Below are 259,086 nucleotides of genomic sequence, written 5' to 3'. Positions count from 1 at the left end.
AGCTGTGAATGGATGCCTACTTTGAGAGAAGGGAGAACTCAAAACGTCCAGTTATTTTTCTTTGTTGAAGCTCATAATATGTCGCATTAGTGACTTTCAAACTTTCTGACCCCAGCCCGCGGTGAACAAACACATTCTACATCAAACCCAATAATACCACACACGTGTATATAGGTGCATATATCTGAAACAAAAATCCGCAAAACTGTTTATGCTTACTACTAGTAATGCTCTGAATTCCTATTTCTTCTTTTCGATTTCGTTGCCAAAAAATACAAAAGGTCAAATTGTCAAAGGCTTGGAAATGAGCAAAAGAGATTACTGGCTGCCCTTTCAGTGTAAGGCTGGGCATTGTCTAGCAAGCGCTGGAAGGATTTGAATCCCTAGGGACCTCTTTCTATTGACTAAGCTATTTTACAAGACTGATAATATTTAAAATAAATCTTGTCTACCCTGTAGAAAAGATGTCTCAAAACATTACATTTTATTGACCTATGGGATGTTAAACCACCTTTGCCTCTGTTAGCAAACTCATTTCAAAGTCTCGTTTCTTAGCAAATTCATACAACATTGCTATGACGTTTTACTGGTTCTCTCATTAATTAATGAGATAAATAACTTCTTTTTAAAGATTGGCACCTGAGCTAGCATTGTTGCCAATCATTTTTCTTCCTCTTCGTCTTCTTCCTCTTCCCCACCTTCCTCTTCCTCCTCCCCCTCCTCCCCCACCTTCCCCACCTCCTCCCCCTCCTCCCCCTCCTTCCTCACCTCCTCCCCCTCCTCCCCCTCCTTCCCCACCTCCTCCTCTTCCCCAAAGCCCCCGGTACAAAATTGTATATTCTAATTGTGAGTGCCTCTGGTTGTGCTATGTGGGACACTGCCTCAGCATGGCCTGATGAGCGGTGCCCTGTTGGCACCCAGGATCCCAACCGGTGAAAACCCAGGCCACCAAAGGGGAGTGTGTGAACTTAACCACTCGGCCTCTGGGCGGCCCCCTAAATCATATTTTGGCGTGTTTATTTTATATTTATTTGAAAGTCATGATTTTACCTTTGAGAAAATTATACTTCACCACTAAAATTAATTTCACAATTTACTATTGGATTGCACCCAGCAATTTGAAAACCAGTGCTTTAGAGTATGTACCTAGGAGCAGAATTGCTGGAACATGTGGTCCATACATCTTCGATTTCGGTAGAAAATACTTCTTTTCCAAACTCTTTGTTCCACTATACATTACCACCAGCAGTGAATGAGAGTTCCCTTGCTCTGCATCCTTGCCAACACTTAATATCATCAGATATTTCAGTTTTGTATAATCTGAGTGTAAAATATTTCACTTTTATTATAATTTACATTCCCTGATTATTAATGAGATCAGGCAGTAAAAAGATGTTTATAAACTGCTATAGACTGAATTGCGTCCCTGCAAAATTCATCTGTTGAAGCCCTAACTCCCAATGTGATGGTATTTGGAGATGGGGCTTTTGGAGGTAATTAGGGTTAGATGAGGTCATGACAATGGGCTCCTAATGATGAGATTAGTGCTCTTATAAGAAGAGACACTAGAGAGCTTGCTCTCCCTCTCTCTCCCTCTACCCCTATGTGCACAAAGAAGAGGTCATGTGAGCAGGCAAGGAGATGGTGGCTGCCTACAAGCCAAGAGAGAAGCATCAGAATGAAACATACCTTGTGAACACCTTAATCTTGGACTTCCCAGCCTCCAGAACTGTGAGAAATAGATTTCTGTTGTTTAAGCGACCCACTCTATGGAATTTTGTCATGGCAGTCCAAACGACTAATACATAAGCCAATTACGTTTCTTTTCCTGTAAAAAATGGCTATTCATGTCTTTTGCCCGTTTTTCTATTCAATTTTTTGTTTTTTATTGATTTTAGGAGGTTTTTTTATTATATACGTAGCCAATATTTTCTTCCAATTTGTGGTTCTCTATATCTTTTATTTATTGTTTCTCCTGGTGAACAAAAGTTCATAATTTTACCAATTTATCAGCCTGTTTATCTGTTTGCACTTTGGTGTGTTGCTTAAGAAATTCTCCCCTCTCCAATGTCATAAAGATGTTATCTTACATTTTATTCTAAAAGTGTTATAATTTCTCTTTTCACATTTAATTCTTTAAGTAACTAGGAATCAATTTTTGTGAATGGATTAGGATAGAGATCCAAGTTCTTTTTTGTTTTTCCATATGTATAACCAATTGTCACAACACTATTTATTCAATAGTTCATATTTCCCCACTGATGTGCAATGCTAGGTGTCTCCTATATTATGTTTCCTTTTGGGTTGGGATCAATTCTCAGTTCCATTGGTCTGTTCATCCATGCCCTACTGTTTTAATTACTGTAGTTTTGTAATATCTCAGTATCTGAAAGGATGAGTTTCCCCATCTTGTTCTTCAGCAGTGTCTTGCTATTCCTGGCACTCTTGGATCTTCCACATAGATTTTAGAACCAGCCTGTCAAGTTTCAGACCCACATACACACAAGGTGGGGGTTCTATTAAAATTTCAATAAAACTATAAGACAATTTGGAGAGAATTAACATCTTTGTAGTATCGAATATTCTTGTCCATTAAGAAAATTAAATTTTAGAAATTTTTAAAGTTTGGTAATTTTATCTATAGGGCCTTATTTTTTTTATTAAGTTTATTCTTGAGTATTTTTAGATTTGTGCTATTACAAAATATAACTTTTTTTCAAAGATTTTTAAAATTTTTCCTTTTTCTCCCCAAACCCCCTGGCACATAGCTGTGTATTTATAGTTGTGGGTCCCTCCAGTTGTGGCATGTGGGATGCTGCTTCAGCATGGCTTGATGAGCAGTGCCATGTCCACGCCCAGGAATCCAACCAGGGAAACCCTGGGCCGCAGAAGCAGAGTGCGGGAACCCAACCACTCAGCTACAGGGCCATCCCCGTAAAATATATCTTTTTAAGAATTAGACTGTAGGGGCCAGCATGGTGGTGCAGCAGTTAAGTGCACACATTCTGCTTTGGCGGCCCGGGGTTCACCAGTTCGGATCCCGGGTGCGGACATGGCACCGCTTGGCAAGCCATGCTGTGGCAGGCGTCCCACATATAAAGTAGAGGAAGATGGGCAGGGATGTTAGCTTAGGGCCAGTCTTCCTCAGCAAAAAGTGGAGGATTAGCAGCAGTTAGCTCAAAGCTAATCCTCCTCCTCAAAAAAAAAAAAAACAATTACACTTTATGTTTTTTGGATACAGAAATGAAATTCACGTCTGTATATTGATATTATAGACAACAACTTTGCTTAATTCTCTTATTAATTAACAAAATATAGATTTTTTCAGATTTTTCTGTGTAAACAATCATATCACTCGCACATATGACAGTTTTGTTTCTTTCTTTCCAAATCTTCTACCTTATATTTCTTTTTCTTGTCTTGCTTGGCTGGCTAAGATCCCTAGTGTGAGGTTGATTGCAGAAGCAACATAGTGTAAGAATTAATGCACAGACTTTGGAGCCAAAGGCCGAAGTCCAAAACCTCGCTATGCCACTCTGAGACCTTGAACAAGCTGTTTAACTTTTCTTGTCACTCAGATTTTTCAAGTTAAACCATGTCTAATTATTGTATGTCATCTAGTTGTTGTAAGGATTAAATTTCTTAACATATGTAAAGCATTTAGTACCTGGTAACTATTAACACTTTTCAATTATTAATAAAACAAAAAACAGTAATAATATTATGTATCCTTCTACAGTTCCTGATTTAAAATATTTTGCCATTAAATGTTTGCTGTAGTTTCTTTGTAGATATCCTTTTGTCAAGTTATAGAAGCTCCCTTCTAATCCATCTACAACCACTATTAGTGTTAATACTACTACAAAGAATAATGATGATAATGCTTAATACATATAGTATTTATTATGCTCTTAGCCCCTACTTTTATCGCATCTCCTGAGTATTTCATGAATGAATATTGACTAAAGCAAAGCCTATTTCTGTATGTATTTAGAAGATCATATGGTTTTTCTTCTTTAGTCTATGAATGCACTAAATTACATTAATAGTTTTTCTAATGTTAAACCAATCTTCATTTCTGATGTGAACTTCACTTGGTCCTCATGTTGATTATTAATTTGACGTTGCTGGATTTGTTTTGCTAACACTTTGCTTAGAATATGTGCATCTTTATTCACGAGTGAGGCTGACCTTTAATTTTCCTTTATTATACTATTCATTTCTTTTCTTTTCTTTTCTTTTGAGGAAGATTAGCCCTTAGCTAACATCTGCCGCCAATCCTCCTCTTTTTGCTGAGGAAGACTGGCCCTGAGCTAACATCCATGCCCATCTTCCTCCACTTTATATGTGGGACACCTACCACAGCATGGCTTGACAAGCAGTGCCATGTCCACACCCGGGATCCAAACCAGTGAATCCCAGGCCGCCGAAGCGGAACATGCAAACTTCACCACTGCGCCACCAGGCCAGCCCGTATACTATTCATTTCTGATCTGTGTATCAAGATTGTACTAACTAACCTCCTAACTTGGATTTGGAAGTGTTTTCTCTACATTAGTTTGAGTAAGGTTAAAATTGAGGACAATTGGAAGAGGTTGAACTTGCCTATAAAATTACGTAGATCTGTTGTTTTCTTTGTACAAAGATTTTTAACTGTTGATTTTCCTTAATGGTTATAAAACTATCATGTCCTCCATTTATTCTTGAGTTGGTTTTCCTACTTTATATTTTTCTATAAATTTTTCCTTTTAATTATGTTTTCAAATTCATTGGCACACAACAAAACAATTATTATTGTTAATAATATTCTCATATTTTAATCTCTGCTGTGTCAGTAGTTATGGCCCCTTTTTTATTCTAAATGTTCTTCTTTTTTCAGTTCTTAAGTTTTTTAGTTGCTTAGTTTCTGACTTTTCAGTCTTTCTTCTTTTAAAATATAGGTTTAAAGTGGGCCTGCCCCCATGGCCTAGTGGTTAAGTTCAGCACATTCTGCTTCGGCAGCCTGTGTTCACTTCACAGGTGTGGACCTACACCGCTCTGTTAGTGGTGTTAGTGCTGTGCTGGTGGCCCACATACTAAAAAATAGAGGAAGATGGTCACAGATGTTAGTTCAGGGTGAATCTTCCACAGCAAAAAAAAAAAAAAAAAAAAAAGCCAAGTGGTTATGTTTAGCGCACTCTGCTTCATCAGCCTAGGTTTGGTTCCTGGGCATGGAACTACGCCACTCACCAGTGGCTGTGCTGTGGTGGCTACCCACATACAAAATAGAGGAAGATTGGCACAGATGTTAGCTCAAGGACAATCTTCCTCATCAAAAAAAATATATATATAGACTTAAGCCTATAAATTTCCCTCTAAGAATTGCTTAATAATGTAAAAATGAATGGTACCCCTGGGAGTTAGGTAATAAAGTAGCCCTGTTGGTTACAGTCAGTGATAGAGATACAGCTGACTAGGGAAATGTAATTAAATTGCCTGGCAGTAAGAGTTAATAGCTCAAGATCTGGAATCAGGATGCCTGAGTTGAAAATTCAGACTCTGTCTCTCACTAGCTATGTGACTTTTGGCTAGTTGCTTATGCTTCAGTTTCTTCATCAGTAAAATGGAGTGAATATCTATCTTATGGTGGTTTATAAGTATTAAGTGAGTTAATGCATATGAAGTATTTTTACCATTTGGAGGAATAAACATTAGCTATTGTTTTTCTTATTTATCTTGTCTTCATTGGTTGAAACAAGTGACCATGGCATCAATTTACCCAGTTGAATGATTTTTCTTCAACAGTGCTTTGCAGCCCGCCTGGTTACAGAAAAGTAACCATTTGGATTGATCCAGACTTAAGGTTTTGCTACGTAGGTACCATGAAAAGAAAATGGGTCAAGGACCTTGAGGATTTTATAAGACAGTGGTTGAATGGACTAAAAGAGTCATTCTCAAAAGCTCCAGAAGAATTGTTCAGTGGAGCATGCCAGCATGCTTGAGGCCCCAGATTAGTCTGCGGCTGAGGTCTACTATTTGCTGAGGTTCTTCTCCTCTTGCTAAATTTCTTTTCTATTTATACTGAGATGAACTGAGGAAGGGAGAGGAAGGAGGCATGATAACAAACTTCCCTTATTCATTTATTCAACCAATACTTAATGAATGTCAATAATGTGTCCAGCACTTTAGGTTGTGGCAATACAGTAGTGAACAAAACAAAGTTCCTGCTCTTGTGTGATTACATTCTAGTTGAGAGGGCAGAAAATAAACAAATAAATGAAGAACTATATGATAGTGTCAGGGGATGGTAAGTGCTAAGAAGAAGAATAAAGAAGGATAAGGGGATAGAGAGTAACATATGGGGGAGTGGGGTGCTGTTCTAGACAACATGGTCAGGGAAAGCCTTTCTAAGAAGATAATGTTTGAGCAGAAGCCTGAATGGAGAGAGGGAGCCTTGTGGAGGAGAATTCTAGGCAAATAGAAAAGTAAATGCAGGTCCTATGGCGAGAGAAGGCTTAGGATGTTTAAGGAACGGTAAGGAATCCATTGTTACTGGAGAAACATTAGCAAGGGGAAGGAGAATCATAGGATGTGAAGGCAGACAGGTAGCTAGGAGCAGTATCATGTAGTGTCTTATATACCAGAAGGGCTTTGGTTTTCCTTCTGAGTGAAATAACTCTGCTATTATATGTGTATTTTGTTGTTGTTATTTGTTTTGTTTTGATTTTTGAATGACAAGTGACTCAGACATTTCTGCATATAAAAACCAAGTTTTCTGAGATCACTTCTGTTGAGTCCTTGAAGAACTAGGTGTGTCCCAAAAATCTGATTGTTGAGCAGACAGTGGAGGCGCTCTAGGGCCACTTTCTCTGTCAAGCTTAGGCACTCTTCTTCCCCAGGTCCAGATCTCTCACCTTTTCCATGTATGTTGGTTGTAAACTTCAGTCCTTATGTCATTTGTATTTCCAGCTAAACCTGAGAGACCAGAACAGACAGATTCGGGGAGTAACTGAGCAAGCAAGTTGCAAGGCTAAGTGGATGTAGTCATTGTGAGATGTGGAATTTCAATAGCCTGTTCCAGGATGTGGACTTTGAAGTAGATGGTTGAAGTAGAGTGGAGAAGAAACAGGCATGACTTGCGTGCTGTTGATAAATGTTTAAAACTAACATAACATCTTTTTAAAGTCACATTTATTGAGATGTAATTTATATCAAGTGAAGTTCACCCTTTTTGAGTGTATAGATCTGAGTTTTGACAAATGTATTATGTTAGTCCAGGTTATCCTTAAAGCAGATGCCGATAAGAGATTAAACATGCAAGGATTTTTTTTACGGCAACACTTGTAATAGAAAGGAAGAGGAAGCCAGGAAAGACTGGGAGAGCTATCTGATCACAATGCAAGCCTGGTCCTGAGTGAAAAAGAGAAGGAAAAAGGTTGGGAATATCCTTGAATGCTAGGAGGTCTAAGGAAAGATCAGCAGGCAAAGCCTTTGGGAGTTCTTGAGCTAAAGTTGACTTTCTGAGGACCTTTCACAATGGACCTGAATACCTTTGCTGTCATTGTCTGGGAATAGAACTGAAATAGCTTTGAATATATAACAGTCAATAAATACCATTGAAATAGCATTGGTTCAAGTGTGGTGATGGGTTTCTGGGCCCAGCAAATAGGGCCCTTGGTCAATTTTGCTCCCCGTAGTTGAAAGTCTGTGAGGCACATTCACGTGGCCATTACAAGTATAAAGTCATGTAACCTACCACAGTCAAAATATAAATTATTTCCACCACCCATAAACTAACTTTTTTTGAGGACCTTTTTCCCTTTATTTTCTAACCACAAGCATTTTCATTATCTCCAAAGTCCTTTGCAAATTACTTGGTAAACTTTGGGACCAATTATCATAGCCAATCTCAACAGCTTAATATATGGCTTCCATTAATAATTGAATTCATCATGCCAAAGAGATGGCTTTTCAGTCCCAGTGGGCAGTTCAAGCATCAGACTACTTGTAACATATAATTCCTTTAGGTATGGTGGATAGACTTTTATACCCTCACATCAGTTAGTTATTGGTTTCCATGGGGATGGGAGTCATTTAAGCTTCCAGATATTTCTGGATGAGGCAGCTAATGTCAGTTGTCAAGAGAAGTGTCGGTGTAAGCCATTATCAGTCAATACCTGCAGCCGCTGGTGAATGGTTGTACCAGCCTAGTAAAGAAGATCTGGGCAGGACAGGTGTTGACGAAAATAATCCATAACCAATCTATAAATGAAAATTTGGGAGAGTTTATTCTGAGCTAAAATCTGAGGACCATGGCCCAGGGCCTTTCTTCCCAAAGAAGAAGGGGCACCAAAGAAGTGGGGTGTACAGAGTGGTTATATACCCCCAAAGAGGATGTTTCACATATGATTGAAGTGTCCCTTTTACAGTAGTCACGAGACTGCTCTGTCGGCACAGTGATTGATGGACACAGCAGGTAGGTCTGCTGTCCTGGTGGACACAGCAGGGTGGCAGGTCTGTTGTCTCAAGCTGGGTGGTCACAGGTGAGCTGGGTGGTCAAAGGTAAGTGCAGCAATCAGTTCCTAGCCTAAGGAAAGATGCTTATCCTTAAGGAAATGCCAATGTGGGGGGAAGTTGCACCTTTATCTTAAGGCCATTTGTTCTTGCCATAGGAAATGTTTAAAGCAGATATGCAATGCATGCTCGATGGCCACAGTCAGGCCCTTTTGGAAAAAAAAAACGAAGTCAGGCCAAATTAGGTTTACACCAAATGGCTTCCTCATATACTCCAATATATACTACTGCTTGCCATTTCTATTTGTCACAGGCACATTATCTGCTAGGCCCAATATCATATTTAATTGTCACAAAGTTCTATAAATTCTATTGTCTTACTATCTCTTGTTTTTCTGATTACTATTGGGTTAGTTCCCACCCTCTTTCATCATTTGTTGCCAGGAAAACTGCAAGCCATCATCATCTTTCATCTAGATTATCACAATAGCATATTAACTGGTCTCCTTGTTTTAGACCTTTCTCCACTCCAATCCATTCTCTACAGAGCAAGCAAAAATGATCCATTTAAAACATAAGGTGCCCTTTCATATTAAAAACACACACAAACTAGGAATAGAAGGGAACTCTACCTATTTGATAAAGGACATCTGCAAAAAAAACCCCCAGCTAACATCATACTTGATAGTGAAAGAGTGAATACTTTCCCCCTAAGATGAGGAACAAGATGAGGATGTGGACCCTCACCACTTCTATTCAACATTGTACTGGAGGTTTAGCCAGGGAAATTAAGAAAGAAAAGGAAATAGGGGCCGGCCTGGTGGCACAGCGGTTAAGTGCGCGTGTTCTGCTTCTTGGTGGCCTGGGGTTCGCCAGTTCAGATCCCGGGTGCAGACATGGCACTGCTTGGCACACCATGCTGTGGTAGGCATCCCGCGTATAAGCAGAGGAAGATGGGCATGGATGTTAGCTCAGGGCCAGGCTTCCTCAGCAAAAAGAGGAGGACTGGCAGTAGTTAGCTCAGGGCTAATCTTCCTCAAAAAAAAAAAAAAGAAAGAAAGAAAGAAAGAAAAGGAAATAAAAGCCATCCAGATTGGAAAGGAAGAAGTAAGACAGTTTCTATTTGCAAATGATATGATCTTATGTAGAAAAACCTACAGAATCCGCAGACACACAAAACCTATTAGAATTAATCATTGAATTCAGCAAGGGTGAAGATACAAGATCAATACACAAAAATCAATTGTATTTCTGTAGACTAGAAATGAATGATCTGAAGATAAAATTAAGAAAACAATTCCACTTCATGAGAGGAGCGCGAAAGGAGTAAAGGGGCACATGTGTATGCTGATGGATAGCAACTAGACTTTTGATGGTGAACACGATGTAGTCTATACAGAAGTTGAAATGTAATGACGTACTCCTGAAATTTACATAGTGTTATAAACCAATGTTCCTCAATTAAAAAAATAATAAATTCAAAAACAAAAATTTCACTTATAATAGCATCAAAAATAGGAAAATACTTAATAAATTTAACAAAAGAAGTATAAGAGTTGTAACTGAAAACTACAAAACATGGTGGAAAGAAATTGAAGATGAGTTAAATAAATGGAAAGTTTATAGATCAAAAAACTTAATATTGTTAAGATGGCAATACTCCCCAATTTTATCTCAGATTCAATGCAATCCCTGTCAGAAACTCAGCTAGTTTTTTTTTTTTTTTTGCAGACATTGACAAATTGATCTAAAATTTATATGGAATGCAAGGGACCCAGAATAGCCAAAACAATTTTTAAAAAGAAGAACAAAGTTGGAGGACTTGCACTTTCTGATTTCATATTGCTACAAAGCTACGGTAATCAAGACAGTGTGATACCGGCATAACGATAGATATGTAGATAAATAAATAGAATTGAGATTCCAGAAATAAACCTTCACATCCAAGGTTAATTGATCCATGGTCAACAGAGATGCCAAGGCAGTTCAAAGGGGAAAGAAGAGTCTTTTCAACAAATGGTACTGGAACAACTGAATATTTACAAGCAAAAGAAGGAAGGTGGACCGCTCCCTCATACTGACATTGAACCTGAAGTGAGTTTGCTCACCCATTGCACAGCAAGCCAATCTCTGACAACGGGTATAGTGGAAGAAAGCAAGAATTTTATTATTGCACAGCAGTGGGCAAGGAGAGAGGGCAGCTAACACTGAAATCCAAAACTCCCCGAAAAGCTAAAAGGAAGGGTTTTTTTGGGGGGTTTAAGTAGGGGAGGGGGAGCATATGGCCTTGCTGGTCGGAGCTTTCCCACCAGCTTGTCTTTGGCCTTGAGACTACTTGCAGAGAGGAGGAAGCCCATGACCTTGCTCATCAGCAGCTTTCCCATCAGACTGTATCTCTTTGCGGGGAGGAGATAGTGAATCCAGGTGCTTGTCCTTGGCAGTGTCTGTCTCCATAGTGGATAGTCGATTCTGGAGCCAGGAAGCCAGGGAATAAGCTGGGAATGAGAGTTTTGGTTTTAACTCCATATATGCTGGGTTTAATGTAGGGAAACTGATATCAGGGTTGGTATCAATACTATGTACAAAAATTAACTCAAAATCGATCAAAACATCTTTGAAGAAAACATAGGCATAAATTTTTATGACTTTGGGTTAGTTAATGGCTTCTTAGATACAACATCAAAAGCACACATGACAAAAGAGAAAAATAGAGGGGCCAGCCCCATGGCCGAGTGGTGGGGTTCGTGCGCTCTTCTCTTGCGGCCCAGGGTTTTGCCAGTTCGAATCCTGGGCACGGACATGGCACTGTTTGTCAGGCCATGCTGAGGCAGCATCCCACATGCCACAACTAGAAGGACCCACAACTAAAAATACACAACTGCATACCCGGGGGCTTTGGGAGAAAAAGCAAAAATAAAATCTTAAAAAAAAATAATAAATTGAACCTCATCAAAATTAAAACCTTTTGTGATTCAAAAGACACCATTAAGAAAGTGAAAAGACAACCAAAGAATAGGAGGAAAATTTGTGCAAATCATGCATCTCATAAAGGACTTGTATCCAGAATATGTAAAGAACTCTTACAACTCAAAAATAAAAAGACAGCCCAATTCAAAAATGGGCAAAGGTCAACAGTCATAAATCACGTCAACTGAATGTATCCTTGATATAAGGTGATGAAAATGGCACTTTACCTCTGTAATCTTCCTCCCCAAAAGCCCCAACCTGAGTCTAATCAGGAAAAACACATCAGACAAATTCCAATAGAGGGGCAACCTACAAAATACCTGACCAGTACTCTCTCAAAATTCCATCAAAAATAGGGAAAGTCTGAGTGGCTGCCACAGCCTAAGAAAACCTAACTAAATGTAATAGCATATTCTGTATGATATCCTGGGACAGAAAAAGGACATTAGGGAAAAACTAACAAAATCTGAAAAAACTATAGAATTTAGTTAATAAAACCAATATCAATATTGGTCCATTAATTGTAAAAAATGTACCATACTAATGTAAGGTGTTAATTATAGGAGAAGCTGGGTGCTGAGTATACGAGAACTCTCTGTTCTATCTTTTCAATTTTTGTACAACTCTAAATCTTTTCTAAAATATAACAGCTGGTTGGGTTTTTTTGCAAGGAAGGATTTGCCCCGAGCTAACATCTCTTACCAATCTTCCCTTTTTTTTTTATTCTCCCAAAAGCCCCAGCTTACAGTTGTATTTCTTAGTTGTAGGTCCTTTTAGTTTTTCTATGTGAGCTGCCACCAAGCATGGCAACAGACAGACATGTGGTGTGGTTCAGCGACCGGGAAGTGAACCTGGCCCACCCCTGGGCTGCCAAGGCAGAGAGTGTGGAAATTTAACCACTAGACCATCTGGGCTGACTCTATTTTTTTTTTTTAATGAGCAAAAGATTTGATTTTACATTCCCAAAAGAAGATATACAAGTGGCCAATAAGTACATGAAAAGATATCCAACGTCATTAGTCATTAGGGAAATGCAAATCAAAACTACAATGAGATACCACTTTACACCCACTAGGATGGCTAAAATAGAAAAGACAGACAATAACAAGGATTGGGTGAGGATGTAAAGAAATTGAAACCCTCATTTATTGCTAGTGGGATTGTAAAATAGTGCAGCTGTGGAAAACAATTTGGCAATTCCTCAAAAGTTTAAACATAAAGTTAACATATGACCTAACAGTTCCACTCCTAGGTAAATACCCAAGAGAGATGAAAACATATATCCACACAAAAGCTTGTACAGGAATGGTCATAGCAACATTATTCAAGTAGCCACCAAGTGGGAACAACCCAAATGGCCATCAACTGATGAATGGATAAACAAAATATGATATATTCATACAATGAAATATGATTTGGCAATAAAAGAGAATGAAGTACTGATGTATGCTACGACATGGATGAACCTTGAAAATAGCCCGTTAAGTGAAAGAAGCCAGTCACAAAAGACCACATACTGTATGATTCCATCTACGTGAAATGTCCAGAATAGGCAAATATGTAGAGATAGAAAGTAGATTTGTGCTTACCACAAGCTGAGGGGAGGTAGTAAGTAGGGAGTGACTGCTAATGGGTACAGGGTTTCTTTTCAGGGTAAGGAAAGTGTTCTAAAATTAGGTAACGGTGATAGTTGCACAACTATGTAAATATACTAAAACCCATTGAATTGTTTACTATAAAAGGGTAAATTTAATGGTATGTGAATTACATTTCAATAAAGCTCTCATATATTAAAAAAAAAGTTAGATTATATCGTTCCTGTGCTCAGAACTCTAATGGCTTTCCATTTCACTTAGAGCAAAAGTCAATCTTCAAGTGGCCAAAAGACCCTACAGGATCTGCATCCCCATTTGACCTGATCTGTGGCTTCCCCTGCATGCACTCTGCTTTAGCCTCTCTGGTCCCTTGCTGTTCTTCCACACTATAGGCGCACTCCTGTTTGTGGCTTCCGTTTGCCTGGATCATTCTTCCCCAATATATCTTCATGTCTCATCCCTTCAGGTCTTTTTTCAAATTTTATCTTCTCAGTGAGGCCATCCTGACTTCCCTACTTTAAATCATTACACCTCTCCCAGAACTCTCTTTCCTATTTCCCATCTATATTTTTCTCCCTAGCACTTATTACCGTCAGTGATACTATAATTATTACTTATGTGTTTATTGACTGTCTCCCATATCTAAATATAAACTTCATGAAAGTAAGTATTTTTCTGTTTTGTCATTCTTATATTTTCAGTACCTAGAACAGTGGCTAGCACATGGAAAATGCTCAATAAATATTTATTAGATGAATAAATGAATAATATTTTGTTCTTTCCTCCTCAGGTTTATCCCTGCTCTAATCCATCCTCCACCTGCAAGTCAGCGATCTTCCTACACATGGGATTATGTCAGACCCTTGCTTAAAATTCTTCAGTAGTTTCCTATTATGTTCAGGAAGAAGTATAATGAAGTATTTAAAAGGACAAGCCAGAGTCAGGGTGCCTAGGTTCAAATCTTATTATATCACTTATTGGAAATGTGCCCTTGGGCAAGTTATTTAAACTTATCAGTAAAATAGGAATAGAGAGCCAATCTCTTAGAGTTGTTGTAGTGATTAAATAATTTTACACTTGTAATGTTGCCTAGATAATTGCCAAATCCATTATTTCATTAGAGATTGCAAAACTTTGACTTTAAAAATTCTGTCAGTTTTTTTTTTTTTTTTTTTTTGAGGAAGATTAGCCCTGAGCTAACATCCATGCCCATCTTCTTCTACTTTACATATGGGACGCCTACCACAGCATGGTTTGTCATGCAGAGCCATGTCTGCACCCAGGATCCGAACTGGCGAACCCCGGGCCACCAAAGTGGAATGTGCGAACTTAACCGCTGCGCCACCGGGCCGGCCCCTAAAAATTCTGTCAGTTCTTTATCATTCACTTATTAGCAATGACTCTTCTATAAGGAACTTTCCCACATCATCTCTATGGCTGCCCTAAAGTATAGTCTATATAGTGAAGACAGGATAGAAACTTGATGCTTACTTTCATTTATCAGTTTTCAGAGTAACGATGCAGTAGCAACCTCCAAAGGTGACCAAAAAGTACATTTTAGTATCATTATGAAAAAATAGATTTTTATATATTTAATTTGGTTCAACTCATTGCAGTCATTATTCTTTCTGATTTTCAAATTATCCCATCCTTGGCCAGTGGCGATCTCTTTCTAGTTGGCCTCTGTAGTGTTTTGACACACCGCCAGTAGTCTTTGATAACTTTCTTGCTTTCAGGCACAAGATATTTTAGGCTCATCTTGACATTTCTTGTCCCAGGCCTGGAATCAGCCATTTCTCCAAGGAGTTTTAGATTATTTTTAATGGGAAATGGCATTTAGAGACCACAATCTGGACACCAGAGGGAGCGAATTGCTACTGGGTTGGAGCATACATCATTTTTTTTTTTTTTTTTAAAGATTTTATTTTTTCCTTTTTCTCCCCAAAGCCCCCCCGGTACATAGTTGTGTATTCTTCGTTGTGGGTTCTTCTAGTTGTGGCATGTGGGACGCCGCCTCAGCGTGGTCTGATGAGCAGTGCCATGTCCGCGCCCAGGATTCGAACTAACGAAACACTGGGCCGCCTGCAGCGGAGCGCGCGAACTTAACCACTCGGCCACGGGGCCAGCCCCTGGAGCATACATCATTTTTATAAAGATTCTGAGTTGTTAGCACACAGTTTAGATAACATCACTGTTTTCTTTGGAAGATTATGTTAAAGACTAGAGAATGGAGACTGTCTGATTAAGCAATCTAATTCACAATGAAATAGACTAAATTTATTAACCAGAAGCTCACTATTATTTGTGTTTTCTTTTTCTAAAATTTCTCCTGAGAAATAGTAGTTTGGCCTGGAAATGAGAAGTAGGGAAGAAAGATAGTTTGATAAAAGAGCCTGCTTTTAGATTTGAACAAAAAATATGCTGTAGAATTACCAAAAGCAGAGACAAAACAGAATTTCTCATATTAACCAAAGAAATATATAACCCTGAAACGCAGAGGAGATAGAAAACAATGCAGTGGTTCCTTCAGAAAGAGGGTTATGGAAAAAAAGAAGTGTCAGCAAATTATATGAAGTACCTACTGCTTCTTTTTGGTGCCCAGCCAAGAAGTGCTCAGTTATTCTGCAGAGTCATTGTATATACTAATTTGGCAAGCAAATCAGCAGAGAGTCAAAGGATAAGTGAAGTAGTTTATTTACAGACCAGAAGACAACTGAACTCGAAGTTCACAGTCCACCATTGTCCTTACTTCCCTCAAAACTTGAAACTTCTTCAATCTTGGTTGAGGACCACTTTGCATCTGAAACACATGTTGATTTTGACCTTTATGTAAAACTCATGACTTTATTTTGGTTAAGAGAAGAGAATTGAATGCTGGCCGGACATCTTGTGATCTGGATTATATTTCCTTTGGGGGTCAGTTTTAGGGCTTCCAGGAGCTGGTTTAGCCAGAGAATCACACTTCAGACAGGATGTTTTTCCAGCTGGGTGTTTTTTCACAAATACTTTTCAAAGACAACTGCCAGGGCCGGCCTGGTGGCGCAGCAGTTAAGTTCGCACGTTCCGCTTCTCGGCGGCCCGGGGTTTGCCGGTTCTGAACCCGGATACAGACATGGCACCACTTGGCAAAAGCCATGCTGTGGTAGGCATCCCATGTATATAAAGTAGAGGAAGATGGGCTCGGATGTTAGCTCAAGGCCAATCTTCCTCAGCAAAAAGAGGAGGATTGGCAGCAGATGTTAGCTCAGGGCTAATCTTCCTCAAAAAGAAAAAAAAAGACAACTGTCTATTTTAAAGGCAGTAGTTTTCAACCCTGTGGCTACCCATTAAAATCACCTGAAGAGGTTTTTTTTTGTTTTTAAAGATTTTATTTTTTTCCTTTTTCTCCCCCAAACCCCCCTCCCACCCTGTACGTAGTTGTATATTCTTAGTTGTGGGTCCTTCTAGTTGTGGCATGTGGGATGCTGCCTCAGCATGGCTTGATGAGCCATGCCATGTCCGTGAAACCCTGGGCTGCTGCAGCGGAGCGTGAGAACTTAACTATTTGGCCACAGGGCTGGCCCCTGAAGAGTTTTTAAAACAATGCCATGCCTAAACCCCCAGAGATGCTGATTAAATTAGTTTGGGGTGAGGCACAGGTTTTGATGGCCTAAAAATTCCCTAGGTGATTCTAATCAGGTGATTCTAATCAAGGATGAGATCCACTGTTCTAAATAGAATGAAAAGCCTGAGAGTTTTTGAATTAAAAAAAAAAGGTGGCTTTTGATAATAGGGCTAAAAAGATATTCATAGACGACAGTATATTCCAAACTGTTTGATTATACACGCCATCAGTAAAATATTTTAAATGCCTTTCAAATATATATATATTTATTTTTGTGTAAATTATGTATAATATAAACTGTAAAGTTAAAAGATAATATAAACATGACATAAATGATATTTCTAAAATAATTTTTATTTTACTTTTAATGGTATAAAACTCTTTTGCTCCTTTCTATTGAGAGCAATGAGACAGAATTAGCTTCATTCTTCTTCAATATCTTGTGATATTTACAACACACAACATAAGTAACTTTATGCCAAAATTTTCAACAACTTAAATGAAATGTATAAATTCTCTGAAATACGTAAACTACCAAAGCTCACTCAAAAACAAACATAACGATAATAATGTATCTATTAAAGAAACTCAAATTTCGGTTAAAAACCTTTTCATATAGGAAACTCCAGTCCGAAATGGTTTAACTGATTGATTCTACCAAACATTTAAGGAAGAAATAATACTAATTCACAAACAGTGCACAAAGTCTTCAAGAAAATATTTCCCAACTCAGTCTATGAGGCAAACATTACACTGATGCCCAGACTACACAGTCATTATAATACTTATAGCTGTGTTTTTATTGTCAAACCAATATTCCATCAAAGTTCATGCACTGGATTTGGTTATGCCTCTTTAGTGTATTTTTATCTAGAACAATTCTTCCACCCTTTTTTTCTGTTTAAGACATCAGTTCTTTGAAGAGACACATCAGTTTTCTTGTGAATGTCCTATATTCTGCATTTGTCCCTGTTTTTTTTCTTTTCGATGAGGAAGATTGGCCGTGAGCTAACATCTGTTGCCGATCTTCCTCTTTTTGCTTGAGGAAGATTGTCACTAAGCTAACATCTATGCCAATCTTCCTCCACTTTGTGTGTGGGATGTCGCCACAGCTTGGCTTGATGAATGGTGTGTAGGTCCACACCCAGGATCCAGAACCTGAAAACCCTTGGCTGCTGAAGTGGAGTGTGCAAACTCAATCACTATGCCACTGGGCTGGCATCTATTTTTCCTTAGTAATCTAATTTACCTTGTTCTTCCGTCCCTGATATTTCCTGTAACTGGAAGTTAAGGCTAAAACTTTGCTTAAATTCAATTAAATATTTAGGCAAGAATATTTAATAGGCTTTGCTGTGTACTTTATACTGTATCATGTTGTGAGGCCCATCATGTTAGGTTGTTCCATTAATGGTGATCGCTTGATCAAGTTAGTGACCCCCAGACCTCTAAATTGTAGAGACGTGTTTTCCTTTTTGCAGTTAGCAACAAAATAAGCTGTGGTGATGCTTTGGCAGATTGCAAATTTCTTGTTCCTCCAAATCCTTTCTCACTCGGTGATTTTAGCATCCAACAATTTTTCTTGCCTTAGCCAATTATTTTACCAGCAGTAGAGGAATGGAAATTTCTTAATTCTATTATTCCTTTTACATTTATTTGCTAACATTTTCCCGTAAGGAAAGCTCTCCCTCATCCACTGGGGATTATTCTAAAAAGTCCCTCTAAAAAGGCTTAATTGCTCTTAGTTGCCAATTTTCAGAGTAGTGTGTCTAAAAGTTTATTTTCAGTTAGTTTCCTCTCTGTCTCTCTCTGAGCATCACCATGGACTTGTTAATTTTTATTTATTTAATATTTTAAAATCAAAGTCATTATTCTTTTTGATTCTCAAATTATCCCAAATTTGGTCAATGAAAATTCCTTCAAACCAGCTCCTTGTGCTTGTGATATATGTCTCCACTAGTCTTTGAGATCTTCTTTGTTTTCTGGCCCAGTAAGATATCCCAGGCTTACGTTGTGGTTTCCCTGCCCCATACCTTTCATAAGATATTTATTTAGGGAAGTGTAGCTCATTTTAGTGAATGACAATAATTAGAGATCACAATAAGGGTGCTAGGTATACTAATTACTATTGGAGTTTGTCTTCATTTGAATTCCCCTGAAAGCAGAGCCTGAGACAAGGATTTGAGTGCAGGTAGTTTCTTTGAGAGATGATCCCAAGAAATACAAATCAAAAAGTGGAGAAACGAATCAGGGAAGGGGAAAAGCCAATAAAGGGTGTATTAATGAACATGTTACTGTTGTGAGCAAATGGGGCTCAGTCCTGCTGGAAACCCTCCAAGGAACCGCCTAGAATGTGCCTCAGAACTGTTCCACCAAGGGACAGAAATGCTGGAATATTTATCCACTAACTCCCATCCCTCATTGTTCGAGAACTATCCCTAGATGGTTAAATCCCAGCACTTCTGTAAAGAGCTTGAGTTGATAAGCACGCACTGAAACTGTTTACTACAGCCCCAGGAGGGCTCAGAGCAAGCACAAGGGGTTATGGGACAGGGCATCCACGGAATCTACTCTACTACTAGAAAGCTTCTAGGTGCTTTCAAAAGACAAAGCTGGGAAATATATATATATTTTAAACTGAATTCATATTAATATTTCCAACTCAAAATGAACCTTACAAGATTTTTTCTTTACTTTTAAATTTTATATTGTACCTCTCTTATACTGAAAATCTTTGTTCTTAATAACATTAATATTTACTTATTTATTTTATCCTACAATACACATCATTAGATTCAGAACTGCATTACCAATAATTACTATCAATGATAAAGTGATTGAATAACATTTAAGATTTCTCTGAAGTCTTCTTTATCCTTAGGATATACCCCCCTGACTATATCCAGAATATATAAAGAACTCTTACAACTCAATAATAAAGAGACAAGCAATCCAATCTAAAAATGGGCAAAGGATTTAAATAGACATTTCTCCAAAGAAGATATTATACAAATGGTCAATAGCACATGAAAAATCATTAAGGAAATGAAAATCAAAAGCATAATGAGATATCACTTCACATCCATAGGACTAAAACAGAACACAGACAATAGCAAGTGTTGGTGAGGATTTTGAGAAGTTGGAACCTTCCTTCCTTGATGGTGGGATTATAAGATGGTGTGGCCATTTTGGAAAATAGGCAGTTTGTCAAAATGCTAAAAATAGGGTTATTGTATGATAAACAATTCCACTCCAACAGAAATGAAAACGTATGTCCACACAAAACTTGTACACAAATGTTCATAGCCGCATTATTCATAATAGCCACAAAGAGAAAACAACCCAAATGTCTGTCAACTGATGCACATATAAACAAAATGCAATATCTCTATACAATAGAATACTATTTAACTATAAAAATGAATGAAGCGTGGCTAGCGCAGTGGTGCAGTGGTTAAGCTCGCACGTTTCACTTCAGTGGCCGGGGGTTTGCCAGTTCGGATCCCAGGTGCAGACCTATGCACTGCTTGTCAAGCCATGTGGTGGCAGGCGTCCCACATATAAAACAGAGGAAGATGGGCATGGATGTTAGCTCAGGGCCAGTCTTCCTCAAAAAAAAAAAAAGAAAAGGAATGAAGTAATGATATATGCCACAACATTGATGAACCTTGAAAACATTATGCTCAGTGAAATAAGCCAGTCACTAGAGACCACATATTATATGAAATGTCCAGAACAGGCGAATCTATCAGTTTATCTGTCTACCAAATCTTGACCTCATCAGTCAAGTCCAGGCTCAACCCCTTCTCCATCTTCTTTGCTTCCCTTCAACTCTTTTCCCTCACCTCAAATTACCCCAAGCTAGTCTTAGGCATGTGCACTTGCAGCCTAGTATTTTAACTCTCAAAAACCAAGAAATACCTTTTTAATCTGCTACGTCATTTCCTCCCAGAGGTAGTAAGTGGGGCAGTAAACTCACTGAATGATAGAAGAACAAAAGGTGTAAGGAAATGCAGAAGAGTCTCAATTCATTTATTCTCCCACAAATTAAGATTAATCTTTTTAGTAATCCAAGAATCTTCTAGAAGGAATTTGCCATTTTTGTACCCAGGAATTAAGGGCATCCAGGACTCTTGCTGAGGCTGAGGGACTTGTGCCCTGATTCTGATGGAAGGCCCTGGAGGTTTTTCTGCCTTCCTTCTCTTCGTCTGAGCTGAACCAGGCCCAGCTGCACACACTGGGCAAGATTTCTAACACATCTGGACACCTCCTTAGAGGTTCTACCCCTCTATCGCAGCTCAAATAAGCTCATGTCTCTTGGGAGAATTGTCAGGAATAGCATCATGTGGCTGAGCTAAGGACCCTTTCTGCTTGAAGACAAGGTTCTTAGGCTTTATAGGGCCCATGAAGTGGACCCTTATTTTTCCAGGGGCCCCTACATGTCTCCAAAAAGGGAGCATTGAGGAGACTAATTTAGGAAAGAAAACAGAAGAGACAGAATTTTCTGCCTTTGGAGACAGACAAACCTGAATTCCAGTCCTAGCTGTGTCACTAACCGGTTTATGACCACAGGAAAATCACTTAACATCTAAGCTTATATCACTTCATCTATATAATGGATATGACACTATCCCCAAAGGGCCCAAATAAGGCTCAAATGAGATAATACAGTTAAAGGGGCTTATAAATTGTTTGTCCCTGTGCAAACATATGCCATTGTTATTGTGAGGATGATTGCTTCCTGTATGGCCAAAGTGGCTAGTGGATTTCCTGCACGTGGAGCATGCATCTGCTCAGTCTCTGGCTGCTGTGCTGGGTCCCAGGCAAGCCAAACTGAGTTTCTGCCTTCATCCAAACAGTTTATTTTGTGACTTGGCCCTGTTTCAGCTTGGGCTGGCATTGAACAGGGACTGTCCAAGAAGTTCTGCATGGCCAATCCGGGCCTCCTAAGATAAAGGCTTGGAAAATTGTTATCTGGATCCTGTATTTCATAGAAAAGGGCTTAGTTCTTGGCTCTTGGCTCCAGTTTTTGAGCTGCCCCGTCTCACTCCTATCCTCGCCTCTCTCTGCTTTCTCTGTTTCCTGTCCCTGCTTACCCTGCTCATGCTCACAAACATGCTTTTTAGGCTCTGGCCCAGGCTGTGCCCAGCTGGACCATCAATCATCTATTTAGCCTACCACCTAGTCTCTATGCAGCTGGCCCCAAGAGTAAAGGCTGCCTGAATAATTTGCCCCTCTAATTTCTCCCAGATCCAGGATCACAGGGCAGCTTTGAGGGAGAGACCACTGAGCTTGGCGCAAATTGCAGAGGAAAACAGAGGAGTATTGGCACTAACCCTCCACCCTGAAAGACTGATACACATGCCCAAAGACATGCACACACTAACACATGCACGTTGCACACACACCTCGTGCGACATGCACAGAGATATGCACATTGGTGTGATCACACACACACACACAAATACACCCTGATACAAATAGCTTAGGTCAGAAGGTCTAAATGGGATAGAGAAAGTGATTGGCTTTGATTGCCTTTTACTCCCAAAAGTCTGAGACAGACATATAAGAACTTTACACCAAGAAGGACGTGCATTCTGAGAGATGTGCCCTTTGTGTCTTTTATGACCACTTTCGTTGGCTGAGATCACAAAAGTAACATGAGTTGCCTTTTATTGAACGTGCCTCTGTGTTCAGTACTGCCTTAGCTAGCCCCTTTGTATATGCCTTCTCATGCCATCTCACCACAGCTCTGTGCAACCAGAACATTCCAGGCCTCACCAGACTATGAGTTCCAAAGAAGCCATCTTAATATTAATATCCAATCACAATGGTGCTCAGTCCCCATTTGTCATGCAAGACCTTACTCTCTATCAAAAGTCTCCTCAGATATTCCAAGGAATACTCAGAAGTGTCTCAGAGGAATTGAGGAAAAATTGTTTATGTTCTTATGCTCCAGCTACCTCTTCAAAGAACCTTTCCATTGCTTGGTAGCCACCACCAGAATTCTCCAGCAGGCATAGGAATCTTCCACCTCTGGCCTTGGCATTGTAGTTTGTTGCAGAGGAGGGGAAAGAGGAGAATTATCAGCTCTCTAACTTTGTTGCTAAGGCCCCAAACCTTCCCCCAGTGTGCCCCAAGTCCTACAAAGATTTGCTGCACACCATGATCTAGCCCTTTTGTAGCAGATGCCATTGGTGCCCTGCCCTTACTCTTTGGGACTTGTCACTTAAGTGCTCACTAACAAACTTCTACCTGACAGCATCTGCATCTCTTTGCCTGAAGGTCACTCAGCCTCTGTATCTGGTAGGCTGGAAGTGCAGTGGCAAGAGTGGCAGTGGAGGGAATTAACACCCCCTGGAGTCCTCAACCAATGACTTATGGGAGTTGGTATACAGATACCTCAGTTCCTTACCCTTGGGTGTGCAGTAACTCTGAGGCCTGTGTTCTACACAATTTCCCACAGTTTCTCCATGAGATTAAGCTCCAGTCACCTATAGTGATAGCTGGTTTGATCATTTGTTCTTTATTGATCTCCTTCCCTTCCCTTTCTCATTCCTCACTTCGCTACTAGTGTTTCCTGCACCACCTACTAAACTATTTGTTCTTGAATCCTTGTGTTAGGGTCTGTTTCTAGGGGAATTCAAATGAAGCCTCACATTCTCCAAGGAGACATCAGTCCCTCTGGCATATACAGGGACTGAGTCCCTGACATTCCCTCCATTCAATTCTCCTGTCTCTCCCCAGAAACCTCCTCATGTGTGTTAATTCATGCACAAAGAGCACACACTAGCCCTCTAATTCTACCACAATCCAGACTCTGAATTCGATTTGGGCTTGGCTGGGACATCATGCTACACCTGCAAGAGGAGGGAACCGAAGGTCAGAGAAGGAAAGTGACATGCTTCCTTCTGGCTGTATCTGTGCAGAGGTTTGGCACATCTGGACTTGGCGTAGAGCTAAGGGGCTATTTATAGCTGGTCCTGGGTGGGAGCTTTGAATGTGGAAACTGAGATGGGTTGCCACATCACGGTGCTGCCCTTAATCCCAGCAGCATGGTGACATGAGGCTGGGGCTTTCAAAAAGACTTTACTAAAGGCTTGATGGTAACACAGGAAATAAATGCAGAGAGTAACATATTAGACCATCTGTCTCACAAATAATAGTCTGTTCTCTTCACCCAAAGATATCCATTCCCATTCTAACTCTGAGCTACCTCCATGTGGTGTGCTGGAAATAATCTGTCCCCTCCTGACCTGCCTAAGGCTGGTCTGCAGAGTTTCTATCTCCTGGACACTGGCGTGGTTATGACTTTCCTACTGGATCACAGACTTGCAGTCTCTATCAAAATATATATTGACTCAACACACATAATCCCAATTCATCTACAAGCAATAGAGGCTTCCTTACGCAAGATGAGACTCAATCAGATATCTGCTTTTCCTTTCTCCATCCAGCCTCTTTGCCAGCTCTGCAAACAGTGGTCACTGAATATCTAAGAGGATACTCTGGCTCTTCCCTTTGCCTTGCCTGCAGGTTTGTCTCAGTTTCCCCTCACCATCAGTGACCAAATGCCTGGATTTTCCAAGCAAAGCTGTAGTTGGCTCAGCATTCTTGCCTATTCTGCCTTGCATTCACCCCGAGGCTTTTGAGAAGATTTCGTCTTGTAGCACGTGAAGATTACAGAGTAATTTTTTCTACCCTTATAAGTTTTTGACAGGTTGAGGGCTTCACCCTAGAAGACAAAGCCAAACGGCTGGTCAACCAGTGCCGTTTGTACTCTTGTCACACACAGAGCAAGGGCAGGCTTGAGAGTCCACACTGAATTCTGGGGAGACACCAGAGAGTGTTATATACCCTATTTTAAAGTACCTGAGACCTTTAACTCTCATCAGTTGTTATTACTCAGAAAGTATGGTGCCTAAGGAGTGGCTTACTCTAGCATGGGGAAAATGAGTTTGTAACTTTCCCTGACAACAGAACATAGTGGAGACGATGAAGCCCAGGGGACACTATTTCTTTGGCTTTATAAGAAGCCATAGTTCTCAGAGACACCCTTGAACAGTTGACTCTGCTATTGGGCCTACCTTCCTATTGTTGCTGTTGCTAAGTCATAGAGGAAGAAAACTGCCAACTGCACGGATAACTGGTGAGGTCAGGAGCTTCTAGCCTTGGTCCAAGGTGCAAATTGAGCACGTATATGTATATGTGTGAAGTCAGTTATACCCACTTCCAGAAAAAAACACAGCCATATCTTTTCCAAGTCCCTAGTTGTTTAGATATGTATAATTATTTATTAATTTGATTGAGAAAAGCGTCGTATATTTTTCTTGTGACTAAATCCAAAAAGGGATGGAGCAGGACACCTGAGAACTACACCTGTTAACTCACACCTGCTTTGTTCAGTGTTCTGAGTCAGGAATGGCTGAAAGGACTCAAGAGAAGGCTTCATCTGGTCAGACTGCCTTCTGCAGATTCAACCCCCTGCAGACCTTCTATTCGTAAAGGTTTTAAAGGTGCCTAGCGTAATCCAAGTAAATAGAAGATGTTTAATCAATTATTTGTGAAGGAATGGATAAATGAATTTCAATAACAAGTCTCTTTTAAAAATCGAGTGGAGAAAATGGCTAGTGGAGGAGTGAGTTTGAAAGATCAAGTTACGATTTAGTGAAGGAGAACTGGGAATGAAGTACCGCAAATAAATGGGGTGTGATTGTGTTTTGGTTTCAAAACAACCCCAGTTGCTTGGGGACTGATAAGGATTCTGCTAAGGATCCTGACAGGGATCTGAAATTTCCCTCTGTCCCAGCATCAGCCCTGAAGGCCGAATAGTGGGAGCAGATCCACCCAGATGAGCTGACTATCCAGTTCTCCAGATTATTTTAGACCAGGCCCAGTAGTCAAGGCTTGGCTAAAAGTGCATATTCTCTCTCAGCCAGAAGGCTGAAAAGGTCCCTTAAGATCTCTGAATCCATCTCCTCAGGGAACAAGAAGGCAGTCCTTATAGTACAATGGTGAGAGTGTTAGAGGAAAGGCTCCCAAGGCAGACAACAGCTCCAATACTTTTTAGCCCTGGTAAACTAGTGCTCTTGGCTGTCCAGCAGGCTTTTCCATTCTCCTTCTTTGGGTAACAAAACTTGCTCATCTTATCTTAGGGCACATAACTCAGTCATGGCCTGTCATAGTATTCCATCTCCCTGAGTCAGTGATTGGTCCATAGGGGACATGTGACCAAAGTACAGCTAATCAGACTCCTTTCTTGGCTTAATCTATAGACTATGGGAGAGAAGCCCTCTCCTTTTTTTTTTTTTTGAGGAAGATTAGCCCTGAGCTAACTGCTGCCAATCCTCCTCTTTTTGCTGAGGAATACTGGCCCTAAGCTAACATCCCTGCCCATCTTCCTCTACTTTATATGTGAGACGCCTGCCACAGCATGGCCTTCCAAGTGGTGTCATGTCTGCACCCGGGATCCATGTCAGCGAACCCCGGGGGCCACCGAAACAGACAGGGCACACTTAACCTGTGCGCCACTGGCCGGCCCCACCCTCTCCTTGTTGATTGCAGGTTCTTATCTGAGATAATATAAGGCTTGGGTTGCTGGCTACATCTTTCCTATAGTGCAGGGAGCCTGACAGCTTAGGAGAGAAACCAAGTGAGTGAAAGAGTACTGAATAATACAAATGCCTGGCACTTAGTAGAAACTTAGAAAATGTTAGTTTCCCTTCACTATAAGCTTTGTAAATTCAGTCGTCAGTCAAAAATCTTTTTGTTCTTTAGCTTTTTGGATAACAAATGGTCCTTCTTGGGCCTCTACTCTGCTTATAGCCTCTATATTTTATTCTCCCAAGCCAGGGAGCTCTGAGAAAATGTGGGCCTAGCAAGTCAAGCAGAAGAGTTTCATAGAACTGAGGATACAAAGATAAACAAGACAGTCATAGTCTCTGTCCCCAAGGAGTTGATACTTTGGGGAGGGGAAAGACACTAGCACAGATAATGACAACACAACATGCCAAGGCAATGACAGAATTGTGTACTGGAGGCTATGGGTGGGATGGGTGAAGCCTCATGGAGAGACACAGGGCAGCGAAACGCCAACTTCAGTTAATAGTTGCACGCTGCATCGACAGGGTCAGCATAGCTAAGTTCTCCAGGTAGCTGCTTCTGGTACCACATTGAAGCACCCAGCTTCAGTGCTTCAGTCCAGACTGCTGCAGTGTGGATTCCTGCTAATGAGGACTTCTGAACTTTCTCTACAAGTACTGACTTTCCAGAAGGCAGAGCTAGGAGACCTGGGTAGCCCAAGTCTTCTATCCAAACACAGCTATGGCTCCTAGGAAGGAGGGGAGGACAGGAGAGCTGGTGGTGGAGTAGGGAGCAGAACCAGGGAGGAGACAGCAGTGGCTGGAGAGCAGGTGTGGGCAGCCTGGAAGAAATGCAGATATTTGTGCAACAGCTCCAGAGGCCCCATGCATTCTTCTGTCCTATCAGAAAGCCTGACTCCTTAGCCTTGTAGCGGGGGATCTTCACTATCTTCGCCAAGGAGATAGGAAGAAAGCACGCACAGCTTAGCCCTGTCCAGAAGAAGCACTCGTCCATAAACATCTGAGAAAATGCTCAGCCTCATTAATGATAAAAAAAAAACAAACCACAAATTAAAATGACAATGAGATACCATGTTTTCCCTTTCAAATTAGCCTCTATTTCCTTACAGATGTAGGCTAGCAGGAACTCCCAGTCACTGCAAGCAAAAGTGTAGGTTGATGCTCTTTCTGGAAAGCATTTGGCCTTAAAATGCTCATATCATTTGACCTGATGATTTCATTTACCTATCTGTTCTAAGAAGGGAAATTGGCATATGGAGGCCATAGTAGACATCTTTTGGGACATATACTCAGCTCACAATGATTCAATCTTCTCTGAGAACAGTAGGACCTATTCATGTCATCACCCTCCTTACTCTAGCTTCAGAAGTGGGACCTTGACGTGCTGGCTACTGTTGATTGGTCCAGAGTAGACACCTGTCCAAATTAGGTCAACTATATTGTCTTTCTTACCTAGGAATTCTGGTTTAGTTTGGGCTGATATCTTGAATGGAAGGAGTGTAAAAATTCAGGAATTGTGTCAAGGCTATTATCCTCTAGATGGACTGAAGAGCAGAAAACACTAGTTTGCAAAGAGAAGAGAATGAGGCAGAGATGTGGAGAGAAGCAGAGATAAGAGACCGGCACAGAATATTCCCTGGAGCATTCGATTGCACATTCTAGTGCTTTCTGAGCTCCTGTCTCTTCGTTCTGTGAAACACAGTATCTTTATAGCAGCTTGTATTTTTCCCTTAAGCTGACTTAGGTGGGTTTCAGTTACTTGCATCCAGAAGTTTATTACAGCTTTACAGCTAAAGAGATGGTTGAGTAAATAATTGTACATTTTTTGAACAACAGATTATTCAACTGCCATTAACAATGTTTTAGAGGATTATTTAATGACATGTAAAATGTTCAATGTAAGTAAAAGTATCAGGATACACAATTTTCTGTGCACAGAAAAAAGTTTGCATACCGACAAAACTTTTAGCAATAGTTACCCTGGGGTAAACTTTCATTTTTTACTTTACACACTTTGGTTTTATTTGAATTTATACTTGGAGCATTGCTAATATAATTAAGGATATGTTAGAAGCATTTTCCATGCTGCTGTATACTTTTTAATTGCTGTCATTTCAATGTTGCATAATATTGCATTGGAAGAGGATATCACAACTTATTAAACCAATCCTTACTATTTATTGTTTTTAATAATTTTCACTATTTTAAGCAATATTGTGAAAAACACATATAATGCATAAAGTTTTTTTTCCATATTTTGGATTATTTGCCTAAGATCTTTTTTCAGAAGTAGAATCATTAGGGTGGAACATTTCTATGGTTCATGAGTAATTTTGGCTACAATGCTTCCTCTAGAGGCTGTGCCTACTTCCTTGACATCTGAAACACAGGTGAGTGCCCAGGTCTAAAATGTTGCCTCAGCAGCCAGCTTATTTGCTAATCCAACAGGTCAAAAAATATATAGTACATCTCTTTGTTTTAACTTGCATTTCTTTGGTCACTAGTAAGTTAGAACATTTTTCATGTTTGTTAGTTCTTTTACTTTCATCCTTTGTGAATTACCTGTTCACTGCCCTCTGCTCGTTCATTCTTTGGAAACTTTGTGATTCTCATATTGACGTGTACGGAATCTTTACGGAACTAAGATCAGAATCTGATGTTTAAAACCATGTGAAGAATGTGTAGAGAGGAATCCACAGAATTCAGGCCAATACTGTTTATGATAATTCAGTTTGATTCAATCATCAATTCTTTCCCTTTTTGTGACAAGAAACAGAAACCTTGAAGTCATTCTCAACTTCTCTTTTTCTTTGATCATCTCCTCCCCCAAGACAATCAGTCATTTGTGGGTTATCCCCCTAATTATTCCTTGAATCCCGCTTATCTCTAACTCTGGACCATTACCCTAATACAGCCTTTGTAGTAAATATCCATTGTTTTCTCTGTCAGGTATCCCTTTCTTGTGGGAACTGCCTCTCCTCCAATTCTCTCCATATGGTTCCTACTGGAGATAGAACATCCATATTTGACCTTGGCAACCTCTTTATGGTTGATTGATCTAGGGGCAGCCATCTGGCCCAAACTGGGCCAATGAGTTTTTTTTTATCTTTTTATATTTAGGACTAAGAGGGTGAGGTTAATCTCTCTTCAGTGGCTGTAAATATTTAGTGTAAAACATAGAAGCTGTTGTTGGCCATATTTTCTGCCACATGGATTGGGGAGTAGAGAAAGCCAGATTAGAGTAGGAAAAGAATATTAATTCAATAAGCACAGAACAGTAATGAGTTAAAGAGGGAAGTTCTACAGTACTCCGGCTTCTTCCAATAACAATTTGTTGAACTCCAGTTTAGTTTGTATAATCTGTGAGTTATTTTAGGATCCTTTTAATACATTCTCTTTATCAGTTAGAGATGTATTCAATTGCAAATAATTAACATGGCGTAACCATATTGGAATTTATATTCCTCCCATAAAAAGATGCTTGGAGATAGACATTCCAAGGTAGGAGCAGCTGTTCCAGGTTACAGAATGTCATAAAAGACAGCTGCTCTGTCTTCCTGTTCCACTATCTTTAGTGTGAGGCAAGATAGTGGCTGTACCTCCCAAGCAGAGACTGCTTTCTTATCAAGAAGAGAAAGAATGAACAAAGGACAAAGAGCTGAAGGAGTAAGCATACCAGCCACGTACCTCTGGAAGCCTAACTTTGGAACTTTCTTTTATTCTCTCATTGGCTAGAACTGGGTCATATGGCCACCTCTAAATACAGATTATTCCCGTTGCACTCTAGAGAGGTAAGCATTTTTAGCTACTACATATGCTGCTGTCCCATACAAAATTGGGATTCTCTTAGTATGGAAGACAGAGGAATGGATATTAAATAAGCAACTAACAGTGTGTTCCACGTTCACTTTTGCTTATCTGGTTGAGTTACCTTTTGATCACTTGCAACCGGGTAAGTTTTGACTAATACAGTCTTCATCATCTCTCTCCTGGATTATCGTATTGGAGTCCCCACTTGTCTCCCTGACACTGATTTCCATTTTGCTTGGAATGATAATGCAAATGCAACCAGCCTTCCCAAAGCACATCTCTGAGACTGGCTAGTCCATTACCTAATACCGAAGTCAGCAAACTTTTTTTGTAAAGAATCAGATAGTAGGTACTTTAGGTTTTGTGGGCCAGGAGGAAAAATTAAAGATATTATGTAGATGTTCATACAACAATAGAGAAAACAAACTTTTTATTGATGAAATTCAAAATATAATAATAATAACTAAGTACTTTTTTTGGTAATACAGGTTTATTCATGGGGAGAATAGAATTCTTTTTTGAAGGGAAATAACATTTCACTTAGTTAGGGTTCAAAATTAGTATTTTCTATCATCAAATAGATTGCAAATTTTAATCTGTAACATGGACCTAATAAAAACAGGCAGCAAGCCAGATTTGGTTTGTGGTCTGTAGTTTACCAGCCCATGGCCCAACGCCTGAAGCCTATATTCTGAAGCTTGGTATTCAAAAAGTTTCCAAATTTGGCTAGTTACTACTTTTCTATCTATATTTGTTACAACTTCTATTCACATACTGCACTAGTCAAACTAAAATAACTTACCGTTCACTATAAACCACCTTCATTTCCCCAAGTCTATTTCTTTGCTCATGCTGTTCCATCCATGATCTCCTAATACTAAAGTAGTTCAAGGTTCTATTCAAATGGCCTCTCCTTCTTGAGGCTCCTCTTGAACTTCCAGTTGGAATTGATCCTTTCTTCCTTCGAATCCTCATAGAACAGGTGTTGTCTATTTCTGATCACTTGCACATGTTTTATTTCTTTTACTAACTTCTGAGATCCTTGAGCACAACTATCATGGCTAGTTCACTTCTGTGTCTCCCTCAGGATATAGCATAAACAGAGATTCAGATAGTCGAAGAATTTATGATTGTTGGGGGCGGCCCAGGGTTCGCTGGTTCGGATTCCGGGTGTGGACATGGCACCGCTTGGTAAGCCATGCTGTTGTAGGTATCCCACATATAAAGTGGAGGAAGATGGGCACGGATGTTAGCTCAGGGCCAGTCTTCCTCAGCAAAAAGAAGAGGACTGGCAGATGTTAGCTCAGGGCTAATCTTCTTCGGAAAAAAAAAAAAGAATATGATTGAAGAGTGAGGGAGAATGATTCATGTTAGGGGAGACAGCCCGGCCTCTGGGATCCCGTAGAAAAACTGTGTGGTAAAACTCTGATCTAACTCATCACACCGAGGAACTCTTTAGCCTCATTGCTCTCCTTTCTTGTCCTTTGATAGATGATTAAGTGATATTAATCCTCATGGTTTATACACACTACCTAGATTAATTATATCTGTTAGGGTCCAGTCAGAAAAAGAGAGGTCCATGCCAACAGTTAAAGAGAAGGAAATTAATATGGGAAGCTAGTTACAAATGTCTTGGAAGTGAAACGGGATGAGAAAGCAACTCAGAAATTAGCAACAGCAGGAAACCTCTACCATCCTTAGGGCTGGAGAATCAGAGGAAGAGGCGGTGTTACAGAACCCTTGAGCTGGAACCACTCAGTGGGTACTGAAACCGTAGAGGAAAGGACTGACCTGTGGGAGCTGAGACAGGGAGGAAGGGACTCTGGTGAGACCTGAAATCATGGAAAAGACGCAGCCAATGTTGGAGATGCTGCCTGAAGCAGACATCTTCCAGCATCCCTCCCACTAACCCAAAGTAACCAGGTTAGGAAACTTTAAAAATATAATTTGCATGAGCCAATCCTCTGCAAGATAGAGCAAAGTAGAAGGGTAAGAAATGGATTTGAGACTAGAACAATAATGGCAGAAGTTTACAAAGATGTTCCCAAATCTACCAGGATTTAAAAAAATCTAACCTCAAAATGACAAAACTCTGGGGCTGGCCCAGTGGCGCAGCAGTTAAATGTGCACGTTTTGCTTCGGCGGCCCGGGGTTCGCCGGTTCAGATCCCAGGTGCCGAGATGGCACCGCTTATCAAGCCGTGCTGCGGTAGGCGTCCCACCTATAAAGAAGAGGAAGATGGGCACTGATGTTAGCTCAGGGCCAGCCTTCCTCAGCGAAAAGAGGAGGATTGGCAGTAGTTAGCTCAGGGCTAATCTTACTCAAAAAAAAAAAATAAATAAATAAATAAAATAAAACTTTGACAACAAAAGTAGAAGTGTCAGGTCTAAAGGGATTTTTGTATCCTATTTGCCATTGATTGTTACAATATAGGCCACGTTTTTAATTTGCTTCATCTTTGGACCATGGCTTTATGTTTTTCTGGAAATTCTAATAGCCTTTCTTTTTTTCTTGTTGAGTTAACAAAATTCTGTCATCTTTACCATATCCATAAGATCTTTCATCTTCATAAGCATGTTATCATTGGAATGGAATTTATTCCATTTTAACTCTTGACTTTAATTCTAATTTGAACAATTGCATTTTAGGCTTATATAGTTTATTTATTTATTTTTGAGGAAGATTAGCCCTGAGCTAACTGCTGCCAATCCTCCTTTTTTTGCTGAGGAAGGCTGGCCCTGAGCTAACATCCATGCCCATCTTCCTTTACTTTATATATGGGATGCCTACCACAGCATGGCTTGCCAAGCAGTGCCATGTCCGCATCCAGGATGTGAACCAGCGAACCCCCAGGCCTCTGAGAAGCGGAACATGCACACTTAACTGCTGTGCCGCTGGGCCGGCCCTTGACATTTATTTTCATTGTACTTTTGTATCAGTCAACTGTTTCTTCCCATATCCTCCTCTTTTTTGTTGAATTCCTTTATATTTTTTTCTGAAATACATACATTTACTCAATTATATATATATATTTCAAGAACAGTACATGGAAGATAAAGTTTCTGACTTATTACATATATGAAAGTGTAGCTGACAAGAAGTTTGATGTTAGAACTTGCTTTCCGAGGAAAATATATAATTAGAATAGGAAGGGGGTGAGCTAACAAGACTTCCCCCACCCAAATATCAAAATAAGGAGTCTAGGGCATGAACTCTCCTAGGCAGATTCTTCTACATATTCTTAGGATGTATCTTGAAGTAACAGGGAAGCTAGTGGCTACCTATAGAGAAAGAGAAGGATGCTAAGTAGGGCAGTTGTTTTACACACGGTATTTCAGTTAATATCCAGATTTCTGCTTCTCTTCTCAGATGCTCTCTGCTCCTGCTTACTGCAATTTAGAAATTCTCTCTCTCTATCTCCACCTCCATTTTAGCCTTTTCTGTGCACAATCTGGGCTGTGGCTTTCTCGACTCTAGTTTATCCACTAATATAATCCTATCTGTAAAAAATGTTTTTTGTTTTTTTAAAAATTGTATAGTACTAGATATTGTGTTTGTCGGGATAGGCTAGGCTAGAAAGTAACCCTAAAATATTAATGGCTTACAAAAACAAAGGTTTATTTCTAGCTCACCCTGATAAGTCCAGTCTGACTCTACAGGTTAGCTGCCCTCCACGTGATGACTCACAACTCCAGCTGCTTCCAATGAGCCTCTACAATCACCTACAGGGGAGGACAGAACATGGCAAACTTATGGCCCCTCTTTTACATTTTGGTTTGAAAATTACGTATCTCACTTCTTTTCATAGCCCATTGGTCAATCCTGGTCATGTGATCCCACCTAACTGCAAAGAATGCTGGGAAATATAGGGGACCATATGGATATTTAGTGAGCAATAAATGTGTCTTGCATAGATCCATGCAAAATAATATGTATAACTTATATGGAAGCTTGAAGCATAATAAACACCAGCAAATTTATCACCTAACCAAATAACTAGAACATTATCAGGACCATTGGCCGTGTCTGCTTTTGATTTTGTCAGAATTTGTCGCAAACTGGATTTTATTTATTTATTTATCTATGGTACAAATTCAATTAGATTTTTGGAGGAGGAACTGTCAAAACATGCGCTCAGTTTAATATAGTAAATAAAGCCTCTTGACTTACATTTTTAAAAGCCAGTCCTGGATGAGGAATGGATTGGAAAGGGCAAATAGAAATGGGTAATCTAACTAGAGGTTGAGTTGTACAAATGAAAGATGATAGCGGCCGGGACTAAACAGGTAGCAGTAGATACGAGAAGTGGACAAATTGAGACTTTTCTCTATGTATAGACCCAAGAGGATTTGGTGATTGACTGCATGTATGGAATGAGGGAGTTAGTGGCATCAAAGATGACTCCCAGGTTTCTGGCTTAAGCAACTAGATAGACAGAAATGCCATTTATGAGATATCAGGTGAAAAAATATATCAAGAAGGAGGAAATGGCCTCATTCCAGGCTTGATGCAGGAAACGTACAAGATAATCCTGGGACATCTTCTTTTCCAGAAAGCAAGGAAACTACCAAAGATTACTGCGGTTTGTCAAAAGGGTGAAAAGATACAAGAGCCAACATAAAAGAGCTTCCACTGGCCAAAAATGGGGTACTTTGAACATCAAACAATAATGACTAACATGGATTGAAACCTTGAGTCCATAATTAACCCTAAAATACCTCCAAAACTCAGTGGTCTCATTTAGAGCTGGTAGGGCAGTCATTGGCTTGACAAGTGGTGTGTAGGTCTGCACCCAGGATCCAAACCAGTGAATCCCAGGCCACCGAAGGGGAACGTGAGAACTTAACTGCTGTGCCACTGGGCTAGCCCCTACAAAATTTCTTATTACATTCACAGACATAAAATTACTCTGCCAGGGCTGGCCCGGTGGTGCAGCGGTTAAATTCTCATGTTCCCCTTCGGTGGCCCGGGGTTCGCTGGTTCAGATCCTGGGTGTGGAGATGGCACCGCTTGTCAAGCCATGCTGTGGCAGACGTCCCACATGCAAAGCAGAGGAAGATGGGCATGGATGTTAGCTCAGGGCCAGTCTTCCTCAACAAAAAGAGGAGGATTGGCGGCAGATGTTAGCTCAGGGCTAATCTTCCTCAAAAAAAAAAAAAAAAAAGTTACTCTGCCAAATTGCTATTAATGCTTTTTAAGAGCTTGCTCTCAGCGTCTTTACTCATCTCTTTATAGACCAGCAACAATTTGCCAACTGACTCAGGTCCGAGGATCACACTTGGAGTAGCTCTGCTCCAGATGATCTCTAAATTTCTTTCTGCTCTGAGGAATCAAGAATGTTTTGCTTTGTTTTGTTTTAAGATGATGAAGCTGTTTTTTTAATCTTTATGATTTACATTTGCTTTGTTTTATTTTTGTGCATGTATCTTCTGCTAACTTGGAAGTTCGTAGTTAGTTTTCAGTTCTTCCGGTGGTTGCCTTTATAACTATGACATTCTTATATTTCTTGAGACTTTATCTATTAACTTTCTACTCTCAGCAATGACAAAATTACTATTCTTGCACTTCTCACTTCCATTCCTTCCTCTTTAACATGTAATTTTAGTTAATGACAAACGTTATTTTAAAAATTCTTCTAAAGATCACCTATATACCTTTAAATAACCTTTAAATAAGCTTATATCTCTATTATTTGTTAGCTTTAAACAGTATCTTTTGCCCTCCCATTAGTGAAAGATGAGGAAATCCAATTATTTTACCTCTCTACTTACCAACATTTATTATATAAGTATATTATTATTTCACGTTGTCATAGAATATAACATTCATATTGTGCTGTGAAATTGTAATGCTCACGGTTTTTTTAGTCTCAAGCTGCCATATGTTCACAACTATGGAGTGTCTGTGAGTTTAAGATGCTTTTAGAAGCTGTAGGTTTCCTCACTTTTTTTTTTAACCAACTTTTCATTCACTATCCATATCATAAATGTGGGCTCTCTCTCTGTATATGTGGAATATATATAACTACAGCTTCAACTCCCATCTATATGCTCCCAAATTTACATGCAACCCTTGATGAATGAGGGAAGGCAATATGGCTCAATCCTTACACGGAATCATATTTAGAGAAGTACACAGTTCAGCAGCCAAAAGTCACTTCAAAATGATGCAAGTCCTTCATAGGCATTGTTTGGGAACTGAGAAGAGGATTTGTAGCAATATTTATTACAGCTTCTCTTCCTCTCCTACTGACTTCCCTCAACACACCACAAAACAACCATTCTCACCCACCCACATGGCTTTCTTTTCTTCTCTCTGCTTTCCTACCTGTCTTCTACCCTCCTCCTTCAGCCCCCACCCCGCCCCGCTTATAGCTCCTTCCCAAGTAGATCAACTTAACCTCTGAACTAAGTTTTACTTCTTTAATCCCTTTAATTATTCTTCCTATTTCTCATTCTCCGTATCTTGCATTCCCAAAGTCCAAAGCAGCAGTCTGGCATCCATAGAAGTCTCTTGGTCAGGGGAAGACTCAGGAGTGGGAGAGAAGGTTGTGAGCGTTTGCGTGTTAGTAATTTTCATTCTGTCACGTATGTATCTGGCTGAGAGTGTTCCCTGAACTTTAGACCCATACATCCACCTGGCATATCTCATAGGCACCACAAAATAAACAGTCCCCAAATGGCACTTCTTTGTAATGTTCAGTGAGTGCATTTGTTCAATATTTATCTTTCATGCAAGACTAAACAAATACTTGTTGAGAGTGTGAATAAATGAGTAAACGAAATTATGAAACTTGCTCTTTTTTCAGTATTCTCTAGAACAGTGAAACTCGTCACCATCCACTTGGTTATTTAAGCCAGAATCCTGAGGCTCATCCCTGACTCATCCCATTTTACTCTTTGCCCTATTTGGCTATTCTTCAAGTCCTGTAGATTCTACATCTTTAATATTTCTTCAATCTATCCCTTCCTCTCTAGCCCTACTACTATAAAACTCCAACAAGTACCTGATCACTTTTACTTACTCGTTTGTAATAGACTTCTAAGTGCTTCCTGGCCTCCACTTTTATTCCCCTCCAATATATCTATTCAAGACATGTGACTCAAAGCTCCAGACAAATCTACCATCCCCATTTATAGAGAATTATCCCTCCTATACTTCTGTCAAGGGACAGTCCTAGGCAGTCATGTTCTGTACTATATAACACCATCTTCCCAATTCCTAGATGTTGCTATTCGGACCAGGAAGGTACCCATGACAAATGTGTACGTTATCCAGCAGCTATTAAAGTAACTCGACAGGTAAAGCTTGGCCAATTAGCTTCTCATCCTTAGGCAAATGAGTTGATAAGTAGGGAATGAATCAGACATTAGAAGCAAGAAATAAAGTTTTTAAAATTGCACAGAGAGGACAATTAGTACAGAAGAGGCCACAATCAAGATAAAGTTTTGTCTATGTAGAAAATATTGGCAGGCAGAAGAGATGATATAAAGCAACATTACAGAACAGAGGGTAAGTAAGCTGACTGATTCTGGGAGGAAAAGGAGAAAGACACATGAATTAAAACAGAGATCAAGAGAGAAACTTAGTCATGGTAGTGACAGAGCATAGAGTAAAATGCCCTACACTTCTGCTGCTGAAGGTCCTAGAGATGATTCCAGTTCCAAATAACCTGAGGCCAGGTATACTTTTATTCTTGGATTTCCCGAAGATTCCTGTTTCCCTTATTGACAAGTGTATCCTAATGTATTTAATATGGCTTCAATTTCCATCTGTAGCCAGCGCCCTATCTAAGATTACATTTGTGATCCATCAGTTTCTCCAGCAGTACAAGTACTAGAAATCACCATATTAAGTGATAAGGATGGAGCTTGGGTTACATGTAACAGACACCCAAAATTACAGTGACTTAAACAAGATAGAAGTGTATTTCTCTCTCACACAACAGTACAGACGGCAAGGATAGCAGCTCTGCTCTATGAGTTCCTCTTGTGACTTTCTACATTATTGCATTGCCATCCTTACTATGTTTTCTCATCCCTATGGTCCAAGATAGATTTCTATCATGACCACTTTCTAAGCAATGAGCTGGAAGAAGGCAGAAAAGAAGAAAGAGAAGACATGCTTTTTCCCTTTAAGAACACAATTCAAAAGTTGCACTCATCACTTATACTCACATCTCATTGATCAGAGCTTAGTCACATGGCTACATTTAGCCACAAAGATGTCTGGGAAATTTGTCTTTATTCTAGTTGGCCATGTGTCCAATAACAGAAAAAGCGGGGAGCCAGCCCTGATGGCCTGGTGGTTAAAGTTTGACATGCTCCACTTCAGTGGCCCGGGTTCAGTTCCTGAGCACAGAACCATACCACTCGTGTGTCAGTAGCCATGCTGTGGCAGTGTCTCACAAGGAGAACTAGAAGGACTTACAACTAGAGTATACAGCTACGTACTGGGGCGGGGGTGGGGAGAAGAGAGGAAGATTGGCAACAGATTCTAGCTCAGGGTGAATCTTAAAAAAAACGAAAAAGAAAGGAAAAAAGATAGAGAGAATAGATACTGAGGGACAAGTGTCTGTTTTTGCTATAATTGTAGTAAGGAATCTTTGAAGCTGACCCTTAGACGAGTAACGTGGGCCTCTTTGAATCACCTATGGAATCTTTCATAGAAGAGTAGAGCATGTTAGTATCACTGAAAGCAGCCTTCTCCAAGAGGATACGCATAGATTCCTCAGCCCCCTAGAAACACTGAGAGTATCCTCCCTTAGGAGGGTTAGCAAGCAACCATTGCCTAGGGAGAAGGGGCATAATTAGACCATCTCTATTTTGAGTGTTGAAGAGGAAGAACTGCAGTCCCCTAGGACATGGGCTCCTTGGGAAACATGTCTTGGCACTGCTTGTTTCCCTGGTAAGTGACTGTGCTATGTTTAGGACCTGAAAAGCTACAAGACTAAGAGCTTCAATTGTGAGAACTCTGGTCTGGGCATCTTTGGCTGAGCTTGGCACTGAGGGAATGGGATTGTTTTCCCTCAAAAAAAAAAAAAAACCTTTCTGTTGAATTGGGAGGACCTTTTATATGGTCTGTATTAGTCTTCTTGAGCTGCCATAACAAAATACCATAGACTGGATGGCTTAAACAACAGAAATTTATTTTTTTCACAGTTATGGAGGCTAGAAGTCCAAGATCAAGGTTCCAGCTGATTTGGTTTCTGGTGAGAGCTCTCTTCTGGCTTGTTGATGGCTACCTTCTCACTAGATAGTCACATGGCCTTCTATGGTGCATGTGTGTGTGGGGTAAGGGAGATCAAGCACTCTCTGTTGTCTCTTCTTCTAAGAATAATAATCCTATTGGATCAGGGCCTCACCTTTATGATTTAATTTAACTTTAATTACTTAGAGGACCCATCTCCAAATATAGCTGCACTGGGGGGCTAGGGCTTCAACATATGAATTTTGGGAGGAGACAAACATTCAGTTCATAACGTGGTCCTAGGAATCAATGACGCTAATGATACCGACCCTGATATCAGTTTCCCCACATTAAACCCAGCATATATGGGGTTAAAACCAAAACACTCATTCCCTGCTTACTCTCTGGCTTCCTGGCTCCAGAATCCACTATCCTCCATGGAGACAGACACCGTCAAGGACAAGCACCTGGACTATCTCCTCCCGCAAAGAGATACGGGCTGGTGGGAAAGCTGCTGAACAGCAAGATCATGAGCTCCCTCCTCTCTGCAAGTGTCTCAAGGCCAAAGACAGGCTGGTGGGAAAGCTCCAACCAGCAAGGCCATATGCTCCACCTCCCCTACCTAAAACCCCAAATAAAAACCCTTCCTTTTAGCTTTTCGGGGAGTTTGGGATTTGAACGTTAGCTGCCCTCTCTCCTTGCTCAGTGCTGTGCAAAAATAAAATTCCTACTTTCTTCCATCATACCCAGTGTCAGAGATTGGCTTGCTGTGCAATGGGTGAGCGAACTCACTTCAGGTTCAGTAGCACTAATGGACTAATCAAATTCTAGCTGGATTTGACTATGGAAGTTGGACTGATCTTCTTGGATCAGAAGATAGCCACAAATTCTTCCTCTCTGAATCTATTCCACCTTCCCATGTAACTGTAGTCCCTTCCCACACTGCATTGCTTTGGCAACAACTTGTTTTGTGACTTATGACTTGTTTTGGCAATGACACAATTACCAATGTGACACCAAGAAAGACTTGAAAAGTCCTTTCACATTGAGGCTTGCTATTTTTTTTTCGCTCTTGGGACCCCTACTACTGCTGCCATGTGAAGAAATTCAAACTAGCCTACTGGATGACGAGTGACGAGAGATAAATGACTCACTTGCTCCCATTGCTATGGCCAATAGCCTGCCAACTGCCAGACATGTAACAATGGCCATTCTAGATTATCTAGCCACCAGCTAATCCTCAGCTGACTTCAGATGCATTTGCAAGCCTGGCAATGATTAGCTAAACTGGCCCAGACCATAAGAACCATCAAGCTGACCCGTAGAATTGTCAGCTAAATAAATGGTTGTTGTTTTAAGCCACAGATTTTGGGGTAGTTTGTTATATAACAATAGGTAACTACCATACCTACCTTTTAGAACATATAAGAACCTTGGAGTTCTTAGATAATTAAGGAGGTGATCCCAGACTTGATAATATGAAGTGAGGATTCGGAGTGACTAATTAGAAAAAAAGAGATGTCATCACATATATACTCTAAGATTATGGAATAATTTATATTAGTTACACATCAAAACACTGGTAGCCCTCATTTCTGAGCTCTAAATCAATCTAATCAATAGCTCACTGGACATCTTCACTTGAGTATCTCACTGGCACTTAAGAGCAAACACTTCTAAAACAATTAATCATAATCTCTCCTTCAAACTTCTCCTTCACCACTGTTCCCTACCTCAGTTGTCCAAACCAGAAACTTGGAAATCATTCTCAGGGCTTCTCTCTACCCGGATGCAGTCAACAGGTCCTATTGTTTCTGCTTTCTTTTTTTTTTTTTTTAAGATTTTATTTTTTTTCCATTTTCTCCCCAAAGCCCCCTGGTACATAGTTGTATATTCTTCGTTGTGGGTCCTTCTAGTTGTGGCATGTGGGACGCTGCCTCAGCGTGGTTTGATGAGCAGTGCCATGTCCGCGCCCAGGATTCGAAGGAACGAAACACTGGGCCGCCTGCAGCGGAGCGCACGAACTTAACCACTTGGCCACGGGGCCAGCCCCTGTTTCTGCTTTCTAAGTCTCTCTAAAGTCCATACACTTTCTTCTATCACCACTATCACTTTGTCAGTGCTTGTCATCATCACCTCTCTCCCAGATAATTGTAATATCTTCTTAATTTGCATAGGATTTGCTAGTGGAATGGATGTGAAGTGTGTGAGAAAGAGAAAACTCAAGGATCATTCTGAGGTTTTGGTATGAGCAACTGAAAAAATTGGCTTGTCATTTATTAAGCTGGGGAAGATAGGAGTAAGAGTAGATTCAGGTAAGATCCTGTTACATGGCCATCTCTGGCTGATGGAAGGCTGAGAAAATGAGGCTGTATTAGTTTTCTATTATTGTGTAATAAATTACCACAAACTTATCAGCTTAAAATAACACACATTTGGGGCTGGCCCGGTGGCGCAGCGGTTAAGTGCACACGTTCTGCTTTGGTGGCCTGGGGTTTACCGGTTCAGATCCCGGGTGCGGACATGGCACTGCTTGGCAAGCCATGCTGTGGAAGGCGTCCCACATATAAAGAAAAGGAAGACGGGCACGGATATTAGCTCAGGGCCAGCCTTCGTCACTCAAAAGAGGAGGATTGGCAGCAGTTAGCTCAGGGATAATCTTCCTAAAAAAAAATAACAACAAAAAAAACACCCATTTATCTCACAGTTTCAGTGGATCAGGAGTACAGGTATGGCTGGACTGTGTTCTCATCTACAGACTCAAATGGAGAAGGATCTGTTTCCAAGCTCACTCAGGTTGCAGAATTAATTACCTTGTAGTTGTAGGACTGGGTATTTCATTTTCATTTTCCTTTCTTTCTTTTTTTTTTGCTGGCTCTTGGGCCAGAAGCTGCCCATAGCTCCTAGAAGTTGCCTGCCATTTCCTGCCACGTGGCTGTCTCCATAGGCAGTTCAGAACCTGGTAGCCTGCTTTTTAAAGGCCTTTAGGAGAGTGAGAGTGAGTCTGCAAGCAAGACAGAGTCTTATATAATGTAATGTAATCATAGAAGTGATATCACCTCACTTTTGCTATGTTCTGTTGGTTAGAAGAAAGTCACAGGTCCTACCCACACTCAAGGGGAGGGGATTACACAAAGGTGTAAACACTGGGGAGGGGACAGATCATGAAGGCCACCTTAGAGTCTGTGTGCCACGCTGACTTTCTCAGTCACTAAAGTGAAAGGTGAGAAATTAGAATGGAATTCTGGTCCCTCAGTTACCAAGGCTGAGTCAGTGGATTCTCCTGCCAGAGACTGTGAATCTGGAATGGTGATGCAATTATCGAGAGAAGGTTAGAATCCCTTTGCAGAGGTGCGTGGCAGCAGCATAGCATATCGTCCGGTGGTGATGTGAGAGAGATGGTGATAGTGTCTGAAATTGTCCCTGCTGTGCAGTCTGTAGAGGCTCTATGTTTCCTGCCAGTTTCATAAGCTTGTTCCTCCAATCTCTGTTCAGTTCTGTAAGCTCCTCTTCATAGCCTTCCAATAAATTCCCCCTTAGGCTCAGGATGGTCAGAGTTTGTTTCTGTTGTTTGTAACCAAGAATGCGACAAACCTTGTACATGCCTGGAACTACAAACAGCTGGTATAACTATAAATAGTTGGTACAGCAGGGATTAACAGGAGAAGGTGAGGTAGGCAGAGACCAGATTTTGGATGGCTTACCAACCATAGTAAGTTTAGACTTTATCTTGAAGGTTGTGGAAATTCATTTAACTGTTTTAAACAAGGGAGTAACATATATGAAGATTCTTGTAAAGACCTTTTGGAGGATAGGTTTGAAGAGAAAGGGACTGGATGTAGGTGAACTAGTCAGAAAGTTTTCCCAGTCAAGTAGGTGAGAGAAGATAAGACTGGAGCTGAAGTGGTGCCAGTGGGATGGAAAGAGGAGACAGATTAGAGACAGCAAGGTTACAGAAGCAACAGGACTTGTTCGTTAATCGGATACGGGGGCAGGATGGGAAGGAAGGAGGCTAGGACGACTTCCAGGTTTCTGGTTGAGGCAACTGGATGGATGGTGGTGAGGAACTGAACCAGGGAAAACAGAAGCAGACGGGTGGTGACAGGCTGCAGAGTACATTGGTTGTGTGTGTAAGCTGTGGTATCTGACACACCTTGGTGACAGACCTCTTGGCTCTGCACTTACTGGCTGTGTCATATTGAGCATGTTATGTAGCTTGAGACTCAGTTTCTTCAACTGTAAAATGGAAATAATACAACTTACCTCCTGTTTGTGTATGTGGGAATTGAATGCACAGTGTCTGGTATCCAGTAGGCATTCTATAATATTAGCTATTATTATTTCTCAGAAAAGTTTCAGGGACGAGGCACAGGAAAATGGGTGAACCCTTAGGAAAGGCTTCTGGGAAAGAACTCTGGTCAAATCAATGAGGAAAAATGCAACATTGTGGCAGACCAGCTGAAGCCAGAAGGAGGAGGCCAGACAGGGTTAAGCTACAGCCACGTGGCTGAGCAGATGAGTCACTGGAAGTGGCAGGCTGGGCCGCCCAGGCCACAGCTCGACTGGCTGTGGCCAGGCTGGACTGGGCTATAATATGACTTCATTGTCAGTGGGGAATCATGGGGATGATTCTGGAAGCCTTTTTGTCCTTCCTTTCCCCTTAGAAGGAATCCATCACTTCCTCCTCTTTTACAGCACTCTCCACGCTCTGTCTTGCTTTCTGGAAGCAGCAGGAAACAGTGGAAAGGGACAGAAAAGCCAGAGTCCTGTCTAGTTTGGTCACTGATTTACTGAGTGACCTAGTGCGTCACTTCACCTCTGTCTTCTTATCTGTAATATGAGAACGAACAGACCTACCTCCATAGTGTGATGTGAAGGTGACGGCTGGCAGGTGCTCAATAAAAAGGCACGCATTAGTGTTCTATTCATCAGTTGTATATTTTGTCTCCTTCCTGCTCCTCGTCCCTCTCCCTCTAGGACATTGAGGACACTGCTCAGTTCTAACGCATTTTTGGATCCCCAGCATTTAGCTTGGCCCGCACACAATTTCATGAATGGATGAATGAAAGAATCAATGAGCGTCCGCAGCCGCAGCCGGCTCATCGGAAGCCCCTCCCCCTTCCGCTCTCCCCACCGCGCGGCGGGGCCAAGGGCGGGTCTCTCGCGACCGTTCGCTGGCGCGTGCGCGGGAGGCCGCGCGCGGCCGGAGGCGGCGGGCTCCCGGTGCGCGCGCGCGAGGGAAGAGGAGGGGCGGGGCCGGGCCAGAGGCTGGCGGGCTGCTGGCGGTAGAGCCGGCGGCGGCGGTGGGTGGCCAGCCGAGCGTGTGCCGGGTGGGAGAAGACGGGGCGGCGGCGATGTTGCTGCCGCCTCCGTGAGGAGCGCCGAGGAGGCCCCGGCTCTTGAGGCCCCAGAAAGCGCGGAGGAGCTGCGGGCTGGGGTCGGTGGCTTCGGGCGCCCGCCCGGGCATGGTGGCCGCGGGCGGTGGTTGGTGCGGCAGCGCTGCGGCCCGGGGCGGTGCGGGGCCGGGACGGTGGCGGCGCTGACGCCCGTGGAGCCCAGCCGCAGATATGAAGCGGAGCCGCGGCCGCGACCGCCCGCAGCCGCCGCCGCCGGCCCCCCGCCGGGAGGATGGGACTCACCGGGCGGCGGAGCTGCCCCAGCCCCAGCCCCAGCCTCAGCCTCAGCCTCTACCCCCGCGCCGGCGAGCGCCGCCCGGGAGGCAGCGACTGGAGGAGCGGACCGGGCCCGCGGGGCCCGAGGTCAAAGAGCAGGTATGGCGGGCGGGGGTCCGGGAGGGAATGGATGGGGCGGGGGGGAGCCTGAATGGGAGCGATGGGGGCGGGGGATCTCAGGCGGGAAGACTTAGGCTTGGGCGTTGGAGGGGTGGGGACTGAGTAGTTCGGCAGGAGGAATGGGAGGTCTAGAGAGGCAGAAAAATGGGGGGTGGAGAAATGGAAGTAATGTCCTGGAGTTGAATGGGCAATAGGGGAGCAGAGGGATGAAAAAATGGTCCTGTGGGCGATTGTAGTCAGCGGTTCTGGATGGGAAGAAGGGCCACTGGAATGTAGGCTGGGAGTAAATGAACTGCAAAGAATAGGGTTACTAAAGAGGTAGTGAGTTATCCAAAGGGGTAAATAGTGTAAGGTAGGGAAAGTCAGTATGATATAGTAAATCTTACCCTACTTTTTAGAGGTTGTCTTGATAGTTATAAAAACGGATGTCATTCCTAAGCATTCTCTGATTTGGCCATCATTATAGTCTTGTAGGAGTGTGTTCAGAATCATTGTTAAGGTTCTCCTCAGTAACGATCTGTTTCATGTTAAAGCACTTTTTAAAACATCTGCATGTGTGCCATCCCAAGTCTAGTACTGTGAACAGAATTCCTATATACAGGCTCTGCCTTCTAGGAGTTTACCACTGAAAACACCTTGATGGGAAAACACAGAAAGCAGTGTAAAAATATTCATGGAGTTTCTGAATGGACAGGATGTGTTTATATAGTTTATTAATCAAGTTCAGGTGTATTTACAAGTAGAGGGTAGAGGTCAGTTTTATCAGGGAGGAGAAGTTGCCACTAGTAGCTGTAGGAAGTTTAGTGAAAGGAGAATATGTGGTCCTTGATCTTGTGAGATTTGCAGAAAAATGTTCTGTAGGTAATGAACTCTAGTGACAGCTTTCCTTTTGCACAGCTCTACTTGACACCCTAGTGACTTCATCTTTGAATCTTTCAAGCTTTCTATTAGGTCTCCTACCTCTTTCCCATCACTTAAATAAGTATTTTCTTAGACATCCTTCTTTATTATATAGTTTCAGTGATGCACATACTACCACTTGGATGTTTTTCCCCTTTGTTCTTTCGTCTTTTCTTCTCCACCCAGTGCTACAGACTCCATAATTGGCTATCTCTGCCCTTGCTTTTAGGCCACTGAGTATTGTCCTCGTGCTGTAATTTCCTCCCTCATCCTTGTCTTATATATTCTCTGCAGTACCTATTTGAAACTTTTAAAATGTACTTAATGCCTAGATCCTTTCCTGACTCAATTTATCTGGTCCAATTGACCTTATTCCGTGCTTCGTTAAAGTCTTCAAGGTTATTTGATTTTCCCCTCTTTAGGTCAGAATTTCTGTGTTCACTCATCCTTTGCTTCAGTCTCAGAGAAAGAAGTCTTCATTCTCTTCTCCGAGGCTAATTCCTCTATTTATGTCCTCTCTCCCCTACATGCCCTCTTGTCTGGTGTAGGCCCTTGTTATATATATTATTTTCTCTTTGTCATATACCTCAATTAAAACAAAACACAATTTTTCTGAGTTGTGTAACCCACCTAAGCTACTTTGTTGTCTCCTCTTTGCTTCACCAGCAACCTTGAAAAATGAGTTTGTATTCACTGTCTCCACTTCCTCACCTTGTATACATTCCTCATATTACGGTTTGGCTTCTCCACTTAAACTCTCCCAAAACTGATGTCTTCAAGGTCACCAATAACTTTGTATGTTTGTTTATTTACTTTTTTTTTTAAAGATTTTATTTTTCCTTTTTTCTCCCCAAAGCACCCCCCCCCCGTACATAGTTGTATATATTTTTTTTAGTTGTGGGTGGGTCCTAGTTGTGGCACGTGGGATGCCACCTCAGCATGGCTTGACAAGTGGTGCCATGTCCGTGCCCAGGATCCGAACTGGTGAAACTGTGGGTCACTGAAGCAGAGTGCGTGAACTTAACCACTCGGCCACGGCGCTGGCCCCTACTTCTTTTTTCAAAGATTGGCACCTGAGCTAACATCTGTTGCCAATCTTTTTTTTGTTCTCCCCAAAGCCACCCAGTACATAGTTGTGTATTCTAGTTGCAGGTCCTTCTAGTTGTGCTATATGGGATGCTGCCTCAGCATGGCTTGATGAGCACTGCCATGTCTGTGCCCAGGATTGGAACCAGTGAAACCCTGGGCCACTGAAGTGGAGTGTGTGAAGTTAACCACTCAGCCATGGGGCCTGCCCCGTATTTACTTTTAATTGAGGTGTGACTTACATACAGTGCACAAATCAAAGGTTCGTTCATTCAGCTCAGGAAATTTTACAGAATGTGACCACTACTCAGTTCAAGATGTAGAACGTTTCCAGTACCCTGGAATGCTCCTTTGTGCTTTCTCCTGGTTATTACCCTCCTCTGAAGGTAACCACTCTCCCAACCTCTATCACCATGGATTGGTTTTGCCTCTTCTTGAACTTCGTATAAATGGAATCTCACAGTTTATACTCTTGTGACTAGATTCTTTCATTCAAGTCATGTCTGTGAGATTCATCTATATTATTGCTTGTAGAGATAGTTTGTTCTTTTTCATTGCTGTGTAGTTTTCTATTGTGTGAGTGTACCACATGGATACTAAAACTTCTTCCATTTTAAATTAAAAAGCAGTGCATGGCTACTTGTGAAAAGTTTTCATTGTGAAAGAATTACACAGGGAGATATGTGGCAGTCTCAGGGACCTGTAAGTGACTAAATCTGACAGTTTTCCCCTAGTCCTCATCCCCTTGACCCCTGTGAACTATTTGCATTGTTGACCATGTGTTCCTTCTTGACATTTTCTTTTCTTCTCTTTTGTCATAATGACTATTCCACTTCTGTTTCTCTGACTGCTGCTTGTGTGTCTTTTTTCTCTTTTCTCTGCCTGTCCCCTAACTGTTCCTTGAGGATATGTCTTCTGTCCTTAGTTCTTTCCTTAATTGTACTTTGTTTTTTAACAGGCTTACCCTATTCATGCCAGGTGCTCAGGATGTGGGACAAGGGACTGTAGTCCTCTTTTATTCATGGTGTTGTGTCACATAACCTCCTTGTAGAGTGATCTGAGTGTCTAGGCCTGACCTCTTTCCTTAGCTCTACATTTCCTTTTTTTTTTAGAGATTGGCACCTGAGCTAACATCTGTTGCTGGTCTTCTTTTTTCTCTTCTTCTCCCCAAAGCCCCACAGTACATAGTTGTATGTTCTAGTTGTAGGTCTTTCTGGTTGTACTATGTGGGATGCCACCTCAGCATGGCCTGACTAGCGGTGCCGTGTTTGTGCTCAGGATCCGAACCAGTGAAACCCTGGGCCGCCGAAGCGGAGTGCGAGAACTTAACCAGTTGGCCATGGGGCTGACCCCCAAGCTCTACATTTCCATTTCTGTGCTTAACGTTTCCACCATAGACTCAGCATTTGGGATCTTAACGTTTGTGACTTTATAATTTGATAATGTCCTTGAAAATCCATAACTTGAAATTATTTGATTTTGAAAAGATAAAAATTTGAGTTGTGTGTGTTGAGGCTGGATGGACTCCATTCATTCAGGGAGTAAGAACCTAGTTGATCAACAAGCATCCACCTCTCACAAATGACTTTGTTCTCCGTTTCTCATGATGTGGAGTCATGCTTGGTATACTTTATACTGTGCTGGTATTTAGGAATAAGTTCTGAACAGGATGCAGGACTTGAATCTCTAGAAGGTCAGTGACTTACTGTATCATTAAAATAGAATCTATTATTTCTCCTTTGAAATGTGCTTCTCCTTGTGTCTTTCCTTTTTCTTGTCATCACACTTGAAATTGTATCCGTGGTCTTTGAATTCTCTTTCTCCCTTGACCCCCTTATCCAGGTTCTGCTGATTCTACCTTCATGATGTCTTTCAAATCTTTATTGTCATCGTCGTCATCTTAATTCAGCATTTATAAACTTTTGTCTTGGTTGTTGCCATACCTTAGCTTCATTTATTATGCTTTTTAGTCTTTTAGCCTCTAATTTATTCTGTATTCTATTAAAAAAAAGATTAGAACTCATTGCCTACTTGAGTTCCAGTGATAGATAAATATTTATTAAATGATCATTTCATTTCTTTATCTTCAGAAACCTCATTAGCTTCTTATTACCCATAGACTTAAGTCTGAGGACCTTGGCATTCAAGGTCTACTTGATACTTAACAGTTTTTGTTAGAAACAGAGTTAGATGCCCCTTTTCTAGGTCCCCAAGACTTGGCTTTGTCTCCATAGTAGCATCCATTGTTGTCTTCTCTTTCTCATTAGTAAGTTCTTTGAGGCCCAGACTGTTTCATTTACTCTTGTATACCTAGGGCCTAGTATGGTATTTGAAACGTAGTTGTTAGTCCGAATATTTATTGGAAATGTAGATATATGCTGGTACTTGAAACAGATACTTGCTCAACAAATATCCTAGTTGGTTCTCAGTCTCTCATCAGAGGAAAAACTCCTCAGAGGTTGTTTTATTCATCAATGCATCCCCAGCTTTTAGTGTTTTAACTAGTATATAATGGGCATTCAGTAAATATTTGTTTATTGCTAGGCACTTTCATATACTTATTTTAATTAATCATTCATCTGAAAAGATCTTCTCTGCCTCTGCCTGTTAAAATTCTTCTCAAGCTTCCAGGCCTAACTCCTGTCACAGAAACTGTTTGAAGTTTTTCCATGTGGGATCCTTGGAGGATCTTTGATGGGCTTCAGTAAATCTGTGAATCTCCTGAAATGCACAGGAAACCCAAGAAGTGAAAGCTTGGGTTCTGTAAGATTAAATGAAATAATGATTAGAAAGCACATATTAGATAGGTGCCTAATAAATATTAATTATTATCTTATTTTGTTTCTATAACACATTGATCCATTTCTATACAGTAGTTTCTGAATAAATATTTACTGAATGAATGAATGAATGAATCAGTGTTTTAGTACTTCTGCCCTTCTGTATTCATTTTGTATTATTTCATTTCTGCTTTTAAGTTGTAAATTATTGATGGTAGGAAGTATATCATCATTTCATGTACCATAATGCAAAGTCAAGGGCTTTGCTCACAGTAGGTGCTAAATAATTATTGAATGAATGAATAGAAAATGATTAAAATATTTTGGATATGGGTGATTTGAGTAATAATAGAAGTATGATAGACAAGTAAAGGAAATGAGACTTTTTTTTTTGGCTGAGGAAGATTTGTCCTCAGCTAATGTCTGTTACCAATCTTCTTCTTTTTGCTTGAAGAAGATTTGCCCTGAGCTAACACCTGTGCCAGTCTTCCTCTATTTTGTATGTGGGTCGCTGCCATAGCATGGCTGCTAATGAGTGGTGTAGGTCTGCACCCAAGAACTGAATCCAGGCTGCCAAAGCAGAGTGTGCTGGACTTAACCAGTAGGCATGGGGCTGGCCTAGAAATGAGACGTTTTTGAGGATGGAGGAAGATGGAGTTCAGTTTTAGTTCCTAGAATTCCCTCAGCACTGTTAAGGAATTTTCAAAATTATTTTCCTGGAAATCAGCACCTTCTCTTTCCTCTGCACTCTAATGTTAGTACATTGGCAAAAGCAAGGGGTAGAAAGTGCATAGAGGGGAAGCTGCATAACTGTGTGTAGGGAACGATAGTCAGTCTGGTATTGTTGGAGCTTGAGGTTGAAGGCATAGATAGTGAGTTAAGAGACTAAAGGAGCCTGGATTGTAGAAGGTCTTTAGTACATGTAAAAGGGTAATAAGTAGGGGAGCAGGATGGTCCTACTTGTTTTTTAGCTGGATTACTCTGGTAACTGTGTGGAGTGTAGAATGTAGGATTGAAACATGAGCATTTGAGAGTTGTTCTGAGTTTTCAATACAGAAAGTTTATTAGCCCTCCCTCCCCTCTTATCCAGAAGTGATAGAGGGTAAGGGCCAGCTCCTGAAACCTGTTAGCTTTGGAAGATTTGAATGCATCAAAGGTACTGGGACCAGAGAGCCTGGGGTGGTTGAAGCAGGTCTGACAGTGTTCCCTGATGAGGGTAGGACACATCTGCTTACAGAGTTTTTCCATCTTTGTTCTACTGGATACCTCTTAGCCTAAAGATCAACCTAAAAGCTTTTTTCACCCCAGTTATTCATGGTGACCAATGACCAGGACCATCAGAGGCAGCCAAGTATGGCAGTCACTATGTCTTCCTCATTGCTGATTGCTTCATTGCTTCATTGATTGCTGTATGGTTCTCTGCTAAATTTACTACCTAGCTTTGTACTCAGTGAAATCCCTATGGTACCTTGGCAATTATTACTTTCCTTCAGTAGGTGTTGATTGTTTTTCATCATTAATATACATAGTAGGGCTTCCAAAGGGGTTTGAAAACTGGGGTTGTTGGATCAAGGGCTAGTCCTGGGCAAAGAGGAAAAAGTCCTCAAGGAAGAACAGAGGTTTAACGTTATTAGGAGTAAGGGCTTACACAAAATGCATTGTTAGTGAGACGTGGTCGACCACCTTTTTGTTTGGGCACTGTACCTCATTGTTAATTCCCAAAGACTCTTTCCTCTTCTCTGTACTACAGCTGTGCATACAGTGGATGACAGTAAATAATTGGTGGGAAAAATTGACATCAGCCTATGTTCATTGGGTATGTTTTATCTTTACTGATAATTGTTCACTTCTACAATCTCAGTTTTGAACTTGCCACGCTCTGACCTTCACATCATCTTCTATTTCTCTAGTTTGCATTCCTTTTAGAATTTCCTTTCCAAAATTGTTCAAACTCTTTGGAACTTCTGGTTCACTGATTTTTTTTTTTTTTTTTTTACTATCTTTTTGTTGTCAGTCACCTCATGCCTCTGCTTCCCTCCTTATCCAACTTAACATTTCATGGGCTATTATAATCATTCTTGTGCATGTACGTTCAGTTCCCTTGCCTCTTTTCCCTTCTCTCATACCTACGTGACAAAACTCCAGCCATGATTAAACCAACTCTCTGTCTATTCTGCACCTGTATCTAAACAGCTGAATGTGGCTGGAGAAAAACACAACCGTGCCGACATCTAAATTTGTGATCATGAACCTCAAGGAGTCTGTCTGCACTGACAGGCAATCCTATAACATTTCTCTAGTCCATTCACTCTTAAGTGATAGTTTAATCTTTCTCTCTCCTCAGACTTCCAACACTCTCTTTGTCCTCTTTACTCTCAGTTGACGTCCTTGCTTCCCATTTCACTGAGGGAAAGAGATAATCAGAAGAAAACTTCCACAAACTCCCAATACAAATCACCCACCTACCTGTATTTGTACCCATATTTTTTGGCCTCTCTCATTGCTATGGATAATCTTACACCTATTAAGGTCTACCCCTACATCTAATTGAGTTCTATTCTTGCAATTCCTTCATACTCCTGAACCATTAGTTTTTCTTTTCCGTTGGTGATTCTCATCAACATACAAACATACTGTATTTTCCCTCTTAAAAACACTTCATTAACCCTATACTTTCCCTCATTCATTCTTTGATTCAACAAGTTTTTTTTGAGTACTGTTGGGATTACAGCAGTGAGAAGGGAAACAGCAAACTCTGCTTTCTTGAAGTTTCTGTTCTAGTATAGGGAATCAGATAAGATAAATATGTAAAATATGTAGTATGTTATATCATGATAAATACTGTGACAAAAATAAAGCAGGGAAGGGGGATATAACGTATTGGGGGATTATGGTTTTAAATAGCATTGCCAGGAAAGGCATCTCTTTGGAATGGGATAAATGAGTAAAGACCAGAAGGATGTAAGAGAAAGAGGCATTTAGATTATCTGGGGGAAGAGTGTACTTGGTGGAGGGCATAGGAAGTGCCCTGGGCTACCTCCACCTTTGAAATTTGTGTTTGAGGAATAGCAAGGAGGTCAGTGTGGCTGGAGGGGAGTAAGGAAGGAGAAGAGTAGTCAGTGAGCTCAGAGGGGAAAGGTGGGGAGAGGAGGGCTGGTTTGTGAAGTTTCACATTGTGAAGGGCCCTGTAGGCAGTTGTATGGATATCGGCTTTTACTGGCTTTAAGTTGAATGGGATGGGAAGCCACTGGAGAGTTCTGAGCAGAGGAATCACATGATCTAACATTCATTTTAATCTGATCTTTGGCTGCTTTATTGAGAACTGACTGAATGGGTATGTGGAAGCCAAGAGACCAGTTAGGAGGCTCTTAGAGTAATTCAGGCAAAAGAGCAGGTGATAAGAAATAATTGTCTGTGAGCAAGACAATGCTCCTCTTTATAAAACTACTTGAAAGAGTTGTCTGTATCTTCCACTTTCGTTTCCTCTCCCTTCATTCCTTTTTGAACCCACTCCAGTCAGGGTTATGTCTGTATCTCATTCCGCGGAAACCCTTCTGTTAAGGTCATCATTGGCTAAATCCAGTGGCCAGTTCACAGTCTTCATCTCACTTGACCTGTTGCATTTGACGTGATCATTCCATCCTTTGGCTTCTGGGACCATGTTCTATTGATTTTCTTCCTTTCTCACTGGTGCTTCAGAGGGTTCAGTCTTTAAACTGCTTGTATAGTCTGTCTCCCTCCTGACGTGATCTCATCGGATTGTATTGTTTTACATTCCATCTGTATGCTGATGATTCCCACATTTCTTTCTTTAGTTGTGGACATTTCTTCTGAGCTCTAGACTCCTCTTTTCAGATGTCTACGTAACATTTCCATTTGGATAGCTAATAGACCTCTCAAACTAAATGTGTCCAACACCAGACTCTTGATTTTCACTTCCCAGTCTGCTTCTTCCCCAGTCTTTCTCATGTCAGTAAATGGCACTGTCATTCACTCATTTACTCAGACCAAAACTTGAGAGTTTTCTTTGGTTCTTTTCTTAACCTCGTATTCCACATTCATCCCATCAGGCCTTGTTGGTGCTACATTCAAATTGCATGAGACTTTTCCCTGTTAGCTTCATCACTACACTAATTTCAGCCTCTCTCATCTTTCATCTGGATCATTGTCAGAATCTCCTAACTGGTCTTCCTGATTCTGTCCTACTGTTCTCTCCCCCCGTGGTATTTTGCACATGGCAAGATCAATATCATTCTGTAAAAGCTTAAGTCAGACTTTGTCACGCTGCCCCTCAAAACCCTACAGTGGCTTTCCATCACAGTTTAGTTAAAAATCCAAAGTGCTTGTTTTATTCCATAAGATTCTACTTGATCTGCCTCTTGGCCTTCTCTAACTTCATTTCCTTCTACTCTTCCTCCTGTTCACTGAGCTCTAGTCAACTGGCTGCCTTGGTGGTCTCTGAATATGTGAAGCATGTCCTGCCTGAGGACATTTAAAAACTATTTAAGGACTTCTACAGTTGGTAGTTTTCTCGACTTGAGGTGTTCTTTTTCCAGATACATCTATGTGTCTGGCTTACTCATTTCATTCAGGTCTCTGTTCAGATATCACCTCCTCACAGAGGCCTTCGTTGGCCAGCCTTTTGAAAGTAACACTCTTTGTCATCCCTTTCTCTTTTTTTAAATTCAAATCCTTTATTCACCTGTTACTGTCGCATATTTGCTGTTTATTGTCCTTCTTCCATATTATAATATATGGTTCACGAGGGCGGGAATTTGGGTTTTTTTTTCTCGCTGTTATATCTCCAGCTTCTAGAATTGTATATAGAAGATACTTAATAAATACTTCCTGAGTGAATATATAGTGATTAAGAGTCACATTCTCTGACTTCAAGTTCCAACTCTGTGACCTGAGGCAAGTTATTTAGGATCTCTAAGCCTTAATTATTCCATGTATATAATTGTAATAATATTATTAGCTATTTCATAGGATTATTGTGAGGATTTAATGAATTAATCCGCATAAAACAGTTATTACAAAGCCTGATACCAAGAAGCATTCAATAAAGGTTAATTATTTTTATATTTTCAAGGTACGTGCACAGAATGTGTGAATATAGAGTTCATATTTTTTAGTGTTCTCATCTGGTTTTAGAAAGAAATGTAATAGAAAAAGATATGTCTTGACCTTTGGTTTGTTGGTGTTATTGAACTGTTCCCTTACTTTGTTCAACTTGAAAAGGAGGCTTTAGTTTCTGCATTTTTCCCTTTGGGGAAGCTCGATGGATTTCTTTATTAAGTAACTGGCTTAGAAGATAGAATAGTCTCCCTAGGGTTTAGAACGTAATTAACAACAAATTCAGGCCAAGGGAACCACATTTTTAAATTTTACAATATCATTTTAGTTGCACCAGCTTTAACGCCACAATACTTCCTAAGGGTGAACCTGAGTAGCAGATGCACAAATCCTTTAACCCTTAATTTGTGGAAAATTAACAAGCCACATAGTTTCTCTGCCTGTATTTCAGCAAAACAGAGGTAATGTAGTATTCTCACGCCTTCTGATTTTCCTGACTATTTGAGGCCTTCAGGAATGTTTTAAAAAGCAGAGTTTAGAAATAGTTGGTAATAATTTTTAAAAAGTTCGTAGGTTATTTCAAAGGGTTAATATAAGATGATTTTGTTCAGGTGACTTGGGGATATCTGAGTCCTGCCTTTGACCAGAAAGAGAAAAGGACATTTTGTAACTACCTCTCATGCTGGTGGTCTTCTGTGCTAAACTGCACTAGTTGCTGTAGCAGATACATTCGAAAGAACTCAGGCTAATGAAGGCCTTACCATTTTCTACACCTGTCTCTGAGGTCACCCGAGGCAAGTGGGGGATCTTGTAGGAGGCTTTGATAGGCCAGGCTTAATCACTTCCACCCATTTTCTATTGCCAGAACTCCGTCACAGGGCCATGCCTAACTGCTAGAGGGCTGGGAAATGTCATTTACATGATGCCCAGGAGGAAGGTTCTGCGAACATCTAGCTAGTCCCTGCCCCAGCCCTCAAACCCCAATGTAGTCCTCAGCCAAAATTAGGCAGATATCCTCTTATTTCGCCTACAGACAGCATAGAACCATAGTCTCCTTTCATTCCCTGTAGGCCCACACAGTTTGGGGTAATAACCATTTTAAAGACAAGTAAAGGCCTTTAGCCAAGAACAGCTAGGAGATCTGGAAAAGCTTGTTTTCCTTTGTTGTGGCAGAGCTAGTTTCTGGCACCCTCCACACTAGTTCAGGTCTTGGTGGCTAGTGAGAACTGTCCTCAGGCTTTTCTCACTTTGTCAGCCCAGCCATGTGGAAGAGGAAAAGAGCCAGAAAGAAGCCAAAGAGAAGCCAGAGAGAAAGGTGACTGGGTCTCAGCTTGTCTCACTTTAATAGGCCCCTAGGAGGAGGTGTTGCCCTAGAGAGCCCACCTCCACATGTGCTTTGACTTTTTAAATTATGGTAAAATACGCAACATAAAATTTACAATTGGTGACATTTAATGCATTGAAATATTGTACAACCATCACCACTATCTAGTTCCGGAATATTTTTGTCACTCCAGAAGGAAATCTCATAGCCATTAAATAGTCATTCCCCATTTCTTCCTTCCCCCAATCCCTGGCAACTGCTCATCTGTTTTCTGTCTCTATGGACTCTGGACATTTCATACAAATGGAATCATGCAATATGTGGCCTTTTGTGTCTGGCTTCTTTCACTTAGCATAATGTTTTTGAGATTCATCCACAGTGTAGTATATATCAGTACTTCATTCCTTTTTATGGCTAATATTCCACTATATGAATCTACTACATTTTGTTTATCCAGTCATCAGTTGATGGGCATTTGGGTTGGTTGTAACTTTTAACGATTGTAATAGTGCTGCTATGAACATTCATGTACAAGTTTTTGTTTGAGAGCCTGTTTTTCATTTCAATGTTTTGGTTAGATATACAGCAATGGAATTACTAGATCATATGGTAATTCTGTTTAACTTTTTGAGAAACTGCCAAACTGTTTTCTGCAGTGGCTGTACCATTTTAACATTCCTGCCAGCACTGTCAAGGGTTCCAGTTTCTCCACGACCTTGCTAACACCTGTTATTTTCCCTTTAAAAAATTATAGTCATCCTAGTGGGTGTAAATGTCTCATAGTGCTTTTAATTTACAGTTCCCTATAGGCTAATGATGTTGAGCATCTTTTTGTGTGCTTGCTGACCATTTGTATATCTTCTTCATAGAATTGTCTGTTCAGATCCATTGCCCATTTTTCAACTGGGCTATTTGTTATTGAGTTATAAGAGTTCTATGTTTATTCTGGATATCAGACTCTTACCAGATGTATGCTTTGCAATTATTTTCTTCCATTTAGTGAATAGTCATTCACTTTCTTGCTAGTGCCCTTTGATGCACAAACGTTTTTAATTTTGATGAAGTGCAATGTATCTGTTTTTTTCTTTTGTTGCTTAGGTTTTTGGTGTCATATCTAAGAAACCATTGCCAAATCCAAGGTCATGAAGATTTACCCTTGTGTTTTCTTCTGAGAGTTTCATGGTTTAGTTCTTATATTTAGGTGTTTGATTCATTTTGAGCTAATATTTGTAAATGGTATGAAGTGAAGGTCTAACTTCTTTCTTTCTTTGTTTTTTTTTCTTTTAAAGATTTTTTATTTTTTTCCTTTTTCTCCCCAAAGCCCCCCAGGACATAGTTGTATATTCTTCGTTGTGGGTCCTTCTAGTTGTGGCATGTGGGACGCTGCCTCAGCATGGTTTGATGAGCAGTGCCATGTCCGCGCCCAGGATTCAAACCAATGAAACACTGGGCCGCCTGCAGTGGAGCGTGCGAACTTAACCACTCGGCCACGGGGCCAGCCCCTCTTTCTTTTTTTTTGACGAGGAAGATTGGCCCTGAGCTAACGTCTGTTGCCAATCTTCCTCTTTTTTTTTTCTCCCCAGTGCATCAGTACATAGTTGTACATCCACATTGTAGGTCCTTCTAGTTCTTCTATGTGGGATGTGGGATGCCACCTCAGCATGACTTGATAAGTGGTCTGTAGGTTTGTGCCCAGGATCCAAACTGGTGAACCCTGGGCCGCCAAAGTGGAGCGCATGAACTTAACCACTGTGCCATTGGACTGGCCCTTAATTTCTTTCTTTTACATGTCGATGGATATCCAGTTGTTATAGCTGTGTTTTGATTTTTAACTCCTGAAACTGTGGCGCAGTCAGCTGAACCTGACTCAATCAGAGAATCACTCCTCTTGGAGGATGAGTGTGAACTTCTTCAGGCCAGTTAGTCTCAGTCTTCAGGGCTAATGGAGTTATCTTGTGGGCTTGTTAAAACAAGGATGGCTGGGCCCAACACCTAGAATCACAAGATTCCGTAGGTCTGGGATGGGCCTGAGAATTTACATTTCTAACAAGTTTCCATGTGATCATGAAGCTGATGCTGCTGGTCTGGAAACCACACTCTGAGAACCACTGCTTTAGGGAAAATAGAGTAAAAAAAAAGAAATAAGTGTAGGAGTCTTATTTTGCTTAAGTTTATATCCTTAACATACTTTCTGGAACATAGTAGATATTCAGATTTCTGTTAAAATGAAGCAGAGTCTTTGTTATTACTGCTCTTCAGTTCAAGAGGAAATTACTTGGGTGAAATTCAAGCTCAAAGTTCCGCCAAAAGGATAATTAATAGGTAACAATTATTGAAGTCTTACTTTGTGGCAGGTAGTGTGCTAAACACTTTAATTCTCATATCAACCCTATAAGGTAGATAGTATTATCTCCATTTTACAGATGAGGAAGTTGAGGTACAGAGAGGTTAAATAACTTACTCAAGGTCCTGCAAGTCCCAGAGCCTTGACTCTAGAGGCTATGCTCTTAAAAAGCTGAAGTTACTTTCATTTTAACTAACATTATTTTAGAGTTAATCTGTGATTTATGGACTTGGAATTAAGATTTGATTTATATTTCTGTACTTTCATTGGCTTTATGATTTTGTGCAAAATCTCTGCCTTAGTTTTCTCTGCTAAATTTTCTCTTACACAGTAAAGCTAACTCTCCTTTCTATCCCTTTCTCCGTGTTGTGCTTCTTGTCTTTTTTTCTTTGAGGAAGATTAGCTCTGAGCTAACTGCTGCCAATCCTCATCTTTTTGCTGAGGAAGGCTGGCCCTGAGCTAACATCCATGCCCATCTTCCTCTACTTTATATGTGGGACGCCTACCACAGCATGGCATGCCAAGTGGTGCCATGTCCGCATCCAGGATCCAAACCGGCGAACCCCGGGCAGCCGAAGCAGAACGTATGCACTTAACCGCTGTGCCACTGGGCTGGCCCCTTGGTGGTGTATTTTTTAAATGAAGCCTTTGAGTACCTTGAAAAAAGTATTTGATCTTGTATGTTTATATGTCTATTTGATCTATAAGTCTTATATGTCTATAGCATTTCTGTTGCCACAATGAAAAAACTGAATTCTGACTTGATAATCATTTCTTGCAATTTTAATTCTCACTTGATGTTTTGAAAAAGTGTTTAATTATGAAACATTACAAATTTACAAGAAAATACATTAGACACCTGTGTACTCACTACCTAAATTTAACAGATGTTTACGTATTGCTTTAGATTTGTTTTTTAAAGAAGTAAAATGTTACAGGTACTGTTAGCATCCCTTCCCTCCCCACTGTACTCTAGGAAGAAACCACTGTCCTGACGATGGTGTGTATTAAAATGTTTCATTAGTGGGGAAAAAAATCCGTTACTAAAGATATTTATCCATCTGCAAGATGTAGCAGTATTTGTTTTTAGATTTTATACAAATTAAGTATTACTGTATGTGTCCTTTTACTCTACCTTTTTTTCACTCAACACTGTTTTTGAGAATTATATATGTCATGGATCAGCAAACTTTTTCTTTGTAAATGGCCAGATAATAAATATTTTAGGCTTTGTCATACTCTTTCACAACTACTCACTTCTGCTGTTGTAGCATGATAGCATCTGTGAGACAACATGTAAACCAATGAACTTGGCTATCTTGCAATAAAGCTTTACATATAGACATTGACATTGGAATTTCATGTAATTTTGAGAATAATATTTCACAAACTATTGTTCTTTTGATTTGTTTTCCAACAATTTACAAATGTCAATACTATTTTTAGCTTCCTGGTTGGACATAAACATGTGATGGGTAGGATTTGGCCTGCCAGCTGAAGTTTGCCAGCCTTGATCTGTGTTAATACATTTAGATCAATTTCATTAATTTTTAACTGCTATGTAGCATTCCTTTGAATAAACAACAGTTTATCCATTCTTATAATGGACCCTTAGGTTATTTCCATTTTACAGTGCTGCAGTAAATATCCTTCGACTTATCTTCTTGTACACATGTGCAAGAGTTTCTCTTGCTGGATTTTATTGCCAGATTGCTTTCTACAGTGATTGTACCAATTTGTACTTTGACCGGTGATGTTTCCCTGTTGCCTTGCCAACCCTTGGTGTTATTGGGTTATTACTTTCTGTTAATTTGCTAGATTTAGATGGCATCTCAGTGTTTTAAATACGTTTCCCTGATTACTGGTCAAGTTGAGAATCTTTTCATGTATTTGAATTTTTTGTCTCCTGCAACTTCCTTATTCATGTGTTTTCTTGTTTTTCTTGTAGACTGTTTCTTTTTTTCTTATTGATTGTTGTTTAAATGTAATATGGAGAAAAAGCATACTTTGGACTAGGCTTGAATTCTGTCAGTAGCTCAGTAGTTTGAATTAGAAATATTTTCCAGTGTCGTTTTTATGGTTAAATCAAGATTTTAAATGCCTGGTTTGTATTGGATTTCACTAAATGTTTGTTTCTATGTTTTTTTGTTGTGCTTGTTCATTGTTACTGCTATAACTTTAAGAGTAACAGCATATTCTCTTACTTTTGTAGCAGCTCATTTGGAATTTTTCTTCTCCCTTTTCTTTCCTTTTTTTCTTTTTAACCTTTTTGTTGTAAAATATAATGAGTACAAGAAAAGCACTCAAAACAAATGTATAGCTTAATGAATTATTATGAGATGAACACCCTTATGACCATCACCCAGGTCAAGAAGAAGAATTTGCCAGCCATTCTAGAAACTCCTCTCTTGTGCCCCATTCTGAACATAGCTTATCCCTCCTTCCAAAAATAATCACTATCCTGACTCAAAAAGTAATAATTTCATTGCATTTCTTTCTAAGTTTGCATCTAAGACATCACAATTTAGTCTTTCCCATTTTTAAAAACTAGATAATGTTTAAGTCTCTTTTAATCTATAGATTTTCCTTCCATCTCTTCCTTTTTCCTTAAAATTTATGTGTTGAAAAACCCTGGGGCATTTCACCTGTAGGGTTTCCCACAGTCTAGGTTGCATACTTTTGATGCATTTCAAAATGTTTCTGTGTCATTTGTATTTCCTGCATGTTACAGCTGGATACAGAGGCTTAATCAGCCTCAGGTTCAGCAAGATTATGAGTGGTATCTCAACAGGAGGTACATAATGTCTGCTTTGTGCTGTTTGAAATTTAGCAGTTTTTGATGCTCAGTGCCGAGATTCACTAATTAGGAGTTGCAAAATGGTGACATAGTTCTATCATTTTGTTTTTATTTATTAGCTAGAGTAGCTTTTTGTTTTTTGTGAGGAAGATTGTTGCTGAGCTAACATCTGTGTCAGTCTTCCTCTACTTTGTGTGGGATGCCGCCACAGCGTGGCTTGGTGAGCAGCGCTAGGTCTGTGCCTGAGATACGAACCTGTGAACTCCCAGCTGCCTAAGTGGAGTGCTGGAACTTAACCGCTATGCCGCTGGGCCAGCCGGTAGAGTAGCTTTTTAAAGAGATGCTTCCCCTCATTTATTTGGGGAAGCATTTGGTTCCCAGTGGTATAGTTTATGTAAGAAAGGCCTGATTCTTTCCTTTTATTTACCTAGTTTTAAAAATAATGAATTGGTTCCCTATCATCTTCAGAAGGTGACCAGTTAATTATTTTTTATGATCAGTGTGAGTCATGCATTTAAACGTATTTGATGGATTTCAACCCATATTTGATGTGTTTTCTTGTACTAACTGAAGCTCAAATTGTCCTCTTGTCATCTAGGAAGAGTCTCTTCAAGTTGGTTACTTAATCTTTTTGACCCGATCCTAATAGTTTTAATAATATTTTTGCTGTTTCCTATGTCAAACTGTTCCAGGCTCATTTTCCGCCTTACACCTGGAATTAGCTGTTTCTTCAAGAACTCCAGGTTTCTTTTAATGGGAAATGGTGTTTCAGAGCAATTGCAATCTAGATCCTAAGGATACTCAGTGCTGTGAGATTGGTCATTGTTTCTATGACTTTTCAGTGAATAGAGTTAAGAAATATATATAATAAAACTACCTTGTCAGTTAACAGTGATATTTACAAAGGACTACAGAGGTTTTTGTTTTGTTTTTTCCTTCTTTACTTAATTTGCCATATATTACATCAGTATCTCCTTTCTTCCATACCAAGAATCACGTTCCCAAAGACTCAGGATAATAGAATTAGAATATCCAGGAATTATTCTTTTGCTTGATCATATGTTAAATATATAAGTGTCTCTAGTGGCAATACTAATATACTACCACCAATAATGATTAATGAAAACTGTTAAAATTTTTTTTTGTGTGTATACTATCTCCACCTTCCCCCCTCCATTTTACTCTCTTCCCTTTAATGTACGTTGAGTCATAATTCTACAAATGACTATATATTTAATGCTAAGAACCATGTTGATATCTCTGGTTATTTTGATTGTCTGAATCTTTCTCTCTAGTAGATTCCTTAGGAAGGGCCTGTTGGAACAATAGTCCCTGAGTTGTTTTATATTGATAACAGTTTGCCTATGCCCTTTACCTTGAAGGTTATTTTTCCTGGATAGAAAATCCTTGGCTTATATTGTCTTTCCTTGAGTATCTTATATATGTAACCCTGTTTTCCATCTGGCTTAAAGAATTGGTGTCAAAGTCTGATGATGATCTAAGTTTTTCTTAAAGATCATGTGCTCTTTTTCCTTAATGCTGAAAGCATTTTTTTTTTTGTTAAGAGTCCAATAATTTTACTAAGATATATCTTGGTGTTGGTCATTTTGAATTTATAGCGTGTGCATGGTGTGCTGTTTTAGTATGTAGTTTTCTTTAATTTCATACGTATTTTTTTAATTTCAGAAAAGTTATTGAATTATATTTTTAGTATTCATTCTGTTGCCTTGCTGTGATTTTCTTCTGCAGGGACTTCTATTAGCTGTATGTTGGATCTTCTTTGCCTCTCTTCAACATATCGTTTTCTCTCAAATATTTCTTTTTCTTTCTTCATTAAAAAAACAACCCATTCCATTTTCCATCTCTCTTAAGGCATCATCTGTTATGTTTATTCTCTCTTGTGTTCCTTCAAGTTTAGTCTTCATTTCTTAACTGATCTTCTATCTCTAATTTTTCTTGAGCTCTCTCACCTCATTAGTAAATTTTTCTAATTCTGATTCATGTTTTGTAGCATAAATGTCTTTAGTGAATTTTTTTTAAAGATTTTATTTTTCCTTTTTCTCTCCAAAACCCCCTGGTACATGGTTGTGTATTTTTAGCTGTGGGTCCTTCCAGTTATGGCATATGGGATGCTGCCACAGCATGGCCTGATGAGTGGTGCCATATCTGCACCCAGGATTCGAACTGGCAAAACCCTGGGCCGCCTAAGTAGACTGTGAGAACGTAAGCGCTTGGCCATGGGGCCGGCCCCATCTTTAGTGAATTTTAAAATATATGTTACAGAAGGAAAGCCTAATGTATTTACCTGCAGTTTGGTTTTCTATGTTATTTCTCCCTTCCTGATTTCCTAAACTTTCTTCTTTTGTCATTTCCTTTCTGTTTAGAGAACTTCCTTTAGCCATTCTTTTAGGTTAGGTCTGCTGCCAATGAATTCTCTTAGTTATCCTTCCTGAAGGTTGTTTTCACTGGGTATTGTTTCTGAGTTGATGGTTCATTTCTTTCAACACTTGAAAAATACTATGCCACTTTATTCTGGACTCCATGGTTTCTGATGAGAAATCTGCTGTCATTCAAAAAAATTTCTTTTTCTTTTTCTTTCTATAGGTAAAGTGTCATTTTTCTCTGGCTGCTTCCATGATTTTCTTTTGTTTGTAATTTTTCAGAATTTTAATTATGGTGTTTCTTTGGGGTTATTCTGTTTGGGGTTCACTCAGCTTCTTGAATCTGTAGGTTTATGTCTTCCTGAAACATTTGGGAAGTTTTCAACCATCATTTGTTCTAGCACTTTTTCAGCCTTCCTTGCTTTCTTTGTCCTTTCCCTTTGGACTCGGATGACACAGACATTAGATCTTTTTTGTTTTTAAAGATTGGCACCTGAGCTAACATCTGTTGCTAATGTATTTTTTTTTTTTCTTCTTCCTCTTCCCCAACGCCCCCCCAGTACATAGTTGTATATTCTAGTTGCAGGCCCTTCTGGTTGTGCTGTGTGGGATGCCACCTCAGCATGGCCTGATGAGCGGTGCCATGTCCGTGCCTGGGATCTGAACCAGCGAAACCCAAGCTGCCGAAGCATAGCACGCAAACTTAACCACTGAGCCACAGGGCTGGCCCCAGACATTAGATCTTTAGGTATCATCCCATACGTCTCTGAGTCTCTGTTTGTTTTCACTCTGTTTTCTCTCTGTTGTTTGCATTGGGTAACTTCTGTTCCTCTGTCTTCCCGTTCACTGTTTCTTTACTTTATCCTCTCCATTCTCCTATTCAGCTCATTCACTCAGTTTTTCATTTTGGTTATTATATTTTTCAGTTCTAAAATTTCCATTTGGTTCTTGTTTATATCTTCTGTTTCTTTGCTGAGAAATATTTCCTGAGAAAACTTTTTCATTTGATTCAAGCATGTCTGTCTTTTCATTGACATATTTTTACCATGTATGTTTTATACCCTTTTTGTCTCTCATTTCCTCTGTTACTGCCATCTTTTGTGTTTAGTTGATTTTTTTGTGTGTGGTGAACCATTTTGATCCCCTCTCATTTCGTGTGTGCTTTTTAGATATTTTCTTTATGCTTGCTGTGGGGATTACATGTAACATCCTAAATTTATAGCAGTCTGGTTTGAATTGGTACCATGTTCAATGGCATACAAAAACTGTCCCAGCCCCTTGTGTTGTTGTCACAAATTACATCTTCATACATTGTGTGCCCAATGACAGATTTATAATTATTTTTTATGCATTTGTCTTTTAAATCATATGGGAAATAAAAAGTGGAGTTACAAACTACAAATACAATGATACTGGCTTTTATGTTTGCCCATGTAGTTACCTTTAATGGAGATCTTTATATCTTCATATGTCTTCAAGTTTCTGTTTTGTGTCTTTTCATTTCAACCTGAAGGACATCTTTTAGGGCAGAAGTAGTGGTAATGGACTCCCTCATCTTTTGTTTGACTGAGAATGTTTCAATTTCTCCCTTATTTTTGAAGGAGCGTTTTGTTGGATATAGAAATCTAAGTTGACAGTTTTTTCTGTTGGCATTTAAATATGTCATCCCACTTCCTTCTGGACTTCACGGTTCTGATGCAAAATTGGCTGTTAATCTGATTTAGGATCCCTGGTACATGATGAGTTGCATCACTCTTGCTGCTTTGAATATTTTCTCTCTGTTGTTGGCTTCGAGTTTGATTATAATGTGTCTTGATGTGGGTTTTTTCGAGTTTAACTTACTTGATGTTCATGTAGATTCTTATCTTTCATCAAATTTGGGAAGTTTTCAGCCATTATTTCTTCATATGTTCTTTCTTCTCCTTTCTCTTTTCTCCTTCTGGTATTCCCTTAATGCGTTTATTGTTTCTTTTGAAGACATCCCCTTGGTCCTATAAGCTCTCTTCACTTTTCTTCATTCTTTTTTTTTCTCCTGCTCCTCAGGCTGAAAAATTTCAATTGTCCTGTCTTCAAGATTGTTGCTTCTGTTTTTGCCTGCTCAAATCTGCTGTTGGACCTCTACTGAATTTTTCATTTTACTTATTGTTCTTTTCATCTTCAGAATTTGTTTGGTTCCTTTTTGTAATTTCTCTCTTTTTGCTGATATTCTTATTTTCTTCAAGCATTGTTTTCCTGATTTTCTTTCATTCTTTATCCATGTTTTCCTTTACCGATTTCAGCATATTTGACAGTGGATTTAAAGTTTGCTACTAAGTCCAATGCTGGGCTTCCTCAGTGATTGTTTTTGTTAATTTATTTTGATTCTTTGAATGGGCTATACTTTCTTATTTCTTTGTATATGTGATTTTTTGTTGTTGTTGTTGAAAAGTGGATATTTGAATATTGGTAACCCTGGAAATCTGCTTTTCCCCTTTCCCCAGGGTTTCCTGTTTTTTGATTGTTGAAGGCTGTAGTTGTCCATTTGTCTAATGAGTTTTCATGACATTTTTTTGCAGAAGCTGTGTGTAGTATTGAAGTCTCTGTTCCCTAGCTGGTGTTTTAATGGAGATTTCCTTGATCACCAGGAGTCAAACAAACAAAGAAACAAACTAACCTATCTCCCAGTCTTTGCAGATTGACTTTTTGCTGGGGCCCTTCTTCAGTGCTTAGGCAGACTTGAACTGAGCCTAGGGATCAGCCTGAGATGAAAGCTTAAAGTCTTTTCAGGTCTTTTCTGAGCATGCATTTTGCCTCGGGCTTTCTAAATTACCCTATATACACAGGTGTTTTTGATTGCCCTAATTTCCCAGAGAAACTCTCTCCTTTTCCTCCCAGACCTTAGGCAGTCTGTTGTGTGTCTTGTTTTTAATCTCTTGCCCAGGTGGCTGTGAGTGTTTGGATCACCTTACAGTGTTTTTGAGCAATGCTCACTGCTAAGTTGAGCAGATTCTGAGTCAGGTGAAATAGGGAGCAGTGCCTTGTGTCAGTCCTTCAGGTAGTCTCCAGACAAGTTAGACATAAACAGTAATTTGCAAATAAGGTCTATTTGGCTTCTTCTGGAACCAGAGACCCATGCTGGGAACACTGGCTGATGTCTTCAAGACTGCTTCCGCATCTAAGAGTGGGTGGGGCAAGGGCAAATAGAAATGCCACAAGCTTTCCTACCATTTTAAAGTTGACTTCTTGATTCATCATTCTCTTGGTTGCTGTTAACCTTTGACTATTTTCCAGACTTCTGATAAAGGTGTTTTTGACAGTTTCTGCTTGTTTTTCCATGTTTCTGTGGAAGGATGTTAGTTTGGAGCTGCGCACTCCATCCACCATTTTGCTGATGTTACCTCTCATTTGATTTTAACTTTTGTTTCCCTAATGATAAATGGTTTTGAGGTGGGTTTCATATGTTCATTTGATGTATTTACCTCTTTGTTGAAGTGTCTGTTGAATCTTTTGCTCATTTTTTTTTTATTGGCTTGTGTATTTTCTTATTATTGAATTGTGAAAGATCTTTATTTACACTGAATGCCAGTCCTTTTTCAGATGTGTGTTTTGCAAATATTTTTTCCTTGTGTGTGATTTGTTTTAATTCTTTTTTTGGCTGAGAATGATTTGCCCTGAGCTAACATCTGTTGCCCATGTTCCTCTCTCTTTTTTTTTCCCCTCCCCAAAGCCTCAGTACATAGTTGTATATTCTAGTTGTAAGTCCTTCTAGTTCTTCTGTGTGAGCCACTGCTCACAGCATGGCTGCTGACAGATAAGCGGTGTGGTTCTGCGCCTGGGAACCAAACCTGGGCTGCCAAAGCAGAATGCGCTGAACTTTAACTGCTAGGCCATCAGGACTGGCTCCGTTTTTAATTTTTTTAACAGTAACTTTTGAAGAGTAGTAGTTTTTAAATTTGATGAGGTCCCCTTTGTATATGTGTTCTTTTTATACTTGTGCTTTGTTTCTTGTCTAAGAACTCTACCTAACTCAAAGTTTAAAAATTTATTCTTGTATTTTCTTCTGAAGTTTTTTTTGTTTGTTTTTGTTTTTTTTGCTGAGGAAGATTCACCCTGAGCTAATGTCTGTTGCCAATCTCCTTTTTTTTTTGCTTGAGGAAGATTTGCCCTGAGCAAAATAGTCTTCCTCTATTTTGTACGTGGGTCACCACCACACCATGGCTGCTGACGAGTGGTGTAGGTCTGTGCCTGGGAACTGAACCTGGTCTGCTGAAATGGAGTGTGCCGAACTTAACCACTAGGCCATAGGGCTAGCTCCTCTTCTGAAGTTTTATACTTTTAGGTTTTATAGTTAGATTCATGATCCATTTAGAATTAATTTTTGTATATGTTGTTTTTGATATGCTTAAAGTATGGGTCAAAGTTCATTTTTTTTGCATATGGATGTCCAGCAAAGGCTTTTGATAGAGATTAAGAGAATGGACTTTGATTAGTGTGGCAACTGGGTTTGACTCTTGGCAGGGTAGGTCAAGAAGAATCTGCCAGGGGCTGGCCCTGTGGCCGAGTGGTTAAGTTCGTGTGCTCTGCTTTGGCAGTCCAGGGTTTTGCCAGTTCGAATCCTGGGCACGGACATGGCACCACTCATTAGGCCATGCTGAGGTGGCATCCCACATGCCACATTTAGAAGGACCCACAACTAAAAATATACAACTATGTACTGGGGGGCTTTGGGGAGAAAAAGGAAAAAAAATAAAATCTTTAAAAAACAAAAAAGAAGAAGAATCTGCCACAGGGTATAGAATTCTCTTCACCTACTGCATTACCAGTCATAAGGGATAAGACGACTCCTAATGAGCATTAACCCTGATTTTTTAGCCTGATAGACAGGTTTTTAGTATGTAGACTCCTGTTTTCAGCTGTGAATCCTTTGCCTACTTCAAATCCTAGCCTTAGTAGCATAGTATGGTATAAGCACAAAACTAGTTTGGTGGGTAAAGTTAGCCTGAGATTTGCTTTGGTATTGTGGAGGGGGGAGATGGTTCTGAGCCAAGAGAGGGAGGACTCTGAGGACTCCCTGGGCAATAGCAAAATAGCCACAATTCAGTACTCTGAATTAAAAGAGAAAACAATAAGCTGTTAGAGTTGGAAGGAACATATACAGATTGTGTACCATTCTTTTCGACAATTGATATTTACATGGCATATGTTAGATATGTTATTGTTAGAATATTGCTATGGCAGATAAATACAGGTTACTTGTAATTTCTGGCATGCTAGCTATAATTCTGCGTTTTAAAATAATCTCAAGAAAGAATGTTGTCATACATGTGAATTGACTTTATTGTAGTGTTTACCAAGAACCTGCTTTCATTTATTTAAGAAAGTAAACTGGTAGCAAACTTGAGTACTTTATTATCAATTTCAAATAATTTGTGACACAATCCTCACAATTGATCAGCGCATCCGTGTGTTGATGGCATCATATTGAAAGTTATTGATCTAGTCTTGAGGTTCTCAAATTTTAGAATGCTTCAGAATCAGCTGGAGGGTTTGTTAAAACACATTGCTGATCCCCTCCCTCAGAATTTCTGAGTTAGTAGATGAGAATGGGGCCCGAGAATTTGCATTTCTAACAAGTTCACAGGTGATGCTGATGCTGCTGGTCTGGGGACCACGTTTTGAGAATCACTGCTTCAGGCCCCCTTTCACCTTACTTTTTCGGTATTTCTATTGGCGCAATCCGTTCCTTTATAAGGTGGCCTATTCACTGTTAGACAGTTCTTCCTTCTAACTGAACCTACTTCTCCCTCTGTTGTTTCATCCTGTAGTTCTAATTCTGGCCTCTGACTCTCCTGTAATGGAGGAGATAGCCTTCATGTAGTTGAGGAGAGATATTCATAACTCCTTTGTTTTCTTCTTTCCAGTTAAATGTTTATAGTTCCCCTAATAGTTATTGGAAAAGTACTCTAATTTGTAGTTATGCTAATATTTACTGTTACCACAGCAGTGTTTATTTGTAAACTTGTTGCTCCTTTTTTATTTTCTGGCTTGATAAGCATACCACCCAAGTCAGAAACCAGGAAGTCATCCTAGGCTCCTTCCCTTCATTAACTTCCTATTTTGCTTAAGAATCATTTGATTGTAGAGATGATAGAAGCCAGTTTGATCTAGTTTAAGCAGAAAGAAAGAGCTTATTATGAGGGTGCAATGGTAGCCCATTGAATCTGCAAACATGTAGTTTGGCTGGACCTTGTAAGTGACTAGAAATGGGAACTAGAAAACCGCAAGAAATAAGTTAGTAAGGAAGTTCTACTTCTCATGCCCTTTGTCTTTCTCTCTTGGGCTATGTGTGGTTCTAACTTACTTGCTTCATTCTCCTGTCCTGTCCCTTAATGGTCTCTTGGGTAAATTGAATAATGTTCTGCTATTTTACAAAGTTCAGTGTAGTTGAGCAAAAGAAGCAAGACACAGAACAGTTCATACTGAGTAATTCCATTCATAGAAAATATTTCACTTTATATGATCTATTCTGTTCAAAGCCTGGGTAGTGGTTACCCTGGAGGGTTCTGGAGTAACCACTGGAAGGGAGCATCGGGGACTTTCTGGGGTGACTGCTTATGTCTTTTTTTTGTTTTTTTTTTTAAAAATCTTGATGCTGGTTACATGGATATGTTTAACTTGTGAAAATTCATTGATTTATATGCTTAGATATATGTACTTTTCTGAAATGAGTAGTATACTTCAGTAAAAGTTAAAAAGACATTCTTGTTTGAAAGTTAAATTTCATATCCAATTTAATTTACATTTTCTTTCCTTTGCAAGGTTTTGAGAAGAGAGACTTAGAGTAAGAAGGGGCATGACCTGCTTTTGATTTTCCTCTCCTCTGTTTTCTGGCTTCGCTTCTTTAGTATGTTATGATAGGGAACAGGAAGGTTGAAAAAGAGGTGGCTTTCTCTTAATTGGTGCTGATCTAGTCCTCTCTTGGTGGTGGTTCTTTTTCTGCCTAAGACTGTTCATCCATACAGCGTAGCATCCAAGTGCTGGCTCTCTCATGTAGCTCATTTCTAAGTTATTTCTAGGGTGGGAGCTTTCCCTCTCCATATTGCCTTCATCTAGGATATTGCTTCAGCTTCATATCTTCCAAGGCCTCCTCACTTCCCTCCACCCCCAGGCCTCTTGCTGGGGTTGTTGCTTCTGTGAGTACCAGCTCTTTTTGGTGGATTACCAGCATTAGTGCGCAAATCCTGCTTCCTTGGTACTGTTTCATTCTTGACATACCAGATGGTGGGAATATGCCCTACTGCCTTCTCTTTTTACATTAACTACTGCTTCCAGTTCTCCTTTCTCCCTGCTCACTCCTGTTACAGTTGCCTGGATACATCAATTGCTTTAATGATACAATGCCTAAATATCCTCCTTCATCCTTTTATCCTTTTACTCCCAATTTTAAAAATACTTTTCCTTCTCTCTTCAGTTATTTCTATTCATTAACTTTACTCTTCTTCTTCTTCTTTTTTTTTTTTTGAGGAAGATTAGCCCTGAGCTAACATCCACTGCCAATCCTCCTCTTTTTGCTGAGGAAGACTGACCCTGATCTAACATCTGTGCCCATCGTCCTCTACTTTATATGTGGGATGCCTACTACAGCATGGCTTGACAAGCAGTGCGTAGGTCCACACCTGGCATCCAAACCAGTGAATCTCGGGCCGCCGAAGCAGAACATGTGAGCTTGACCACTGTGCCACCTGGCTGGCCCCTTTACTCTTCTTTTTATGCTTCGGATTTTGTAAATTATATTCTGGGTGGCCACCACCAACCAATATTAGTACTTTCCCATGTGAACCCACCAATCACAGTATATGACCTTAGAGGGTTTTTTGTTTGTTGTTTGTTTTTTTGATGTTTTCTCAAGGAGGTGGACATATTTCCATTTATTCCCCCCAGACATTTAGTATAGCCATGGTACCAGTTACTTGAGTCTTGTTTTTCAAATGGCAGGTAACACAGATTTCAGTTATTTCTCCTTATGTTTCTCATTTTGTTTTTCTGTTGTTCAGATCAGTTTGATGTGCCACTTTTATCTGTATTTGTTGTAGCTTTCTTCACTCAAGTATAAAAGACATACCTCATTTGCCTTATTTTTTGCAGCATAGTTTCTTATTTAATGCTGCCAATTAGGTGAGTGTTTGCTTCTGAATGTCTGAATCTTGATGATATGTTGGACACTGCTTACTGAGTGAGGAGGAAGAGGCATTAGGATGGGGTAGGATGGACTAGACTGAAATAAAGGCAAAGGGGTGGGAGGCACTGTTAATATTTCATATTGTCTGTATTTTCTCCATAGTACTTTTATGCTTTTTCATTGATACCATGTATTTAGCCTCTATAATAGTGTCAACTTAAGAAATAAATCAGCCAGTTGTTTTACCCGCAAAACGAGTTTATTTGGGAATAGCCAGAAGAATTGCCATTTAGGATATGCAGGTTATGGCGGACCATAGAGAAATCCAGAGAAACAAAGGGGTTTGTTTTTATAGAGGAAAAGGGGGAGTTGGGAGGGGCTGGGTTGAACATAAAGTCCATTGGAGGAAATTGAGAGCCCAGAGTATAGAGGGTTCCCGTTGGTTGGGGTGCTACAGTCTCTCATTGGCTAGGCTTTTGCTGGGTGAGGAGAGAAATCTTCCTTCTTCCTGCTGGATAGTTAAGTTGCAAATCCTTCCTGTCAGAGATGCAGGCACACGTCTCTTCCTGTTTGGAGTAATTGATAACGCAAGATAGGACGTGAGAGCGTCCTCTACAAGCTTGCCCAACTCTTTTGTTAATTTTCACAATAGGCAGATAAAGAAAGCTCTAAGTTTTATTTTAACATTAATTGAATGTTAGAAGTATTTCTAACTTTGTATGACAGGTAAAGGAAGGTCTGTTATTTATGATTTTTGAAAAACCAAAATACACTTTACTTGATATAGGAAGAGTGTGAATAAAAGGAGAAAAGTAAATAAGTAAACATAACTAGGTGTGTATTCATTATGAATGATACATCCTATCAAAATGTCTTATCATGTCATCTTGTGAGCCTCCTCCCCTATTTTTCCTTTCACATTTTATAAACAATGTCCCACATCCTTCATAGCATATCCAAAGAGCTTTTACTAAGAAATATGTTTCTGGCTTTAGCTATTGACCAGGAAATGTAAAATTATGGCACTTTTTAAGTGTATTGAATGTGGTAGAGATGTTTAATATACAGTTCTTTTACTTTCAGAAAAGACGTTAAAGACTTTCGTTTTATTTTTTTCTCTTTGAAGGATGTGATGGCTGGACTTAGTCCCCTGCTCTTCAGGAAGCTCAGTAATCCTGACATATTTTCATCCACTGGCAAAGCTAAACTTCAACGACAGCTTAGTCAGGACGACTGTAAGTTACGGAGAGGAAGCCTGGCTAGTTCTTTGTCAGGTATGTATCTCGTTTTTCTTTTTTTTTTTTTGCTGAGGAGCATTCACTCTGAGCTGACATCTGTGCCAGTCTTCCTCTGTTTTTCAGTATGTAGGCCACCAGCCCAGCAGGGCCGCTAACGGAGCGGTGTGGGTCCTTGCCCAGGAACCGAACCCGGGCCGCTGAAGCAGAGCATGCTGAATGTAACCACTAGGTCACCAGGGCTGGCCCTAATTTTGCTTTTTAAGAAATGTGAGACTGTGTTGTCAATATTTAAGGATGTATCAACTGATTTGGTATCTTGACAGCTTTCTGTCTGGTGGTAGTCTTGACTAGAACACTTATGGGTAAGGCTGTCTTCTTTTTACTACTTCCTCATGGCATCTCTGAACACTAACCTCTTGAACCTGCTAGATATTTCTTTTCTTTTTTTTTTTTTTGAGGAAGATTATGCTAGGTATTTCTTGGTTGACTACTATCCCTGGTTATTCCCTTTCACTCTGATTTTTGCTCTCTGCTCACTTCTGTAGACTTCACATCCTTTGCCTCTTTTGATCTTTTTTTCCCCATTTCCAAAACCCATTCCAAAGCCCATAGTGCCTCCCTACCTCCTCCATAGAAAAGTCTTAAAAAATTCAAGGGGGAAAAATTATATAAGGAAATCACGGTCCAGGTAGGAGGCCATTACAATGTGGCATAATTTTAAGCCATCAATAGAGTATGAAAAAAGAGAATCCATTTGACCTCAGGTAGAAGTTTTGGATTAAAAAAATTTTTTTTAAGTTTTCTTTTGTTTCTGAATCAACTCTTTTTTTCTGAGCACCTAACAACCAGAATCCATTGCTTTGCCCGGTGATGCTAAATCACTTTTATCCCGCGAGGTAGTTGCCTGGCTTCTGGGTGGTACAATGTGGGAATGTGGTTGTGTTTGATTGTTCTGTCTACAGACTTTCAGTTAATCTGATTTCAGCCTTATGTCTTACTTTATGTCCTCTTAGGTCTCTTGCCTTTCTGAATACTGAACTTATCTGAGATTTTGCACGACTGCCTCCTCCTCCGTTTAACTGTAGCCTCCCCTGTGCTTATTATACCTTGGGTGTTTCTTTGCCCAGTTCTCTTGGTGATGATTCACCTATCTGCTTTAGATTTTCCCCAAATTTGGTCATCCTCTCATACTCTCTCTCGCTCCTTCTCTCTCGCTCTGTCTCTCTCTCTCTCTGTGTCTGGTTATAACCTTTGTTTATTTTACTTCCTTATTCTCATTTTAGTGGAGTTTCCTGGGAGACAAAAGATAAGAGTATGTGCTCAGTCAGCCACCTTTAACTGGGAATATTTTATACAGTAGCTTCTTGAATCATTGTAAGAATAATAATTAGAATTTTTAAGAAGTTTTCTTTTTTTCTGAGTTACTTGTTTACTGAAGGGCTATTTGCTCCATTTGTTCATGTTATTCCTTCTGTTTTATGTTGTTTGTTTTCCTCAAATTCTTGGCAATCCTTGGTACACTTTGAGCTCTGACTAGTATATGTCCAAATGGGTTTCTTCTGCACTTGTGTGAGCCTCTTTCCCCAGCAGGCCCGTATGTTGAAGAGAGATAGAGATATGATACTAGCCTTGTATATGTGGATAGGGTAAGTTAACATGCTAGCTTTCCTTTACAATATATAGATGAAGAGTAGACAGATCGTCTGGAGGAAGGAAAGAAGGCAGACAGGCTCTACTCTAGGCTTATGGAAATTTTGAGTAGAGAACCACTGCTATTTTTTGTGTAGGGTTTTACTGAAAACTTTCTAAGTAAAGCATATATTTGAGAGGAGACTTGACAGATAACTAGATTTTGAAAAAATACTGCGTGTTTCTGTTTAAAAAAGTAAAATATGCCAGTTATAAAAATCTGAGTACAAAAACATGCATCATGTCAGAGTGAAAAATACTTCTTAATTTTTACCTTGTCTCCCTCCCTTCAAACAATTTATATATTCTCCATTATGTTTAAATATACATTAAAAATTTTATATAAATATACACAAACTTTTTAATTTTAAAATCAAAATTGGGATTATATGCTTCATACTTCCTTTCTGCTTTTTTCACTCAACAAGAAATGTTGAATGTTTTTCTCTTGACTACATGTTAGGTTGCCTCATTTTTTTTAATGGGATTAGTATTTCATTATGTGTAGATATTATCATTTCTTTAACTCATAATGAACATTTATCTTATTTCCAATTTTATTATGGTGAGCATTGCTAAGGTGAATAGTCTGATCTACTATTTTTTTCCTTTATATTACATTCCTACAAGTAGAATGCTGGGTCCAAACATATTCAAATTAAAATTTTAATAAGTTTTGCTAAATTATTCTCCAAATAAGTTGCATCACATTTTGTTTGCAGTAAAAGGGTATTTTTTGGCCAAACCAAAACCAAAACCTCCTTTTGCTCACACCTTTGTCACAGTGGGCATTTCCATGATGAATAGAATTTTGCCAGGAAGAGGAAGGATTTTCAAGTGAATTGGGTGGTCAAGATGAAGCCAGGTGAAAGTGTAGGGTGTGATATTGAAGCTGAGCGAGTGAGTGGGTATGGAAAAGAGTGGAAAGAGATGAGGCCAGGAAGATAATCTGGATTTATGGAGGATCTTTTTAGTATTTTAAAAGTTTGGCTTAATTCTTTAAACAGTAGGGAGTGATCAGAAGTTTTAAGGAAGGGAATGACTTGACCACATTTGTTTCGGTTAGATCACTAGCAGCAATGTGAAGAATGGTGGGAAGGAAGGGGTTCAAATGGGACTGGCACCTTGGTTGGAAAGTCATTGCGATTCTAGGTACTCAGTCTTTATAAGTGACTTTCTTGTAGTCTTTCAGTGAGATTAAGGCAGTCAGTCAACCTGGACTGAACCATGCGGTCTGGCGAGAGCAGTGTAGATTCATTGTTTGTCTTCTGAAAACCTAAGGGCCAAACTTGTCTAGGGGAAAGCTGTCAGCCCCACTTGTGTCGCGTTGGGTTGGTGAGAAACTAAAAGGGATGGAAGGGGCTGGAAAACTCCTAACCTGCTAGGTTTAGTGTCAGGGTCAGTGGCTGACTTGGTGGTAGATGTTACAGAGAATTTAAAACAGTCAATTCAGTTTAGTGTTCCACTTGCAATTCTTCTCACCACCAAGACACTTGGAATTTTTAAAGGGCTACAGATTCTAAAATGGATATGGAGGAACTTCACTTTGTTTTGGATCGATATACTTTTATCCTCTTGATATCATTTTATTTTTTAATTTGTTAATTAAGAAATAATTGCAAGTATATTTTCCAAATCTTGTGTTTGAAGGTAAGCAGCTGCTCCCCTTGTCCAGCAGTGTCCATAGCAGTGTGGGACAGGTGACTTGGCAGTCTTCAGGAGAAGCATCAAACCTGGTTCGAATGAGGAACCAGTCCCTTGGACAGTCTGCGCCTTCTCTTACTGCTGGCTTGGTAAGTGTTAATAAAGATGGTCCCTTGCTCTATGAACAAATCCTTGGTTGTCATTTGTCATTGCCACATCTGTTATTTTCCCTTTTAGTGTTTGGATAGTTTAATTTCTCAAAGTGAAGTATAGAAAAAGAATGGAATTTAATTGAATTTATATTCTGATTGCTCTCTCATGCTGTCACTGATACTGAGTATGTAGTGAGAGTCAAGAAAAAGATTCAGTATGATTATAACTTTAACGAATAAATTTCCTGGGAAAGATCTTACTTATAAAAATGATTCTAAATCTTGTGAAGTTGTGTTGCTTCTGTGTCCAGCTCTGTGGTATTCATATTTAGTACGTGAAGATAGGGAACATATTTTGCACACAGTGGGCACTTCAGTATATATTAGATGAAAGAATGAGCCTTTTCTTTGTCTGGGCTTGTGATAGCCAGGACCTAACAAAGGTTAAGCTGTGTAGTCTGGGCAGGTTGTTTCCTGCCTGAGAGTGCATCTTATGCCCTTTTACCCTTGGTGGTCCTGCCTCTTCATTAAGGCACCCATTGACTTTACCCTGATCTAACACTCTTCCCTGTAGCCATAGGACAAGGAAGATTAGTAATTTGCAGGGTAAAGTAACAGAAACTTGTTCCTATCAAAATGTAATCTTGTCTGCTCTTTGGGATTATAAGTCTTTTGGGTTGGCATATATGGAGTAGAAAGCTGTGTTCGTTTGTCCATCCTGGGAAGTGGGGATAGGGGAAGAAGTCTTCTTACAGCAAGTGGGAAGTTAATTTTTGGATCAAAAGATTTCCTTATATGACCTAAAGTTTGTGACTCTTAGGCCACAGGGAGAATCAGGATCATTTGTGGAACTTCTTTCCTCCTCAACTTTTTATTTTGAAAATTTCAAGCCTACAGAAAAATGAAAAGAATGATAGAATGAATACCCATGTAAGCTTACTTAGATTGATGAATTTGGTTGTAACTTTACATTTTGCCATATTTGTTTTATCTGTTTATATGTGTGTGTGTGTGTATATATATATATATATATATATATATATATATATTTTTTTTTTTTTTTTCCTGAAACATTGCAAAGCAAGTCATGGACATTATGATGCCTCACCGTTAAGTATTTCTCCTAAGATCAAGGACAGTCTCCTAAATAACCACAGTATATCATCAGATCCAAGAAGTTTAATATCTATTTAATAATGGTATCTAATATAAAGATCATATTCAAATTTCCCCACTTGTTCTCTACATGTCTGTTAAAGCCCCACCACTCCCCGCTTCTAACCTCTGGAACTTAAAAAAAAAGAAAGATCCATGTACCATTATAAGGATTTTGATCCAGTGGGTCTGGGGTGGTCTCAAATATCTGTATTTTCTTTAAGGCATTATTTTAAGGTGGTGTGTTACAGAGGGAATTCCTGGACTGAGGTTGCTAGAGTCATAGCCTAGGCCAAGTGATCTAGATTATTCTTGAATTACATTTTTTTTAAAAGGTTATTGAGATATAATTCACATGTGATGCAATTCACCCATTTATTTAAACTTTACAATTCAGTGATTTTTAGTTTATTCAGATACATGCAGCCATCATCACTGTAGTCAATTTTAGAACATTTTCATCACTTTAGAAAGAATTCTTGTACCCTTTAACTGTCACCTCCTTATCCTCTTGTACCCCTAGCCCTGTGTAACCACTAAGCTACTTTCTGCCTCCATAGATTTGCTTATTCTCTACGTGTCTCATAAATTGAATTGTACAATGTCTGGCCTTTTGTGACTGGCTTCTTTCACTTAGCATGATGTTTTCAAGATCCATCCATGTTGTAGCAAGTTACTAGTACTTCATTCCTTTTTCTTGCTGAATGATATTCCACTGTAGAGGTATACCACATTTTGTCTATCTGTCAGTTGATGGTCATGTGGGTTGTTTCTACCTTTTGATTACTATAAATAATGCTGTTACGAACATTTGTTTACAAATTTTCATGTGGAGATGTTTTCATTTTTATTGGGTGTGTAACCCAGAAGTGGAATTGCTGAGTTGTATGATGACCATGTTTAATCATTTGAGGAAACAGCAGACTGTGTTCCAAAGCAACTGCACCATTTTATATTCCCACCAGCAGTGTATGAGGATATTGATTTCTTCACATCCTCATCAGCATTTCCTATTGTCTGTCTTTGATTTTAGCCATCCTAGTGGGTCTGACGTGGTTTTGATTTGCATTTCCCTAATGACTAATGACGTTGAATATCTTTTCATGTGATTATTGGTCATTTGTATGTCTTCTTTGAAGAAACGACTGTTCAGAGTCTTTACCCATTTAAAAAATTCTCTTTTTTTTTTCAATATGCAGGCTTTATTATTTCTTTCTTTTTTAAATTGATGTCATAGTAGTTTATAACAGTGTGAAATTTCAGTTGTACATTATCATTTTTCAGTCACCATGTATATCTGTCCCTTTACCCCTTATGCCCATCCCCTCACCCCCTTCTCCTCTGGTAACCACTAATCTGTTCTCTTTGTCTATGTATTTGTTTATCTTCAACATATGAGTGAAATCATATGGTGTTTGTCTGGCTTATGTCACTTAACGTAACACCCGCAAGTTCCATCCATGTTGTTGCAAATGGGACAATTTTGTCTTTTCTTATGAGTGAGTAGTATTCCATTGTGTGTATATATATATATATATTATACACCACATCTTCTTTATCCATTCATCAGTTGATGGGCACTTGGGTTGCTTCCACATCTTGGCTATTGTGAATAATGCTGTAATGAACTAGGGGTGCATGAGTCTCTTTGAATTGTTGATTTCAAGTTTTTGGATAAATACCCAGTAGTGGAATAGCTAGGTCGCATGGTATTTCCGTTTTTAGTTTTTGAGAAATCTCCATGCTGTTTTCCATAGTGGCTGTACCAGTTTGCATTCCCACCAGCAGTGTATGAGGGTTCCCTTTTCTCCACATCCTCTCCAACATTTGTTGTTTTTTGTCTTGGTAATTATAGCCATTATAACAGATGTAAGGTGATATCTCAGTATAGTTTTGATTTGCATTTCCCTAATGATTAGTGATGTTGAACATCTTTTCATGTGCTTGTTGACCATCCGTATATCTTCTTTGGAAAAATGTCTGTTCATATCCTCTGCCTGGTTTCTGTTTAGGTTGTTTGTTTTTTTGTTGTTGAGTTAAATGAGTTCTTTATGTATCTTGGATATATGATTTGCAAATATTTTCTCCCAATTGGTGGGTTGTCTTTTTGTTTTGTCCCTGGTTTCCTTTGCCTTACAGAAACTCTTCAGTCTGATGAAGTCCCATTTGTTTATTTTTTATTTTGGATATTAACCCCTTATCTGATATATGGTTTGCAAATATCTTCTCCCAATTGTCAGGTTGTCTTTTCGTCTTCTTGATGGTTTCCTTTGCTGTGCAGAAGCTTTTTAGTTTGATGTAATCCCATTTGTTCATTTTTTGTTTTGTTTCCCTTGCCTGGTCAGACGTGGTACTTGAAAATATGCTGCTAAGACTGATGTCAAAGAGCGTACTGCCTGTGTTTTCTTCTAGAAGTTTCATGGTTTCGGGTCTTACATCCAAGTCTTTAATCCATTTTAACTTGATTTTTGTGCATGGTGTAAGGTAATGGTCTACTTTCATTCTTTTGCATGTGGCTGTCCAGTTTTCCCAACACCATTTATTGAAGAAACTCTCCTTTCTCCATTGTATGCTCTTGGCTCCTTTGTCGAATATTAGCTGTCCATAAATGTGTGGGTTTATTTCTGGGCTTTCAATTCTGTTCCATTGATCTGTGTGTCTATTTTTGTGCAAGTACCATGCTGTTTTGGTTACTGTAGCTTTGTAGTATATTTTGAAATCAGGGAGTAGGATACCTCCAGCTTTGTTCTTTTTCCTCATCATTCCTTTGGCTATTTGGGGTCTTTTCTTGTTCCGTATAAATTTTAGGATTCTGTGTTCTATTTTTGTGAAAGATGTTTTTGGAACTTTGATAGGGATCACATTGAATCTATAGATTGTGTTAGGAAGTATAGACATTGTAATGACGTTAATTCTTGCAATCCAAGAGCACGGAATATCTTTCCATTTCTTTGTGTCGTCTTCAGTTTCTTTCAACAGTGTTTTATAGTTTTCGGCGTACAGATCATTCACCTCTTTGGTTAAGTTTATTCCTAGGTATTTTATTCTTTTTGTTGCAGTTGTAAATGGGATTGTATTCTTGAGTTCTGTTTCTGTTAGTTCGTCATTAGAGTATAGAAATGCAACTGATTTTTGTAAGTTGATTTTGTACATTGCAACTTTGCTGTAGTTGCTGATTATTTCTAATAGTTTTCTGAGGGATTCTTTAGGCTTTCTCTATATAAAAGCATATTGTCTGCAAACAGTGAGAGTTTCACTACCTCCTTGCCAATTTGGATGCCTTTTATTTCTTTTTCTTGCCTAATTGCTCTGGCCAGAACCTCTAGTACTATATTGAATAGGAGTGGCAAGAGTGGGTACTCTTGTCTTCTTCCTGTTGTCAGAGGGATGGCCTTCAGTTTTCCCTGTTGAGTATGGTGTTGGCTGTGGGTTTGTCATATATGGCCTTTATTATGTTGAAGTAATTTCCTTCTATCCCCATTTTGTTAAGATTTTTTATCATAAATGGCTGTTGGATCTTGTCAAATGCTTTCTCAGCATCTATTAAGATGATTCTGTAGTTTTTATTCCTCGTTTTAATTGATGTGGTGTATCACGTTGATTGATTTGTGGATGTTGAAACCATCCCTGTGTCCCTGGTATAAATCCCACTTGATCATGATGTATGATCCTTTTGATGTATTACTGTATTTGGTTTGCCAATATTTTGTTGAGGAGTTTTGCATCTATGTTGATCAGCAGTATTGGCCTGTGGTTTTCCTTCTTTGTGTTGTCCTTGTTTGGCTTTGGGATCATAGTGATCTTGGACTCATAACATGTGTTAGGAAGTGTTCTGTCTTCTTCAGTGTTTTGGAATAGTTTGAGGAGGATAGGGACTAAATCTTCTTTGAATGTTTGGTAGAATTCTCCAGAGAAGCCATCTGGTCCTGAATTTTAATTTTTGGGAGGTTTTTGATTAGCTTCTTTACTTGTGATTGATCTATTCAGATTCTCTACATCTTCTTGATTCAGTTTCGGGAAGTTGTGTGAGTCTAAGAATTTATCCATTTCTTCTAGATTGTCCAGTTTGTTGGCATGTAGTTTTTCATAGTGATCTCTTATAACCCTTTCTATTTCTGTGGTATCTGTTGTATTTTTTCCTCTTTCATTTTTGATTTTATTTAATTCTCTCTTATTTTCTTTTTTTCTTAGTGAGTCTGGCTAAGGTTTTGTCAATTTTGTTTATCTTCTCAACGAACTAGCTCTTAGTTTAGTTGATGCTTTCTACTGGTTTTTTTTGGTTTGTTTCAATTTCATTTGTTTCTGCTCTAGTTTTTATTATTTCCCTCCTGCTGACTTTGGTCTTTGTATGTTCTTTTGTTTCTAGTTCTGTTAGATTTAGTTTAAAATTGCTTATTTGAGATTTTTTGTGTTTCTTAAGGTGGGCCTGTATTGGTATGAATTTCCGTCTTGGGACTGCTTTTGCTGCATCCCATATGAGTTGGTATAGGGTATTTTCATTTTTATTTTTCTCCAGATATTCTTTGATTTCTCCTTTAATTTCTTCAATGATCCGTTGTTATTCAGTAGCATGTTGTTAGTCTCCACGTTTGTCACTTTCCCAGCTTTTTTTCTGTAGTTGATTTCTAGTTTTATAGCATTATGGGCAGAAAAGATGCTTGATATGATTTCAGTCTTCTTATGTTTATTGAGGCTTGCCTTGTTTCCCAGAATATGGTCTATCTTTGCGAACGTTCTATGTGCACTTGAGAAGAATGTGTATCTGCTGATTTTGGGTGGGGTATTCTACATGTATCTAAGTCCATCTAGTGTAGTTTTTTGTTTAATTCCACCATTTCCTTGTTGACTTTCTATCTGGTGTATCTATCCGTTGATGACAGTGGGATGTTAGGGTCCTCTACTGTTATTGTCTTGCTGTTAATTTGTCCTATTAGGTCAATTAATAATTGCTTTATGTGCTTTGTTGCTCTTGTGTTAACAGCATATATATTTATAAGTGTTATGTCTTCTAGGTGGAGTGTCCCTTTTATCATTATGTACTACCCCTCTTTGTCTCTCATTGTCTTTTTTATCTTCAAGTCTACTTTGTTTGATATAAGTATGGCAACACCTTCTTTCTTTTCTTTGCCTTTAGCTTGGAGTATCGTCTTTCATCACTTCATTCTAAGCCTGTGTTTGTCTTTAGACCTGAGATATGTTTCCTGGAGGCAGCTAATTGTTGGGTCTTGTTTTTTAATCCATCCAGCCCTCGGTGTCTTTTGATTGGGGAATTCAATCCATTTACATTTAGAGTGATTATTGATATATGAAGGCTTGCTGCTTCCATTTTATTGCTTGCTTTCCAGTTGTTTTGTGTTTCACTAGTTTCTTGTCCCATGTATTTCAGACTGCCAGTTCAGTTTGTTGGCTCTCTATGATGGTTTTCTTAGTTTTCTCTTTATTTATCATTTGTGTCCCTGTTCTGAGTTTTTGTTAAGTGGTTACTTGTAACCACTTGTGTAAAAGATCTTGTAGATGAGATAGTCCATTCTCTGATAGCCTCTCATTCCCTTAGTCTAAGTATGTTTCATCTCTTTCTTCTCCCTTTCTTTGTTGTTGTCGTCACAACTTACTCCCTTATGTGTTGTAAACTTGTGGTTAAAATGAAGTGATTATATTTCTTTTTGATGTTTTCCTTCCCTTTATCTTTAGAGTTATAATTGTTAGCTAATGTGTTCTGACAGAGAGTTGCAAGTTTCTGATTTTGTCTGCCTATTTATCTGCTTGCTCAAGGCTTTGTAAACCCTTTCCTGTTTCTTTTTTCAGGTATGAGGACCTTCTTGATCAAGTCTTGTGAGGGGGGTGTCTTGTGACAGTGAACTCCCTCAGCTTTTGTTTATCTGGGAAAGTTTTTATTTATCCATCATATCTGAAGGATATTTTCACTGGTTAGAATATTCTTGGGTAGAAGTTTTTGTCTTTTGGAATTTTGAATATATCATTCCACTCTCTCCTAGCCTGTAAGGTTTCTGCTGAGAAATCTGCTGAAAGCCTGATGAGGGTTCTTTTGTAGGTTGTTTTCTTCTGCCTTGCTGCCCTTAATACTTTTTCTTTCTCATTGACTTTTGCCAGCTTTAAACACATGCCTTGAGAAGGTCTTTTTACATTGACATAACTCGGAGTTATATTGGCTTTCTTTACATGTAATTCCAGGTCCTTTTCCAGGTTTGGGAATTTCTCAGCTTTTATTTCTTTGAGCAGGCTCTCTGCTCCTTTCTCCCTCACTTTTCTCTCTGGAGTGTTAATCCTTATGTTGCATTTCCTAATTGAGTTGGATATTTCTTGGAGAATTTCTTCATTTCTTTTTAGTCTTAGTTCTCTCTCCTCGTCTATCTGAAGCGTTTCTGTATTCCTCTCCTCCAGATTGCTAATTCTATCCTCCATAATATCAGCTCTGTTATTTAAGGACTTCAGATTTTTCTTTATCTCATCAATTGTGTTTTTCGTCTTCAATGTTTCTGATTGGTTTTTCTTTGTAGTTTGGATCCCTTTGTGAAGAATTCCCTTTGTTCATTAATTTTTTTCTTGATTTCATTGAACTGTCTTTCTGAATTCTCCTGTAACTCATTGAGTTTTTTTTTTTTTTTAATGATGGCTGCTTTGAATTCTCTTTTAGGTTGTAGATTTCTGTGCCTTTAGGATTGATTTCTAGGTGTTTGTCTTTTTCCTTCTGGTCTGCAGTAGTAATATATTTCTTCATACCGTTCGATGGAGTGGATTTGTGCTGTTTTAGAGTGGCAGTGTTTGGTTGCAGCTTCCATCTTCTGCAATGGGGTTGGGGGCAGGGGCTGTGTAGTTTGTGCTTGCTGTGATCCTTGTCCACTGTGCCTGTCAAAGCCTGGGCCACTCCTTGGGTATTGCAGCAGCCCTATGGGGTCTCCCACTGAATGAGAAAGGAATCATTTGGGGGCTCAAGGCTGCTGCCACCTGCTCCCACAGTCCCACCAAGACACACTGCTCTGCTTTAGGGCTGCAGTGGTAGTATGGACGTTTGCAGCAGCCAGGAGCTCGTTTGTCTGGACCTCCAGCTCCACTGCTGTCTGCTCCTAGGTTGCACCAGCCGTTGTGCTTGGTTTACAGGACCGTCCCACTGAGTCTGAGCCAGAACCACTCCTTGGGACCATGCTGTGACTGTGGACTCTCCCACTGGACAGGACAGTGCTCGCACGGGGGCTCTCGGCTGCTGCCACCTGCCCTCACGGTCCTGCTGAGTTGCGGCACCCTCTTTGAGGCCACAGCAGTACTATGTGTGTTTGCGGCAGCTGGGAGCTCATTCACCTGGGCCACAGATACACTGCCATCTGCTCCTAGGTCTGTTCCTAGGTCTACTCCTAGGTCACACTAGCTGTTGTGTGTGGTGGGCAGAGCCTCCACACTGGATCCAAGCCCGAGCAACTCCCTGTGGACCATGTGGCTCCATGGACTCTCCCACCAAATGGGGGATAGATTACTTGGGGGCTGAGGGCTGTCATCACCTGTTTCCAGAGTTGTGCCAAGGCACACTCTGACCCTTGGGGCTGCAGTGGTCCTATGAGCATTCCAGCCGAGAGAGCATTTGCATGTGTGTCCTGGGCTGCTTGGGGCCTGGTGAGTGTTCACCTGTCTCTACCATCTCCCTGGCGGGGTAGCCCATCTACCTTCAGATGTATAGCTGCACAGGTCTCTCAGGCATCCTGATGTGCTTTGTGGGTATCCTCCGCTGATCAATGAATGTCCATTTAGTTGTAGTTTGAAGGGGAAGAGACAAAGGGAACAGCTCTGCTATGTTGCTGATATCCCTATTTATCTTTTTTATATACGAATTTGTAAAAGAATTACTTCTTTAGACCTGAATCCAGTTGCTTCTCTTCTCCCAGGGATCTTCCTTTTTTCTTCAGTGTCTTTCCTTTCTGAGCTATTATTTACTTACCTTGGTAACCTCAGGCTAGTTCTTCTCTTTCTATTCTCCTACCCAAAGATTTCATGTTAGATATTTTGTTTAGTGACACATTTGCTACTTAGTATCGAATACCTTTTCCTGCTTTGACTTAGGCTGCATTTGAATATATCTTGATGGCACCCCCAGCTTCTGGCTATTATGTTTCTGAATACGACTGTTGTATAAGGTATTCTTTTTGTTAATAGAGTTATGGCTATATCCAGTTGGCCCACTGTATCCATGGGTTTTGCATCTGCAGATTCAGGCAGATATCTGCGGTTGGTTGAATCCGCGGATGTGAAGCCCTCAGATACGAAGGGCTAATGACTGTATTCATTGTAGTATGCTATTTTATACAACATAAGGGACTTGAGCATCCATGGACTTTGGTATCCATGGGGGATGCTGGAACCAATCCCTTGTGGATACTGAGGGATGACCGTATAGTATATATACCAACCTCCGGAGTAGTTTTGGGTCAAGAAGATTCACATATTACAAAACAGCCAATTTTAAAATAGTAAAACATAACAGTTAATGAAATGTTGATTATCACTAAAAAGTAATTAAAAGGGGACAAGAATTGTGCTGCGTATAATGATTTGGCAGGTATCTTGCAGGAGGTTAGACTTGACCAGACTCTGGAGAATGGATGGCCAAAAACCTTAATGTAGAAGATATTTTAATTTTGGGGCCATCTAGGTGATGTGTGTTTATGAAGAGATTTTTGGACTTTTACTTCATTTCCTCTTATCTGTTGAGAGGATTTCTCTGAAGGCCCATTTTCCCCATATATGTAGACACCATGATTCCAATTAGTGGTTTAGAGGGCGTGTTATAAAAAGGATCATACAATCATGTTATTATATTGTATGTTCCTTGGGATAGGGAAAAACTTAGATGACATTTGTCCAAGATTATTTTTCTTTAAAAATAATTATATACGGGCGCTGGTCCGGTGGCGTAAAGGTTAAGTTTGCATGCTCTCCTTTGGCTGCCCGGGGTTTGCTGGTTTAGGTCCTGGGCGCGGACCTACACACCTCTTATCAAGCCATGCTGTGGGAGATATCCTACATATAAAATAGAGGAAGATGGGCACCGATAGTAGCTCAGGCCAGTCTTCCTTGGTGAAAAGAGGAGGATTGATGGCAGATGTTAGCTCAGGGCTAATCTTCCTAAAATAAATAAAGAAAGAAAAATAATTATATACAGTTAAAATCTAGTGTTAAAAATGGCATAAGACTGGTTGGCTTGGTGGCATAGTGGTTAAGGTTGCGCTCTCCACTTCAGTGGCCCAGGGTTTGTGGGTTCAGATCCCGAGTGTGGATCTGTACACCACTCATTAAGCCATGCTGTGGTGGTGTCCCACTTAGAAAATAGAGGAAGATTGGCACAGATGTTAGCACAGTGCCAATCTTCCTCACAGACACATGCACAAAGTGATAGAGGAGAAAGACTTCTGGATTAGAACAGAAGTCCAAGCTCTGATACTCAGCTGTCTGAATCTGAGTAAAGACTAAACTTATTGGAGCCTGTTTTCTCATCTTTAAAATGAGATTAATTCTTGCTTTGCTTTCTCATGAATATATTAAGTAGTGTCTGTAACTTTGATTTTTATCTTCTGTATTTATGACATAAATCCACTTAACTATATCACCATTATCTAAGACTCACTCCATCTGGTAATTCTGCCTTTTTGTTCTCCTAAACTAGTTCCTTCTTGGTTGTTACCTGTCTTGATAAATAGCACCATCACCCACGCAGTAGCCCAAAGCCAGAGTTCTGGGAGTCCTTTTTGATTCCTCTTCTACCCTTACTCCCCTTCCCATCCAATCACCCAGTGAACCCTAGTTCCCAACATCTCTAGGTGGTCTGCTTTTTTTCACTACAAATGTGGCCCAGTCTAAGCCACATTTGCAGTCTCTCACTTAGATCATTGCAGTGGCCTCATTACTCTGACCACTGTATTCAGTCTTCTTCCTTTCCAGGCCACTCCCTACACTAAAAGTCTGTTCTTTCAAAAACACAACTCTAATCATGTCTATTCTTATTTCTTTCTTTTAGTTTTGTCTTCTGGTTTTTTTCATTTGGTTAATATTTATCCAGCACCAATGTTTAGCTATTCACTTGATTAAAATCTTTCCATAGCTTTCTATAACAGTTATTATAAAGTACAATAATTAAGAATTATTGAATGAATGAGTTTTCACTGAGATTAGCAAATGGGAATGAGAAACTAAGAGACCACAAATGGAAAATTTAGACATGGATGCTTTTTCTCTGAAATCAGTCTTTTGGATTCAAGTAATTTATACTGCAGTTGGCCTAATCAGTAAACTGTACCAAATATTGACATTTTAACAGGAGGGTTGTAAATCCCAAGAATCTTTTGATTCGTAGGGTTTGACTGATTCTCCAAATATGTTTTTGGGATTTTTTCTTTATTTTGTTGGCAGACATTGCCATTACAGGAATGATGCCTTTACAGGAATGACAATTTGCACAGAGTGACTCTTTCCATCATCATGTTCCTAGTCTAAGTGTAGCGTTGTATCTAGTACATAGTAAGCAATGTATACTTCCTTATTAAAGGAGCGAAGGACCTTTTGGAATACCTTTGCTAATGTTACAGATGGTTGGATTAATATTTGTTTGAAGTATAAGGTTTGCGAAAGAAGGTTGATTTAGTGTGTCAGTACCAGCCTGAAATGATGTCACACAGACCTCTATTCTTATTCTTGTCTTAATCATCATTTTTATCAACTTCTTTGGTAAAGGCATAGAAAGAGTGCTTATCACATATGCTGCTGGCATGTTTGCCATGTTGAATGATAAATTCAGTCAGAGCCTCACAAACAGAAATGATGGTTCAAGAACCAGCAAGATGACATTTAACAGAGAGTAAACTTTGAAAAACCAAAGCTTAAAAACTGGATTGAACTTTGAATTTAAGTCAAGTTCCAGGACATTTTCATCACACTAAAAGAAAAACCTCTATCCATTAAGTAGTCACTCCCCATTCCCTCCTCATACCAGCCCTAGCAGCTCCTAATCTGCATTGTCTCAATGGAATACCTATTCTGGATATTTCATACAAATGGAATCATGTAATATGTGATCTTTTGTGTTTGGCCTCTTTCATTTAGCATAATGTTTTTGAGGTTTATCCATATTGTAGCATGTATTGGTACTTTATTCCTTTTTATAGCTGAATAAGATCCCATTGCATGGATAAACCACATTTCATTTATCCATTGTTTATCAGGTGATGGACATTTGGGTTGTTTTCAACTTTTGGCTGTCCTGAATAGTGTTGTTGTGAGCATTGATGTACAAGTATTTGTTTGAGTTCCTGGTTTCAGTTCTTTTGGGTATTTACCTAGGAGTAGGATTGTTGGGTCATATGATAATTCTATGTTTAACTTTTTGAGGAACCACTAAACTGTTTTCCACAGTGGCTGCATCATTTTGCATTCCCATCAGCAATGTACGAGTGTTCTAATTTTTCTACATCTTTCTGCTAACACTAGTTATTGTCTTTCTTTCCTTTTTTTTTTTTCATTATAGTCATCCTGGGGGGGTGTTACGTGGTATCTCATTGTGGCTTTGATTATTATTGTATTTTTAATTTAATAATATTTCGTAACATTTTTGAGGTGGCATATATGGAGTATACTTTTAAAGGAGTTAAAAATCCAAGATACTATTTAAGCTTTTTCCCATAATTCTTAATTGTTATGATTATTCTTTAACTTTTACATATGACTTCAATGGGAAACACCTGTAAATGTTGTTTGATCTACCTCTGTGTTATAAGGAGATTCCAAACTCGATAACTTCCCCTTTCAGTCTTACCTTTCTGCAGCTGTAGCTTTGCGTTTTCTGCTGTGAGAGTTTGAGATAACTATGTCTATACCTTAATCAGTTTTATTGAAGTATAATTTACATAGAATAAAGTTCACCAGTTTTAAGTGTACAGTTTGATGAATTTTCAGTTTGGCAGTTGTGTCACCACCATCATAATCATGATACAGATATAGAAAATCATGGTATAGAAATTTCTGTCACCCCACAATGTTCCGTTGTGGTCCTTTGCAGTCTATTCTCTCCCCTGAGCTCCAGCCCCTGGCAACCACTGATGTGCTTTCTGTCACTGTGATTATTGCCTTTTCTAGAATTTCATATAAATGGAATTGTAACAGTTTGTAATCTTTTGTGTCTGACCTCTTTCACTTAGCATAATGGTTTTGAGATTCATCCACATTGTTTTGAGTATCAGTAGTTCCTTTTTATTGCTGAAAGTATTCCATTGGAATGGGTATATCAGACTTTGTTTATCCATTCACTAGTTCATGATCATTTGTATTGTTTTGTTTTTGCCTGTTGTGGAGGAAGCTGCTATGAAAGCTCGCGTCCAGTACTTCTGTGGACTTATGCTTTAATTTCTGCTGGGTAAATACTAGGAATGAGATTGCCGGGATGTACATTAAGTGTATGTTTATCTTTACACAAAACTGCCAAACTTTTCTAAAGTGGAATTTTTGCGTTTCCACCAGCATTTGCTCCACATCCTTGTTAGTACTGGTATTATCATTTTACTTTTAGCCATCCTGATGGTGTGTGAGGATATCTCATTGTGGTTTTTTTTTTTTAAGATTTTATTTTTTCTTTTTCTCCCCAAAGCCCCCTGGTACATACTTGTGTATTTTTGGTTGTGGGCCCCTCTAGCTGTGGCATGTGGGATGCCGCTTCAGCATGGCCCGATGAGGGGTGCCGTGTCCGTGCCCAGGATTCGAACTGGCGAAACCCTGGGCCACCGAAGTGGAGCATGCGAACCCAACCACTCAGCCATGGGGCTGGCCCTCATTGTGGTTTTAATTTGCATATATATCCCTGGTGACTAATTTGGTTGAATTACTTTTTATGTGCTTATTTGCCATTCATATATATATTCTGTATGAAGTGTCTTTTCAAATGTTTTGTCAGTTAAACAATTTTAGGTTGTTTGTCTTCTTATTATTCAGTCTTAAGAGTTCTTTGTATGTTCTGGATAGAAGTTATGTATCAGATATATGCTTTCTAAATATTTTTTCCCTGTCTGTGGCTCATGTTTTTTTATTTTCTGATAAGTGTTTTATACAAAAATATATATACAAAAAATATGCAAAAATAAATTGTATTTCTGTATACTAACAATTAGAAATTGAAATTTAAAATCATTACTGTTTACAATAGCTTAAAAATGTGAAATAAAGATAAATTTAGGAAGTCATTTGCAAGACCAGTACACTTTAAACTGCAAAATATTTCTGAGAGAAATTAAAGAAGATCTAAATGAGTGGAGAGATATAAAATGTTCATGGATTGGAAAACTCAATATCATTAAGATGGAAATTCCCATTGATCTATAGATTCAGTGCAATCTCAATCAAAACCCAAGCAGTCTTTTTCAGAAAGTGACAAGATGATTTCAAATTTATATTGAAATGCGAAAGGGCCTCGAATAACCAAAGCAATATTGAAAAAGAAGAACAAAGTTGGAGGAATCACCTTACTTGATTTTATGTCTTTCTGTAAAGGTACAGTAATCAAGACAGTGTGATATGGTGTAAAGATAGACACATAGATCATTGGAACAGAATAGAAAGTCCAGAAGTAGACAAGTGTGCCAAGGTAATTCAATGGGGAAAAGATGGTCTTTTCAACAAATGGTGTTGGCATAGTTCACATGGAAAAAAAAAGGACCTTGACTCTTACCCCATGCTATATACAAAAATTAACTTGATATGAATAATTGACCGAATATAAGAGCTAAAATTGTAAAACATGTAAAGGAAAACATAGGAGAAAATTTTTGTGATCTTGGGTGAGGCAAAGATTTCTTAGAACATAAAAAGCACAAGCCATAAGAGGAAAAAAATTTGACTTTATCAAAAAGACGAACGTTTTCTCTTGAGTACTTACTTTTAATGGAATAGGGACAAATTAAAGTCTGTCTACCAGAGGGTGGAGTGGTGAGTGTCTGCAACATTATTAAACTGTTAAAGAGATATTAGCAGGTTTTGTTGTTTCTTTGGAATTTAAAAACTATCACTACCTTCTTTGGAAATAGAGATCCAGAAGTTATGATAAGTGATATTTACAAACAACTCCTATGGGCTTACCCATTAATTTCTACGTTTTTCATTCCTATTCAAGATAATGTATTTGAATGAAATGATTGTGAATGCCTTCTACTTTACAAAAGAAGTAAATACTACCTCAGGCTGTAGACCTGTGTTCCATGTCCTTGTCCTGCCACTTAGTAAATCATATAACCCTAGGGAAGTCATTGAAACTCTTTAATCCTCTGTTTTCTCATCTTTAAAATCAAGGTAATTATCAGGCCTACCTCACAGAGTTATTGGGACAAAGTGAGACAATCCATGTAAAATAATATGGTGCCAGATTTGTCCTAAGTATGAACTAAATGTTAATCTCTTTGCATGCCTTTAGGTACTTTAAATAGTGGTAGTAACATAGCTTATATGCATGGAAAATTGCTGGGTTAGAAAAAAGAGAATCAAGAAATCAGAATGAATTCCAGGGGCTGGCCCTGTGGGCCGAGTGGTTAAGTTCGCGCGCTCCACTTCAGTGGCCCAGGGTTTTGGTGGTTCGAATCCTGGGCTTGGACTTAGCACTCCTCATCAAGCCATGCTGAGGCGGCATCCCACATAGCAGACCTAGAAGGACCCACAACTAGAATGTACAACTAGGTACTGGGGGCCTTTGAGGAGAATAAGAAGAAGAAGAAGAAGGAAAAAAGAATGAATTCGTGTTCTACTTTGAGGGAAAGATTGTGGTACCTTTAATTGAACTTGGGCATACAGAAAAAGGAATAGGTTTGGGAGGAAATTAATGAATTAAATTCTCAGCATATTGATGACAGGTCATCTGGTGTAGATATCTTTTTAAAAATAATTATTGAGATGAGAGTCACATAACATAAAATTAAACATTTTAAAGTGAACAATTGAGGAGCATTTAGTACATTCACAATGTTGTGCAGCCACTGACTCTATCCAGTTGTAAAACATTTTCATCACTCCAAAGTGAAACCCCCTGCTCATCAAGCCTTTCTCCACCCAGCCTCTGGCCAACACCAGTATACACTCTATCTATGGATTTGTCTATTCTGGACATTTCATGTAAAGGGAATCATTTAATATGTGAACTTTTGTGTCTGAATTCTTTCACTTAGCTTGTTTGGAGGGTCACCTGCATTCTAGCGTGTATTGGTATTTCGTTACTTTTTGTGACTGAATAAATATCCCATTATATGTATATAACCCAATTTATCTATTCATCTGTTGATGGACATTTGGGCTCTTTTCACCTTTGTTGCGAATAGTGCTGCTATAGTGTGTGTGTACGTGTACATGTTTGAGGACCTGTTTTCAGTTGTTTTGGGTGTATTCCTAGGGGTAGAATTGAGAGGTCATATGGTAATTCTGTCTTTAACTTTTTAAGGAATTACCAAACTGTTTTCCACAGTGGGTGCACCATTTTACATTCTCACCAGCAATGTACAAGGGTTCCAGTTTCTCCGCATGCTTCCCAACATTTCTTATTTTCTGTTTTAAAAAAAATTATTTTTTTGTTATACTATCCTGGTGGGTGTGAAGTGTGGTTTTGATTTGTATTTCCCTAATGACTAATGATGTTGGGCATCTTTTCATGTGCTTGTTTGACTATTTATGTATCTTCTTTGGAGAAATGTCTATTCACTTCCTTTGCCCATTTTTAAATTGTGTTGTTTCTCTTTGTTGTTGAGTTGTAAGAGTTCTTTATATATTCTGGATACTAGGCCTTTATCAGATACATAATTTGCAAATAGTTTCTCTCATTCTATATTTGTCTTTTCACTTTCTTAATAATATCCTTTGATTCATAAAATTTAAAAATTTTGATTTAAGTCTAATTTTATCTATTTTTTTATTTTGTTGCTTGTGCTTTTGGTCTCATATCATTTGTAAGAATCCCTTGCCAGATCCTAGGTCATGAAGATTTACCCCTATGCTTTTTCCTGTGAGTTTTATGGTTTTAGCTCTTTACTTGACTGATCCATTTTGAGTTAATTTTTGTATATAGTAGAAGGGTCCAACTTTATTCTTTTGCATGTGGATATCAACTTGTTAGATATCCTCTTAAGAGTTAGAAATAGATACTTAGAATAAAGGAGATCAGTTTTAGAGCTTTTGATAGGGATTTGGAACCTGTGGATTAAATCATCATGTAAGAGAGTACAGAGAATGAAAAGGAATGTAGAGGAGCATGAAAAATTTATATGTGAAAGGGAAAAATAGTATAAGATAGTGAAGTTTTCAACTTAGTAAGACTTGTAGGAGTTTAGATTAAGTGCATTCACTGCCTGTTAACTTGAAAATTGCTATCTTTTCCACTCTTGGTTTCTTCTTTTTTGTAAGAGGAACATGTTTCTAATGCCACCTAGTGTCTTTTCAAAGGCATGAAAGTAATGATTCATAAAAGATTTTAGAATAAAAGTTGAGAGATTTTCATCAGATTTATTAGGATATTAGCAACCTAGCTTCTTGTTCTCAAGAGCATCATTAAGAGAGAAGCAAAATAACAGCCTAATTATTTTGCCTGAACAAATTCAGAGCTGAATTTTATCTTGGATTGTTAAACATTTTTATCATATCTTTTGTGATAGTTTGTAAAGAACTTAAGGTGTATGACCTTAAAAATAGTGGCTTCCATATTTTTAAGAAGCATTTAAAATTAAAATTTTTTTTAGCTAAATTGGTTGATTGGGACTATTGAAAGATATCTTTTTTTCTTTTTAAAGATTGGCACCTGAACTAACATCTTGTTGCCAATCTTTTTTTCTTTTTTCCTTTTCCTTCTTCTCCTCAAAGCCCCACAGTACGTAGTTGTATATTCTAGTTGTATGTCCTTCTGATGGTGCTGTGTGGGACACCGCCTCAGCTTGGCCTGATGAGCGGTGCCATGTCAATGGCTGGGATCCGAACTGGTGAAACCCTGGGCTGCCAAAGCACAGTGTGCGAACTTAACCGCTCGGCCATGGGGCTGACCCCACTATTGAAAGATATATTATGGGATTTATTGGGGATTAAAATACATGACAGACTATTTATGTAAGTTTTTCATAAAGTGTCATGTGTAAAAGAAAAGTGGAATTATTTAACCATTAAAGTTACAGCTACAACTTTTGTTTTTGTTTAAATCTTGTACAGAAAGTCTTTTTTTTTTTTTCGCTTGAGGAAGATTCGCCCTGAGCTAACATCTGTGCCAATCTTCCTCCATTTTGTATGTGGGTTGCTGCCGTAGCATGGTCTCTGATGAGTGGTGTAGGTCCACACTTGGGAACTGAACCCAGGCAGCCAAAGCCGAGCATGCCAAACTTAACCACCAGGCTATGGGCTGGCCCCCAGAAAGTCTTTTAATTGAGCTATTAATGTCACGTATTTCTTGCATAGGTGTATTTAACAGTGCTGAGGAAAGATTGGAAAGTACTGAGGGGGGTACATTCTCTTATGTAAACTGAGTAGAATTATTAGAAATATTTGAGTTGGGATAGAGAACTAGTATTTACTAGACCCTACACCTAGATTCTTTTATATGTATTCTCATTTATTCTCTCAGGAACATTGTGAGGTAGATATAATTATCCTATTTTACCGGTGAAGAAATTCAGACCTACAGAGATTTGTTCATTTGTCCATTCATTCCACAAATGTTTATGAAGTACCCACTGTGTATCACCACTGTACCAGGGGCCTGGAATACGACAGTGAACAAGACTGAGCCAAATACTTTGCCATAGGACAGTAAATGAATGTTAGAGTAAGAATTCAAAACCAGGTCTGACTCTAAAGTCTATTTTGAGACTTGTAAATAAGTGGAGAGGAAAGTCTTTGGCAGGTTGGATTATTCGAATTCCATTTTTTTGGTGAATTTATTGATACTAAGTTTTCTCAACTGTTCAGATACTGAAGATTTTGATCAAGATTACATATAGGGAGAGTTTTACTTGGTTTTGATTACATAAAATTTTTTCTACAAGTTGAAAGGAATTGCTTTTCTTTAGAGTATGCAAATAAAGATGAAAATATGTTTCATTTTATTCTGTATATTAGGGTCATGGCAGGAAACAGAAGAGACAAATTATGAGATTGCAATAAAGGGATATGGACAGGGTGTAGTGAAATGGCAGCATACAAATAATACTTTCTGCTTAATAGCCTGGTGCTGTTACCAACTCTGGGCCTGAAAGAGTGAGGAGAAGAAGCGATCCTTGGGAGACAAAGGGGGCTGTGTGTAGAAAGTGACCTGACAATTGGCATGACTTGTGATAGTGGGATGCAACCAGCCTAACACGACCCTGCAGGTACCAACTCAGAGGCTAAATTTTCCCCCATCCTCTTCCTTACCCTCTTTTCTTTCTCCAACCTCCTGCTGGTGCTACCTATTGGCTGAACCCATCTGGACAGAGGAGAGCAAGGGAACCTCTTCATAATGATCCTGCATTTTGGGGTATAGAGGAGGATCTGGAGGGGCAAATGGGTGGTATCCTGTACATCTTGCAAATTTTTTAAACATTGAGCTTCTTTATATGTAGTTCGGACTGTGAATTACTTTATGTTAGAATGTGACATCAGCATCATGGCGGGGTGAACTTGCCTGGTACTCTCTCCCCTCCAACATACAACAAAAAGGGGCATCCATACTCCAACAGAGGACATCCTAACACAACACAGAAATGTCAGAGAGACAGACATGCAGCTATACGATGGAGGGCGGAGAGGCTGGAGCCCCACTTGGAGGAGCTGGAATGGGGTAAGAGGGAACTTTGCTCCCTCCCCTAAAGACTGTGATCTGTGACCAGGAGGCTCCATGAGGGAAGGAACAGGGGAGGGGATGCTTGTTTGCAGGAACATCAAGGACCCTCTAGGGCCCTTGCAGCCTAGAGGGAAGCCCTCTAATGGGGCAAAAGCTTTCGTGGGGGTGTGTGACCTCATCAAGCCAACACCCCAGGAGACCAGATAGAACAGAGTGAGGAAACCCCCGAGAGCTTGCAGGAGATAGCACCCCTCCCCCCACCTGCCCCATGCCAGCTCCACTGCCTGGGATCTTGGCTGAAGGCAGAGGGCTCAGAATACACAGCTCTCAACCCCCATCCAGTGGCGATAGGTGGTAACTGCAACCAAATAATATCAGATGGCGTAAGACCCGACCCACCTCTAGCAATATCAGACACTACATCAAATCTCCAGACCAGAGAGAAAATGACAAGCACCCAGAATTCAGTCCTGAGGACACAGAAATATGTAATCTAAATGACAGTGAATTCAGAATAGCTGTTATCAAAAAACTCAACGAGGTAAAAGAGAATGTAGAGAGGCAGTTTAACGAGTTCAGGAGCTATTTCACAAAACAGATTGAAACTATAAAGAAGAATCAATCAGAAATATTAGAGATGAAAGACACAATGGAAGAGATAAAACGAAATACAGATTCCCTGAATGCTCAAGTGGGCATCTTAGAGGAGTGTATCAACATAATCGAAGCTAGACATGTTGAAATGCTCCAGACAGAGGAGGAGAAAGAACTAAGAAGAAACAAGGAAAGTCTCCAAGAAATATCCTACTCAATGAGGAAATGCAGCATAAGAATTACAGATATTCCAGAAGGAGAAGAGAAGGAGAATGGAGCAGAAAGCATGTTCAAAGAAATAATAGAAGAGAACTTCCCATACGTAGGGAAAGAGAGGGAAATCTGTATGGGAGAGGCTTCCAGATCGTCTAGATTTGTCAATGCAAAAAGACGTACTGCAAGGCATATAATAGTAAAACTGGCAAAAAATGAAAGACAAAGAAAGGATACTAAGGGCAGCAAGGCAGAAGAAAATAACTTACAAAGGATCCCTTGTCAGACTTTCAGTGAATTTCTCTGGAGAAACTTTACAAGCTAGGAGAGAGTGGAGTGACATATTCAAACCTTTAAAAGACAAAAATCTTCAGCCAAGAATACTCTATCCAGTAAAAATATCCTTCAGATATGAGGGAGAAATAAAAACTTTCCCAGACAAGCAAAAGCTAGAGGACTACGTAGCCGTGACACCTCCCTATGAGAAATCCTCAAGAAGGCCCTCATACCTGAAAAAAACAAAACAAAAGGGGAGAAGGGTCACAAAACACAGAGTAAGGAGATAAATAGGTAGATAAAATCAAAATAGGATAGCAAATACTCAAGTATAGCATTAAGCTAAAGGGAAGGAAAACACCAAAAACAAAGATAATCCTGTCATTTTAACCACAAACTCACAACATAAGATAGAATAAGATATGAGAAAAACAACTTAGGAGGGGAGGAGGAAAGGGACTGAATTTTTTTAGACTAAGGAAATAAGAGGCCATCAGAAAATGGACTATCTTATACACGAGATTCTAAATACAGACCTCAGGGTAAGCACTAAATAAAAATGAGGACAGAGGCACAAATAATAAGTAGGAAGAAAAAAAAGAAACACGTAATAAAAAACTACATAATTCAGTGGGTAGACCAAAACACACAGCATGAGAAACAAAGGAAATGCAGGAAAACCGGAAAACTAGTGATAAAATGATAGCATTAACTTCTTGTACATCAATAATCGCCCTAAATGTAATTGGATTGAATTTAAAAAGACACAGAGTGGCGAGATGGATTAAAGAACAAGACCCAACAATATGCTGCCTCCAGGAAACACATCTCAGCTCCAATGACACACACAGGCTCAGAGTGAAGGGCTAGAATATGATACTCCAAGCTGATGGCAAACAAAAGAAAGCAAGTGTTGCAATACTTATATAAGACAAAGTAGATTTCAAGATAAGACAGGTGAAGAGAGACAAAGAGGGGCAGTATATAATGATCAAAGGGATACTCTATCAAGAAGAAATAACACTTATTAATATCTATGCATCCAACACAGGAGCACCAAAGTTCATAAAGCATCTTTTAACAAACCTAAAAGAAGATAATAATAACACAATAATAGTACTCTACTCACAACACTCCACTCCCATCAATGGACAGATCATCCAGACAGAAAATCAACAAGGAAACAGTGGAATTAAATGAAAAGCTAAACCAGTTGGACTTAATAGACATATATAGAACACTCCATTGAAAAACAGCAGAATACACATTCTTCTCAAGCGTGCATGGAACATTCTCAAGGATAGACCATACATTGGGAAACAAAGCAAGCCTCATTAACTTTAAGAAAAATCCCAAATAAGCAATCTCAAATTACACCTAACTGAATTAGAAAAAGAAGAACAAGCAAAGCCCAAAGGCAGCAGCAGGAGAGAAATCATAACAATCAGAGCAGAAATAAATGCTATTGAAACAAAAAAGGCAGTAGAAAGGAGCAATGAAACAAAGAGCTGGTTCTTTGAGCAGATATATAAAATTGACAAACCCCTAGCCAGACTGAGAAAGAAAAAAAGAGAGAAAGCTCAGATAAACAAAATTAGAAATGAAAGAGGAGAAATAACAGACACCACAGAAGTACAACGGATTATAACAGAATACTACAAAAAATTATATGCCAACAAAATGGATAATCTGGAGGAAATGGATAAATTCTTAGACTCTTACAACCTCCCAAAGCTGAATCAAGAAGAAAGAGACAGTCTGAATAGACCAGTCACAAGGAAAGAGATTGATACAGTAATCCAAAGCATCCCAAAGAATAAAACCCCAGGAACAGATGGCTTCCCTGAGAATTCTACCAAACTTTCAGAGAGGATTTAATACCTGTCCTTCTCAAACAATACCAAAAAATTAGGGCAGATGGAACACTTCCTAACACATTCTATGAGGCCAACATCACTCTGATACGAAAACCTGACAAGGACAACACAAAAAAGGAAAACTACAGGCCAATATTGCTGATGAACATAGATGCAAAAATCCTCAAAAAAATTTTGGCTACCTGAATTCAGCAATACATCAAAAGGATCATACATCACGATCAAGTGGGATTCATACCAGGGACACAGGGATGGTTCAACATCTGCAAATCAATCAACGTGATACACCACATAAACAAATTGAGGAATAAAAACCACATGATCATCTCAATAGATGCAGAGAAACCATTTGACAAGATCCAACAGCAATTTATGATAAAAACCCTTAACAAAATGGGGATAGAAGGAAATTACCTCAAGATAACAAAGGCCATATATGACAAACCCACAGCCAGCATCATACTCAATGGTCAAAAAGTGAACGCCATCCCTCTGAGAACAGGAACGAGACAAGGATGCCCACTATCACCACTCTTATTCAACATAGTACTGGACGTTTTAGCTAGAGCAATTAGGCAAGAGAAGGGAATAAAAGGAATCCAAATAGGGAGTGAAGAAGTGAAATTTTCACTGTTTGCAGAGGACATGACCTTATATGTAGAAAACCCCAAAGAATCCATCAGAAACCTAATAGAAATAATTAACAACTACTGTAAATTTGCAGGGTACAAAATCAGCTTGCAAAAATCAGTTGCTTTTCTGTACTCTGATTAATGAACTTACAGAAAGAGAGCTCAAGAATACAGTTCCATTTATGATTGCAACTAAAAGAATAAAGTACCTAGAAATAAATTTAACCAAGGAGGTGAAGGGCTTATACAATGAAAACTATAAGGCATTACTGAAAGAAATTGTTAATGACATAAAGAGATGGGAAGAGATTCCATGCACCTGGATTGGAAGAATAAACATAGTTAAAATGTTTGTACTACCCCAAGCAATCTACAGATTCAGTGCAGTCCCAATCAGAATCCCAATGACTTTCTTCATGGAAATAGAACAAAGTATCCTAAAATTTGTACGGGGCAACCAAAGACCCTGAATTGCTATGGTAGTCCTGAGAAAAAAGGAAAAAACTGGAGGTATCACAATCCCTGACTTGAAAATGTACTGCAAAGCCATAGTGATCAAAATGACATGGTACTGGTACAAAAACAGGCACACGGATCAATGGAAAAGAACTGAAAGCTCAGAAATAAAATCTAACATCTATGGACAGCTAATCTTTGACTAAGGTAGAAACATACAGTGGAGTTAAGATCGTTTCCCCCAGTCTCTAGGAGTTATACATCAATTTCTGTAGCTGCTTTTTCCCTTCATTTGGATAACAAGAGATAGAGAACTTGCTGATTATTCTCTTCAAATAAGTGATTTCTTTTGGCAGCTTCTGAGAAATCTCCCTATCAATGAGGGTAATGCCATAAGGGAAACAAAACTACAAAACTGGTATGGTAATTTTTTAGTATAGATATTCTAGGACATTTCAGTCAATCTTAAAGCCTCTAATAAAACACCAAGGAAAACTGTCCTTCAGTTTGTTACAGAAGGTACAGTTTGGTGTACAAAAGAAAAACAATAAGGGGGGGGGGTAAGACCTTATGCTTGCCTTACTTGGAAGAATCTAGCACAAGGTTCAGCAAATTTTTTTTTCTGGCAAGAGTCAGAGTATAAATATTTTAGGCCTTCCAAACCAGACGGTCTATGCTGTGACTACCCAATTCTGGCATTGTACTCAAAAGCAGCCATGGACAATATTTAGATAAACGGACATAGCTGTGTTTCAATAAAACTTTATTCACAAAAATAGACGGCAGCCAGTGGGCCACAGGTTGCCAAATCAAGCTCTAGAGGAACTAAACTTCTTAAAGACCAATAAATGGAAGTAACTCAATCAAAAGGGCTTGTTATAACATTGAGCTTACGACTCTCTTGCTTGGGTATAGAATCTATAAAAGAAAAATAAATGGCCATTTGATAACTAAAAAACACAATATTTAAAATTCAGATCTAAGTGGATGGGCATATTAATCATGGTCTTCTGATTAGAAGAGAGAAGCTATGATAGTCACTTGAAAAGTTTAATATAAAGAATTGCTAACTAGGTATAAATTTGCTAATTAAGTAACTGAAAGAGAAAAAAGAGAACCTATGATGACAGAAGCATCAATGATCACACAGAGGAGAAAAGGTAGTCTCTTCAATAAATGGTGTGAAAACTGGACAGCCACATGCAAAAGAATGAAGGTAGACCATTATCTCATGCCATACACAAAAGTAAACTAAAAATGGATCAAAGAGTTGAAGATAAGTCCCGAAGCCATAAAACTCCTGGAAGATAATATAGATGGTACACTCTTTGACGTCAAACTAAAAAGGATCTTTTTGAATACCATGTCTTCTCAGACAAGGGAAGCAAAAGAAAAATAAACAAGTGGGAGTTGATCAGACTAAAGAGCTTCTGCAAGGCAGAAGAAACTAGAATCAAAACAAAGAGACAAACCCACCAATTGGGAGAAAATATTTGCAAATCATTTATCCTACAAGAGGTTAATCTCCATAATGTATGAGGAACTCACACAACTGAACAATAAAAAAACAACCCGATCAAAAAATGGGCAGAGCATATGAACAGACATTTTTCCAAAGAAGATATACTGATGGCCAATAAACACATGAAAAGATGTTCAGTATCACTAATCATCAGGGAAATGCAAATCAAAACTACTCTAAGATACCACCGTACGACTGTTAAAATGGCTATAATCACTAAGACTAAAAATAACAAATGTTGGAGAGGATGTGGAGAAAAGGGAACCCTCATACGCTGTTGGTGGGAATGCAAACTGGTGCAGCCACTATGGAAAACAGTATGGAGATTCCTCAAAAAAACTAAAAATAGAAATACCATACGACCCAGCTATCCCACTACTGGATATCTACCCAAACAATTTGAAATCAACAATCCGAAGTAACATATGCACCCTTAGTTTGTTGCAGCACTATTCACAATCTCCAAGATATGGAAACAATCCAAGTGCTCATTGACGGATGATTGGATAAAGAAGATGTGGTATATATATACAATGGAATACTACCCAGCCATAAAAAAAGACAAATTCATCCCGTTTGCAACAACATGGAAGGACCTCGAAGGAATTATGCTAACTGAAATAAGCCAGACTGAGAAAGTCAAACACCAGATGATTTCACTCATATGTGGAATATGAACAAATCCACGGACAAAGAAAACAGGTCGGTCGTTACCAGGGGAATGGGGTTTGGGGAATGGGCACAGGGGGTGAAGGGGAGCACTTATGTGGTGACAGTCAAGAAATAATGTACAGGGGCCAGCCCTGTGGCTGAGTGGTTAAGTTCACACGCTCTGCTTTGGCGGTCCAGGGTTTCACTGGATCGAATTCTGAGCACGGACATGGCACCGCTCATCAGGCCATGCTGAGGCGGTGTCCCACATAGTACAACTACTAGAAGGACCCACAACTAAAAATACACAACTATGTATCGGGGGGCTTTGGGGAGAAAAAAGAAAAAAAAGTATAATTAAAAAAAGAAATAATGTCCAATTGAAATCTCACATTGATTTAAACTATTAGGAACTCAATTAAAAAATTATATTGCGATTTTATTCATATTCTGTTGTTCCACAATTCCTGACTCATTAAAATACATGTAAACATAGCATTTACTCTACCTTAATTTTAAATTTGTATATATAAAATATAAGTTAAAGTTCTTTTAAAAAATAAGATATAGTAGCAAACAGCAGTTATTCTGTGAACTTTTCATTTAAGAAATTTTATTTTCAAGTGGGAAATCAAAGTACTTGATACGACTCTCTTAGAATCTTATGTGGAATTGCATGTATTGTTCCTTTTGCTTAGATTGTCCTGATCAACTTCTGTGTATCCAGCTCAATGATTTCCTCCGTTGTGAAGACTTCTGTGACTCCTCCATTCCGAACAGAGTTGTTTAACCTTATTTGTACCACAGTTAAACCTTATACAACCTTACAATCTTTTTGCTATACATAGGTGATAGACTCCAAGAGCATGAATGAAGATTGAGAGTACTTAAACTTGTTGCCACCATTAGAAGATGCATTACCTTGGGCAAATTACTTAACCTTTCTGCAACTCTTTTCCTTCTTTGTAAAATGAGAATAAAAGTATCTAAAGTAATTATTCTTTTTTTAAGTATTAAATGAATTTGTGAATATAAAGTTCTTAGCATGGTGCTTGGTACATAGTAAACTCTAGTAAGCATTAGATGATGATATTGTGTACATTCTTTTCTCATTTGCTAGTCTTTGAGAGCTTCTCTTTACTCTTGGATTCTGGAGCATAGCACATTGCATAGCATGTTGTGGGTTCTCTGTAAACATTTCCAAAATGAATTGGTTTCGAGTGTTCTTATATCCTTGTTCCGTTAACATTTAATCTCTAAATTTCTGAATAACTGTTTTACTGTAAGGATTATGAAGAGTGCTTTCAAAGCCTTTCTCTCCATGAAAACATCTCTTTTTTCTTTTTTTCTCATAGGGTTAGCATTTGTAAATATTTGCTGGGAATCTTGGTAGAAGATCTCATCCATCACTAGATTATAGGCTTCTTGACAGCACGATTTGTTTCTTACAAAATTTCCCCCCATTCACTGTCCCCTGCAACAGCCATGTAACATAATATTTGCTATTTGTATGCAGAAGTTGAATAAGTGAAGGTTAGGTGAAAATCAATTTTTCTAAAAACGATTTGCTCATGGTATATGACTCAGGTCTTTTTTTTAGCTTCCAAGTGAATTGTCATTCCCCATTTTTGCAATGTGTCTTTTCTTGTCTTTAGAATGTGTAGAGTACAAGGCTGGTTCAAGCATGTGCAGACTGGTAGCCTTAAAAGAGAGGAATGTTAAGAAAGAATAGGGTACAGAAAAGACTTAACAAGGCCTGAGACTGCTATACTTGGAAAGGCCTGCATGCAGGATTGGCCCTTGGCTGGCATCTGGAAACTTGAAGGGTGAACAGTTTCCTACACTGAGAAAGCTTTCTCTCAATGGTAAGAGTGACTCACTGTGCCTAAACTGTACAAATCATGTGAACATCTGCTTTCCTGGTCGTCTGGAATTTTGGTATGTTGTAGGCAGAGTGTGCCTATGCAATGAGCTCCAGGAAAAACTTGGAGCAGAGTCTCTGATGGACTTCCCTGGTAGACAGCACTTCACACATGTTGTCACAGTTTGTTACTGGAGCAATTAGATGTGTCCTGTGTAACTCCACTGGGAGGAACTGTTGAAAACTTGCCCTTGGTTTCCCCTGTACTTTGCTGCATGCCCCTTTTCCCTTTGCTGATTTTGTTTGGTATCCATTTGCTGTAATAAATCTTAGTCATGAGTATAAGTATATGCAGAGTCCTGTGAGTCCTAGAGAATCATTGAACTTGTGGTGGTCTTGGGGATCCCTGACACAGGTAGTCTTTAAAGGGTTTGTGGAAATGGCCAAAGATAATCTCCTCAGATTTACATTAACTGTGGGGGTTGAAAATTGTTTTATGTGTAATTAACTTCACTTCATAGCACCTGAGACTGAGCCATCTTTTCCTCTACCACTGTTTGCACAGGAGTTGGCATTGTTTGCCTTTTACCCTGAGGATGACATTGCTTCTGCCATGTCCTCCTGTGTTTTATGGCACATAAAACAAAGAGCTGGGCTCCCTTTTCTTAGTCTATTTCTTGTTACCTTCTTGTAACAGATCTTATTTTCATTATTTTTATTCAGTTAGTGTCATATATGTGCACACTGTGTTGAAGTTTTATCCTGGGAGCTGTGGCTGATAAAAAAGAAGAAGAGGAGACATACTTCTTAAGCTGCCTCATCTAGTTCTGTCTTTTTTTTTTTTCTGTATTTCTCCCAAGGTTAATATAATCCTCTTCTGTTTTTCATTTGTTTGCCTCAGAATTTCCTGATTGATATTTTCTGTTTGTGAGTATATTCAACAGTTGGCGTGGGTAGTTTTGTTTTTTTATTTTCAACTGTCCTGGGGCCGGCCCTGTGGCCTAGTGGTTAAGTTTGCTGCACTCGGCTTTGGTGGCCTGGGTTCGGTTCCTGGGTGCAGACCTATGCTGTTTCTTGGGGACCCACATACAAAATAGAAGAAGATTGGCACAAATGTTAGCTCAGGGCAAATCTTCCTCAAGCAAAAAGAGAAGACTGGCAACAGATGTTAGCTCAGGGCAAATCTTCCTCAGCAAAAAACAAAAACAAAAACTGTCATAGAATGTTCACCTTATATCCCTGTACTTGCAAAATTGTTTTGTACCCCATAGAATGACATCTTTTGGAGCATATACTCTGGTGTGCATATATGTGTATATGTGTGTTTTATTACTGTTTTAAATGAGAGAGAGAATTGTAGGAAGGATTGTGACAAAATATTCCATTAGTGTTAACATATGGAATGTGTATATAATGAGCATCTTAATAATAATGCAGGCTCTGATAGGTTAAACTGAACTGTGGTAGTGCATTTGGTTCTGTGATCCATATGAAACTAATTCGCACATTTCAGCCTAAGCCACTTATTACATAGAGGCATGTATTTATCTGTTGCAGGAGGTGGGAAATAATCTTGCTAGAATGTTGTAAAGGTTAGTACCCATTCTTTGGGCAGAGAGATATAAAAGGGAGATAACATCAGTATAAATGTAAGTTTGAGAATATTATTTAGATTTGTCTTTAAATTAAGTTCACGGTATCTCTGGGCTATAGAGTCCTTTTCTAAATCTCATCTGGTTTAAGTTAGTATTAAGAAATACTGTATCTACGTAGTGTCTGGATTTTTATTTATTCATTCAGCAACCATGTTTCTAGTGCCCACGAGGTGTCAAGATTTGTGGTGAATGCTGGAGAAAATAAGATATGTAAGACACTGTCCTTGTTCTCAGAGAACTAATTAATAATTGCTGTAATACAAAACTAGGTGAGGCCTAGTTTGTGGATACGTGAATTAGTGCTCAGTTCTGGATGTGTGTGGGAATTAAAAGCTTAATAATGATAATGCTTGAGCTAGATTTTAAAGGATGATTAGAAGTGATCAAAGGATGTTAGGAGCGGTCTGTGAAGCAGTAAATAACTTTTTCTAGGGAATGAAGGAAAATTTCATGGAAGAGGTAGTGTTTGAGCTAGACCTGGAAGGATAGCTAAGAGTTAGACATGCAAAGGGTGAGCTTGGGTAGGGAGAGGGCCTCTTTGGAGTAGGAAACATGAAGTAAATGTATGATTGTCTAAAATTCTAGAAATAGCAAGTAGTTTATTTTAGCTAGAGCAAAGAGTTTATTTACTCATACGATATGGCAGTGACTGTGCCTAGTGCTGGCTACATCTTAGTAAATAAAACAGACATGATCCCCGTCTTCATGGAGCCTAAGGGGAGGAGTGGAGTGATAGATAAGGTTGTGAACTGTAGGTTGGGTAGATTGGAGCAAAGGAGTTTGGATGTTAAGGGAGGCATTAGGACTTTTTAGTGGGGAGCCATTGAGGATTATCAGAATGGTTGAGAATTTTAATTAGGGCACTGAAGAGAAATGGGGTGGCGGAAGTCTTTTGTGTAGAAGCGATAGCTGGAGTCAAAAGATAGAGTGTGGATACAATAAATAACTTGGGAGGTGGTGGTGGGGATCAGTGTATGGTAAGTACTCAGAGAAAGTTTTTTTGACTGATTGTCTTTGCACCTACCCATATTCTTTACTCTCTGTGTACATTTCTTACTTTCCTCATCAGTTGTCTCTTTCACCTTTTCCCACTTTATTTACCCTTTTTCTGATCCTTTTTCTTCATTGGCTTATTTATAAAATATATTTCAGATTATTTCCTGAAACTAAAGATTTAATAGTTATCCTTTGCTTAGAAGGCTCCAATGATTCTTCTTAGAATTACAAAGACTTGATAGATCTGACAGAGTGATTTCATTAATCAAAAAAACAAGAATATGGGAGTCAGGGCAGGTCTAGGGAGTGAAAAAGAGCTCTGTGTTGGCCATGTCTAAGTTCAAGCGACCTATATGCTATACAAGTGCGATTGGCCAGTGAGCACTTGTGTTTAGAGCTCAAGAAATGTGTGTTAGAGATGGAGATTCAAGAGTCAAAGAAGCATCAGTGTGAAAATGGTAGTTAAAGCTTTGAATGTGGATGAGTTCACTTGAGAACATAGAAGGAGTGAAAAACAAGGACGAACCTCTAGGGGAACCGTTCTTCTGTTAGGTGATGATCTCCTTTAGGACAGGGATCATGTCTTTCTCAATGATAAACCTTTTTTGACTCCTCTCTGCCAGTTGTTGTGCCAGGTGCTGGGTGTACAGAGAAGAATGAGATAGAGTCTTTGTGCTTAGCAGGATCCCAGGCCTTCAGGACAAAGAGAGATGTGTAGTGAACAGTGCAGAGCAAAAGATGCTACGGGGGAGGGAGAGAAACTGCTGTTGAGCCTTGCGTCTTCAGTAACTGTTTCCTTACGTGTCACTCAGTATGATTAGGAAGGTAAGTTTTTTGGTCTTTTTTTAAGCAATGCAATTAATTTGTGAGTGTTTTATATTGCTATGTTTAAAGAAGAAACCAACTAGTCCGTTCAACAAATTAGTGGCTTTATATATATGTTGTCCTTGATTATAATTTTTCTATAGACTAGGAGTGTTAAATGGGGTAAAAAGATTCTCGCCACTATATTTTCAGTGAAAATGCCTGAGGAAGTAATTGTGAGTAGGAAGATTTATATTGAAACAAATCATATAATTGCTTTTAATGAGTGATAAGAATTGACTTACCCTCCCCCTATTCATTTGGTAAGCTTTAGCAAATATTTATTTAGGGCTTCTTTCTAGCTTGTATGAGAGGTGTGGAATAAACAAGGGTGAAAACAGCAGACATGGTTCTTGTCCTTGTGGAATTTAGACCCTCATGGTGGTAGTAGATATTAACATTTTTAAAGGAATGTGTATATAATTATAAATCAGCATTGATGCAGTTATATAGCTGTAAATGGCAATAAAACACTATTAAAGAACCATAGTGTTTAAAATGTATTTTACTACTAATGAAATGAATCTGGGTGTTTTGTTAACTTGGTATGACTGTATGGAATTGTGGTCCATGTCCTTCGTACAGTGAGTTTGATCAGCATTTCAGAATGCTGGGATTAGGAGCATCACTGTCTGACAATAGAACTTTTTATGAGGCATTTTATTATGTATTCTATAGTTGTTTAGGTTCCTGATTATGAATACAAATATAAATTGCTATATTGTGCCTATTAAAGGGATTGAGCCTTATCACTTTGAATGATACTGGTTCTCATTATAAGCTTATGGTGGCAGTCTGTTAGCTGCATTGTATTAAGGGGCCTCAGCTGTTTTCCTTCAGCAGCACAATTGTTGATATAAATAGAAGCATTGCCTGTTGGCATTTTAGAATATTAGTTTCATGGAGAAAAGAATAATACATGCTTTGAACATAGGATGCAAAATCCTCTTTGTGCTTAAAGTACCGTATTTTAAAAAAAACTTTTTCAGATTCATATATAATGTTATTCTATCTGGAACTTGCCTACTTATATATAAAGTCAGAGATTAGCTAAAGAATAGTCATATCCTTGCTTTAGAAGTAATTTATTAGAGACAGTAATTAGCATTTCCGTATCATTTTTTATAGCAGGGCCACTTTTTTTTTTTTTTTAAAGATTTTATTTTTTCCTTTTTCTCCCCAAAGTCCCCCGGTACATAGTTGTGTATTCTTCGTTGTGGGTTCCTCTAGTTGTGGCATGTGGGACACTGCCCCAGCGTGGTCCGACGAGCAGTGCCATGTCCGCGCCCAGGATTCGAACCGACGAAACACTGGGCCGCCTGCAGCGGAGTGCGCGAACTTAACCACTCGGCCACGGGGCCAGCCCCTAGCAGGGCCACTTTTTGAAGGGCACATTTACTGCATGATTTAAAAAATAGCATTTGGTAAATACATCCTATGTGCTAGGGACTGTGCTGAGTATTTGAAATATGTTAGCTTATTTAATCCTTATACCAACCCTGTGAAGTAGGCATACTTAGTGTATAAGGTGAGGAAAGGGAAGCTTAAAGAGTCCAAGTAACTTGTGCAAGTTCACACGGATGCTTCATGATAGAAGTATGGTTTGAATCCAGATCTCTCTTTGTGAATGCTCTTCATCTCTCTGATGATGTTTCTCTTTATTTTGTATCTGGGAAACTTCTCTCTTGTTTTCACTTGAACCAGTGTTGTGGAGAAATTATAGAGAAACTTCTCCTTGAGTGTTCTCTAACAGCTCCCTTTTCTCATCCAAAACCAGACAAAAAAACCTGAGTGTTAGAACAGGGTAAATTTAACTGAGCATCTTGTATTTTTATTTGCTAAACCTAGCAACACTAAACAAGGAGGAACCTCAGAGCAGTAGACTCTTTTTTAACAGATGTGATATTGGTTCCCAAACTTGACTGCACCTTGAAACCATCTGGGAATCTTTAAAAATACTGATGCCTGGCTCCCAATCCCAGACATGCAAATTTAATTGGTATGGGTTGTGACCTAGAGATCAGGATTTTTTTAAAAGCTCCCCAGGTTGATTCTATTATGCAGCTAAGTTTGGGAACCACTGAGATATGGGAAACTCAAGGTTTTAAGGGACTTATGGTTTATTCACTTTTTCCTCTCTTAGCAGATATTAGAAACATGCTGTAATAAATATCCATATTCACATATCCTTACATATTGATGCTTCTCTCTAAGATGGATGCTCTAAAATGGGATTGCTGGATCAAAGGTTATATACATACTTTATCTTATTAGGTATTATTTTTAACAGTTTACCTTGTACCAGCAGTATCTGAAGACACCTGTTTTCTTGCATTTCTCTAGGTGCTTATTAAGACTCTTGTAATTTGTGCCACACTATATTATTTTTAAAAATCTTCATTTCCCAGACCATCCATTTATCCATCCTGTAATCCAGCCTGACAATCTTTGTCTTAACTGGAGAATTTAGTCTGTTTACTTTTATTGTAATTACTGATGTGTTTGGATAGTTATCTCCTGTCTTATTTTGTGCTGTTTGTCCTGCTTTTTCTGTGATTCTTTTTTTGTTTTGTTTTCTTTTGTACTGATAGTTTTTTTTTCTCTTTTTACTTCCACTAACCCCAACTAGTTTAGAAATTACACACTTTCTTTTATTTAACCTAGTAATTGCAACATATACATTGCAGCTTGGTTGTTTTTTGTTGTCTCCCTTATTACATTATGAGTTCTCTTTAGGACAAAGGTTGTTTTATATGTTTATATTCTCAGCCTGTTCAATAACTGATGCTGAGATTACTTATATTTAAGTCACCAACACCAGGTTAAACCATCCATCAAATAATGCTTACTAGGTGCCAACTATCATAACTGTAGTTCTTGCTAAGAAGGGCTAAGAGGAGAGTCAAAGAAATATTTATATCCTTATTGAGATTATAATTTCTAGTTGGGGGTATAAAATGAAAATACATGGAAAGCTAACTAGTTATGTATAGTAATAGAGATCCACATTCCCTTTTCTGAAACCATTGAAGGTAGATATCGTATTTTAGAATTAAGAATTCTTCTGTACTTTAGAGATAATGAGGTGCATATACCATATATTACTTAAAACCTCCAGCAGGATCTAGGGCAGTACCAAGTCATCAAACACATTATGTTTCTGTAGGAAAACATAGGAATTTCATATTGAGTGGGATAAATAAAGATTAAAATGGCCTCACGTCAGTTTTGATGCTAGATTCATTTTGGCATCAAACTGGCTTGAAAAAATCTTTAGGTTTTTAAAAAGAACTTCTTAGATTTTGAAGAGATTGTGAACCTGCATGTTGCCAAACGGCCAGAATTCGGAAAAGTGAGAAATGGTTGGGGTTCAGGTGATAAGGAAGAAGAGGCATCACAGAAGAAATAATGTGAGCTAGGTCTTGAAGAATGTGTAGGATCTGAAGAGCTGGAAAGAATTTGAGAATATCTGTCTTGCAGGAATGGCTAGGAGGAGAATAGTGGGACAGTCAGCTGAGATGAGATAATCTCAGTTTCGAGATTTTGAGTCCTGATTCTGCTCCTAATAATTGTGTGACATTAAGCAAACAGACCATTCTTTCCTCCTTTCTACTACTTCTCCTTTCTTCTTCCTTTTACTTCCATCCTGTTCCCTCTCTTCCCTCCCTCTCTCTTTGCTTCCGTATTTTCCCCCTTCTTCCCTTTCCTCGTCATGTTGTTCATTTGTAAAATGAATATGTTATGTATAAAGTGCCTTGTACGACATTAGAAACTTAGGTGGCCAGCAAATGGCAGTTATTATTTTAAAAGCATTTCACAGCTTTAAAAAAGGTTTCATATAAATTCTTTCATTTATTCTTTAAGGTAACTTGCTGAAGAATATGCTATATCTGATTAATAAATGAGAAAACTGTGATGTAGTATGAATATATTACTCAAGATGGTATTGCTAACAAGTAGTGGATTGGGATACTTTTGTTTCTGATTCCAGTGTTTCCTCTGTTATATCACAAATGCCTATACAAAGTGTACTTATCTCTCTTCCATCTATTATTTCAAGAGATTCTCAGAGGGGCCGACCTGGTGGTGCAGTGGTTAAGTTCACACATTCTGCTTTGGCAGCCTGGGGTTTGCCAGTTTGGATCCTTGGTGCGGACATGGCACTGCTTATCAAGCCATGCTGTGGTAGGCGTCCCACGTATAAAAAAGTAGAGGAAGATGGGCACGGATGTTCGCTCAGGGCCAGTCTTCCTCAGCAAAAAGAGGAGGATTGGCAGCAGATGTTAGCTCAGGGCTGATCTTCCTCAAAAAAAAAAAAAGATTCTCAGAACACTCCAGGCATCAACTGGGCAGTGCTATGTGATTGTGGTAATATCTGGCATTTGCTATTGACTGGTATTTTCCATTAGTTCTGTATAGGCAGCCTTCTGTCTTAAGATGTTTTCAGACCTTACAGGCAGCATTTAGAAGTTAGCAGATGTATCTAGGGAGGAGTCAGAATGTTATACAACAGTTAAAAGATAAGTTTTTTTCCCTCAAAAACCAGATTTCATTGGATAAAAATTCCAAATGATAGAGTAAGTATGAATTGGTTCTGAATGTTGTGTAAAATTCTAGTTATGCATGCTTTTCTCTTCCTGCTGTGGGCTTGGGTCTTTGAAAGCAGAAGGAAGATGATTTCACTAAGTAATGAAAGGCTATACAGTATATATCATAAGAGCTCACACTTCTAGAAATACAGTTTCTTTATGTTTTCACTATGATGCTTAGGAGACTCATAGAGTATTTCCCACCCTTTCTCAGTCAGATGCACTTAACGCTGACTTTTTCAGTTAACTCTCCAGACTGTGTGATTTTACATATGGAAGAGTAGAAAGTGATACTCTTGTCAAGAAGAAAGGATGGTCAAGGTCTACTATTTGAAGGTTGTAACTAGTGAGTATGGAGTGTAGGAAACCATTTATAACTCTTTAGAGGCAAATTAGTTAGAAGAATGGAATTTGACATGTCCAAAATGATAGACTTATTCCCTCCCTAGTATTCTTTATCTTGTAAATGGTGCTACAATCTTGGTAAAAGATGCTATCCTTGATTCTTCTATTTTTCCACCTCCTGTTCAGTCCAAGAGCTAGTCTAGGTGGCTCTCTGTATAGAGTATACTCTGAATCTGTATGTTCCCCCTCCCCCTGCCCCAGCTTTACTGCTAAGAACCCTAGTCCAAGCCCCCAATTCTCTAGTCTAAACTGTTCCAGTAGCTTGTTATTTGATCTTTCTGCATTTCCTTGGCCTCCTTACAAATCATCCTCCAGAAAGTAGTCATTACATTTAAAAAAATAAAAAAAATTTTTTTAGAAATTAGCGCGTTGAAAAAAATGTATATCAGATCATGTCATTCTCTTGCTTAAAATTATCCACTGATGTCCCATTACACAAACAGTAAACTCTAAACTCCTTATCATTAGAGGAGAATTGACGTCTTAACTTTATTGAGTCTCATGATCCATGAACCATAGCATCGCTCTCCATTTATTTAAATCTTTAATTTCTCCATAATGCTTTGTAGTTTTGGTGTACAGTTCTTGCTCATCTCTTATTAGATTTATTCCTGAGTATTTCATATTTTTTGATGTTCTTGTAAATGTAATTGCTTTACAGTTTCAATTTCTGATTCCTTGTTGCCAGTGTGTAGAAATATAACTGATTTCTCAATATTGATCATGTATCCTGCAACCTTGCTAAACTCACTTATTACTTCTAGTGGCTTTTTTGTTGATCACATTAGATTATTTTATATACATGATCTCATTGTGTGTGAATAAAGATAGTTTTACTTTTTCCTTTCCAATTTAAATGCAAATGCCATTTATTTATTTATTTTTCTTTGCTTTATTGCAGTGGCTAGAAGTGCCAGTGCAGTGTTGAATAGAAATGATGAGAGCAGACATTCTTGCTTTGTTCCTGATCTTAGGGGGAAAACATTCAGTACTTCATTAAGTATGATGTTAACATTAGGTATTTTGTAGATACCTTTTATCAAGCTGAGGAAGTTCACCTCTTAGCTTGTTGAGAGTTGTAACAGGAATGGATGTTGTATTTTGTCAGATGCTTTTTCTGTATGTATTGAGATGATATGGTTTTCTTTTTTAGTCTGCTAATTTGGGAAATTATATTGAGTTTTTTCGTTGGTTGATTTTTACATATTAAGCCAACGGTGCATTCCTGGCATAAACCCCACTTGGTCACAGTGTATTATATTTTTAGTATGTTGCTGAATTTGATATGCCAAAATTATTGCATTTATGTTCATAAAGGATAGTGGTTTATAGTTTTCTTGTTTCTTGTCTTTTGTCTGGTTTTGGAGTCAGGATAGTGCTGACCTTATAGAAAAAGTTTGTGTAGAATTCATTTGTTTTTTTAAATGCTTGATAGAGTTCATTATTGAGACCATCTGGACCTGTAGTTTTATTTGTAGAAAACTTTTTAAACTACAAATTTAATCTCTTTAATAGATATAGGAATATTCAGACTTCCGTGTTTCTTGAGGGGGTTTTGGTAGTTTGTCTTTCAAAGAATTTATCCATTTCATTTAAATTGTGGAATTTATTGGCATAAAATTGTTAATCTCTCACCCTGATCTTGGTAATTCTTTTCTTCTTTTTCCCCTAATCAGTCTGAAGAGTGATTTATCAATTTTCTCAAGATCTAGCTTTTAGTTTAACTTATTTCTCTTATTTCATGTATTTACTTTTGTATGTACGTCTGTATATATGTTTTCTATTTCAGTGATTTCTGCTCTCATCTTTATTCTTTTTTTCTGCTCACAGTGGATTTTATTTTCTTTTTCTAATTTCTTAAGGTAGAAGCTGAGGTTGTTGAACTGAGTCCTTTCTTTTCTAATATAGTGATTAGTGGTTAACATTTCTCTCTAATACTACTACTTTAGCTGCTTCCTACACGTTTTGATATGTATCTTTTCATCTTCACTCAATTCAAATTACTTTCTAATTTTTCTTTTAATTTCTTTGAATGATGAATTATTCATGAGTAAGTTATTTAGTTTTTAAATATTAGGGGATTTTTCATATCTCTTGTTATTAATTTGTGGTCAGTGACGTATATGACTTGGGTCTTAAAGTTTCTTGATTCTTGTTTTATGGTGCTGAGTATGGTCTTGAGGAGAATGTGTGCTCTGCCGTTGTGTGAGTGCTCTACAAATGTCATTTAGGTCAGGTTGGTTGATAGTGTTGTTCAGAGTTTTTTTAAACCTTACTGATTTTCTGTCTGCTTGCTCTGTCGGTTGTTAAAGAGGGTTGTGGAATCTCAAGAGGGACTGGAATTACATGCATGTGCTGCTCTCTCTGTTAGGTTTTCATTTTTTAAGTTATTGGTTTTCTAGCTTTGATTTTGCACTAAATCACTGTGGGGAGTTTTTACATTGAAAATCACTTTAATTTTAAGTTATCTAGCCCTTTAAGACAAGGGAAGTATATTAGGAATTACAATTTAGTGATAGGATTTCCTGTTTCTATAAAAGTTTTGAATCATTTATGTTAATGTTTGGATTGAAAGGACTCCTTTGTCTTTTGTGTTATGTCTGCTGTAATGTGAGTATATATATCTTTAATAGTTTTAATTTTATCCTTTAAAAAATAATGGGGAAAATATAACTTGTTCTAAAAGCAGAATACAAAGGGATACAGAAGTGATTTTCTGCTTTTGAAAGTTATTGGGAATTTTTCTGTTTTGATGGTGTAAAATGTACATTGTAATAAGCAAAAGTCATGAAGTGCTCTTAGAACTTTTGCTTAGATTTTTAAAAATGAAAGCAATTTTTGCAGTTTCATTTCACTTTTTTTCCCCCTCTGTTTGACCCCTCTTGAGTTTTAGTCCCACTTGAAAGGAATTACCTGAGCTGAGGGGCTAAGATTGCTCCTGGCAAACACAATTTAATGGACTGTTTTGCAAAAGGGGCACAAAACTCCAGACAGAAAGGATGTCCCTCAGATGTGTGGGCATCTTGGGAACAAAGTAAAGTGCATTTAGAAGAAACAGTAAAATGGAAATGTAGAAATTAAACAAGTGTAGGCTTGTTTACTTATTTAATATTTTATTTTGAAATAATTACAGACCCATAGGAAGTTTCAAAAATAGTGCATAGAAATCCCATGAATACTTCACCCTGCTTTCCCCAGTGGTGACATCTTATATAACTGTAGTACAACATCAAAACCAGGAAATTGACATTATTACAATATTGTTACCTAGATTACAGGCTTTATTTGTTTTTTACATGACTTGTGTATGTGTATGTGTGTTTACAATTCTATACAATTTGATCCCATGGATAGATTTGTGTAATAACTGCCACGACAATCAAAATACAGAGATGTTCCGTCATTACAAAGGAGCTCCCTTGTGCTACATAGTTGCACTCCTACCCCTGTCCTTGTCCCACAAGGGAGCAACCACTAATCTGTTCTCTTTCTCTATGTGCATGTTATATAAATAGATCCATATACTATATAACCTTTTGAGACTGGCTTTTTTTCACTAAGCAGAATCCTTTTGAGATTCATCCAGATTGTTGCATGTATCAACAGTTCCATCCCCTTTTTTGCCAAGTAGCCCATTGTATGACTATATCAACATTTGTTTATTTACTGACTTGTTGATGGATTTTTTTTAACTATTAAATTTTAAAGGTTCTTTATATATTGTAAATATAAATTCTTTGTTGTATATGTGGTTTGCAAATATTTTCTCACACTCCCTACCTTGTTTTTCATTCTTCTTAGAAACAGTCTTTTTTTAAATTGAAGTCATAATAGTTTATCACATTGTGATATTTCAGTTGTACATTATTTTTCAGTCAGCCTATGTGTGCCCCTTTACCCCTTATGCTCACCCCCAAACCCCCTTCCCTTCTGGTAACCACTAATCTGTTCTTTGTCCTTTCATTTGTTTGTCTTCCACATATGTGTGAGATCATACGATGTTTGTCTTTTTCTGTCTGGCTTATTTTGCTTAACATAATTCCCTCAAGGTCCGTCTGTGTTGTTGGAAGTGGGATGATTTTGTCTTCTTTTGTGGCTGAGTAGTATTCCATTGTACATATATACCACATCTTTATCCATTCATCAGTCGATGGGCACTTGGGTTGCTTCTACGTCTTGGCTATTCTGAATAATGCTGCCATGAACATAGGGGTGCATAAGTCTCTTTGGATTGTTGATTTCAAGTTCTTTTGATAAATACCCAGAAGTGGGATAGCTGGGTCATATGGTATTTCTGTTTTTAATCTTTTGAGAAATCTCCATACTGTTTTCCATAGTGGCTGCACCAGTTTGCATTCCAACCGTCAGTGTATGCGGGTTCACTTTTCTCCACATCCTCTCCAACACTTATTATTTCTAGTCTTGTTAATTATAGCCATTCTGACAGGTGTGAGCTGATAGCTCATTGTAGTTTTGATTTGCATTTCCCTAATGATTAGTGATATTGAACATCTTTTCATGTGTTTATTGGCCATCTGTATATTTTCTTTGGAAAAATGTCTTTTCATATCCTCTGCCCGATATCTGATTGGGTTATTTTTTTGTTGTTGAGTTGTATGAGTTCTTTAGTATTTTGGAAATTAACCCCTTGTTGGATATATGATTTGCAAATATTTTCTCCCAGTTGGTAGGTTGTGTTTTCATTTTATTCCTGGTTTCCTTTGCCTAACAGAAGCTCTTTAGTTTGATGTAGTCCCATTTGTTAATTTTTTCTTTTGTTTCCTACACCTGAGTAGACATGGTATTCAAAAGGATCCTCCTAAGACTGATGTCAGAGAGTGTACTGCCTAAATTTTCTTCTAGGAATTTCATGGTTTCACGTCTTACCTTCAAGTCTTTAATCCATTTTGGATTAATTTTTGTGTATGGTGTAAGGTAATGGTCTACTTTCATTCTTTTGCATGTGGCTGTCCAGTTTTCCCAGCACCATTTATTAAAGAGACTTTCCTTTCTCCATTGTAAGTTCTTGGCTCCTTTGTTGAAGATTAACTGTCCGTAGGTGTGTGGTTTTATTTCTGGGCTTTCAATTCTGTTCCATTGATCTGTGTGTTTGTTTTTGTACCAGTACCATGCTGTTTTGATTACTATAACTTTGTAGTGTATATATATATATTTTTTTAAAAGATTGGCACCTGAGCTAACAACTGTTGCCAATCTTCTTCTTTTTTTTTCTTTCTGCTTTTTCTCCCCAAATCCCCCCAGTACATAGTTGTATATTTTAGTTGTGTGTCCTTCTAGTTGTGGCATGTGGGATGCCGCCTGAGTCTGGCCTGATGAGTGGTGCCACGTCCACGCCCAGGATCCAAACCAGCGAAACCCTGGGCCGCTGCAGCGGAGTGTGCGAACTTAACCACTCGGCCACGGGGCCGGCCCCTATAGTATATATATATATATTTTTTAATTGAGTTAATGATAGGTTACAATCCTGTGAAATTTCAGTTGTACATTAATGTTTGTCATTCGTGTTGTAGATGCACCACTTTACCCTTTGTGCCCACCCCCCACCCCACCTTTCCCCTGGTATCCACTAAACTGTTCTCTTAGTCCACATTTTTAAATTCCTCATATGAGTGGAGTCATACAGAGATTATCCTTCTCTAGCTGGCTTATTTCACTTAACATAATTCTCTCAAGGTCCATCCCTGTTTTTGCAAATGGAATGATTTTGCTCTGTTTTGCAGCTGAGTAGTATTCCATTGTGTATATATACCACATCTTCTTTATCCATTCATCTGTTGATGGGCACTTAGGTTTCTTCCACGTCTTGGCTATTGTAAATAATGCTGCAATGAACATTAGGGCACATAGGACTTTTGGGATTGCTGACTTCAAGCTCTTTGGATAGATACCCAGTAGTGGAATGGCTGGATCGTATGGTAGTTCTATTTTTAATTTTTTGAGGAATCTCCATACTGTTTTCCATAGTGGCTGCACCAGTTTGCATTCCCACCAGCAGTGTATGAGGGGTCCTTTTTCTCCACAACCTCTCCAACATTTGTTACTATTAGTTTTAGATATTTTTGTCATTCTAACGGGTGTAAGGTGATATCTTAGTGTAGTTTTGATTTGCATTTCCCTGATGATCAGTGATGATGAGCATCTTTTCATGTGCCTATTGGCCATCCGTATATCTTCTTTGGAGAAATGTCTGTTCATGTCTCCAGCCCATTTTTTGATTGGGTTGTTTGATTTTTTGTTGTTGAGTTGTGAGAGTTCTTTATATATTAAGGATATTAAGCCTTTGTCAGATATATGACTTGCAAATATTTTTTCCCAGTTAGTGGGTTGTTTTTTTGTTTCAATCCTGTTTTCATTTGCCTTGAAGAAGCTCTTTAGTCTGATGAAGTCCCATTTGTTTATTCTTTCTATTGTTTCCCTTGTCTGAGAAGACATGGTGTCCGAAAAGATCCTTTTAATACTGATGTCAGAGTGTACTGCTTACGTTTTCTTCTAGAAGCCTTATGGTTTCAGGTCTCACCTTTAGGTCTTTGATCCATTTTGAGTTTATTTTGGTGAATGGTGAAAAAAAAATGGTCAATTTTCATTCTTTTACATATGGCTTTCCAGTTTTCCCAGCACCATTTGTTGAAAAGACTTTCTTTTCTCCATTGTATGCCCTCAGCTTCTTTGTCAAAGATAAGCTGTCCATAGATGTGTGGTTTTATTTCTGGGCTTTCAATTCTGTTCCATTGATCTGTGCACCTGTTTTTGTACCAGTACCATGCTGTTTTGATTACTGTAGCTTTGTAGTATGTTTTGAAGTCAGGGATTGTGATGCCTCCCGTTTTGTTCTTTTTTCTCAGGATTGCTTTAGCAACTCGGGGTCTTTTGTTGCCCCATATGAATTTTAGGATTCTTTGTTCTAATTCTGTAAAGAGTGTCATTGGGATTCTGATTGGGATTGTATTGAATCTATAGATTGATAATATGGACATTTTAAGTATGTCTATTCTTCCAATCCATGTGCATGGATATCTTTCCATTTCTTTATGTCATCTTTGATTTCCTTCAATAATGTCTTATAGTTTTTGTTGTATAGGTCTTTCACTGCCTTGGTTAAATTTCTTCCTAGATATTTTATTCTTTTTGTTGCAATTGTAAATGGGATTGTATTCTTGAGGTCTCTTTCTGTTAGTTCATTATTAAAGTATAGAAATGCAACAGATTTTTGTAAGTTGATTTTCTACACTGCAACTTTGCTGTAGTTGTTGATTATTTCTAATAGTTTTCTGAGGGATTCTTTAGAGTTTTCTATATATAAAATCGTATTGTCTGCAAACAGCACGGATTTCACTTCCTCTTTGCCAATTTGGATACCTTTTATTTCTTGTTCTTGCCTAGTTGCTCTCGTCCAAACCTCCAGTATTGTGTTGAATAAGAGTGGTGCGAGTGGGCATCCTTGTCTTGTTCCCGTTCTCAGAGGGATGGCTTTCAGTGTTTCCCCGTTGAGTATGATGTTGGCTGTGGGTTTGTCATATACGGCCTTTATTATGTTGAGGTTCTTTTCTTCTCTTCCCATTTTATTGAGAATTTTTGTCATAAATGAATGTTGGATGTTGTCAAATGCTTTCTCTGCATTCTCAGAGATAATCATGTGGTTTTTATTCCTCATTTTGTTGATGTGGTGTTATCACATTGATTAATTTGCAGATGTTGAACCGTCCCTGCAACCCTGGTATAAATCCCACTTGATCATGGTGTATGACCCTTTAATGTATTACTATATTTGGTTTGGCAATCTTTGGTTGAGGATTTTTGTATCTATTTTAATCAGTGATATGGGCCTGTAATTTTCCTTCTTTGTGTTGTTCTTGCCCGGCTTTGGGATCAGGTTGATGTTGGCCTTGTAAAATGTGTTAGGAAGTGTTCCATTGTCTTCAGTTTTTTGGAATAGTTTGAGGAGGATAGGTACTAAATCTTCTTTGAATGTTTGGTAGAATTCTCCAGACAAACCATACGGTCCTTGACTTGTATTTTTGGGGGGTTTTGATTACTGTTTCAATCTCTTTACTTGTAATTGGTCTATTCAAGATTCTTTACTTCCTCTTGATTCAGTTTTTGGAAGTTGTGTGAGTCTAAGAATTTATCCATTTCTTCTAGATTGTCCAATTTGTTGGCATCTAGCTCTTCATAGTATTCTCTTATAGTCCTTTGTGTTTCTGTGGTATCTGTTGTAATTTCTCCTTTTCCTTTTCTAATTTTATTTATTTGAACCTTCTCTCTTTTTTTCTTAGTGAGTCTGGCTAAGGTTTTTTCAATTTGTATATCTTCTCAAAGAACCAGCTTTTAGTTTCATTGATCCTTGGTACTGTTTTTTGTGTTTGTTTCAATTTCTGTTATTTCTGCTCTAATTTTTATTATTTCCCTCAGTCTGCTGTCTTTGGGCTTTGTTTATTCCTCTTTTTCTACTTCTGTTAGGTTTAGTTTAATATTGCTTATTTGAGATTTTTCTTGTTTGTTAAGATGGGCCTGTATTGGTATGAATTTCCCTCTTGGGACTGCTTTTGCTGCATCCTATATGAGTTGGTATGGTGTATTTTCATTTTCATTTGTCTGCAGATATTCCTTGATTTCTCCTTTAATTTCTTCAATGATCCGTTGGTTGTTCAGTAGCTTGTTGTTAGTCTCCACGTTTGGCACTTTCCTAGCATTTCTCTTGTAGTTGATTTCTAGTTTCATAGCATTATGGTCAGAAAAGATAATTGATGTTATTTCAGTTTTCTTACTTATATTGAGGCTTTCCTTGTTTCCCAACTTATGGTCTATCTTTGAGAATGTTCCCTGTGCACTTGAGAAGAATGTATATTCTGCTGTTTGTGGATGAAGTGTTGTATGTACATCTATTAAGTCCATGTGGTCTAGTTTTTCATTTAATTCCACTATTTCCTTGTTGATTTTCTGTCTAGATGATCTGTCCATTGATGCAAGTGGGGTGTTGAGGTCACCTACCATTATCATGTTGCTGTTAATTTGTCCTTTTAGGCCTTTTAGTGGTTGCTTTATGTACTTTGGTACTCCTGTGTTAGGTGCATATATATTTATAGGTGTTATGTCCTCTTGGTGGAGTGTCACTTCTATCATTATATACTGCCCCTCTTTGTCTCTCATTGCCTTTTTTATCTTGAAGTTTGTTGTCTCTGATATAAGTATGGCAATACCTAATTTCTTTTGTTTGCCAGTAGCTTGGAGTATTGTCTTCCATTCCTTCTCCCTGAGCCAGTGTTTGTCTTTAGAGCTGAGATGTGTTTCCTGGAGGCAGCATATTGTTGGGTCTTGTTTTTAATCCATCCACCTGCTCTTAACAGTCTTTTGAAGAGCAAAATTCTGTAATTTTGATGAAGTTCAATTTACTAATTTTTCCTTTTATTGATTTTACTGTGTGTTTTTTTTGCAGGGGAAGATTTGCCCTAAGCTAACATTTGCAAATCTTCCTCCTTTTTTCTTCCTCCCCACCCTCCCACAGCCACCATACGTAGTTGTGTATCGTTGTAAGTTCTTCCTGTTCTTTGTGAGCCACTGCAATAGCATGGCTACTGCCAGGCGAGTGGTGTAGTTCTGCACCTTGGAACCGATCCTCAGCTGCTGAAGTGGAGCATGCTGAACTTTAACTGCTAGGCTGTGAGTGCTGGCTCTCATGGGTTATATTCTTGATGTCATGTGTAAGAACTCTTTGTCTATCCCTACGTCCTGAAGATTATGTTCTATGTTTTCTTATAAAAGTTTTATTTTCAGACTTTTAAACTTTTAAAAAACTTTTAAACTTTTAAAACTTTTAAAAACTTATAAAAGTTTTTAATTTTACATTTAAATCCACGATACATTTTGAATTAAGTTTTGCATATGTTGTGAGATGTAGGTTGAGATTTGTTTATATATTTATTTACTTGCCTATGGATAGCCAGTTACTCCAGCACAATTTATTGAAAGATCTATCCTTTCTCCATTGAATTGCTTTTACACCTTTGTCAAAAATAAATAGGGCATATTTGTGTTGGTCTATTTCAGGTTTCTCTATTCTGTTCCTTTGGCCTGTGAGACTATTCCTAAATCTTAACATTGGTTAAAGTTGTTCCTTACACTTTAGCCTTTTATTTCAGAATTGTTTTAGCTGTCTAGTTCCTTTTCCTTTTCATATAAATTTTCGAATAAGTTTGTTTATGTCTACAAAAAGTCTTGATGGGATTTTGATAGGCGTTGCATTAAGCCTAAAGATAAATTTTGAGAGAATTGGCATTTTTACTATTAGTCTTCTAACCCTTTAATACAGTATGTCTCTCCATTTGTTGAGATCTTCCTTGATTTCTTTAATCAGCATTTTGTAATTTTCAGCATACATGTTTTGTATATATTTTGTTAGATTTGTACCTAAATATTTCATCATGTATTTTCATGTTCTTTGCCATGGGCAGTCTTAGTCCCTCAGCTCTGGTAATTCATTTCAAGTGGGGCTGAAAATTAAGAGAGGTCAAATGGAAAAAAGAAGTGAGGCAAAATCTTTTTTGTGATTGTAAATGGTATTACTGTATTTTATATTTTAGTTTCCACATGTCTGTTGCTAGTAGTTAGAAGTGCTTTTTTTGTGCATTGGTCTTCTATCCTGTGATACTTTTCTACATGGCAATCATGTCATCTTCAGATAGGACAGTTTCGTTTCTTCCAATCTGCCTTTTATATCCTTTTCTTGCCTATTGATCTGGCTAGGACTTAGTTATTTTAAACACTGAACTTTTATTCTGGTAATGATCGCTTCATGAACCTAATTTGAGACTAACATTACTAGTTTCACTCACCTTATTCCTTACAGTTTCTGATCTTTGGCTTCTCTTGGACTTCAGAAGTTTAGCTTGGATTGATCTTGAATCCCTTTGGAGGAAGGAAAAACTCTCTGTATTCTGAGAATGTGACACGATGCAGCATCATTGTTATTAATTTGTCTCCCTTCAGTGTGAGCTTCTTGGGAGGCAGTTGTAAGGATATAGGGCCTGGTACATAGTAAACTCCTAATTAGTGTTTGTTGAGCAAACATGTAAATGAGTAAATGGAACGAATATATGGCTCCTTCTCATGTAAAAAGTCTTAGGAAAACCTTTTCTGACAAGCTATACCTTAACTCTGGTGGAATTGACAATGTGAGGCCTTTTGCAGCTGCCCATCTTATTTTTAGATCAGATGTTTTGTTCGTTTTCTTCTCTCCTTTCACTTTCACTTCCCAGATTCCTGTTTCATTAACAAGATGCTTTATGCTTTGGACATTACATGTGGTTTTTTTTGGTTGGTTTGTTTCTCAACGTCAAAAAAATGTCTGTATTTTGAAAAGATAACATTGTCTAATTGGTTTTAAGTTAGAAGAGTTGTAAAATAAATAAGCGGTTATATTGAGGAGTTGCAGAGAAACATCAGTCCTGGGACAACGTTTTATATTTAAGTGGAGGAGAATTTGCCTCTAGATCTGAATGCTTGATCATGCATGTCTGTATATGTACTGTCTTCAGGGTACGGTGGTGAGCTGGGCTGGGGAGGAGACGTGCATCACATGTGGGGAGTAACCTTAATACTTTAGCAAGGGCATTTAGTACCTGATTCAAGTATTCATTTTGCTTCAATATTAGAATAGCTTTTTCATCTATATGTTTAATATCTTAAATATCAAATTTGCTTGAAAATTCCCTCCCAAATTTCTTTTCCCTTACCTACTTTATTTTTCTTCATTGCTTTTATCATCTTCTAACATACTGTATATTTTATGTGTTCATTTTCTTGTTTAATATCTGCCTATAGCCGGTTGAATGTAAGCTCCAAGAAATCAGACATTTTTATCTATTTTATTAACAGTTGTATCTCTAGAACCCAAATAGCAACTGGTGCATGGAGGATACTTAATTTGTGGAATAAGTGAGTGAAAGGAGGATTACTTTAAAAGACAGTGATTTCCTAAGAGGTTTGAGTGAGGAAGCTTAACTGTAAACCTATGCAAATTATAAAATAGGGGTATCAGGAAAATTATTGTCTTTTACTCTGAGGAGCATAGTTTTCCTCTGTAAAATTAAGGAATTTTACTTGATTAATGGAGTTTCTATATAAGCAACAAATAAAAAAGAATCCTTTGTTGAGAATTTACCATGAGCTATAGAGGTTTCAGGTTCTGTGCTCTGCACTGTGTGCAGTGCCACCAGCAGTGACTATGAGAGCAATAGAGATAGTGTCATAGTGAATGGTGAAAAAGTCTCTAGACTCCCTTCAGGCCTTAGGTTTTTTTTTTTTTTTTTAAAGATTTTATTTTTTCCTTTTTCTCCCCAAAGCCCCCCGGTACATAGTTGTGTATTCTTCGTTGTGGGTTCTTCTAGTTGTGGCACGTGGGACGCTGCCTCAGCGTGGTCTGATGAGCAGTGCCATGTCCGCGCCCAGGATTCGAACTAACGAAACACTGGGCCACCTGCAGCGGAGCGCGCGAACTTAACCACTCGGCCACGGGGCCAGCCCCCAGGCCTTAGGTTTTGTAACAAAATTTTCTCCTTGTGCTTACCTTGGCTTGTTTGCCACATAAAGCTCCCCCTTATAGCTTTTCACTAAATGGGATTAGTTGTAAGATATTTTATTCACTTTCTGATCAATGAAAGGATAGTTTATGTTGAGAATATACATAGATGCAACCTATTCTGAAAATTTATGTATTTAATTTTATTTATTTCTGCAGATGTTCTAGTTTTTACCTAGTCATTGCCAAATAGTCTTATTAACACCAAATTAATGTATAGCAGAGAAGTTGATGAAAATGTTCTACTAATCCTTTCCAGGACAGGAAGCTCTCCTCCATCTGTTCTGTTCAGTTAAAGCTACATGTTCTAGCATAAACATGGGTTCAAGTTCCTACTATATAATTTCTAAGCAGGTTATGTTCCCTTCTTGGGTCCTAATTTATTCAGTTATAAAATAAGAGATTTCAGTTAAATTAGCACATCCATTTATAAATAAAATTTATTTGAAGCAAGATTCAATATGAACCGTTAGGGTAGTTTTTCTTAGCAATCCTTATGTCTAAACCCATCTCTTCCTGGCTTCTCTGTTTACTAACCTTCTAATTATTCTCCCCTTTCATGTTAGATACTGTCATCAGGCATAAGTCTTCCTACTCCTCCCAACTCCTGCCATCATCTTTATTATTTTTATCTTCAGCAACCATGTAGATCCTGCCAATTTCCTGGCATCATAGTCGCTTGACCTCAACATCATCATTTCTAGTCCGTGTAAGCACTCTCTTCAGGACCATACTCTGTGCCTTGTCATATCTCTCAAATGTTCCCCCACTTAAACCATAATGCTGGATAACCTCCTCACTACAACTTGATAGGTTTTCAGCTCCCTCATTTAGTTATTCTTAAAGGATATCAGTTCTTATGCTTATCAGGACCTCTAGTAGATCTTTCTAATGTCTTCCTGTCCTTTAATCTTTACTTTCCTTCATTTTTAGCTTTGATTCTATGGTCCATTAACTCTCTAACTCGTTAGTCAGTGTCGTAAATCTTTTGCCCCATTTTTTGTCAGCCTGTCTGGTAAATCTGTCTGATAAAACTTTTGCCTTTGTGTTACTGTAGCCTACTGAAGAAAGCCACACATGGAGCAGATTGGTGGCCCTATAAAATTATGATGAATAATGTCTGTCCATCAGTCCTCAATATTCCTCGCCAATCCGACTTTTTCTTTAATTATCTTATCTTCTTGTTCTCCACATTACCTCTTTCAAAATTTTTTTGCTTTTCTCAAATCTCTGATCTCTTTGCTCTCTGCTGATTTCCTTCTTATTTCACAGAGAAAACAGCTGTGATTTGGAAACTTCTTTAGCTTCTTTACATCTCAGGTTACAGATATTTGGTTACCTGTACTTGCTTTTTCTTCTGTTATAATGCAAGAAGTATTCTTCCTATTGTCTCTGTTCATGCTCTGAATGCCATGCACTCCTTTTCAAGAATAACTTTCTCTTTTTTGAGAAATTTGGCTGTGAAAGATAGAAAAGAGTTAACTGGAAACCAGAGGAGTTGTCTAGATTTGCTGTCTTTATTTCCTCCTCTCCTGTTCATTCTGCAGCCTGCTGCAGTTGGGCTTCTGCTCCTCTCACCATCTACCCCTGAAGCTATTCTTCCAGAAGGCACCAGTGACTTCCAAGTCAGGAAATTCAAGGGTGTGCTTTAGTGATAGGTCTTTTGACAGTATTTCTTACTGTTCAGCCCTCCCAGACACTCTTTTCTTGGCTTCTTTAATAACATTCACAGTCTTGATTTTCTTCCCACTCTTCTTAGCCTCCTGCAATTTAATTAGTATTTATAAACGTGATTTTCATATTAAAAAATAAAAGTTTACTAGATTAGAGAGAAGAATGCAAAATTTGTATGAATTTTAAGAACAAAACAAGAGGCTTTAAAGAAATCAGATGTGGGAGGAAATTCTGGGCAGGGTGCACTCTACTCTTTCATTAGAGATACCGAAAAAGGTTAAGATGCATTGATAAATGTTGTTTAAATTATTCCTTTCAACAGTCTTATAAGGTAGATGATTTATTCTTGTTTAACTACAAAGAATTTGCAATGAAAAGGATGGGATGTGTTCAGGAAACGGTACATTGTTCTTTCTCATGGAAGGCTAAGGTTACAGTAAGGTAGTAGTGAAGATAAAATTTATTGTTTCAGGGTTATGGGTGCCTTGAATACCAAGGGGAGGAGGAGATTTTGTTTTGTTTTTTTTTTTTTGGTGAGGAAGATTGGCCTTCCTCTTTTTGCTTGAGGAAGGTTGTTGCTGAGCTAACATCCCTGCCAGTCTTCCTCTGTTTTGTATGTGGGACGCCATACAGTGTGGCTTGATGAACAGTGTGTAGGTCCGCAGCTGCAATCCAAACCTGTGAACCCTGGGCTGCTGAGGCGGAGCATGCAAACTTAACCACTATGCCACTGGGCTGGCCCAAGGGGAGGAGTTTTCCACTTAACTTTTTAGATAGTGAGGACTGGTTGAAGATTTTTAGGCTGTACGCACTTTAGGAAAGGGAGAGTGTCTTGGCCAAGGGCTGATACTCCTATAACATTACTTTCGGTGAGCAAATGGCACTTCCACTGGAAGCTGTATTGTAGATTTCCCAGTGTAATGAATTGAGGCCTCTTTGACACTCCTTTAGCACTTTGTCATACTTCTGATGTAGAACTTTTCACATTGTATCATAATTACTTGTTTGTATTTGGCTTCCCCATTGGATTTGAGCTCTTCTAGAATAGAATTATTAGTTTATGGGTAATGTTAATCTTGGTAATCTTTTCCCATGCCCATCTCAGTGCTTGGCATGATAAATGATTCCTGAACTAGTAATTGAATGAAGAGTTTGAGTTTTGAATCTCTGGTCTGAACAGTTTATCAGCATGCCCCGTGTGTATTTCTACAGAGTTGACTGAGTTAGAGGCTCACTGCTGCCTCCTCTCTGCTCGTATATGTTTTAGTTAGTTAATAAAATCTATTTTGCCAGAGAGGTTCTATAGCTTTAAAAGCCTGTGGCTTTGCAGACACTCAGTGGATAGCATACCCTGTGCAAATCAGCTGTCTGTTCAGGTCTTATGTTTGTTTTCCCCATAGACATAATCCAGCCGTTAGTTGCTTAAAGCAGCAGATGGAAGGAGCCCATGGAGATGTGGATTTATTAGCTCTCACAATGAAAGACCACACTGGTTGTGTTAAGGATTAGAAGTTTTTTGCTGAATGAAAGGGCGATGGATCCTGCTTTCTGTGCTATTTTCAGCAGTATGGCTAGCTCTTGTGTCTGGAGTCAGTTGTAAGAAGACCAGGAAAAGATTTTGTAAATAGGCCTTCCTTCAAGCCCCAGACTGTTGGTGCAGCTGCCATAATTATGGGAGTGGCAGCTTTTCCTCCTTGTTGGGTGCAGACTGAATCTGTCCTAGAGTTATTGCTGTATTTACTCCTTAGAGTGTATAACAGCCTGATTCAGGGTGCTTTATACATACCTTTATTTGTCAAATTAGGAAATTTGGATTAATATTTCCTGAAATCCTTTGGAGAGTGAATAATTTTTGCAGCGTGTCCTATGGTTTGAAGAACAATGATTGTGAATCGGTAGATAATGTATTTAATCCTCTTCCTAAAAATATAGTATGCCTTTGCTAACAATTTTTTGTGGCTTATTAGAAAAACATCAACTTGCTTTGCTTTTCCCCCTGTGTTTACTAGGATTGTGGCAATTACTATAAAATTGGAAAGTTTAAAACATTGTTTATGGAGTGTTTAAGTGACAAAATCATATCATGAGAGCTAACCTTTCATTCTTGAACTCTAAAAATGTGTATATATATATATTTTTTTAAGTTATAAATTAGGAAACTAGAAACATTTTTAAACTTGGCTGAAGTCCCTCTTTGAAAATGGCAGCCAGGGACCAAAGAAATGATTCCGAGATCATTAAAGCCTGGGTAAAATTTTCCAGACTTTTTCATGCTGTGCTCTTTAGAAGTCTGATGGAATGGGGAGCTTTTCCTGTGACAGTACTATCAGCATGAATAGATGAATGAATTCGTCCAGGCTCAGAACTCACCACACATGTACTAGCCCCCTCCAGGACATAAAAGAGCAGAGAAACCGACCTTAGCAATGATCTAAGCTCCTGAAGAAAGGCTTTCGTGACAGTCCAAGAAGTGAAGACCAGCGTATCTACAGATAAAGAAACAAAAGAGCCTGTGACAGTATCGAAAGAATCTGACATTTGCTTTGTCTATACAAAGGATGAAAGGAATTTTGCCGACTTAGTCAAAACAATAACTGGTTTTATATCAGCCTAAGCCTAAAATACAGGCATCAGAATAATATGTTTTTCTTTGTGTTTCTGAAGAATCGTTATCTTTTAAAAAACGTATGTGGAGTGGTTTTGTTTTGGGAAAGGAAAACGTGACATGGATTTTATAAGCTTAATAGCCGTAGGTGGAGACACTCTTGTTTTGTTTGCCAAACCTTTTTAATAAGCAGTGAAGTCAGGATATCAAAGATTGGAATTTTTTTCTGGGACCTTTGTCCTTTTCTTGGTACTTCAAATATTTTCAAACAAAGGGGTATAGATGGAAAAGGAAAACAAATATGAAATATTTTCCCCTATTTTGGTGGTGATTCAGATGAGATCAGTCTGTACCGCTGTGAAGAAAAACGTGGCTCTGATGTGAGGCGGTGATTGTCTCCTCACGCTGGACCGGGAGAGAACTGGTTTAGTGGAGCGGTGCTTAGTGGGCGCAGCGTGGGGAACGGGGTGAATTGTTTGCCTCAGACCCAGCAGTAAGCAAGTAGGCACAAGTAATTGACTGATATCTATTATGGATGATACCAGTATTCTACGAAGGAGAGGGTTACAGGTGAGTACCAGAAAGCCTTTTTACTGATCTCCTTCCTCTTAGTGTCTTTTGAAAATGTACTGAACAGATTGCTTCAATTTCATTTAATTCATTGAGGCACGGTAGAATGCCTCTTTATTCCATCATGTATAGTTATAATTAGAGAAATTGTCTAAGACTTTTTTACTTTGATAGAAAAAAGGCTGCTTGGGTTTACTTACATTATATGAAGTGAGTGGAGCAATTAAATCAGACCTATGCAGGATGCAAGCCTATTTTTGGACATCAGACATTACTACTAACAGATTGTTTACAGTAAACATATTCTGTTCCTGACCACCAAGCGTGCCTCCTCACCTCCCCCACCTTAATTGTCACATATATATGTAATATATGTTTGACTGTACACACAGTTTTAAGGACTTTTCTGAATGATCACCTTGCATACATGCATACAATATAGTCTATATATCCGACACCTGTTTTGGAAGCCTTCTCCTCTTTAAGTGTTGGGTAATTTGGCACATGAATAGGTAAGTAAGGTATAATAATGAGGGGAAAGTAGACTTATAGACAACCTTCGCCTGAGTTTTAATGAATGCCCTTCGCTCTAAAAGAGTACATACCACAGTTCTTTCAAATTTGATGATTAACCTTTTCATGCTTTGTAAGGTAGATCTTCCCATCTTAGTCTTACTAATAAAGAGCAAGCTGGCTTAATTTAGTCCCTCACTGAGTGTTTTTAGGGATTGAGGTAGTGAAGGTTTCAGTATAAAACACACTGAGCTAATCAAATCAACCTGTGAAGGTTTGTCCTGAGATGTAGCTATTTGTTTTTATTTTGTTTGACATTTGTTAAGTACTTTTTTTGTACGAAGCACCCACCTCTTTTTAATTATCATGAATTAACGTTATTTTGGTTTCTTTAAAATACTCAAAGAAAATGTTTAGGCTTGGTAAAATTTAAACAAATTATGATATTCGTAGTTGTTCTTCTTATTTGTGCTTCTTATTAATGGCATTGTGAACATTTAAAGCCCACTGGGAACATCCCCTGAATCTTCAGCAGTTGTTCAATATAACTGGGCTTTAAAAGTCAATGCCTTATTTTAATTTCTCCTCTTAGTACAATTGGTCTGATGAGATTTGTCATTTGATTTCTTGGAGATATTTTGAGAAGTATTTGTAAAGTACTCAGAAGACTTCTTATAAATAGTAATGTGTGTTCAAGTAGCTGCTAATAAAAAATGGCTGGCTCTATAAGCACATTTAATTGCATTGCCTATTTATATCTTTATTTCTTTTTAGTTGCCAGGATTCAGAAAGAGAATCCTATTTGTTGAATGGGGAGTATTTTCAATTATTGTGCCTGTTTTGCATTAAATCAATCATTTTCTCCCTAGTGACTAAGTCAGTCTCCAGTATCTGCTACCCTGTTTACCTATGCCTTTTTCTTGAGTCTTTGTTTCTATCCAGGAGGAGTTCCAAATTGCCAGATTACATAGCACTGGAGGATGTCTTCCTACAGCCTCCTTTTTTTTTTCCAAAAATTTTTATTAATTTAAAGTTTATTCTTCAGAAGACTGCATTGAAACATTCTGAAACAGAAGTAATGCTGAAAAAGCACCAGTTTAGATTATTTGTTTTAAACATGTAAATTACAATGTAAAACTTTAAAAGTTAGTTTTAGAGTAATGTACATAAAAACACAAAAGCTGAAGTGTACCCAGTCAAACAGGTATCTACTAGGTAACCTCAGATTAGATGAGAATCCAAATGAATGTTTGGGCCTCACTAACTGCTTTTTGCTTAATAAGTTATACTTCCTAAAGATTTTTAAGAAAATCAGCCAAGATACAGCCTGCTTTGGTCCCCCAACTTTCTTATCCAGGTTTCCTGGGAAGTATAATAAATAGTGCGTTTATTGTGTGCCTGTCTTGTGTCCACAGGTTGTTAGGCTATACATTACATCTCATTCGATCATCATGATGTTGTTAACAAGTAGGTATTATCTGCATTTTCAGGTGCAGATAATTTTAAAGAAGAAACAGAAGATTGGTTCAAATTATAGTTCTGCCACATTTCAGGCATATAACCATGGTCAAATTTTGAAAAACTCTTAATGCCTCCGTTTCTGTATTCGACTGTCATATTCAGAGTAGACTATGGAGGCAAGAGCTGCTGCAGGAAGACCAATTATGAGACCGTTGTTGTCAAAAAGGCAAGAGGATCTAATGGATTGGAGGCGGGTGATGGCATTGGAGGTGGTGGGGAATTTTCTGGTTGGCCATTTTTTCAGATATGTGAAGCTTAGTGACTCCCTCAAGGACAGACAACTTGCAAGTGGCTGGTCTAGTTGTGGATGCTCTGAAATGAAAGTAACAGAAAAGTCGATTCTGAGTGGTTTACATATTAAAGAAATGTATTGACTCACAAATATGGAAATCCAGAGATTGGATGGGTTTCAGAGTTGGGTAATCTAGTGTCTTTTGCTCAACTTCCCTGTGCTGTATTTTGGCCTTGTTCTCAAGCTGGCTTCCTACTTATTAGCAAAAGAGCTGTTGTGGTTTCAGCCTCACATTCACACACCACAGCATCTCTGGGTTCTTTTAGACATCTGGGAGGTTATATGTGAGCATCTTTCTTTTAAACTAGAGGAGCCTCCATCCTGTGGAGGAAATGGCATTGTTTTGCTTGAAGAGCAGTTCAGGTTTGGGTCTTCCTTAGGTATAAATTGGCTCTCATCTTCCTGCTGCTTTTGCAGGGAGAGAGATTTGAGGTTGAAGTTCTTTATGGATGGAAGGAGGTTCTTTTATTTTTATCTTACTTCCCAATCAACTTTATGGGAGATGGTTTTATTTTAACTTTGAAAAGTCAACTGACTAGCCACCATAAACAGATTTTTATTATCAACTCTCTAGTGCCATCATTTCTGTGTTAAGTAAACATTTGCCCATAAGGCAGACACAGTAATCGCTTTTCATTGAATAGTGAACCCAGTTTCCTAGGTTCTGAACTGAGAATATTTTTTTATGCTGTCACAATTATTGCCCTCAGGCGAAAACTGTGTAATGTTTCTTCCCCACTTCTCTGCCTTTGATGTTCAAAAATGAGAGTACTTGAAGTGCCATTGTTCAGGAGTACTTAATTATTTTGGAGAACATATGACAACATATATTTATTTAAATGTGTTTATTTTACCTTTGACTTTGAAAGATAGTTTGTATGGGTACACAATTTTATGTTGGTAGTAATTTTCGCTCATACTTTTGTACGTATAAGGATGCAGCTTATCTTTTGGTTTCCATCATTCTGTTGAGAAATATATTGCTGCTCTAACTGTCATTCCTTTGAAGGTTATGGATTTTATTCTCTGGCTCTTAAGATTTTTTGTCTTTGGTGTTTTTTAGTATTACTATCATTTACCTGGTCTGGATTTTTAAGAAAATCCTACTTGGGGTACATTATGCTTTCTATATATGTATATTCATTTATTATCAATTTTGGAAATTTCTTAGCCATTATCTCTTCAAATATTGTAACTTCTCCATTTACTTTTGCCTTCTGAGATTTGAATTAGACATATATACAAGTGCTAAACACAAAAGAGTATATATTGTATAATCCATTTAAAGAAAATGCCAAAACAGCAAAACTGTTCTATAAAGTTAGAAATCAGCGTGATGATTTTCCTGGGGAGTGTAGGTAGTGACTGGAAGAAGGGGCATGAGAATGCTTCTGGGTTGATGGTAATATTCTTTTTAAAAAACATCTGGGTATTGGATACACTAGTATGTTCAGTTTGTGAAAATTTGAGTTGTATGCTTATGTATTACTTTTCTGTATTTATATTGTACTTCAATAAGTAGTTAAAAAATATTTGTTGTCTTCTTTCATCCATTGGGACTGAAGTACAGGATGGTATTGTCATGATCAGTGGATTCCGAGTGGGCCCTAGAATCTTGTTCTCCACTCCTGCCCTCACTCCAAACAGTGTTATTTATATTAGTCATACTCTAGGGGTTTAATTACAAGTTCTATAAAGATATATCTAGTCTTTCAGTGGTGGAGAATGCCTTTTTTCTCCCCTCCTGATTTTACATGTTAGTTGAGAAGTTGTCTCCAAAACCCACCCCTCTGTCCCCTGCCACTGGAGTGGAAGGTTATGTTTCTTGGAGCCTGTTAATTTCCTTCTCTGGGAAGAGTGCTACTCCTGCAGTGAAAGAGAAATGAATGAATGAATGGATAAATAAGTAAATAAATACGAGTAAGAATTCACAGAGAAAGTGTGAGGAAGTCTCAGGGAGGGAGCTGCCTCAAGCAGAGACAGCTTTGACCCACAGTCATCTCCATGCTGGTGACTGTTGATATAAAGGACAAGCACCAGCCTTGTGACTCTTGGCTTGCATATTTACTTGTGGGGGTAGTGGTTACTGCCTTTGGACACTTGGTCTTTGTTCTTTCTTTGGAAATATTTAGTGAGTTTAGTCCTTGTGAATAATGAGTAATGCATATAGACAGTGATTCCCCATGTGAATAGCACCATCTCATTTTGTATATAATACCTTTAGAAGTTTGCTTTGTGGGCAAGTGAAAGGGAGTGAGTAGTTATTTCTCTAGAATTATGCAGCTTTCTTTGCAACTTTAGAATATAGTTCAAGAAAAGAGGGAAATATCATCTTTGGCAGACAGTATCCAAGTATGTCAGTTTGAGGGATCCAAAATGGTGATAATAAAATTTTAGACTCAAAACAACATATCCTTGAGTTTTGAGGCAGAGTTTTTGGAGAATAGCACCTCCTCTAGTAGCTTTAGAACCTTGCTGCAGGTGGATCAGATTAGAAAAATGCAACTCCTTATTACTATGATAATCCAAACTCAAACCTAAGCTGATGGTGAGGGGTGGGCACAATTTTTTTTTTAAAGATTTTATCTTTTAGAGCAGTTTTAGGTTTACAATAAAATTGAGAGGAAGGAGCAGAGGTTTCCTATATTCCCTCTGCCCCCACACATGCATAGCCTCCCCCTTTATCAACATCACTTACTAGAATGATATATTTTATTTTTTTTAACCATAGATGGATCTACATTGATACATCATAATCACCGAAAGTCCATAGTTTACTTTAGGTTTCATTCTTGGTGTTGTATATTCTGTGGGTTTGGATAAATAGGTAATGACATGTATCCATCATTATAATATGATACAGAGTATTTTCACTGCCCTAAAATTCCTCTGTGCTCTGCCTGTTCATCAACCCCTGCCCCCACCCTTGGCAACCACTGATCTTTTTATTTGTCCATAGCGTCCTTGCCAGCATTTGATGTTGTCAGTGCTTCATATTTTGGCCATTCTTACAGATGTATAGTAGTATCTCATTATTTTAATTTTCATTTCCCTAATGATATATGATGTGGAGCATCTTTTGATGTGAAAACTCTAAGCTTTTAAATGTATTTCCTATGCTAGCTTTGGAATAACTTTTATGAGATAGGCAAAGTAGATTTTTTTTTTTTAAGGAAAATTAGCCCTAAGCTAAATCTGCTGCCAATCCTTCTCTTTTTGCTGAGGAAGCCTGCCCTGAGCTCACATCCGTGCCCATCTCCCTCTACTTTATATGTGGGACACCTACCACAGCTTGGCTTGCCAAGCAGTGCCATGTCCGTACCCGGGATCCAAACTGGCAACCCCCGGGCCGCTGAGAAGTAGAACATGCACACTTAACCGCTGTGCCACTGGGCTGGCCCCCAAAGTATATATTTTTATCTTAAGGTGTGCAGATAAGAAGAATGAGATTTAGAGAGATTTAATGACTGACCAAGATTTTATGAGCAAAGGAAGTAGTAGATCTGTGTTTGAATATTTTTCTGACTCAGAGCCCTGAGTTATTTATATCATGTAGAAATAGCCTGTTAGTATCATCAAGCTGTCTTTACTATTCTTCAAACTCATATGAGAACAACACATCTATCATTTGTGTCACACTTTGTAGAATAAAATACTTTCATGTACATTATTTTATTTGACCTTTACAATCACTGTATCTGAGGCCTTAGAGGTATGTGCAGTCTCAGCCCACACAACTTGTATGTTATAGAGTCATAACATGAACCTAGTTTTCTGAACTTCAAAGTTGTGTTCTTTCCCATATTTCTTCTTATTATTGTATAATGTAAGTACTCTATCATTGGAACCTGTTGTCAGGGTGATGACATGTGAATTTAATGGAACAAACAAATGGAACAAGAAGAGTGAAATACATTAGAGTTTCTTTCATAGAAGCACCATAGCTGCATATCCACTGATTTCCCCCTTGGCTCTTGACCTCAAGATAGACTCACACTCAAGCCTGAATAAGTGGAGCTAATACACCATAATGCCCAGAGCAGTAGTAACGATACATTTGCTACACAGGAAAGGGAGGTTTTTGTACATCCCGGCAGATTTATTTGCTGCCAGAGCTGAGGAGATGCTTGTTTTGGGAGATAATGTTCCTTTTAAAGCCAGTTAGTAAATGGTATTAAAATAGATTGCCTTGTTAGGTAATGTTTTTCTCTCGTGAAAGCATTCTTTTTGACCAGCCAGAAGACTGTCAGTAAATAACATAAGTGATTAAAGAGTATATCCTTTCTCCAGTAAAGCCTCTTTTGCTGACCGAATTGCAGTTGACGGTTTTCATCAAAGTAACTCCAAATGAGCAGGACCCTATTGTGAACCTTATAATAATGATAATAGTAAGTATAATTTACTTATTTGATTGATTCATTGATTTATTCGTCAAATATTTGTTTGGTACCTGCTAGACCAGCTATTGTGCTGGGTGCTAGGAATGTTATTGTCAACAAGACTGATCTCTGCTCCTCCAGAGCTAACAGTCAGTCCCAGAAAACAGACAATTAAGCAACTAATTACAGTAAAGAGTTGGAATTATACAGAGGTAGACTGGGGAAACTGTGTGTAGGGAAATCTTCTTAGAGAAAATGAGGTTTAAGCTAAGGTCCAAGAATGCATAGAAAGAGGTAAAGTATTCCAGGCAGAGAGAACAATAGGTGTGAAGTACTGAAGGTGAGAGAGAGTCTGGCACATGTAAGAGATCAAAACTCCGGCAAGACTAGAGAACTGTGCAAATGATGCTAAAGAGGTAGGTAGTAGCCACGAGGTAGTGCCCTGTAGGCTACAGACAAGATTTTAAACTTTACCCATTGAAGAATTTTAAGAAGAGAAATAACCCCATCAGGTCTGCATTTTAAAAAGATTTTTTAGATTGCAGTATTTGTTTTGTTAAACTCACATAGTGTCACCTAGAAAACAGATACTAGTTACATGATGTTTACAGTGATGTAACATTAAAAACCAAGGGGAACAAAACTAAATTAAAGAGAGATCAATTAGGATAAAGTTATAGGATGATGCTGGCTTGGACTACAGGACACGTCAGTAAAGATAAAGTGAAATTGACAGACTAAAGATAGATATTTTGGAGGTAGAATTGGCAAGGCTTGGTGAATAATTGGATGTGTAGGGTGAGAGAAAGTGAAGAATCAAGCATGGCTCTGGGTTTGGTGCTGCCATTCCTGAAATGGAAAACGGAAGAGGAGGAAGATTGAGTACAAAGATAAGTTGAGTTTTTAGACATATTAAGGATAAAGTAGTTGTGTGAAACTATAGAGCTCAGGAGAGAAATCTGGGATGGAGATATAAATATGAGAATCATCTGTAAAATATGTGTAGAGAGGAGAGTTCCCGGGCAGAATTTTAAGGACAGTGAATGTTTAAGGGTCTAAGATGATGAAGTAAGAGCCTAGAAAGGTGTTTAAGTAGTGTTTTCAGAGATAAGAGGAAAAATAGGACAATATGGTTTCATAGAAGGAAAAGTCTTTCAAGACAGAAGAATGAACGATACTGTCAGATGCTGCTGGGCAGTCAAGCCAAAAAAAGAAATGGTGGAGTGAAAATGCACTGGAGGTTCTTTACATGGAGACCATCGGTAACCCGACAAGAATGGTTTAAATGGGGTGGTAAGGTCTGGAGATATTTACAGTGTGTTGAAGAATGAATAGGAAGTGAGAAATTGGAGATGGTGAATGTGGACAACTCCTTCAAGAAGGGTGGCTGTGAAGGGAAAAAGAATTGATGAGGCAGTGGTTGAAGAGGGATGTGTAGTAATAAACGGAAATTGTTTTTTCTTGTCTCAAGGTGGGATAGACTTGAATGTGTTCAGAATGCTAATCAGAAAATTGTGAAGAATATGGAGAGTCAAGAGATAACTAGTAGATCAGAGAAGGCTAAATGGGACGGGCTTCACCTGATATTGTAACATATTGTCAGGTATTACCATCCTATTGTCTAAGAGAAGGTGATGAGTCAGAGAAATTATAGTTATTTGCCTAACTTACCTTGTGCTCTTACCTCAGGCAGACTTCCTGATTGTGCAGCTTTCCTCCTCAGCCTCCTATGAATATTCCCTGGGAAAGGGAGGATTGGGAAGTCATTGTTTCTTGGACTACCTTTATCTGATTGGAGGCCACTTCTTGTTCCACTTTGTCTTAGATGTGTCTTTATGATACCAGAGAGCTTGGTATAGAATGTACTAATCTGAGCCCTGGTCGTCCGCCTTGCAAATACAGGCTTTTGTGTAGGTTCAAGGAGTGAGTAAGGAAGATAGAAGGAATGGATTTCCGTGGATGCATTTTCCTGTCCGAAAGGGATTCCGAGAAGGGCACATATGCATTTTATAGAATTTTTGTTTGCTGTTATTGTCCCAAGGTATAATCCACTTCGTGTTACCTGTTAAAACTATTCAAGAAGTCAAAACTGTCATGTAGGTTAAAAGAACGATATTCCCAGTTTTATATAGATTGTTTCAGAAAATAGAAAAAGAGGACACACTCCCCTAGCATGTTTTTATGAGAACAGTATAACCGTGATGCCAAAACTGACAAGGACAATTTGAGAAGAGAAAGACCTTCATAGGCCAGTCTTACTTATTAACAAACATGGAGGCAAAAATCCTAAATAAAAGCCTCCAGTCCTGGTTGATTTTATTAGTGAAAACTATATAATATTTAAGGAAGAAATAACACCAATCTTATACCAACTCTTTCAGAAAATAGAAGAGGCAGGAACACTTCTCAGCCAGTTTTAGGAGATCAGTATAATTGTGATACCAAAATCTGACAAATGCATCATGATAAAACTGGAGACCATTATCCCTTATAAAGTTAGGTAAAAAAATCATTAACAAAATATTAGCAAAGATAATCTAACAGTGTATTTGACAAAGTTGGGTTTGACCCAGAAATGCAATTCACCACATTAACAGAATGGAGGAGAAAAACCATGTGATCATGTCAGTATATGCAGAGAAAATACTTGACAAAATCAGTACCCATTCATGATGAAAACTGTAAACAAATAGGGAATAGAAGGGAACTTTATCAATTTGATAAAAGTTATCTATGAAAAACCTACAGCTAACATCGTATTTGGTGGTAAAATACTGAAGTCTTTCCTCTGATCAGATGAGAAACAGACAAGGATGTCTACCACAGTCAATCCCAGAAAGTGAAAAGAAGTAAAACTCTATTCATAGAGAACTTGATTGTTTATGTAGAAAGACCCTAAGGAATTTACAAAACAGTCATTACAACTAACAATGAATTTAGTAAAGTTGTAGGATACATAGTCAATATATAAAAATTGATTGCATTCTTGTACTAGAAACAAGCAATTAGAAAATGAAATAAAAATTTTATTTACCATAGCTTCTAAAATATCTACTTAGGGATAAGCTTAACAAAAGAAGTATAAGATCTTTTTGCTGAAAACTGTAAAACATTATTTAGATTAATTAAAGTATATCTAAGTAAGTGGAGAAATACTATGTTCATGGATTGCAAGACTCAATATTAAGATATCATTTCTTTCCAAATTGGTCTGTAATCCCAGGATACGTTTTTGTAGAAATTAATTTTCTGATTCTAAAATTACATGGAAATGCAAAGAATCTAGAATATTCAAAGCAATCTTGACAGAGAAGAACAAAGTTAAAGGACTGCATGATCTGACTTCAGGACTTAATATAAAGCTACAGAATCAGGGAAGTGTGGTGCTGGCATATAGTGGAAAAATAAATCAGTAGAGTGTCGTAGAGAACCGAGAAATAGCCCATTCTATTATAATTTGATTTTCAACAAAGGTGCCAAAGCAATCTGTTGGGGAAAAGATAATGTTTGCAATAAATGGTGCTGTAATAAGTAGCTATCCATATGGAAAAAAATGAACCTTAATCCCATCTCACATATTACCCTAAAATTAATTCAGAATGGATCATAGATTTAAACATAAGGCTAAAACCATAAAGCATCTAGAAATAAAATATAGGAAAGTATTTTTATGTCCTTGGCATGGCAGAATTTTCTTAGACAAGATACTGAAAGCATTAACCATAAAAAAATATTGACAAAGTGACCTTCATCAAAATGAGAAACTTTTGCTCATCAAAAGACACCACTGAATAACTTCAGTAAGTGAGCCAGAGACTGGGAGAAAATATTAATGAAACATGTCTAACAAAGGACTTACATCCAGAATGTATGAAGAACTCTTAAACTCAGTAATAAAAAGATAAATAGCCCAGTTTTAAAAGGGGCAAATATTTTAAGATACTTCATAAAAGAATATATATTTGTGGCTAATAAGCACATGAAAAGATGCTTAGCATCATTAGTCATCAGGAAAATGCAAATTAAAACCACAATGAGATATCACTACACACTCAGTAGAATGGTTAAAGTTTAAAATACTGATGTCATATAGGCATGAATGTAGAGCACTTGGAATTCTTGGTGTGAATGTAGAACAGTTCTTATTAGTTGAGTATTAGCTAGAATGTGGAGCAATGGAAACTCTCATACATTGCTAATGGGGGTATAAAATGATATAATCACTTTAGGAAAAGATCTGGTAGTTTCTTATAAAACTAAACATACACCTATCCTATGATCCTGCAGTTCCATTCTTAGGTATTTACTCACGACAAATGAAACATAGACCTATTAAAATACTTGTACAGGAATGTTAATAGCTCAAAACTAGAAATAACCCAAATGTTCATTAGTAGGAAAAAGGGTAAATAAACTGTGGTATATTCATATGATTGGATATTGCTGCTGTTAGATGCAGCATCATGGATGATTTTCTAAAACACTATGCTAGTGAAAGAAGCCTCATGTAAAAGGATTCATACTTGTATACAGTCATGCATCACGTAACAATGTTTTGGTCAATGACAGACTGCGTATACAACAGTGGTCCCATAAGATTAATACCATATGGCCTAGGTGTGTAGTAGGCTGTACCATCTAGGTTTGTGTTAAGTACACTCTGTGATGTTCACACAACGACGAAATCACCTGGGCACACATTTCTCAGAATGTATCCCCATCGTTAAGTGACTCATGACTGTGAGCAGGCAAAACTAGTTTGTGGTGAGAAAATGAGAATAGTATTTGCTTGGTGTGAGAGAATAGTAGAAAGAAAGAACATGATGGAACTTTCTGCATTGATGGACATATTCTGTATTTTGATAGGGATTTGGGTTACCTGAGTGTATGCATTTATCAGACTTACTGATTGACACACCTAAGATTTGTGCCGTTCAGTAAATTTACCTTAAAAAAACCCCCAAAACCTGACATGAAAGAATTGTAAACAATTACTGAATTCTGGTTAATAATATACATGCTAAAGTGTATACTGATATCTGCAGTCTACTCTGAGATGCATTAAAAAAAAAACAACGGATGGATAGATGGCTAAATATGTGATAAAGCAAATACTGCGAAATGTTAATAATTGTACAATCACTGTACAAGTCTTTAAACTTTTCTGTGTTTGAAAATTGTCTTACTATATTGAGAGGAAAATGATGTTACTGGTGTAATGAAATACAGCTCCTGGTAAATGTGATTTTAAAAGATACACAATAATGGCAACAAGAAAATATAAACTACCTAGAAATAAATTTAACAAAAGTTTTGTGAAAAAGTGTCAAACTTTATTAAAACATATCAAAGAAGATCTAAATATATGGAGAGATATACCATTTTCTTGTATAGCAATTGTCTGTATTGTAAATGTGTCATTTATCCCCAGGTCAACTCTAGATTGAGTGCATTGTCAAAATTTTCATCTACTAGTTGATTCTAAAATTTATATGGAAGAGCAAAGCACCAAGAATAGGTCTCATAATTTTGAAGAATAATAACAATGTGAGTGGTCTTGCCTTACAAATTTCAAGATTTATTGTCAAGCTATATCAATTAAATAGTGTGGTCTAGGCACTGGTACTGACAGTACAGTGAAACAAAATATAGTCAAGAATGACACCCCTGCGTATATGGAAACCTAATATATTACAGAATAGATGTTGCATATCATTTAATAAATGGCCAGATCATCCATATAGAAAAAAATATAATAGGATTCCTGTCTCCCTCTGTGTACAAAAACAAGTACCAGGTGTATTAACAAACTTAGTGTGAAAAATAAACCTATACATCTTTTAGAAGAAAATAGAAGCAAATATATTCATGTTTCCGTATGTCAGGGATGTGTTTCTTACACATAAAAAAGGTGATAATATAGAGGAAAGATTGATAGATTTGGCTAAACAAAAATCCATTGATGACTCCATTAAAAAAGTAAAAAGAGAGGCCGGCCCGGTAGTGTAGTGGTTGAATTTATAGACTGGACTACTGGACTACAGACTAATGAACTAAAGGGAAATACATCCCCGTGGCTGAATCTCCCGGTCATGATGCTGACTGATGTCAGCAGATGAATACATACACTATTTTAAATATATAATTAAAAAACATATAAAACAATACTAATAATTATTTATGCATATATATAATAAGATATAAAGACATGTGGAAAAGATAAACAAAAAATTAAGAATAATTGTTAATTACGTAGGGATTAGTGGGTTGTGGGACTTGAAAAATTTGGAAAGCAAATCATAGGGGCCCAACTGTTGTTATAAAGGTTATTTCTCCCGCCGGTGGTGTGTTTAGTCATCTCTTTGTTATATTATTTTCTATATTTCTTTTATTTGTTTAAAATATTTTCTAATTAAAAATTCTTCATTTCCTTCCTTTCATATCCTTGACCCTAATGATAGGAATCTTTTACAATTCATAAGCAGTTAATGCCTGGCCCAGTGCCTGGAATCGACACTGGTGAGAGGGCTCCATCTAGTGGGGAAAATGCTGCAAGGATTCTGTGAGACGTTCCTTTTGGGAAGGAAGAATAAAGAGGTGATAGTAAACCTGACTGGTCTTTATTTTCACTAAAATTTAAGAGACAAAGGAAAAGATTATCATTTAGAAATAGTCTTCGTCATTATTAAGATAATGCTATAAATCTCCTAAGACATATAGTGCAGACCTGTAGTACTCAGATGGGTCCTTATTTCTAACTTGTGTTTGTGTTTTGTTTTTCAGAAGGAGTTGAGCCTTCCAAGAAGAGGCAGCTTGTAAGTAGATGATTATTACAGTTATGATTATGATCTTCTGCTTAGGAATCCCTCCTGGGGACTGTTCTCAGTATCACTTGGAGGAATCCCATTCATGAGTGCTTTTTCTGTGAACTCCCATCTGGGCCAGGGAAGCCAGTGGGCCAGCCACATTCTCTTCGTAGGTCCAATCCTCCCCTCTTCCTCCCCACCCCAAATCCTCTTCTCTGTCTCAGTTTTGCCTAGCATTTGGGGAAAGCTGCCACTTAAATACTCATCACAGTCTTATACTTGTGTTTGGGGATTTCCTGAGTTTTCGTAGACTCCAGCTTTTTGAGAATGTTAAAATTGAAATCTTGACATCTGCCTCTGTCGCATAATATAGTACTAGGGAGAGGCCAACTTTTCTGACAAGTCGGGGCAAGGGCAGCAGCTAAGTTTGAGTTTAGGGTTAGAATAGGGCTTTCTTTCACCTGTTTGTTGTATTCCAGCTTCAGGGCTAGGGGAGATAGGTGAATAATCCTTGTCCCTGGATTTTAATTTCTTATGTTTTCTTGGCCTGCTTTTTCTCTAAGAATTGTATTGGGGCAATACTGCAAATTTGGCTAATCAGAATCATCTAGAATGCTTGTTAAAATACAGATTCTGACCTTATTTGAATTAGAATTTCCATGCTGGGGCCCAAGAACCTGTGTTTTTATGCACCTGAACTCTCACCCACCGTGATTTTGCGAAGAAGCCAAATTTGAGAAACCCTAAGGAAGTAGGGCTATGATAAAACAATGGCTTTGAAACTTTTCCTTACAGAAACATATGAGATGTAATTAAGGAGGAGGACACAACAGTATTCATATTTATTTGTTAAGTATAGTTTATATGTACATCATACGCTTGTTTTTAAATGTACGAAACACATGGTAGTTCTGTTACTGTCATTTTCAGATTTTGTTTTATAAAAATGCTCTAGTGATTAAGTTGTCCTCTGAGATTTTTGTGAATCCCTTTGGCTGCTTTATGAAAGCTCATTGTGATTGCATATGAAGAGAATTGAGTTAGGAGTCAGAAAACTCCTGGGGTTGTTTAGTCTTGGCTATTTCACTTAACTAGTTTTGTAAACGTAGACAAATCACTTCATCTCCTTAAATCTCAGTTGCCTTATCTATAAACTGAAGATCATGGCACCTGTTTTTCGTTTTTCTTATAGCTACTAGAAGGATCAGTTAATATATGTGATAGTGCTTCATTTCTGTTAGTTTTATTTTAAGGTGTATTAGTTTTACAATTCTTGTAAACATATTGGGTTAAATTTGGATACATTTTATTATTTAAGAGCCACATTTCCTTCTTTAAATTCAGTTCTAGCAGTGGATCTCAATTCTAGGTTTGCAAGTGTCCTGAGTCTTCTAAAAACTGGGCAGGGGTGCTACCAGGACTCTTAATGGAGTGATACACTTAGTAGGCATACGTAACTGAAAGGGAGTAGCTTTTCAGCATCATGTTCAGCTAATAATTGTACTTGGTCACTTTCCTACTATTTCTGTCTTTTTTTTTGTTTTGGTTCCCGCTATTTGGAAGTTCTCTTAGATTTGCCTTTGCTTAAGATTAGATGAAATGAATTAAGGCAGGTAGCTTCTTCCAGGAATGTGTGTCTCCAGTGAATGGGGTTTGCTGAGGAGGAGGAGGAGAGGGAAGGATATCCTGTGAAAATGATTTTTATTTGAAACTGGAGGACTTTTTGGATCATTATAGTTTTAAACTAGAGGAATTTCTTGGTCATTTTAGTGGTATCTAAAGTTAGACCTACTCTGACTGCCTTAAAATATTTAATTAATAAGGATCAGAAATAAATACTTTGTAATAAAGTAACTCACATTTAAACAATTGACCATTCAGTAAATATAAACCAATACCTACTATGTGTTGGGCGCTGATCTAAGTTTTGAGGTAATAAGATTCAATTAGACATGTTCCTCTATTTTGAGGACTTAAGAAGCCAGGAGTTCCTCAGTACAAACAATATTTTTTTAATCTTTAGTATTGGAAGGAAGCCAGGAAACATGGGTACTAATCTTGGCTTTGCCACTTAAAAAGTTACGTTGCCACCCTAAATTGGGGTTCTCTGCCCGATGTGCATAAACAAGCCAATTAATTATGGCACCAGCCTTTGAGGGGAGACATCATCTTTTTATGCTGCAAGAACGATCTCCAGGGAGACGGGGGACATGTGCCCTCAGATCTGTCTCCCCAATTCAGGATTTTGGGTGAAATTTAAGAGGTTAGAGAGAACAGGCTGGCACACAGAAACGCTGGTGGGACAGGTTTTGATTGGTGGACTTCAGGTATCTATGATGAGGTTCTAAACATTTATGAGATGGTTCTAAACATTTTACACGTGGTGGGGAAAGAATTTTAACACTGGATCTTCCTGAATGAGGGACCCCTCACTTCTGATAAGAGTCTGGCTTTCAAGTTCCATTCATGTCCCAGTCCTCGGGTCCTATGGGAAGGAGGATCTCTGGTTCTGAGGTCATTTCAGGTCACGATTTCTTCTTTTGCGCATTCCCTCGCTGTACGACCCTTGCAGTTTTTCTGAAAGACAATCCTTAATCATTTTTGTTCATCAGAGATGGAGGTCTGTTCAAACTGACTCTAACTGGGCCCAGGGTTATAGTTTTATGTGGTTTCAACAGGAACTATCATTCTGGGCCTGAATTCCCTCACTTGTAAAATGAGGGGATTGGCTTACCTGATCTCTATGCTTAGTCATCTCCCCAAATAATGGAAGCTCCATGTTACATCTTCTGCACAGAGCTGGGCAAGTCTTTGTAGGGAGTGTGCAGTAGGAGGCAAATATGGCTTAGCGTTTAAAGAAGCCAGGAAGGTAAGAAACACAAAACATAAGATGCTTGAATAAGTTTAATTAATACTTAAAAGTTTGTAGTAAATGTGGAGAAACTGATGTTGTTAAAACGAGTGACTTTCCATTTGCCCTGTTGCTTCCTGTCCTGGAAGCCTAGTCTGGAAAGTTTTGAAAGTTGTTATAACGGTCATCTGAGTCTTGGTCAGAAGGAGAGAGATGTAGTACCTATGTCCATGTTTGCTTCTGTCCCGGAATGGCTCTTGCAAGAGCAGATCCTATTGTATACCCATTTCAGGTATAAAGGCCCATTTCCTTTGGCATATTCTGTCTAGTATACTTTCTGGGTGCAGAGAAATTTGGAGTTTGCAGCTGGTTTGTTGTTCTTGTCTTTTGAGAGAGTCAGGTTCATTTAATTAGCAAAATTTCAAAAATAGCTGAGTGATATAAAATGAATGAAGTTCAGTAATTTTGGAGGCTCTTAATTGTTATGCTTTTCCATATAATGTGGTATTTGCGTTAAACTAGACAGGAACTCAGAAATGGATTTCTAGATTTATGTGATATCTTGGCATTATACAAAATACACATTCTTCTATCCAACAAGTAATTCCTCCAATGTCTTCAAATTGGTAAATGGAAGTATAGCATAGAAATGAAGAGCTTGGCTTGAGAGTCAGGCAGACCTGGGTTTGAGGCTTGGTACTACCATTTCCTAGGGGTTTTTCCATAAAACCAGTTACTATATTTCTGTTTGTCTTTTTGCCTCTATTCATTCATTTGTTCAAATTAGTTCATGCATCCATCATACTGTATTTATTCAGTTTTTATTGTGTGCAGGCACTATTCTAGATACTGGAGCTATAGTAGTGTTTAAGCAGATAAAGTTCCTGCTCTCCTGAAGCTTCCATTCTATTCAAGAGAGACAAACAAAAACATATATGGTATGTTGTATGGTGTTCTAGGTAGAGGATACAGCATGTACCAAGGTCCTGAGGTAGGAACGCGCTTGGCATGTTGGAGGACAGCAGGGGGACTGAGGTGGCTGTTGGTGAGTGGTGGGGTGGGGTGGGGGTAGGGCGTAGAAGAATATAAGGCAGTGGCTGGATTTTGTAGTTCCTTGTAGGCCACAAACAGGACTTTGTGTTTTACGCTGATTGGGGCAGAAAGTGGGTAGTTTTAAGCAGAGAAATGATGTGATCTGACAAAGGGTTTTTTCAGGAGGGCAATTTGTTTTATTGAGGTATAATTCATATACCATATAATCACCATTTAAGAGTATACAGTTCAGTGATTTTTTAGTCTATTCGCAAGGTTTTACGATCATTTCCACTATCTTAATTCACAGCATTTTCATCACCCAGAAAGAAACCTCTTATTCATTAGCCGTGATTTCCCATGCCACACACCTTCTAGCCCCTGGTAACCACTAATCTACTTTCTGTCTTAATAGATTTTCCTGTTCTGGGCATTACATATAAATGGAATTGTATAATATGTGGCCTATTGTGTCTGGCTTCTTAGCATAATTTTTCCAAAATTTATCCATCTTTTAGCATGTGTCAGTACTTCATTCTTTTTCAAGGCTAAGGAATATTCCGTTATATGTAGGTACCACGTTTCGTTTATCCATTATCCATCAATGGACATTTGGGTTGCTTCCACCTTTTGGCTGTTGTGAATAAGGCTGCTATGAACATGAGTGTACAACTATCTGTTTGAGTCCCTGCTTTCAGTTATCTTGGGTAGATATGTAGAAGTGGAATTGCTGGATCATATGATGATTCTATATTTAACTTTCTGAGGAACCACCAAGCTGCTTTCCACAGCAGCTTCACCATTTTACATTCCCACAGCAATATGCCAGGGTTCTAATTTCTTTGCATCCTAGCCAGCACTTGTTATTTTTTAAATAATGCCACTTGGTGCACCTCCTAAAATGGCTATCTCATTATCGTTTTACTCTGCATCTTCCTAATTACTAGTGATGTTGAGCATCTTTTCATGCGCTTATTGGTCATTTGCAAACCTTCTTTGGAGAAGTCAAGTCCTTTGCCCATTTTTGAATTGGGGTGTTTATTTTTGATGTTGAGTTATAGGAGTACTTTATATATTCTGGATGTTAAACTCTTATCAGATACATGATTTGCATATATGTTCTGCCATTCTTTGGGTTGTGTTTTCGTTCTCTTGATAGTGGCCTTGATGCACAACAGTTTTTAATTTTGATGAAGTCTAATTTATCTATTTTTTCTTTTGTTGCCTGTGCTATCCTAGAAATCATTACCAAATCCAGTGTCGTAAAGATTTCCTCCCTGTGTTTTATAGTTTTAGCTCTTATGTTTAGGTCTTTGATCCATTTTGAGTTAATTTTTGTTTATGATGTAAAGTAAGTGTCTAACTTCGTTCTTTTGCAAATAAGTATCTAGTTTTCTCAGGACCATTTGTTAAAAAGGCTGTCCTTACTCCATTAAATGGTCTTGTCACTCTTGTCAAAAATACTTGACCATATATGTGAAGGTTTATTTTTGGGCGCTCTATTCTATTCTATTGGTCTATGTGTTTGTCCTTATGCTGGTGCCATACTATTCTGAAAGCTTTGTATTAAGTTTTGAAATCAGGAAGTGTGAAATCAAAGAACCAACTTTGTTCTTCTTCTATATTGTTTTGGCTTTTCAGGGTCCTTTGTGATTCCATATGAATGTTAGGATGAGTTTCTGTATTTCTGCAAAAAACATCATTGGGGTTTTGATAGAAATTCTATTGATCGGTCCAAGACTTGATTTGTATGGGTTCAACAGAGAATGGGAGACAGTGTTACCCGTGTAATATTTGTGTTAAAAATGTTTAACCTTAATGTGATAGATGAAGAAAGAGTTAGAAGAATCCAAATTGAGGGGGTAACCTGTACAGCTACTGGCCTGGACTCTGCAAAAATGTTGAAGTTGTGAAAGATTAAAAGAAAAATACTCAGGATGCATTTTAGATTATTGGAGACAAAAGAGACCTGTGAATAAATATAATGCTTGATGCTTGGTTGGATCCTGAATTTTAAAAAATAGTTGAAGGACATTTTTGGGACAAGTAAGGAAATTTGCATGTGGTCTTTTATTAGATAATATTATTGTGTCAATGTTAAACTTCCTTAGCGTGACAGTTGTGTGGTGGTTCTCCCTTGTTCGTAGGCCAAGGACTTAATTGTGGAAGTATTTGAGGAAGGAGGTGTTATGATGTTTACACCTGACTTTCATATGGTTCAGCTAATTAACAAAAAGTAAAAATGTGTGTCTGTATGTGTGTGTGTGTGTAGAAAGAGAGAGAGGGAGGGAGAGGAAAAAAAGCCAATGTAGCAAAATGTTAACAGTTGTTAAATCTAAGTGAAGGCTATATACAGTTTCATTTAATTATTCTTGCTCCTTTCCTGATATTTTGGGGAGGAATTAGTATATACTGTTCTTTCAAAAAGAGTTGCTGAAAAGAGGATCATAAAAATCAGGTGGTAGCTGGAAAAGGTTATGGAGTTGAGTTTTCCCCCCTCTTTTAAAAATATAAATGGTAGATAATACATCATGTTTGTATGTCAATGAAATTATTCAGTAGAGAAGGAAAAGTTGATGGAGGAGAGGAGGGAACAATTGTTGGAATGTTCTTTAGGTACAAATGGAGGACATCTAGGTATATGTGGAGGTATTAGCCTTACACAGGAGCGTTGACAGTTTGTCCACAGTAGCCTCAATTATCAAAAGATTGTGCATGTAAAGTGCATGGCAGAGTGCCTGCAGTTAAGCAGTCAACCATTTATTATTGTTACAGAATTTAGTGCAATGCTTGTTACTAGTAAACTTTCAAAAAACGGGAGTTGTTTACTATTGTTTTTGTTATTAGAAGACCATAATTACCTGTTACGAGCTGTAAATTCTTCAGAAAAACATATTATTAAGATCCTAAACCAAGTTAAGAGAGCAATAGTGTGCCTTAGAAAAGCCACAGGCTGGTCGTGGTCGGCTTTGGTCACTTTGGGGAAGAGAGCAACTGAATTCCCAGATGGGGAATGAGAATATCCAGGCTGTAATGCTGAAGGCTTTGTTGGGGCAAGTTGGGTATGAAAGTTCTTTTGGCCTGGCTCATACCGTTTATTTTAGATGTAGCTTCCTGAAATTAAATTATTTTAATTTTTAGAGAGCTATTTCTTATTTAAACTTATCTGGGTATTTTTTCTCTTTTTGAAGATTGGCACCTAAGCTAACATCTGTTGCAAATTTTCTTCTTCTTCTTTTTTTTGCCCTTCTGGTTGTGCTGTGTGGGATGCTGCCTCAGCATGGCCTGGTGAGCAGTGCCATGTTCGCATCCGGGATCTGAACCAGCAAAACCCCAGACCACATGAAGCGGAGTGCGCGAACTTAAACCACTCAGCCATGGGGCCAGCCCCCATCTGGATATTTTTTAATACATTAAAAAATCTAGTCTAGGGGCTGGCCCCGTGGCCCAGTGGTTAAGTTCATGCGCTCCGCTGCAGGTGGCCCAGTGTTTCGTTGGTTCAAATCCTGGGTGCGGACATGGCACTGCTCATCAAACCACGCTGAGGCAGCATCCCACATACCACAACTAGAAGGACCCACAACGAAGAATAAACAACTATGTACCATGGGGGCTTTGGGGAGAAAAAGGAAAAAAATAAAATCTTTAAAAAAAAAAAATAAAAAATAAAAAAATCTAGTCTAGAATATCAGACCTGGAAGAGTTGATAACCTTGTTGAAAGTGTACATATGTGTGGAAAAAGAATTGAAAGAAAATGAAGTTCTAAAGCTATATGTATTTGTTTACCCAAGCTATAGGAGCATTGCGTTTTTCTTTTTCTCAATTGAAGCACTCTGAGTGGCTCCCCTTGCCCAGCTCTGTGAAGGGGGCCTCCTCTTGGCAGTTCCTTTCAAATAGGATTGATTTTTATTTGTGAATTTCGGCCCCGATTCTTAGGAGCTCAATGTAAATAGTGTTTAGGTATCTAGTGACCCAGAGAGTTCATGTTTTCTAATACCCATTGTAACTTAAGGTAATTGTCTTCATATTTCTCAAAATGTCTTTGATTTGTTTCTTTGAGGCTGTGAGCAGTCAGTGGAGGTGAAGAATGGACTGTAGGAGTAAAGAGGTAACTGTAGCACCCGTCGCGCGCGCGTGTGTGTGTGTGTGTGTGTGTTGCTATCAGTGGCTTTTATTATTAGAGTCCTCGGGGATAGTTATCCTTCTGCATTGTTGGCTTACTCATTTGGGCAGTGGACTTGGACATCAGATATTGGATGAAAGTAAATGTCAGTTGTCTGCAGTGATAGGCAGTTGGCAGGGAGGAGTTCCTGGGGCTCAAGGGTGTGATGTGTCAAACTTTGCCCCTTTAAAGCTGACATGTGAAATAGTGTCATGTACTTTCCTACTCTGATGCAACTTGATGGTATTTGCCTGGATGAATGCGTCTGGAGAATGTGCTAAAAAGAGATACCACCTGCTACACATAGTAAACCCTTTGTGTGGTTTCAGTGGTGCCTGATACAGGGCTTTAGTTTTTTGCGGACTTTGAAAATCAGGAAATTTTGGTACGTTGGAGGACTGTGAAGGCCAGAGCAATAGCTTTGTGTTACATTTAATAGTGTATCTTTTTTTATTGGGCTTATATAGGAAATGATCTCACGTAGGTTCTCCACCTCTCCAGTGGGAAGGCAGGGATTGGCAGATGTTGTCAGGGATGGAGCTCCGTTGATGCTAGTCATCATTAATTTCCCAACAGGAACCATTTTGGTGTTAGAAAATGGATATAATTTGTCAGTGAGCTCTAAGTGTGTGGACGCAGGACCTGAAAATTGAAAATCCTTGAGAGCCCATTTTCTTACTGTTATTTTAAGAATAGCTATGGTTATGCTAATCATCCTCACATTTATATCTCTAGACCTCACAACTACCAATTCACTGCAGTCTACTTAGATACTCAGAGACATCACAACTTTAGCATTTCTAAAACTAAAGTCATTGTCTTTCTCAAAAACCTACTCCTGTCTTAAACTCTAGGAAGTGGTACCACTCCTCAAGATAGGAAACTTATTCTTGTTACCCTCCTCTTCCTCATACCCATGACTCCTTTCTATTATATCTCTTAAATATCTCACTTTCCTCTTATTTCTTTCTACTACCACAGGTATGTCTATGTAGTCCAAGTCATTGTAATCTCTTGCCTCTGCCACTGTAACTTCCTAACTGGTCTTTCTTTGTCTAGCATTGTTTACCCCAAGTCCACCCATCCATCATATGATAGCCAGAAAAAGCTTTTTAAAATGCAGGTTTGGGGCCAGCCCCGTGGCCGCGTGGTTAAGTTTGTGCACTCTGCTTCCGCAGCCCAGGGTTTCGCCGCTTCAGATCCTGGGCACGGACGTGGCACCACTCATCAGGTCATGTTGAGGCAGCATCCCAAATAGTTCAACCAGAAAGACATACAACTAGAATATACAACTATGTACTAGGGGGCTTTGGGGAGAAGAATGGGAAAAAAAAGATTTGCAACAGATGTTAGCTCAGGTGCCAATCTTTAAAAAAGAAAAATAAATAAATAAAATAAAATGCAGGTTTGATTATTAGATGTTTATTTAAACTCGTTTAGTGAATTTTTCATCACTCTGAGGATCACGCCTGAAAGTCTTGACATGACCCATAAAACTATCTGGACAATCTGGTTCCTGTGTTTGTCTCCATATTTTGCACAATATTTTTCCTGTACCTGGAATGTTCTTTCTGCCATCTCTACCTGCCTAGTTCCTCCTTATCTGTGAAGTCTCAGCTTACATCTCACTTCCTTATGAAAGACTTTTCTGACCTCACCCATACCTTGCTGTCCCCAGAATCAGTTGGGTTTCCCGGAATGTGCTTTCGTTAAACCCTGTACTTGTCTGTCACAGCTCCTAAAGCAATTGTAAATAAAGAATTATTTGTCTTTCTTCTCCCATTGGATGATCTATTAGCCTGCTTGGGTTGCTGTAACAAAATGCCACATGCTGTGTGGCTTAAACAACAGAAGTTTATTTTCTCACAGTTCTGGAGGCCAGACTTCCAAGATCAAGGTGCCAGCATGGTTGGTTTCTGGAGAGGGCTCTCTTCCTGGCTTGCAGACAGGCACTGTGTGCTCACATGGCCTCTCCTCGGGTGTACATGCGTGTGCGTGTGTCTGTGTGTAAAACAGAAAGAGATATCCTCTTCCTCTTGTAAGGCTAGTAGTCCTGCCGCATTAGGGCCCACTCTTAAGACCTTGTTTAACCTAATTACACCCTAAAGAGCCTATCTTCAAATACAGTCACACTGTGGGTTAGGGCTTCAACATATGAATTGGGTGGGGTTTCGGGGGGGAGTGGAGGGGACACAATTAAGTCCATAGCAGATGGTAAGCTCCATGAGGCCACGATCATCTTGTGTGGTATAATACTCTGTCCCTAGGGCCTAATATAGATCTTAACACATAGTAGCCAGTCACTTAGGCCCATTCCTAACATTTGTATGACGTGGTGCAAGAATACAAATGGACATATAAATGTTTAAGAATTTTAAATCTAACGAACTTTAAGGTAAAATATGTTGTCTCCTCCTATCTTGAGAAATACAGTTTCATATTAACAAATTACAAAAAATATGTGTAAAGCTCTTGATTTAAAAAAATAAACATGTTAAATATTTTATTTAACTCAATAATGATAAGGATACCAGGCAGATGTTGCAGCCAGTTCAAAGGAGAAATGAAAGAAGCACAGATTTATATGTAGTAAAGCAATGTTGAAATAAATTTAGTAATGGTTACAAAACTGGATTTTTCTCCAGGGAGGAAGAAAGTCAATTGAATGTCTGCTGTATGAATTTATTTGCATATCTATAGACAAGAACTGTTTACCTCACTATCAGTTATCTAAAACTTATAGGGCCAGCCCAAGTGCCCCAGTGGTTAAGTTCAGCATGCTCCACTTTGGCGGCCCAGGCTCAGTTCTGGGGCACAGATCTACACTGCTCTCTCAGCAGCCATGCTGTGCTGGTGGCTCACATACTAAAAAATAGAGGAAGATTGGCACAGATGTTAGCTCAGCATGAAACTTACTCAGCAAAAAATAAATGAATAAAACTTACAGAGTTGTGGGATAGCTCAAAGGCAATAAAAGGCCAGAATTAAATAATGTATTCTCTAAACAATATGGAGTTTTCCATTGGAAGATTATCTTTTTTTTTCTTTTGCTCATATCAGGTTTCCTTTCAGTCTCTTTCTCCTTTGATCTAAAGCAATCTCAAATATTATTCTTGATCATAAAACAAAGTTGGTCTCATTAAGTTTGGCCTGGTTGTTTACATAGGGGTAAGAATAATGTTAATTTACCATATAGGCCTTCTTAAGTTTGCTGGAAATTTTATGAAGAATCTCAGATTGAACTTTAAAAGCCTCTATTGTTTGTATTTTGAGGCTAGAAAGCCAAGCTTAAGAAGGTCTCTATCAGATTTCATCTGCAGTGCCTATAAATTTGGGTGAATTTTTCTCTTCTTGAGCTCTGCAAAATGTCCTAAGGGTCCTGGGCCTGCCAGGAAGTGACCTTCTGCACTGCCTGTAAGGCTGGACCCTGTAAAGCCAGACCCTGTAAAGCCAGATACCAGGCCCATTTTCCTGGGAGGGTTTTTTAAGTATTGGCTCCATAAAGTCAAACATAGCTCCTTAAAAGTGGCTTGTTATCCCTGACATATAAGCAGCGTTCTTTAAATATGACAGTTCAGGCAAGCCCTTGGCTGCATAACCATTTTTTACAATTATATTTTAAGAGGCTTCAGTGAGGAAATTCAGTAAGTCTTTCTCAGTTCTCACTGGGGAGTCACTGAGAATGAAATATGATTCAGGAATGTTTCACTTTACAAAAGGAAAGCCTACTAAATTAAGGGTTTAGATAACTTAAGAAGGAAGAGACTAGGCTTCCTTATGTATCCATAAAATAGACATTAAGACAATATTCCAAACAAATAACTACAGTCATCCCTCATTGGTTCATTCAGTCCTGTGTAATTAATTCTCATTTCACTGAATCTTAGGTTAATAGTCTGCTTCTTAACTAAAAAGAGTTCTGGAGAATCTGACTCAGTCCACTGGAATGGTCTGGAAGTTGTCCAGTTGTCCAAGCGATGGCATCAGAAGCCTGTACCCAAGAGTCTATTCTTTGAGGTGTCAGTAGTTTGAAATACCTGTTACAGTCCTTTTCCATGGGGCTCTGAGACAATCTTTTGTTGAAAACCTAGACTCTGGCTTCTAGTTGATTGCAGAGCCTTCAGACTAGCGTCAGTGTAAAACAAAATCTCTCTGTAGATGGCAGAGACTTGAGATTCCTGTGGTCGGTTTATTGCTGATGATTTTCAAATGTGAAAGGTCTGATGAGAGTTCCTAACAAGAGTAATGCAACTAACAAGGGAATTAAGTTATTTCTGTGGTATGCAAGACAAGACTAATAAAGCCACTCAAAAAAGTTTCAGCAAAATGTCTCTCAGAGTAGTTCTTTGCGAAGAAGATACTGAATATTACATCTGAGTTATAAAACGTGGATGAACATAATTTTTACAGAGGAGAAAACTTTTATATATAATATATAATAATCTTATGGCATAATGTACATACCAAGAACATCCCAAGGCTACACTAATATCATCAAGTAAAAACATTCAGTGAGTCTGGAGTAAGTCCTAGACATCTGTATTTTTATAAAATTCCACTGACCTAGAAGATGCTAGATTCAAATTTTGAAATTAAGGTTGGTTGTTACCAAGTAAGCATTTTAAATAATAACTTAAATTAAGACTGAAAACACTAAACTATTATTTCCTAAAATCTGGCAAAACACCATTAAGATGCATAAACAGACACATATTATGGATAACAAGAGTATTGGCAAATCTCTAAAAACTTCCCATAAATTACACAATTTCTAGAATATTTATATTAATACCATTTTACCTGTATAAATTTAAACTAGGCAAGGCTAAGCATCTTTTCTGATTTGACAGCTTTTCCCATGAAACTCATCAATAATAAAATATCAAATAAACCTAATTATTTCTGGAACCTCTCTAAAAATCTGACAGAACACTTCTTTGTGATTTTCCCAGGGATGATCTGGGATGTCTCAAAAACAGTTTAGGTAGTAAAAATATACTGAAAGCTTTATTTTATTGTTTTCTATATTTAGAATCTGATTGAGGAAAGGCAAAATTTTAAAGAGTTGTTAGTGAAAACACTGTAAGATAGGAGTGTTGGTGCTCGAGAAACAACACCCAATTACTTAACAAAAGTGACAAAACATTTAAAAATAAAAATAGAAGGTAACACAATTTTGAATCACCGCAGCTTTTTCATGAGGAACCTTAGTTTGTTTTCTTAAATAATTAAGGATGTAATAAGTCAGCATAAAGCAAAGAGTTATTCTACAGAAAGACACAAAATATTTGCTAACTGGGCATATTACACAGAAAAAAAGAATAACCTTTTAATATTGTAGGCAAAGGCAATAAACAGTAAACTAAGGAAACAGGCCCATCAAAGTTTGAGCAAACTTTGCTAAGATTTAACCAGTTCATAGCTTTTCACACTCATGGCATGGTATTATAAACCACGGCAAACAAAATTCGCTTTCCAAATTTTGTTCTTTGTTATTCTCCTTCATATTCTAGAACATATTTACACTTGAGGACAGTTCTTAGGGAGTCATCAAGGTCAGATTCAATTTCATAATAATACTAAGATGATATTAACATGTAATGCATTTATTATGATCTTCAAGTGAACCAATACATAAGCATTTAAAAGTATCTCAGATCACCCAGCCAAGCCCACTCAACCCACAGAACCAAGAGAGTTAATAATAAATGTTGTGAGGCACTAAGTTTTGGGATTATTTTTTAAGTAGTGTTTTGGACTGAATGTTTGTGTCCTCCCAAAGTTCATATGTTGAAGCTCTACTCCCCAGTCTGATGGTATTTGGAGGTGGGGCCTTTGGGAGGTAACTAGATTTAGATGAGGTCATGAGAGTGGGGCACCCATGATAGGATTAGTGCCCTTATAAGAAAAGGAAGAGAGACCAGAGCACTCACCTGCCCACCCTCCATCCCTCCTTTTCTCTCTGTCTCTCTCTCTTAATCTCTGCCATGAGAACACAGTGAGAAGGCTGACGTCTGCAACCCAGGAAGTGGGCCCTCACAAGGAACCAAATCTGCTGGCACCTTCATCTTGGACTTCCCAGCTTCCACAACTGTGAGAAATAAAAGTCTGTTGTTTAAGCCAATAGAAAAAGTTTCAGTTCCCATTTGTAGTACAGTTATTATTGATAGTTATAACCCATAGAAATAAGCTCTTTGGGATCCTCGCAAAGTTTTGTTTGATCAATTTTGATAAATATAATCACCGTGTAACTACTACCACAATCAATATATAGAATATTTTTATTGCCCCAAAATATTCCTTATGTAGTTATACAGTCAATTCTTCACCTCTTCGCCCCAGGCAAAGACTGATGTGCTTTTTTGGTGCTATAGATTAGCTTTGCCTGGCAGAATTTCATGCAAGTGAAAATCGTACGGTATGTACTCTTTTGTATTTGGCTTCCTTCATGTTTCATTGCTTCTGTTCATTTTAATGCTTAGTATTTCCTTGTGTGAAGATACCACTATTTGTTTGATGGATGTTTGGGTTGTTTCCACTTTTTGGATATAGTGAATATAGTTTTATGACCATTCATATACAAGTCTTTTTATGGACATATGTTTTCATTTCTCTTGGGTTTATACCTGGAGGTGGTCTGACCATAAAGACAGTATCCTAATCATTGCTGCCACCAATGGGAGTAACTTATCAGCCATAAACAAACCTAAAACAAAACATGATTATATAGAAAATTAAAATTAGAAAATTAAAGACTCAGCAAACTTCAGATACACCTCTGGGAGCCAACTTCACATTGCCACTTTGGATTTACCTCTGGAAGCCAAGAAAAGACATGCCTGGACACCCTACTTGTGGTGCACTTCTCTTGTGTGGTTCTGTGAGATGAATCCATTGGGCATTTTGGTGGAGAACTTCCTCTAACACTATTAACAGGTAGCTTTCCAAAAAAGATAAAGTCATGGCTGTCATCCAGATATAAGATGAAAACATTTTAAAGATTAAGAAAACAACACATCATTAATGAGGGAACCAGACAGGTGTTACACCAGTTCAGTTTTTTCAGTTCTCAACTTTTATATGATTGAAAGTTGGCAAAATATCAAAGATAACAATTGAATTAATACTTCACCCATCTAGATGTTCGTTTGTTTGAGTAATTAAGTAAAGGCAAACAATAAGTTATTAAAATGTTCATAGTTTTCCTTGGCTTTATTTCAGCCAAATTGCTACATTGTAATCAAGATTTCTTACAAATTGTGTTATTTTTCTTTCAATTTTATCTCAGTAAAACTGGGAAAAAAGAATGTAAAATATCTCAGTAATAATTATTTCATATTGATTATATACTAAAATGATAGTTTGAGTATACTGGGTAAAATAAAATATATTAAAGTTTTAGAAATTGTCTTATTTGACAACAATGCCAAATTAACAAGCTTTCTTGAGTCATTTTATTTCTTAGGTTTTAAAAAAAATTTAAGTTCTGTTTGGAGGATATTTGTTCTGCAGCAGTAAAAATTGGAATTGACAAAAAAAAGTTCTTAAAGCAATACATAGATTTAGAAATGAACCATGAATTTTACACTTTGTAATGGAGTCTCATGATAAATTATTGTTGTCACAGAAGATATTACACAATATTTTAATATCTTATAAATTGCTATCACTTATATTGCAATTTTGCCATCTCTTGAAGTGATATCTAGGGCCATATAACATTTCTTAAGTTTTTCTTTAATGTTTTTAGTGCTAGGATGTTATAAAGAAAACCCAAAATAGCAATTTGTTCAGACTAACCCTTGATCTGTGATGGTCTTAAAGTAGTCTATAGAAATCAGTTTGGGATTATTTTTTGGTAAATCTTCTTCATAGTCATGGTGAACATACTCTAAAGCGGCCTTGATTGTCTCCTCTTCTTGGTGTTCATACTTTTGTGTAATCCTACTCCCCTGAGTGTGGGCAGTACCACTTGCTACTAACCAGTAGAACATAGTAAAGGTGATGAGATACCACTCCTGCGACTATATTACGGTATCTGTGATTTTGTCTAGTTAGTAGACTCGCCATAGAGACCATCTCTACTGGCTTGATGATGTAGGCAACCATGTTGGGAGAGCCCATGTGGCAGGGAACTATGGGCACCTCTAGAATCTGAGGGTGGCCTACAGTCAATATCCAGCAAGCAGCTAAGGCGATCAGTCCTACAGCCACAAGGAAATGAATTTGGCCAACTATCCCACTGAGCTTAGAAGTGGATTCTTCCTCAGCCAAGCCTCCATATGAGAATGCAACCCAGGGAACACGATGATTGCAGCCTTGTGAGACCCTTAAGCAGAGGCCCTAACTAAACTGTGCCTGAATTCTTGACTCACGGAAACTGTGAAATGATAAGTATGTATTGCTTTAAGTGGCTGTGTTTGTGGCAATTTATTATACAATAGAAAACAAATACATCATACAAACATATTTTTTCCATTTTCTTTAGTTTTCTTATATTTTCTTGCAGTGTCTCTTTCATTTTATCTGCTGTATGAAAACTTTTGACTAAAATATTTTTAATCTTTTAAAAAATGAAAGAGCCAAAGAGTGAAACTTAGATTTCCTTGTTTTTTTGCCCTCCTACTTGTCAAATGATAAACGTATGTTTAAGTTTGTAAAAAACTACCACGTAATTCTCCAAAATGGTTGTACCATTTTATACTCCCACCAACGATATTGAGAGTTCTAGTTGGCCCACGTCCATACTAACACTTGTTATGGTCGGACTTATAAATTTTAACCATTCTAGTGGTTGTGTAGGTTATCTCATTGTGGTTTTAACTTGCATTTCTCAGATGAAAAGTGATATTGAGCATGTTTTTCATGTCCTTATTGGCTATTTGTATATCTTCTTTTGTGAAATGTGTGCCCCAATCTTTTTCCCATTAAAAAAAAAATGAGTTGGGTTTTTTTGTTAAAGAGTTGTAAGAATTATTTACATATCCAGATACAGATCTTTTGTCAGATATAATGTGACTATTTTCTTTCAGTCTTTAGCTTGCCTTTTCCTTAGAAAGTTGAGTGGAATGTTATCTTTTAAACAGCAGAAGTTCTTAATTTTGATGTTGAATTTGTGAGTTTTTATGATTAGTATTCATATTCTGTCCAGGAAGTCTTTGCCTATGCCAAGATCATGAAGATTTTCTCTAAACTTTTCTTCTAGAAGTTTTGTAGTTTTAGCTTTTGCGTTTGGGTCTTAAGCCCTTTTGAATTAATTATTTTATGTTTTTTAAATTGTAGTAAGATATATAGTCATTCATCACTTAATGACCAGGATATATTCTGAGAAATGCATACTTAGGCGATTTCATTGTTAATATGAACATCATAGAATGTACTTACACAAACCTAGATGGTATAGCCTACTACACACTTAGGCCGTATGGTACTAATCTTATGGGACCACTGTCGTATATGCAGCCCACCATTGACTGAAACATTATGTAGCGCATGATTGTGTGTGTGTGTGTATATGTGTATATATAAATATATATACATAATACATGAAATTTACCACTGAGTTGTTCATGTTTTTAAGTATACAATTCCGTGGCATTAAGTTCATTCACAATGTTGTACAACCTTCACCACTATTTCTAAAACTTTTTATCACCCCAAGTAGAAACTCTGTACTCTTTAAGCTGTAACTCCCCATTCTCCTCTTCTTGCAGCCCCTGGAAACTCTTTCTGATTTCTCTCTCTATGCATTTGCCTGTTCTAGGTACTTCATGTGAGTGGAATCACACAATGTTTGTCCTTTTACGTCTGGCTTATATCACTCACTATAATTCATATTGTGTATATCTTAAGTCAGTTTTGGTAAGAATTTTTTTGAGCTGTGTCCATTTTATATAAACTATCAGCATAAGTTGTTCATGCTATTTTTGTTATTCTTTTACTGTCTGTTGATCTGTTGTGATTTCCCATCTTTTATTCCTAATAGTAATTTGTGTTTTCAAATCTCCTTTGCTTCTTGATTTGTCTTAGCAGAATTTTTATTAATTTTATTAATATTTTCAAAGAACCAACTTTTGGTTCTGTTAATTTTTTCTGTCACTGATTCCACTTTTATTTTTCTTTATTCTTTTCTTGTATTTTGAATTTAATTTGCTTTTCTTTTCTAAGTTTTTAGTGTAGAGGCATAAATTAGTGATTTTAGATCTTCCTTTTTTTTTTTTTTCCTTTTTCTCCCCAAAGCCCCCCGGTACATAGTTGTGTATTCTTCGTTGTGGGTTCTTCTAGTTGTGGCATGTGGGACGCTGCCTCAGCGTGGTCTGATGAGCAGTGCCATGTCCGCGCCCAGGATTCGAACTGACGAAACACTGGGCCGCCTGCAGCGGAGCGCGCGAACTTAACCACTCGGCCACGGGGCCAGCCCCATAGATCTTCCTTTTTTAATGTAAGCATTTAAAGCTATAAATTTCCCTCTAAGCACTCTTTTAGCTGCATACTATAAAGTTTGATATGTTGTATATTCATTATAATTTAATCTAAAATATTTTCTAATTTCCTTTGTCATTTCATCTTTGACTCATAGATTATTTAGAAATGTGTAGTTTAATTTCCAAATATTGGGGAATTTTGTAGTTTTTTTCATTGTAATTGATTTTGAATTTAATTCTCTTGTGACCAGACAACATAATTTATAGAATTTCAGACTTTTGAAATTTTGTGAGACTTCTTTTATGGCCTAGCATATGGTCTTTCTTGATGAGTGTGCAATGTGTGTTTGATTAGCTACCCTAAACTGTAACCTGTGCTTCTTCAAGCTTAATGGAGCTACTACTGCATTCTGCTTGAGCTCTAGCTCTCTGTGCCACTGTAAGAACATTGTTCCAGGCAGGGAGCTGGGAAAATTGGGATGTTTCAGCATTTGAGTTTTCCTTCTTTTGGATTTGCATTCTTGCGTTGCCTTTTCCCAGTGCCTGAAAGCTGTTGCCTCATATATTTTGTTCAGTTTTATGGTGGTTTGCAGCAGAACGGCTAGTTTTGTTTTAGTTACTTTGTCATAGTTGCAGGTGAAAGTTTGACAGTCTTAATGCCTAAAATTAAGTTTTTTCTTTAGTTCTCTCATAAGTCAAAACCTATATTTTTTGCATCAAGTTCATTTCTACTTCCTCGTTTTCTTTTTCAGTTAACTCAACAATATATATTACAAAGTTAGTTGTTTAACATGACTTTATCCCTCTTGTAATCTATAGAACTGAGTAATAATTACTTTTTAAAAGTTAAATTATGATTTTTTCTCACTTTATTACCAATTAAATTATTAATTTCATTTACGTTTTTATCCGTGTCAGTGACCGTGTTTCATCATTTTTTTTCATTTTTTATCCATCTTACATGTTCATCCATTTTAGCATCAAATTTCAAAGTCATTTACATTACACCTATAAATTTTTTATTGTATTCTGTGATTATTTTACTGTTATACCACAGGAAAAAAAAATCTTTGTATTTGGCTAAATATTGGATAGATAATATTATTTTAGGAATAATCACACCAGCATTCTGTATCGGCATTTACTTCTCTTGGAATACTATGGCTTATTTTCTGTTTACTCAATCTTTTCTTCAGTGTTAATGATTGTATGTGTGCTTTCTGTGTGTCACTGAAGTCCATTCTCTTTCATTAGCAGTTTTTTTCAAATTTAAGCAGATCAACTTATTTATAGATTTTGTTTCTTTTTTCTCTCCTAAGCTTCACTTTCTTATTTTTCTATCTCTGTCATGATCACAACTTGTACTTGTTTATGATGATCTATAGGATTTTAAAAAAATGTAATTGTATTCAGAGAGTAGCAAGTTTGAATATATTTTTATCAAAAATAAAAAGTGTAAAAAATTGAAAATTTTCAGTGCTTTCAAAGAGTTTTCTTTTTAAATATTCAAAATTACTTAAATAAGCTAAATTTAAAAATTTTATGGTTTCTACATATATCTGAGTACATATTTTTATAAAAACAAAATGTAATTTTAGCATTAACTGTTCAACTATTGGTATAAAAAACTGGTCTCTGGCCTTACGTATGTTATGTCTAGACTTGCGCATAAGTACGTTTACTAGTAATATGAATTCCTTAATTCTGAAAAGTGTTCCTCAGGTGCCATGTGCTCTGTTAGGAAGACTGAGCTAAATTATGAGTATCTTTAGAACCATGAATCGGAACAGAAAGAAATCAAGTAAATGCATGTTTGGCTCCAACTTGGAAACAATACTTGTATTAGCCAAGAAATCTATTATATTTATGTTATCTGAGAGGAAGGATTTGACAGGTTAACTAATTTGTCTTTTTGCTTACTTCTGAGACCTGTGCTACTCACTTTCTAATCTCAGGCAGAGTTCTCTCTGAAGTTTCCAGCTTCACAATCCATAGTAGCAATCTGGCATAACTGCCTTTTTTAAAAAAAGACTTCAGAAGAAAGATGTGGACAAGTGTTTTCCTGGGGTCTGAACAGTGGAAGTCACAAGAACGGATTTTTAGGGCTTTGCTTTCCCAGTGCAGAATGCCAGATCACAAATTACAGGGGCAACCCCATTTCTTTAATACATTGACTTTTCGTGTTTTTTTTATTTTGCAGAACCTCTAAAGTGCCCATGGCAGAGACCTTTCTTGCCTGGCTCCAAGGGTGGTAATGCAGTCAATAAATAGTTGTGTGAATTAATAAGAAAAGGTAGATGTTTTGTTTTCCATACTGCAAATTGTTGAGTGCTGTCACCAGTCTCAGGGAAGTGTTGGAAGTGTTAAGCTTTCCTAATACTGACAGGAATATTGGCACAAAAGGATTCTAATGCCAATAAGTGTAAAGAAAGTACTCTGTCTGGGGATGTGTTAATCTCTAGGAGCAAAAGTGACATCTTCCTTGGGTCAGATGAAGGACATAAGATATGACTCTCATTCTCTAAAAATCAAACAAATATTTTCTGACTTTACCATTATTTAAGGAGCTCCATGCTCTCTCTCCTCTCCCCGTTTATAATTGCAGAACAGGCTAGAGAGAATCCATTTGCTATTGTTGTCAGAATCTTATACTGAAGGAAATTATAGCACAACAGTTCCTCACATTGATTCTAGAGATGAATTCAGTTCACCAACTTGGCTGAAGACAGGACTACTTCTGGCTAGTATAATCATATGTAGGGTAACTAGGTGCAAACATATTGAGGAAAGGGTATTTTCTTCTTTACCACTGGTATGATTTTAACCTCTCTGTGCTTTTTTTCTTGTTAATAATGGCAATAATAATAGCACATATATCATAGGGCTGTGATGAAGTCCTGGGTATTACATATAGAGTGCTTAGAATAGAACCTAGTAAATAGTAAGTACTTATAAATGTTGATTGCTGTTATGTCATATTGTTATTATTATTATTATTCAGTTGCCTGGGGTTGGGTATAGAGAATAGAGAATATTGGTTAGAAACTTAGGGGCCAACCTTAACTGCACAGCCTTGGCTTGGATTGGGGGTAGACTGCAGCTGGTCTCTTAGTTGTGGGAATGTGGGCTTTTGTCACTGATGCTGATATCATCACGAGACTTTCCCAAAGTGGACTCAGGACTGGTTGAGAGGTGCTAGATTTCTGAGAGAGCGTTTCCATTTTCATTAGGACTTAGAACGGGGCTTCTGAAGTAGGAGCTGTGAGAACCAAATGATTGGGCTGGTACATGGAAAGGAAGAGTGACTGTCTGTAGCTACTAGGTTGGTGAGTTTGCTTGGGTAATTAGAACAGTGGCTGTCAAACTTTTTAGACTGTGACCCTTAATAACAAACAGATTTTACATTGGAACCCATCGCATGTGTTTACACTTGTATGTTTGTACGTATTTCAGTAATAGATGTCACAAACACCTAAATTTCACAAAAAATTCTTAACCCTTACTATGTGTGAAGCACTCTGATATTTGTCTTTCTATTCTGTTTTCCATTTAAGAAAATATTGGTCCTGACTTTCAAATTGATTTCATGACTTACTAAACAGTTGTGACCTGCAGTTGAAAAAGCATTGGTTGGAGTATGAACTAATCCTTTGAATGTTATGCTAGTAAAACAGTTTGACATACTTTGTCATCTGTATGAATGAGAAGAGCCCATCAGAGTTGGCAGGTGCTCTGAAGCAGGGGACCAGGACTTTTGCTAACTCTTTGGCTCCCTACCTGTGTTTAGCTCCACAGTGTGCTTGATCACTTGGCTCTCTTCAGGCCAGGCTGTTTCTGTCAGATGGTTTATTATGTGTTTGGGCTTCTCTCCCTCCTTTAGATTGAGAGCTAGCTTCTGGAGGGCAAGACCTATAATAATAGCGAGCACTTTGCTGTCTTACATATGTTAGTCTTCACCACAACCTATATATTAAGTACCTTAATTATTTTCATTCTACAGATGGGGAAACTGAAGCATACATAAATTAAGTATGTAGTTTAAGTAGCTTACCATTCATTAGAGTTCTTCTGCAGCTTACCTAAGTGTCTTGTGTAACATCTGCCATATCAAGGATATTATTTTATCTGATTATTTATTTGAGGAAGATTAGCCCTGAGCCAACATCTGCCGCCAATCCTCCTCTTTTTGCTGAGGAAGGTTGGCCCTGAGCTAACATCTGTGCCCATCTTCCTCTATTTTTTGTATGTGGGATGCCTGCCACAGCATGGCTTGATAAACAGTGCGTATGTCTGCGCCCAGGATCCGAACTGGTGAACCCCAGGCTACCAAAGCAGGGCGTGCTAACTTAACCATTACACCACCGGCCTGGCCCCTGAATGATTTTATTAATAGTTACTGGATGAAATTAAACTAAATGGTTTCTGTGCTTATTTTCTTAATTTTCCTTATGACTTTTCTCACCACAAGATTATTCAAGTGATTAGAGAGTAATAGAAATGGAATAAAAAATAATCCTGAATTTTGTCTATAGGAGGAGTACAGAATTTACTTAAATTGATCAGATTCAGAATTTGAATGATGACTGCTTTGAACCCTAACATTAAGACTCTGTCATCTTCCACCAGGCCTGGGTTTGAGAATGAATAATGTTGCAGAAATGCCAACATATTCTTAGCTCATTAATTTACCAATTTGAGATCCTTAATATGCTTTCTACCAATCCCCTACCCGCTGCAACAGCTGTTCTAGCCTGGCCCACGCCTCTTGAGTTAATAGTATTTCTGTCACAGGGTGAGTTTTCAAGTTGGTATGTACAATTTCTGCCAGAGTCTTCACTGCTGCCAGACCTCAGGGTTGGAGGTTGCAGCTGATTGTGGGGGAGGGAGTTTGGTACTTGTCGCTGAGGAGGAACAAGGTACTCTCTGGGGCTCTGATTTGTTGCAGGCTGAGTGTGAATGATGTCAGGCAGATCAGAGGACAGCTGATTCATTTGGGATCTGGGACTCCTCACTCTGTCTCACTGCTGCCTCCCGGGCTCTTAGGTCTTTGGGAGTGAGGGTGGAGGGGGGTTCTGAATATCATGTTTTTGAAGAAAAGTGCTTTGATTTTTCTCTTAAGTTTGGGAAGCTTTTGTAAGTTTCCTTTGGCTTATAGACTGCATACCCCTTGTGTGAGAGAACTTCCTGCCAAGACTCCAGTGTGAGAGGGCAGAAGCTTGAGTAGCCAGGAAAATGATGAAACGGAGGAGAGAGAGACTGGGAGCACCATGCCTGCGGATTCAGTAAGGAGGCTGGGGTCTCTGAGTGGAAACTGGCAGATGTCAGGAAAAGTACTAATGCCAACTAACACACCTTCATTTGTTTGGATAAAGACTCTGCTTTGGAGATGCCTGTCAGGAAGAGGGCTGAGCTGGCTTCATAAATTCAAGGTCAAAACAGTGGTCCTTGGCAGGGGCACATGGGGTTTCTAATTCTGAAAATTGAGTTAGATGTCAGTTTAGGGGTTCTTAGGTACTTGGGGGAACTGGGTTAACCGTGAAGATCGCTTTTTTCCTGGCTTGAAAATGAATGTTTAGAGTTAGTGTCAAAGCTGCGAATACAAGCCCCATGAATGTGAGAAACAAATGGAAATGAAAGTATCTCCTCTTTTGACTAGAGAGCGTGTTGTATTTCTGACCCTGGCCTGTCAGCTCAGGACCTCAGATCTGCCCTTGCAGATCCAAGCCTGAGTCCTTTAGGGTATGACCTGAATTTTATTTCTATGTTGGCCAATATAGAAATGTACTTAGATGAGGATTTCAAAGCTGGGGAATGGAAGAAGCCTTCCACCTCAGGGTGGCTTTCCAAGAGCTGCTCAGGCTTATTTAATGAAGAAGTGCTCAGTGAATTGTTCAGCAAACTAGAGAACCAGGGAAAGAAGTGTCCTAGAATCCATTCCACCTCAGTGACCGTCTTGAGCTACCTTTGCATAACTCACAGGGCAGAAGGAGTGCACTTCAGCTTTTCTTCCCTGAACGTTAGTGCTTCCCTGAGACAGCGTGGACTTTGAGTCATTGCCCTTCTGTGTTAGTGGATGCTCATCGATTGAATTAATGATTCTACCAGACCTTGGAAAATCAGACTTGTTTGAAGTATATAATTGGAAGGATTGGCATACTTTTAAAAAACATTCCCATACTAAGGCCAGAAAGTTAAAGACTTTAAAAAAGAAGCTTCGTCAACTAAAGTGTCATGTAAAGATGACTTATTAGCAAAATTGAAATTTTTTAATTGAGTTTGTAGTTTAAGAAAACATAAGTGATCGAAAATCGTGCTCTCCAAATGTTGGTACACTGTATTGGTAATCATTTTATCTGTTTAGTGACTTGAATTTAGATTAGGAAAATTTCCCCCGAGGAGCTGGTAAATAGTTTATAAATCTCTGCCTTTTTCAAACAATCCTTTTTAGACTCACCTCAGTATATAACCAGTTTGCAGAGTGGTGATTAGAAGCAAAAGGAGAATGAGATTTGGTTTTCATAGATTTTTATAATTCTTATTATATATTTATCAAAATGGCTAAGCATTATTTTATGTGATAAGATTTAAGTCTCCAAAATTTGGTATAAGCAATATTATTCAGATTAACAAGAACTTAGTGTCTTAGTGTGTGTTCTAATTCACTCTTTCTTATATATACTAGGGAACTTATTTTTGAAATAGTTCTTTAGAAAAGTGAAAATTCTTTTTGAAGTGAGAAATTAATTCAAATTAGTATTTTTAGTTCTCGTAATTTTAAAAAAATATATTGAGTTTGTGGAAATTTGGGCATGCCTGTAATTTTATATGTTTGTCTGCCCTCCACTTTCCGAGCCTATTATATCCTCATATTGTGTACTCATCTGAGAAATATGCTGAAACTAGCTAAAGGGATAAGTATGAAGGTAAAGATTTCCTTTGAATATACATAATTAAACACAAGTAGAATGTCACCATATCCATATCCAAGCAGTCAGCAATAACAATACAGGAAACTAACATTTTTAAACAGATTAGGTGCTTATGTGATACTTATTTTTTTGTCTTGGAAATAAAATATAATAGTTTAATATGGTATTTGCATTGAAAGCCACGCTGTTACTTCAGCAAATTAAATGCTGTGAATCTCTCAGTTATTTTTCATCATCTGTGACATATCTATCAGTGATCAACAAAGTAGAAATCTATATTTACCATCTGTCTATTTTCAGTGTAGTGATCTTATTTACTTAATAGTCTTTATTAGGACTTAATGCATCAAGATGGTTAGATTGTTTTTAGGGGAAAACAGTAACCTGGAAAACTAAAATTTAAGTAGAAGCAAAATCTATTATACAGAGTTAAATGACATTATTTGATATACTCATTAGGCAGAAATTAGCTAATTAAATTGGTGTTATTGTAAATATAATCCAACAATTTATAAACAAAAATTTATAAATTTATTGAGAATGTTTATTTTTATGGACATACACATCTCTCTAGGAAGTTTTAGTCACTGGACACAAAATATTACCTATTGCTTGCTAACTGATGAGTTGCAGTAAATTTGCAATATTTTTCCTGAAGCCAATTCTAAATACTTTAAATACCCAAAGCTTAAACTTTTGGTTTTAATTCTGTGGATTAAGTTTTAGTCTCGAAGGTCATTCTTTGCCAGTATTGATACTGAGGTATGATATTTGAGAATGATTTTTGACTCTTTACTTTTTGTAAGCCTCTTTGCCTAAACTAACCCACTTTGAAGATGTTTCTTTTTGGTTGAGAAATTATCACTGACTTTGTTTTCTTCTACTGTTGGTACCTTGTCAGAATCTCTGCTCTTTGCCGAGGATCTGAAGTAAACCAGCACACGTTTTTCCCCACATCGGCTCCAGCCCTATCTCTCACTAAAGTCCCATTTAGTGCTGATTGTGTTCTGGCTACTTCTCCTCTTGCCTTTTTCCTGAACCCACAAGCCCATAGCAGTCCTGGCAGTCCCTGTTCCAGCCGCCCACTGCAGTGGAGGTAAGGAAACCTACTGTGATGTGAATGTGGGCCTCAGTAATTGCTTCTAGCCTGATAGGTAAAACCCAAACCTTTCTCTTTAGTAATGGAGAGTAACTGAGTAAAAGTCAAGGCCCTGTCACAGAGAAGAGTAAAAGGAATTTCACAGATCTCTGCTACATTCAAAATTTCAGGAGAAAGTAGGGTAGCATAAGTAGTTAGATATTTGTGTGCCCATCCTGTTGGACAGTCTTGTGACCACCCCAGTGGAGAAGCATAGCATGGCACAATGACAGAGCTCTCTAAAGGTTAAATAGGCCAAACACCACATTTTACACAGGAGGAAAATTTGTTTCTAAAACAAGTTAAGTGATTTGTTCACGTTGCTGAAAATAACCCTTTCCCCATTCCTTTCTGCCTTCCTTTTCATATATTAAACATTATTTGAGTACATACTATGTGCTGGGCACTGTTTTAGACATGGAGAACAAAGAGTGAACACCAAGAGATAAAGTTCCTGCCCTGAGGGAGCTTAGATTCTAGTGGAGGGAAGCAGACAGGTTAATGAGTAAATATATAACAGACGGATGTAAGGGTGAGAAAATACAGCAGGATAAGAGGAGTAGGGGTTGACAATATATATAAGATGGCTCAATGATAAGTTGACATGTGAGCAAAGACCTGAAGGAAGTCATGGAGCCAGAGTAGAGGTATCTGAAGGAAGTGTCTCAGACAGAGACAACAGTAAGTGCTGCAGACGTGGTCTAAGAGCTTTCTTCGCGTGTTCTTTGTGCAGTAGAGTCCAGTAAAGCTGGTGTGGAATAATTTAGGGAGTGAGAGGTGGGAAATGAGCTCTGAGATGTAGGGAGGAGCTAGATGAAGTAGAACTTTAAAGTCATTATGAGAATTTTTGTTTTTAGGCTGAGTAAGATGAGAAGCCATTGGAGGGTTTAAAGCGGAAGAATGTCATGATCTGACTTAGATCGAAAGGATCGCTGGCTATAGGTAAAAGGCTGCCGGTATAATCTAGGTAAGAGACAATGGTTGGTTGAAGCCATAGTAGTGCAGGTGGTAAGAAGTGGTCAGATTTGAGGATGTATTTTGAAGGTAGAATTGAAAGGATTTATTGATGGATTAGATGCAGAGTTTGAGAAAAAGATGAGTGAAGGATATCTGAAGATTTGGGGCTGAACATTTAGAAAGTTGGAGTTACCATGAACTGAGACTGGGAAACTGCAAGCAATAGCTAATTAGATATACAGTTAGAGAGATGTGAGGTCTGGGCTAAAGATAAATAATTACCAATTGTCAGCATTTAAGTGAAAGAAATAGATTTATGAGATCATCCACTGAGTGACTGTTGATAGAGAAAGAAGAAATGTTAAAGGATTGAGCCCTCGCACAATCTGACTTTAAGAGGTTGGGAAGACTAAGACAAGCAAAGCAGAGATTGAAAAGGAGCAGCTCTTTAGGAAGGAGAAGAACCAACAGAGAGGTATCTTGGAAACCAATTAAGAATTTTTTTTCAAGAAGGAAGGTATGGGACCAGCCTCAGTGGCCTAGTGTTTGAGTTCGACACACTCCACTTTGGCAGCTGGGGTTCGGTTCCTGGGCGCAGACCTATACCACTCATCTGTTATTGGCCATGCCATGGTAGCAGCTCACATACAAAAAGAGGAAGATTGGCAACAGACGTTAGCTCTAGGCGAATCTTCCCCAGGAAAAAAAAAAGGAAGGTATGATTGATCAATTGATGTGTGTTAAGCTTTTTGTTAGAGAAAAAAAAGTAACCTAGAAAACTAAATTTTAAGTTAAAGCACTACTTATTATACAGACTTACCTGACATTATTTGATACAGGAGTTAAAATTCCACAGATAATTTTGGGCAGTGTTAGACTGACATAGGACAACGTTAGAGGCTGACTCTTCCCTGAAGTCACCCCATCCGGAGGTGTTAGACTTTGTTTCAGGCTGAGGAAGTTTGTAAGTTGGGTTGCCCCCACAGCCTAAGGTGTGCCCCATCTTGGCACATGCCTTGAAGTACTATCTCTTGACACCTATGGTCTTGGGACAACCTGAAGCAATGTTTTGCAGCTTTGGGCTTGAAAACTTGTTAAATTTCATGTTTCTTCTTTCCTAGACTTGTTCACCTGTCTGGTGAGTCTGTTAGTGTTTCTTTCCATTCTTTTGTATCTGTCCCTTGCAAAGTACCAGTTTAGTGATAAGGCAAGATGATTTTACTTTGTTATTTGCTGGGTATGTTTTTATTTCTTTAAAACTTCTTGAATGTTGTTCTAGGAAGCAGTTATATTATTTGTAAATAGTTTGATCCTTTTGAAGATTCCTTTTAGGCTTTGTTGGGTGGGCCCAGAGTGGCATTTGGGGCTAATTTTTCCTTAATACTGAGGCAGTACTTTCTGAGTACTCAGTGCCCATCCATTATGAGTTTTTTCACTCAGGCTGGTGGGAATATGATCTATTCCTGGCCCTGTGTGAGCTCTAGGGAGGGCACCACCGCTCATTTCCTTGGATAGTGTCCTTCCCCACATATGCTGATTGGTGCTCAGCAGAAAACTGAGGAATCCCCTGCCCAGCTCTCTCTGTATGGCTCGCATGTTGAAGTTCTAATCCCCAGTACCTAGAATGTGACCATACTTAGAGATAGGGTCTTTACAGAGGTAGTTCTGGTTAAATGAGGTCATTGGGGTGGGCCCTAATATGACTAGTGTCCTTATAAAAGGAAAGGATTAGGAGGCAGACACAGAGGGAGAAGATAGCCATTTACAAGCCAGAGAGGCCTCAGAAGAGACCAACCCTGCTGACACCTTCTAGCCTCCAGAACTGTGAGGAAATACATGCCTCTTGTTTAAGCCGCCCCGTCTGTGGTGCTTTGTTATGGCAGCCCTAGCACACTAATAGAGCTATGGAGGCTTGTGGCTGTGTTGTCTTAAAGGGCTGGAAAATGGTGTCCCTATGCATAGTTGTTAGAACTGACCCTGCTCAGAATCTTAACCTTCTTTATTGACTGCATCTCAGTGTTGTGCTTAGGACCCTACAAATTGTTGCCCATATTAATTTGAAGGACAATCAAGACAGTTTTAAAATGATGCTCTCTCTAACTTTGTACTACATTTTTGTTTGTTCTTTGATGAGAAAGGAAGAGTCTGTTACAGACAGGCCTTGATGTAGCTCTTAAGGGTCTTGTGTGGGTGTGATCAACCTTAAGAGGCGTAATAAATATGATTGTGATTTGGGTTGAATTAAATAACCTCTTACTTTTGGTCAACTTGTACGTCTTCTAACAGTATGATTCCAGCCTGTTGATTGGCACTCAGGCGTGAGTATTCCAGTGTTGGTATAACCCTATTTGGAGGAGTGCTAGATATGCTCTATGTTGTAACTGGTGTCCCTGAAGAGAGAGGATATAGTTGTGTCTCTGGCTATTCACTGGCCCAGCTTTAGGCCTCCTGGGGATAGAAGTCTGCTGTTGGCAACTTCCTGGAACATAGAATGGCTTAGATTTTGGATCAGTTTTGAATTACCATAGACTTCGTCAGCCCTAGAGTGGAAGGTTTACAGCAAGACATCTTTGTTTGAGTGACCTTTATGTTGGAAGGGATCTAGCTCTGGCCCACTCTCTACTGTGGAGGAATTCCTTTCATACGATGTTAGCAAAAAGCTCTTCAGCCTTTGCTTGAACATCTTCAGCAAGAAGTAATTTACCACTAAAGTTTGCAGCCGGTACTAATTCAGCCCTCTGGCCCCTCTTGTGTCACATGTGTGAGAGGCTTTCTGTAGACTTTTATGGCAAAGGACAGGTGTTCCTTTGGGCCTCCTCCAAAACTAGGCAGCCTGTGAAACCTCTTTTAGATGGTGCCAAGATTGTTTCCTGCCGAAGAGAAAGGACTATTTTCATTTTCCAACACCTGCTTTTCTTGTCTTTCTTTTTTTAAACAACCACTTTAAAAAGTAACTCTAAAAGAGGAACATCTCCAGAATTGTTCTTATCCTGGCCTTGTTGTAGGCAAATTACTTCACTTCTTTCTGCCTCAATTTTCTGCATTGTTAAAGTGGGAATGGTAATAGTACTTCAAGAGTTGCTGTAGGATTAAATGAGTCAAACGTGTAAAATTGTTCAGAATACTGCCCAAACTGCTATAATACCATAGTTATTTTATCTGCTGTCTTTGTTGGAAATTCACATGTTGCTGATCCTCACACTTCATTTTGCTTCCATTAAATTTCCTTTTGCTTCCATCAGTTTTCTCAAATTCTTATTTTCCCATGGATAGCTCTAGGTATCACTTATCGTTGTGTCCTGGCTGTGAAAGCTTTGTTCCTGGCTAAGGTGTCCTCCTGCCCTCTCATGTAGTCTTACTAATTGTTGCTGCTGAAAACTGGCCTGTTGGGGCTCACCAGGACACGGACTAAAAATGAGAAACACTCTGAATTACATTCTTTTTAACAGGCCGTTTTTTGACAATGAGAAAAGTCCATGGAAACCGTTTGAAGGTGTTTCATTCTTTCTCTTCTCCTGCTTTAGGGAAGGAACAACTTAGTATCTTCAGGAGGTGTGATTCTCTTGTCAGAGAGGGGAAATTCCTTTTTTTTAATGGAAAGGTAAAGTAATGAAGAATGCTAGCTGTGATTGAACCTCAGGAAACCTTGCATGGCAGACAGTTTTTCATAGATCCTGGCTTCAGGTGACTGAATAAACATAGTCGTTTCTATTTGGCAAGATGCCAAAGGCCTGCTCTTGGATTAAGAGCAGGAAGCTGAAGGTTTTAAACATTGTATTATGGAAAATCCCAAAAACATTCCAAAGTAGAGAGAGTAGTCTTACATCTTCAGTGTGGTCAATATTATCCTCCTCCACTCCCCCCACCCCCGACCCCCGATTATTTTAAAGCAAATCCCAGATTTCATATCATTTCCTTTCATGTAACTATTTCAGTTTGTATCTCTAAAGGTAAGGACTCTTTAAAAACATAAGCAAATGAACATTGTCACACCTAAAACAATTAATAATAATTTGTCAGTATCATCAAATATCCAGTCAGCATTCAAATGTTTTTTTAGAGTTGATTTTTTAAAATCAGTATTCAAACTGTACCAACACAGTTCATTTGATTAATATGTCTCTTAAGTGGGGTGATCATATAATCTATTATCTAAACTAGGAAACTTGATAGTGAAAAGGAATTCTCTTAAAAATTATACGAGGACAGCAGGCACAAACCTGGACTGTCATGGGCAAATTGGGATGTCTTGTCACTCTACTTTTAAGTTTCTTTTAATCTAGGATTTCCCATTCTCTCTCTTTTTTTCTTCTAGCATTTCATTTGTTGAAGACACTGAGTTGTTTGTCTTGTAAACTTTCCCACATTCTGGATTTTGCTGATTGCATTGCTGAGAAGTTCACATGTTCTTATGACCTCTGTATGTCCTGTAAACTGGGGGCTTGATCTGATTCTGGTTTGATGTGGGGAGCTGGGGAAGAATACGTTATAGTTAGTGTACTGCTTATAGTTAGTGTATAGCAGTGTACAGCTATCAGGAGGCAGGTAATGTCAGGTCTCTCCCTTGTTTTGATAGTAGTGACCATTGATATTAGATCCGTTATTTTATTAGGAGTTGGCAAAAAGGGTGATATTCCCATTTCCTTTCCATTTATTAGCTACAGTACTTACACAAAAGGAATTTCTCTCTTGTTGTCTATTTGTTAAGTACAAATGTACAGTTAGGTACCCTTACTCTTGAGTCAACTCAGCTAAACTCTTTTTCCTGGGCCTTCAAGCTATAGCCGAGTGTCACCAGTTCGTTGGTCCATGTTTCATACCTGCTGACTCTTGCTTGTGGTGAAGATTGTTTGCCCCGAGTAGTTTACGTGGAGGGAATTAGTTTGCCTGTCCTAGGAAATTGAGATGGATTCATCCCTTTGTTCATTCAGCTGCGTACTAGGCCCTCTGAGCAGGAGCATCGGCCCAGATTGGCAGTAGGAAAGTTCCCAGCATGTGGTGGAGTGAGAGAGAATGCTTTTTATCCAGTAAGCTTTCAGCCTTATTCACTTCATTGCAGCCATTTCTAGAACTTTTCAGGTGATTGCTCTGGGCTTCAGCAGGAATATTTATATATATTTTAAAGATTGGCACCTGAGCTGACATCTGTTGCCAGTCTTCTTTTCTTCTTCTTCTTCTCCCCAACGGCCCGCAGTACATAGTTGTATATTTTAGTTGTGGGTCCTTCTGGTTGTGCCATGTGGGATGCTGCCTCTACATGGCCTGATGAGTGGTGCTAGGTCTGCACCCAGGATCCGAGCCGGTGAAACCCTGGGCCGCCAAAGCAGAGCGTGTGAACTTAACCACTGGGCCACAGGCCTGGCCCTCTAGCAGGAATTTATTATTTTTTTTAACCACTTTTAGTATTTCATTTTATTTCCTTTTAGACAGTTTCTACATTTAAATCTGTGTAGATATATACAAACATCATATTTTACAATTTGAGCTATTTTGCTTTATTCATATTTTTATGACCTGAAATATTCTTTTTTCACTTAGAATATTGTAAGCATTTTTCTATGACTTTTTTTGTAAACACTGGTTTTGTTAGATATATAATATTCTAATGAATGAATGTATCACCTATTTGACTATTCTATAATTAGAAATTAGATTGTTTCCAAGTTTTTTGTTTGTTTTGCTATAATGCAAAATGAATATCTTTGTATATAAGCTTTGTCCCAATTTCATATTATTTTCCTGACTAAGGTATAAACATTTTAAAGATCATTCATACTTGTTTGCAGATGTCTTCCTAGAAATTTTATAGCAATTTGCAGCCCCATCTAGCAGTGTGTGAACATCTTTTCTTCCCATTCCCCCACCAGAATTTGGATTTATGTGTTAAATATATGACAAATTTGATAGGGATAATGGTATCTAATTACTGGTTTTATTTGCATTTGTTTGATTACTACTTAGCTTGAACCCTTTTTTCATAATGATATTACTCGTTTGGTTCTGTTTCCTGTATTTACCTATTTTTGTCTTTTGCCTTTATTTCTGTTGGTAAATATTCCCAGTACGCAGTGACTGAGCTCTTTCAATAAGTATTTGTTTATTGAATTCGTCATATTTATTGCATTAATATAGTATGAAATATGAACTTTGCTATATTTATTGCAAATATTTTCCCAGTTTATCCTTTGCTTTTTAATTTTATTTGTTCTTTTAACATACAAAAGCCTGAAATTTATGTGATCCACTTCCAGAGATAAGTTAAATAATCACACATATTTTCTTCTTGGCTTTTTAACATTTAGCTCCCTAATACACTTGAAATTTGTTTAGTATAAGTATAGAATTTAGTATGAATATAGTATAGGATCGGATAAGTTAGAATTTAACTTAATTTTATTTTGCCTAGTCTTGGGAAGTTTTTCCAATTCTATTTGTTAAGTGATCCATCCGTCTCCATTGACTTGTGATGCCTTCTCTATTTATTAAGGTCTTCAGTCACTAAAATCTGTTTCAGGACTATCTTTTATTTTTCATTAAACTATCTGTCAAATTTCATGCCATAACAATCTATTTTAATTATTGTAGTTTTTGGTGTTTTGATAATTAGTAGAATAAATGTCATAACTTTCCTATTAAAAGTGTTCTTATAAGATTCTAGCTGAAATATTTTTAAAAAATAGTTTCAAAGTTTTAAGAATAGTTCAAAGAGTTCCTCTGACCCCGCCCACCCCCTCCACAAACCAGGGGTCAGCAGACTACAGCCCATGGGCCAGATATTACCTGCAGCCTGTGTTTGTACAGCCCGTGAGCTAAGAATGAATTTTACGTTTTTAAAGCGATGTTTAAAAAAAATAATAAAGCAAGAATTATGTGACAGAGACACATATGGCCCGTAAAGCCTCAAATATTTATCTGGCCCTTTACAGAAAGTTTGCCGACCATGGCCCTAACTCATTTGAGAACCAGTTCCTGGCAGGAGAGCCCATCCGCCCGGCATGCTTTAGTATATACTTCCTACAGAGAAGTCCTAAAGATACTGCCATTAAGATCAGGAAGTGAGAATTGGGATAAATACCATCATCTAATCCACAAGCTTAATTCGTATTTCACCAAACGTCTCAGTAATATCTTTTATAAAAAAAGATCCAATTCAGGATCATGTGTTATAATTTTATCGTTGTTGTGTTTTTTTTGTCTCCTTCAATTTGGAACAGTTCTGTAGTCTTTTCTGAACTCCTATGACCTTGACACTTTTGAAGATTACAGGTCAGTTATTTGATAGAATGTTTATCAATTTGAATTTGTCTAATATTTCCTCAGGATTAGATTCAGGTTATCCATTGTTAGAGAGGAAAAACTTTTCCTCTACCCTCTTACTTAGTTCAGTCCCTGGGGGCCTGTGAATGAAACTAACAAAAGATTGACAGGAGAAAAGGCACACAATTTTTATTAATATTTACATGCATGGGAATTCACAGAAAAGAAATGAAACTCAAGTGGTTAGACTCAGAAGCTCATATACCCTTTTAACAAAGGCTTCAAGGGACGATTGTGGGAAAGTAACTAGGAAATATGTAAGGGAACTAATGGAAGACGAGGGCTATTTTAGTAAGATCTGTTTATGTAAATGCATCACTCCTCTTCTCTCCCTGGTACAGAGGGACACTTTCCTCAAAGGGAAGTTTGCCTGGTTTTGGGTAGATAAGGGGAGGGCAGAAAACTCTTCCTGCAACTGTTGATTCTCAGTTGCCTTCAGCTTAAAATAATCATTTTGCCAAAGTAGCATATTTTGAGTTGGCATATTCAGACCCCCTTCAGCATCTTTAGCAGGAATATCACAAAAAGGATAGTGTGTTCTTCTCATTGCATCCTATCAAGTGATACAGGCTTTCATTTTGTCCAGTTACGTCAAAGTTAACTTTGATCACTTGATTAAGGTGGTGTCAGCTAGGTTTCTGCACTGTAAAGTTACTCTTTTTCCCTTTGTAATTAATAAATATTTTGAGAGAAGGTTCTTGAAATTATGTAACTACTCCATTCCTCATCAGATTTTAACCCACTATTTTTTAGCATCCATTGATGTTTCCTGGCTGAATTATTATACTATGCTGGTTGCCAAATGATATTTTTTCTAATTCCATCCTTTCTTCACTTCGCAATTGACATTGCACTATAAGGAAAAGCTTTCTCCTCTTTGTGTTCATTTTTTCACTTATTATATCAGCATGAATTCAATAGGTTCTTATTTAATAGGTTGTAATTAATGTCATTATTATTATTATTATTATTATTATTTATTTTTTGGTAAGGAAGATTGGCCCTGAGCTAACATCTGTGCCAATCTTCCTCTATTTTGTATGTGGGACACCACCACAGCCTGGCTTGATGAGCTGTGTGTAGCTCCACACCCGGGATCCAAATCCACGAACCCCAGGGCACCAAAGCGGAGTGCATGAACTTAACCACTACTCCACGGGGCTGGCTCCTTATTATATATTTTGATGTTCAAATTGTACCATGTTTAGTCAAGGGGAGTCTCTTCATGCTGGCTTCTGTGTCTTTTTGGCATGTCTTTATCATTCTTTGAGAACTTCCTAACTGTCTGGCCCAATAAGGTTTTCCTGACTGGCTTATTTTGTACCCTCCCTGCCCTAGCCTTCAAATTAGCCATTTCTCCAAGGAGCATGGTTCCTTTTAGTGGAGAATGGTATTTAAAAGCCAAGATATGGGTAGTAGGCATGGTTGCTGACATTTGGATTCCCTGCTCCCAGAGGATGTATACATGTAACACACATGTATATTTATTTCTTGATCTCTGCATTTTAAAAACTATAAGCTATGGGAGAAGATATTTGCAAATCATACATTCAATAAGGGGTTAATATCCAGAATATATAAAGAACTTACGTGACTTAATATCAAAAAAACAAAGAAGCCAATTAAAAAATGGGTAGAGGACTCAAATAGACATTTTTCCAAAGAAGATATACAATTGGCCAACAGGCACGTGAAAAGATGCTCAGTATCATTAATCATCACAGAAATGCAAATCAAAACCACAATGAGATATCACCTCACACCTGTCAGAATGGCAATTATCACAAAGACAGAAAATAACAAATGTTGGTGAGGATGTGGAGAAAAGGGAACCCTCCTATGCTATTGATGGGAATGTAAATTGGAGTGCCATTTGTGAGAAGTTGGAGGGCGCTAGAGGGCATTATGCCAAGTGAAGTCAGTCAGATGGAGAAAGATAAATACTGTATGATTTCACCTACATATGGAATCTAAAAAAAAAAAAGGAAAAGAACAAACAAAGCAGAAGCAGACTCATAGATACAGGAAACAAACCACTGGTTACCAAAGAGGTGAGGGGTTGAGGAGGTAGGAGAAATAGGTGAAGGAGATTAAGAGGTACAAACTTCCGGTTATAAAATTAGTAAATCATGAGGGTGTAATGTGCAGCATAGGGAATATAGTCAATAATATTGTAATAACTTTGTATGGTGAAAAAAGGTAACTAGACTTATAATGGTCATCATTTTGTAAGGTAGTTAAATATTGACCCACTATGATGTACACCTGAAACTCATAGGAAATTGTATGTCAATTATACTTCAATTTAAAAAAAAAAAAAGAGGGGCCAGCCCAGTGCCGTAGTGGTTAAGTTCGCTGGCTCGGTGTGGTGGCCTGGGGTTTGCCAGTTCGGATCCCAGGAGTGGGCTTATGCACCGCTCATCAAGCCATGCTGGCATCCCACATATAAAATAGAAGAAGACGGACACAGATGTTAGCTCAGGGCCAACCTTCCTCAGCAAAACGAAGAAGATTGACAGTGGATGTTAGCTCAGGGTTAATCTTCCTCAAAAAAAAAAAAAGAAAAGCAAACTATAAGCTCACATTGATAGTTCTACTTCCGATTCTAGTTCATTCTAGTTTTTTCCATTTCCATATTTGTAACTCTGTTTGTTGATAGTAAGAAACCTGACTCTCATTATCTTACACATATTTACTTATTTGATCATTTCTTCCTGTATGTAACCTATGTCCCTTGGCAATCACTGACCTCCTGTGTGTATGCACTCCTTACCTTGCTGGGTCTCCAACATTCCATATCAAACTGACACCACTGTTCTTTCCAAGCAGACCAACCCCCTCGCCCCCATCAGTCTCTGACATCTTGTGCCAGGTGCCTTCTCTCCACCCCCAGCCATTTGGCCACCATCATCATCTAATGGCTTCTTGACTGAATTATTCAAGAAGGAAGAGGAAGAGGGAAGATTTTTAAGTCCACTAAGTACATCAGATGCAGCCTCAGGGGCTTGTATAATTTTTTAAAAATAACTTTATTGAGATATAATTTACATACTATAAAATTCACCAATTCTAAGTTATTCAATGGTTTTTACTAAATTTATAAAATTGTGCAACCATCGCAGTAATCTAAATTCAGAACATTTCCGGCACCCAAAAAGTTTCCTTGTACCCATTTGCAGATAATTCTACTATTTCTCCGAGTCTTAGGCAACCACTGATCCTCTTTTTGGCTATAAAAATTTGTTGTTTCTGAACATTTCATATAAATGGAATCATGTACCTTGTAGGGTTTTGTTTCTGGCTTCTTTCATTAGCGTAGTGCTTTGAGGTTTATCCATATTATAGTATGCATCAGTAGTTCGTTTCTTTTTACTGCTGAATAATGTTCCATTAAATGGATAAACCACATTTTGTTAGTCCGTTCACCAGTTGATGGACGTTTGGATTGTTTCCAGTTTGGGACTATTTCTTTCTTTTTTTGCATGGAAAGATTTGCCCTGACTTAACACCTGTTGACAATCTTCTTCTTCTTCTCCCCAAAGCCCCCCAGTAGATAGTTGTAGGTCCTTTTGGTTGTACTGTGTGGGATGCCACCTCAGCATGGCATGATGAGTCATGCCATGTCTGTGCCAAGGATCCAAACCTGCAAAACCCTGGGCTGCAGAATCAGAGCGCATGAACTTAACTACCAGGCCATAGGCTGGCCCGGAGTTTGGGACTATTATGAGTAAATCTTACTGTGAACATTTACATACGTGTCATTGACTGCACTTTTGTTTTCGTTTCTTTTGGATAGAGTCCTAGGAAAGAATTGTGTTATATGGTAAGTTTATGCTTAACTTTTTTTTTTCTTTTTGCTGAGGAAGATTCACCTTGAGCTAACATCTATGCCAGTCTTCCTGTATTTTGTATGTGGATTGCCACTACAGCATGGCCTCTGATGAATGATGTAGGTCCACACCCAGGAACTGAACCCGGGCCACTGAAGTGGAGCACACCAAACTTAACCATTAGGCTATGGAGCCTGTGCTTCACTTTTTAAAAATTTCCACACTGTTTTCTACAGTGACTATATCATTTTATATTCCCACCAGCAATATATGAGGATTTGTTGTTCTGCATCCTCACCAGTACTAGATATTCTATCTTCTCGATTATAGCCATTCTAGTGGGTATGTAGTGGAAGTTAATTGTGGTTTTAATTTGTATTTCCCTAATAACTAATGACCCAAGTATTTTATGTTATTATTAGCCATTTGTATTATCCTTTTTGATGGACTGTCTATTTAAATATTTTGTCCATTTAAAAAACTGATTTATTTGTCTTACTATTATTGAGTTTGGAGTTCTTTATGTACTCTAGGTACAAGTCCTTTAATCAGGTACATGATTTGCAAATATTTTCTCCTAGTCTGTGCTTTGTATTTCCATCTTCTTGGATGGAGTCCCTTTTTTTTTTTTTTGGTGAGGAAGACTGGCCCTGAGCTATCATCTATTGCCAATCATTGGATGGAGTCTTTTGAAGTACGAAAGTTTTTAATTTTTCTTTTGTGGATAATGCTTTTGGTATCATTTCTGAGAACTGTTCACCTAACCCAAGGTTATAAAGATTTTCTTCTGCAAGTTTTAAGTTTTTAGCTCTTTAATTTAGGTCTATGATCCATCTGGGTTAATTTTTGTGTATGGTATGAGGTAAAGGTCAAAGATTTTCTTCTTTTCTTTCTCTTTGTATGTGGCTATCCATTTGTTCCAGCATAATTTGTCTAAAAGGCTATCCTTTCCCTGTTGTCTTGGCATGTTTGTTCAAATCAGTTGACCATAAGTGTTATTGGTTTATTTCTGTACTCTCACTTCCATTCCTTTAATTTATATGCCTATCCTTGTCCTAATTCCATACTGTCTTGATTAATGTGGCTTTATAGTAAGTTTTGAAATCAGGTAGTGTAATTTCTTCAACTTTCTTGTTCTTTTTCCAAATTATTTTGTCGTTTTGATTGCTTTGTGTTTCCATATAAATTGAGGATCAGCCTGTCAATTTCTACAAGAGAGCCTATTGGAATTTTGATAAGGATTGCTTTGAATTTATAGGTCAATTTGGGGAAAAATTGTTACCTTGGCAATATTGAGTCTTCCAATCTGTGAACATGGAATATGTCTCTTTATTTAGCTCTTCTTTAATTTCTCTTAGCAATATTTTGTAGTTGTCAGTATACTTTTGCTAAATTTATTCCTAAGTATTTTAGTCTTTCTAATGCTATTGTGAGTGTAGGTATTTTCTTAATTTCATTTTTGGATTGTTTGTTGATAGCATATAGAAATACAATTGATTTTTATATATTTATGTATTCTGTGATCTTGCCAAACTTAGTAGCTTTAGTAGCTTTTATTTTTTTAATTCTTTAAGATTTTCCACATATAGGATCATTTTATCTGTGAATAATAGCAATTTTACTTCTTTCTTTTCAGTCTGGATGCTTTTATTTTTTTCTTATTGCCCTGGCAAGAACATCCAGTACAGTATTGAATACAAGTGGCAAAAGCAGACATTACTGCCTTGTTCCCTCTCTTAGGGAGCAAAGCATTCAGTCTGTCACCATTAAATATGTTAGTTGTGGGATAGGTGCCCTTTATCAGGTTGAAGTTGTTCCCTTAACTATTCCTAGTTTGTTGAGAGCCTTTATTATGAATGTGTGTTGGACCTTTGTTAAATGTGTGTTCTGCATCTACTCGGATGATCATGTAATTTTTGTCCTTTGTTAATATGGTATAATATATTAATTGATTTTAAATCAGCTTTGAATGGGATAGATCCAATTTTTGCTTTTTCTTTCTCTTTCCTTCTATTTTTCTTATCTCTTTTTCTAATTCTGACTTTTAATTGTGGTTAAATATACAGAACCTAAATTTGCCGTTTAACTGTTTTTAAATGTACAGTTCTGTGGCTAAATCATTAAGTACATTCACATTATTATGCAACCTCACTCGCATTCGTTTCCAGAATGTTTTCATCTTCCCAAACTGACACTCAGTACCTATTAAACACTAACTCTCCATTCCCTCTTCTCCCCAGCCCCTGATAACCACCATTCTACTTTCTTTATCTATGAATTTGACTGCTCTAGGTACCTCATATAAGTGGAATCATAAAATGTTTGTGGTTTTGTGACTGGCTTATTTCACTTAGCATAATGTTGTCAAGGTTCATCTGTGTTATAGCATGTGTCAGAATCTCCTTCCTTTTTCAGGCTGAATAATATTCCATTGTATGTATATGCCACATTTTGTTTATTCACTTGTCTGTTGATGGACACTTGGGTAGCTTCCACCTTTTGATTATTGTGAATAATGCTGCTATGAACATGAGTGTACTGATATCTATTTGAGTTCCTGCTTTTATTTTGGGGGGATATGTACCTAGAAGTGGAATTGCTGGATCATACAGTAATTTTTTGTTTTAATTTTTTGAAGAACTGCCATATTATTTTCCACAGTGGCTGTACCATATTACATTTCCACTGACAATGCATAGAGTTCCAATTTCTCTACATCTTAGCACTTGTTATTTTCTATTTTTGTTGTTTTTTATAATCGCCATCCTAATGGGTATGAAGTGATATCTCATTGTGGTTTTGATTTGCATTTTCCTAATGACTAGTGATATGGAGCAGCTTTTCATGTGCTTGTTGGCCATTTGTGTATCTTCTTTGGAGAAATGTCTATTCAAGTCCTTTGCTCATTTAAAAAATCTGGCTGTTTATTGTTGTGTTGTTGAGTTGTAGGAGTTTTTAATATATTCTGAATATTAATTTTTTTTTTTTATATTGGCACCTGGGCTAACAACTATTGCCAATCTTTTTTTTTTTTTTCCTGCTTTATCTCCCCAACCCCCCCGTACATGGTTGTATATCTTAGTTGCATGTCCTTCTAGTTGTGGGATGTGGGACGCCACCTCAACGTGGCCTGACGAGCGGTGCCATGTCCACGCCCAGGATCCAAACCCTGGGCCGCCGCAGCAGAGCGCGTGAACTTAACCACTCGGCCACGGAGTTGGCCCCTGAATATTAATTTCTTATAATATCTTTGTATAGATTTTGTGCTTGTTCCTTTTGGATTATTAATTATTTTTCAAATAGGTATGTTCTTCCTAATCTAAATGTTTGCAAGAAGTTCATGTAGAAGGACTGGGTCAATGGACCAGACTGTTAGGAAGTGTCTGTGGATTACAATAAAGCTTATTACATTGCAGTTTTTCCTCTCTAGCTCTAAGGCTGTCCTCAGGCCTCTATAGTATGGTCCCAAATAGAGTCCAGGAAATAAGCTCACATAGCTGTTCAGTCATTTGTATCTTTGAGTGGGTTCCTTAGTACTATCTTTCACTAATTATCTTTTTGATTATGTTAAAGATAGAGTTTACCTCAACTATTGAGTTTCAGTATCTATAATTATAATTTATAAAACATCTAATTAAATTTTTTCCATATTCAACTGTTCTTATTTTATTACTGTCAGTTTTGATTCATTAATTTTTATTTTTTATATTTTATTCACTTATATCTCTGATAATCTAAAATGTTCTGTCTTTGCAAGTATTTTTCAGATTTCTGTTATTTGAATTTCAACTTGAGGAAATCCATCTTCCCATTGTTGATTTTATTGGCTGACTTTCTTAGCATTAGATTTCTTCAAGTGTTTTGCTTACTATTATAAATAGTAACTTGTTTTCTATGTAGTTATTGCTCACATATGTAAGTATTGAAGTTTTATATCTTTCCCTTCTATCCTCAGTTTTTTGTTGTTTTAAAATTTTCATTGGCCAGAACTTCTAGTATAGGTTTAGAGGTAGCAATGAGAGCAGGCAGCCTTGTTTTTTCTCTCCCTAAAGATTTTATTTTTTCCTTTTTCTCCCCAAAGCCCCCCAGTACATAGTTGTATATTCTTCGTTGTGGGTCCTTCTAGTTGTGGCATGTGGGACGCTGCCTCAGCGTGGTCTGATGAACAGTGCCATGTCCGCGCCCAGGATTCGAACCAACGAAACACTGGGCCGCCTGCAGCGGAGCGCGTGAACTTAACCACTTGGCCACGGGGCCAGCCCCTAGAGCAGGCAGCCTTGGTTTTTCTTGACCTTAAAAGGAATGTATCTAAAATTTTTTCCTGTGAATAATTTTTCCTTTAAATTTTGGGTAAAGACGCTTTTTAAAAGTAAGAAATTTTTTTCTATTTTCTTGAGAGTTTTTTTTAATATTCTGCTAAACTTTATCAAATATTTTCTTTTTTCCCTTCCTAATCTTGATACATTTCAATTATAGAATATGAAAAAAAATTACATTTGCTAATGTCACCATCACTCTCATCAGAAAAGTCTAAATATTGGGAAGCTGTAAAACTCATGATACAGACTTTTCGAAATTCTGATTTTTGCTTCAAAGGTCAAATTTTATCATTGGTAAGAAATACTGTCGGTCGTTTTCCTTGAAGCCATAGGCCTGTTTTGTTCATTTCAAGAAAAAGTTGGCAAATACTTAAGTCTGAATAACCATAAAATAGCCACATGAAAAAAGTGCTCACAACTCAACTAGTGGGACAAGAGTCTTCTTTAAGACAATCACTGTACTTATGTAGTTCAACAGTAGTGTTTTATGCATACTTCTGATTTTGTCGCACAGTATATTTAAAAGATAGTCAAGATTTAATAAAATTACTATTTGTTGCTTCATCAAGAACATTCTTAAGTGAATCTAGACTTTTTTAAAACTGCAAATGAGTGGTGGTGGAAAATACAATGACTATGAGAGCATTTTGGTTCCATTTGTGTTAAGGTGCCAGAAATGTTACCCATTATTGCTTTTGTCACATCAGTACAAATGTTACCCAGTGGAAAAGGCAAATAATGTCTTAGTATTCCTGTGAAAATAGCTTTGACTTTGCAGTCCTCTTGAAAGGATCTCAGGGCCCTTCAGGGGTTCTCAGACCAAGTTGATCATGGTGGGTTTTTTAAAAATTAAGCTTGCTAAAATTTTATAGAAGTAAAATATATATATTTATAAAGGAAATGAACCTATAATTTTCTGAGGCTATTATTATCTGACTTTGAATCAAAATTATACTAGTGTCATAAAATAATTTAGGCAGCTTTCCCTCTTATTTTATTTTCCAGCACAACTTTATAGGACAAGGGTTATTTATTCCTCTGAAAGTTTGTTAGTTTTCTCCTGTAAAGCTACATAGCTTGTGGTGGGAGTGGCATGAAGATGCACAATAAATTCTATAATGGAAGGATATATAAGATTCAGTGCCAGTGTTTGGCAACCGATCTCTAGTTCTGCCCTGGAGAACACAAGGAAGGCTTTAGAGAGAAGGAAACTTTTGAGTTGATCAGAGAAGAATTAATGCATATTTGTCAGGTAGACATTTGGGACAAGGGTATTTAAGCAGAAGCAATACATGTGCAAGGAAGAGGAGGCATAATGGCATGGGCTTGTTTAGTATTGGGGTGTCAAGTGTGTGGAGGGTGAATTTGTGGAGAGATGGTGGTGGGTAGGGCAAATCAGCGGGGGGCCATATCATGAAAGGTCTTGAATGGCATACTAATAACTAATTTAGACATTTATTTGTCTATGGCAGTTGTCAGAGGATTTTTATCTGAGGATTGATGTGATCGTTGATAGTTTTGAACACACTACTACAGCTTAGATTCGAACAATGATTGTACCAATTAAAATGCAGAATAATTACTGCTATCACATTATTGCTTGCTACAGATTTCTTCTCCTACCTGGGTAAATGTTCTTACCATCCCCTTCCTGTTCACTCTACATATGTGTAAGCCACCCACATTGTGGGTGGCTTATGTAATATATGGACGTAATTTCAAAAGTACGTTAGTTCTTTAAGGCTTATAAAAGAAAACTAAATATTCTCTTACCCCACTCCTACCGTCCTTGATTTTTGCTTCTCACAAGTAGCCACTTTAAATTCTTTTATCTACTTCAATGTCAAATTATTATGATTTCATAAATATTATTCCTAATTGAGTCATTGTATGCTATGATTATATTTGTTTTCTTTTACTACTTTCTGTTTTCCTGAGGGTCATAATTGCCTCACTTTTGCATTGCTTTATATTCTATGTAGCATTCATTTATTCATCCCAGAATCTTCCATCAGAGCTGCAAAATGCTTGTCAGTATGTATAACATTAGATACCCTGACCCCGTCTCCCCCAAGCGTGACTCCCAGAGCCCTCTCATCTTCTGTTCCAGTCTAAACTGATTATCCTCTGGTCCTCTTGCACAGTTGTCATCATGGTATTTCCGGGACCTCTCCCCACTGTGGATTCTGAGTTCCCCAGATCACCTGCTTTCCTCTTAGTTTAATTCTTCATTTTGGTGGAGCATAGACACCCAGAATCTTAAAAGGGGCTTGTGTCCCTATATGTTGCCTGAGTTCTCTTCCCTCACTTATCTAAGTTTCTTCAAGTGTGGGCCTCTGAAGGCCAAAGGTCGATTATATTTGCACATTGTTTTAGTCCTTTGAATGCGTGACATAGAACCTTGCAATTAACTGTCATGAAAAATGACTGTGATGGTGGTTTGACTACTGAAAGTGAGGGCCTGGTCCTTAAAGTAGCCTCTGTATCTGTGGCTGCCTCATAGAAACAGAACTGTGCTCTAATTGTCTCGATTATGGAAATTTGGGCATAGGCCAGACAGCTGGGCTGCTTATTGAGGGAGGAAGCAGAAAAGAAGGATTGTTACTAAAGCAGAGTTTAATCTGGATGTTGGACCAACGTATGGAGTGATTATAAGACATTTTGCATTTCCCTTTAACCACTAGCTCTCAAAAAAACTGGTCTGGAAATGTAACCTGGAAAGTGGGCTTATAATTTGGAACTTCCAAAGAAATCCAGAAGCCATGAGAACTAGTAAAGGCAAACCAAATATACCACAACTTCCCAGACACTATGTAATCATGGATAGCCTTATACGTCCTCATTTTACCAAGGTCCACATTTGTGGAGGGCCTCTGTAGTGGAAGTGTACTCCATTCACAGAAAAAATCTTTAGTCTCATTGGCTACTTTCCTAGCGAGAGTTTAAGAATGCATTACAGGACAATTCTCTCCCGTTCATTGCTTATCCAAATAACTACGTATCAGCCACTGTCCTGGGCACTAGAAATATAGACGCACTTAGAGTACACAGGTTCTGAAGCAGTGCCCACTCTGGGCTTTTAAATTCCTCTCCCATCTCTACTACCAGGTTTATTTGATTAGAACTCTGGGAATGTGAATGTCAGCTACAGTCACCAATGACAGAATTATTTGGATTTCTAGGTGATGGGCAGCTCTTTCTTCATCTTGAGACTAGAGTTGGGGAAGTGTTGCTGCTGCCATGTTAGGGAAACTTACCACTATGTTGCATGATGCCAGGGGACAAGATTGCACTGGCTTACATTTGGCCAGTTTCCCCTTCTCCTCATGTTTTTTGCTTTAAGACTGTTGATTTGTTCCAAGCGTTCTGGGCATTTGAGCTTTAGACCCATGTTTGTTTCTCTTCACTGTAAGTTGGTATTGCTGCAGGACCATGTTGCGGAGTCTTGTAGGTTTGGCTGTTACAACATGCTTAGAGCTGAATCATGCTTCCTTTGCATTGTTGGTGGTCTTTTCTGCTATAACATAATGAAAGGATTCAGGATTGGCCAGGGCAGAGATGATCTGTACCTCTTTATTTTTTGTCTGGATCAAGATAGGTCTTTGCTGTGCCTTGATTTAGAGTTGGGGGTGGCGATAGTGAAGATGGTCATGACTCAAGAATTTAGTGAGGGCATAGTCTTTGCGGAGTCTCTGCTATGGCAGGTCTCCTCCCCAGTATTCGTGGCTGTGTCAAAGTTCTGCTCCAATCCCTAGGGTAGGTTTTTTCCCCTCTTTTTCCAGCTTTATTGAGGTATTATTGACATAAAACATTGTGTAAGTTTAAGATGTACAGTGTGATGATTTGATACATGTTTTTATTGCAAAATGTTCACCACAATAAGGTTAGTTAATACTTCCTTCACCTCACATAATTACCATTTTATTGTTATGTTGTTAAGGTATGAACATTAAAGCTCTACTCTCACAGCAACTTTCAAGTACAGTCATGTGCCACTTAATGCAGAGATGTGTTCTGAGAAATGCGTCATTAGGTAATTCTCATTGTGTGAATGTCATAGAGTGTACTTACACAAACGTAGATGGTATAACCTACTACACACTTAGGCTGTATGGTACTAATCTTATGAGATCACCATCGTATATGCAATGGCTCATCAACAAAAACGTTGTTATGTGGCACATGACTGTACACAATACAGTACTGCTAACTATAGTCACCATGCTGTGCATTAGATCCCCACCTAGGGTAGGACTTGATATCTTATCTGCCCACCCTTTTCTCCCCCTGAAGTTAGTTAGGTTGTACAAAATGCCCTTGTTTTTCTGGATATGTGCCGTCTGAACCATCTTTAGGATAGAGCGCCACATTAAAAAAGATCCGGGGCAAAGAGAATGTGAGTTAGATTAGGCTTTCAAAAAATGTTAGTCCCTTATTGTGACCTAGGGCAAGGTGCTTAGCCTCTCTGTGCTTCAGGTTCCTTGTCTGTAAAAAGGAGAGACAGTAGTAGTACCTATGTCATAGGGTATAAGACACTACATGTAGAGCTTTAGACAGTGCCCAAGTAGCACTTTATAAATATTAGCTGTTATGATTGTTTTAAATGCGTAGGTAAATTCAATAGAACATGAGGAAAATCCCAAGGGACATAAATCTAAGAGGGAAAACAATATCTGAACAGTACTAACCCACGTTGGAACTTCTAAGAAAGGGGCCAGGGAGGAGGTGTACTAGTCCTGATATCCTTGAGGGGAAAGAGGTTGAGGCCTTGGGCTTGTTTTGGGTGGGGAGACCCTAGAGTAGGGTAGAATTGAGACCCCACATATAGTTAGGACCCTCAAAGGGCTTTACCCTCAATGCAGGAGTGGGCTAGGAAGGCAGTTTACCCACTGGCAAGAGGAGATGAGAAGTTCTTTAGCCTCATCTGGGTTTTAATTAAGGCTCTTAATAATAAAGAAGAAAGTCACCCTTGAATTTTTAACTGTAGGCCTTTATTCAACTGAATTTGGGGACAGGAGTTTATACTGTATGTGTGGTCTAGGAGCTGATTCTGGGCTGGTAATAACCCTGACAGATCTGTCAGATTTCTTTTAAATTGCACACCCTCAAATCAGGTAGTGTAAGATTCCCATAAAGCTCACTGAAGGTGAGTTCACAGTACAAAATTATAGCCCATGCAAGGAAACAATCCACCACAAGCGAAAATCAGTAAAAAAGAAACAATAAGACTAGACCCCTAAGAACTTCAGAAAGTATCATTATGGATAAAGACTATAAAATAAGTCTATTTAAAATGAATAAAAATATAAAAGAAGGGGGCCAGCACCGTGGCCTAGTAGTTAAGTTTGTGCGCTCTGCTTTGGTGGCCTAGGTTTGCAGGTTTGGATCCCAGGCATAGACTTTCACCACTTGTCAGCCATGCTGTGGTGGTAACCCATGTATAAAGTAGAGGAAGATTGGCACAGATATTAGCTCAGGGCTAATCTTCCTCAGGCAAAAAGAGAGGAAGATTGGCAACAGATGTTAGCTCAGGGCTAATCTTCCTCAGGGGGAAAAAAAAATATATATATATATATAAATATAAAATATATATCTATAAAAGAAGGAAACAAAAATGAGAGAAAAAAAGACCTATATTTAATTTATAAGACCAGACGTATTTTGGAAAAATCCCAATTCAAATACAGGGAATTAAATATATTGTATCATTGAATTTTAAAGTTCAACAGGTTAAATAGTAGAGCTGTGGACAAAGTTAGTAAAATTTTATCTGGAGTGCAGCACAGAGATGGAAAGATGTAAACAGTGAGAGCTAAGAAATATGGAAGATGCAATATGGAGGTCCAACAGAATATAGAGAAATAGGGGAAAGGTGATATTCCTAGAGATAATGACTGAGACCTTTCAGAACTGATTAGAAACAAACAAAATAATATCGTGAAGCAGAATAGGTAGAAATAAATCTCTATCTAGATACATTACAGTAAAATTGCAGTTTTTACAGAGGTCTTAAAAGGAACTAGAGAACTCTCAGGAATCCACAAAAGCTGAAAGAGCTCTTATAAATGAGCTCAACAAGGAAGTTCACCCAAGAAAATTGAAAACATATGTGTACACAAATGTGCAGATGTTCATAGCAGCATCATTTAAAATAGCCATAAAGTAGAAACAGCCCAAGTATCCATTAATTTATGAATGCATAAACAAAATGTGGCATATTCATAGTATGGAATATTATTGTAAAAAGATATGACGTTCTTATAAATACTACAACATGAGTGAAACTTGAAAACATTATGCTAAGTGAAAGAAGCCAGACATAAAAGGCTGCATAATGTATGATTCCTTTCTGTGAAATATCCAGAATAGGTGAATCCATAGAGACAGAAAGTGTATTGGGGGCTGAGCAGAGTTGGGTAGGGTAGAGAGAGCTGGAATGGGGAGTGACTGCTTGTGGGTACAGTGGTTCTTCCAGGGTAATGACAACCTTCTGGAATTAGATAGCAATGATGGTCACACAGCCTTAAGAGTGTACTAAAACCCACTGAATTGTACACTTTAAAAGGTTGAATTCTCTAGTATGTGAGTTATACTAGAAAATAAAGTTAATGGTAAAAAAAAAAAGCAACCAGAGAGAAAGGAAAAATTAGCTACAAAGGAACAACAATCCTAAGAGCAAGCTTCTCAACAGCAATAACAGGAGCCATAAGACAAGGGAATAACATCTTTAAGGTATTGAGAAAAAAGTTACTCTCAGCAAGAGGCTAAATTATCATCGAAAGTCAGTGAGCAAAATAAAGACATTTTCAGGCAAACACTGAAATTGAGAAGGTTTGTCACTATCAGATTCTCGCTGAAATAATTGCTAAGAGATATATTTCAGAAAGAAAGAAGAAAGGTATGAGATCCAAAAGAGAACACTGAGCAAAGAAACTAGAAAATATGTGAGTAAGTCAAATCATTCGATTATCGTATAAAACAATAATAATTACTAATTTGGCAATATAAAAGCAAGATAGACCTGAAATACTGAACCAAATAACGTGTAAGTTGGAGGCGGGTAGAGGAGAATTGGAGTTAAGATCTTTTAATTTTGCTCAGGAGAGTTGAGACGCAGGTTAACCTTAGACATTGTTAAGACAAGAGTACCTGTTAAAACTTAATAATAATAGTTTTTTAAAAAAGAAAATAAAGTAGAATGTATAATTTTCAAGCCAGTGAAGCAGGGGTTAAAAAATAATTAATCCAAGAAGAGCTCCCATCCAAAAAACAGGTAGAGTACAGGGGATTAGGGGAGAGTAAGTCGTGGTATTATGTAGAGAAACTGGGACAGTGACATTTGAGTCAAGTCCTGAAAGAGGTAAGGGATTTTGCCATAGTATAGCCGGGGGAAGGACATTCCAGGCAGAGGGAACAATTGGTGCAATGGTCCTGGGAGCTGGGCATCTCCCTGAGAAATTAGCCTTTGGGCAGATGAGTGAAATCATCTGACTTGTGCTGTAAAGGGATCACTGTGGCTGCTTGTGTTGAGAACAGACTGGGAGTAGGAGACAGGAGTAAACCAGAGAGACTAGTTAGGATAATCCAGGCAAAAGATAAATAATGGATTTATCTCTAAGCAGCACCCTTTATTGACTGAGAGAACATGTATTTTCTCCCACTGTAGCTTCTCAGTCTTTACAGGGACGTCATCCTAGTTGTTACTTTGAAATAACATCTGGAAGTGCTTGACCTTAAATGGCCCCAGATTCTTCTCTATTTTATTGATCACATTTAATGAAACAGAAGGGGTCTTTTCCTCCTTCTAAATTCTGAAAGAAAGTAAAGGGCTAGCCAAATGCTCTAGCCATTTACTGAGTGGTCAAATTCCTAGGGGCTGCTGGACTTCTGGGACTGGGAGATTGGAGAGGCCTGAGGCGTCTGCAACCATGCATCCTACTCCGTACTCTATATCGCTGCAGACTGGGAAGGAGGCTGCCTAAATAAATTTACGGCAGCCCCTGCAGGGAGTCAGATTTGAGTACCTGCTAATTGCTGGAAGGAGGGATTTTTGAAGGCTCGGAACTCTCCAAATATGGCCACAATTCAACAGTATCACAGAGATCTCACAGGTTATCTTAGTCCTTGCTCCCACTGTCCACATGAGCATGGTGGAGCATGGTGAAATGCCAGCATTGCTCTGAGTGACCAAGTGACTGGGATGGTGTTGGGCAGCAGTCTACTTTAACCAGTCCCTGCAATAGGCCGCAGAGCATCAGATCAAGGGGCTTCCAGTTTCTTTCCCATCAGCTGAGAGTTAGTGTGGCTGACTCTGCAAATATCCAGTACTTTGATCTTACTGGGATGAAAGAGTTAAGACCTGCACTTTATCTTCTAGGATCCTGGGGAAATGTCTAGAGCCTGTTGAAATGGAAAAATAGCCAGTTCCTTGTTTTGGATCTCAGCTGAGTCATGGCTTCTGTACCAGGGTGTCTGACTTTTTTTTCCCCTGGCAGCTGTTGCAGATTTGTCAAGTGAGATTATATGTACCTTCATAGAAAGGCGTGTGGCCTGGAAATATGATCTTTACTGTTTTGGATTTTATTTTAAATTTTAAGTAATATCATGGCAAATGAAATTAGAATCAATTATCTGTCCTTGCAGTTTCAGGAGGTCTTCATTTTCATACACAAGGAGTTTAGGCATAATGGTTTAATATAGCTTACACGTACCAATATCTTATTTTAATCGTTGTAACAGATCATACTCATCCATTCATTCATTTCACAAATATTTATTGAGAGCCTACCATGTGCCAGGCAGTGTTCTAGGCGTTGAGGAATACAGCAGTAAACAAAGCATGCACAAGCCCTACCTCGTAGAGCTTAGATTCTGATGGGAAGAGAGACAACAGACAAAATGAATTCGCAAAATATATTGTATGTTAGATAGTAGTAAGTGCAGTTGAGAAAAATATATCAGGAAGGAGGATAGAGAATTTGGGAGGGGTTTACAGTTTTAAATAGAATGATCAGGGAAAAATTCACTGAGAAGACTGTACTTGAACAAAGAGTTGAATAAGGAGAGAGCAAGCTGTGAGGCTCTCTGGGGGGAAACACAGAAATAGGAAATGTCATTTGTGAAGGCCCTGAGGCAGTGGCATGCTCAGCATGTTCTGAGGAAAGTAGGGGGGCCCGTATAGCTGGAGTAAAGAGTGAGTAACGGAATGAGGTAGTGGAGATCCAGATCATTTAAAGCCTTGTAGGCCATTGTAAGAACATGGACTTTTGCTCTTAAGTGAGACAGGGAGAATTTTAAGCAGAAAAGTGATTTTGATATTACTTACGTTAAAAAAAAATTTTTTTTACAGCTTTATTGAGGTGTGATTGAAGTATAGACTGTACATATTTAAAACATACAATTTGATGGGTTTTGATATATGTATATGTCTGTGAAGCCATTAGCATAGTCAAGATGATGAGCATATCTGTAATTTCCCAAAATGTCCTCATGCCTCTTTATAATCCCTCTCCTGTCTCTGGTTGGGCAACCACTAATCTGTTATCTGTCACTATGGGTTTGTTAGCATTTTCTTGAATTTGATGTGACTAGAATTGTTCCTATGTACTCTTTTATGTGTGCCATCTTGCTTTCAGCATAATTATTTGAGGTTCATCCATTGTGTGAATCAATAGCTCCTTCCTTTTTATTGCTGAGTAGTAAGTAGTCCATTGTATGGATATCTTATGACTTGTTTATCACTCATGTGTCAGTGGACATTTGAGGTGGTTTCTAGTTTTGGGTTGTCACAAATAATAAATAGCAAACACTTGGGTCTTGCTATTTTATCCATTCTTATAGTCTCTGCCTTAACTGAATTTGTATTTAGAACATTTACATTTTACATTATTATTGGTGTAATTGGATTTAAATCTATTATCTTGCTATTTATTTTCTATTTGGCCCAGCTGTACTTGTTCTCCCTTTTTTCTTTTTCTACCTTCTTTTGGATTGAGCATTTTTTATGACTCCATTTTATTTCCTTTGTTGTCTTATTAACTATAGTTCTTCATTTTTCTTTTTTAGTAGTTGCATTAATGTTTATCATGTAAAATTTTAACTTGTCGCAGTTTACCTTCAAGTAATATTAGACCATGTCGACGAAAATAATCCATAACCAATCTATAAATGAAAATTTGGGGGAGTTTATTCTGAGCTAAAATCTGAGGACAATGGCCCAGTGCCTTTCTTCCCGAAGGAAGAAAGGGCACCGAAGAAGTGGGGTGCACAGAGTGGTTATATACCCCCAAACAGGATGTTTCACATATGAGTGAAATGTCCCTTTTACAGTAGTCGCGAGACTGCTCTGTCGGCACAGCGATTGATGGAAACAGCAGGTAGGTCTGCTATCTCGGTGAACACAGCAGGGTGGCAGGTCTGTTGTCCCGAGCTGGGTGGTCACAGGCGAGCACAGCAATCAGTTCCTAGCCTAAGGGAAGATGCTTATCCCTAAGGAAATACCAATGTGGGGGGAAGTTACACCTTTATCTTAAGGCCATTTGTTCTTGCCATAGGAAATGTTTAAAGCAGATACACAATGCATGCTCACTGCCACAGTCTGGCCCTTTTGGAAAAAAACAGGCCGAATTAGGTTTACACTAAATGGCTTTCTCATATACTCTAATATATCCTATTGCTTGCTATTTCTATTTGTCAGCCACTTCACATCTAAGGTAAGAGCCTCACGACAGTGCACTTCCCTTCTTCCCTCCAGCCTTGGTGCTGTGGCTGTCCTTCATTTATATCTGCTTATGTTGTAAACTTCACGGTAAATGATTATGTAGCTTTTAAACTCAATTATTTTTTAAAGAGATTTTAAAAATAAAAACAAATGATTGATATTTACCCACATATTTACCATTTCTGGTAGTTTTCTTTCCTTTGTATTGATCTAGATTTCCATCTGGTACCGTATTCCTTCTACCTGAAGGACTTCCGTTAACATTTATTATAGTGCAGGCCTGTTGGCAATGGATTATTTCAGCTTTTATATGTCTGAAGAAGTCTTTATTTTGACTACCTTTTTGATAGATACTTGTGCTTGGTATTTGAATTCTAGGTTCAGTACTTTGAGAGATTTCGTCAACTGTCTTCTGAATTGCATCCTTTTCCCAAAAAGAAGTCTGTTGTCATTATCTTTGTTCTTCTGTGAGTTATGTGATTTTTCTATCTGACTGCTCTTAGGCTTGTCTCTTTATCACTAGTTTTAAGTAATTTGATTATGATGTGCTTTGGTGTACCTTTCTTCATGTTTCTTGTGCTTTGGATTCATTGGGCCTCTTGGATATGTGAGTTTATAATTATCAACAAATTTGGAAATTTTTCAGCAATTATTTTTTCGAGTATTTTTTCTCCCTTCCTCTCTTTCAGAGACTTAAATTACAAATCTAGTCTGCTTGATGTTGTCCCACAGCTCACTGTTGCTCTTTCCATTTTAAAAAATTTCTTTGTTTCATTTTGCATCCCTTCTCTTGCTGTATCTAGGTGCGCTAACGTTTTCTTCTGTAGTGCCTCATCTCCTGTTAATGCCATCCAGTTTAACTTTCATCTGACACTCTTTTAACCTCCAGAAATTCTGTTTGGGTTTTTTAAATATCATCCATAATCTCTCCTTAACATGCTCATACTTTTCTATACCTTACTGAAAATATGCAGGATAGTTCTAATGATTTTAATGTTCTCTTCTACTAGTTCGATCATCTCTGTCATCTCTAGGTCTGTTCATTCCCCCCCTCGTTATGGGTCATATTTTCCTGCTTTTTTCTATGCCTAGTAATTTTTTATTACATACAAAACACTGCAAATTTGACCTTGTTGTGTGTTGGATATTTTTTATTCCTTTCAATATTTTTGAGCCTTGTTCTAGGATGCAGTTAAGTTGCTTGGAAATAGTTTAATCTTTTTGAGGATTGCTTTTAAGTTTTATTAGGTGGGACCAGAGTAGCATTTGGGACTAATTTTTCCTTGCCACTGTCCCTTGAATGACTAGGTTTTTCCCCTCTGGGTAGTAGGATCACAAACTATTCCTGACTTTGTGTGAGCACCAAGGAGTGTTCCACCTGCTCTTTTTCTTGGGTGGTTTCCTTAACTCAGGGAGACTGCCAGGCTCTGTGCGGGTCACCTCCTCCCTGTGCTGTTGCTATGAAGTCTTTCCAGATAGTAAGCTCAGGCAATCATAAGACTCACCTTGTTTGTTTCATGTCTCTTAGTGATCACTGTCCTGCACTGCTTGTTGTCCACTGTCTGAAAATTGTTTCATGTTTTTGTCTGGCTTATTAGTTGTATAAGATAAGAGGGTAAATCTATTACTTGTTACTCCATCATGGTTGGAAGTGGAAGTCTTTTCTGATTTATATTTTAAAGGGTGTTTTGTTGAGAACAAATTATAGGGGAACAAGAGTGGAGGAAGCAGGAATATCAATGAGGAAGCTATTTTACTTAATTCAGATAAGAGATGGTGGTGACTTGGTCCAAGGTGGTAGTGGTGAAAGAAGTGAGAAATGATCAGATTTGGGATATATTTTGATGTTAAAGCCAACAAGAGTTACGATGGGTTGATATATGAGAGAAAGAGGAGTCCACAATGACATGTAAGGTTTATATTATCTTCATTTTATATTTGAAAACACCAAAACATGAGGATTTATGAGACTTGCTCAAAGTCAAACAGCCAATCTCAAACTTGGATCTTCTAATTCCAAAGCCCTGTTTCTTTCTACTGTGCTACACTGACACTAAGAACATGAGCAGTATAAGCCACACTTGCTAAAGGTGTTCAGAGAAAGGAGAGACATCTTCCTGCTTGAAAGAATAAACGAGAATTCACACAACACCTCATTTGAGCTCATGGTCCCTAAGGAACAGGTAGATTTGGGTAAGTCAAGGAGGGAGGGCATATCTGTTGAGGGAAGTGGTGTGAGCCGAAGTACAGAAGTCTTTGAGATATCTTTCTGCTCAGGATTCCCTTGGTCTGGGTAAGCTTTCCAAGGGTCAGTGTGGTTTCATGTGTATATTCTGTAAAATTTCTCATGTTCAAAACTGAAGGGCCTAGAGTTTATTTTCTTGAGAATATTTATATCTTATTTGCTCTTAGGATAAGGGCTGAATAAACATACTATGTTTCTTTTAAAGAAAACCCAAAAGGCAAAACCTTATCAAGAATCTTGACTAGGGGGCCAGCCCGTGGCCGAGTGGTTAAGTTCTTGCTCTCTGCTTTGGCAGCCCAGGGTTTTGCCAGTTCAAATCCTGGGCGCGGACATGGCACTGCTCATCAAGCCATGCTGAGGCGGCATTCCAGATACCACAGCTAGAAGGACCCACAACTAAAAATGAACAACTATGTACCGGGGGGCTTTGGGAGAAAAAGGAAAAATAAAATCTTAAAAAAGAATCTTGACTAGGAAAAAATAGATTCTTTACAGTAGGATTAATTTAAATGGCCACGGTAAGGAGTCTGAATTATATTCCAAATGTTATGGGAAGCCACTGAGAGTTTTTAAGTAGGAATTCACTTGATCTCATCTGTGGTTTTTCAGCTATTACTCCAGCTGATGGGTGATGAATAGACTGGTGGGGGCAGGAGGGTGAGCAGGAAGAATCAAAGTGGAAAGAAGATCATTCAGAAATCTTTTATAGACTTGAACTGGGGTGGTAGTAGTAATAGAGGTAATGAGAATTATTTGGACTGAGGATATATTTTAAAGGTATAATGCACAGGACTTCCTGGTTGTTTTGGACATGGGTGTGAAGAAAAGAGAAGAATCAACAATAATTCATAGGTGTTTGCTTGAACATCTGGATGAATGGTGGTGCCATGTAATGGTGCCAACATAGGGAGGAGTAGCAGGTTTTAGAGGGAAATTCAAGAGCTCTCTTTTGCAAATATTAAGTTTGAGGTGCCTTTTAGACATCCAGTTGGAGATGTCAAGTAGGCATTTGGATATGTGAGTCTCGTGCTCAGAGAAGAGAGCACAGAGTTAGCAATAAAAAGCTGGGTATCATCAGCATCCTAGATTTAAAGCTATGAAACTGGAAAAAAAAAACGTTGTTTAGGGAGAGAAGAAAAGATATTTCAGATCTGGGTCCTGGAGTACTAAATGATTTAGAGGTCAGGAAGAGAAGAAACAAGCAAAGGAAAATGAAAAATGAGCAGTTAGTAAGATAGGAGGAAAACCAGGAAAGAATCCTGTCCTAGAAACTAAAGAGAAGTATCTCAAGAAGATTTACACAGATATTAGGTTGAACAAAAGAAGCAAAACACAAAAAAATACGTAGTGTGTGTAATTCTACTTATAGGAAATCCAGCAAAACACAATTAATATATGGTGATAGAAGAAAGTGGTTGTGGGACAGGAGATTGACTGGCAAGGGGCACATGGGAACTTTCTGGGATAATAGAACTATTCTGCCTCTTGTTTTGGATATTGTTGTGTGGGTGAATACAATTGTCAAGGCTCATTTAACAGAGCATTTAAGATCTATATATTTTATAAAATGTAAATTATATCCCAGCTCTTTTTTTTAAAAAAAAGGGAATTGTGACTGTCAAATGATGTTAAAAGGTTACATAAGATAAGGACTGAGAATTGACCATTCTCATTGGTGACTTTGATAGCAGGGGTTTCAGTGGCAAGATGGGGATGACTGCCTAGAGTAGGCTACAGAGAGAATAGGAAATGAGGATGTGAAGATGACAAGTACGGAACCCCTACATGGAATTTTTCCTAGACCGAGGAGCAAAGAAATGGACCACTTGGGGGAGCTCTATGAAAGTTTTTATTTTTATTTTTAGAAATGACAGCGTGTTTTCATGATGATGAGAATGATCCAATGGGAAGTAGAAATTCATGGCATGGGAAGGGGAGGGCAATGCAGGTGCAGACTTCTGGAATGGGGAGTCGGCGGAGTTGGCTTTGACAGGAGCGCGGTCTTTCCTTCTGCTATTACAGATAGGAAAGTATATGGATACGGATTTAAGCTAATAGATTTTTATGACAGGAATAAGTATTGCTTCTTTTTGTGTTGTGTTCTTTTTACCCCCAGTTGAATAAAAAAGTCAACAGATGAGGGTGAGATTTGGAGAAGGAGTGCTGGACGTTTGAGAAGATGTGAATTAGTTGTTTTGGGGAGAGAGAGAGCACATTTCCTATGTAAATGTAGCGTGGTTGACAAGACACACTTGACATTCATCATCATAAATATAAGGAGATGCCAGCCAGATGATTTTGAGCTTTTCTTCAGTCCCCTTCAGCTGCCCGAGTACAGTTGCAAAATAGATGCAAGTTGCAACTCAGTTGCAAGGAGTAGAGGGAGGCCGTGTCAAATTAGAGAATGGGAGGCTTAGACATTTAATGGTGACTGAGGTAATGAGGCTGTTAGACGTGATTAGATTAGTCCTAACAGTTTCTTGGACAAAAGTGCTTATCATTTCTAATCATAATCTCGTTCTTGAGATTGAGCTCAATCCTTCCAGAGGTTTCTCATCACAATCCCAATAGTTCTTTGTGGCACTCTGTCAGCCCTACAGAGTTTGGCTGTGGCCAGCCCCATAGCTTCTATAACCTACTTCTTTTCCTATCATTCTCCCCTCTTCCCCCGCGACTCGACTTCTCTGCTATTTCTTGAACATTCTCTCCTCTCTCTCTTTCTTCACAGCAGTAGTTACTCCAGTTTGAGGACAGAGACTTTCTCTTGTTCCCTACTGCTTCCCTAGCATCTAGAACAGTGCCTGGTGCATAGTTGGTGTTTAGTAAATATTTGTTTGGATGAACATAAATGCCAGGCACCCCTGTGCCTTTAAAAGATGGGCTGACTTTCAAATAAATCTATACGCACTTTTCGGTAGCAGGTATAGCACAAAATGGCTTTTTATCGTGATCTGGTTTCTTCAACCACAAGAAAAAGCCTCAGGCATTAACATAATGGAAAGCCAGCTTTATAGAAGAAACCCAGGACTGTTTTGAAATTTATGGTGAAATGAGAATATTACTTAATTCATTGATTAAGCCGTTTTTTAAAAATAAATTTCATAGATTAAGTTAATAGTTTCATTTTTATTGCAGAAACATTAAGTTCTATGAGATATGAGAGTATTTATGACTTGCGTTTTTTGTTTTCTAAATCAAATTTGCAGTGGGCATTCTGCACTAGATACCATTTAAGACATGATTGTTACCCTTAAGGAGCTCATTGTGTTTGCTTGGGAAGCAAAACCTAAACATTGGAAAAGTACAATGGCAATACAAGATAAAAGTCAATACAATGGCACAAGTTATCCTAAGATGGAACACAATGAATGTTGAAATCTCACTGGTGCAAACAGTAATTGCTGACCCAGTTCAGTTTAAACAGTATACTGCTCAGCCCATGGAGTGGTGTCACTCTTTTGTTACTCCATAGCCATTCAAGGTCTCTGGACCCATGGTGTGGCCCTCTTATAACTGACATTTGTGTTTTCATTGCAGTTGTCGGACAAGTAACCGAAAGAGTTTGATTGTGACCTCTAGCACATCACCTACACTACAGCGGCCGCACTCACCTCTCCATGGCCACACAGGTGAGTGCTTGAAGGTTAAGAAAGGTGAAATGAAAGAATGGCCGCAGATGCCCAGTTTCTTTCCCTCTTCTCACTTTGCACAGTTCAGCATATTACGTTGTCTCTTCACTCCGCTGACTGAAGCATGCAGAGCTCATGGGCATGCTTTCTATGGGAGAATGTGTTCAGTCTATTTTTGATTGTTAGTTGTTTCTTGCCTTGATCTGTCAACATTCCTTTTGGTCTTGTACATATCTTGGGGCCAGGTATGTATCCTGGGTCCACGGCCTCTGTTCTAGTGTGTATGGCTCCAGTCATTAGGGCCATGTGATGAGGGCTCCATTAATGTTCTGTCCTACCATGCCCAAGCATCAGGGCTCACAGAGACGGTTTTCTGCCTCATGGGACTCCTGATAACTTTCCCTCTATTGGAACAGGAGACAACAAAAGTGAGAGGAATATTTGTTTCATGTTGACATTGATTTCACATATTGGAATTGAAGCAAATGACCTCATGCATGCAGACTCTGCTCCACCTGGACCCATAGGCTCCTCCAGACAATATAAGGACTGATTTGCTTGACTCTAACTGAGGACTGTATAAACACTATGAGGGTGAAGACCTCATTTAGACATATATTTTGGTCTAGACATATAATTTTTGCATCTGAGGGGGCTCAGCTTTGCTCAAGGAGTTGCTGCACTGCTACACTGTCCATTACTACACTGTTTGCAGTGGAATTTCCAGATGCAGGGGTAATGGAAATGGAGCAGGCTTGAAACCATAGGAAGCTGTTTAGAGCTTGCTACCTGGGTTTGGTAAGCCATGAGCCTTGCTGTCTTTGGGCAATAAGAGAGTACCAAAGCAGTGAAAGAGTTTGACATCAAGCCAAGTAAGACAGATCTATTCCACTTGGAATGTCTCCTTGCTCACAGTTTACTGTGTCTTTGGAGGGAGAAAGTGAGGGTACATGTGGAGTAGTTGTTTGAGCACCCTGAGGGTCTGGTGATTCCGAAATTGATCTTTGTCTTTGGGAGAAGAGACACTTTACTGGGTTCAGATCCAGCCATTCAGTGTGCTCATGGCCCTTTTCCAAGAATCAGTAAAACTCAGACACTAACTCTCACATTGGAAGACACCACCAAGAGCACCGGGGGACCCAGGAGATTGGAGACCCACTGGGCCTTTAAAGCAAAGCTCTCATTTTGCTTAGATACTTTCCCCCCCAAAATTGACGGGTTATGTGTTAGATTAGGTAGCACATTCTACCCGGAACTTTGTAAAAATTCAGTTTATATCTGACCTAGATTTTTCATCATATGGAAATAAATTTAGCATGTCTAGACCTTCTACATAGTTTTATAGCTGTAATGTGAATACTGGGCAGTAATTACTACTGACTGCTGCCCTCTGAGATGATTATCTCTCTATTTAGATTCCTGACAGTTAGAGTTTAGGACTAAATCCCCCCTACCCAAGTGGCTTTGATTGAGAACATCATCTGGCCCTTTCAGCCTACCTGGGTCTGTGGACTCTATCTTAGAGTTAATATGTGTAACATGCTTAGTAGTCCATAAATGTTAGCTGTCATCGTTATCGTCTCTCCCCAAATCACTGCAGAACATCCAGGCAGGCCTCAGATCCAGGGAGGAAGAATTGACTTAAAAGCCCAATCATGGCTGTAGACTCTTTACTTACCCAGGTGTTGAGAAAGGCAGTGCTACTTGTTCCACACAGCTCAAACTTCACATCGTTTGAGAACTATATCCTCAAATCTTGCACATCCTGATATTTGGGTCCACATGAAGTTTTAAGACTCTTTAACTTTACTTTAAAGTCTGGAATCTGTTGACTAATAGGAGGCCTGTTGATTTGAAAGTAGGTCCATTTATTCCGTACAGTTCAGTTTGATATTAAATATTTATTATATATAAGTAAATTACAACTACAGTAAGGTCAGTTCGGTAGGTACTTACTCTGCCATTCTGGAAGTGGAACCTTCCTAGTTCGTTGTGTTTTTAAATTAATAAACTTTTTGTTTTAGAGCAATTTTAGATTCACAGCAGAATTGACCAGAAAGCATAGAGAGTTCCCATATACCATGTCCCCACATGTGCACGACTTCCCCCACCATCAATATCTCCCACCAGAGTGGTACGTTTGTTACAGTGAGTGAACCGACATTGACACATTCTCACCCAAAGTCCATAGTTTATATTAGGGTTCACGCTTGGTGTTATACATTCTATGGGCTGTGACATATCTATAATGACATGTATCTACCATTGTAGTATCAGAATACTACATAGTTTCGCTACCCTAAAAATCATCTGTGCTCTGCTGTTCATCCCTCCCTCTCCTGGGGAATCCACTAATCTTTTCACCACCTCCATAGTTTTGCCTTTTCTAGAATGTCATATAGTTGGAATCATACAGTACGTAGCCTTTTCATATTGGCTTATTTAACTTAGTAATATGTATTAAGCTTCCTCCATGATCTTATCAAGGCTTAATAGCTCGTTTCCTTTTAGTGCTGAATAATAGTCCATTGTCTGGATGCATCACAGTTTATGAAGGACATCTTGGTGCTTCTGAGTTTTGGCAATTATGAATAAAGCTATTATAAATATCTGTGTGCAGATTTTTGTGTGGACGTAAGTTTTCACTTCATTTGGGTAAATATAGAGCGTGATTGCTAGATCGGATGGCTAAGGATTTCATTTTATAAGAAACTGACAAACTGTCTTCCAAAATGGCTGTACCATTTTGCATTCCCACCAGCAACGAATGAAGGTGTCTGTTGCTCCACATCCTTGCTAGCATTTGGTGTTGTCACTGTTTTGGAATTTGACCATTCTAATAGGTGTATAATGGTACCTCATTGTTGGCTCAATTTGCATATCCCTAATGACATATGATGTTGAACATCTTTTCATATGCTTACTTGCCATCTGTATATCTTCTTTGATGAGGTGTCTGTTCAGATCTTTTGCCTATTTTTTAATCAGGTTGTTTATTTTTTGTTGTTGAGTTTTAAGTGTTCTTTGCATATTTTGGATAACAGTCCTTTATCAGATATATTTTACAAATATTTTTTTCTACTCTATGGCTTGTTTTCTCATTCTCTTTTGTAGAGCAGAAGTTTTTAATTTTAATGAAGACCAGCTTGTCAATTATTTCTTTCATGAATTGTACCTTTGGTGTTCATTGCCATAACCAAGGTCATCAGGGTTTTCTCCTATGTTATCTTCTAGGAGTTTTATAGTTTTGAGTTTTATGTTTAAGTCTGTGATTAATTTTGAGTTAACTTTTGAAATTTTAAAATTTGAGTTAATTTTTATGAAAGTGTCTGTTAGGTTCATTTTTTTACATGTGGATGTTTAGATGTTCCAGCACTGTTTATTGAAAAGATTGTCTTTTTCCCATTGTGTTGCTTTTGCTTCTTTGTCAAAAATCAATTGACTACATTTACGTGGGTCTATTTCTGGCTCTCTATTCTATTTCATTAATCTATTCTTTTTCTTGAAAGTCTTGACTACTGTAGCTTTATACTAAGTCTTGAAGTTGAGTAGTATCATTCCTCCAACTTTGTTGTTCTCCTTCAATATTGAGTTTGCTATTCTAGGTCTTTTGCTTCTCCGTATACACTTTAGAATCAGTTTGTTGATATCCATAAAATAATTTGCTGAGACTTTGATTGTGATTGCATTGAATCTATAGATCAAGTTGGGAAGAACTGACATCTTGACAATATTGAGTGTTTCTATCTATGAATATGAATATCTCTCCATTTATGTAGTTCTTCTGTGATACCTCTCATCAGAGTTTTGTAGTTTTCCTCATGTAGATCTTGTACACATTTTGTTAGATTTATACCTAACTATTTCATTTTTGGGCATGCTAATGTAAATGGAAATATGTTTTTAATTTCAAATTCCGCTTGTTCACTGATGGTGTATAGTAAACTATTGACTTTTGTACATTAACCTTGTATCTTGCAACCTTGCTCTAATTGCTTATTAGTTCTAGGAGGCTTTTTGTCGATTTTTTTGAGTTTTCTACATAGGCCATCATCATCTGTGAACAAAGACAGTTTTATTTCTCCCCCCAATCTGTATTCCTTTTATGTCCTTTTCTTATCCCATTGCATTAGCAAGGACTTTCAGTAAGATGGTGAAAAACAGTGGTAAGAAGGTACATCCATGCCATTTTCCTGAACTTGGCGGGAAAGCTTTGAGTTTCTCACCATTAAGTATGATGTTAGTGGTAGGTTTTTTGTAGATGTTCTTTATCAAGTTGAGGAATTTCCTTCTATTCCTAATTTGCTGAGAGATTTCTTTATCATGAATAAGTTTTGGATTTTGTCAAATGCTTTTTCTGCATCTGTTGATGTGATAATTTGATTTTCCTTCTTTAGCCTGTTGATGTGATGGATTACATTAACTGGTTTTCAAATGTTGTACCAGCCTTGCATACGTGGGATAAATCCCACTTGGTTATGGTATATAATTCCTTTTATGCATTGTTGGATTTGATTTGCTAATATTTTGTTGAGGATTTTGTGTTTGTGTTCATGAGAGATATTGGTCTGTGTTTTTCCTTTCTTGTAATGTCTTTGTTTGGTTTTGGTATTAGACAATGGTGGCCTCATAGAATAAGTTAAGTGTTCTCTCTGCTTGTATCCTCTGGAAGTGATTGCAGAGAATTGGTATAATTTCTTCCTGAACGTTTGGTAGAATTCACCAGTGAACCTATCTGGGCCTGGTGCTTTCTGTTTTGGAAGGTACTTAATTTGTGGTTAAATTTCTTTAAATAGATTTAGCCTGTTCAGATTATCTGTTTCTTCTTGTGTGAATTTTGGCAGATTTTGTTTTTTAAGGAATTAGTGTATTTAATCTAGCTTATTAAATTTATGAGCATAGATTGTTGATAATATTCTTTTATTACCTTTCAATGTCTATAGAAATCTGTAATGATATCCCCTCTTTCATTTCTGATGTTAGTGATTTGTGTCTTCTCTCTTTTTTTCTTAGTTAGCCTGACTACAGGCTTATCCATTTTGTTGATCTTTTCAAAGAACCAGCTTTTGGTTTTGTTCATTTTCTCTGTTGATTTCTTGTTTTCAAGTTCATTGATTTGTGTTCTAGTATTTATTATTTCTATTCAATCTGCTTACTTTGAGTTTAATTTGCTCTTTTTCTGGTTTCTTAAGGTGTAAGGCAGGTCTGCTGGTGACAGATTCCCTCAATTTGTTTGTCTGAGAAATCTTTATTTCTTCTTCCCTTTGGAAGGATAGTTTTGCAGGGTACAGAATTTTAAGTTGGTGAGGTTTCCCCCCACCACCGCTTTTTTTTCCTCCCCAAAGCCCCAGTACATAGTTGTATATCTTAGTTCTAAGTCCTTATAGTTCTCTGTGGGATACCACCGAAGCATGGCTTGATGAGCACTGTGTAGGTCCACGCCCATGATCCAAACCAGCAAACCCCAGGCTGCCAAAGCAGAGAGAACAAACTTAACCATTACGCCACTAGGCTGACCTCTGAACACTTTTAAATATTTTACTCCACTCTCTTCTTGCTTGCATGGTTTCTGAGAAGTCAGGTATAATTCTTATCTTTGCTCCTCTATAGGTAATGTTTTTTCCCCCTCTGGCTTCTTTCAGGATTTTTTCTTTATCTTTGATTTTCTGAAGTTTGAATATCACATGCCTAGGTATAGTTTTATGGCATTTAATCCTGCTTGCTGTTCTGTAAGCTTCCTGGATCTGTGTTTCAGTGTCTGACATTAATGTGGGGAAGTTCTCAGTCATTATGGTTTCAAATATTTCTTCTATTTCTTTCTTTATTTTTTCTCCTTCTGGTATTCCCATTACATATATGTTACATCTTTTGTAGTTGTCCCACATTCTTGGATATTCTGTTCTATTTATTTCAGGGCCGTTTTTTTTCTCTTTGCTTTTTAGTTTTGTCAGTTCTAGTGTCATATCCTCAAGGTCAGAGATTCTTTTCTCAGCTGTGTCAGTTCTACTAATGAAGCCTTCAAAGGCATTCTTCATGCTGTTACAATGTTTTTCACCTCCAACATTTCTTTTTGATTCTTTCTTAGAATTTCCGTCTCTGCTTACTTTATCCATCTGCTCTTGCATGTTGCCTACTTTTTCCATTAAAGCCCTTAGCATATTTATCATAGATTAAAAAAGAAATTCTTGCTCTGATAATTCCAGTATTTCTGTCATATCTGACTCTGGTTCTGAGACTTGGTTTTCTCACATATTTACTGTGAGGACCTGGTAGAACTTCTATATGTAAAATTCACAATAGTGTGAGGACGCTTCTATGACTGCATCCCCCAGGGGTTTTTAATGCTCAAATTTGTGCACGGTGCACCTCCAGCAATTCATTTTTTATAGGTCAGGTTTTCCTACCTTGGCACTGGTTCCCGTGGAGGTTTCTACTCATGGGTTTCTGCTCGGGTACGTTGTGATTCTCCGTATCCACCTGTCTGTCTCTCTTGTTCAGGGGGCAGCGGTTTGCTCCGTGACTTCACTTCCCTCACGGATCTAAGAAGAATTGTTTGTTTTTCAGCTTGTTCAGCTTTTTGCTTGTTGTTAGGATGGAGCAGCAACCTCTAAACTCCGGACCCACCAGACCAGAAACCAGAAGTTAGTTCATTTGTTTTATTGCCTATAGAGTATCTATTGTGTGACTCTACCACAGTGTATGGATTTATTTTATTATTGATGAACATTGTATCGCCCTGGGCCTAATCAGGAGACAGAAATCGCACAGTGGCTTAAACAGGTGAAGTGTAATAGAATTATTAACTAGAACAATAAAAGAGTAATTTTAAGATGTAAGAGAACTCTATAAAGGTGCCATAGAGCTTTGGAAAAGTACCTAGGGAAGAACAAACCTTGTAGGAAGGCTCTCTCAACTGGATTCAGACCTTGTTAGAGAAGGTGTAGTTGCAGCCCCCTGGATGGCAGAGATGTGTGCTGGTTTGCCCAGGCCAGAGCTGATGCACCGACAGGGAACAATCAGGAAGCAGCCCTCTGGAGCACTGGCAAGCCACAACCAGTGTGCAGGCCTGCACAGAAAGTGGAGGTGCCGCTGTGAGTAGGAGGCATGACGTGTCTTTTAAGCCTCAGAAACGAAATGGAAGACAAACCCCAGGGTGTGGAGTGTGGAACAGACCAGAGGGAACCAGAGCACCAGTGTGGGCGTGCCTGGAGCACACAGTGTGCTTGCTGTGGAAAGGGGATCACCAGTTCAGCATAGGGGTACAAGGTTGCCACCGTGTGACTGGGTCCGAGCATCCCTGCACGTCTCACTCCCACACCACTGACTGATGATGCAGTTGCTGAAACTGCACCGAGAGCCTCTTCCTTCAGTGTCCCTCTAGCACCTCCTACTGAGAAAGTTTAACATTGTGCTTGCTGTAAAGGAAAATTGCTTAAAGGAACTCTCTCCTTTATCACAGAGCTGGTATTGAAGGATGAATTTGGAGTTGAGGTATTAATTGGTAAAGAGTACAGACATTTAGATTGTTTTCAGTTTTTCACAGTTATAGTCAATTCTGCAACAAGCATGCTTCCTCATATTCTTTTTTTTTTTTAAAAGATTTTATTTTTTTTCCTTTTTCTCCCCAAAGCCCCCCGGTACATAGTTGTGTATTCTTCGTTGTGGGTCCTTCTAGTTGTGGCATGTGGGACGCTGCCTCAGCGTGGCTTGATGAGCAGTGCCATGTCCGCGCCCAGGATTCGAACCAACGAAACACTGGGCCGCCTGCAGCAGAGCGTGCGAACTTAACCGCTTGGCCACAGGGCCAGCCCCCCTCATATTCTTTTTATATATATGTACAAAGACTGTCTAGGATTTATATGTAGGCATGGAATTGCTGAGTCATGGAATATACTGTATTAATTTTCAGAATAAGATTAACAGGTCAGTGGGCATGTGTATTTAATATGATGTTTGTTATATATCATCTGATTTTAAACTAGTATACTGGGACTAGGAGTATGTCTTTCTTAAGCCTTCAGCCCCTGTCACCCAGGGTCAAGAGCAAGCCCCACTAATCCACTCCTCTTTACTCCCTAACGCTTATAGCCTCCTCATCTCTATCTGCCTTGAATCCACTAGGGCTGATTTCATTATCCCTTATCCCTGTTTATGTCAGTCCACACAGGAACCCCCATGTACCTGTCCCTCCCATCTCCTACACTCTTAATTCGTATAAATCTCTGTCCCTTTTTCTCATCCCTCTCTGACTCTTGAAACCCTTACAGTATACTTCCTGGAATTCATAGTCCATTATCAGAAAAACCTCCTATATGCTTAATCTTGTTCTGATGGAATCCCGGGAGTGAGGGAGGGGTTAGAACACTGGTTGTCCTACAGCCTTCTCAAGTGTTAGCTCTTGCCTGCCCTATAACTTTATACCATTGGGCCTGAAAGCACAAGTAGGTGTCCTCCTTGTCTTTTCGTTATTCTCTCTCTCTTCTTTCTAATACTCCAACACCTTGAATCTTATACAATTAAATTATATCACTTACTACCTACTGTTGCAGCTGTAAATATCTTAGCTCTTGATTACTGTTGCTCTTCAGTTCTTCCTCTCTTGTTCTTGATGATTTCGATACACTCATAGTTGATCTTTTCAGTTCTTAGGACTTTCAGTTCTTGGAACTCCTGTTTTCCAGTGAGCTTCTCTTCCATGCCACCTGAGTCACTTATGCCCTACACCTATAGTTTAGACCTCACCTCCATAATTTTACTTTCATTCTTCCTGCCCTTTAGCACTACCTCCAGACTTTCTGCCTTGTGCCATCTAGAATCCTCATCCCCCCAAAAACAATCATTTGATTCCAGGACTTCCAATCCTTTGAGACCCTTAAATATATTAAGTTTGAGATGCCTTCTAGACACCAGTGTGCGCAATTCAATATATTAGTCTTGATTTCAAGAGAGGAGTAGGGCTGGAGAGTATCTGGAAGAGAACATGAGGAGCAGGATACCTCCCTGACCTCTAGGCCCAGTGTTACAAAGGAGTGTGTGAAAGCAAACAGTCCTCTCTTAAGAGAGCTGCAGGGGAAGCAGTGTCCACAGGGGACAGTCAACGTTCACCTACTACGTAAAGGGCTGTACTGTATATATGTCCCGGGTGCTTGGGAGTACAAAAATAAGGATACACTGGCAGCTAGAACACCAGTTAAGAGGCTGTTGCCATTGTCACGATGTGAGGGAGTGTTATAAATGGAGAAAATATATGAATATGAGAAAAAATTATAAGGTTAAGTCAGCAGGTATTAGAATTGATTGTCTCCAGATTTCCTGCTTGGGTGATTAATGAGTGATGATACCCTTAACTTAAAAAAGGAATATTGAAGGGAAGAATAAATATAGGGGAAGGAAAAAGAAGATTCCAGAAATAAATCCATACATATATGGCCACTTGATTTATGACAGAAGTGACACTAGGAAAATTGGGTGTCCATATGGAGAAATTGAAAGACTTAGCTCTTACTTCACAAAAATCAATTCCAGATGAATTGTAGATTTTTTTTCAGTGTTGGTAAGGTATAATTGACAAATAAAATTGTAAGATATTTAAAGTGTACAATGTGATGATTTGATACATGAATTGTAGATTTAAATGTGAAAGATAAAATACTAAACTTTTAGAAGGTACACAGGAGAATACCTTTTGGGGGGGGCATCAGCATGAGGAAGATTGGCCTTGAGCCAACATCTGTTGCCAATCTTCCTCATTTTGCTTGAGGAAGATTATTCCTGAGCTATATCTGTGCCAATCCTCCTCCACTTGTATGTGGGATGCCGCCACAGCATGGCCTGACAAGCAGTATGCAGGTCTGCACCTGGGATCCAAACCCACAAACCCCAGGCCGCCAAAGTGGATCATGCAAACCCAACCACTACGCCACTGGACTGGCTCAATATACCTTCATTTTTTAAAAGGGCATGAAAAGCTTAATAAATTTGACTACGTTAAAATTAAAAATTTCTAGTCATCAAAAGATATCATGAAAAGGCAACCACAAAGTGGGAGAAGATAATTATAACACTTAAAACTGACAAAGAGGGGCCGGCCTAGTGGCGCAGTGGTTGGCACATTGTGCTTCTGCAGCTGAGGGTTTGCTGGTTTGGATCCTGGGTGCAGACGTGGCACCGCTTGGCAGGCCATGCTGTGGCAGGTGTCCCACATATGAAGTAGAGGAAGATGGGCATGGATGTTGGCTCAGGGCTGGTCTTCCTCAGCAAAAGGAGGAGGATTGGCAGCAGATATTAGCTCAGGGCTAATCTTCAAAAAAATTTAAAAAATAAAACTGACAAAGGGCTTGGATTCAGAACATTTAAAGAACTCCAGCAAACAAGAAAATAAAAAGATAATATGACTGAAAAATGGCTAAGAGACGTAAGCAATCCAAATGGCTAATCAATACATGAAAAAAATACTTTAATCTCATTGTTAATTATGGAAATGCAAAATAAAATCACAGTGAGATACCATTATACATGAAAAGTGGCTTAAAGTGACAAAACCAAGTGTGCATAAGTATATGAAACAGTGGGAACCCTTAAGCATTAATGGTAGAAGTATGAATTGGTACAACCATTTTGCAAAAACAGTTTGGCATTTTCTTATATAAAGTTTAAAAATAGACAAACTAGACAACAAAAGATCACTTACTATATGATTCCACTTCTATGAAATGTCCAGGTTAAGCAATTCCATAGGAACAGAAAGTAGACTAGTGGTTGCCAGGGGATTAGGGGAGAGGGGAGTGAGAAGTGACTACTAACAGCTTAGTTTCCTTTTGGAGTAATGAAAATGTTCTGGAAGTAGATAGTGATGATGATTGCACAACTTTGTGAATATACTGAAAACCGCTCAACTGTACACTTTAAAAGGGTGAATTTTATGATATGTGAATTATATGTCAGTTTTTTAAATTGTATGAGAAAAAACTAAACTTGAGTATTTAGAGATACATACTTAGTTGGTAAAGCTATGAGGAAATGATTGCCATAGAAGCGAGGGTAATATTTGCCTTTATTGGGAAGGGGAGGGGTTTGACTGGAAGGATTATGTAGAGGGATTTTGAAAGATGGCATTGTTAATCTGGATAGTGTTTACACAGGTGCTTGCTATATAATTACATTCATTTATAACTAGTTAAACTGTGTAAGTGAAGCAACTGGTTCAAGGTCAACTGCTCTCAGTTCTGTTGGTTTGTTTATTTCATTATAACTCATTTCTCTGGGTTGGGTGATTACTTGCCTTTGAACTGTCTTCTCCAACTGCTAAACTGCTTGGTAAAGTTGAAAATTTCAGGCCTGCTTGCTGGGTTGCTGGGTTTTGTTTCAGATTTTTTGTCCTTTTGAGTCATTTCTGGCTGTTTTTAAGAAAGAGTTCTTCTCAATGGTGTGATTTTTCTGGAGTCAGAACTGTGAATGTAAGTAAGTAATAAGAATCAGTTTAAATATTTTCTTCAAAATGTTAATATTCTAACATCTTAATCTTCCCCCAAAACAAGACCAATTCCAATTATTGATTTTATTGTCACTACCTTCATATTAATAATTTTGGCCTTTTTAAGGTAAAATGAATATTGGAGAAGTGGAGAAAACACAGTAAAGATAGCACAGACTTTTTAGGACTTAACATATGTGGTATAATAAACAATTTCTCTGGTCTTTATCCCAAGTTTCTGGCACAGCGCTTAGAAAAACCTTGGAATTTTCTGAGTGATAAGAGTGGTGTCTTTGTTATGCTAATGAGGCAACTCAGGGTGGCCCCCTAGACAGCTTCTGGATGGAGGCTGGTCACTAGGAAGACCAGCCGCATGATTAGAAACTTGGGACTTTGGACCAGCCCGACATCCTGGGGAGGGGATAGGAACTGGAGATGGAGTTCAGCGCTGCAGCCAATGATTTAATCGGTTATGCCTATGTAGGGAAACCGCAATGGAAACTATAGGTGTACCAGAGCTCAGAGTAAGAGCTTCCTGGTTTATGTGCTGAGAGGGTGACACACCCTGATTTCACAAGGAAGAGGGCACAAGGAGTTCTGCATTCCTTCCTTGACCTCACCTGTGTGCATCCTTTATAATAAAACTGTAATAATAAATATAGCATAACACTTTCTGAGTTCTCTGAGTTGTTCTAATGGATTATTGAACCTAGAGGGAGGAGGTGTGGAAGCCTCCATATTTATAGTAAGTAGGTCAGAAGTACAGGTGGCTGAGTACCTCCCTCCCCCCATGATTTATGACTGGTACGGGAAGTGAGGCAGTCTTGTTGAGGACTTTGCCCTCAACCTGTTGGGTCTGTTCTAACTCTATTTGGCTGGTGTCAGAATTGAATTGCAGTACACCCAGTTGGTGTCAGAATAGTATTTTTTTTTTTTTTTCAAAGATTTTATTTTTCCTTTTTCTCCCCAAAGACCCCTGGTACATAGTTGTATATTTTTAGTTGTGGGTCCTTCTAGTTGTGGCATGTGGGATGCCCCCTCAGCATGGCTTGATGAGCAGTGCCATGTTCGTGCCCAGGATCCGAACCGGCAAAACCCTGGGCTGCCAAAGTGTAGCTCGCAAACTTAACCACTTGGCCACAGGGCGGCCCCAGAATAGTATCTTTTGAAAAGTCTATTGGAGCTTTGCCAATTAGAAGGAATGCTTGTTATGATCTGTTTATTATTTCTTCAGCTTCTAGATGGTGGGAATCTATTGTTAGAGAATTAGTATCAGTTTTTCCTTAAGTGTTGGTAGAATTCATCAGTGAAACATCTGAGACTGAAGTTTTCTTTTTTGGAAGATTGTTAATATTGATTTGGTTTCTTTAATAGGTTTTTTCTTTTTAATCCAATCTGACAATCTCTGCCTTTAATTGGGGCCTTTAGACTATTTATGTTTACTATTGTTGTTGATATGATTTGGTTTAAATCTATCATCTTCCTGTTTGTTTTCTAATTGTCCCATCTGTTTTTTCTTCTTTTGCTCTTTTTCTGTTTTATTTGGGGTTGAATGTTTTTTCTGAATCTGTTTTATATCCTCTATTGGCTTATGAGCTATAACTCTTTGTTGTTTAGTGGTTGCATTAACAGGTATATCTTTAACTTATCACCATATATTATACCACTTCACATATAGTATAAGAATAATACTATTCCATTTCTCCCCTCCTGACCTTTATGTTATTGTTTTCAAGCTGTTTATTGTCATATGTTATAAACCCCACACTACCTCATTATTATTTTTGTTTAAACATTATCTTTTAAAGAGATTTAAATAATAAGAAAAAATCTTATACATTTTCCCATGTAGTTAGCTTTTCCATTGCTCTTCATTCTTTTGTGTAGATCCATGTTTCTGCCTGGTATCATTTTCCTTCTGCCTAAAGGACTTTTTTTTTTTTTAACATTTCTTGTAGTGCAGTCTGCTGCTGAGGATTTTGTTTGGCTTTTTTATCTGAAAAGATCTTTGTTTCACCTTTGTTTTTTAAAAATGTTTTTGCCGGTGCAATCACTTCTGACACTAGTTACCCAGAATTAGGCCAAACTTTACAGGTTATGGGCACAATCCTCCACAAAACTATCATTACTTTAGATACCAACTGCAAGCTTAGGGGTTCTCAGACCACCCATAATTCTGACCAACTGGATACAAATTTAAGAGTTCCCACTACCTCCTCAGGTTCAATAATTCACTAGAATCGTTCACAGAACTCAGGAAAGCACTGTACTTACAAATACAATTTTATTATAGCAATAAAGATACAAATCAGAAGCAGCCAAAACAAGAGACTCACAGGGCAAGGTCTGGGAAGGCTCCACATGTGAAGCTTCCAGGAAGTGTCTTCTCCCCATGAACTCAGGTTACGCCACTCTTTCAGAACCAAGAAAGCTCACCAAAGCTTTGGTGTCCAGAGTGTTTACTGGGGTTTCATTATGTAGGCGTGATTGATTGACTCATTGGCTATGTGATAGAACTAAGTGTCTAGCACCCCCACCATTCCCTGGAGGTCAGACTAATATCAAATGGCTTAAAGCCTCAACCCCTAATCACGTGGTTAGACTTTCTGGCATGGCCAGCCCCCGTCCTGAGTCATCTCATTTGCATCAACCGTCAGGCCCCACCATGAATAACGAAGACACTCTTATCATTTAGGATATTCTAAGAATTTAGAGGCTCACTCCCAGGAACTGGAGAAAAAGGCCACAGAATTCTTTATTACACAATAGCTAGGTATAGAATTCTAGGTTGGTAAAGTTTGTTTTGCTTTCCATAGTTTAAAGATACTGCTCCATTTTCTTCTTGCATTGTTTTAAGTGAGAATCCTTACCTGTGTTCCTCTGTATATAACATCTTTCCCACTCTACCCTACCCATCCACCACCCAGCAGCTTTAAGAATTTTTCTTTTTGTCGTGATTTTTGAGCAATTTGGGTATAATGTGCTTTGGTGTAGTTTTCTTCCTCTTTCTCATGCTTAGGGTTCTTGGAGATTCTTGGATATGTGGATTTATAGTTTCTTTCATCAAATTTGGAAAATTGTTATTTGGAAAATTGTTAGCCATTATTTCTTAAAATATTTTTTCTGTATCCCTCATTCTTTTCTCCTTTAAGGATTATTAGGCTGCTTGAAGTTTTCTCACAGCTCAGTGAAGCTCTGTTTATTATTATTATTATTATTACAGTTCTTTTTTCCTCTAAGTGTTAGTTATTTCTGACATGTGTGTTTCTATGAATGTCTACCTTTACTATGAGCACCTGGAATATTCTACATGTTCTACCCTATAACCAGCACCACACCTGGTCCTTGGAAGGCCAGTCTTTGTAGGACACTCATGCCCAGGGATTTCCTTGAGGCTATAGCTGGGTAGTTTTGGGAACCAAAAAAGACATCTAGCTCAACATGTCAAGGATCAAACTGAGGGTACTCGTTAATCTTTGAGATGACACTATTTAAAAAGAATGGAGATTTTTTAAAAAAGAAGGCCTTGATAATTCTGAGGAGGCCTGATCCTTCCTAAAGCCTGGCTAAGGAAACAACTATTCCAAATCACTTCTCTCGCACCATGGTGGCCTCTGCTAGCCAGGAGATGGGAACAGATCATAGGGGATAGCCCTAGACCCAGAGCATGGAAAACCCAGAGCCGGTACTAGATTGAGAGCAGATCTACTGCATAAGGTTGTGCACCTCACTGAGACTCCCAGTCAAGGGGATAGGTGGAAGCTGAAAATGCCTCTTCCTAATTACTTCTCCTAAAGAGAGTGCCTTTATATAATTGATACAGAGGTGCTACATAGGGTAGTGTGGCATTGTTTGAGAGGCTGGTTTTCTCTATATCGTACAGAAAGATACTGATTGCTAACCAGGCCTTGTTGGATGGAGATAATGGGAAACAATTGGGTGGCTTCATGGCATCTTGGAGCATCCATACCCCACACAGGAAACAAACTGTCCAAGAAAAACCCAAGGCATGCCAAACTACCAGCCCTCTGAATAACTACAATTCCTCATAGCTGATGTTGGTTCACAGAGGTGAGCACAGAAGTGGGGTGGTGGGCAAGGATGGCGGAGTGGTCAGTGCATCATGGAGTATGGTGCTTTCTTTGACATGGCCTTTTGGATAGAGACATATTGACAGCTTCTTCCAGCTGGGGCCTCCTAAATACCAGCCCCCAGCTGGAAGTTAGACCAGAAAAATATGGCAGGCTTAAATTCGAGAACTGTTGTGACTAGTGGAAAGGTAAGCACACAGTTTTGTTCAAAGCTTCTGAGCTGTGAGTTAGCAAGTTCCAGGGGACATATGAAAACTAATAAATAGATGGAGGTAATTCCTACATTGCAAGGAGGCTGAGCATGTTTTGCATGCTTGGGGGCCTTGTGTATGGACTATTTTAAGGAGCATTGCTCTCCTAAGTCCCTACCTGAGAACTTCAGTTTCCCTTAAGCACACGTATTTCTGGGTTGGCTCCTTGGATGCGGTGTACAGAGATATATGTATAAGAGACTTTTGGACCAGTAGTTCTGTTGCCCTTTGAGAAATATTTTAGTATTTGGCTGTGCCGTCTGCGCTGAATGAGTTCTTCAAGCTTTTGGATAGTTGAGTTAACTTGATTAGGCACATTGGAGTCTGAGGTCTTCCTAGGAGAGCAGGAAATTGGCAAGTTGCTGCTGGATCCAGAATGAATATCTGAGAGACATAGATGGCTACATGCAACTTAGGAAGAAAGGAGAAACCTCTGGGCTGCCAAACTTTTACAAAGAGATAATCATTGAACTAATGGTGGGCCTGAAAAAAATAATCATATGTGCTCATTGCCAATGCTAGGGGAATATTTATTCCCTAAAGGTCATCTCCGCCCTCCTGAGAAGCAAACCTCATGGAGGGTTTCTTTTCCTTTCTCTGTCCGCAGTTAACAGTCCCTTGGACAGCCCCCGGAATTTCTCTCCAAATGCACCTGCTCACTTTTCCTTTGTTCCTGCCCGTAGGTAAGTTGATAGAAAACCTCCTCTATGACTGCCATGTGTGGCACTTGCAAGAATGTCAATTAAATGTCACCTTCCTCCTTTGAGGCACTGCCCTTCCAAGTGTGTTACCTGAGGTACCAGCCATCAAAATTCTTTCCCTGCTTTCCTTGCCCAGGTCATTATTGTCTTCTTCAAGTTTTGCTTTCTAGATGCTCTAGGTATGTGTGTTTGAATGTTGGAATGAGTGAGTAGATATTAGAAGTAGATATATTTTTATAATCCTAAGCAAAAGTCCCTGGTTTCCTGAGGATATGTCTTAAAACATTATACTCTTGATTGAGAGCTGTCTTGGCATGATAGATGAGAAAACGGGCTCTCCTCCCAGGAGGACCCAAGTTACACTCTTTGTCCTCTAATTCAACCACTTGCAAGGAGCTAGAAGGGGCCTTATATTCCTCTCTCCTTGGGGATAAAGAGACTGGAGGGTCTTCACTTATCCTCCCAGGAATTTAGAAAGATTTGGTGCATTACAGAGCCATGTTTATATTCCTCCATGCATTTCACCCCTTTCTGGAAGTGACATAAACTTATCTCTGGCCCATAGTAACAATCCTGGCAGCTCAGCCTATTGCAGGGTAACACCTGGCCTCTGGAGAGGTACCGAGCTGACTGAGATGAGTCATTCAAACCACCTAGCAAGGTTCCATACACAAATGATTTACTGTTCAGAACATTTTCTAAAATTTTCTTGGCAAACTTCATGTTCTTTGATTTTATTTTTAAAGATATTCTTGGTTAGCGTCAGTCTCTGGCGTTGAGACCACTAGAACAATCACAGCTCCAGATTTGGAATCTTTAATAGATGGAGAAAGATATATACAGCTGGAAGCCAGAGCAGTTTCTATACTTAGATGACTTTTTTTACAGAGAGAAGATAAAAAGAGCAGATTCCTTGAAACAGCATTAACTCACTATTCAAATGACAACTCAAAAGAAATCCTCCCTCTTCCTCTCCAGGATTCTGTGTGACTAATTTGGGTGCCCCTCCTGACCCAGTTGCCTTATTCAGAACAAATATCATCTGAGTTTGTCCCGTGGACTCATGTATCCTACCCCATGTAACTTCCAATTAGTTAACCAAGGATCCAGGTAGGAACACTTTACGGTATAAGAATATGCTGGACTGATGTGTTTGTTTTTCCAGCCCAGCTGGAAATTCTTACTTATCCCAGACTTCCTGCCTTGACTGTGTGTGAACTGTAGACTCAGATTAGGTCTAAGCTGGGACGGCAGGACCTGTGACATTGAGTCATTTCCCATTCATTCAGTAAATACTTACTGAGTACCCAGTAGGCCCGGGCACTATGCTGAGTACTTAGTTGTGTAGTGGTAACAAAATAGACATAGCCCCTACTTGCTTGAAACTTAGTAGAGTCTGTGCACTTGTTGTTCTCTTTGCAAGGGATGCTGTTCTCTCAAATCTTCACTTAGTTACCTCATTCTTGTCTTTCATTTCTCATCTTAAATGTCAACTCTTCAGAAAGGCCTTCCCTAACCGTGCAATATAAAGGAGCCTCCTCAGCATTCTCCATCACATCTTGCAGTTTTAGTTTCAAACTAATACTTTTCAGTACCTGATATTTTCTTATTTGCTTGTTTTCTATCTCCCCTCAATCAGAATCTCAAAGCACCTTTAATAGAGATGCCTTAACATGTTAAAAGCTGTGTCTCCTCGTATATAATAAACACTCTGTCAGTGCTTATTGACTGAATGAGTGCTGGGGAAGAATAATGAACAAGCAAACAAACAAATAGGTGTTATAAACTGGGATAAGCACCATGAAGGGAAAGAACATGATGCTGCATGAAAGCACAGGAAGGGAATGGGGCTGCACAATCCATCCTGGGTGGTCGTGCAAGGCCGCTCGGAAGGATTGACTTAGGAAGCTAAGACCTGAAGGATCAGAAGGAGCCTGCCATGTTGGGAGTGAGGACACAGGTGTGTAGACCATTCCAGGCAGAGGGGATAGCATGTTCCATTGGTTCCCTTGTATCTACTTCATTCCCTGGGCTTTAGGAGTAGGATCAGGTATTACCACTGAAATCCAGACAGGTCTGTGCTAAGTGACATGAGGTTTAAGTCATGTACATGGAACATGGAACCCTGGACTGTCCCCTTACAGGACATAATAGGAAAAGCGGCTAGGTATTGGTGGGGGTGGAGACGAGGACTTCAACTCTGCCAAACAGGGTACTCAGGAAGTGTGTTTCCTAGGTTACTGAAGTCAGGCTTGAGCCGTATAGGATCACATTAGCTTGAAATATCACACAAAAGACGGAGTTGATGAAACACTAAGGATAGACCCATCAGTCCTACTATTTCTCTTCAAAATTCCACACATTCCTAAGTGGAAGGTTTGCCTCTGCCAAGCTAGACCAAATGCCAGGGGTCAAACAGATCAGTCTCTCTGATTCCCTTTGATTCTCACTATAATATGTGTCTTTTCACTACAGCCATGGCCACAGAACAGACAGGTAATAGCGGGCGTGATGGGGAGAGGGGCTGGGAAACTGCTATGCATGGCCAGACGGAATGGTTTGTGGTTTTGTGCCTGGTGAGATCTGGTTGTGATGAGTCTTCTCTGACTGTGGGTGTGAACATTTGCCCTTTCATTTCTAGCAAAGGGGCCCTAAGGCCCTCTACCTGCTGGAACCGAGGCTCAGAGCTCCTGTGCTTGGAGGCAGGAATTGCTTAGTTCCAAGCTTCTGAGCCTAGTGACAAGTCACCCTCATTCCCAGAACTTTCCTCAGTTGCCCAGTGAGATGACCAGGTAGAGGAAATGGAGACATCCTATAGTGTCATTTCTTTCTGACTCTGGTCGCTCCTACTCTTCAGTTTACAGAAAAATGGCTGCCATGCAATTGGTTTCCATTTCTATCTAAAAGAAGAAAAATCTGCGAAAAAGTGTATTTGACAAGGATTTGGGAACTCCCTCCCGGAGTTAGACTAGTCCTATCTTTGCTGAGTTCTGTTTTCCTGGAATTGATTTGCTTTCTTGTATAGAACTCCCAGGACCCAACAGAGAGGTCAGAGAGAACATCATATTTGAGCAGCCTCCTGGACATTTCTTTGCCTCAGAGACTAGGTTCCAGCAGAGCTGGCTGCCTGGGTGGCATGAAGTCTGAGGCATGTGCATGTAGCATGGAACCCTGGGCTGCCCCTTATAGAACACAGTAGGACAAGCTGTTAGGTATTGGTGGGGGTGGGAGAAATGCTTCAAAAGGAGAAGCTCTAGCAAAATTGATTCTTCTTTTTTCTTCTTCCTCCCTGCCTCCCCACTCCCACTGTTAACTGGAAAGCCTGGAATAAATCACCCAAATCTCTGGGTCTTAGTGTTTTCTCCAAAGATTGAGGGTATTGAACTTGACTTCTAAAGGTCCTCCATTGCTAATGGTCCTCCACTGCTAATATTCTAAGATTCTGTCAGTAGCAGCAAAGAAGTTTTTCTCCAGCTTCAGCCAGAGCAGGCTATACCCCCAAGCTCCACAAGAAAGAGCACTGTGTAGCAGCACATCCCACAGTCCAGGAAAGAATCACTTGTCCATGTTATAAAAGCTTCAAACCAGATACCTGCTTGCTCTTTCTCCTCTACAGCAAAGCAAAGAACTATGGTTCTCTGTGGAGAGCTTTAGGGTGCATCCTCTTAAGAGCAGCAGGAAGCCTGCCCCAAAGTCTCATATACAGCCAAGGCTATGCCACCTCACTCCACTTTTGTAAGGTTACTGTCACTCTTTAGCAAACATTCTCAAAGACTGATTTTATGGGTCCTAATGGATCCTAGGGTAGCCTTTGAACATTTGCATTGATTGATTTATACTCAGACCCAGGTGGTGGTCCACTTCTTCCTGGGTGTCAACTCAGTGGCCTGGGGAAGACCAAAGAGCCCTTCACGTGGAGCCTTCAAAAAAAGAAATCGCTGCATTTCAGTGGCAATTCTCTCCTTATAATGATGCCTTATGATGGAGTCCTCTGTCGTTGCTTCTCTAAAAATGAATAAGTTGAGAATACAAAGATTTTTATTCCAAAACTACAGTATTTCATAACAGATGTTCTTATTCAAAATTATGGACTCCTAAATACCCAACAGTAAGCCCTTTGTAGGAGAGAGATATGAAAGCATGTACTGGACCGAGCAGCACTGTCTTGAGACAAGGAAGAGCCTACCAGTGAACTAACTGCCCAAAAAATGCTGATGGAAAGACAGGCAGGCCCTGGGCTCAGGGTGGGGTCCTGTAGAAACTGCCTAATATTCTTTTCTTAAATAGGACTGATGGACGGCGTTGGTCATTGGCCTCTTTGCCTTCTTCAGGCTATGGAACCAACACTCCTAGCTCTACTGTCTCAGTAAGTAGCCAAATCTGGCCATACTTCCTTCATCCTGAGAAAATACTTTCCTAAACGTTATTGCTCCGTACCCATACAGTGTTGCGAAGTGGTTCTCAACTTTTCCTCTAAAGCCAAACTCAGAGGTTGCTTGGGGATGAGGCTGATTGGGGCAGAGGGCTGATGGCCCTTAACAACCATGGCCAGATCCGTTGAATGCATTTGGACAGATTTAGCCAGCATGCTCTCTGGGTGTCACTTCTTCCTGGTGGAGTCAGAGGAGGGCTTGAGGATAGACTTCTACTTTGCCAGTGAGGCCAGACATGGGGGCTCCTACGCACGCTTCCCCTGCTCCCCTTACCTTATTTCTAGAAGTGCGACCAAGAGCAGATAACTTCCCCTATGTCCCAAAGGCCTGGTAGACCCTCCACCTCCTTTTTCATCATTTTCTTTCAAAACAAGAAGGGAAGAATGATTGTTATTTGATATTCAAGTTTGATGCATATTGGCAAAAAGACTGGTCCTGTCTCTAAATCTTCTAGTTGTGTTTCTTTTAGAGAAAGTTTTAGCCTAAAACACAGCACGCACAACTGACCCTAAAATGAGTCTTCCTCATTGAGCAACTTTAATTGAAGCCAAGATGACAGGGTTGGCGAACTTTTTCAGTGAAGGGCCAAAGAGTAAGTATTTTAGGCTTTGCAGGCCATGTAAAATTAGGCCACAGACTGGGTGACCGGTTCCCCATGTCTTCCACCATTCTTCTGGTCTTCTCAGCTCAGTTTGCCTATGTTCATGAATCCCACGCAGGTAAAAGGTGTATCATTTCCTCCCTTGACCTAGACCTCCCTTGACCTCTTAAATTAATCCAAAGATCTTACTGGTCTTTTGGCAACTGTTCAGCTTCAGATTTTTCCCTAGTAAATACCTTTTTCCCCATAATCCTTTACTCAAACAAGTTATGTTTTTAGACCCAAAGTAAGAGTCATATTATGTGATGTACATATATTTTCCTGTTTAATAAATTTTAATAGAATCAACCAGTTGCTCCAGCTTATTTTATTGGGATACTTTAAAATGCCAGTTTTGCTTCATATTAGCTGTAGGTTGGTGAAGATACTTTTTACAATTTCTATTTAAATCATTTATAAAAATGTGGCCAAGACAGAGCCCTGTAGAGACTTTCCACAAGCTGTTTACAACTTCATGTATTATGGCATTCCATGAGAGAAGTGTACACTGTTAGCCAAAAAAATCCTGATTTCTCACTTGGTGTTGAGGCTTAGATGTGGCAACGGAGCTCTCTCAACGTGATGCGGCAGTTTTGACTCTCGATGGATTTAGATATTTAAACCCCAGATCCTTCATCACTTGGTGAACAGAAATTGAGCTGATGGTGTTAGGCTTGCCTGCTCTCTTAGACAGTTTTGCCAGGTATGGAGAATTCACTGATCGGGGTGCTGAATGGGGCTGCCACAGCAAGAGCTGCATCTGTGGGGATGCCTGTAGGAGCTCAGCTCACTGCCTTTCATGGTCTGTTGTGATTGGCAGTGGGCTCTTGTCTGGAACCTCAGTCACTGGGCCATGTTTAGACTTCTTAATTATTTTTGAGTCAAGTGTAATTTTTGGGTTCCAGATCTAAAAGTAATTTTCTTCCCTGCTGGATTTTCTTGCCTATAGTGTCCCTAGAGTCTGGACACAACCTTCACAGCCTCAGCAAAGCCAGTTGTCATTTGGATAAGAGCCAAAAGGAAACATTACTGAGCCATCCCAGGGGCTCTCCCAAGGTTATGGAAGGGAAAACTTATGAGGATGTCATCTGTAGGCAGGGCATACCTAAAACATTTCCTAAAATAGGATGCATGATTTATTAATTACTTGCCATTCCAACTAGCCAAAACTTCATTGGGGGCAAAGAGTTCATGCAGAAGAACCTGCTTTTTGCCACCTAAAGAGGCTCCCTAGGTAGTTATGGAGCTCTTGAATCTCCTGAACATCTGGGTTCAACTCCCTGCAAGACTTGTGAAGGACTCTGGTATCTTGGCTTCCTCGGGACTGAGTGCTCTAAAGAGGTAGAGATGAACGGGGTCGTGCACAGTGGAGGCTAAAGGGAGCATGGGAAAGGATGCCTGCTTTGACTTGACTTTGAGTTGACATTGACTGGGAAGTCCTAGACCATTTTCAGTCCTTCTCCATTCTGGGACTGCCCTTAGACTTGTCTTTAACGCTGTTTTTTAATGTTTTCCCCTCTAGTCATCATGCTCCTCACAGGAAAAGCTACACCAGTTGCCCTTCCAGCCTACAGCCGATGAGCTGCACTTTTTGACGAAGCACTTCAGCACAGAGAGCGTACCAGATGAGGAGGGACGGCAGTCACCAGCCATGCGGCCCCGCTCCCGCAGCCTCAGGTGAGGGGTGCTCTCTGCCTAAGGCCCCAGTACCTGTGGCACTCAGCTTATTTGCACACCATAGGAGTCAGCAAGCTTATTCTATAAAGGACAAGATAGGAAATAATTTGGGCTTTGTAGCCCATAGAAGCTCTGTGGCAACTACTTAACTCTGCCGTTCTAGTGCAAAAGCATCCACAGACATTACGTAAACTCTATTTACAAAAACAGGCAGTGGGCCAGATCTGGTCTGCCGGCTGTAGTTTGGCAGCCCCTGGCCTAGCACATTGGCACAGCTTGAGTGAGTCAAGACCAGTGAAGCTCAAGCCCTTTTTGGCTTCAGGTACAGCGCTACTCACCACCCCAAGAGGTACCTGATGATGCTGTCAAGTGGCCCCTCTTTTTTTCCCTTTGAAAGTAGTTAGCAGTGAAAATATACTTTAGAATCCATTTAGTAAGAGGAGAGTAATGGTATCATTTATTCTGATGGTTACCTGGCTGCAGAACCCAGAGGCCCAGGGGATATGAACTAGGCCAGCTAAAAAAGTTGCTGCTGAGGACACTTGTGGCTGACTTGGGGAAGAAGCCCATTGCAGAAGCAGAATTAAATGCCCATCTGAATCTTCCTCATTTCCCATTAACCACCTGGGTTCATCATACCAAACAAACCTTAACAACTGAGTTATCTGTGAATTCCTTAGATTAATTGGCTCTTTGTCATTAGCTGGAAAATCTATGCCAAATTCCAGGTTAAGGAAGGACATGGAGATTAAAATGAGCATGGCTGTAATGACTGAGCACAGCTTTCCAGGGTGCCTGGGAAATAATAAATTGGCTAACATGTTCAGGGTGGGGGCCCAGAGGAGAGGTGTCTCCCAGGAAGAATCCCCTCGGGTGACGTCCACACTGAGAGTGTCGGAGTGAGCTGAGCCAGACCACCAAGACTGGTTCAGGTTCAGAGATTGATGAAGATGATGACTAGGACTGCAGTGCAAAGGATCAGAAATACAAATGAGTGAGTGTCAAGTGTGGATCCAGGGCCTTTCTTTGTCTCACACAGAGGAATACCTGAATCTTGGTGCTTTCCACAAGCCACACAGAGTAAAGAGTACCCTTTAGGCCATCTGAAATGGAGAGGATTACAGTACCTCAGGGAAATCCCTGCTATATCACTCTTAAAAAAACTTGGTAATGTGCACTGATGCAGCAGGCAGATGGTGTTCCACTCCAGGGAGGAAAGGCAGAGGATCAGTTCTGAACCTAGCTCAGCTGGGATCACATGTCAGGGGCACCCAACTGGGCAGGACCCAAATACCCATTCAGTTATGTGGCTGAAACTTTGAAACCCTTTAAGGAGATGTAACCACACATGGGGTAAAGGGGAAGATTTAGATGACCCAGGCTTATAACTCACTACAGGCTGAATTGGGCTCACTCATCCACCAAGGCAGAGCCCAAGTTAGCCCCATTGGCTGTAGCCTGTTTGGAAGAAGATCCAGGTATACACTGTCTTTCTTTGATTCTTTTGGTGGTGGTTTGATTTGATTTGATTCCTAGAACATCTGGGGTATGCCCAACTCCACTGGCCAAAGCGAAGAAGATCCAGAGAGTCCTGTTATCAGAGAGGTCATCCTAGGAAAGCCACCAGTGTGCTCAGGAGCAGTGTCCTCCTTTTCTAGGCCTTTTCAGGCCGTGGCAGAGGCCTTTGTGAAGGCCAGGCTTCTTACAGGAAGGTATCCTAGCTCCAGATGTCACCATTTTGAGCTGAACAAGGTGTTCTGGCAGCTCCAGGAATAAGGAATGCTCTAGAAATCAGCACTCATTAAGGTGGGAGCGTGTGCCTACTACAGACAGTCGGGGGCCAGGGGCTCTGGAGATGGGCATCTTTCTTTTTGGTAGTTCCATGGCACTAAAGTAACACAGTTGTTTCTTTCTTTCTTATTTAGTCCTGGACGATCCCCAGTTTCCTTTGACAGTGAAATAATAATGATGAATCATGTATACAAAGAAAGATTTCCCAAGGTAAGGATCTATTTTAAAGTAGACTGGTAACAGCCCCGAGGATGGCACCTACAGCCAGCGCCGGTGGGAAGACTGGGGGTGAGGGGATGGAGTGCTGTCTCCAGAGGTAATCAAGAAGGAAATCAGAAGGCCCCGAAGAGGAGGGGGATACGAGCACAAGGGCTTCCAGACTGTGGGGAAAAGGAAGGCAGCAGAGGACTCAGAGTTTGGGGACTGGACTTGCAGAGCCTCAGTTTCTCCACTCCCCGAGGGAAAAGGGATCTAGAGGGAAATGTCAGAAAGGCATCCCACCCTGTATTAGTGGGCAAGGAAGCAGCTGGAGACCTTGCTTCTAACCATGCATATCAGGATCCACGAGTCTGGATCCCCTAGAGTGGGATTTGCCCTCTGCGAGCACGTTCGTTCGCTGAAGATTCCTTAAGCAGCTCTTCGTTACCAGGCACCAGAGACAGGGGTCTGTTGGACTAGCGGGAAGTCGGCCAGAGTGAGCAGTAAGGTGGCAGATGGATCTCAGAGTTGCTTGCTTACATTTGGATTTGTGTTTTCAAGCAAGAAAATGCTGAGAGAGGAATTTACGTTACTATCCTGAGATAATTGAGAAAAAATAATCTTCACAACTCTGCAGTTTGGCTATAAACCTTGTATGTGACACTAGGATCTTGTTTACAATTTGGATTTTTTTGAACACCAAATGCCTATACACCCTGACCTGGCCTCCTAATGAAAGACCCTGTTCCTGCAGAACAGCCAGCTCTGTCTGAGAGAGAATGAGGGCACTGACGTGGGCTCCTTGTCCATGACAACAGGGACCACGAAGTCCTCAAGGCTCTCTCTTCATCCTCTGTCCGGACCTCCCTGGGTCTACCTATTCATCCGTCTCTAGAATCTACGTGTGTGGTTCCCTGCTCCTCTCATAGTGTCCTTTTTCCAGACTCAGGTTGAGTCTCCTGGACACACATGGGTGGCCTAGGGAAATGGTGTGAAGCCTTTGTGCTTTCCCTCTTGACATACACGATGAAGTATGGCAGTAAGGAGGAGCACAGATTCTGGAACCAGACCACCTGGGGTCAAATCTGCTTGTACCACTTACTAGCTATATGTCGCCGGACAGATTACTTGCCTTCTCTGAGCTTTATTTGCCTCATCTGTAATTTGGGATAATAAGAGTATCTATCTCTTAGGGAGTTTGTCTGGATTAATGAGCATTAAGCTTTTCTAACTGTGCCTGGGATATAGTAAGCACTCAGTAAGTGTTAGCTATTATTTCTCTGCTGCCCTGTGCCCTGTGGTCTGTGCTTTCTAGCCTTGCAGCAGTCACTAGAGAGTAAGAGCGAGGAAGAGGGCAGAACGAACAGCTAGATCATTTTGTTATGCTCAGTCCTTTCTAAAGCAGTTTGGGAGGGTATGGTGTTTCGAAGTCCATCTCACGTTTCCCCCTCTCCCTTGTGTATTGGGTGTTGTGCTGTCATTCTAGTATTGTATCTTTATGTTTTATATGCATGTCTCCAAATCATTCATGTAAGATGAACTGTTGGTAGAGAAAATGTTAGAATTCGTTTCCTTCCATTCCCTCTCTCCTCCCCCTTTCTCTCCCCTCTCTCTCTCCACTCATACCATATATATGTGTGTGTGTGTGTGTATACATATATACATACACATATATGTGTTTATACACACACATGCACCCCTAAACACACACTGGAAATCTGAAATTGCTACCTGGTGGCAAAGAAAAACAGGCCGAATCCTAGCTAGGCAGCTAGGAACTTATTAACTGATGTATATTTGTCATTTTGATGTGACTGCCCAGTTAGTTCCCATAGAGGCTTCTGAGCCAGACCCCCATTCTGCTCTTCTGGGGATCCAGGTCCATGAGCAGACAGGTTCACACCTTCAGTAAATACTTCTGAGCATCTGCTTAGCTCAGTTGGCTCTTGAGGTCAAGTGAGAGGATCCTGAGATAAATCAAATTCTCTCTGTCTTGAAGAAGTTCCCAGTCCAGAACCAGGTTTACAAACCAGCAGTGTCCCTACACGAAGTTTATATGGTTGCGAGGCCCACTGCAAGCACAGAGGAAAGGAAACTCGTTTGCCTGGAGGAATTAGACTTCTAGAGGAGAGATGATGCTTGAACTGAGATTGGAAGGAGTAATAAGAGTTTGCCACGCAGGCTTGGCAGGGTGAAAAAGCTACACAGAAGAAACAGCATCATCAAGGAGCAGAACCACAAACACTCAGTATCCTCAGAGCAGGAGAGCATGCCCTTTGAGGAGTGGAGGAGACAGACAAGGCCAGGTGAGGGAGGGCCTCGATTATAATGTTTTGATTTAACTTGAAGGTGATCTTTTCACGTCTCCAGTCACCAGTTTTCCCAAGTGCAACATCAGGAGACCAGGATCACAGAGCCCATCCTTAGACTCTTACCAGGTCCTTTAGGCTCCACCTGACGTGGAACAGGAAGGGAAGTGTCACTTTTCCTGCTTTTATTCCCAGGCCACTGCACAAATGGAAGAGCGTCTAGCAGAATTCATTTCCTCCAACACTCCAGACAGTGTGTTGCCGTTGGCAGATGGAACCTTGAGCTTTATTCATCATCAGGTGATTGAGATGGCCCGAGACTGCCTGGATAAATCTCGGAGTGGCCTTATTACATCGCACTATTTCTACGAACTTCAAGAGAATTTAGAGAAACTTCTGCAAGATGTGAGTGTCCTTGTGCTGGAACTCTGGTGAATCCTCCACACGGGTAGCAGACAAAGCCAAGATTAAGGCGTTAACGGTGTTCCCAGTCTTCTCAGTCTGCTTGCCACTTCCTTGCCAGTGTGCAGGGCCCACTGCCAAGTATGGTACTGATGGGCTTAGGTTCCTCCTCAGTCCCCTGCATTATTGAAAGAAGCCTGTGTGGTGTGGAGAGAACTCAGTTCTGTGGGTCTTTTCTTTTTCTAATTCCACTTACACTGGCTGAGGCTCCAAAATTGTTGTATTCATAAATACTTAACTAGGAGATTTGTAACCCAAAGCCAAAAAGTGGCCCAGTGGCGGTGGTGGGCTCTCTTCTAGTAGAAATATTGGTGTAAGCAGAGCCTTAGGACTGTTTCTCCTCGGCCAAGGGAAAACAGGCCCGAGGCTTGCACTATGGGTTTATCTATTGACTGACATTCTGTTTGCATGCTGAGAAGTTCTCTGATGGGGGCCTCTCTGTGTAGGGACCTGATCCTCTGCAGTGTGAAAAGCGTCTGGGAGGCTAAAGGTGAAGTAATCCAGAGATGGTCAAGACCAGAGAGCTTACACTGAGTTCTTAACTACTGCTTCTTGCTCTGGTGTTCACTTTCCTGTCGGCCTCTACAATAAAGTGGTCAGATGCCTTCCCACTCAGATCACAGTTGCCACATATTATACCGTTAGTACAGCTTAGGAGAGTGGAGATGTGCCTGTCTCCCCAGGGCTCTTCATGTCACTAGAGTATTCCCCAGTCCAGACCCATGACCTCACTCTGAGTAGTACTGACTGAGCCGAGAACCCTGGGCTAATGATCAAACAGAACTTCGGTGTGTTAGTCTAGAAATAGGAGCAGGGAATTTTTTTTTTAAATTTAGGAAACAGTTGAATCTAGAGAAAGGATGACTAAAGACGATCATGATTATTGCTGTCAAATTTTGGAAGATTTCTCATATATAGTGGGCAGCAGATTGTTCTCTGTCCCCTAAAAGACATGCTAGCCCAGTGAGCAAGAGTCACAGTGAGAAAGGTTTTGATTTAATAGATGAAAACATACTTCCTTCTACAAAAGTGTTTTTTTCTGATTTCGAAAGTAATACTTAAATTCACACAGGTAGAAATATGACGTTAGAAAGCTAAAGCCCCATGAAAGTCACTGGCAGCTGTTTGTTTCTGTTTAAGACTAACTTTCTAACAGCTCTCCAGCAGTGGAGAGGAATCAGGGAGTGCTGCAGCCGGTGAAGGAGCCACAAGGTTGCTTGTCTGATAAGGTTGACCTTCTGAAAGGCCAAAGTCAGCACCTTGCCCCAAACCTTCAGGCATTTTCCCAGTCTCGTTGCCCTGGGGGTGGGTTATTTGATGCAGTAGGAAGAGCACTGGAAATGGGGCCAGTGCGCCATTTGTTCCCTAATTTGCTAGACCCTGGGAATGCAGAAAAAAGTTCAGTGCAGGTTCTAGCTCAAGGTTACAGACCCATCAACATCTATTTACAGTAAAAATAACAGCTCTCATTTATTGACGGGTACTGTGTGCCAGACACCACCCTGAGCACCATGTGTGAATTATCTCGCTTCTCTTTATTATATAAGTGTGATTGATGAGCACTCAACAGAGGCCAGTTCTGAGCACAGAGGAGGATGTGCTGACTCCGCCTGGAGAGTTCAGGGAAAGTGGAGTCTTGATGAGCAGGTTGTTCGCTACACCTAGGAAACAGTATAAACAACCTCTCAGAAGTGTAGCAGAACTGGGTACATTCCGGGAATTGCAGATAAAGTAGTTTGGCATGGCTAGAGTGAAGAGGCCTGCAGGGGAAGGTGGTAGATGAATTGGGGGGTGGGGGGCAACACAGAGGCCTGAAGGGTCTTGTGAGGATCTTAGATTTTATCGTGAAGGCAATGGGGAATCATTGAATGGTTTTAAATTTTAAAATGGCACCATAAAATTTACATTTAAAATAAGAAAAATCACTATCATTTATAGAGTACTTAATACATGCTGGACACTATATTATCTCATTTAATTTATCTAATTTAATCTTCATAACAACACTGTAAGGAAGATACTATTATTATCCCCTAAATCTATAGATGAGAAACCGAAGCTTAAAAGGGCTAAGTTACCCCAAGGTAACTGATTTCTTAAGCAGCAGAGCTACAACCCAAACCCGGGTTTGTCTTATTCCAGAGCCTGGGATCATACATTTTCAAACACTTAGCCAACATTGACTGACATCTGCTGTGTGAGAGGTACTATGCTAGGCTTAGCCTGTGAGGGAGGAACAGAAGACACAGCTGCTCTACTCAGGAGGCCCTCTGGTGTATAAAGACAGACCACTGAGGCCGGCCCTGTGGCCGAGTGGTTAAGTTCATGCGCTCTGCTTCGGCAGCCCAGGGTTTTGCTGGTTCGGATCCTGGGCACAGACATGGCACCGCTCGTCAAGGCGTGCTGGAGCAGCGTCCCACATACCACAACTGGAAGGACCCACAACTAAAATATACAACTGTGTACCGGGGGTCTTTGGGGAGAAAAAGGAAAAATAAAATCTTTGAGGAAAAATAAAAAAAGACAGACTGCTAATTATAAAATCTGTGATAGTACCATGTGGTGTGAGCACACAGCTAGGGGAACCTGGAAGAGGGTGCAGTTACTTCTGGTCATTCTGTGTGTTTATATGTGGTAGGGGCAGGGGCCTCAGATGTGGCTTCACAGGGTTGATATTTGGGCGCAGCCTTAAAGGAATAAAGAAGATTTCACCAGATGCCCAACCTCTCTCTTCATTTCATAATCATTTTTTTCTCTAAATGATCCTCATTTGCTATTTTTCTTTCCTGAGAACCTATTCTGTACTCAGTCTCCGCCTTCTGCTTTCCCTTCCCACCATCGCATTAAACTGTTTCAGGCAAAAGTCATCAAGGAACTAATGGGCCACTTGCCAAATCCTGTGACCTCTCTCCATCCTCACCTCTCCTCCCCTCTCTACAGAACTTTACACTCCTCTCCTTGATCTTGTTTCCCCTGGTTGTCATGACACTGTGCCCTGAAGTCTTGCTGCCCCTTCACAAGTTCCTGCTCTGCCGATCTCTTAAATGCGGTGTTCCACAGGGCACTGTCCTGAGCGCCTGTTCTCCTCTGTCTCCTTTTCTCACACTCTCCCTGATCAGCGTCATCTGCTCCCATGTCTTCAGTTGTCCTCGGTGCTCTGAGGGCTCCCACCTTGGGCTGCTTCTGTCCCTGGTCTGAGCTCCAGATCGGTGTTCACAGCTGATTATTGGACTTCTCCACTTTGAGTCCCAGATTGGTTAGTAATTCTTTGGTTGCAAGTAATAGAAAGCCAACTCAGAGTAATTTAAGCAGGAAAGGGAAACTAATTATAAAGATAAAAAGGGTGGGTCTTAGGGAATTGAAGACAGGAATGCAACAAGGCCTTAAGAAAGGACCAGAACTAGAAACCAGAACCTGTGGAGAGCCCAGGAAGTGTTTGTCCTCCTTCTCTCATTGCTGTTTTTCTTTGTGCTTGTTTTTCTCTATCTCTTTGGTAGATATGGCCATCCCTTTTCACCCAAGAGTAGATTATACATTTCTGCCACACTATGTTAACAGTTGTCTCTCCATCCACTTTTAAATTCCTGGGAAAGTAATCCACACAGGTCAGCTATTGAAAGTGTAGCCACATGATACAAACGTGGCTTGTAGAAGTCAGAGCAGTTTCGTAAAAAAGAGAAAGGCTCCTGGGCTGTGCAAATGCCCAAGAAAGTATCTAGTACAGATCCCTCAATTGCTTCAGGTCCCAACAGAACTTTCCCACCAACCTGCTTTTTCTCTAAAACCAAGTGTAATATGTTCTCTACCTGTCCTCACCACAACTATTTTTCTTCTTATATTTCCTATCTCATTTATAAGTTCACTGAAATATCCCTAAAATTGTAGTTGTGGTTACCCTTCATTCTTGCTGCTTCCACCCTTCAGATTTACTCAGTCATCTACCTCTGAAATGGCCCCAGTCTGTCCATTTCCCTCTTTCCTACTGCCTTTTTCACCTGCATTGTTGCAGTAGCCTGTTAATGGTTTCCCTGCTTTTAGGCCTGCCCTCTCTAGTGCACCATCCACACTGCAGCCGGAGTGATCTTTCTAAAATACCTGTTGGTCACATCACTCTCCTGCTTTGAGGTCTTTCTAGTCCTTACAGCCTGTCTGGAGGGGAGAGCGAACATCAGTGAAGGCTCCATTGAGAGCTGCCCCTTGAGCTGGGGTCTGGAGGATGAGTGAAGCTTGTTGGGTGGAGGTAACGCCGTGTGTCTGTGTGACATTCCTTGGTGTCATGCAGTGTTCTGAAGCTCACTTGGTTCCTGATGAGCAGCTTGCTCCTGCTCTCAGCCCACTGGCCTTCTCTAAGTTCTTGGCTTTGCGGAACTCTCTCTACTGCCAGATTGTTTCTCCCTGTAGTCTGCTCTGTCCAGCCAGGTCCTGCTTAGCTCAAGCACGCTGGGCCAGTGGATTGCTTAAGCAACCTTTGTCTTCTCTACAGGCTCATGAGCGCTCAGAGAGTTCAGAAGTGGCTTTTGTGGTGCAGCTGGTGAAAAAGCTGATGATTGTCATTGCCCGCCCAGCTCGTCTCCTGGAATGCCTGGTGAGTGGACTCTGGAAAGGTTAGTGGGGGGATTGGAGGGGTGGGAGTGGGGCTATAGAGGAAGGAGTGGGAGTCGGGGGTGTAGTGGAAGTATCCTGCTAACAGCAAAACTGTGGTGGTACCTACTGCCATTTTGCTGCTGAAGTCCTTATTTAAATATGATATGCAAGCGTTGGGGGACCAAACAAGTTCCTGTGAGGAAAAATAGTTGGTCCTGAGGGGTGTGGCAGGGATAGCTATTAGTCTGGCCTAAACCCACCGTGGGCAGGCCCCAGGTCAGTGGAGGCCTTGGGGGTAAGGAGCACAGACCAGTTTCGTTTGCACAAGTTAAGTCCTTCATTTAATCATTCAGCAACACTTTACTGAGTACCTACTTGATGCTAGACACTGGAGATACAGGCATGTCCCTGATCCTAAGATGCTTCCACTGCAGTGGAGTGAGCTAGAGTTAGTCTCTTATAGGGCATGGAGACGTGTAAATAATAACATGACATTGCAAGAAGTGTTGCAACTGGGGTAAGTACAAGGTGCAGCGGGAACCTAGAGAAGGAAGTGCTCTAGTCTTTCCTTGGGATGGATATTCAGTGAAAGCTCCCTGGGGGCATGAAGCTCACTCAGCGACAGGAAGGATGATTATGAGTTTCTCAGGTATGAGGAATGGGACGGGCATTCGATGGAGTACAGATTGGGTTTGGAGAATTGCGGGGTATAAGCCTGGAAGGTGGTCTGTGGCAAGCCCATGGAGGGTGTCAAGCTCTTAGCTCAGGAGCATGCGTTTATCCTTGAGGCCACTGGAGCCATCAGAAAGTTTCGGTAAGAATGTGACATGGTCGGATTTACTTTTTTTAACCAGCTATATTAAGGTATAATTTACATGCAATAAAATATATCCCTTTTGAGTATACAGTTCAGTGAATTTTAACAAATATACACCTGTATAATCACCGCCACAGTTGAGATAGCGAAAATCTTTCACCTCCAAAAGTTCCCTTGTGTCCCTTTGGAGTCAATCCCTTGCCCCCCATTGCCTTCCACTCCCAGGCAACCACTTAGCTGCTCCCTTTCACCCCAGATAAGTTTGCTTTTTATACAGTTTCGTATAAATGAAATTGTATAGTATGTTCTGACTTTTTTCACTCAGCATAATTTTTTTTGAGATTCATACAAGTTGTTGCATGTGCAGTAACTGGTTCCTATTTCTTTCTGAGTAACGTTCCTTTACACCTGTGAAAGGTTACTCTGGCTGCAACATGGATAGAATTGGAAGAGAGGGCAGATGAGCCGGGGAAATCAATAGAGGCACTTAAGGCTCTTCATGTGAGAGAGGAGTGGCCTGAACTAGGACAATGGTAAGAGAACAGAGAAGAAAAGCAGATAGAGGAGGATTTATGAGGTAGACTTTCTGGCTAGACAGGGACTGAGGAAGAATAAGAAGTTAAAAGGACTTCTAGGTCTGCTTTAGATTATATCCAGATAGATAGTGATTTGGTTCTCCAAAATAGTGAGAACAGAGGTGAAGAAAGCAGTGGAGGCTGGGGTTATGGACAAGCACGGGGCCTCTCAAGAACGTGAAGTCCAGGATTAAACAGGGGCTTGGAGTCAGGCCTGAATTTGAATACTGGTTTTCTGTTCCTACCTCTGTGACCATGGACAAGTCAGTGCATCTCTGAGCCTTGATGTCCTCCCTAAGGTTATAGAGGTGTTATCAGGGATTAGCCCAGAGGGTGGCACTTAGTAGGCACTCGGTAAATGGGCTCCTCATTATTATGTGCTCCGTGCAGACAAGGACTGCTGTGCTCTGTTCCACTTGGCCTTCAGGCCCTTGCACACGGGGGGGGGGGGTGCTCAGTAAATATCTGAAGGCACACATGTGCCACCAGGGCTGTGAGCCGTAATTGAGAGGGTGCAGGACTGCTCCTCTGGACTGGGTGTGTGAACACGCCTGACACGGCCATCTGGGTGGCGGAAGGCTTTGGACCAGGTGAATAGGCTGAACTCTGTTGAAACCGAGAGCTCTGGTTCTTGTTGCTGGGGAGACTGTGTATGCTGAGGATGTCCAGTCTGGAGGTGACCTATCAGACAGCTTTGTCCCCATTCTCATGATCCCTGAATCATGATGTTTCTGGGTATTCAGGGGCAGGGGTGTCCCCTAACAAAGACGAAGTCTTCGTGTTCATCCTACTCTGGGTATATGTTGTAAAACCAAAGAGGCCAGCGGCCTTCACTTGTAGCTCTCACCACTGACCACCTCTCTCCCCGGTACAGGAGTTTGACCCTGAAGAGTTCTACCACCTGTTAGAAGCAGCTGAGGGCCACGCCAAAGAGGGACAAGGGATTAAATGTGACATTCCCCGCTACATCGTTAGCCAACTGGGCCTCACACGGGATCGCCTAGAGGGTGAGTATGCTGCCTAGTGGCTGCAAAGAGGCCCCACAGCCAACAAGGTGTAACAGCAGGGGAAGCCACTTGGAGAAGAGGATTAGATTGGACACCGACAACACAGCATCAGGGGCCTCAGGACTATAGGAGGAACTCTCTCATAAAACAGCCCCCACTTCGGAATTGTTCGCGTCTGTCTGGTATAACCCAACCTAGATTGCCTTGGGCCCAGCTGGGTTGGATTTAGAGCCTAAGGTCAAAAGAGGTCAACAACAAAGGACCACAGTCACATTTCCAAAAATGGTCACCTCATCTGCATGGTTGCCTCTCCTGTTGTCACCGTGCAAGTCTTCCTGTGTGTTTGGGGTGGTCCTGACTCAGGCCTTCAGAAGATATCTCCGTTCTTCCACTTCGTGCTGAGCCCTGAGTGAACCATGGGCTTCCAGGTCCCTGGTCTGTAGTTGTCCTACTCCTGTCTTCCTGCTTCCCATCCTGGTCCAGCAGAGCAGAGTCAGCCAGCAGGATGGGGACGGAGAGCCCAGCTTTGCGCCCTGTTTGCCGGGAATTGTCTCAAGTTTGAGGGAAGCTTTATAGAATTTGCCAGGCCTTTGAATGGCACTGGACTTCTAGAAATAGGAGTGACAATATTATTTGGCAAACAAGTCCAAAAGCTGTGACTACACTGGGGATAGAGCCACAGGACTAGATTTGCATCCCAGACTGATGCAGAAAGCGTCAGTGCTGACCCTACACACGCCTGTCGTTGATGTGAGTGGAGTGCTGAGATGCCCAACATTGCCACACTCACTTTTCCCTTGTCCGTGCTTTGTTTCTAGAAGTGGCTCAGTTGAGCAGCTATGACAGTCCTGATACTCCGGAGACAGATGATTCAGTCGAGGTAAAGACCCTGAGCTCCTGCCCCAGTCCTAGAGCCTGGGCCCTATGAAGCAAAGGGCTGTGAGTTCTCTTCAAGAGAATAGCTGAAGGAGGGAGGGGAGGGGGGGGGGTGCAGACACTATCTGTGAAGTCGTTCAGCTCCTGGGGAAGAATGGGCAGGAGGCTGCAGCGGGACTAAGAGCTGAGCTGATGCTGGGGCCACAGCTTCCCCAAGCACATGGGCTCTGAGAAGCATACCTGCCTCCTGCCTTTTCCCTTGTCTTCCAGGGCCGTGGGGCATCTCTGACATCTAAAAAGACACCCTCTGAAGAGGACTTCGAAACCATTAAACTCATCAGTAATGGCGCCTATGGGTAAAGGCAGGGGTCAGGGTGTGGCTGCGACTTGGGCTCTTAGTTCTAGAGTATGATGCCCAATCCTCAGGGCAGCAGATGCCTCGAGATAGACCCTCTCCCTCCTCCTGGAGAGGCAAGAGGTCCATTTCCTCTGACATCTGAGCGTTGTTCCTTTCCCACACAAGGTTCCCACTCCTCTTGGTAGCTTTCCTCCTCTCGCTGAGCTCTGGGAAAGGGTTGAGCTATGTCCTCAGGACTTGGTAGATCAAGAAATTGACAAGCTCTGTGGGCAGGGGGCCCAGATCCTTATTGATAAGCACATCCCTGCTCTTTTGTTCTGTGCATTTATAAGGTATGAGATGAAGCAGTTTGGCCACCCCTGCTCTGTGTGGTGGAGAACACAGCTCATGCGCTGAGGGCCCATGGGGGATGGGATGGGTATGTTTCCTAGGGCTGTTTTCCTGGTGCGGCACAAGCCCACCCGGCAGCGCTTTGCCATGAAGAAGATCAACAAACAGAACCTGATCCTGCGGAACCAGATCCAGCAGGCCTTCGTGGAGCGTGACATACTGACTTTTGCTGAGAACCCCTTTGTGGTCAGCATGTTCTGCTCCTTTGAGACCAAGCGCCACCTGTGCATGGTGATGGAGTATGTTGAAGGTACTGGGGGAAGGGTGGCCTGACTTGGAGGCCAAGGCACAATCTGAGACTTAGCCCTGAGCTGAGACCAACAGCTTTGTGTAAGGGTGAAGTTTCAGGGCCCAGCTTCCCAGTCTCTCTGGAATTGGTTTCTGCCTTAGGATCTCAGGGACCATCTGGCCACAGTGGACACATGACTCCCTGCCCCTCATAGGAGGAGGCTTCTGGAGCAGTAGCTGCCTTGAGGCTGCCCATGTCAGGTGCAGTGAGAGGCACTCTGGGACGGGATGTGTCCACCCAGGAAGTATAGAAACCTGCACCCCAAAGCCTGTACCGTCTCTACTGCTGACGCCAGGCAGGAACAAGGGAGGTAGCAGAGCCATAAAAGCCCAGGGTTGGATGCTGGGAGGATTGCATCTGGGCCCTCGGAAGAAAGGAAAGCCATTGCCCTGGCTGATGGCTTGTGAAGGGGAGCCCCCCATTAAGACCACACAAAATGCTCCGGGGATGGAGTGGAAGAGCATCACGGGGCACAGCTCTGGAGAGGGGCAGCAGCTTTGCCAGTGGCCTCCCCTCTCCCCTTCTCACTGTTGTGTGCTGCTTCCAAAGATGTTTTACTTCAGTCTTGAGGCTGAAGCTGAACAGAATTCCTTTAATTTGGTTAGTACACGCTGGGAGTTTACAGTGTTGCTTTACTCAAAAACTAAAGGACAGCCAACAGGAAGGAAATAAATGAACACATGCTGGAGTTTCAGCCAGGTGTGTTTCAATATACAGGATTCCCATCCTAAAATACCTTAATCCTGTCCCTACAAGTCAACTAGAGACCTGGGTTCCTTCCCTCTCTGGCCTGAACAGTGGCCATGGCAGCCATTGGCAGGTTCGCCTCCCTCTTGCTCCCTCCACACTGTCTCCCACCCAGGCCAACGGGGGAGAAGCAAGAGTTACAGTCTAGCACCCGGGTGTTGCGTGAGGCTCTCTCCTCTGGGGCCTCAGAGACTGTAAGCCTAAGACCGTCTGGAGCAGGAACTGGATCCTTCCCTCATGGTGGCCTGGGCTTGTTGCAGGAGGAGACTGTGCCACTCTGCTGAAGAACATCGGGGCCCTATCTGTGGACATGGCGCGTCTGTACTTTGCGGAAACTGTGCTAGCCCTGGAGTACTTACACAACTATGGGATCGTGCACCGAGACCTCAAGCCTGACAAGTACGCCCACTATCTGGGTCCCTTGCCCAAGGTCCCCCTCTTGGATCTCTAGATAACTGGAGGCAGACACAGCATGTTTGAATCTATCCCAGAATGGTTGCTAGGAAACAGTGCTCCTGTGGGTGTCCATCTAGGCCTAGTGCTCTAGCCCCTGACCACCTCACATGCAAAGACCATTGCCATCAAGGTCTGGCAGGGGCATCGTAAGGCTTTGGTGACATGTAAGATCACTGAGGAGCTCTGCTCAAGAAACCAAGCAGGAACAAAAGAATCAGCACGTCTAGGAAATGGCTGAACAAGTGTTTCGGCATTTACTGACGTCTGCTCTGTGCCAAGCACTATATTCTGGGCTGTAAATTAGGTGCTGGCCTGTGGGACTTAAGTCTCATGTGGGAGACAGAAATAACTGTGTATAGGCTGCTTCTCGGAAGGCATTAGTCAGATGGAAAAAGGTGGGAGGAGCTTTCCAAAGCTAGAGAGCAGGATTTGCAAAGGCACACAAGTGTGAGAGAATGTGACTGCTCTGGAACTCCGAGTAGTATAGTGTGACTGAGACTGAGACTGCAAATTGGTCAGAGTAGTAGGAGATAAGGCTGGAGAGATAGGCAGGGATTAGGTCCTCGAGGGTCCTTTTGTTAAATTTTATTTTTATTTTAAAGGGTCCTAGAATTTTTGAAGGGCCTGTGAAGCAGAGGTGGATAGATTGACACACTCAGATGTTGGTGTAGGTTTAGGAAGACCACTGCCGTGGACAGAGATAGGGAGACTTGCAGTAGACCAGGCCCAAAACATTGCCTGCCCTAGAACAGAGTCGGGATGGAGAAGAGCGGGGTAGTGCTGGGAAGCAGAAAGGAAACAGCAAGGTGTCGGGGTGGAAGCAGAAGCAAGGGAGCAGGAGTCTGGACGTCGGCCCGATTTCCAGCTTGGCGTGTATGTGGTGAGAAGCCTCTGTAGTGAGAAGTGACTTTGACATTAGACAGACCTGAGTTCCTTTTCTTTTTATTTATTTATTTGTTTATTTAATTGAGGTTTATAACATTATATAAGTTTTTATATAATATATGACATTATATAAACGTTAATTGGTTTATAACATTATATAAATTTCAGGTGTACATCATCATTTTTCAGTTTCTGTGTAGACTACATTGTGTTCACCACTCAAAGACTAATTACCGTCTGTCACCATACACATGTCCCCAACTGTCCCTTTACCCCCTCCCACCCCCCTTCTCCTGTGGTAACCACCAATCTAATCTCTGTCGCTATGTGTTTGTTTGTCGTTGTTTTTACTTCTATTCATGAGTGACATCATACAGCATTTGACTTTCTCCCTCTGACTTATTTCACTCAGCATAACACCCTCAAGGTCCATCCACGTTGTTGCAAATGGCAAGATTTCATCTTTTTATGGATGACTAGTATTCCGTTGTGTATATATACCACATCTTCTTTATCCGTTCTCCCGTGCTGGGCACCTAGGTTGTTTCCAAGTCTTGGCTATTGTGAATAATGCTGCAGTGAACATAGGGTGCATATGTCTTTACCTGTTTGTGGTTTCATGATCTTTGGATAAATACCCAGCAGTGGAATAGTTGGATCGTATAGTACTTGTATTCTTAATTTTTTGAGCAGTCTCCATACTGTTTCCCATAGTAGCTGCACCAGTTTGCATTCCCACCAGCAGTGTATAAGGGTTCCCTTTGCTCCGCATCCTCTCCAACACTTATTTCTTTCCTTGTTAGTTATAGCCATTCTCACAGGTGTGAGATAGTATCTCATTGTAGTTTTGGTTTGCATTTGCCTAATAATTAGTGATGTTGAACATCTTTTCATGTGCTTGTTGGCCATGTGTGTATCTTTGGAAAAATGTCTGTTCAGATCTTTTGCCCATTTTTTAATTGGGTTTTTTGTTTTTTTTGTTGTTGAGATGTATGAGTTCTTTATATATTTTGAATATTAACCCCTTATTAGATATATGGTTTGCAAATATCTTCTCCCAGTTGTTGAGTTGTCTTGTTTTGTTGATGGTTTTCTTTGCTGTGCAGAAGCTTTTTAGTTTGATGTAGTCCCATTTGTTTATTTTTTCTATTGTTTCCCTTGCCCAGTCAGACATGGTACTTGAAAATATGCTGCTAACACCTATGTCAAAGAGTATACTGCCTGTGTTTACTTCTAGAAGTTTTATGGTTTCAGGTCTTACATTCAAGTTTTTTGTGTATGGTGTGAGATAATGGTCTACTACTTTCATTCTTTTGCATGTGGCTGTCCACTTTTCCCAACACCATTTATTGAAGAGACTTTCCTTTCTCCATTGTATGTTCTTGGCTCCCTTGTCAAAAATTAGCTGACCGTAGATGTGTGGTTTATTTCTGGGCTTTCGATTCTGTTCCATTGATCTGTGTGTCTGTTTTTGCACCAGTTCCAGGCTGTTTTGGTTACTATAGCTTTGTAGTATATTTGGAAATCAGGAAAGGTGATACCTCCGGCTTTGTTCTTTTTGCTCAAGATTCCTTTGGCTATTTGGGGTTTTTTATTGTTCCATATAAATTTTAGGATTCTTTGTTTTATTTCTGTGAAAAATGTTGGAACTTTGATAGGGATTGCGTTGAATCTGTAGATTGCTTTAGGAAGTATGGACATTTTAACTATGTTAATTCTTCTAATCCAAGAGCACAGAATATCTTTCCATTTCTTTGTGTCTTCTTTAGTGTCATTCAGCAATGTTTTATAGTTTTCAGTGTACAAGTCTTTCACCTCTTTGGTTAAATTTATTCCTAGGTGTTTTATTCTTTTTGTTGCAGTTGTAAATGGGATTATATTCTTAATTTTTCTTTCTGCTACTTTGTTGTTAGTGTATAGAAATGCAACTGATTTTTGTATGTTGATTTTGTATCCTGCAGCTTTACTATATTCATTTATTATTTCTCAAAGTTTTTTGGTGGGTTCTTTAGGGTTTCCTATATATAAAATCCTGTCATCTGCACATAGTGACCGTTTTACTTCTTCCTTTCTAATTTAGATCCCTTTTATTTCTTTTCCTTGCCTGATTGCTCTGGCTAGGACTTCCAATACTATGTTAAATAAGAGTGGCGAAAGTGGGCATCCTTGTCTGGTTCCTGTTCTTAGAGGGAGAGCTTTCAGTTTTTCTCCATTGAGTATAATATTAGCTGTGGATTTGTCATCTGTGGCCTTTATTATGTTGAGCTACTTTCCTTCTATACCAATTTTATTCAGAGTTGTTTTTTTTTTTAAAGATTGGCACCTGAGCTAACAACTGTTGCCAATCTTTTTTTTCCCTTATTCTTCTCCCCAAATCCCCCCAGTACATAGTTGCATATTTTAGTTGTGGGTCCTTCTAGTTGTGGCACGTGGGACGCTGCCTCATCATGGCCTGATGAGTGGTGCCATGTCTGCACCCAGGATCCGAACCAGCAAAACCCTGGGCCGCCGAAGTGGAGCACATGAACTTAACTACTTGGCCACAGGGCCCGCCCGTTACTCAGAGTTTTTATCATAAATGGATGCTGTACCTTGTCAGATGCTTTCTCTGCATCCTCAGAGATGATCGTGTGATTTTTATTCTTCATTTCTTTTTTTTTTTTAAAGATTGGCTCCTGAGCTAACAACTGTTGCCAGTCTTTTTCTCTTTTTTCCTGCTTTTTCCTCCCCAAATCCCCCTGGTATATAGTTGTATATCTTTTTAGTTGTGGGTCCTTCTGGTTGTGAATTCTTCATTTCTTAATGTGGTGTATCACATTGATTGATTTACAGATGTTGAACCATCCCTGCATCCCTGAAATAAATCCCATTTGATCATGGTGAATGATCCTTTTAATGTATTGTTGTATTTGATTTGCTAGTATTTTGTTGAGGATTTTTGCATTATGTTCATCAGTGATATTGGCCTGTAATTTTCTTTTTTTGTGTTGTCCTTGTCTTCTTTTGGTATCAGGGTAATGTTGGCCTCATAGAATGAGTTAGGAAGGTTCCTCTCATCTTCAATTTCTTGTAAGAGTTTGAGAAGGATAGGTATTAAGCCTTCCTTGAATGTTTGGTGGAATTCACCAAGAAAGCCGTGTGGTCCTGGACTTTTATTTTGTGGGAGGTTTTTGATCGCTGTTTCCATCTCCTTTCTGTTGATTGGCCCATTCAAATTCTCTATTTCTTCTTTAATTAGTTTTAGAAGGTTGCATGATTCTAAGAATTTATCCATTTCTTCCAGATTATCCAATTTGTTGGTGTAGCTTTTCATAGTATTCTCATAATCTTTTGTATTTCTGAGATTTCCATTGTAAAGTCTCCTCGTTCATTTCTGATTTTATTTATCTGAGCCTTCTCTCTTGTTTTCTTGGTAAGTCTAGCTAAAGGTTTGTCGATTTTGTTTGTCTTTTCAAAGAACCAGCTCTTCATTTCATTGGTTTTTTTGTTTTCTTAGTCTCTATTTCATTTATTTCTACTCTGATTTTTATTATTTCCTTCCTTCTACTGATTTTGGGCTTTGTTTGTTCTTCTTTTTCCAGTTCCTTTAGGTGCACTGTTAGAGTTGTTTATTTGAGATTTTTCTTGTTTGTTGAGATAGGCCTATATTGCTATAAACTTCCCTTTTAGAACCACTTTTGCTGTATCCCATAAATTTTGGCATTTTGTATATTCATTTTCAATTGTCTCCAGGTATCTTTTGATTTCTCCTTTGATTTCTTTGTTAACCTAATAGTTGTTAAGTAGCATTTTATCTCCAGATATTTGTGGCTTTTCCAGTTTTCTTCCTGTAGTTGATATCTAGTTTCATACCTTTGTGGTCAGAAAAGATGCTTGGTATTCTTTCAGTCTTCTTAAATTTATTGAGACTTGTTTTGTGGCCTACTATGTGATCTGTCCTGGAGAATGTTCCATGTGCATTCGAAAAGAATGTGTATTCTGTGAGTTTTGGATGAAATGTTCTGTATATATCTACTAAGTCCATCTGGTACATAGACTTGAGTTCAAATGACCACTTGTTAACTCTGTGGGCTCAGGTCTGTTAGTTAAACCTCTCTGAGCCTCATACTCCTACTCTTTAAAAAGGGGATAATAATACCTACCTTTGTGAGTTACTCTATAAGACCTTTCAGGAACCAGCTTATTTTTATAAATAGTCAGTAAAGCACTTATCATAGAGCTCAGTAAGTAACAGAAATTACTGCTTTTCTCTGAGAAGAGGACTAGTCAGGAGGCATGACTTTGTTTGGACAGGTTGAGTTAGTGGTGCCTGTAAGGATCTGGGCAGTTAGTAGGCATGGAGCTCATAAAAGAAGTCAGGGCCAGAGACACTGATTTGGGAATCATAGAGTAAAAGGTCGGCAGGGTGAAGCCTTTGGCACAAAATAAAATGGCTCAGGCAGAGTGTCTGAAGGGAGAAGAAAGAGATAATTCTCTGTGAGCTCTTATTTCTAGTTTCTCCCAACCAACCCTCCTTCTAAGACCAGCCATGGACAGGGAGCAAGGTTGTGTGCCCCTGTCCTCTCTCCCTGAGTCAGGGATGTTGTGAGCCACCCAGGTGAGGAGAGGGGACTAAGGATGGCTGGAGCTTTAGGAGAGGAGGGTCGCTCTGCGGAAGAAAGTCTGTTGGTCAGGTGGCTAATCCCTGACCCCGGAGAGCACACAGTTGAGGGCAGGAAACAGGCAGGAGCTGGGGGAATGGGCGAAAGGCAGGTCAGGTGCTTGTGCGGAGTGCCGTGCTCACAAAGCCAGAGCTATTCATTTCTTTCACAGCTGAAGCTGCCCTGCTTAGGTCCCCCTGTTACCCGTAGAAGTCTCAGTGGGAAAATTTGGCGCATACTAAAATCAACACTCTTGCAAAACCAGGAAATAACTCCATGCTTTTGTTCCTCTGGTTTCCTAGCCTCCTGATCACATCTATGGGACATATTAAGCTCACGGACTTTGGCCTTTCTAAGATTGGCCTCATGAGTCTGACGACAAACTTGTACGAGGGCCACATTGAGAAGGACGCCCGGGAGTTCCTGGACAAGCAGGTAGGGAAGGATGGTTGAGACCTGGGGAGTTGAATTCCAGGCCTCAGGATAAGGCCTGGGGGCCACATGTGTACCCTGTAGCTAGATATTAAGACTGGGAGCTCCTGTCTTTTCCACCTTTGGTTCCAGAGAGGCATTGAGATAGGTAGCACATCTGGAAAATAGAAGCCTAGACCATGAAAATCATATGGCCATAATATCCAAATCATCTTCCTCATCAGGGTTTGGAGAAATAGGTCATATAACCGTTGTCACTCTCAGAGACGGGTCTGAGATCAGACCTGAGCCTCCTAGCTTCCGTCAAGGGTAAGGCTCTCTTGGACCTGTTGTTCTGGAACACAGCTCCAAATTTCTACTGGGCTGTGGCCCACCTTCCTGAGAGTAACCTCTGGACATTCCCTGATTTGACATTTCAGGGTGTGACAGTTTGAAAGTCCCTGTAGTAGTCATGTGACTGTAGGGTCTGTTCTTTGGGAGGTTGGAGGGCAGAGCCAATTTTGGGGACCAGATGCCAGAAGAATGTTGAGGGCTCAGGGAGTGGTGGTTCCAGGCTAGAGTTAGATGTTTGGGTTAATTAGGAAATAAACTCACCCCACCAACAGTTCCAACTCTGGAACCCTGGGGCTCCTGTTGATCTTGCTCATTAACCAAAGTGAGCTGAGTCTTCATTCAGAGATTTTTCTGCTCCAGAGGTGGGAATATCCCCACCCCTCCAGCCATCATGTCAATGAGCTGCCTCAATGCTGAGCCACCCTGGCTTCTCTGTGCCCAGGTATGCGGGACCCCAGAGTACATTGCGCCTGAGGTGATCCTGCGTCAGGGCTATGGGAAGCCAGTGGACTGGTGGGCCATGGGCATAATCCTGTATGAGTTCCTGGTGGGTTGCGTCCCTTTCTTTGGAGATACTCCGGAGGAGCTCTTTGGGCAAGTGATCAGTGGTAGGTACCATCACCCTGGCCACTGGGGAGACAGAGTCTGGATCCACAAATGTGATTTATGCATGCACCTGTGAGGCTTGAGCTCTTGTTCTGAATTCATGTATGCATGTTGGGTACGCTTGCCTCTCAGACGTGTGTGTGTTATGTGCTCATGTGCACTTTAGGTGTCGCCCGGGGCTTGTTGTTTGTGTTCGTGTTTCCCCCGTATGTGCTTAGTGTACCTGTATTGTGTGTGTGCATATCCTCTGAGTGTGAGTTTTGTGTACGTGTGTGTGTCCATGTGTCTGGACTGTAAAGCAGGGTGAGCTGGAGCTTCAGGGCAGGGAGTCACGCTTTGCCCGCCCCTTGAATCAGAGAGCAAGCTGTGGTCTAGGATGTGTGAAATCCCCTAGGAGGACAAGAACCTATAGAACTTAAGGAATTGGGGTCCCAGGCGAGGCTTTCAGGGGCTCTGGGCTGGGCCCTTTATGCCTCCCTACCTTTATCCTATCCTAGGACCCTCCTCTCCATCTCCCCCCTCTGCCCACAACTTCTGAGACCCTTCTCTAATCCACTCCTTTCCCTCTCACCCCCCTGACTCTTCAGATGAGATTGTGTGGCCTGAGGGGGATGATGCCCTGCCACCAGACGCCCAGGACCTCACCTCCAAACTGCTCCATCAGAATCCTCTGGAGAGACTGGGTACAGGTAGGACAGACCCCACTAACCTTTCTCACCACTTGGAAGAGGGAGCAAGGAGGCTGAGTCCATGATGCAGCCAGGAGTTCAGGCTTCGGGGGTGGGCGGTGCCTCTGACTCCTGAAACTGCCCTGCTCCCCGTGGGCAGAGGAGGGGAGGTGCTGGGGCCACAGCCTCTAGGCCTGGCCTCCCGAGGTCTGGGTCCTCGCTGGACTTGCTGACCAGGGCTCCACACGGCTCCTCTCGCCCCCTTGCCCACACCCTCCCTGTCCACAGGCAGTGCCTCTGAGGTGAAGCAGCACCCGTTCTTTACCGGTCTGGACTGGACAGGACTTCTTCGCCAAAAGGCTGAATTTATTCCTCAACTGGAGTCGGAGGATGATACTAGCTACTTTGACAGTAAGGCCACCTGTGGGGCGGGGGTCCTACCTGTTTGCCCAAAGACACTTGTGCACTCTCAACTTGGCATCAGGAGAAACTTCTCCAGGCCCTCCTAAGGTCTGATAGGGTCACAAGGAGGCCACTGCCAGGGGCCTCTGAAGGAGACTGTCCTGTGTGTCTGCCCCAGCCCGCTCAGAGCGATACCATCACATGGACTCAGAGGACGAGGAGGAAGTGAGTGAGGATGGCTGCCTTGAGATCCGCCAGTTCTCTTCCTGCTCTCCAAGGTTCAGCAAGGTGCGACTGAGGCAGGCCCAGGCTGAACAGGCCGGAGGCCTGAGAGGAGAGGGCCTGTCAAGGGACAGTCTGGGGCAAGCTGGAGGAGGGGTTGTTGGGGCTACCTCTAGAAAAAGAGGAGGAAAGGGCTGGGCCTACAATATGATAGATACTTCTAGGACCACTCCAGGCCCTGACACAGGAGATGCCAGGGGTGAGGCCAGGTGAGACCAGTGGGATAGCTGCTTCCTTGAATATCCAACTGGGATGTATTAGGGAGGGAAGGGAAGAACTGGTTCAGATTGCTGGGTTTCAGGTGCCAAGGATACTTTTCGTTCCTTGGGAGGTGTGGGGATGGAGCCCGTCCCCAGCATGTCATGCGTGCCCACAGGTGTACAGCAGCATGGAGCGGCTCTCGCTGCTCGAGGAGCGCCGGACACCGCCCCCCACTAAGCGCAGCCTGAGCGAAGAGAAGGAGGACCGCTCAGATGGCCTGACAGGGCTGAAGGGCCGAGACCGGAGCTGGGTGATTGGCTCCCCTGAGATGTGAGCACCCAGAGCTCACCCAGGGCGGGCCGCACAGCCAGCCATCGTTGTCACAGATCATGGGCAAGATTCAGGTGCTGGGGGGGGGGGGGGGGCAGTGCCAGTGGCAGTGAGCGGGCGTTCACAAGGACAGCTCCTGGAGGGATGTCTGAGGAGAAAAGTTCTATGACATATAACCCTTGTGAGCCTCTAAGGGAGCCTGCGCTGGAGGAGGGAGACTGCCCGGGCCACCTCACTCTAGGCCTTGTGTCCCACAGATTGCGGAAGCGGCTGTCAGTGTCTGAGTCATCCCATACGGAGAGTGACTCAAGCCCTCCACTGACAGTGCGGCGCCACTGCTCGGGCCTCCTGGATGTGCCTCGCTTCCCTGAGGGCCCTGAGGAGGCTAGCAGCACCATCAGGAGGCAGCAGCAGGAGGGTACCCCATCTGGAGAAGGTGTGGCTGGGCCTGTCCCTGAACGGCCACTGGAGCGGCGGCTGAAGCTGGACGAGGAGCCTGTTGGCCAGAGCAGTGGTTCCAGTCCAGGTGTGGCCCATCAGATGGCCGAAGGGCCTAGGCTGGGGGGCACTGCTGGGAGGCAGGGAAGGGAGGCTCTGCTGCATTGCAGGTCTCATTGCTCACTTGGGCCCACAGCCATGGAGACTCGAGGAGGCCGTGGGACCCCACAGCTGGCTGAAGGAGCCACAGCCAAAGCCATCAGTGACCTGGCGGTGCGCAGGGCCCGCCACCGGCTACTCTCTGGGGACTCTCTAGAAAAGCGCACCACTCGCCCCATCACCAAAGTGATCAAGTCTGCCTCAGCCACAGCCCTGTCCCTCCTCATTCCTGCTGGTGAGGCTCATGGGGAACTAGGATAAAACTCACAGGAAGGACCTTGGAACCTCTCGGGGCCGGAGGCAGGGGTCTGCATGCGGCTGGTGTGTCTGTGTGTTGTGTATTGAAGAGCAGGTATCTGAGAGACTGTGTGTCATTGCTGCCCCTTTGTTATGAGACCAGAGGTCTTTGAGGTATACACTGGTGTCTGAGGTTGTGTGTGTGTGTGTGTGTGTGTGCCAGAAGGCAGGACAGCACCGTGTAACCAGTGTAGGCCGAGGCAGAGAGCTTATATTCAAATCCTGGCTCCATCAGTAAATGGCTTTTGACCTTGAGGAAGTTGCTTAACCCCTCTGAGCCTCAAGTTCCTCATCAAAAAATGTGAATATTAATAGTGGTAGCTCATAGGATAATTGTAATGTTTAAATATGTATGAAGAGCTTATATGGTCCCTGATAGATATCAGTAAGCATTCAGAAAGTGCTAGATGCCATTCTCCATCACCTCCCGGGTGTCTGCGAGGGTCTAGGGACATGAGGGGGGCTTTGTGCTCAGAGGCTGTGGGGAGAATGTTCCAGGGCTCAGGCTCTGTCTGTGACTAGAGCTGTGTGGGATCAACAGCTGAGTCCGGGGGCTGGGCTGGGAGCCAGGGTCCCCTAACCCACTAAATCCTGGCTTCTCCTTCTCCAGAACACCACACTTGCTCTCCATTGGCCAGCCCCATGTCCCCACATTCCCAGTCATCCAACCCGTCATCCAGGGACTCTTCTCCAAGTAGGGACTTCATGCCAGCCCTTGGCAGCTCAAGAGCCCCCATCATCATCCACCGAGCTGGCAAGAAGTATGGCTTCACCCTGCGGGCCATCCGTGTCTACATGGGTGACTCGGACGTCTACACTGTGCACCACATGGTGTGGGTATGTCTGGCCATCCAGATCTGTTGTCTTCGAGCTTCATCACTCCTCTACCTTTCCCTTTCTGTCCCAGCCCACACTATCCTCAGGGGTCAAAGGAGGGGGGTGTCACAGCTTGATGAGCGGAACTAGGCCCCACGCTTCATGCTTAGGCTCCAGCTCAGGCTGAAGACTGTTATCTCCCTGGGGCAGCACGTGGAGGATGGAGGTCCAGCCAGTGAGGCGGGGCTTCGTCAGGGTGACCTCATCACTCACGTCAACGGGGAGCCTGTGCACGGGCTGGTGCACACGGAGGTGGTGGAGCTGATCCTGAAGGTTAGCGCTGGGGATGTTGCCTGCTGCCGTTCCCGCATGCCCCCCAGTCTGGGAATCTGCGAGTGGCCATAGCGGAGTGGGAGGGTTGCACACACACACCTGGCACTGAGGACAGATGCCCATGCACACAGAACTTGGGTGTGGCCATTGCAATGGGTTTTTTGCTGGAAGGCAGCAGCCTCACTGACCAAGGCCCAGGGATCCCTCTGAGCAGTGGGTAGGACTGGAGAACAGGACAGGTGAGCCTCTTCTCTACTTTCCCAGCCCCAAACCACTCGGGCTCCAGCTGGAGCCACTTCCTAAGCTCTGAGGAGGGCAGACAGGCTTGTGGGGCAGACATGTTGATGCAGGGGCAAAGCTAGTGCTGTGCTAGAGCCATGCCAGGCATCGGGGTTGGGGGAATATGGCACTGCCTTACCTAGGCTCCCACCGTGTTCCCCAGAGTGGAAACAAGGTATCTATTTCGACAACTCCCCTGGAGAACACATCCATTAAAGTGGGGCCTGCTCGGAAGGGCAGCTACAAGGCCAAGATGGCCCGAAGGAGCAAGCGGAGCCGGGGCAAGGATGGACAGGAAAGGTGAGGCACACAGCCCAGAGGGTCCACCCTGAGCCACATGGGTATTAACGTGTGCTGGGGGCCCTGGACCGGGGCCCAGTGTATGTCGTGCCCTGTGCACCAACTCAGACAGCCTTTGACCCTTGTCTCTATAGCAGAAAAAGGAGCTCCCTGTTCTGGAAGATCACCAAGCAGGCATCCCTGCTCCACACCAGCCGCAGCCTTTCTTCCCTTAACCGCTCCTTGTCATCAGGGGAGAGTGGGCCAGGCTCCCCCACACACAGCCTTTCCCCCCGGTCTCCCACTCAGGGCTACCGCGTGACCTCTGATGCTGTGCATTCAGGTATGAAGGGCTCACTGCAGATCAGAGACAACCTGGGGGGGTAGGAAAGTGCCCGGGCCCTCTCTGCTTCTCACTGGGCCCACTCTGAAACTCACATTTAGCCCACCCCCTGAAAGATCCAGCGGTCTTGGGGAGGAGATGACAGGGGTGGAGGGTGACTTTATTTCTGTAGCCTGGGCTCCGGTTCACTGGTGAGGTGACTGTGACAATCCTGGGACATTCCAGGGCTAAGCCAGGCCTTGCCTCTCAGTCACTTCTATCAGCTAACGTTGCTCTGCCTTTGTCTTTGTGTCTATCTGTCTGTGCAAAGTGGGAGGGAATTCATCACAGAGCAGCTCCCCCAGCTCCAGCGTGCCCAGTTCTCCAGCCGGCTCTGGTCACACACGGCCCAGCTCCCTACACGGTCTGGCACCCAAGCTCCAACGCCAGTACCGCTCTCCGCGGCGCAAGTCAGCAGGCAGCATCCCACTGTCGCCACTGGCCCACACCCCTTCTCCACCACCAGCAGCTTCACCCCAGCGTTCCCCGTCACCCCTGTCCGGCCATGGAGCCCAGGCCTTCTCCACCAAGCTTCACTTGTCACCTCCCCTAGGCAGGCAACTCTCACGGCCCAAGAGTGCGGAGCCACCTCGCTCACCACTACTTAAGAGGGTACAGTCAGCTGAGAAGCTGGCGGCTGCACTTGCTGCTTCTGAGAAGAAGCTAGCCACTTCTCGAAAGCATAGCCTTGACCTGCCCCACCCCGAGCTAAAGAAGGAACTGCCACCCAGGGAAGTCAGCCCTCTGGAGGTAGTTGGGGCCAGGAGTGTGCTGTCTGGGAAGGGGACACTGCCAGGAAAGGGAGTGTTGCAGCCTGCTCCCTCACGGGCCCTAGGCACCCTCCGACAAGACCGGGCTGAACGGCGAGAGTCACTGCAGAAGCAGGAAGCCATCCGTGAGGTGGACTCCTCAGAGGATGACACTGATGAGGGGCCTGAGGACAGCCAAGGTGTACAGGAGCGGAGCTTGGTACCTAACCCAGAAGTGGGCCAGGATCCACCCTTCAGAGGAGCAGCAGAGGGTGAGGAAGAGGATGCTTTCTTGCCCAGGGACACCACGAGTCAGGGTCTAGTGGTCCAAGGCTTATTGACAGGGGTCACACTGGGACCACCCAGAATGGAAGGCCCTAGTGTCCCCCAGAGGAGGCTTGGGATACTGCAAGCCTTTGAGGAGGCTGCCAGCTCCTCGTCCCCAGCCCCCAGCCTGGGGAGGGCTGGACCCACAGATCCTCCCCCGACTGAAGGCTGCTGGAAGGGCCAGCACACCCAGGCACTAACAGCACTTTGTCCCAGCTCTTCAGGACTCATCCCCAGCAGCTGCTCTGCTGCTGCCGCCTCCACCTCTGGAGAGCCAGGTCCCTGGTCCTGGAAATTCTTTATTGAGGGCCCAGACAGGGCATCTCCTAGTAGAAAGGCAACGATGGAAGGTGGGCTGGCCAGCTCCCAGGATTTGGAAACCACAACTCCAGCCCACTCTGAGAACCTGTCTCCTAGGCAAGAGGGGAAGTCATGGCCTCCCAGTGCCCCTGGGCTGGCCCACCCACTTTGTGAGGTTCCCAGCCCAAGCTGGCTATGGGAGCCTGAGTGTGCACAAATTAAGAAAGAAGAACCAGCGCTGGGCATCACCAAAGTGCCTGATGCCTCAGGTGACAGGAGGCAAGACGTTCCATGCAAAAGCTGCCCCTTCATCCAGGAGCCTGGGCCTGGCCTACTCCGGAGAGGCCGAGACCCAGGAGGCCCTCAAAAGCATCAGGACTTGGCATTGGCACCAGATGAGCTTTTAAAGCAAACATAGCAGTTGTTTGCCATTTCTTGCACTCAGACCTGTGTAATACATGCTCTTGGAAACCATCCTTGTGTCTTTTGCTTGCTTCTTTCCTTCATTCAACACAAATGTTAACTCATGGTCCTGTGTTGCTGCTGAGAATATAGTGATGAATAAGACAGTTTCCACTGTCGGGGGAGGAGTGCCCAACTGAGCTTGGCTTCCCAGACACTGACCTCTGCACTCAAACCTGAAGGACAGGTGATAGGTAGTAGTTTGCTGGGTTAGGAGAGTGGGAATTACTGTAAGAAAGAAGGTCCAGGCAAAGAGGACAGCACTTACCATACACTTGGTATATTCAAGGAACCAAAAATAATTCAAGTGAAGTGGGTCTACTGAGTTAGTCAAGGGCCACATCTAATGGCCTTCTAGGAATTTAGATTTTCTGTAGGTGATGGGAACCAGAGAAGGCCATGTAGTGACTAATATTCTTGCTTTATAGATAAGGGAACTCAAGTGTTCAGATAGTAACATGCCCAAGACAGTAGAGCTTGAGCAGAGCGAGGGTTAGAAACTAGGTCTCTCCTGACTCCAGAGCCCACGTTTACCTGCTAATTTGGAGGGCCTCTTAGCCAGAAAATGAGGAGGAAAAGAGGTAGAGGGAGGGGAAGAGTTGAACTTGGGATATATTTAATTTGAAATATCTGTGGGACATCCAGAAGATAACTGGATGCATGGATCTGAAACTCAGTAGGAAAACGCAAACTTAAGATAGAAATTTGAGCCATCAGTGTATCAATAGTGATACATTGAGGACACTAGCATTTAAGGCAAAGAAAAAAGACTTAGAAGCAGCAGCCAGAAGAGCATCATAAAATCCAACAGAGAAAAGAGTTTTAAAACGGAGAAGTCACTTGGTAAAATGCTGAGCAGTCAGTGAGCGCTTCCTGGGCTGTCGTCATGTGGGCCTCTGCACTGGAGATGGACATTGCTGAGGCGAGCAGCCCCTGCCCTGAGTGGGCGAGTGGGTAGTGTAGACGGGACGGGGGAGGACATCTGTGGGACCGTTGTGTGGGAGGAGTCAGGAGTTGGCATCACAGGAGCAGGGAGTAGGGCTGGGTGGAGTGACAAGACTGAAAAAAGAGTGCCTCCATGGTGACTGCTGTCGTTCACTACTGTTCCTTAATCCAATGCCTAGGTCCAAAGGAGAGGTGTCAAGAGTCCTGGAGACAGGAAAATGACTGGGCCACTAGCTGGGCGCCTCATGCACCCTGTAGCTCTTTGTCACCTTGCATGGGGGAGGCTTTGGCCGCCAGAGGGTGTACCCTGCCCTTGGTGGCAGAGCCCATAAGTGGGATGTCTGGCCCCTGTGCCTTCCAGTCCCCTCTTGAACTCACTTTCTCCTTCCTTCAGTGATTTATTGGCAGCAGACCCTGGGCCAGCCTGTACTGGACACTGAGAACACACGTAACTGGTTGTCTGGGGAAGCCCCCCACGTATATCAGGATCTGGTTAGATGCACCATACCGTAGGTAAAGGGGGTGGGGCAGGCACATCTTGCAGCAGTTCATGGGAGGGAGGAACTGCCCGCTTAGGGGGCTGAAAATGGGGGAGAGGAGCAGGCGCAGAGATGCTGAGCATCCTGTGATGCACAGGGCAGCTGCCCAAGTGCCAGTGGTGCTCCCCTTGAGAAACACTGGCAGATTACCCTGAGGGGAGGGAAGAGTTTCTGAAAGGTAACTGCAGGGAAGTGGTATCAGATTTGCTCTTTAGGAAGATTACTGGCCGCACTGTAGTGAGAGATGAGTGGAATAAGCACACCAGAGAGACAATGATGTAGCGGCCCATTATGGTGGTCTGAACTAGGACAGTAACACTGAGGGGGTTTCCCCAGAAGGGAAAGAGTAGGGAGCTGGACACACAGACTGGCAGCCACCAGCAAACAGATGGTAATTAAGGCCACAGGAGTACATGGGGATTGTACAGAGAACGTGTGCAGAAGGAAAAGGAAAAAGGCCCAAGACATTGGGATTAGCTGAGGGGAGTGGAGCCAGCAAAGAGTAACTGAAGTAGGGGATGAGATCCTAAACTTGGGAGAAGCCAGACCATTTTAAGAATTTTGCAATTTACCCTAAGAGCCATTGAAAGTTATGTAATGGTTTTACACGGGTTCAGATTTGTATTTTGAAAAGATGACTCTGGTTGCTATAATGAGAATGGATTTGAGCGAGGCAAGAATGGAAGAAGGGAGGCCTTCCGGTATTAAGGTTTAGAGATAGTAGTGAAGCTGGACAAAAGTGATGACTTTGATGTTTAGAAAGTAAAACTGATATGGGTTGGTGGTGAGTTTTATACAGACAGGAAGCAGAGGAAGGTATCAAGGATGACGACTAATCTGACTCACATAACCAGATGAATGATCTATTTCCCCTCACTGAAATACGAAGTAATGGAAGAGAACCAGGGCTAGGTGATGACATCGCATTCAACATGCGGTAGAGGTCTGGGCAGGAGAAACAAAGATGGACGTGATTGGCCTGAAGACGGTAGGGGAATTCACGGATGTGGATAAAACAGCCAGGGAAAAAGGCCTAAGTGAGAAGGCAGCTGGAGGAGTCCAAGAGACTTAAAGTCCAGGAGAATTAAAAGGAACAGTCAGATGGAGGAGGAAAACTAGGTGGATGAGTCGTCATGAGGTCAAAGGGTGAGTTTCGTGTAGAAGAGTTTCAACAACGACGGTTATCAAGGAGAGCAGTTTCTGGTAGTGGTGGAACCTGTACTGAAACGCTTGAGGAGGTGAGGAAATAAAGACTAATTTAGACAGTTTTTTCAAAAGGTTTGGCTTTGAAGAAAAGAAAAGAGATAAGCAAAGGGATATAGGATTGAGAAGGGATTGGGGGAGTAGAGTGAGAGATGTCCAACCATGTTTAAATGTCAGTTGATCCCGTTGAAAGGAAACAGCAAAAGAATTGATAACTGATCATGAGAGATTCCTGAGAAGGTGGGAGAAAGGAGGATCCCAAATACATGCGGAGAGATTGGCTTTTAGTTGGAGAAGGGCTACCTGTTGTAATTTAATAGGTGAGAGGGAGAGGAGTTATGTGGACTTAGGTTTACAGGTTTAGTGGTAGGAAGGTAAAGGAATTCATTGCCAAGCATATATTTTCTCCATAAACAAAAAGTTTGCAGTGCCTGGGGGACACCCAAGGCCCCAGTGGAGATATCCAGCCAGGAGGTGGAGTTCAGAAGAGAGGACTGGGTTGGAGATAGGAATTTGAGTGTCCTATGCAGAGAGTGGGAACAACTCCCAGGATTAGGGGAAATCATCCATAGTTCCCAGCGGTGGCCTTGGGGATGCCACAGAACTGAAGTGTAGTGGGGAGGAAGGATGCAGCAAGGCCATTTAGAACAATAGACTATTCCCCTAACCTGATGGGTAATTCAGTACACATCCGGCTGGGGCCTGAGAGACATGGATGAGAACTGCAATGTCCTATGCAAACAGGTTGTCATGTGCTTGTTAGTTATGTTCCCAACACACAGGAACCTCAACAAAGTACTGTGGCAGGAGGGTGACAATGGCCTGGGCAACAAGAAGACAGACTGTAAGACTGAGCCCATTTCATCCCTGCCCCCAGAATGAAATGTGGAAACACTTATTTCCAGGCAGAAAGGTGATGAGAATCAACAAGCTGGGCTTTCCAACAGTCGTGGGTGAGGATGCAATGCCTCTCAGATTGCA

General features: G+C 39.8%; 1 protein-coding gene and 1 long non-coding RNA gene across 17 annotated transcripts; one reads left to right on the top strand and one right to left on the bottom strand.

Moving 5' to 3' along the window:
• The first annotated feature begins 44,488 nt into the window (after positions 1-44,488).
• Positions 44,489-255,430, top strand: MAST2 (microtubule associated serine/threonine kinase 2). 16 transcript variants are annotated; one of them, XM_023630698.2, is made up of 30 exons: positions 44,489-45,028; positions 73,022-73,169; positions 76,473-76,615; positions 144,117-144,148; positions 203,602-203,693; positions 220,116-220,191; positions 222,685-222,705; positions 224,497-224,575; positions 226,805-226,959; positions 228,885-228,960; positions 231,453-231,662; positions 236,203-236,304; positions 238,570-238,702; positions 239,521-239,582; positions 239,849-239,934; positions 240,368-240,576; positions 241,623-241,761; positions 247,646-247,778; positions 248,551-248,716; positions 249,302-249,403; positions 249,671-249,793; positions 249,963-250,072; positions 250,443-250,597; positions 250,855-251,123; positions 251,232-251,429; positions 252,102-252,328; positions 252,518-252,640; positions 253,083-253,219; positions 253,354-253,541; positions 253,852-255,430. In XM_023630698.2, the coding sequence occupies exons 1-30, from the start codon at positions 44,825-44,827 to the stop codon at positions 255,372-255,374; spliced, it is 5,421 nt and encodes a 1,806-aa protein (XP_023486466.1). In that variant the 5' UTR covers positions 44,489-44,824; the 3' UTR covers positions 255,375-255,430. The 16 variants fall into 16 exon arrangements, with proteins under 16 accessions (XP_023486466.1, XP_023486469.1, XP_023486487.1 ...); XM_023630701.2 differs by having other exon boundaries at positions 44,676-45,028; positions 253,357-253,541; XM_023630719.2 differs by lacking the exon at positions 222,685-222,705 and having other exon boundaries at positions 44,676-45,028; positions 253,357-253,541.
• LOC138923154 (uncharacterized) lies at positions 47,242-65,388 on the bottom strand. Its single transcript, XR_011436368.1, has 2 exons — positions 65,179-65,388; positions 47,242-49,796 (listed from the first exon to the last, which is right to left on the bottom strand). It is a non-coding gene; the product is annotated as an uncharacterized lncRNA (long non-coding RNA).
• Positions 255,431-259,086: the final 3,656 nt, after the last annotated feature.

The sequence above is a fragment of the Equus caballus genome, chromosome 2, assembly GCF_041296265.1.
Source record: "Equus caballus isolate H_3958 breed thoroughbred chromosome 2, TB-T2T, whole genome shotgun sequence".
NCBI lineage: Eukaryota > Metazoa > Chordata > Mammalia > Perissodactyla > Equidae > Equus > Equus caballus.
The sequence above is the reverse complement of the archived record's forward strand: the minus strand, read 5'-3'. Positions and strand labels throughout refer to the sequence as shown.

What these genes read in the sequence shown, in the direction of transcription:
- MAST2 (XM_023630698.2), top strand. Translation starts at nt 44,825, where the DNA reads ATGAAGCGGAGCCGCGGCCGCGACCGCCCGCAGCCGCCGCCGCCGGCC. An exon ending in GAGCAGTGGTTCCAGTCCAG is followed by an intron (nt 251,124 to 251,231) that starts GTGTGGCCCATC and finishes TTGGGCCCACAG; the next exon opens with CCATGGAGACTCGAGGAGGC. An exon ending in GGCAAGGATGGACAGGAAAG is followed by an intron (nt 253,220 to 253,353) that starts GTGAGGCACACA and finishes TTGTCTCTATAG; the next exon opens with CAGAAAAAGGAGCTCCCTGT.